Genomic DNA, 261,336 nt, shown 5'->3' with positions numbered 1-261,336 from the left:
AACTGTGGATTCACATGGGCAAAATACTCTGTAATGACATTATTTTCCCTCTGAAAACACCTACTTTCTTTTGCCTGTACCCCAAGTACTTTTATCTTAAAAAGAACTAGAAAACACATAGAGACATTGGCGGTGGGAGGCCACCGTCAGCACACTCTGTGCTCCCAGGTTCGCTGTTCTGTACCTGAGCTGTCCCAGACCCCACTTGGAGACTTGTGTTTTTTGCTAGGTCAGCTTTGACCTCGAAGTCGTTTTATGTTTGGGCTTGGGGAAAAAGAATTGCCATCTTCCATTTTGTTCATCTCTGTGTTCAGAATATGTGCAAGAGTTGCCCCCCTTGGGCTGAATTTCAGTCTTGCAGAGTCAAAAGCAGAATCTCTTGGATAAAAATAGAGTAACTTTAGGGGAATCCACAGGACTGTTTGTTTTTAATCTGCGAAAAGCATGATTCTGGTGTCTTCTTTATGCATAGCAGACAAGTAAGTATATGAACATGTACATAAGTGTAAAAAAAATAAATGCAGTGCTGGAATTGAGAGTGCTCCCCCATGTCTAATTCAATCATAATAGAAGGATGGAAAAGAGAAGCCTCTGGGCTTGGGGAACCTTCTTTCTGTTGGTTGGTAGAAGAAGCACTTGAGAAGCAAGAGAAAATAAACACAGTAATAAGTAGATAAGTGGAGGAGTTTCTCCCCATTTAACAAATGATAAAAGTGTCTGACAGAGCAAACAGCAGGAAATACTGCTGCAGAAGCTGGTTTCGAGTGATCTGACTTTGCAGGGCAGAAGGGCTGTAACTCTCAGGGGCCTGTGGTGTCCCTCTTCTCAGGAAAGCTGTAGCCTTCTGAAATTTTCAGATTCTGGGAGAGAAGCTTAGTAATGAGCCCTTTATGAAAATCTGGCCAGTCAGACCTGTCTAGATCTCTTCAGAACTGTTAGGCCGCTGCTTTGAGTACTGAGCTCCAGAAAAGGGCTCTCTTGCTGGGTCACACTGAGAAATTCAGCTCTGTTCATGATAGAGCAGTTAAAAATAATAGTGCCACAGAGCAAAAATGAGGCTGCTGCAGGAAGGAGCAAAACTGGATTTTTCTGCTGATTTCAGCAAGATCAAAGTAATCACATTCTCATTATGCATTCCTAATAATTATCTTATCAAAGTATTTTCGTAAATATTTTGCTAAATGCAAATTAGCAACTTAATTAATTCTGACTGGTTTTCCTTGCTATTTTTACTTGCTATTGACTTCTTTCTCTTTGACTAAACAGTTTTTTACTGCCCTCAATCTATTTTGTTCTCACCAAACTGGTAAATCCTTTCTCGTGCATACTGACCTGGCTATTTATAGCTAAGATATACTTATTAATTTAAAATAATAAGAATTCTTGGCTGGAATAATGGCTTGTAGAACCAACATGACTGGCAACATTTTCTGAAGTAAACTCCATGGCAGTTAATAATACATTGCTCATTAAATGATATAATTTTCCAGTTTTTGGGGATGGGGGTGTTCATGTTTGAAGCTTTGTCTGTCTTCTTTAAGGCATTTGCTGTATTGATTTGGCTTCTTTATTTTATTTTCTGTCTGGAACCCACTTTCTGTAAATATTTTTTCTTCATTTCTTTGTTAACGGCCTGTTCTCTTCCTTATGGTGTGTGTATATATATATATATATATATATATACACACATATACAGTTGTTTGAGCTGATTTGCCTTTGCTATTTATGTACTCTCCACAAATGTTAATTCCTTCCCCTATCTTTTCTTAGACCTCACCTTCTGTGTGAGATCTGTACAAAGATATGAATCCAGTGCATGTTCATGACCTGCATCCACAAATAAAGGGCATCATTAAATTCACACTAATTCAACTTCCTTACAATTACACACTAATACAACTTCCTTCCATTGCTTTTGCACGGCACACACACAGATCCAGTGTGTCATGGATTCAGCACCTCCTTACAGGGTAATTTCTGCTCATAATCTGGAGTCTGAAGACAGGTCTCATTTTTTCCCCAATCAGCCAGAGTGGGAATACCAAACCAGAGAACACCTAGGAAGAAAAAGAAGGCCCAAAATTCCTTGCATTAGCAGTGCCCAGTGAGCCGTAATTCCGTCTTTTTTGGAGGCACTGTCCAACATTCTGTTTGGATCTGAAAAATTACAGTTCCTAGGCATCCTGAATCCACTCCCCAGCAGCCTTGGGCTGAGGCTGGTGCTAGGCAGAGAGCTGTGGAATGAGCCATGTTCTGGCAGTTCTGTGTTCCCCTTGGCATGCCTTTTGTAGCTGCAGTGTGCTTGGAGCTCTGGGCTTTGTGGCTTTCTGAACCCTAACCCTAGGTATAACTCTAACCCTAGGTGAAGCAGCACATTCACCTTCCCTTTCCCTTCTAAGTTTTATTTTTTACCCCAGAGACAAAACTACTCTCCTTTATCAGCTCTTCCAGTCATGTTTCATCTGGATATAATCACTACAGGCACTGCTCCCACCTTCCCTACCTCCTCTGACACCAACCATGAGCAGTGACACCCTTTTTCCTTTCTGCAGCCCCACCTGTGTGTTTCTGTCACACCACTCCAGTCTCTCATGCTCCCAGGTAACTGCTGCAGCCACCGGGCTCTGCAGTTTCTGTCCCTGTCAGCTCACCTTGGTTAACACAACCTTACAGAACAGCCTGTACTGGCCAGTTTCAGGTTAAGTCAAATCCCCAGCTGTAAATTGCCAATTTTATGTTCATTAGTCAGAATGTGGGTTTTTTTCCCCTAAATGTGACTTTTTAGTTTTATTTGTTAGCCAGTTAGCTTTAGGCTAGAAACTTATTTTTTTAAAGTGAAAATCTCCTTTAAAGGGTGACAAGAGCATTACTATGAGTTTTTGCTTCTAAATTCTGCTAAATAGCAGCAGCTCTTTCACAGGCATGAAATGGAGAGAGTTACTGCCTATGTGACTCTTACTGTGCCACAAGAGCCATCCCTAGGTGAACTCTTACCTCTCCAAGCCCTCGATCCCTCTTGCCCCAGTAAATGCTCACTTGGCACAGGTCTGGAATAGTTTGTTATAGTATATGATTTAGTAATAGATAGAAATTTTACTTTTACTATAAATCTAGCATGTCTGACTGGCTGTTGACTGGCAGTTATATCAAATTCAATAGCAGGCAGATATTCATGTAGTTCATTTGATATGTCATGAAGGGAAAAAATCCATTATTTAAATACTTGCAATAAAACATAAATGGTTAATGGGGCCAGAGCTGCCTCTGTCCTATCCCTCTTTGTTTCTCAAAGCCTTTCTTCACCTTATCCTTTCCATTTGAGATCCTTGGCAAAACTATACCTGCTGTGCCATTCATCCTTCAGTGTAACACAGTGATTTTTTGACATTCTTTTTAGTACTGTTGCTGTGAAATCAACAGAAGAATTAAGCAGTTTTTGCAAAGATTTGCCAACAAAAGAATGCCTAATGTGTTCTCAAAATAAAGCTATTAATATTACACTCTAGATTTACTAGAAGACTCTGAACAACTCAGGAAGAACAGACAACCACTAACAAAGTACTATCAGTCTAGTTGGAAAAAATCTTGACTGGGTGTAACACTTGGAACAAATATATATGCTTGCAGAAATTCTAGGACATAATGTTTGCTCAGTGCTGACATGATTTCACAGGTTGGGAGAGGGTGTGCCTTTGCACCTTGTACACTCCTTCCCACAAGAGCTGATCATGTTTTCTCAGCCATGCTTACATGCTCCAAAATTAGACTCCAAAATCCCACAGATAATATAAAATACTTACTGTGTTCATTAGAGAGTATACGCATGGGGAAATCCAAGGAAATTTACTTTGCCTCTTTCATTAACCAATTTCTTCTCAGGTGAAATAATCCTTGTGTTAATACCTTACTTTGTATTCAATACAAATTAGTAGACAGATTTTTTTGTTATCTTCATTATTTTGCTTTCTGGTAAATCAGACATAGAGTCAGTCTCATACCAGAGGATTTATGAACCAGCGTTCAGGAAAGGGCTAAAAAGAAAATATGCACTTTGCTGTGTATTTCCAAAAAGATATTGCTGCTGTTACCCTGACATAATGGGTAGATCTTTAAGTAACTTGTGCTATTTAGAAATCTGTACAAAAGAATCATAGAATGGTTTGAGCTGGAAGAGAACTTAAAGATCATCTAGTTCTAAAGAAAGAAAACATTACATATGTCATCAATCAGTGTTCCAGAAATAGGCTGCTTGCAACATTCATCCATTAAGTCATTTCCTTGAAAAGTAAAAGGATCCCAAATGAAAAAAATCTAGACATTAAATTTCATATCCTGTCTTTTGAAGTGGGGAGGAAAAGAATTCCTAAGGTATACCAAAGCATGAAAAATTTGCTAAGATTTGTGAAAACATGTGAAAACAGTGATAACAACATGGGCTAAAATGGAAAATGAAGAATGAACAAAAAAACCCCCACCTTATTATAAAATGATTCAATTTTACAATCTTTATTCAAGGTCAAATAACTCCTTTTTACACAAACAAATTGAATAATTTACTGGTTTCTTTCAAATAGATGAAGCTAAAATTTGTCTCTTTTTATTTTTAGATTGTATGTAGTGTGATAAGTTTTGGAGGCCAATAACTTATACACACTCCATAACAAACTTGAACTTTTAGATAAAGGCAGATGAAGCATGAAGAATATTGCACTTGACACCCAAGTCTTGTATCCCAGGCTCATTACCCACATTACAAAACAAACTTGAATGCAATCTGGACATTTATAATACAAATTATCATGCACCTTTTATTAATCAAATGAAAAATTATCCATTTAACATACATTACTGAAATTACTATTCTATACGGTGTATGAGATATACAAACATCATGAAATTGCTGATGATTATTCTTTTATTCAATTAAATTCATTAGTGAATAGAAGTATTAATATTAAAAAATGTTTTGGCCAATCTCAAGGTCCAGCCTCAGGTCAAAACAGTGTTTGTGAAAACAGCAGAAAGACTTTTTCATCCCACTTACCACACACAAACTCACTTATAGCTTGATACAGGAAAATAAATTAAAAAGAGAAAAATATGAACTTTGATAAAAATTCTACAAGATGAAAATGATATAGTTCAAAAAAAGGGATGAATACCATGCTTGTTTCTAGGGTGAATGCCAAGTGAGATCTTCAAAGTTCTTGAAACCTGGGAGTTTAGTCAAAATTTATGCTCTAGATTAATGCTGTTAAAGGATGGCTCATAGGTATGAGTTGAGTTGATGTCCCTCAATAATAGAAACCTTCCTCACCAAGTCCTTCTATTTTCTCTCTTCTGATGAATTCTTAATTGTTTGAGTGATTTCCATCCTGACAATTTGGAAGGTGCACAGAAAATTTATAGTACTGTCAGTCACAGCAGGGAAACTGCAAATCATCCTGCCTGGCTCCTGCATATCTTTGATAGTTTGGAGATAGATTGTTAGGAGGAGCAATTGGACTGCAAACATAACAAATTAGATCTCTGATGATGATCAGAAGACACAAGTGATGGGAAGAGGGTGAGAAGGTTTGTGAAATTAGATCTTCTGTAGGAACAGCGAATGTAGAGCACCAAGTGTTTGATATGAAATGCAAAGACCACTTTGTTATTAATTTTTGAAGGCTGAGATGTGTTGGAATATTGAAATGGGCAGCCTACAGGAGAAAGGCTTTCAGCCCTAAAAGTGAGCAGCAAAATCAGATCTCAGAAACAGAATTTAAAAGGCATTTAATAAACAGTATAGATTTTTATTACTTGAAAAGTAATAAAAAAATTAAATTTCTTTCAGAGAAAGTTTATGATTTGATATTTCTACATGAGAAATAAAAGAGTAACAGATAACCTATATGAGTAAAATCCAGATTTCCCTAGTCCCTTAGGCAACCCTCATCTAAGTGGAATCTGAGCAGATTCAGGGGCCAGCTTTGCGTGCCATGAGTTTACCCATGTGCCGGGAAAACAAGATTTGGTCCCACATGTAACTTGAACTGACATCTGTGGGAGTCCAGTGGTTGGAAGGGCCACAGATGTGAGCCTTTATCTGTGCAGTTTCCCCTGTGAGATATGCAGGAATACCAGAACACAGATGTGAATCTGTTCCAGTTTAATCACAGCCATCATTTCCATCACACTGCTGTAATTTTGGTGGTTCTAGCATCACCTTCTTTCCAAAGGCATCTGATACTATTTCTTTTTGTGCAGATATATGCATATAGCATTAGACAGTATTAACCAGTTTGTTTAAACAAAACAATCTTTGTAAACCAAAACTAATAGTTTCACTGAAACTAGATCCACATCTGTAGCCATTGACTCCAGTAGGCTTTGGATCAGGCCCTAAAACAGGCATGGGTCAGAGCTAGCTAATATACCAGTCTCAATTCCAGAAATTGTGAAGGATATGGAGACTGAAGTTGCACAGATTTGGTAAATATTTATAACAAAATGGACATCAACTTTTTCAGATCAAATACATTCAGATCAATACTTTTTCAGATCAAACTCCCTATTTACCTTAGGGAATGTATGTGATCATTTATAACAGTGCCAAAGTACCTTTGATTTCTAAGTCTTAATTTCTAAGTACCTTCATATGCACATTTTTGACCATCTGTTTCAGAGTAGCAAAAAAAAAAATGCACCTGAAAAGTGATATTAAAAAATAAAGTTCATTATTGTTAAAGTACTCCAATGTTGTAATTTTTCTTAGCCAGCATGTTAGTTGCTTTTCTACTTTCTTTATCCAGTGCCATGCATGCTAACAGATAACAATTAAAAATTGCAATTCATTTGTTATTAGCTAAAATGGAGATTTAAAATTCCTCATTAACATAATGGAAATGAATATTAAGAGAAATCCATAGATGTTTTTGTTGTTTAGTTTGAGGGAAAAAAACCCAAGCCAAATCTAAAACCAAACAACTCAGCCCAAAAGTACTGAATATGTTATTATGCACAAGAATAAGCAGTTTGGCTGTTGGGCATTGAAAGAACCTCACAACTATGGACATATCAACAAAAAAGTACTGTCTTTGTGTGTGGTAATAAACCTTTTGTGTGAACATTTCTGCATGAAAAGGGCTCCTAAGCCACTTTGTGTGAGGGCCCAGCATGTGAGGTGTATTGTGAGCACCCAAATAATTTACAGGATGTAAATGGTGAAATGGAGTTCTGCTAATCCTCTGGTTTAAAAGTGTGTCTACTGGGTCTCTAATTTACAAATATTTACCTTTTTCTCTGTATCCTTTTTACTAGATTTAAATAAATAGAAAAAAAGCAGTCTGTGTCTGGAGCAGAAAACAACTGCAGGTGAATAAGACTTGATTGGCTTGATTTAACTTTCTCTGAGATAATCCCAGGGCCTAGGTCCTTAAAGAACATCAAAGAGCAACAAGGAAGAGAAAGAGAGAAATAGGACAAGAAAGAAGAATTAGAGAAGAAATGTTTCTGTGTAACTTACATTTACAGAAGACAGGCAATATCACTACTTTTTTTTTCCAGTGAGAAACTATTCAGTCACACAGGTGAAATGAGAAAGCTCAATCCTCAGTAGTTTAAACAGCATTCATGAAAAAAACCAAAATGTTTTCTAAATTTAAATCAGCCCACAAAATTTTTGCACCCACAAAGACAGGTGCAAATACATTCCTAAACACTAATTTATGAGATTGTGTGTATGAACAAAGAATTATGAAGTTCACTGTATATATCTAATTTAACAAAAAATAAGCTTAGATGATAATTTAGAATCCTCAATATTAAAGACAAAATTAAAATTATTTTTATGCCATTTTTAAAGATGGGGCTGTAACAATAAAGGGTCATTAAAAAAAATACTTCTACTAACCCTTACTACTAATATGTTATCTTTATTTGTCCCAACACAAGATATATATTCTCTAACAGAATGGTTATACCACTGCAACTTGTAAACAAATATCACATAATCAGCTGAAAAGAAACAAGTTTAGATTTAGATTTCCTGCCAGTAAAACTTAAGTTTGTAGTGTTGGAGGTGCTAATAGAAGCCTGCAGCCATGGGTCTTTTATGCATATCTTGGTTCTTGTAAGTGACATTTTTAAAAGTGGTTGTTGAGCCTCTGTACAGTGGATTTGTTTCCTAAAAAACACAAAACAAAAACAAACAAACAAAAAACCAAACAAAAACAGTTTAAATGGGAGTCACATAATAGTTTGTATAGAAGTAATGGATCTTTGAGGACTTTGGTAGCTCACTTGTGTTCCAAGCCACTGAAATCCAGACTGATCTGAATTTGGGCAGCACAAACCAGCCTGGGCTCAGGAACACGCTTCCCTTCACATCAGCCTCCCAGATTAAAGTAATGCACATCATCAAACAATACCTCATCAAATGTGTCTGATAAAATTTGTGTATGAAATCTGTCAATTAGACATTTATAAAATCACAGAGTGTCTCAGCAGTTAGGTGCGACTTGTCATGGTGCTCTTGTCACATACAGTACCTACTATGTGCTGAGAGAAGGGAAAGTCTCACCTGAGCTTTCCGTCCTGGCCTCTCATCAATCACTTCCTATCATTTACTCTTGTGATAGAAAAGAAAATTAAATGCTTCTATCAACTGTATCCTTCCCTTCCATCTTACCATACCTAGCTCTCCTGAGGGATAAAGAAAACATTCTCAGGTGGCCTTGCCTGTAAGTTAGTGATTTTTCCCAGGTCAAAACTGAAAGGCTGACAGTGCCCATTCTTGGAAAAAGTTGCAATCGCAGGACTTTGTAGGAGAGTGGAGCTGTGTGAGCACATTTTCTGCTTACTCAGCATGCTTTTTTTGAAAAGATCCTCAGAAGCCTTAAAGCTTTTGCAAAAGAGCAAGAAAGTCAAGGGCAGAAAAGAAAGAAGAAAAGGGAACATGTGGTGCAAGCTTACATTAGGTGCCCAGAGCTATAGATAGAAAACAAGGCCTGTATTTCTCTGTCCTTTCCCCTGCATTTGGGACAGTTCCATTCACTTCTGCTTGGTGGGAGTGAGCTTGGATCATGACAGAGGCCAAGAACAACCTCCCTTTCCTAAATAGCTCTAAACAGGCAGAGGGCTACACCTTGGATAATCATACAGGCAGACAATAGCATTGTTAGGATTAATGGAAGACTGGCTACTAATTAAAAACTACTAATAAAAAACCAGTTGTCTACACATTCTTTCATGTGGAAGAAATTAAACTAGGAGATGAAACACTATATTATTTTCATCTATTAAAGAATTGTAATTTTACTTTATAGAATAGTAAATGTGTCAAAAACCTACCAGCAAAACCTATCCATTTAAAAGAACAAATCAAGACCCAGAATTTTAAAGGCAGCTGTGCATCATGTAACCAAACTAAAGAACCTTGTATAAAGTCAATGTATTTCACATACCGTTTGCCATTTAACTTTTGATTTTTCTGCTTCAAACTTGGCCACCTCTTTTCGGTCTTGAAGTGACACCAGTAATTTCCATATGCAAAGTAAAACAATGCCAATGAGAAGGATAGCAAGGGTGACACCCACCACTATCATTGGGATATTTGGATGCTGTGCACAATCTGTGGAAACAAAACCAGTTATGACTGTGGATAACCAATCAATAAATTTTAGGCAATTAAAAACAGTCAAGAGATGTGCTGAGATTCTCATCTGCCATAAGCTGGGCACACTTTTTTCTTCAAGTTCGTGCTATTTTTCTTCTGCTAGCTTCCTAAAGGGTTTGTGAAACCAGCTGAAAAATATTGCATTAAAATATTTTAAAATTATTTGTTAACTTATTCCACTGCTCTTTTACCATGACAATTAGCAACTGCTGGATACAGACACAGATTCTGAAAAGTCAGAAAATTGATTTCAGATCTGTTTCAATATAATTATAAAAAAACAGGGCTGAGTTTACAAAATTATGAATTTTACAATGTTATGGCTGGAGATCTATTTCAATTAACTGATATTCAGTGGGTTGCAGAAGAAAAGATTCTAGTGAGATCTATGTCAGGGTAAAGTGACCAAAGATGTTGATAAAATAGAGGAAACTGCATTTCTCTCATGAAAACAATGAGGAAAAAAATTCCTTCACATTTGTTGAAAATGTTGGACTGTGCACTTGGAAGGAATTTTGCATTTTAAGTTGTGCAATAAATTTTACAATATTTCAGAGGGTCAGACTTAAAACTGAAATTTTTGCTTCACCAAAACCCAAAGTTTTATTATTTTAATATTAAAAAGTACTGTCTATGAAAGTTACTGAACACTACCATTTTACAAAATTTTCTTCTGAACCATGGTTTCAGAACATTAAAAAATTCATTTCAGTCTGGCTTGTCTTACATGATTGCATTTCCCATTCTGGTTTTGCTTGATGGCCTCAGTTAACTAATTCTGAGAGGCTCTGTTTTGAGCCCTGGGCTGGTGTTCTGGCTACTGGTGCCATATTGACTTCAGTTCCATGAATTAAATTGCATTTCTAGAGAATTTCTTGAGGTCTCATCCCAGTTCACATTTTATGGTCCAGGAGCAGAACAGCAGATGACAGTGAAACTGGTTATTGTAGTGTTGTGGGTGGGCCATTACACAGAGGTCAATGAACTCACTGAGGTCAGTGAAAAAGTGAAAAGAAGATATTTCATATTTCTTCTTATCTTTTTTTTGGGGCAAATCTACTTAAAATACACAATAAATTATTTAATAAAGATAAAATCTTACATTAAATACTTGAATCTTAGGGATTTAGGGATGTAGTTTAAGAGGTGTGCTTCTTCAGTACTACCTTTGTCACAAGCACCATTGTATATCTAATTTCAAAGTCATTTATAGTTTTATCACATAATGCAAATGATGTTTGGTATCATCCTCTTGGAACTGCACAAATTGCTGAAAAATTAAGTTATTCTTACAGCCCAAGGATCATTCTGGCCATTTTTCATGAAAGGCCAATTATTTATGTCACTATTGCATTAAATAAGTACTTGAGGAGATCTTTGGCTGGGCAGAGAAGAGCTACAAACACAAGGAGGAGATGTGCTGCTTTAAAGAGCTCTGCTTCTAGATTGCTAACTTTGTCTGTGGTTTTAAATCAGATTTCACCTACAAAAAACTAATATTCACTGCTTACCTTTCTGTTCTATGTTGTGAATGACTGTCCTTCCCTGTTCATCCACAGCCAGTAGAAATGTGGTTATACACTCATTTTCCCCCTGCAAAGAGCAGGAAATGGATTTATCCTTTGAATAATCTGCAGAGGGAAGGAAAAAAGTAATTCATCAAATCAAATGAAATTTAACCTTTAATAACCAGAGAGACTGCTGGCATTGTGTTTGTCACAGTCTTATCTGCAGATGGTAAAGAGTGAAAGACAAAAGCAAAAATACTGTCAGAATTTCTACTAAATTTAATGGCTTTTCTTCCAACCTCAGTTTTGTTTAGTTTCTGATTTTTTCACTTATATTTCCAAAGAACTGATCCAGATGTTGTCAATCTACACTGACCATCTAGTGCACCTTGTTACTTTAGTGTACTGTGAATTTCAATGAATTGGAAGTGCTCCCAAAACTCTTAACTGGCAGATGTCTAGGAAATGAAATAGCCTCAAATTATGGAACAAAGTAACCAGTGGAACAAAGTATGTTCCTTTGGTTTGCAGCTACTCCTGCCACCTGTAGATCATGTTCCAGCAGTAGATATACATACATCAAGCAGCTGTGGGTGCTGTTAAAAGGGCTGCCATTCATTTCCTACACAATAGGCCCCTCAAAGGTCACTGTGTGTCCAGTACTGCTACAAGAGTAACAGTAAATAAAGATTAATAACAGGATAATAAAGATTAATAACAGAAAACTGCCAATCTGAGATTTTGTAACGGGATTCTGGATGAAGCAGATAAAGTGACCTGAGATGACAGTCTGACCCCATTTATTCATCCCTCCACTTACTGTTGATTGCAGAAAAATTTAACCCATTTTTTCCTTCCAGGTTATTCCTAGCTGGGGAGCTGAGAAAAATTCATTCAAAGGGAACAGAGAGACAGAAGGAAGCTGACTTTGAGGGACAATATAAAGCAAATAAGCAATCAGAAAGTGAGAGTACAAGTGCAGAGCTGGAAATGTCATCATTTGGAGTGAAACTATAATATAATATTTTACAGAGGAAAAAATACTTTGTACCTGTGTACAATAATACCTCTGGGGCTGAATGTTTATGTTTTCATATAGTCCATGATTTGAGATGTCACTGGAAATCTAGGTATGCTTTTCAATACATTTTAGTCAAACTTCATAGGATTTATTTTTAGAAGAAAGAAAAAGAGTAGGCTTCTCAAATATTTCTTTAAAATTATTGTCATGACCATTATTTTCTACCCATTCAAAACTCTTAATGAAATTTCATAATCAATTGTGCTAAAAATCTTAAAGTCCTCAAACTTTAATATGAAGAGTAATTGAATAGAAACCAGATAAGAATAGAGCCTTTTAAAGAAACCTACGCTACATTAAAAAAAAATGCTTGCTCTATTATTTTCTTCCCCATACTGCTTAATAAGATTTGGTTTTATAGAAAATACTATTAAACACCATAGAAAAGATGGAACTATTGACTACCCTCCAAGCCATTTCTCTGCTTATTATAAAAAGAGAACCCTAGCTGGTTGGATTTTAATGGAAACTTGCTCTTGATTTGAGCCTTGTGTTTAACCTCTTGCTGGCCCTTGGTGGCAGCACCTTGTGTTATCTACCGAGGAGACAGGCAGGCTAGACCTGCTGATTTAACAAGATCTGATTCTCTTAGAAAGGCCATGAACTGCAAACTTATGGCTCTTGTTGGCATGTCACAGTTCCAGTAACACTGACAAAAGTTTTGCAATGTTTGTACTTTCCCAACTCTTTTAAGCAAGCAGACTCAAAATACTAACTTGCTTACCAAGAGGAAAAAAAAAAGATAAGGATAGGTGTTAGCTATCCTGAAAATGGAGAAAAACTTGCAAGCATATACCAAATATCATCTAGAAGGCAGTAACTGCACATAGATTAGTTATTTTTACATGGTAATTTTTTGTTTAATGTCATAATTTGAAAGCAAGGGGAGCAGAATACTGATTATGCGCAATAATGTAGAAATGAAAGCGAAAATGCCAGTTCAAGCTATTCAGAATCCAGCTTATGGTTAGCATTTTTATTTCTCTGATATTATTTTTAGAATGAGGGATCACTAAAGAGAGACCATTGCATATGTTCTTTGCAGTTCATCAGCATAAAAATTTGCCTACGTAGGTAAATTCCTGTAATTTACATCCGTGTAATCTTCTGCATTCTGCAGTGAATTTTCACACTCTTCTGCAGCCTAATTCTGGTAATCTAAATTGTATTTGAAATAACTAGAGTAACACTGGAGGAGAAATCAGGTAACAGTGGCAAGCAGGAGACTCAAAGCATGAAAGACTGTTTCATAGCAGATACATTTATAAAAGATTTAACAACAAAAATGTTGACTGTAAATTTAAATGTCATTATGCCCTTTCATGTTTGCCTTTTGCTCAACAAAATGCTTTTTTTGAGCAGAGTTCGCCTCACTCTGACTCTTAACAGAGCTGTGCTGACAGAGAGGTTTATTCACCCTCCAGTACCCACTTTGCTGCTGCACTGGGAATTTGTGAGGTGTCAGCACTATGGGGTAGGAAAAGGAAAGGTTCTCCAAGGAAAGTATAACTGTCCCTGCTGGGCTTGTGGCAGGAGCAGCCTGGTGCCCTGTGGCTGGGGTGCTGGCAGGAGATGCCTTTTAGAAGTTTTGGTTCCTCTTGCCCAGTGAGTAGAGCAACAAGAGCTCCTCCTACACCTATGTGGCAAAGGGGTGATTAGCCTAATTTAAGTGTTCAAGTATTAAAAGTGAATGAAAATAGAAGTTTGAAAGTGGTGCCTGCTGTGGAGATAAGCCCACCAGATGTGGAGCCATCAGCACCTACAGAGCTGCTGGACACCCCAAGTCCTGGCAGATCCCTGGGCTGACCTCACCTGCTGGTGGGGAGCAGGAGAAGAAACCCCTGGCAAACCCAGAACCAAAGCAGGGAGGGGAAAGGCACGACTCAGAGCCTAAATTGGGCACTCCCAGGAAACAGGAAAATGTAAAGCCCACGCTTTTTTGTTGCTTCACACTTCCAGTCATTGTATTGCAACATCCATGTACAAATAGAAACAAAATTTTTGAAGCACTAACATTTTATTTAACCTAGAGCTTTTACTTTTTTCTTTCCCCAAAAGCCTTGAAGCATTAAAGAAACTAAAACATAAGCCAGAAAGAGGTATACTACCCCATGAAGTTGCTCAATAACATGTCTTAAATATTATGTGATGTGCTACTTATACCACTTTCAGATTGGTGGGTTTTGTTCAGATAATAGTTATTATTCTATTATTATATTTTAGCTATTGTTTTAAAGGTTAATTTTTATTTCTTTCAGGACTTCTTGGTGAGGCTACCCAAGCATTTCAGATGAAAGAGTTTGCAACAGCTGTTTCTTTTCTTTTTTTTTTTTTTTTTTTTTTTTTTTTTTTTTTTGAGGCATCTGGATGGGAACATGAAGGTTGCAGTTACTGCTGTAAATAAATTTTAAATCTAAAGAAGTAGCTGACAGTCCCAATCAGGGAAGCACAGGACATGAAAAAAAGAAAATATGCAGGAATAAGAGATGATATTGCCATGTTCATATTCCTGTGACCTCTGTATGTGAACAGAACCATATAAAAGGCTGTTTTTGCTCTTGATTAGCATTCATTATATTTAAAAGTATAGTATTTTATATTCCTAGCTACAAATATCTTCCATCTTACAAAAGCAACTTGAAAACTTTACTAACTGAAGACTTACAATACAAGTGCTTATATGTCTTTTAAGCCTGTAAAGATAGTTTTATATTTATAAATATATACTGAAGTATTGCCATCAAAAACAAAAGGTGTACCTTTGCTGGAAGGATGTACACCAGTGACATTTCTGCATGCACACAGCTCTGGATGGGCTTCCAGGAGCTTGCAGATACAAACCTTAGACATGCACACATGAATGAATGAGGATTCATTTTCATTCTTACATTTGTCTTGTTTAATGCTTATGGTACATCTGTGATGTGGATAAAACTAGCCTATGTCCTACCTTACTTAACAATTGCTTGTGCCATAGGGTTGGGACTAGAATTGCCACTAGAATAAACACAGGCTGCCTGCTGAGCAGGCACCTTCCTTTACAGAAAAAAAAAATTGCACTTTTTGATTTAAAGGTTTGTTTTGGTTCTTTTTGATTGGGGTGGGGTTTGTTGGTTTTTTTCCTGATAGTACTATTTTACTCAAGATTAATTCCTATTCCAGAAATTTCCCTTGATGAAAGGCACTTTTGATGAAAGCTGAAAGATGTTCTTAGCCTTTCAGAATACAAGAAATGTCTTTGCCACTGGTTAAAGGGCTGTGTTTAGTCATCAGCTGTAACCAAGAATCTGCCTAAGGACAGGGGTCAGGTTTTGTATTTGTAAGGCTGAAGAAGCCCTGCTGGAACTCATGGTATAGGCATAACTTAAACTCAGGAACTTTAATATATCACTCACTTGCAGGGATTGGTATCTATTAAATTCTATACTTTCCTGCATAAACTACTTAGAAAATAGGCATGATCTGACAAATGAATTACTTGGAAGCCTTATACCAGCCCAGTTCTGCATTTCCTTCTTGCCTCAGAAGAACCACAGGCAGACAGTAATTCCCTTATGACCCATAATAAAATTCCACAGCAGAAAAACAAGGCTACTTTCAAATATAAAATTACTGAAAGTGGAACCTCCTGCTAATCACACACACACACATAAGAGAGGAAGATTGAGTATACCAACCCTTTTGCATGCTGACAGTTGCATCAACCAATTTGCATTTTTCACTGCAATCTCCCAGTGACTTGTCATCAGCAGCCAAGTGACATTCCACACAGCTCCTGTGGAAAATAATTCAGCAGCTCATCAATCTCTGCCTGCCACAAAGCAACAATACAAAAGCCAGCATGTGTGCATCTGCATTTTAAAAAGCAGCTAAATAAAAGGTCTTCTGCTATGGATACAGTTCTCAGGAATATGATAGGTACTGCCACCAAAAAAAAAAAAATCCTAACAAAACCAAAGGAAAAAAAAAACAAACACCTGAATAAAGGTACTGTGGATAAGCTCTGTCTTGTCCTCTATTCTCTCCCAGTTTGTTAGCTACCAGACAGAACCCCAGGCAACATTATTCATGTAGGTCTTTCAGACGTGTGATTACTCACATGTAAAGTTCCACTTTGAAAATTAAAAAAAAAAACAAAACTAATTCTGAACAGCAAATATTCTCACACTAAATACCAGCTGAAGGAATTCCTATCAGATGAACAATATCTGAAATTGACTTCAAAGAGGTCAAGCTGAGGCACCTACTATGAGTTTGCCTTTGTTGCAAGTCTATTGAATAATGCATTAAAACACTTTCCAGGTGTCTCAACAATTGTCTCTTGAATATGGTTGCTTGTCTCAGGAATTACTTAGATCCTATTTATATTAATGAAACTTACAGGAAAATTATTTTTTATTCAGTGGTGGAATGATTGAAATACTATTTAAAAGCAGAATCTATACCAATTCCTTTAGAAATCTCCCTGTAAATTCAATGAGGATTTTAATAAATCCAGAGGAAAATAAAACAACAAACAGAATTCGTATATGAACATTTCTGATGGAAAACGTGTTTGCTAATTTTTCACAAATAGCTTCAGCCAAATTGAGTGGCTGAGACTGAGAAGCAGCCTGAAGGACTGACTTCACTTAAAAAAAAGGGAAAAAAAGGAGAGAAGATGGGAGAGAAGAGGAGAGGGAAAAGGAAAGGAAAAAGGAAAAAGGAGAACTGCAACAAAACATAAAAACTCTGGCTATCCCCTGTTGTATTGAGTTACATACATCCATGGAAATAAGCTGAGGCTGCTGAGTTTATGTTTGGGGATGGAGGTGACCTTATCCCTTGCTCTGGAAATGGTCAATAGTAAAAGTGAGTGGGTAATGGGATAGCCTCTATCTCATGGAGATAAATTCAGTATTGGTGGTGGTTTTGTCATATTCACCATGTTTCTCATGCTACACTCTCTTTCTCAGCTGCCTTGCTATTGATCTCCACCCTCTCTGTCCTGGTCTTTCAGCTCTCTCAGTTACCCTCCCAGGTATTCCCAGTGCTCTCTCTCTCTTGGCTTTTTGTGCCCTGCATTTCAGCATGGAAAGACACTGAAACAGAAAGAAAAGATCCAACACTGCATACAATATACATGTTTAAATGGGTTAATATAATGCCTATCATGTAACTTTATATTTCTTATTCTTTCCCAAATTGGGCAGAGCAAAGCAGCAGCATTGTCCTTTTTGTTTAGAGCAGCTGCATTCAGAAACTCTCTTTGAACATGCTGAGAGGCTCAGTTTTCTTAGGGCAAATTTAGCACTAACAGAAAGAGATCAATGAATTAATCAGATCATAGAATAGCTTTCCACTCAGATACACTGTAGACTGCAGTGACAGGTACGAAAATACAGGTGTTGGAGAGAAATGGGTCTCAACTCTGAATAAGGAGACAGGACATCATCATGAACCATGCAACCTAAACTGCTCAGCACTCAAAAAGCAAAGCCAGGGTCATTAAAAACATGTGTTCTGTGAAGTCTAATCCACCTTCTAGCTTAAATTTCTGCTGAAGACTGCTCCATTTGGACTGCAGCCCTACAAGAGCTCATGTAATACAAGCATGAGCAATGGTGTACTTAGAGTGGTCATCTTCACAACCTGAGTATTTTTGGTTGCTTTTCCTGTCATGCACCATAACAGGCACCTTGCATCACAGCAGGAAAGCTACATAAATTGAGTATGCTCAGTAGACAGAAGACATTTCACCATTGAAAATCAATTTCTCACCAACTTATACAAGACATACAGCTACCCATTTATTCATTCCCAAACTATTATCCAGTTTATTATACTTAGACCTTTTAAATTTAGCCAAGCTTAGCTGAATTTGGACTATGAATTTGGGAAGGTGTGAAGCTTGAGGGGACAACATGACCTTATTCATATTTATGAGAATGGTAATACAAATGCCAGATTTTTCTGTGAGGCCATATAAGTGTCAGATAAGGCCACCATTCTGATTAGTTGTACAGCCAGGGACAGCAGTGGAGGTGTAAACTTTTACCTGTGCTGACTTAATTGTTTCACATAAAGTCCTTTTGTCCAAGAGTAATGCTCGTGAATGGCTGATGTATGAGTTGTGACTACCCACCTCAAAGGACAAAGAAGCTCTTGGGTTCTGGACTCTAAATCCAGTCTACAGACATGGCAATAAACACACTGCTGAGGCTGTGTAGGAAACGGATACCTGGATGATATAAACATCAGAGGTTTAAAGCCACCACATTACCATCTGGAACTGCAGGGGTCACCGCAGAGGGGGCATTTTTCACACGTTTGGCCTGAAGCCGCTGGATGGGTGCAAGCACACGTCCCACAGATGCATTCACCTCTCCCACTGCACAGTGTCCCATCCTCAGCAATGCAGGTGCTGGTATCAGTTGTGCAATTACAGTATTCACCAGTCCATCCACTGTGGCACCTGCATTCCCCACAGTCACAGTCACCATTGCCTGCAAAAACATTTATTATACTTCAAATCAGACATTGATAATTCAAAAAGAATCTGAAGGATGATCTTTAAAATTATTGTCTTTAACAGAAAATATTTTGCTCTCTCCAACTCTTCTTCCTAACATCTTTCTTTCTCTCCCAAAATCTTCAGTTTTAAGCCAGAGGATCAGATCTTTGCTTATCCTGGCTGTAAGCCAGTGCAGCTCCATTCTCTTTATTGGAGCCCTCCATGCAGATCTTGTATCCTGACAGTGCACGACCTAATTTGTAAATACTTCCGATTTATAATGGCATAGCTGACACTATTTTAAGTCTTAAGACCATTCATAACCAGTAACTCTTTAAACTGAATTGACTGCGACTGAGTATATGATGAAAATACAAATTCCCAAGCTCCCAGCCAAGGATGAGCCATAGAGGCCTAAGCGGGGACGCTCCCAGCAGCCATGAGGGGCCGTACCTGCGCACTGCAGGCCGCGGTGCCGGACGCACGAGAAGTCATTGCACTCGCAGTGGGGCCCGTAGACCTTTCCGTACGGGGACGGGTGGCACAGGCACTGCCCGCAGTAGCAGTCGCCTCTGCCGCTGCAGGAGCTCTGCTCGGCCGGGCCCCGGCAGGAGCTGGCACCGAGTGAGCTCTCGTGGCACTCGCAGCGCGGCCCCACGTAGCCAGGGCTGCACACGCACACCCCGCACTCCAGGGAGCCTTTCCCTTGGCTGCACTTCGGGCTCTGCTTCTCAGCCTTGGCCTGACACTCGCAGCTGCAGAGGGGATGAATTTCCATCTCCAGCACGTCGCTGAGGCCCACAGGTTTTATCTTGATAAGCCTTCTGGTTTTTTCACACGAAGAGAGACTAACAGTCACATTGAAAGAGACCTGGAAGAGAGAACGGGGCTGCTGGGAGCACAGGGAACTCTGCAGGGTGCTTGGGAAGTGCATGCACAGGACAGAGTAAGAGGGCCATAGATTCTGCCTGCTTTTTGGTGACTTGTCTGGAGGAAGATCTTTTAATAAAGAGCAAACTCTACCTTGGTGTCCTAAATTATATGAAGTTCATGTCTTTGGAGAATAAGTTCTTCACTTACTGTATTTCCCACTTTCACATGAGAGCATTTCCTCTGATGTGGAAAAAAGGTCCCATTGTTACAGATGGCCGTGAAGGAGAGATTGAGCCCTTCCGTCTCTCCCAGGATCTCCAATTCAACCTCAGACCTCAGCTCCTTCAAGGAAAAAAATGTCAGATGAATGGAGTGATAACATTGCCGTGTGCTGCCACTGCTCCATGTCTGAGGAACGTGGTCTGTAATTTATCCTGACTTAGACGGGAGCACACTCGTGCTTTGGCACTTAGTTTACAGAACCCTCTATTTGCAAGAGAAATGGGGAACGAGCAAAATAAAGCAAATGCTGACAGACCCAGTGGAAAGCAGTGGTGGTATCACTTTAATATCTGCTATCACAGGGCTTATTTCCTGCCCTTCCAGCAGAACAAATTCAATGTTTTATTAAATCACCTTTCATAGCTCTGCTGACTGATGCAGGTTTTAGGTCTGGACTTTCTGAGGAGTAGATTTGCGTCCCTGATTGCATCGCTAGGTCTGGGCTTTTCCTGATTAGCCAAACTGTGTCAATATTGCTCCCTCCCTTCCTTTCTTCTCACAATGGAAATTCCTGCTTCATGAGCTGTTTATATTATTTTAACCTGTATTTAACAACATCCCCATTATTTAAATCAATTTGTTCATCAAACTTCCATTTAGTGAGTCACAGGCTGTCTTATACTAGATGTCTACATTTTAAGTCTTTAAAATACTTTATAGCAACTTTGCTTACACAGCCTTAATCCAAAGCCTATCACAGGCCACGGGGAAATTCCCTATGACTTCATTATTCTGTGGATCCAGTAAATGGAAATTTTTCAAAAGTACCTCAGCAACTGCAGAGAAAACATCTCACTGACTTCACTTTGTGCTCATAGAAATTTAATTGCTTGCAAAATACCCCCTGCCCTTCAAACAGAGCACAGAAAACTTGCTGACCTTACTTCAGTGAGTCATTCTACTCAAGGTAGCAGGATGACTCAATGGAGTAAAGGTCTGGTGGGGTAAATCAAAGTAAAAATAGAATAGGTATAAACCTGCATAGACAACTCCCTGTCCTGTGTACATGTTCTGGATTCTTAGGAAATTTATCTTAGGGTTGTAAAATTGTGCCCTGAGCAACAGGTTTGTAATGCTGGTAAGTTTGAATATGCCCAAACTTCCATTTCCCTTTGATTTGGAGGTAGGTGCTTGTGTCACTATTGAAACGATGCAGAGTTGTCAATAATAATTTGTTTGTCATAACTGGACTCTCCCCAAAGGACCCAAACCAGCAAATCTCTAGCTAAAGCTATGACTGAGGACACTTGCTTAGGTTGCAGGATGTATCACCAGTAGTCCCTCTCCACTAGCTGCAAAATTACACGGTGCAGAGTGCAACATAGAGAAAATGAAATGCTGCTGAACACCAAATTGTAATACTTGGAATTCTGGAGTCTGTATTGGGTCATTTGAATGTGCCTTGCTGTTGTAAGAGATCAAATTATTCGTCTTACAGCCTTGAAAGTGAACACAAACTGTGATAAATTCAAGGTTTTTAGATCCTAATATATGTCAGTACTTCTAATGATGCTTTAAAACTACTCAACTGTCTGGCCATAGTTTGAGGACAAATAGCAGACAGTTAATAGCAAATAGCAGCTTTAAGCCATTCACAGAGAAACATTTGTGGTTCAAAAAATTTTCTGAATGGAACAGGCAAAAAAGTACTAAATACTCATGCCTTTGTGTTACCTGTCCTTTCTAATACATTATTTCTTTGTTCTCATTTTTGTGTAAGTGCAGGGATTACAAACTGGAGAAAAAAGGGTAATTTTTCTGAAATTTTAAATTCTTTGAGTGGCTTTAATTAAATGGCCTGCTATCTGTCACAAAGCATTTTAGCCTACAGCTCTACAACATGAAGTTGTGCAGAATTCAATGCTAAACAAAGCAGGCAGAAATATGCTTACAGAAGAAAATAAACTAGACTTGGAAAGAACATGAGAACTCCTTGCAACAAATATTTTGACAGCTCAGACTTTCTTAACTTACTTCCTCTCTGAAGTTCTTATATGACAACACATGGTGAATGGCGTTAGAAAACCTTGTGTTTGCACAGCAAGTAAACACTCAAGAAGACTTTTAAAGTGTTAAAAGATTTAGCCTAACTCTACTCCCAGGGAGCAAAAAGTTATTTATTCCTTTTCTTGTGAGTGAACAAGCAGAGACACAGGACATTGAATTACACTTCTGAGAGTATAATGAAAAGTCTCTAACAAAAGTCGTATTAGTTCTGTTTTGCATGTGATTTTCAACTGTAGGTCTCCTGTCATTTCCTTCTTCACAGCTGAAAAAAATTCAGATACCTTTACTCCTCTCAAATAAAGAGGTATTTAGTGCTTCCTGCTTGGAAGATTTTTCAATCACAAAACAATAAGATTGTTAACCTTTAAGGTTAAGTGTAATAAAATGGACTTTGGGGAATTTTGAGTGTTACATGTTGCTGCTTGCACATTTCTTACATCTTGAAAGAAATGTGGGATTTTAAGAACGTACGTGCAGCTCTGCACCATGTCTGGTGCATGGTCCAGACATGCTGTGCCTGGATGAGGCTGTGACAAGTTATGGCCCAAAGGCAGGAGCACCCTTCCTGCAGTCACCTCCCTGCCACTGCTGCAGGGCAGCAAGCACAGAGCTCAGAGCTCCTCCAAACCTACCCTGGAACAGACGGGAGCAGGATCAGCCCAAACAGCTCGGGAGCTGCATCATGGTCACCACTGCCAGCTCTGGGGCCTGCTCTGCTCAAAGCATGCAGCAGCTAAAAAGCCAACAGAGCCAGGAGGCTGGGGACAAGGCAGAGGACATAACTGTGCCTTTGTATAAACCTTAATGTGTCCTCACTGTGTACTGCAAGCTCTTGTGGGCTCCACAGCTCAGGAGGCACTCCTGAGAGTCAGGGAGGGTAAACAGATGGTCAGATAAAGTTACCAAGGGGATGGAGCCACCAAGGAGAGACTTAAAGGACTGGGACTCTAATTAGGAGAGAAGATTGATGTGTAGAAGGTGTCTCAGTCACACAATATAATGAAATTATGAAGACACAAAGATAAGGTGAATGCAGAGCTGTTATTCACTGAACCCTACAAGTCAGGAACTAAGATGCACTCAGTGAATATTTAAAGCATTAGAAGTAAGTTAAAATAGGCATAAGAAAATTGTGCCTTGAGACAGTGAAACTGAACCCCTTCTTGTCATAGAAGACAACAGAAGCCAAAATATCAGCAGGCTCAAAAAGGAGAGTAGGGAAAAAATCATAGGCCAGAGGAACATAAGCAGATGCTAAGAAGAAGAGGCAAGGATTCACTCCTCGCATTTTCAGTATTCCAGTGAGGCAATTTATGTTACAGCAAAAGCGCCAAGACACAGCACTGAGACAATTTTTGTGTGTTTTTTCCATTACTTACTGACAACAAAATGATATTTCAGCAATTAAATGTAGGAACCTGTGTCTATGCATTAGACTGCCAGCTTGAAGAAATGCTGATAGGAACCAGATGTGACCAGGAGCAGGTTGGAATCCAGAAGTGAAATTCTATTGCTACTCAAAGTTTAGCAACAACTTTTTTCATAAGAAAATTTCCTCACCTTTATTTATTAACATTTGTACACTCCCAAGATTAACCCTGAAGTTCTCCCCTTATAATTTTTCATAAAATGGAGAAACTCCTAGTATTTTGCACTTCATTTTTAAAAGTTGTAATTCAGAAATTGTATTGCCTTCATTGCTTTTATAAGATTTAGAAGAATTTGGTTTCCTTCCTATCAGTAAGACCAAAGTAATTTTGGCACAGTGATGACTATCTTATTCAGGTGATAGAAAGAAGAGCAGGAAAAAAAGTAAGGAAAGGAACAGAAGCTATTTGCAAAGGGTTATTTGTCATTCTAGACAACTGGTAGAGCAGGTTTTTAATAAAAATGGGCTGAGACAGAACAGAGCAATCTATGGATATCAGCCTGTTTGTAAATTGATGTATCTGTGCAAAGATCTGTACAACTGCCTAAAAACATTCCTCTGACAGAAGAGAGCTAGGCACTCAGGATGCATTTTACAAACAAAGCTCTGAAGAGCGGTGCTGTGTTTATGTTCCTGACATAATTAAAGTGTTTCTTTGTATTACTTAAACAAACCCGTTCAAGTCCTGGCATTACCTAAACAAACCCGTGTTGGCTCCTGTATTGTTCTTTTTGAAAACCCCAGAACAGCCTCACAGAGGCAGCATCAAATTGCTAAAGCAGAGAAGAGCACTGAGCATAGAAGAGTGTTTTTTTTTTCCCCAGATATTCCTGCAAAGCAATTGTTTGTCTGCTCTGGTGGCAGCTACCAACAGGAAGAGACTTGGGTCCCTGTTGAGATGTGGAACTGAGAGACCTGAATATTAAAGAAGCATTAAGAGTAGGTGTAAAGTACAGGAATATGAAGAAGGCAATGCAGATGACACAATGATATAAATTCAGCATTCCAGCAGAACTAAGGATTGACAGAAGGTTATAGGAATTTTGTTTCTGTGCTTACTTAATCCTCAGAGTGAACACTTTTCCTGTTAAGGTCAGCACCTAACATAAAAAATTATGTAATCATTAATTTCATAAAAGGAATCAAAGACATATCTCTTTACCAAACTGCAAACTAAAGTTGGATATGTAAACATGAAGGAAGAAGCTGCATGGCACCCATCTTACCTGATATGCAGAAATGATCAGCTGGAGAATATTTCCAGAATCCTTCTGTAGTCGTCCAACAGTAGCTCCAGGAATAAGCTTTGCATAATTCTGGAAATATAAAAAATTAATTTAAAGCACAAAAGAAGTCTAGGGGAGAAGGAGCTACCATCTTAAAAAAACCTCCAAACCTGAAGAAAGAAAAAAAAAACCCCCACCCCAAACCCTAAAAAACACAAAACAAAAAAAACCAGAAGATGAACAAAAATAAAGGAGCTGACAACAAAACCAAGTAGATTGAAGCCAAGTGAAATAAATAACAGCAACATTTTCAAGAATTCTTTCACTCTCCATTGCATGTGTCTTAATGAAAAAGTCAGATGGAGAAGAGCTGGTTTCATTTAAAATTCATTGAACATATATTGTTAAATCACCTCTCTGTGATTGGAAGTTTGATACTATAGTATCCTTCAAGCTCTAATTTTTCAAATTTAGAGGGAAGATATGTTTTATCAACAGTTGTATTTCTCTTTAATAAAAATATCCAGAAACAGATTCAGCTGCTCTAGTGTTGTTGCAGAGCTCAAGAGTCTTGGACCCTACATTCAGCAGCTGCAGTCACTTTTTTATCTTTGCACACATATCTCAGTGATCTCTGGCTCTGATGGATTTTATGTTGAATTTCTGTGAATAATGCAGTGCCAATTTAGCAATTTATTTCAGTGAAAAGTTCTCTTTTCTTTTTGCATTAAATTGCACTGTGACACTGGCGTGATATCTGACATCTAGATTTTAAATACCATGAATTAAAATTTGCCTTGCCTGATTGTTAACTATGTGAACTTCCCTTGCTTTAAACCATGCCTTTGGAAAACAATGTGTTCATCTTTTTAAAAAAGCATTGTAGGAACAGTTTTCCTTTACACATTATCATATCAATGCTGTTATTTTAAATAAAAGGAAAATATCCAGAAAACTATTAATAAACATGAGTAATGTGATACTCCTATATCCTTCTTAACCTCCATATCTCCAAAAGCTCTGTGATTATTTTATGCATTATGTATGGAATAGTTATCATTCATTAGATTTCTAGTGCTATTGTAAATCAGTGGGATTAACTGCATTTTATGTTACAGCTGGCAACTTTGCATTCCTGACTCCTCCTGCGATTAGTGCCCTCTCAAGTATTCTTGGAATATTGAAACTCTGTGTTTGGTACATGTGGACCTTCGGAGAGAAAAGATTACAAACCTGGAATTTAAAATACAGTCCCCTTTAATCTGTGGTATGCAAAACAAACAGCAGGGATGTGCTGCTCTGAACACTTTGGTTGATCTCTCCTCTAGGAACAAAAATTTTCTGCATGGTGATACAAAGATGGTATTTCAAGCCCAGGCCAAGTGTAAGTCTCCAGTCCATTGGTTAAGCCTCACTTCTTAGCAAATATTTCTGTTTAACCATTGCTAAGGTGATGCAGACAGATGCTGCTTTTGGGGTGCTGCTATTGCTAAATATCTAAAGGATATGATGGAATTTAGTCCTTTGGCAAATATTCATTAAAAAGTGAACTGCCATTTTATAGGGATACTCTGATTCATGTAAAATAGTTATGTATTTGAGCTCAGTGGGGTTATGTCTATATTTTAGAAGTGTAAATGATAGAGGAATTTTGATCATAGTGTGCCACACCAAATATATAAAAATAATTTCAAATTCTGTATGAGTGTGGAGAGTATTTTTAGTTCAATTTTCAGCAGTGCAATACAGTCTGAAACCCCAATTTTCAACCTATTTCTTCTGTGATATAAAATTAAATAATTAATCAAAAAAAAGAGTAATTTTTGTTTCAAAAGAAATGCTGCTTAGTCGGGACTAAAGATGGAGTCTTTTCCTTATCTAAGTTTGTATATATTTTAAAAGAATTTTTCTTGAAAACAAATGATAACAGCAATAGTGGCAACTACTTCATGAAAGCTTAGACTGGTGTTTTCTTTTGTATCAAAGTAGGCTTTGTTAAAATATAATTATTATTGCCATATTCACAGATGCTTTTTGAGTGAATAGTTTTTATTGAATGAAAACATCCCCTGATGCTTGGACAAGACTCAGCTGAGACTAATGATGCTAGAAGTTAGACATAGATGAATGTATTAAAAAAATAATCTCCAATTATCAGGGTTCAGTGTCAAGAAATTCCTTTCTTCTCTTGCATCAGATCTAAATAATCTCTTGAGGTTACTCTGCTGTAGCTTTTTAGGTGCATGAAAGGTTCAGAAGCAACACCAGCTCTGTTACAAGCATAGGTGTTCTGTGCTTGTGCCACCCCTAAGATTTGTGTTAGATAATAATATACATGTAAGTGGATAAATTGAAAATTCAGTTGAAGAGGATCAAGAACGTTACATGACTGAATTATTTTTGGCTAAATTGCTGGGGATTATGCAGGGCTAGAAATACAAAATATATATTTGACAGTCTGAACACTGCACTTAAGACTAATGGAATCTATCAAGCCTATTTTAAAAGGTGCTTTTTAAGTCCTCACAGTAATTTTAATGTAAGCTTGTCCCTGAGAACTCAATTATAAATAGTCACAGTCAGTATTGGTATCTGATGTAATTAGAAGCTGAGTTCAAGTAGATTTGAGATAAGATATTTGGGGAGAATCTTTCCACCTCAAAGGATAAATGGAAGGGGGATTTGAGGGAGACTACAGAATCTCCAGCACTGAAGCTTTCCAAGAGAAGTGAAACACCAGAACTTTTAGAGTCCTCTGCCACCACTCCAGGCTACCTGAGCAGAGACCTTACCACAAGAATAATTCTCATTGTCATGCTTTGTTCTTTTTAAATTGTTAAGCTTAGATACTGGTTATTTACCTTTATATTACAAATTTGCATCGCAGAGGTGAACACTTGGCAATGTGTTCATGTATTTCCCTGTGTTCACACCCTCATAGAACCTTTAAAGGTAGTTGCTGTTTGGAAAAACTGCACTGTGACACTTGTGTATGATTTTTGTACTTGCTTTGACTGATTTTCCACGTCACCAACAGGACAAAAAGCAGACCATAACAAATATAGCTTTCCATTAGTGGAATTAGTGTAGATATAATAATATATAATATATAATATATAATAAATATTCCATTAGTGGAAGAAAGTTGTATTAAAAGACAAAATCAGCAGATAGATTATATTCAGTGGGATTATTATACACCCTGTAAAAGAGAAGGCAGTTGTACCTCCTTTTTCCTAACAAAGACAGCAACAAGAGCAAACCATTCCCTACCTGGGTTAACCATGATTTGTATTTTGTGTTACCTATAAGCCGTTGTTTAGTGTTCGCTGTTACCAAAGGGTTCCTCTTGGTAACCTTGCTACTGACACAGGGATACTGAAATGGAAACACCTTGGTAAGAATGCTGGTGGTCAGCTTCAAGGGTGACCACAAGCAATTTCCAAGGTAAACCACTGCCATCAGCAAGAGAAATATTTCTTTGGACAAAAAAAGGCTCTGTAAATCAAACAGGTATTTCTCAACTACCTTCCTAACAGCCCCTATTCATGAACCACCTATTAAAAAAATCTATAAGGAAAAATGGTTTAGCTGTCATTAATTGGATCTCTATTAAGAAATAGCTGAAGCCACTGCATTTTTAAGTGGTTGACTTCTACTGTTATCAATCTAAATGTTTATGATCCAGCTCAGTACTCAATACAGTCTTCAAAAATGCAAGGAAGTCAGTGCTTCAAGACAGAGAGTGTTCCTTCCCTTGTCAAGGCTGTAATCTGAGAATCAGTTTATGCAGTTTGTGACTCTTGTTACTTTCGTTAAACAGCCGGAGCATCAGTTTTACTCAAAATAACTCCACCCCTAGAATCAGTTGCAGAAGTACTTGGGGGGGTCTTCCCTGGGTTACACAGAGGATAGAAATAGAAAACCTACTGGTGACTACCTCAAGGACTCAGCTGCTCTCTCTTTCCCTCCCCTCTTTCTTTCCTATCTTTGACGTGGCAATCACAGCAGAGAAACACCTCTCCTCATTACTGTACTTCTGGCAATAATACAGAATGTTTTGTGAAGGCTTCTCCTTCAGAAAGCTGGTCTTATTCTATCAGCAGGATCATCCTTACTGGCTTCCTCTCAACCAACCTGAATAAATTTGGGCAAGCAATTTCTCTCTGCTTGTCCCCTTTCACACAGCAGGGTGTGGCCAGGCAAGCAAGCTTAGGCTGCAAAACCCCTTATTACCCACTATGAACTCTCATCTAGAATCTCTTTTAGTGTGTGAAGATAACTGCATGTTTCAGGTATATTCTTTATAAAAGTGAGAAAAGGTTCAGCTCTCCTCTAGCCTTATAAAATACAAAAGGCTGATCATAACGATGATACTGAATAGTTTAGCAATGCAGTTTGTCAATCCTTGACTTAAAGAATTAGTGTGATTCAGCTTGAAATCTGATTTAAAAGTTACCTTAGAACACCAAAATCAATATATGAAGAAGCACTTAAGCAGAAGAGCTTTCCTCTGATATACAATTTCCTAGTTATTTTTATCACATAAATATCTTTTAGAATTCAGTCCTTAGTACTAGAATTACTGTGTCAGCTGTGAAAAAAGGTGAACTTTAAAACAAACATTGCAAAACTGATCATTTTAGATTGCTCACCTCATATATGTGAACTTGCTCATTTGTTACAGCAAAAATTAATAGAACATTGTTTTGCACAAGTTTGTCAATTAATTGTCCAATTGTTGGATACTCCTGCAAACAAACAAAGGAGAGGCACATAAATCTGTTTCTCATGTGCTTTCAGTTCCTGTCTCCCATGAAAGACACATTCAAGTGATCATAATGAACACTTTGTTCTCTGTGTAGTATAAACTTTAATTAGGAATACACACATACAAAATAAAAGATAGTGCATATAATTTCCTGATGTTGTTTTTAAGGAAACCCCTCTGTGAAAAGTACAGAGCCAGATTCCTTAGTGGGGGCTTTGGCTCAGTAGCATCTGTGTTATATATACATATTTAATCCAAAGAACTGCACTGCACCAATGGTATTTGTCCTACAATGAATACTATATAGTATATATTCAGTATTTTTGAACACTGAATCTTAAACTCGCAAGTTCTCATACAGGAACAGTGTCCTGCAAATTCCTGAACTGGTCCTGAATTCAAACCCTTTCAGGGAACATAATTAATGCAAATCTTGCTTTCCCTGCAGAAGGAAATACTATTTAGTCTAATTCCATGGGTTTTCCTGTTGTAGAAATTGTATTTTTTCTTTCCTTTTTCTTAGTTATAATCTATCCTGATTCCATACAAACAAACTGTTCTCTCTTTACTCAAACATGCAGTTACAAATAAAATAGATTACATGAAATATCTGTATTCCCTAGCTTTTACACATTTCAGTGCTAAAAGTGTAATTCACTGTTGCTTGTCTTAGTCTTTAAATTTCCAGAATGTGAGAGTCGGTAATTACCTGAACAGTTGACATGGAATATTCATTATTGTGGTCCAAATGACAGTTCCCATCATTAGGAATAACAATCCCTGCCAGTTTACTGTCCATCCCAAAATGGGAATCAGCATCACTCACAAACACCAGCAAATGTAGGGAATCATTCCTCCAGCCAATTTTTTCCTGTCATTTTAAACACATCAGTTTAGCAAGATATATTGCATCACAACATAGGAAACCAGCAAAATATTTGGAGAATGGCATCTCAAAATGAATGAATAGCATCATTCTCAAGGAAGCATCAAAGACAACACATCTCCTAAGGGATGATTTTCATTCCATTGTCTTTGGCTAACATTTTGTTTCCCCATCCCTGTGTTTAATAACATGGGTTGGCCATGTTCATGTCAATCTGCTCACTACTCTAAACATAGTTAATAAAAAATATTTAAACAGAAAAACAGACACAGTAATTATACTGATATTTGGGCTTATTTGTCCCTGGCAATTAAAAGGAAACTTAGACTAAAATATTGCAATATGCATGTTTTACTTGTACAGCCAAAAGTATTTTCACACAAATTTAATGAGGCTCTTGGTTTGTGTTAAAAATTTTTGAAAAATAATCTGTCACTTTGAAATACCAGCATATAATACTAGAAGAGATTATATATGGAATAATATTATACCTAGAAGTTTCAAGTACCTTGCAAACAGCTGCCTGCATAATTGCATCAAATCCTCCCTCTGGAGTGTCTATATTAGCAGAAATTCGCTGTCCTTTCACAATTTTGTTGAATTTTTCAGCATCATTTGTTAGTGGCAAAACATTTTTATATCCAAAGGTGGGTAAGCACTCATAGGGTACAGTTCTGCAAGAAAAGTGAGACAGCTTATGGGTAATAGAGAGTAAAAAAATCACTGGAATGGCTGCTTCAGAGGGCTGCCTGGATTTGTTTTGGTCTTCTGTCTCCTCTCTCTGCCTGAGAAGGATTAATGACAAACCTAAGATAATTAAAGAGCATTCAGTGTCTTGGGCAATGGAAAAAATCTGCACAAAGGCTGGGAAATGCCTCCTGGAGCAGAGTAATTCAGCCGGTTACCAACGTGCAGCCCTTGCCATGCCTCCTGCTGTGCCTTGATCTCATATTTGGAAGAATATTGGAATCTGTGACTCCTTAATGCACTCAGAGATGACCGCCAAGATGCTGCAGTCCTGCTCCAGGTTGTAGAGTCCAGCTTCTCCCATACATAGGTTAGCTAAGGGCTAGGCCAGCCAGGGGCTGGGGAGATTGCTAGACCTTAAGGGGGGGGGGAAATCAGGAGAACAGCATTGATGGACTGGTATTCCATGTTGGGTTTGAGTTTGCAACTCCTTAGTGTAAATCATACAGTTCTTTTATATGTATTCTAGAAAAGGAAAGAAATTAAAGAAAAATACAAAACTACATGCCACATACCTTTTTGTTAACATATTAAACACATTTGTAACTAGCATCAAAAGCTAGAAAGCAGACTCACTACCAGACTCCTCAATCCTAATAATTTACAACTCAACAGAAGGATGATCAGAAGGTGAAACTAAAAGAACCAAATCTTGTTCCACAAACTGATCCATTTACAGCTGGAGGAGGGGAGAGTTTCCAGTGAAGACGCTGAAATTAATTTTAGCCTAAAGATTATGACAGTGTTGGCATGCAGACAGATGTTGGGATTTTCCCTGCCTACCTGCAAGGGTTGTTTATTTCTGCAGCTGTAGTTTTGATAAATGGTGAAACTGGTTTTTCAACAAAAGATCCAAACCCGAGTCTAAAGTTGCTTGTCAGTTTTGACATCTCTTTGGAAAGAGTTGAACCCAGTTCTTTGATTGTGTTCAGATCATCATCCATGGAGGCTGAAAGATCCATGAGGTAGTAGAGATCAATTGGATAATCTTCAGTCTGGCGAACCTTGATCTGTATTGTTTCCTCATGTCCTGTTAAGGTCAGGGGAAAGTGAGACACATATCAGCACTTCTGTGCAGAAAACATGAGCAATGCCAATTTCTTCATAAACTTCACTATGGTGACAATTATCTGGTATTTTAAAGCACCAGTAGCATTAACAAAAATATTTCAAAGATTGCCTGTCAACAAAAAAATCTCACATAAGGTTCTGAAAAATTAAAAGTAGTTCTAATGTTTGGGGGTTTTTTAAACAGTTGTTCAGTAATGCCATAACCACAGAATTAGAACTGATTGCTATAATTTGAAAAAGTATGAAAACATCTCTTCAGCAGTATGCAGCTTTAGAAAATTTAGCTATGAAGCTAATTAAAACTAGAGGTAGCATTTTGAGGTCCTATCATGTCCTTTAAAAATTTAAACAATGTCAAAGTGTATACAGAGATTTTATTCTCAGTTCCAACACTATGACCTGACCTAACTGAATCTCTCTTACTTTTTTTTGTTCCAAATTTTCTTCAGGAAAAATTCAAATCAGAGGGACCCCAAGATGGTTCTGGAATGCTACCTTAAGTGCCACTGGTATCTTGTAAATCCTCAAAGCAAGATTTTATGTTGCCTCTGAGATACTCTGCCAGACCAGCAGGGGAGAGGCACAGGAGCTCAGCTGGGGAGGAGCCAGGGGCTCTCATTCTCTCCCTGGCACCTCATTGGCAAGAGAAGAGAGGAACTAAAAATATATATCCTTTTTTTTATGATGTACCCAGCACTTCTGAAAATATTCTGAATGCAGCTGAACCTAGTTTTCATGTGATGAGTCAACAGATAATTTTGGACTCAACACAGGTTTTCATCTTTATTCTGTCAAGATATTTTTGAGCTTGTTCAACCCAAAAAGCTTCAGTTTATCACACTGTCTGAAATTAACTTATGATCTCTGACTTACCTGGTCGCAGCCTCAGAGTTAATTTCTGGGGAGAAATCTGTGTGACGTCAGAACTGTTCTTCTGGGATGATGCAGTTAGGGGATCATTCCTGTGAATTTCTACTTCTGAAATGGGAAACTCAATCAAATTCAGCTGGCATCCTTTGGACAAAAGATTTTCCAGGGTATCACACCTCCCGTGAATTCCAAATGAGTCTGTGTAATTCTAATGCAAACAGGAGAAGGAATGGATGAGTTAAATGTTTTTACTGACTAGCCACCAGCACCTACCCCACAAAAGGTCAGTCCAACTCAGGGAATGGAAACAAAGTGCAAGTTTGTGCAAACTAGTGCAGAACTAGATATAGGTGGCACAGAAATCCAAATTTCCCCTTCATGGGTCATGACACACAGGTGTATAATTAATGTAACTTACACCAACTTGTTATCCTGGGAGAAACTGCTCTATTGTTGGGGAATGGGAATTGTGCCACTCGCTGCATTTGGTTTCTCACAGTACTAGGAATGATAACACAAAAGCCTTCTGAGCCACTGCCTTTTCTATCACAGGATTATGCCACAAATTCATTAGTCTTTCCTATAGAGTTTAGAACTGCAGATTGAAGAACATCATTCAATAAAAGTCTCGCTGATAGTAAACTCCTGGGCAACTTGTGACAGATTGTGGGTACCCAGTGTTTACTAGTTCTTTTTTTCTGACCTACACTTTCTCCTCAGCTCTCATTTAACCTGTTCACTTAAGCAGGCATCAAGTCTTTGTTCCTCTGCCTGGTGCCCAGCACTGTTCCTCAGCACCAGTGGTGCTCTCAGCATCCCCACACTTGTATTTGGCCCAGCAATCCTCCTTGACCTTCTACCAGCCAGAGGAAATCGAAAGCCTACAGATATCAATTGGATATCTCACAGTTTATTGTCATTACTCAATTCAGAGCATTGATATGCATTCCTTTCCACAGCACGGCTACAGGGTGGGTACTAACCTCACGTGGTGGTGAAGTTAATGGTTACTTTTACAAAAAGGCTTCTGTGCTTTATTACCATTTCCCAGAGCTATGTCTATAGTTAAGATTCTCAAAATCAGTCAGGTGTGTCCTGGATACTGCTCTGGCCTGCCAGCCCTCTTGACCAAACCCTGGGCAATGCCTGGCAGAACCAGCTCTGAAACATTCAGTTCCTGGCAGGGATTCATGGACCCATACCATGCATCTGCTCTTTTCTCCTAGGTCTGGGAAAGCAACCCATGCATCAGCCATTAAGCCACAAATATTCTCATTCAGTCACTTAAAAACTTTCCATGCAAAACAAAATAAACTTACTTTAAACCTATTAAAAACAGAACTATGACCATTTTTTTCACCAAAATATCACCCTTCATGCCTGAAAATTGTCAGGGATCTTATATATTTTGGTGGAAGTGTTGAGGCACCTGCTGGGAACAGTGGTTCATTATTCTCCAGACTGAACCTGATGCCTTTGCTCAGGCAAAACTCTCACCCACTGCTTCTTGAATAGAGCACACATAAATTACATGTACCATTATAAACCTTTCACAGGGAGATCCATGTCGTCTCCTTCATTTACACAGTTTGTAACTTTTCAAAATGTGTGAAGAGACAACCTCATATTTCAAATAATACAGTTACAAAGTGTATTCCTATCCTACAGAAAACAGTTTCCTTGGAGGTGCTTTTGTTTGCTCTGACACTAAAGCTCATATGCCTTTTGCATGCTTGATCTGCTGTTTTCTAACAAAGAAATGAACGAGCTTACGAACAAAGAAGAAAATTCATGTTTACTACAGTGAAGTTTTCAATAGTTCCACAGTTTTATTTGGTTTGGCTTTGGGGTTTTTTAAATCAATAAATTATACTAGGCTCTTTTTTCCTTGAAAATACATGGCAGTAGTCAAAATTATGTTATCCAATTTCAACAAAATTCTATTTTATAGTACAGATATAAAAACTACTGCAAACACACTAATGTGGGGTCTTTTTTACCTCCATGGCAATATATTTTGCAAATGGCAAAAGACGCCTTTTTAGATTTTTTTTAAAACATGCAGTTTTTTTCTTGCCGAACTATTTTGTAAAGAGTATTTTAGTCCCATGCTGTGTCATATCACTGTACCCAAAGCCATCAAAAACTGGTAGCAGCAAAGGTGCAATCCAGAAACTAAAATGAAAAAGACTATTTCTCTAATATTTCTGTCAAGTTTTTGTTGCAATAGCTGACTATCTTGTTAATGCTAATGCACTGAGAGCTAGAATATTTACTGTGAGCTGGGGAGATATTATTTAGCACCATTTATAGGAGAAAGTTTTAAAAGCAGAAATGTGAAGTCACTTCCTTAGGGTTGCACTGAAAATCTTAAATAAAGGTATAGAAAACAAATCCAGATATATTTTTTAAGTCTAATGTTTTACCAAAAACACGTCTATATCATAGGAATCATAAAGCCAACATTATTGTAACACTTTAAATCAACCACAGAATAGTAATTACTAGATGGAAGTTTTACATCTGCAAACTTTTACACTGTTGATACCTGCAAACCTTCTGTTTGCACTGTCTGGCTTGGCATATAATCTGTAACACACAGTCTGGCTTCTGACTTTGTGTCTGGTGCTTCTCCATCAGTGCTGGGGGTGAGCCAGCCCTCGGGCTGATGACCTGAGACCCCCCTATTTCTGCCTTAGGTTTGGAAAATTGATGTTTTTGTGGTTTTTTCAGACAAGAAAACAATCAAACAAACAAACAAACATCCTAACAACCATACTATGAAAACAGATCATGTAGAGTAGATTAAATTCCACTTCTGCTCCCCAGGGAGGCTTCACTAAGCGCTGCATGCATTACAAAACCCTGAGCTGACCCAATTAAGTCAATACTTCATCATCACTCAGAGTGACTACAAAGACTTCAAGTCTTTCTTTGAAATTTTTTTTTTTATCACTCTACCTCTTGCAAACACCAAGCGCAGTGTGGTCCAGAAAGCAAACAATCTTCACAAGTCACTGTGCTTTCCTGAGAACAGGTCCCTGAATTTAAATCCAAGAAGATAAAAGCCTGTTAATATTATGCTGAATCATTCAATTTATGAAGAAACTTGTCATTTAGAGAATGTGGGTGGTGAAAAATGCACATATTTAGCCATATTTAGGATTACTGATAAAATTTCTTCTTAACAGTAGTTCTATTGGTAAAAGATTAACTCTCCAATAAAGATTAAAACCTCAGAATTGCTGGCAATTAACATACCTCCTTTTGCGTGCTTTATGGGTGGCATTCACTTAGAACATGTTAACTTGTTCCCTCCAGTGCACCTGATAGAATGTTACATGTGTTTCTGGTATGGTGTAGGTAAGTCATTCCCCACATAGTCAGGGATATTAAAAGAACAGACTTATGCTCACTCTGTATGCTTAATATTGCTTCACTCAGCTCTGTAGATACTTGATATGATTTTTGTCCATTGTGTAACTACCAGAGAAACACTCAGCCACAGGTATAATAGGAAAGATTCTTAGCAGATCAAACTGTGATTAATGAAAACAAAATTGCTCGAATGTCTGTCTCTTTCAAACCTGCTGTGCTACATAATGACCACCAAATTGTAGATGAAATGGCAATGCAGCCCTACAGCAGCCTGTCAAAGAAAGGTCATTAAATAGAAAGGAAAGATTAAATACAGAAGGCAGAAAGCTATTTTGTGTCAACTTCAAGCAAGAAACAATGCAAAATGGTTTGAAATGGATCTCCCTGCCCCTGAGCCTTACCTTGCACATAGTTATTTCTTTGCAGAAATAGGAAACAGAGGCAAAGCAATTCAATCCCCATTCGTTTTCAGTGCTGGCTGCATGACAAAAAAAAAAAAAAAAAAAAAATAGCTTGTTAATTATGGTCTGCATAAAGGTAGACTGTCGTAAAACCCATGCATTCCTGGAGGGTATGTTTTCAGATGTCACGTACATCGGATCGCGAGGAAACTTCAACCCCAGCGGGACGGACCATGAACAAAAGTGAAAACAAGGGCTACCTGGGCAGGTAGGGAGGACAAGCTGTGCACACAGTAACGTGAACATGGTTATCACTTCCTTGTTTTCCTGGACTCCTTATAAGGCATACGGGGAAAATTCATTCAGGTGCGGATTTCTGTCTGTCCCAGTCACTCCGGGTCCTAGAGCAACCCAGCCCAGAGACCGTGTTTGCGCTGTACAACAGCCCTTCTAAAGCTCCTTCAAAAAACACCTTTAACTGTGCCCCGAGGGGAGATGGATCATTAAGATTGCCAAGTGAGTATACGTGGAGAAAAGAAAAAAATCCCAGTTTTTCAGATTTCCTGATATGGAGGGAAACTCATAAAGGGAATTGTGAAGGAAAAAACCCCAAACTAATCACAGATTAAAACTGAGGACTTTACTTCACTACTTCAAGACACCAAGTACATTGATTTTATTAACATTTCAAACTGAAAGGGAAATGCTGCAGTTGTAGATTTTTTTAAATATATAGAAGGAGGAATAATTTTATTCCCAGTACAGCAACTGACTTGAAAAAAGAATCATGTCAGCCTTAACTCTGCCCAATAAGTGGCCGAATATTCTGCAGCACAGAAATAACTGCATAGCAAGTTATTGCTATCTCTCCTCCATCTTCCCAGCCTGAAATGAGCACAAAATACGTATTTCTTACCACCTTATTAAAAGGAAATAAAATTCTTTATTTCCTGATTTCATGTCTTCCCATCTTTTATGCTCTGCTATTGTCTGTTTTAAAAATAAATTTTCAAGATAAGTCCTGTCTTTTCATAAGGATTTGCAATAGTCATAGTAGGGATGGGTCTGTATAAGTTAAATTCAACATGCCTGAAACATTCCTGGATATTGAGGCCAACTGGCACAGAAAGACTTGAGTTTATGATTGCAAACTGCCTATTGGGAGCATTCTAGCAACCAAATTGTGCCCAGAAATTGTTCGCAAAGAGTGTTGATTGGAAGAGGTCAGATTCATGCCAGGGAGCATTTTAACAGTCTAATAGCATAGACAATCTCCTTCTAGTGCCTGGAAATATTCCCAGGCACATCCAATTTTACTAGTATTTACACAGACTGTGGGTAGTTTCAATAGCAACTCACTCTGGATTACATCAGAGCCACCTTTGCTCTGCCCTTGTGTTCCCACCCCTTTGCTCTCACCAGTCATCGCTCGTGTCCAAACACGCCGCGTCTCAAACTGATCCAACCAAAACCCAATCACCTTTTCTGGAGAAAGTGGAGGGCTGGTTTTCATCTGGCTTTGTCCCTTAAAACCTGTGGCTGCCCAGTCCAGAGTTTGAGGCAGAACTGGCAGGAAAGGTGAGAATATCTTGGGCCAAATTTAGCCCAGTTTAGGCTGTTGTGGAACTGTATCTTAACACTTCTATTTACAACAACATTCCTAAATCTCCTTCAACTGCTCTCTATGCCTCAGAGTGCCCTTTGTAAAGCACTTGCTCAGCTACAGCAATTTTATGTGGCATGAAAAAAGCATTGATTAGATTATGTTCCCTCAGTTTGTGAAGACACAACTCTGTGAGAACACTCTATGTAATCACATAAGGTCAAAAAGAAGAGGAATCAACAAAAAGTGATTGCTCTTGCTAAGAAAAACATCCTCCTGTAACATGCCACTCAAATATCCAACTTCCCTGGGTCTGACTGACATTTGTGTATGTGTCCTTTAAGATTGCTACTATATCTACAGCCGTGCAGCTGCCCAAAACCCAGTGCTTTCTCTTTCATTGTAGAAGGTCACCTTATAGCTCTCAGGACAGGGCTCGGTGGCAGTGCTTCAGCCACCAGCAGTGTCTCAAACTAAGGACCAGCCAGATGAACAGCTGGCAATTAGCAACACTCATTCTTGGATTCAAGATATCAAACTTTGAAGTGTAGAGAGAATTAGTAATACAGCCTACATAAAACTTACAAATTCTGTGTGATATTATCAGTTCCCCACTTGCTTGTGAGGTAATATTTTATATAGGACTTGGCAAGAATAGCGGGGCTGGAGGCTAAGTGCCTGCCTCTGAGTGAGGTGGCTGCCAAACACTATCTGAACTAAGCCTCTCCTGAATAAAATAGCTAAGTTTCCGCAGATTATTAGGAATCTATTAGATTATTAAGAGATCTATTAGATATCCCTGGATTGTCTGGAGAGAGCAGAGAAGGAAAAGAATGCAGTAGAATAAACAACAACAAAAAAAACAGACAAGGAAAAAAAATCAAGAGCAGAAGCCTAAGAGAGGTCCTGAAAGAGAGACAGTGTGTACCAAGAGTAAACCTTGGGCAAGGTAAGAACGCCTAGACAGGAAGCAGACAGATGATTCTTGCTTTGAAACATCACCTGCAGAAATGAAAGGTAAGTTGACCAGGAAGTTCCTCTACTAGATCAATGTTTTGTTTGCTTTAATTATCACTAGAAGAGTAAAATCTCAATCTGGAGTAGCCATGCTGATGTGGGAATGATGTGTAAAATGCTTTGTGGTCATGGCATTACTTGATTTGACAGCAGGGTTCCTTCCCATTCTTCATAAGGTTTGTAATACAATCTCACAGTCAGTTAGCTAAACAATGAAGGCTGAAAAAAGTTTCTAAGCTTGAAACTTTGATTCATCTTTAAGGAGCTAGGGATGATGTGAATATCCACACAGTGGTGTGAGAGCTCTGCACAGAGGCCAGTCCAGCACAGACAGAAACCACACACAAGTACTGCACAGACACTGCAAGGACTGTCCTGTCTCTGTCTCTGCTGCAGTACAGATCTGACAATGCTTTAGGGAGAACTGGCAAAAGCATTTCAAGAGGAAGCAACAATCCCTAACAAACAGTTGTATTTAATGGGGAAATTCACAGTGAAGGTGAAAGTGACAAATCAGCAAAATCAGAAACTTTAGCTTCTTTAATTATTTTGCTGCTTTTGTTTTTGCCTTTCTTTTTTTTAGTTGATACATCTGCTCAGTCTTTCTTTATTAATCATCATGGTGGGACATGGGTATTGCTCCAACAGAAAATGACATCCATTCAAAGAAACTGCTGTAAGCATTTGAGTCCTGTATCAGTGACCTGGATCTTGCTGAAAGCAAAGGTTTGAACATACAGTGATGGAGCTGCTTTATTCCAGCTCCTGTGTTTTGGGGTGTACTAATATCATATCCCATTAGGGTACAATATCAGTATATGCTAATATACTAATGAAACACTGCCACAGAGCCCAGACAGATTTGGTCTCTCCTACCCTCCAGGTGCTGTTTGCAAGAGGTTACACATGATGGAGTGCAGTTTTGGAAGAAGAGGGAGGGTGTCTGTAGCCTCTTCTTGGAGGGTCGCAGGAGAAGGAGAATCACACAGCGGAGAGGAATTTTCCCCTCCAGCTCTGAGCAAAACAAGGTGTTGGGAATTGGTGACTCAGGTTGTGATTCATGCTCTGGTCTCCTCTTGTTTCTGGAGCTGTGTGTTGCTGTTAGAGGAGAGCAGGGAATGAAGTCAACAACCTGAATCTGACCAAGCAGAGGGGCAGAGGAGGGAGGAGGGACTGCTCTCCAACTGTACAGTGAGCAGCAGGCAGGAAACTCAGGGTGTTTTCAACCTGTATTCACCTTGCCCACAGCTCTGACCTGGCTGGTTCCAGCCAAGGGCGTGAGGAAACCTTTGTTCTCAAGTTTTTGGCATGGGTGAGCAACGTGAAAGATTTGTTTGCTTTTCAGATTTGAAAACACTCTCACACTCAAAGAGAAATAATCAGACCTCTGAACTGCAGAAGGGCTCAGGCAGAACTCACAGGAAAATGGCATGGGACTGCCAACCAGCCCACGACACTCAAGTTATGCCAGGGACTTCGACACATCCCATCAAATCTCACCTCATTTTTTGTTTGCTTTTTCTTGGTTACATGGCACCCCTTGCTTTCCCTGCATTATAAGAATGTGGGGCAGACACAGCTGAGCAAGATCAGTGCAGGTGGGTCATCAAGCTAGGGATGGGAACTACACTGAGCTCCACAGCTCCTCAGACCCCTGCACTTTAGCTGAAGAGCTTTCCATAACTTACTTTGTTCAGATTAATGCTAAATTCAAACCAGACCTGCAGCCCCATCACAGAAGGGACAAGGTGACGGCCTTGCTGTTGCAGCAGCACCAAGGGAAAGGCAACCCTGTGTCCCAGCCCTGCAGCAGGCCAAGCTTGCTTTTGGAAAAGGAAGCTTTTTGTTGGGTAAACACAATGTCTTCAGGCCTGACCACTCATATGTAAATTCTAAACTATGGAGCTGGGATTAAATCACTTGAAAAAAGGGATTCTGCTCTGGTTTTTGCACAGAAAATTTTATAGCTGACCTTCCTATGCTTAGACAGAGGTATAGTGCTTTGTTAAAACACAGGGCTTGAATAAGGTTATTTTAGAATAGCCAAAACAGAATGCTTAGCCTAGCACCCAAGCAGCTGGTAAATAGTGAGGAGAGTGGGCTCAAGTACTGCATGAAAGCAGCTCCATTTCTGGAGGCTCCTGGAGCTGTTCTGGGCTGGGCCAGTTTGGTTCCATGTACAGACATCCAGAGCTCAGGCCACGCGTCCTCGCCAGCAGCTGCTGTCTCTTTTTGGAAAAAGAGCAGAATTTATGGTTTCAGAAGCCTTTTGTGCAGAGTGCTGCCATCTTATGGCTACTGTGCTCCTCTGGAGGAGGAAAATGAGCACTCTCAAACTCAGGTGAGAAAAAGGTGATACTGAAAGTCCTATTACCTTTTAACAATATTGTGACTTAGATAAAAACCTTTGGAGATATTAACATCTTTGTAAAACTATGTATTCACTTATATGAGAATTTTAAATTTTTTGCATCCTTTTTTCAAATTCCATCTCTCACATTAAACAGAACATTACTTCCATTGTCTTTGTTATAAGCTTGCTTACAAGCTTCTGAAGTGTCAGGAATTATTTGCAATGTCTTTATCAGAGGTAATTATTACTGTACTTTATAAATCTTGCCTTATTCCTATGTGTTTCTTCTGAAAGCAGGAAGGAAATTTAAACCAAGAGTGTCTGCTCACATGCAAACAGGAACATTGGAAAAACAATATTACACAGAATGATTGCTGCTTCTACAATTCTTAAAATACTCATCAGAATTGCCAATATTAAATATCTAATAAACCCATGCAAAACTAGAAATATATAAATAGAGCCACTTCTAAATAAAAATAAAATCAAACTAAATAAATTCCAAGTATTTTGCTGAGTAATACCAAAAGAATAAGGCAGAGCAGATTTTCTCTAACAATGTTTTTCAAGAGTTTAAAATGATTAATCATATAAATGCTGTCAATAATATTAGATCCACTGATACCTCATCCTTATCACATGTTTGTTGTGCTCTAGTTTGACACTTAGCAAACAGATTTATGAAAATTTTAAACCAATCTTTAAAAATAGTTAATTCTTAACATTTTGTAGCATGTCAGTATGACACAGGCCACAGAGTCATGCTTTCAGAACCAATAAATCAACAGAAATTTCAAAAAATGCTATTGCCACAGTAATAAAAAGGAAAGGGCACAAGATTGCAAAGGCTCTTGTAGATACTGAAAATGTTTCCTTTCACCTTACACAGCTGTCCTAATAAACTTATGGAAATCCATCATAAATCTTGTCAGACTGCTTGACTCTCTGGCAGAGAGGCAAAGACAAAGTGGCTCTACTCACCTTTATGCAAGAGCTACGTGAATTGTATCATCCAATTTGCAAGCAAATAACTTCCATTTTACTGAGATACCCACACCTACAGCGGTTTGTCCCTGTCACTCTTACTAGAAGACTGTTTCAGGGACTTTGCTCTTCTCATGGCTGGAAACTGCCTCAGCTCCAGCCTGCATTGACTAACTTTCAATATATATCCATTTATTTTAATGACAACATTGTCTGGCAACTTAAATAGCTTCTTTCCTCTCTAGTATTTGCCCTGCCCTTCTTTCCCCTCCCATTGATGTATTTATAGAGAGCAATTGTGTATCCCTCATTCTTTGTTTTGTGCCATACTGCTTTTCTGCGTTTCCTTCAAAGTACTTTCCTAATTATGGCTGACAGACTGTTCTCAGCACCCAGAGGAGCCTCCTACAATGGTGTTTGTACCCAGGTATCCCTTCTCTAAGTCTCCTACATGATATCTAAGGAGAACCATTTTGGCTTTTCCCATGGCTCCACCTCAGTTCTCTCAGGATCCTTCCACAACTTACCAGGACAATCTGGTCTTCCTCTTACCCAACCAACTCACCACAATTTACAACAGAAATAATTTCTACCTCAGTCTGGTGTGATCCAGCATTTGCACTATTAAATTCTACTTCCAGGTTCCTGTACTTTCATAGTTTTCTGTATTTTATCTTCACGCAATTGTTTATAATTTCTTGCAAAATGCATACGAAATTTCCAGATTACTAATGTTAGTTAATCAAGCTGTAGGTTACTTTTTTCTCTGCCTTTTCTCTCTCCTTTGTTTTGAGAGATCTTTAAAGCAAAACTTCCTGATCCTTCACCTGAAAATTTATTTTTTCTTCTTTGAGCAATTTAGGATGGAAAACAAACACCACTTCACTATAAGCCTACTGCACCTTGTTAATAAATTTTTGAAGTTGGTAAATGTTAGCTTTTATTTTTACAGATGCTCCCATTTTTCTCCAAGATCTGGACCATCACCTTTAAAGGAAAAAAAAAAGAGCATTTTTTTGGTTTGGGCAGTATATACACAGTCTTTAATCTCTACTAGAGAGAGTACTTGCCACCTACCAGACTCCCTTTTACTTGTGTGATAGGAAAAACTTTCACTTTTTCAAATATTGTTACAGATGGTATGTCTGCAAACTTGACAGATCTGACTGCACCCTCTGCTTCCAGGTTCCCAAAATACCATTTTCACTGATGATCTGGTATGGTGGGGGCTTTCACTCTCTTTGCTAACTCCTAATATTTTAATTTCTTTTTAAGGATTTGTAAGGTGCTAGCACTCTTCATTTTCTCCTTACAAATTACAGATTTTTAAATTCTTATTTAAATTAAATTTTAATAGGTTTGGAACCTTCATCCAATTAATATCACTAACTAATTTCTTTAGGTACAATACTTCACAAGGACAAATTTTGAGAAACCAACAGTCCTGTTCTTGTTCATTCTTTCATTTATTTTCAATTTAACCAAGCTGGGATAACTTTAGCTAGGTTATTTTCTACCATCAGCTGCTCTATGTCATCACTACCTAACAAAGATCACCTAGAATAGCATCATGGCAGCCCAGTGACTGCTTGCTGATGAAATCTGCCAGCTATTACACCCTGGAATAACTGGCTCTACTGTTATCACAAACATTTGCTTTATACTCTATTTCTGACCAGTTAAAATCTCCCGCAATGCTTGGGAGCTTCTCTTTCATGCTTGCAGTCATCTGAGTTAGACCTCTCTGGAAAATGTTGCTCCTTGGTGGCCCTTCAGAAGACCTTTACCTTGACAGATTCCATTCTGCCCAGGCCACCCATCTCTGGTTTTATTTCTAGTTTTCTTAAAAGACTACACATTATTTTAAGTGTGTTTCAGTCATAGGTCACCCATCCACCATCCTTCACTAATCGTAGAAGTTTTGGGGTCACCTTGGATCCTGCAGCTCTAGCCTGCATTTGCTGTTTTTGTACACAAACTTCTCAGCTAGTCTTCTATGACAATATGCAAATTATTTTTAAAGTGTCACATCCCTTTTATTCCTAACACCCAGGCCACACACACCACATTCCTATAAATGGACATGTCAATGCCCTTTTTTCTCCCATCTGATATTTCTTTCCCTAACTTATTCACCATGCTTTACTTTTCAGAACCAGGCATCAAAATTACTTACAAGGGTCCCCCAACATCCTCTCCTATTTCTTAGAATTATTTTACTGATTACACTGGTGTCTGTGTGTATACATATATATGTGTGTATGTTATTATCATCTATTATTTTGTAACATTCTACATGATCTGTTAAACTATAATGATGCCAGTTGTAGCAGTCTTGGTTCCAGAAAATCAATGCCATGTTTGCTCCAACAGAGTTCATCCAGTTTGTGTGAAAAATCCTCCTTCTTCTCAAAAGCTAAATTCCTTACAACACTCCTCATAACACCAATTCTTAAGACATCTGCTGCTCTTTATTATCTTGCATGCTTTAACACACCCTCTTCAGGAATGAAACCCTGCAGTGGGAGCTTTTCCTTCAGGACAAACCTACTCACACAGATTTCCTCTGTTTTTGTTCTTTCCACCACTCATTCCTTTCGTTTTTTATCCTACAATGTGATCTGGTACAGCTATATTTCATCCCATAAATGATTGCACTGCCAGTGGCACTAAAACAGCTTCTGTTTTATAAATGGAATAAATAATAAACGGCATGCACTTACTATGTGTACATTTTCCTTGAATACAAAAATTTTAGCTTAAAACTATGCTCCGTACTGCTGAACTTATATTTATGAGGCAGTTTTAAAATAGCTTCTGTTAAAATAAGTATTTTTGCATGAAAGAGCTAAAGTGAAATCTTGAATATACTTTTGAACTTGAGTAGCTTTGTGAAATGTCTCATCAGTTCTCCTGGAGATATTTTAGTCATTGGGAGTTAATCATTACCTGAAATTATGGGACAAACCTATTCAAAGCCAGTCTACCATGTAGTGTTGTGTTAGGAAAGAAATGCAGACACTGACTCATAGGTGTCAGCTATTTATTCAGTCAGTTATGATGTGATTCTTTCCAACATTATTTTTCTTTTGATCTATAGTAAGATACTGATCTGGTGGATGAGATTTTCTCAGAGCAAGACCCTGTCTACCCTAATCAATAGAGACATTTGTGTGTTAAACTACCAGAGGGACACCACAAAATTTTAAAACAGTACAAGAAGAAGGTAAAGAGATCAGTGAGTTAACATTAATCTGGAAGTGGCACCTGAGTGCCCTCTAAAATCAGAAAAATTGTGCTCAGCAATGTCTGAGAGCAACAGAAAAAAACAAGAAAAAATTCAAACAGGTCAAACACTGGTTTGCTCCCAGGACCATGCCAAGTCATGGGTAGGGCAACAATCAAACCTCCAGGGAAGAGCAGGCACAGGGCTTGGGCTGACGCACAGGAGGTGCCTCCCTCTGCAATTTCCATAGACACAGTCAAGAGCAAACTGGTTCCTAACTTGGGCCTATCAGATGCTCCAGAGCACATTTTCTTTCTATGCTACAAAGCCAGGCAAGTTCCTCTCTAGCTGTGTAGTGTGTCAACTTTCTTGCATCCAGGGAAAACAGAAACACCTTCTTCTGCCTGTGTCATATTAATATGAAGATTAGATAAGATGGATACATGAAATAGCAGTCTAAAATCATGGTAAAAGTCTGAATTTAGGTTATCTGATAGTGTCAGCACTTGTGGAAAGTGCTATTTGTCACATTCTCATGATGTCATAGTTTTCTGTCTAATTTTGTGAAATTTGATCAATATTCACAGTTTTAAGCAAACAGAGAAGTAAACAAAACCATTGCAGTTATTTATTGACTGTGCTGACACAGAGCTATTCATGATGCCTGTGCATCACATTACTGATAAAAACACTCATTTTTACTAGGTCTCCTACATCATCAGCTTGCTCAAGGGGAGTAATAAAACCTATTTTTCCTTTATCCTGAACCGATGGTTATGTTCTCATATGTTACCATCTGATCTCTCCTGATCACTTTAAAAGGAGTGTTTTTCTCTTCTTTCCCTGCTGCTTAAAAATCCCCTCTAAAGCTTATTTGCTGTGCTTGTGGGTTGAGCAATGACAGTTGGATTTAGCTCATGCTTCTGAACTTGCATATTAACTAATCTTTCAAGACTTGGCCTTTTGCTGATCTTCTTCTAAGTTCATGGTTTTTAGGGTGCATAATTTCCTTCATGAACCTGGTACTGTGCTGCTTCTGTTGTTACAGTGAAGCTTGAGGAAGGCCGTGCCTCAGAAGTTTCTCTCCTCTTACAACTAGAACAAATCCAGGCTCAGGATCAGACAAAGCATCACAAGCTCCAACCTGGGCAGCCTTCCTGGCTGAGGAAATTCCTCAGTGCAGTTCTTGTGGCAGAAATCTGACAATCTCTATCTGTTTACAATGTCTATTAGCACTCTGAATAACAGCACAGGCACCACAGAGGCCTTGACTCTATTCCACAAGGATGGCAGGTAAATATTGCCAAAAAACCAGTCCACTGTCAGGAGCAGGGGATTTCCAAATCTGAGCCTGAAAGCCTGGGTGGAGGACAGCCAAGCGCAAGAGATGTGGAAGCCAGGAAAGGGTCAGAAAAGGAGCAAATCTTGCTGAAGCTGATTTTAAACAACCATTTGAGATATTGGCTGTGGCTGTAATATCCACCACTGTTGGATGAGATTAATTGCTGCTAGCATGGTTCTCAAGGAGGGAAGAAGCACCTTCTAAAGATGCCAAGGTTCATCATTCCAAGAAGGTTTTCTGCCCCGGGGAGAAGCGACACCATTTGTATTCTCTACCCCCAGACAGTTCCACTGAGGGAAGAAAACCCAATTTCTCTATGATCCTCATAAGACACTTCTGCAGACACAGCCAGGAGGCTTTATCATACAAGTGCCATCCCTAAGCAGTCTGGCAGAGCCTCATTGCAGGGGCAGCTAGAGCTGAATGAAACCTCATTTGGACCAGGCTCTACCTCCCACACAAGTGGCTGCAGAAGGCTGAGGATTGCCCCACCAGCCTTCAGGGTCCCAGCAACGGGAAACAAACCCTAAGGAGATGCCTGTCCTCGGGCTCACAACTCTGTACCCCAGGAAAAGGATGAGATCCACTGCCAGAGCACCACTACTCCAGTTCTGCTCTGCTAAACACTGTCTGCTTTGGGTGCTACTGGAAGAAAGTGCTGAATACAGACAATCAGATGGATTTGTGTTTTCTTATGTATAAGATACCAGAGAGCAAGGCAGATGAGAGTTTTGAAAACCATTGAGGTGCTAACCAGGTCACAGATGTCAAATTTAAGAAGTATATTCCTATCTTCCTAAGCTTTAAAAAAGAAATTTTGTTAATGACAGGACTGGCATTTCATGCACTTCCCCAAGCTCCTTCACTCTTAACTGATAGCATGAATGTTTAATTAAAGCTTTGGCAGAGAAGTAGATCAGGACTGCTGTATCATTTTCCCCTCAAGGCGTGCTTCAGCAGGCTGATGCAGATTGCTTCTTCTCTGAGATATATCAATATTGTAAGGCACCATGTGTCAGGCTGAGCACATTAAAGGCTGTGTTAAATTTTAACATAGGTCATGAATCACTTAAACTAATTCAGCCAACCAGAATTAGTATGAAAATATGAGTAACAAGGGGCTGTTTTTTGTTCTGGTTTTATATAAGCAGGAGGATGAGGCACCTGAGGTTCATACGCAACAACTGTAACTCTGTTTATGTAGGAATGATTCAAACATTTGGATCATAATGCAGAAAGACCTTAATTTTCATTTAGTTGAAAATCTCATTATAGCCTTCTGAGAATTAAAATTTGGACAGCTTGGTTTGGGGGAGCCTTCTAAGACCATTAACTCTCATATAAAATAATAAAGAGTGTATATGAAACAAAGCACTTTTAAAATAAGTTTTCCCTGACATCTCCTGAAGACAGAACAAGGAATGTTCAAAGTGAACACTGCCTTAATTAGTTTTTCTCTTTTTCGCCATTTATTGGCATTGTTAGCTAAATTTTCTTACAAAGGTGTTCAACTGCAAATTTATTGTGGGTTAAATTGCAAACATAGTAATTAAAGTGCACTGAATAGTCCTTTGGCTTTACTTGCACAAATAATGACTGTATGCTCTACACAGCATGATGAGTATTTACAGGATCTTACATACTTTGAGCAATATATCATCATGATTCACCATTCATTATCTCTATTTATTTTTGCTGATTTTGCTTCTTTTATAGCTCACCTCTGTCTAGACCAGCACACAACTCCTTCTAAACACAAGCTTAACCACACCTAGACATGCAAGCTCAGCTGGGCTAAGAGGTGATGTTTTCATCATATTAACAGTTTGCCTTTCTATTTCAGTAGCATGGAAATAAGCTTGTTCTCTGAAAAAAAACCCTTTATTTTTTCCTTCTTGTTGTAAGATGTGCATTGATGAAGCATCTGACAACGACATTCACTGAGGACTATTATTGAAAGCACTTGCTGCAATGATTTACTCATTCACTTCCTGCACATTCTTGGTAAGCCTGTGGTATCTCAGAACCTGTTCCTGTCACTGGGGACAGCACAGAAGCACTCACTGAGCCTGAAGGAAAGGCACGTCTTGTGGCATTGGGAACAGCAGTAGCTCCAGAGTGAAGGAGCATTGTTCAGAAGTGGCACAATCATCAGAGCTGGTGCACAGCACAAGCAGGGCTGGGAGCACTGCAGCCAGAGCTGCAAGCACCAGGTCTGTTCAGAGCCCTGCCTTTCCCCAGGGATGGCATCTAGCGAGCGCCTTCATTAACCGCTGACAGCAGACAGACTGGGAGCGACAGGGAAACACTCGTCAGATGGCCCCAGCCACAACTGAGGAAAAGCACAGAAGAGATAACTGGCAAGTGTGGAGCTTTCCTCGCTGTTCAGGAGAAGTTAGGCACATCCCTGAATGCAGTGCTCTGTTTCTTTCCTTTCAGCAGGGCGTACAGAGTTGCCCAGCACAAAGGGTGCTGCTGTCAATTCAGGGCACCCTTGGAATCTACCTAGGCTGTAGAACATGGCATCTAAATTCCAGACCTATTGCTAGTTGTTGGGAAACCCCCCGAATATCTTGGCATTTGTTTCTTTCAATAGTCAGGAGAAGAGAGCCACCAAGCCTCATTACCTGTCATTGAAACCCTTGCTGTGTGTGACCTCATGCACTGTCAATGGAACTTCCCTCACTGCATGGCCAGCAGGATGAGTGTTCTCCTTGGTGTCCCCAAGGCATTTACTCACAGAACAGGGTCACACAGCCCAAACTGCCCATATCCTTAAAACCAGGGTTCCTCACTCCATCCACAAGTTCAAAAACCTGCATCCTTATTGAACCAGCTCTGAGGTTGTTTGCCTGCCCATGCCCTCCACCCTTCAAAAGGTCTTAGTAACAGCTAAAGACCTGAAAGACAAGGCTTTCTACACACAGGTACTTCCTCATTTGCTCCAAAAATTTACAGAAAAATGCGTTGCCTTACCTGTTGCTCCCCAGGGCACTTGAACATTTCTCGTGTGCAGAGCAGATTCCCTGGCACTGCAGACATCCTTGCGCTGCAGCCCAGTTTTCTGCAGGATCACAGAGAGCTTCTCTTTTTCCACATGGCAGCTGCCTTGCTTCTCACCAGCTCTGAACTCAAGCCTCTGTTTTAAAAGCACTCCACCATCCTGCTCCTTCAAACTTCACTTTTCTCTGTGGGTTCTCCAGGCTCACCAAGTGTCTCTGTTTCAAATATTAATACTTTGATTACTGTCTTTCTTCAGCAGACATTCTACTCTCCAAACCCTATCTCCTATAGAAAGCCTGACAAAAACTGGCCTAAAATGCCATTAGTCAAAATCCTGTTCTTCCCAGAGGAAACACTACTGGTCCTTCATAACCAAGCAGCTATTTATAGGAATGGTGACAGTGTGTCTAACCCCACAGTACAATGAGAATGAGGCAGTCCAGACAAGACAGGATGATAGAGGCTGTTCATAAAATCAAAACTGGAATTCATGTGCTGTACGTCAATAGGGATGTAAGCAACCACTTTCTTTTCCCATTTCAGAGGGAAGAAATAGAGGTCCTCTTAGCACAGGGATACACAACACAGTCACTGGAATAATTAATCCATTATTTTAAAGAATGATGTTGAAGTTTTGTATCTGTTATAATCCTAATCTCCCCTCTTTCTGCAGAGCAGTGCTTCCACCTCACAGGCACCTGCTTTCACACTTCCCAAAGGAGTTTCTTCCTCATAAACTGCATTGTATGTTCATCTTAATAGACATAAAACCAGGTTCTTTGATCTGAGCAGCAAAACACAATTAGTTTGGGATAGAGAACAGAGGAAACCCAGACAAGCCCCAGACAAAAGCAGAAATGGCAGGGAGGCAGAATTACCTTAGGGAATGCACAAGGAAGCATCGGTGCCAGCTGGGTTACAAATCAGAGCAGCAAGCAGCTGTAACACTCTTCTAAGGAGCTGGGTGGGAAGCCAGGCATAAAGAGCAGAGGCAGCCCAGTGCTCACATCATTTCCCTGGGCAGTAGTTAAGGAGCTGGGGAAGCACTGTAAAAGAAGAGAACAGACATAAAAAAATAGCCAGAGATGAAGAGAGGATCTAAAATTGTCCTTGGAATGCACCTAGTTGAGAATTAGAAAAACCTGTGAAGAGGCAGGGAAATGGCATTTCTTGGGGTGGGGCTGGAAGCTGCAGTGCCTGGGGCACCCACAGTGGCACAGTGGGCTCAGCAGGGCCCTTCCCATGGCCAGGCTGCTCTGACATGGGGGCAGACCCCACAGGTCCCAGCTGAGGACCCGTCACCACCAGTACTGACACTTTCCTGTTGTATTCATATTGTTATATATCATATTCCCAGAGTCTCATACCTTCTGGGTGGTTTTCTCACAGCAGATCTTCACAGCAGTTGTTGCTTCTCAGTCAGGGCTCCTCTCCCAGGCTCTCCCTGACCACCCCGCCCCCTTTTATCTCAGTTACCTCCATGGGCTACAGCTGCTGCCCAATCAAGGACATCACAGCTGCAGCCCATTAACAATAACTAGAATCAGGGCAGGGTCACTAATACAATACAGAGATCTTTTACTGCCATACATATATTTACAATACATATATTTACTCAGGCCCCTACATTTCCCCCTTTTCTTTTAACAATTTTTCAATTACACAGTTACAATATACATATCTGTCCCAGCTCCCAGGCTGCCACAGCTCTCGGCTGTCTTGAATACATACAAATCCCTAGATGTTCCCAGGCGCTTTTCCTCAAAGGCCATAGTCTTACAGTTCTCTGAAAAGCCATAGTCTTACAGCTCTCTGCTGTTACAGCTCCTTGATTCAAAGGCCATACTATATTCTAGAGTCCCAGCTCTCAGGCTGCCACAGCTCTCGGCTGTCCATGGGATTCCATACCTTCTGTCGATGTTTGGCTGCATGTTCTTTATCATGTCGGGGTCACCAGATGTTGTATTCATATTGTTATGTATCATATTCCCAGAGTCTCATACCTTCTGGGTGGTTTCCTCACAGCAGCTCTTCACAGCAGTGAAGAGTTGTTGCTTCTCAGTCAGGGCTCCTCTCCAAGGCTCTCCCTGACCACCCCGCCCCCTTTTATCTCAGTTACCTCCATGGGCTACAGCTGCTGCCCAATCAAGGACATCACAGCTGCAGCCCATTTACAATAACTAGAATCAGGGCAGGGTCACTAATACAATACAGAGATCTTTTACTGCCATACATATATTTACAATACATATATTTACTCAGGCCCCTACACTTTCCCTCTACCTACAGCAGTGAATAAAGCCACCAGCCCATCTCTTCAGGACACAAAGAGGAAGAAAACCAGCTCCTGTTCTGCCCTGTCTCAGCATGCCTGGCTGGGGCACAGCCCTTTGGAGGCAAGAGGCCCCTGTGCTGACTCTGGCCATGCTGAAGCCCTGTGGGATGTGCTGCCATGGAACTGACACCTTGTACTGTCCTCTTCCCCTCTCCTGCCTGCCAAGCAATGAAGCCCCTGAGCAAACTTCACCCCCTTTGAGCGGCGCTGTGCCCAAGCCCAGGCTGCTCACGGCAGCTGGGGAGCACAGAGGGAGGGAAGGGGAGGCTGGAGAGGGGCTGGGCTGCCCTGACAGCCACGGGGGAGAGCAGCAGCTCAGCAGCACCAGAGACCTGCCCTGCCTCTCCCAGGGCCAGCAGCCCATCTGCCAGGGGCTGATAGGCTTTGGAGATGTGTACATTGCACAACCAGAAAGAACTTCTTGAGCCACCAACATTAATGGGGCACTAGGCCTGTGACAGAATAGGGAATTCAATTACATACCTTTAAAAATTGAATATAAATAGCTACAGAATGGCTTGCTAAGAGTAAATAGCAATAAAACTTCTCTACCAAATGTGAAAAAATCACATAAAAAGAGAATGACAAAACTCTTCCCCATTGTGCTTGCCTACTACACACCTTCCAAAAGACATGGCTGGATTTTGGCCTTGATCCCTGGAGGAATATATTGTCAATAACCAGAAGAGATTTTGTACTTAGATGTGTACTTCAGGAAAAAAATATTACCCAGGTTGTCTGCAGCTGTAGCAACTCATTACCATAATTTTAATTATTTTTTTTTCTTCATAGAGGCACAGAATTAAAAATCAATTTCCTTCTTAAATAAAAATCTGAGGCTGGATACATCCCATACATAATTCTATAATTTCAGGTTCCCTTGATTGATTATTTCTTCAGTAATCCCTAAGGATCTAGAGTGGAAAACTTGAAGGGAAAGAGGATGTTTGCCAAACACAACTATGTGGTGCCTTAATGCACAAATAATAACTAAGACAATAAAATATTTTGCCTGCAATAAAATTCAGACTCTCTTAATCCCCAGAAATTCACTGCTTTTCTTCAGAGCAAACATTTATTGGTAATATACACTTCCCTGAACTAGGTAAAACTCACAGCTGCAAGAACAGTGGTGGTAAACCAGAGGACCAGACATGAAATGAACAATACCATATGTAAAATTATTTTTGAGAGGCTCAATGAAATTAAATGCTGTCATTGCATAAGACAATCTACCTCACAGACTGTATTAAGTTTGCCTAGATGCATCCCTGAGAGAAAAAAATGTAGCTGCCTGGCATAAAACACAGAGATACAGAAACCAAACAAACTCCCATGTGAGAAATTTATCAAAGCAGGGAGAATAAAATCCTTCATACCCTTGTTATACAAAATTAAGTAATAGAAATACCTGAATATTTTATGGGGGAGATTAATCTGAGATATATTTTTTCGAGGCCAAAAACCTCAGGCCTACATCCTTGAAGATATTTACTTAATTTTGGTCAAGGTTTACTTAAACCTTTTGGTCAAACAAGTGCTAAATTAAGTTACATCACTTTACATCCTGAAGGACAAATACAGCCTTTACATGATTTGTCATTATAAAAGATGCTGTGGGTAGTGATGGAAGCACTTCATATGTTTTTACTGCTATTACAGTGTGGCTTCAATCAGAAGAAGTTCAATAGAACTTTGTAGTAGAAATTGAACAAATATCCTATGTATATATAAAACTCATATCCAGAAATTCAGCCCAGGCAAATTAATTCTATAGCAGGAGAGGTAAATTTTACACAGAAGCTGCTGGAGAGGAGGCCTGGCAGCGGGGATGGACTCAGAGCATGGTGCAATCTGTAAGTAAAGAGCGCCTGAAGGATGAGGGGACTGAGGAGGGACTTTGTGAGGCTTCAGGAGGGGATGAGCTTTGCCTCTCTGGTGAGGGGACTGCTGAGCACTGTGCTGGGGACAAATGCAGGCACCACCCAGGGTCTGCCCCAGACCAAACACAGAGCCAGAAATCACTGCTCAAACAGAACTGAGCAGTAAATACACGAGTTTTATTATATCAGTCATAAGCCTGGGTGAAGTGAAATGTAATGTAGTGCTAATAGACTCAAAGTATCTGTAAGAAAAATTTAAATCAGAATATGATATTTATAATTAATAAAACAGGTAACTATTGTACCATGCAATAAATGGTTACAGGTCTCATGCAGGACTGAATTATTAATAACACCACAGATAATTTCATTGCAATGCTATAATTTTTTTAACATGCTTAATGCAGTAAAATGTCTGAATAAACCTATTATTATTATTATTATTATTATTATTATTTAGGCTGCATAAATGAGCACTAGTGTTTAAAAAAAATCAAAGATATTAAATTCATTAATAGTGGAGCAACACTGACAAAACAGCTAAACTTCAAACATACTATTTTCCTAGCCAAATCAATTTCTGAAAAATCTTACAAGATAAAGGATATACCACTATACCTTTAATGTTTTTTATGCAAATTATGAAAATAAATGATTGTTAACTAATTTATATGTATTTCATGATTAATTATATTCTCTTTTGCAGCAGCATCATATTTTATTAAGAAATTTGTTGGAATCACAGGGAAATTGTTTAAAAAATATTTTTTTAATTCATCAGTTGAACATACTTTTTAATATTATTAACTGCAAATTAGAGTGATAACAGGAACAGACCTAGAATATGTGCTCTGAAGCCTATAATGATGCATTGCACTACTTACCATTCAGGACAGACCTTTCAATTCAGAAAGTGCTGAATGCATTACCAGGCCCATTGTCCAGAACCTCTGCCAGACATATCATTTGTCTCTATTGTGGTAATAAAGAGATTCCTGGCATTCTGCTATTAAGAAACCAGAAGTAATATATTAGTTTTACTTTACCTCTGCTACTTAATAAGGAGCACATACAATAGAGCACACACTTCAGAAGACTATGAAGATAGTATCCTATTGAATGACAGACTGCTTGATTTACATGGAATACCAAGTGCTCGTATGAGAAAAGGTTAAAATTAGATTGACGAGCAAATGTGCTACCAGACTGCTGGCTGACAAATGGCAAAGTTATGCCAACGTATTACTTATTCTGGAGGCGCCCAAGAAGCAAGCAGGAGGATAGTAATTCATGTGCTAAAATATATTCACATTTAGCATAAACAAAGAGTCCTCAGGGTCTGCAACAGGAACATATTAGCTACATGTAATTTATGCCAACCAGTAAGTCAGTGGAACAATTTCCTTATTAGATATGGAATTTGAATGACTTGTATTTTCTTGAGTCAAGAGTGGGCTGCTCTACTGTCATTTAAATTATTTCAGAATAATGCCCTGATGAATGACTACATTGTTCTTCCAATAAATTGACTGTTGTGCTGCATCCTCCTTCCTGCTACCAACCACACAATGAAAATAGAGATTAGTCATGTAGCTTTTCACAGTGGCTCTTGGATTATAGTCTGACTGCTTCTTGGTCACCATAAAGAGCAGGCTAGCTCAGTAGCGGTGACTCCTTTCCCTTTCTCTTTTCCTTTCAGGAAGTCCTGTTGAGATCCTTGCTAAAACTTGTTCCCTAAAAGGTGTGAACTAAGGAAAAATTTTGACTTGCCCAGTTTCTGAAATTCAGCAGCAAAGATGCATCACAAACTGACCTGTGTGCTGTGGGCATGTCTGCAAGTCTGGAAGTCACATTTGATGATTCTATGGGTACAAATATCAATGCACCAGAGATACAGGGAATCTCTGCAAGCACCAGCTTTAATGATTAGAAGCTGGATTTTGGTGATAATGAGTAACAACCAGTCAGTTGTGCCTCAATTTTGGTTTATGAACTAAAAACAACATTCTGAAGGAGATGGAAACAAATTACTAATGCCTGCCACTTTTAAACTCATTTTACACAAATCAAATAATTACACAGTGAAAAGCTGCTACTCTATGAAGTGGACAATGCAAAACTGTATCTTTCTCCCTTAGCGGCTGATGGCAATTCTGCAGTTTACTCCTGTGGAATTAGAGGTTGGCTATAAAGTGAATTTTTCTACATGTGAATATGAATTAAAAAGGAATTTAAAAGCAGACAATATGGGCTTGAACCTGCTCTTCATTGGAACAACTTTTTGATATTTTGTTAATATGAAATTTCATTAACACTAAAGCTTTAACAGACCCAAACCCATTTGCCAACCTGTTTCCTTAGGGAAAAGTGCTCTTATTTCCTTTCCAATTGCCATGACAGACAGCAAGTTAGGGGAGGGAGTTAATTGCCCCATTAGTCATCACCTTGTCAGGATGACTGGCAGCCAGTAGCCTTCAGGCTTGCATGAAAAGCTAAAGCCAGTTGAGATCCTCTCAAGTCTGGACGGGAGAGACACCTCTGGACCTGCTGCCCCTCAGTGACACCTGGAAAGCTGGTCCAATATTTTATGCCAGGTCTTTCGTATGTCTGTTAGTTCTTCTTTTTCCAAAACTCCTGTCAAGTAACAGGGGAGGGGAACAAAATGGAATTCAAGGTTTGAACCCCATCAGGTTCTCTTTCCGGCCTCCTCCTCCTCCTGCAATACTCGTCTTGCAAGTCATTGATGACCAAAGAGACACAGGAACAATTTGTTACTATCTAAAATGATCCACTAGAGTGCAAAATAACCTCTACAAAAAGAGCAGCCATTTCTGGAAAAATCTCTGCTTTAAAGTTATGCTATATTAAATGGAGTTTACCAGCAAAGCCTTCACAAGTAGCTGCTGGAAGCAGTTATTAAAGTAGGAATTAGGCTGGGCTCAGACCTTGTGCAAACAGTTGTAGCTCCCTGAGGAGGATTGCACTGACAGGCTGGTTTCAGTCCTCTAGGCAAGAGAGAGGCAGAAAAGTGAGAGACGCTAGCAGATCATCTGCTAGCTAGATCAAAAAAAGTCTGTCTTGTTGGCAGAGCTATTGTCCTTTGGTCACACCAATCCTAATTTGAGTCCTGCTTGCAGCAGCATAGAAAACCTGTGACAAACACAGTCATGCTGACATTGAGCTGGATGCCAAAAGTAGATAATCACAAGTGCTTGAGACTGCAAAGAAAAAAAAATTTAAAACCCCCAAAAAACAAAACAAAACAAAAAATTCCAAAGCCACACACAGGAAACGAAAGCTTTCAGGTCTGAAACTGATTGAGAGGGGGAATTTTGTATTTTCCTCCCCTACTCTCATTCAACACTAAAAAAAAAAATCCTCAAAAATTGCAAACACATGCCTGGATCAGATCTTTTTCCAGAAATTCAAGTCTGTGTCTGTGCACTGTTTAGCCTAAAGCTAGGGTGTATGCAAAACAGAGAAATACTTTATATTTCCAGACTTACAGTATTTTTATTCATGACTGTCTGTGAACTCTCCTATTTGTTCTGATTGCTCTTTGGGTCTTTTATTGTGCCTGATAGAGCAATCTCGCCTGGTCCAGAAGTGAATCATCTAATTACTTTGAAGACTGACAAAATCCCTGGCAAAGATTAACAAATGCTTCTTGTAGTCCACATCTAAGAGCAAGTCTGTGCAGGTCAGAGCCACAGGCCAGCCCTCAGGCCCTGGTGATGAATCGCAAGGCTGTGTCCAGCAGAACCAGAGGGGAACAAAATAGTCTGAAATGCATTGGCAACATGATTCTCCCTGACCTAAAGGGATCCTGCAAAAAGCTTCTGAGATCTGAAGCACTAACTGAAGCACTAACTATCCCCTGTGGATTATGGTTAATTATTCATTAGATTCAAGCTGTACAGATAGAGACAAGCAGCAAAAATATTTCTATTTCTGTAGGCCCCTTCGCCCACTTGCCACATCTGTATTAGTCATCTGGATTAATATGTAAGAAGCCCTCTTCAGTGATCACTGACAGGTTTTCTTGAATGAACTCTGCAAAAATGAGCTGCCTTTTCTATATCACTTTAAATACTTAGAATAATTTTGGTTTGTAGTACGGATTTTTCATTTTGCCCCCAAGACATCAATTTACCTTGACAGCTTTATCTATTTCCTGAGAAGGTATTTGTTTGTTTTACACTGTGTTTGGAATGAATATGCTTTCAATTGTCATGGCTCTTATAAAAATATAGCAATCATAAAACAGATTTTCCCAAGAGTGAGTATGTGAAAATAGACAGGCTTTGAGTTAATGGGAAAAAGATTTCTAACTCTGCTCTGGGTTGAACCTTTGCAGGCTACTTAACTTCTCCAGAATTGTCTCCTTTTGTGTTTGTCTGTCACTTACAAGCTACTTACCAATTCTCCCTGATCTTGTATGGAGCACTTGTGTGGTGACGTTGTGGTTTCTATTAGATTCCTTTATTTTTTCCTCCCCTTTGGCTGCTGTAGGTATCCTTACCTGTTTCATTATCCTTGCACTGAAGGTATCCTTACCTGTTTCATTCACCCAAAACCCCCTAGTTTTTATTTTCCTCTAATAAAGACAACCCTATTGTTATCTTAATGAGGACTAAAAACACTTCTTAGAAATGTGAGCGCTTGCATTGTATGGCACAAAGGCAGGATGAGGTTTTGCTTTTAATAGCAGGTAAATAAACGCTGCACAATGACGCGCTGTGAATGGGTGTTTACCTTGTGTGATCATTTCGGTTTATCCCGATGCCCTCTGGCGGCTGCACAGGAGCTGTTCGAGCTCTGGGTGGGATCAGCGGCTTTGGGAGGCTCTGCCCTCGCTGCTCCTCGCCCGGCACCGAGAGCCCGAGCCCGGTCGCACGGAGCATCCATCCCTGGGGCCCGGGGCTCTGCAGCCTCGCTCACCTCGGGAACCCAATTAAACAGGGCAGCCCCAACACAGCTGGCCTTGCTGATGTAGCACAACACTGCTTAGGAAATTAATTGCAGGCTTGAAGCAGGGCAGCAGCACACACTGCAGGGCTGATCAGGCGATCCCCACTTGGAAGAGATGGGCTGTGCATATGTGGATGTAATACACGGAATGGTATGGCTTGTTCTGAACTGTTTTTCCAGAGACAGCTGGCTAGTTTCATCTGCAAAATACTTTTGAGGAGAGGAATTTCTATAACTGCCTAATTTTTTTTTTTTAATAACTGAAATCTGGATTTTCAATGCTGTTGTACAAAATTCACCCTAAAATAGAGGGTAAGGCTTGCTGTTTCTAGAGACACCACAGCAAAGACAGAGTGAGACCACTCTTAAATATGAACAGTTTACCTAGAAACAACTTAAACCCCAAATGTTCCCACTCTTATGCACAAGCTTTCTTCCCTACTGCTGGCTCTGTTCCATAACTTCTGCAGCTCAGGGCACAGTGACTCGCTTGAATGCACAAGTGGCAAAAGCCTTTGCTGTGTGAACCTGTGAGCTGCTGATGAGCTGCCTCCTTCCCACTCACGTCAGAAGCTGCTGGCAGCTGGAACTTGCTGAAGTTTGGAAAGTGAGCAGAGCAGGGCTGAAGGAGGTCAGGAACTGACGGTCCATGCAGCTGCTAACTTCTGGAGCATTTCATTCCACTGAGCTGCACTGGCCTCTCAGAGCTGTTTGAAATCTAGTTTTCATTCTGTTCTGGCAAAGACAGCAACACTTGGAGCTCTTTGAATACCCTTTCTTCCAACTGCATTTGAATGTTTTCCTGACTCAAGAAAGACCTGGAGTATGTCAGCCCTTACTGCAGCCCGTCCTGTGCCTCCCTTCCCTCTCTACAGCTCCCTGCACATGAGGGCCCAACTCTGATCCAGCCCAGCTGTGTAACCTTGCTCAGAGTGCTGGAAAAAAAGCTGTGAGAAAGTCTGGAGAGATAACAAAGGTAAATTTACAGACAGAGGTAGAGCTAGTGGGGCAGGACTGCCAGGACCTCAAGGGCTTAGGAGGGAAAGCAGCAATGTAGAAAGGATATAAAATCTAAAGGAAGAAAAGAGCAAGGCAAGTCAGGAACCATCAGGTCAGTCAGTTTCTTGGGGCAAGGCACCCATGCCAGGGGCCCTGATGGAGCTTGGCAGAGGATAGAAATGTGGCAATGTTGAGGGTCTGCTCCTGGGAGCTGCAGGGACTGACCCTTCCCCTCCTGCCCAATGTCTGCATGGCCAGCAAAGCCACTGCTGGCACCTTGCTGGGTGAGCAGAGTCATGCTCAGCCCAATGGATGGTGAAATTCTTTCTTTTCTGTGGGCTGGTCAATAAATAACTGTTTCATGTGCCTAGTTAGGTATATTCTGCTTACAGATTATCCTTGAGACTGGCTAAAGATACCAGAACAAATTGACGCAAAAACAAGGTGGTAACAAATGCCTGTAAATACATTTTTGGTGTTTTAACATAAAAAAAAAAAAACAACCAACCAACCAACCAAAAATTTTTGCAGTGTCTTCCCATTGGTATGAAAGTATCTCCCATTGGGAAAAGGCACATCAAGGAAAGGTAATTTTCTATTTGCACTTAGGAAAAGCTAAAACTATTTACCAAAATAAAGCATTTACTAGTGAACTTTCTCTTGGGCTTGTTTAATCATTGCTTTATTCCATTACCCTTAAGTGCTTCACAGACATTGCTTAAAACCATCATCCCTGTGTGTGAGTTTCAGGTGGTTAAAATACTTGGGAAAAATTCTACTGCAGATGACTTCTTTAAAATCAGCAGAGTGCATGTGCAGAAACCATTTTAAAATATTATTCCCCTTGCTAACACTTGCATGTGGGGCTCTGAAACAATGACCCTTCTCAGAAAGCTGCCTGAGCAGGTCGACCTGAACACCTGCAGGGTACATGTGGGAAGTCTTTAGGGTGCCACATACCTTCACTCCTTCAGTGCTCCAAAAATCCCTTTGTATTGCAGTGAAGCTGTCAAAAGAGGTCAGTTTATTCAGCTGAAGGGAGACCAACATAACACAGCAGAATTCAGAACACCACTGATGTAGATACAGCATGAGGGGATAGTGTTGAAAAAGGCAAGACATCTTAAACAGTTAAGGCTTGCCTGTGGAGAAGCTGGCCCTTCTTCTTGGACATGGAAAAACACCCCAGTAGTATTTTCCTGTGATATGAGTTCTTCTTTACTACAGAAGTGGGCTGCACAGATTTGTCTGATGGTAGATGTGGTTAGAGCTGTCCTGAAAAGGAAAGACTGACTCATTCCACATGCAGGTTTTTACACCCTCCCTCTGATCACTGCACGGTAAATCTTTGCTGTTCTGACATCAGCTTGGCTTCTCTTAGTCACTGAAAGAGAAGTTGCCAAACAGAATAGGGTTTGTATATCCTAACCCCGATTCTGGAGAGAATTAATGGACTGAGTCTGAAAGCCAAAAGCCTCAGATTTGTTTGGGTTAATCAAAGCCAGAATTTGTTGGCGGGGGAAAGATACAGATGATCTTTCCCAGCTGAAAGAGTACGTCAGTGTGGCAAGCGTTGGGAAGGTAACACGTCTTAAATGCCACCACACAACACACTGGCTTTCACAAGAAGGCACTGCTGGACAGGGCAGATTATCTTATTCCAACACATGTGGAAGTTCACAAAAAATTTTGGAGTGGTTGACTACAGCAAAAGGAACAAGTGCAGTGAAGTGTGCACAGGAGGAGTAGGATACAAACCCATACAAATATTCTGGCACATAAAATGCATTTCTGATATGATGCTTCTGTGGAAGATTAGGTCAATCATGACTTTGTCTGGTATGGTGGAGGTACCACGGCATAAATTAAAGCTAGAAGGGGAGAGCAAAACAGCACTTACTAACTTTTTTCCCCTGAAAAGCTAACACCCAGTACCAGCAAAGTGCTTTAGATTGCTTTGACTTACTCTGTTCTAGCCCAATATATGCAGTCATTAGCAAGGCTCAGTTGCTCAACAGTACTTGGTTATACTCCTTGTTAATGCATTGCTTACACTAGTCTGGCACCTGCTCAGAGCAGCTAATTTAGAAAACCAAGAAAGATAAAAAATTATGTTCAGTGCCTAAAGAAAGGCTACTATGTAATCACTAACAACTAAAAAACAACAGGGTTGGTGCATGATCTTGCACAAAACATTTACATTGGTACACAATCATCCTACATTAATCTGATACTTACCCATATTTGTTAACGGGTAAAAAACATTATTAACAGCAAGTTTGCAAGTAGGGTTCAAAACAGGTTGTGTACAAGAGGATGGAGTCAATGTTGAACAAACTAGTTGGTAATGACTTTTATTATATACAATAAAAGTATATTACATAAAGACATGGTATTACTGCATATTGCCTGATAGGAATGATAAACACAACCTTATTAGATCAGGCAAAAGATACTAACCTGAAAAAAGCATTCATTCTTATCAAATATACTAAGAGAGCTAAATTTATCATAGGAATAATTAGAAAAGCAAATAGAGAGCTAGAGAGCAAAAAACATTTCCAGCCTGTATTATTCTATTTACATGCAGCTTTTGTGAGGAGCATTCATACCTAATTTTAAAATAATGCTTATTAATCTGAGATTAATTCAGTAGGGTGATGAACATGATTAATATAACAAAACCCTTTTAAACTTTTCAGTATTTATCTTCTCATGCATTTCATCTGGGACAGGCAACATACTGAGCCAATATTTAAATGACCCCCGCAAAGGGCTAAATGGTATTTTTTTTCAGTCACAGGAATTGAGTGTGTAGTAGCACAGTGTGATGTTTTTTTCTCTCCAATTATCACAGATTATGCTGATTTGGAAGGGACCCACATGGAGTCCAACTCCCTGCCCTGCTCAGCACCATTCCCAAGAGTCACACCCTGTGCCCAAGAGCATTGTCCAAACACTTCCTGAACTCTGTCAGGCTTGGTGCTGTGGCCTCTTCCTGGGGAGCCTGTTCCAGTGCCCAGCCACACTCTGGGTGAAGAACCTTTTTCTAATATCCAAGCTAAACCTCCCCTGACACAACTTCAGGCCATTCCCTCGGGTCGATTAATGCTATAATTGTTGAGGATGTCTTCATTGCATAAGCAACTGTAAATCAAGTTTCCCATTGCCCAGGTGAGTTGCTTTACCAGCTCCACTGGAAGCACATTTATTCTCAGTATCTTGCACGAGTACTGCATGAGTGAAAGCTCAGGCTGAGCACTGCCAGCTGCATGCCCCCACCTGCCATCCCCAGCAGGCTGCCTGTCCTGCCACAGTGCTGGCAGGGCCCTTGGGATCCCCCAAAGCCAGGAGGGCAATGGAAAGAACTGTCTCCCAGGCTGGAGAGGGCTCTCCAGAGCAGCACAGCCTGGGGTTAGTGAGCCTCCCCTTTGCCTGTCCAGCTCCCAGAGCAAGGAGCAGGAGCCCTCTGGATCACCCAGCCCTGCTCTGGGTGTCCAAGGCTATGCCAGAGCCCCCTCCTGCCACACACACCAATCCAAAGCCACGTCAGACCATGCAGCTGGTAAAGCATTTGGTTGAGCAGATACAAGAGTTTGACTTTTCCCCTCTTGCTTTCCCTAGCCTTACTTTGGTCAGAGCAGTCCTCTACCTGATACACACCACCAGCAGTGCTGATCCTGCCAAAAGGATAATAAAATCAGAGATTACCTTTAAAGAAATGCAGGGCTTAAAGATGGCAGCTGGAAGGCCAGCACTGGAGATCTCTTTGAATCCCAGTGAAGTGTCACCTCTGCTCTCCAGAACTGGGCATTCCAGCCAGTGCCAGCACACGTGGGAAGACAAAAGCATTTGAAGGCAGTGATCCTGCACCATGAGCTACCAGAGTGACCCTCCACCTCCAACCTTACCTCAAGAAAATGGCATTTACAGCCACAGCACGCAAACCTGGTTACACACAACTCCTTGTGTGGGCTGGCACACAGCAGAATGAAGTTTTTGCATCCAAATCCAACATCTCATCATTTATTTTTCATATATCTTTTCCTGTTGTGTTTGAAAGAATTAGTGGCTTTGTAGTGTGGTGTGAAAGAGTTAAAATTTGGTTTTGATGAAAGATAGAGGAGAATAAAACCCCAGGCTGTCAAGCAGAAAGCAATTCCAAACATTTCAAAATAAACACAGATGTTTTACCATAACCTATTTGGGTTTTGCCCCAGTAAAGGAAGGTCTGAAGGAAAACACAATGCATTTTCGTTTTTTTGGATCTTTTTTATTCAAAAGTTTTCAAAGAAATAAAACAGAAAAAGCTAACAATCTAATCAAATTTACAGTTCAAAAATGTCTTTTGGCGTTTAACAACAAGTCCTAGGAAACAAAACTACAGAGTTATCTTGAACCGGACAAATAAGTTACCACTGGCAAGTTTGTGGCACTAGTAAAACAAAAATAAAAAATTAACTCTCTTGATCATATAGATATCTCTATGAAAATCTTTTTTTTTTCAATCTGTACAAAAGGTCTTTCTTCATAAATTAATTTTTTATAATTTAATGGCTGTCTACTATGTGATGTTTAAGTAACTGATTATTTCTTTATGTACAGAGGTTAAATTTCCCAAATCTTACCCAGACAATGAGTATGGCACTTAGTTCAGACATTTCTGGCAGCAACTCTTCCCTCCCTCTAACACAGCTATCATACTGCAGTTTTTAATTAATGCAAAAATAGCAAGTAGTGAGAGATCCAGGTTTGGAAAGTTACCAAATACAGGCAAGGTGCTGCAGGAAGTCTGGACTTTTACAAAGCAGTAATATTCCAGGGAGCATAGAACCAATAATACCACAACTTTTTAAAAAAAGAAAAAACAAAAACACATCTCTTATGACTATGCATTTCACTAGAATCTACACTTCTCAGAGCAGCAATTTACTTTTGAAACTATGAAATGTCACCGACATCTATACTCCAATACTCACACAAAATTTAAAAACTAAAAAATACTTGAAAGAAACAACTGCTTAGCCCTAGCTCCTGAGCTAGGATGATTTGGTCTGTGGAAACAGGGAGGGCCAGCAACCTGTCCCAATACAAAAGGAAATAAACTTTGAGGTAGATAACTGATCATATACAGCTGACCAGAGAAGTACACAGTTTTGGAAGACAACTTAATTTATCATTCAATTTAAAACATATGCAATTGTAATAAAAAGCTTTAGTAGCAGTGAATTATCTAATATGTGAAGTACAAATAACTGTGTATTTATGAATCAGGAATTTCATAGTTTCAAAATTGGTTTTCTTTACACTTAACACTTGTAGTGATGATGTAAAGTGTGGCACTGCTTGGATCCAAGTCTTCCTTCATGCTTTTGTGTCCATACATCAATTAAAATTATAAAACCTAAATGCAAATGTACAAAAAAGGCACATTCTCTTAACCGCAAACTGGTCCGGCAAAAATAAAGAGTACAGAAGACGCAATGCTGAGACAAATCAGAATTATTGGTTACTGGCTCTTTGTTCTTTGGTAAAGTTACCTTTTAAAAGTGCCAAGTCTTTTTATTTTTATTTACCTACTATAGAGAGCTAGTACCCAATCAATTATGTTTCTACTTAAATCTCAGCATATGTTTGAAAACGAGTCCTTTAGCTTTTGCCATTTTGCTGTAATAGCAACTTTTCTGTTTGCTACCTCTCAGCACAATCCTCATCCTAAAGCACTATCATTAGTAAAAAGGAAGGACAAAAACATTCGGTGATATCTCCACCCCAAACTCCCTACTCTACCTATGCTAAAACTAGAACATCAAGTTAGTTTCTGAAAAAAGGCAAAAAAAGATTTTACATTGCATCATACAGCAGAGTTCCTAAATCATTCAAACTACCAGAGGGAACTATTGGCATATGGCCTTACAAACAATTTATACTATTAAAATTTCCCCAGTCAGAAAATGTGTTTCACACAAAACATTTTTTCCCCTCTTGCATTTCACTACCTTACATATTATGTGAAAAAATCATTAAAAACACTTACTACACATTAAAAAAGCCAAATTTTCAGCAATTTTTATTGACTACCTTTAAAAGCCCTATGCTGCTGTTTTACAAGGCATAATAGACCAGCTCATTTGGTCAAAGCATTCTACACCATTAGTTTGGACTACTTACTGAAACAGCTACAGCATTGAAAGATTTAAGGCAAATTGGAATTTATAGAAAAGGATAAGACACTTCACACTACATTAAAAGAAAAACAGAAAGCTAAGAGACCAGACACTATAACTGCAACACTGCACTAAAGCAACACTCACACACTGCAAGCACAGAACATCATCTTAGATGTTTTACTATTTTAAACTTCAGAAAATCCATTTCATACAAAAAAAAAAAAAAAAAAGATAAAAAGAAACAAACAAAATAAAAATAAACCAAAACACAAATTCTGTCATGCACGTGAATAAGTCTTCGTGGTCATCTGTGCATACCCAGAAATTTGAAGGTTTTTTTTTTTGCGTCATAACACTTGATAAAAACTTTTTTTTTTACTAAAATAAACCTGTTCATGGGAACAGCTACTAGATGAATTTAAGGTTTTTCTTATGCACCTTATAGAACTTATAGCAAAAATAGTTTTAGTTGATTTCATTATAAATAACATTTTCAAGAACCTGTGCAAAACTGTCAATAATTCCTAAAGCACAATTGATCAGTAAAATCCATGATTGTTTCAGCCTTTGCACCCTTCTCCAGGCCAGGTCAACACTGGACATCTGTAACATAGAAAGGTCAGAGCTAGAGCAGAGTTACAATCACACACCTTTTTTCTAATGTAGCTGTCCACAAAATGAACTGATTTCCTATTTCAGACAGCTGTGAGAAGACTCAATGAATCTGAGTATAAACCTGGGCAGTACCACAGGCAGCACTGCAGGTGCTTGGCCCTTCCCAGGACAAGGCTCTCCACCAGGACAGAGCCTGTGCTGCATTTCCCCCTCTCTCCCTAAAAACTGCTCAGCACACAGAGCTCCCACGGGGGAACCGTGAGGCTGCACTCAAAGCTCTTCCCTTTGTTGTTTTGTTGTTGTTGTTGTTCCTTTTAATCCACCAAAAGTGGTTGTGTGTGCTACTCCTGTGCCATCTCCAAGGCTCTGGAAAAGGAACAATAATTTTCTTTTGGTGCAGCTTCAATGAGGCTATGTGTGACAGCTAAGAAAGACACAGCCACTGTGCCTCCCTGATGGTAATACTGAACAGCAAGTCAGGGCTCATCAAATTTGAAGGCAGACTTCTTAATGTACTGGTTTCTGTTGCCACATGGGTTTAAAAAAAATATCCAGCTAATGACAAAAAAGTTTAGACAATTTTTTAATTTTTTAAAGCAAGGCAAAGATTGGTATTTTAAGGCTTGTACATTTGTAGGTGCATATAAAACAGGTTTGGGGTTTTTTTCCAAGTCCCTTTGACTATTTTTCACATAGGAACAACTTTCTGAGAAGAAGCTATAAAGTCATTAAATGTAGCTGCCATAGGAAAAACACTGTGTATTTCTGAATGACTGCATTCCCTCATGTAAATATGCTAGTTGTAATTTACCCCTCAAATTATGGGAATATGGGTACTGACTTTCAACAGGACATTCCCAAAAGTGCTGCATGTGCATTTGGAAAGAAGTTTCAGCTTGACAACAGTGACAAAGCCACAACAATCAAGAGACTGCAGTGTTCCCTGTATTTAGGGCACAAAATAACTGTTGATTCCCTCCCCTTCACCTGTCTGAAACAAGACAAGTGCCAGCATGTTCCAGGGACAGAAATACCCGATGCCATGCTCTGAGGCTGAAATCAGCTGGGTAATATTAACCTGCCCCACGTGCCCACTGCTAGAGCCTCTGCTGACACAGATTTCACTTGCTCCCACTGGACATAAATACAGGTAACAGTGCCTCTCTGAAGAATAAAATAAGTGGAGAACTGACTTACAGCAAACACACAGAATTGCTCACAGAGCTTGGATATCTACACAGAGTCATCAATACAAAACATGTCTCAGATGGCAACAACAACTCATCCTTTCAGGAGACTTAAGGCTGTTCCTCCTGCCTGGCCTCAGTCTATGGGGAAAGACACTGACAGGCTGGGAGAGAGAGGCAGCAGGGGGATGTGACATGCAGGATTCCGCTTCGCTGGCTCCCACAGATCTCTGCTGGTAAGGAGGTTTTACATGCCCACGGGGAAGACTTAAGGCAAAACAAATAATTCCTTGAAAAGCGGTTAACGCCAGGCACCAGCCTTGGCATGGGAAACGTGCAGGAGTCATGATTTTAACACCAGGAGATGGATAACGAGAAGAGCCTGTGGCTTTGCTTTCTGCCTGCCCTGGAAGCAAATCAAGGATGTGGGCTTCCTCTAGATGCCAGCATTTGGCCCGACTACAGGAATAACACAGGTCACACGCTGTGCTACGCAGGCTCTGCCGTCTGCTGAGTGTGCCAAGTTTCCCCATTGGTTTGTTTCTATCTTTCCATACAAGAAGCTGTTATGCCAATAATGGGGATGAGAGCACTGCTGTCAAACAGCCCAGCTGACCTGCAGGATCAAAGCTAATGCCAAAATGTGTGTTTTGTTGGATCAATACATTTTAGAGAGATATCACACAATGGTAGCACATAACTGATTTTGATTTTTCAGTATCAAATAAATGCCACAAGGGCTGTAGAAAAACCCTTCTAACATGGCCTCCAGCACATTATTGCAGATGAATGGAATTTTTCAGTGTGAGGTCTTAGAAAATGTGATGTAAAAAATTATGTAGCCAAGTTGCCTGGCTTACAAAGCACTCAAAAAAAAAAAAAAAAAAAAAAAGATGAGTTAATGAAGAACTAAATTCCAGAACTTTAAAACATGGATCATGGAAAAGGGAACAGTTAGTGCAAGTAATGTTTTTAGGACGGAAATGTACAGAAAGCAAAACAATTTTGTATGAAGTAAGTTCAGGTAAAGCTAATGATTTGCTAGTAAAAACGGCCATGGAGTACGAAAGTAAAACCCTGGAATTAAAGCCAAATGAGGACATGGATTAAAAACAAATTGACAAAAATCTGGGCCAAACTGGTTTTTTTTTCTAGAAAAAAGGATGAGCAGGGAAGTCTTTGGGAGAAAAGGTCAGCAAGGATTTCTAGCAGACTGCCTCCCTGCCTGTGGTCTGTAAGTCCAAGCTGCTTCTAATCTTACATGTACCACAAAACTAGGCATGATATGTCTATCAGTACAATTCCCTTTAGCATTTTGATTCTTGTATTTTTGCATTAATTCACTGTTGTTCTGTATACAGCACGCTGCTAAAATGAACAAATTAAATCCAACATAATCCAGTTATGGTATAGAGAAATTATTAAAACAATATTATTCAGAATTCATTAATTCATTTCTGGATCCCAGGTTTCCTTCCCTGGCTTTTGACTCTGGCCAAGTTCAAATCTGCTTCACTGTCCCCAGATAGCATCATCAGTATTATTTATATGACATTAAAAAAGTTCAATACAGAGTACTGTAAGTTATGATATAAAGCATCTTTGAATTCACATCTTTCATGAGACAGGATGAGCCCCTACCTCACAGTTACTTATTTTGCTGATACGTATATGGAGAATGGTCACTGGATGTCTCTACTGTAACCTGCTGCTGGCCACTGGCTTCCTGCAAATGAAAAGGAAGGCAAGCCATGAGACACAAAATCAAGCAGCATTACTTGCAATCTGTATTTCCACTTCACTCATGCAATTAACAGTGTTCAAATCTACAATCTTCATCACATTTCTCAAATGAGATATTCCAAATCTGAGGTGTTAACTTTACCTCAATGAATATTTCAGCAAACAGAGGAATTAAATGATCATGCAAACTTTGTACTTCCTCAGATGCTTTGATGATAATGAAAAAATGAAAAAAAAACCCTCAAACTTTTGACAATATAGAAACAGAGAGAGCAAATAACTGCTAGAATATTTTCTATCTGAAGATGTAAAAGAGCATTCTGTGCCTCTCCTTTTGAAGGGGAGGGAGAAGAATGAGATCTACTTACCACACAAACACTATGAGTACTGTGATGGGCTTGGCACTAGGCAACACAAAGAACTGTAGATGGGACTTTGCACCAGGCTCCCCAGAAACCTGGCAATTAATTCAGCTGAGAGTGCTCTGGCAGACAGAGCAATCAGGTAATTACCAAAAGAATTTCTCTCATTCATATGGGCAGATGCACCAAAATGAATCAAACAAATTCTGGAGTTTCTGGATAAACAGACTTTGAAATGAAATGGTTTTTTTACAGGCTCTGGAAGAGACTGTCTGGCACTCATTCTGAATACATGAGCTGCAGCATGCCCTGTCTAGCTCCCCTCTTAAAGCAGTACTGACCTATGAAAGGCTATAAGGTAAACCAAAGTAGGAGATGAATTATTTAGCTTACTTATGTTATGCTCTCCAACAAAAGTAATAAATTCCTGTTCGATAAAGAATCTGCACAATCATGCACAATCTCCTGAGATGCCAGGGTCAAATCAGGATTCTTTGCAAAAATCTACAATCAAGGTCTGCTGGCAGATAATTTTGTACACAGGTAAACTAAGCGAAAGATCAAAACTACAATACATTCCCTGGCTTGTTACTATTGGAGTTATGTTTGGCAAAACACAGGGTTTGGCTGAGCTATGCTCATGGAGCAGATTGCTCTGAGTATGTACTGCCATAAGTACAGGTAACTCTTTGTTGTTATATATTAGTTGAGAATAATGACATTTTATAGTTTTAATACATGTGGCATTCACAGTACATTCACAATTACAATACTTGCCTTTGAGCACTAATTTTCCTAGGAAAAAAAATGTATTAATATTTCTTGTCTCTGGTCTTTTCTAAAATATACTGACCTCAACAGGAACTGCTGCTGTCTGGACGTGTGTGTACTGGGGGATGTAGGCTCCTTGCATAGCTGTTGTGGCTGGCATGTACTAGAAAGACAGAGACCATTACATTGAGTGAAAGCCCAATATAAAAGTATTCAAAATACCTGTCATGGTATTGCTTAACAGATATTGACTGTTTCCCTAAAGCAATATACAGGAGAGAAAGACTTTTGTGTCTGAAATCAATAGACTTTCCAGAAAAATCATTTATCTATCTTGAGAAAATACAAACTTGGACTTCAAAGACTCTGTAAAGGACTTTTCCTTCTCTGTTAACCCCAGGCATAATATTTTCTTTTTTTAACCCCATCTGGTCTGAAAAGAAGGGTCTTGCAGTTTAGAGGCAAGTGTGAATCTCTTCTTAATTAACTTCTGTTCCACACTTCAAGAAATTAGAGTTGCAGAAAGGAATATAAAGAGTAAAACTAACTATTTTTTATCTTTTGGATCAAACTCTGAAGTTACCTCCAGGATGCCTTTCATTTGTTTTGGTCTATTTTTATTTACTCGTTTCCAATTTCTGATCAGTTAATAGACTGAATAAAAGCTGATGAATATAATTTTAAAATGGAGACAGCTCCTAATAATTTACTGGACATAAAATGACTTACAGGATTGCTTTTTCCCACATGCAAGCTGCACAGGGATACTGTGATCTACATGCAGTATTTTCTACTTGGGTAAGTTCTATTTTGTATGAAATTGCTACATACTGTTCCAGTACTGCCTAATGAAAGATGACTCATCTGCTGCGTCAGAGGGCTTATCATTGATGCAGGCTGTAGTGACATGGTGTGGTCCATGGAGGGAGTCAGAACAGCACCCTGTTAAAACAGAGAAACAAAGAAATGGTTGCAGCACTCAGATTTGATTTTTGATTTGAGAGTCTAAGTATGGAGTCGCCTTCTGAGGGGATGTACCACAAGAACTCTCCTTAATCCCAGGCACTGACTCGAAAAGCAAGTCTGGGGCATTCTGAATATTTCACTTGAGCATCTGCAGATCCTCAAGGTGGAAGACCTGCTTTGACTTCCTGTTGGACATTCAACTGACATGCAATACACTTGAGAGACCTGCTGAAAATGCTTTCTGAGTTTAACCAGATGCTGACTTGAAAGCAAAAATTTGCACATGTTACCTGGTACAGATTCATTCAGCTTAAGCTTCGGAATTTCATGTTTCAGGAAGAAACTTTTATCTCATCTTTAGGAATGGTGGCTTTGGAGGAGGAACATTTGTGTTCCTACCCATCACACACAATGTTCACACACGAGGCAGCTGCCCTACTTAGTGGCTGCTTTCATTAGCACACACATTTCAGAAGAGTGATTTAGCAGGGCTGATTCTTTGTCTAAATACCAGCTGCTATTGATGACATTTCTATTGCTTCTGTACCATTTTGTTAGGTTCATAAAAATTATACTCTAAACTTCTAAACACTTTACGTTGTTTAATATGGACAGCACACAGGTTTTCAGAAGTAGCTGAAATGGAAAATTATCAAGAAATTTCATTTTACCAATCATGTTCCCCAAAAAGACATTTCCAAATATTTTGTATGACTTATGCTTGCAGAAGGTGTTGAATAAAATTAATGGAGGCTCAAAATGAACAGAAATAATTGCAGTGTACCGAAAGCAAGTATTCTGAATCAATAACTAATCCTTAAAATGAAAAAAGAAAAAAAAAAAAGAAAAAGAAAAAAAAAAAGAAGTACAGAATATACTTGGAAAAACAACCATGTGATCAGTGTAGATGAAATGAGTCACAGGCACATCAAACACTGAAAGAATTTCCTGTCTGTAGACTGCAGGCTTCTCTGAAAAGTAAATGAGCAAGACAGCACCTGTCTTTGCACAGGCCAAAACTGAACTTCAGTCTAGAATCTAGGTCTTTATTTGCAACTGTGAAATCTCATCTTGTTTACCTGTGAAACTAATACACCTAAACTAATACCCCATTATATCAACTCTTGTCTTTTACAGCATTATCTGCAGGATGTTGTTTTATGAAAATCTGTGTTGCTAGAGAAGGAAGTTAAAACCTACTCTGTGTATGTGTATTTAACATCAAAAACCACAAATACAACAACAATTAAGTGTGTGAGAAGGTGTTCTGGTTCAACATCACCTTCTCTGCATGCCCAAGAAGAAAATGTTCTGCCAAGAAGATTTACATTCTATAATCTGCCTGGAGAGGTTAATTAAAGTCAAGACCATATCCCTTCTGCATCTGGAAACAGACCTGTTTGTTAACTGTGGGAGTGCATGTACTCGAGTGCCTGTTATTATTAGTAATGCTCATCTCAAGAAAGCCAGTAGGTCTCAGATGTAATGGTACTTAATTGCAAATGACACAGACAAGCAGCGAAATGTCACGGGAGAGCAGAGCTCAGGATGCCTGACAGTCTGGTACAGATGCCACAGCCACAAGTGTAGGGAGACCAGCATTACTCAGGAGTGCTGAAGCCAGAACAAGCTATGCAGGTTTGCTCAAGTGAGTGCCCACAATGTCATTCATATCACCACATCCATCTGTCTTTCACAAATTATCCAGTCTGAACTATTGTAGAGCTATTCTAAAACACTGGGTCTCCAATTTCAGCGCCTGAAAGGTAGACAGTATGTAAAGTATTTGGCATTTGCAAAGTGTTTTCCATTTCAAGTAAAGTAAAATAAAACAAAAACAAAAAAACCCCAACACCACTAAGTTTCCTCTTGAAAGTTTTCTCTAATGGTCCTCATCACATTGATACTCTGAAGGTAGCTTACTTTCTTCCTAATAAAATGAGGCCCCAGTTCAGGTTACTGTCTTTGTTTCGTTTTTCATTTTGATCCATGGAAGTAATTGGGCAGGAACTGACATACTTCCTGTGGTTTAAAGTATGTAAAGTGTTTATATAACAGATAAACACAACAATGGAGAAGGATAAAAACTTACTGGGTGCTGCATTATATATGGTTGAGGCTGCATCCAAGAAGGACTCTGAACCTAGAACAAAATTGGCATTTTATTTTTCATTTTACACATTACTCCAGCTTAGATATAGTAATAACCTAAATCATGTTAACATGCCTCCTCCCTTATTTATTGACTTTTTAACCCAATTAGTCCCTCTGTGGAACAACATTGATTTCTATGAAAAACGTATTCATTGTAACCTGTAAATCAGAGGCAAGATTTGGAGACCATACATCACATACACCTTTCAGAACAGAAGACAATGTTTTTAGTGCAGGTTTCAGAAACAGTGAGAGGGGTCAAATAGATGAATGGCAGATTTCTGCTACATTGAAAAAGAAAACTCCTTCTGTCTCAGAAATTCCTTTGTGCAAAAGTAATTGGGATCTCCAAAAGTATAGTACCCTTTGCCTTATAGTGTGATCTGATTAAAATAAATCATTGTATTTTCACAACTGAAAAAAACCCCCAGGAATTCTGCGGTAAAAAAATCAGGAATTCTTGTTCTAGAAAAAAGAATATTTAGGAGTACTGTTCTCTGAGACATTTTGGTGTGTTAGGTAAGGACAAAAATGTTTCCTCCCCACCTTCTGTAGGTGTGTTGGGTAAGGCAGGAATCTGACCTGCACCACACACAGAGCAGGCTCACCACTGCTGCTGGACATTTAAAGCCTTTTAAATGCCTCTGCCATCACTCCCAGAGTCCTGTGAACAGGACAGGTAAACACACACAGCCTTGAAAAAAATCCAGGTGAGACATTTTCTGAAAGATGGAAATATTTCTTGCCTCCTTTTGGTACTTAGTTTCAAACCAGAGCTGGGTTTTGTTGTTTTTTTTTTCTTTTGCAGTCAGGAAAAGAGCAAAAGGAGTTCAAAAATGGAATGGAAAAGACTGGAGCACTCCCTTTCCTCAGGCAAAATCTTAATGGCAAAAATACCGGTACAGCCTGACTAAAGCTTTGGCTAATCTCACACTATGATAGTAACTGGCTCAGTGCAGTCATTTGGATACACAGGGATTGCAGAAACAAACACCAGCCAAAACTTTATTAAATTTGTTTACCTAAATAAGAATAAATATAGCAGCAGGTTATACCATGCCTCAAAGAAAAAACAAAAAAAAAACCCGAAAACCCCTTTGCTTGTGTGATACATGCTGCTGTGTAGAAGACAAAGCTGCAGGTTTCTGTGAGAAGGGATCAGTAATGAAGATGTGACTAATACTCAAACTGTGAAACTCTTCTGGCCACGAACCTCCTTCCTCCCCAATACAGAATACTTCAATTTAATTTTCAATTCCAATTACTGTGTCACTTCAAGCATAATGATATTAATAACTCCATTCACAATAATTTAAGCTTCATGCCATGTATATTGAAATACTGGTAACTACATTTCTGGAAACATAATGGATTGTGGTCTGTCTATCTCAATAAGCCCAAAAAATAATACTGTATTGCTAAGTAGTATGTTTCCATGCCAACTTCCAATTTTTACTTGGATTCTGAATATCAGAGAGTCATATATTGATAAATAATTTATATTTTAATAAAGAATAGCAGTTAATTTTACTGAAATATTTTCCTGGGTAAGAACTTACTGTAATTTCTGAGGTAATGCAGTACCAAGCAGAGTGATTCAGTATAATGACAAATACAGTCTAGCACTGTCTGCCCAGAGCAAACATTGTGTTGCATAAGTTACCTCAGAAATTAATATAAAAATAATGCAGCTGCCCTTCACACCAGAGAATGCTGTTTTAACTCCTACACAATACTTTGCTCATGCAAGACGGCATTAAATGTCCAGACTAATATGAGACAATTCTTCCTCATCCTCCTCACTTGGAATTGAAGGCTACATGGGAATTTCTGCAGGATGCAGCTGATGAGATGGCCCACAGTGCCTCTGCCAGCTCCTGCCCCCCTTTACACACCCTTCCACACTCATTCACACAGAGAGCACCTCTGAAAGCTCTGCATGTCTCTCTCACTAGAAAGCAAACTGCCTCTTCTTCCCCTGTTCTTACACATAGAGGTAAGAATCTTCTAAATTTAATTAGTTTGGGTTATTTATGACCTGAATCTCTGCTGTTTACTCCATCTGTGTGTTAAACAGTAAAATGCCAAAAAAGCTCATAATTTAGCATACACTGCCATAATTGGCATGTCTCAAGCAGTAATTACAGAGCACACATCTGAGACTGCCATACTAGTTGTATTTAAAACAAGTTGTTTGTAAACTGAAATGTACAATGCCCTAAAATTGAGGATTGCTAAGAGATCTGTATCAAAGTGCTAAAACTGTTCCATGTAATTTCCCAATGGGTTGAATTGTATATCAATATCCCTTGTGAGGACTCAAGATGGCACCTATCAATTTCCCTCTTCAGAAAGCTTTGGACCAAAAATGTCCACAATTTATATTTTAATTTATTATCCAAAATAAAGTAGCCTTTGGTTTAGAAATACTGTCCTAGGCTATTAAATGCTTTACTCCTAATACAAAAACACTGAATTTGAATCCTAAAGTAATTTGACCATGGAGCTCTTTTTAAAAATTTCCAACTCTAAAGTGAAGAATGTTTCTGTACCCTTCTTAGTACAACTACATAAGATATTATTGTTGGGCTTTCTGAGAAAAGTACAGAGAAAAGCTCAAAATGTATGGAAAACATCTTTAAAAATAAATTAAATTAAACCAATAAGGCTTTAAATAAAGAATAATTACTTCATGTATACTGGTGACATTAAAATAATTTGCCTGAGAGAAAAGGAAAAATCTCCCATGAAAGGCAGAAATGGCTACAAATCCCTCAGCCACCAGCACAAGTTGGAGACTTGGTTTTGCAAGACACATTAAAGCACTGTGCTTCCTGAAACACACACTCAGGTTTTCAGGCTGTCACTTTCCTGCTGTACAGCACAAGGAGGCCGCTTCATTAAAGTGTAACATTATTGGAGACCTCATAAAACCAGATGCAACAATTGATAAATAAACATAAGCTCCAATGAACCATTTCAGCTACCAAGCTCTAAATACAAACCTGGTATGTAGAAACTGGAGAAGCAATATATGGCGTAATAGATGTCTGAGTGATCATTCTGTTTGCTGTAATACTGTAGGGTGATGGATAAAATCTAGAAAATGCAGAAATATTTATTAAATACTAGTTCTGTGCATCTTTCATAATGCAAAGATATTTTTTCTTAGTGTGACATTACTCAACATACCCATTTTGTAAAGCAGCTGTGGTTGGATCATATGTGAGTGTCATTCCAGCCTTAAAAAAAAAAAAGTAGAAAAGAAAGAGTGGACAAAATTAATTTCAATTGTAAATTATTTCTCTTTTTCTTTAGTTGTCTCATTTTTAACTGAAAATTTGTATTGAAATAATTTATTAAAACTTAGGGAAAGGTTAATTGACAGAAGTAATTATACAGCAAAGAGAATTAGCAATATTGTTTGTGAATACAAGTTTCCATGTTCCCATTATGAGGAATAAAATGCAATCTATTAAACACCTGGCTAAAAGTACATGTGTGTTTGAGATTCAGGGCATGCAGATGATTATGTTAGGGTGTTTCCTACAATATATGACCTATAAGATTGAATGGGGAGTGCAGTTTTTCAGAAGGCACATTTGAATTTTTCTGTGCAATATAAACGAGGTGTTTAGGCTTGCTAGCCACAGTGAGTCTATGAAACTATTATCTTGAACATTAAAGTTTAAAACAACTGTTTACTAAAAACAATGATGCTGCATGGCACTGGTATACTATTTTAATCTTGTGAAAGTGATGTGCATTTTAGTGTTGCATAGATCAAAGGATTATTTCTGCATGTAAGCACAGTTATGTTTCTGGTAGTTTAATAATATGAGAAAGCTGAAGTTTATATAATGACCAAGTTGAAGGAGATTTTATTGTTCACTTCAATGAGACAGGGCTCAGCATTTCACATTTTGCCTTTTCTCCTCAGAAGAAAGACACAGTTAAACATCTTTTTACAGAGACACAAACTGTCAGGTAAGAGTTGCTTGAACATTTTTAATATGCCAAAGACCCAAGCCAAGAAGTCTCAATGCCTATCATTTTCCTAAGTATTCATTATTGCACACCCACACTAAAGCTTGAAGGGAGGACTTACAAGTCTCACCTCGCCTTCTCTGTGCCATGCTCTTCCATTCTGTATGTATTTATTCTGATTCTGCCTCTTCTTCTGTCCTCCATCAGCAAACTTGCACAATAAAGGTTCTGCAGGAACTGGAAGAAAGAAGAAAAATTAGTTGAAGTAGCATTGATACACAGATGCTCAACTCTCCATATGAGGTATGGTTTTAAGTTATATTCCAAATATGACACTTAAATAACACACAGAGCTGTATTACAGCATCAACAGCTGTTCAGCATAGCACAAAGACAGCTGCCACACACAAACAGAGCATCTGGAATGCCTTATCTATTTTGACTTTGAACTACTGCTGTAAAACCTGTTGGAAGGAAACGTGGTCTGTATATCCTGAGTATGTGTCTCTTGGTCTGGGTTCAACAAGAACTGTGATCTAAATTCTCAGCTTTGTCTCTTTGGACGTATATCTAAGGAGGATGAAGAAAAAATCTGGCCAAAGGTGTGTAATACATTCTCCCCACCCTTTGGAGGTTTCAGTAATGTCCCAAAACTTACAAGTGTTTTACTCATCCAGAAGAGGCACCTTTATTTCGTGTGCCCTTGCACCGAGAAAATGCCACAGTTGTCTATTCCCATTTTATCCCTGCTCTATAAAGAACACCCAATGCAACCAGAAATTGTTCAAGATTGTCCTTTTGGGTTTTTTTGCATACTGCCATGAAACAGCATCCCCATAATTTATTATTTTTTCTTGTTGCTGTTATTATTATTTTTCCTAATACAATCCTGACCATGACCTCAATTTTTAATGTCAGAATTGAAGCAGTGAAAAGGTTTGCATAGCATTCTTTCTTTCCCTGTTCTTAGCTCCCACATTTCCAAGTACCTATGGCTGAGGCACAGCTCTGCTGCATCACACCACACCCTCCCTAATCACAGGGTGGAAGCACTGTTATGACTTGGATGTAAACTCTTCTCTGCCAATAATTCCTGACACATGAGCTGTCTAAGCTTTACCATGACACTCCTCCAGTCACTCTCTGTTTGGAAACATCTTCATGAGACATGGCTGGACCTGAAAACATACAAGTTTCCAAATGCAGAGTAAACACATGGGGTGGGAAGGCCACCTGCAAAAAAACAACCCCAAGAAAAATTTTCAACAAAATCTATTAATATAACCATGGTGAGTGCTGATGTCTCTTCACCCTGTCTGCATTTGCCAAAGATGATTGGTACTGAAAACCTCAGGGATGTGTAACCTCACAAAGAGCTTGACTTTTAAAACTTTGGCACAAAACAGGCATTAATGGCCCAGTCATCCCTGGCTTTGCACCTAAAACACTAGCACTGTTTCTACTGGAAAAATGTCCACTTCCTGCATGACACATCTTTTGACAGCCTTCTCTGTAGAAAAGGAGACAGAACTGGTGTGTTGTTCCCTGTCTCACCTCCAGCAGTGACCACACAGCTCAGAGACCTGGACCTCTCCTACCTGGGTGCTGTTATACAGAGGGTCAGACTGTAACATTAAACATGACAACTGAATAAATTTAAAATGTATTATCCTTCAGAGAATGGTAATTAAAACCCTATAATCATAAAATAAACCAGGAAAAAGCTAGGTTAATGCCACTAGAAAAATATAGGAGACCTATGGATGATGGAGTAAATGAACAAGGAAATAACGGAAACCTTAAAGTAGGAGTGAAAATGGAAAATATTGTCTTCAAAACCTTGTATTTCTGAGGGGATTTCTGGCATTACCAAAATTGAGTTTTGCTTTGAGGTCTTCTGTTTCAACATATTTGGAGTAAAAAGGTACTATATCAATATGGTGATGGATGATTTTATGCTGCTTTGTAAAAGCTATATCCAATAACCTTAGTCATAGCACACAGCATTTCAGTCCATACAGTTTGGCTGTAATAAGAGGAGGTAATCTCAGAATATGTTGGCCAATGTGGATAAATTTCTCCGGTTCTGGTCTGAAATAATTTTGGTTGGTTTGACACAGAGTGGAAAACAAAAATCCATTGGACACTGAGAGAGGATGTCCAAATACTGAAGTTAACTGCCTTAAATTAAAAAATAGCTCTTCCCCAAGTTGAATATTTTCGTCTATTTTCACATTATTTCAAAAAAACTAGTTCTGTGAGGAGCATATGTGACTTCCAAAATATGCATATAAAATTTTGGATGAAAAAATCAAAATTTCATTTCAAAATTCAATTTCTCTGGCATGAAAACAGTACAGAAAGACATCAGAAAAAGATTTCTGGCCCTGACATTCTGTATTATAGCAGTCACAGGTAGCAAATGCTTTATTTAAATCTGGATTATGCTTTCATTAAAAATCCCTACAATTAATTATAAAAAACTTGTTAGGAAGGATCATTTGTGCTTGCATTTCCCATCATTGTCTCAACATAAATATATTTTCTTGAAAAAAAACCAAAAAAACCAGAGTAAACCCATCCAACTGTCTGAATAAAATGTTCATAAAAACCTATTTTAAGAACCTATTTTAAGAATCAATCTGAATTTTTTTGTCAGTAGATAAAACAGCTACATTTTCTATGATTAAACATCTTCTGTATTGCGTTGTAAAAATTCTCCAACAAATTTAAAGAGGAAGAAAAAATGGAGTCAGAATTATACACATGTACTGGATTTTGCATACATAATATCCAAAACCTGCATCAGTGAAGAAACCCAAGCATTTAAAGAGCTATCAATTTGTGATCTACTAGAAGTTAGTGCTCCATCTTACTGAACGCAGATCCAGCCATGGGGACCTTTGTTCCTCTGACTTTCCGCCTTCCCTTGCTCCTCCCTGCGCCCATCCAAGATGCCAAATGCTGGGAATGCTCCAACTCACACTAAAAACCCTTGCAGACCATCTATTTAATACAGCACTTCTGTGAGCAGGCTGTACAGCATTTGCCTTCCCTGACTCTGCTTCAAGACCTGACTGCTGACAGTGGGACAGCTCCAGTGGAAAGCACAACTGCAATTTTTGGCTGCTCTTCCACACACGTGACCTGAATGACACCGTGTTCATTCCTGCAACAACACAATGACTGATGGTCACCACAGGGAGGCTCATGAGAAACAAGATAAACCTCCTTGGGTTTATCGTGACCTATCCCTCCCACCAAAGAATGAACATAGACCTTACTCTTTTCAAAATTAAATCTGAACCTTACTTGTTCAGCTTACTTTTTCTCATTGTTTTCAAGAATTTGCAACACATTCTCTCTCTTGCATATACGTGCAAGCATGTGACAGAAAAATATTTGAACGCAAAGCTCTCACAATTCCTACAAACCAGTTAAGCAATCTTTTGTAGTACAGGAAGGAAGGGAGAGTCATTTTTATTGTTTAATTGCTGGGAACTATGCAGGCCCAGTGATGAAGCAGATCATTAATCATTCAGTGACTTGTCTGTGTGTGTGCAAGACAAAGGCAGAGTACAAATCTTCAGAGTTGCATTCACAGCTGAGAGGTACCTGATGTAAAAGGCTGAACTTACAGTGGAGTTAAGCTTTTGCAGCTAGGACATGCCCACTCTTCTGACACCCAGTGCAAACCAGCACTGCCAATAGTGTGCAGGTGCCTGTTGGGCTGCAGCTACTGAGGGGATCTGTAACCATGAGCTTTCCTGGCCTTCAACATCAGAGCTTTAAAACTTGGCTGTGGAAAGTGCTGACCATCTCCTCCCACCCTGAATCACTCTCTCTAGGGTTAATGTTTTTACAGAAGAGAGATGTGAAGGCGATATTAGCCTAAAGATTAAATTCTTCCTTGTTGTAGACACTTGGTACATATCTGTACATTAGAATTCAGTTTGTCTTTGTTCAGTGTCTACCCAAATTTGTACCAGGGGATACCATAAATGCAAAACCAAAACTGATGTTCTTTGCTGGACCTTGAGTTTGCACCCTTGACTTTACGTGGCTAATTTTATCAACTTTTCAATAAACTCCACTTTCAGCTACTGAAAAATACAACAAAATAGTTTAAAAATACTATTCCTTTAGTCACTTTTCAATTAAACTGCATCTTTTAGAGACTTTCATTGCTTATATGCTAGTGCAAAGCATATGGGACTTAATGAATTCTGACATTAAAACATCACTTTAATGATAGAGCAAGCCTGTACAGCTAGAAACTTTTGCCAAAGGCTGTGGGAACTAAAAAAGAAATTGTGCAACCCATGATCAGGGTAGCTTTATATGTTTAAAGAGAAATTCAATATTATACTCTTCACCATTCTAGTCTTCACTTAAACATAATGCTCAGGATTACATTGCTTTAATAATTTATACAAGGTATAATAATTTGTGACAGAAGGATATTTTGAGCGGTTTTAAGAAGCATTTTTCTCTTCTAATCCTATGTTGGTTCTTAAAACTAAGCAGCAAATTGCAAATTATGGGAGTTAAAACCTCTAATTCACAGATTTCAAAAATATTCAGAGTTGATGGTCCTTGTGGGTCTCATCCAGATCCAAATCTTACGTGAATGGTCCATACAGGGATCAAACCTCCAACACTGGTACCTCAGCAGCACACTCTGACCAGCTAAACTAATCTCAGGGTCTTGATCAAAAGAGTGAAAGTTTTGTTCCTCTGCCTTTAGTGTGGCAACCACTGTCAGCCTTTGATATCCTTAGCAGTGGTTTTTAGGCTATGGTTCATGTGTTTTTTCTATAGGATCTGTGACAGATAATTGAAAGAAAAATTGAATTTATGGTCAAGTAGCTTAAATTCACGAGAGATCTTTGGTGCTGGATACTTTGTAAAGGTAAGAAATTAGGAAACACTGGAACATGACTGACAGGAGACAGCTGCTTCAGGGCTCCATTTCTCCACTCCTCCCCACACTAGAATGATGTCCAAGGCCAGATCATTTCAAGCCATGGTCCGTATCATCCCTGGTGGACCTCATCCCAGTCTAGTCAAGGGCACAGGCAGGAGCAAGGCTTTTACACACTCATTTTTCTCCCCTAAAAGAGAACCTGAGCAACCAATCTCTTTATCCGAAGTGGGAAGAGAGGGCTGGTCATGGAAAATTTTTGATTTTTGCATCATCATCATTACCAGCCATTACTGAAGTAAAAATTACATGGGCTGCTCAGCAAAAATGCTCTTACACCCATTAAACCAAAATCACCTAAGTTCTTTTCCAGTAAAAGAAATATTAAAACTATATGCTACTGTGACAGGGAGGAGATGCCTTTCAAGATTTTGCCCAGAAGATATTTTCTACAATCACTGTGGATGCAACACAAGACCAAAGGCCGGTGAACACTGAGTATCATCTTTAGGGCTAAGTATGCTGCTGCTCTGCTCTCACTGCCCATCTGCTGGCTCCTGGCTCTAGATACCAGTCTGGTCTGTTTCCTCCAATTCACGTCACACATTGCACAGGAGAATAGAAAAGTTTAAAATATTACATTCTTCACTGAAAACAATAGTTCTTTAAGGAGGAGAGTGAAAATAAACACAAAAGTTACTTTAAAATTATAACAATCATATAATAGTTACATATCATAGCTGAGAAGATAATTAAGTAGAAAATTAAAGTTCTGAGTTGGGTTTTCGGTGACAAAATGGAGAGGAAGTCATAGTCCATAAAACACAACCAGCTAACACAATAACTTCCATAAAAATGGACAAAGCACAACAACAAAAGGTGAAACTAACACATCACTTCCAGGAGTTTCAGGGTTATAACAACTTGCAGTGCATTTCAAATTGCTCTCTGAGCTAATCCTTCTTCTTCTTTACTGAAGATAAACAAGGACACACTAAATACTGAATATATTTCATTAAGTTAAATAAAGCCTGAATAGCCAGTTATATCTGGGTTTAGCTTGCTTAGCATCATCAATGCCCAGTCACTCACCTAACTCTGGAGCTGACAATTTTGACACCACCCTGTGTTAATCCCTGGCCTTCCCAGATTCTTAGAGGTTTTATTCATTGTGTCTTCTCATGCTCCAGAGGAGGTTTCACTTATGCTTTCTATAACTGTTTAACCCATTCTTCCATTTAAGCCCAAACTTAGTTAAAATAACAAAGCTGCATTATGAAAGCATGTTTTTGTTGAACAAATGTTCTTCCTCCCACACCTATTTCATTACAGGCCCATCTCTCCTACCCTCTTCATCCTGATAACATTGATGTTTTTAGAGCCAGCTCCCTATGCTGATTTTAGCCAAGTTTCTAGGACACAATGTTTTAATTTAAACACAGATCTGGTTTTATGATTTTGTTTTGCATGTGTTTGAAGTTGATCCTTTATAATCCCAATGGTCACTAATCTATTTCAAAACAGTTTCCTAATCTTTGCTTGTTCAAGAGCTTTCCTACTGTCATCCAGTTTTCTCTCTGCAGGCAGTCCAAAATCACAGTTGCCTCATGACCCCACCCCATGTTTTGGCAGACTGCAGTATACTATGATGCATAAATTGAATTGTCTAATAAGGCTGCATTACTGGACAGGTGCTTGCTGTGTGGGATGGAACTCTGGGAAGAATTTGGTCTCCATAAAAACCTTTGCAAGGACAAATGAAACTTCACCAGCACAGAAACATAGAGCTGAGGCTGTGCCCTATACAACAAAATTGAGGCTCTTTAAAAACCAAGGTTCTCACAACACCGTCGTGCATCTGATCATTTGTCTCATTTTCAGCATCATGGAAGGTGGGACCCATCTGAATTTCAAACATTTGGAGTTATGTGCTTCTGAGTGACTAAGCTAGACACCCTTTGTAACTGCAAGGACAGTCTCTGGAGGTGTGTTTTTCTTTACCTGTTCTAGACAGAGAGCCTGGACAACTGCTTTGCAAAGTTTGCAAAATTAGAAGTTCAAGCCTGTGAGGTGGATTATATCTTGACACCCCTGTTTAGTTTCCACTTTCAGAAAATTAACAGTTCTCTGCAAATTTCTTGTCCCTAATTCATCACATTTTTATGTTAAATATTTCCTTCAGACTGCAAAAATCATTCCTACAATTCCATGCAGGAAGCTTTTATTCCAAACTAGTTGAACCTCATCATGTAAGGGTGCAACTCCAGCTTCAGCAAAGACCCACTGGAGACAGATCATGATTAGCAATGACATGCTTGATGGCTCATTCATTGAGAACAGGAAAATGCAAGTGAAAAAAAAACCTAACAAACTAAAAAGCACTGATAGGAGCTTCTGTAGCAGATGTTTAGTGTCCTTATTATCTGTTTAAACATAGGCTGTAACATTTTTACTAAATGTAGCAAAGAAAAAATATAACCAAAGAAACAAATGCAACAATGTGCTTAAATTTACCAAATCTTTGTAACAAAGTTTTTACTCAATAATAATATCAGGAATTAATCCTTGTGCAAAGGGTCTGCAAGAGCAAGGCTAGGGAAGTCAAAATACTGCATTAGATTAGTTGTGCCGAAGGGAGTGGTTTCCTGTGCTCTGAAGCATTTTCCATCCTTACAGCAGCACAGACTGCCTCAAACTGGAGCAATCTTTCAGGGATGAGGCATGTTTGGAGTTTTACTAAACAAGCCACATTCTTGTCTGCCTGCCGAGGGTGGCTTTCCTCCTCCTCCTCAGTGACAGGGTCTGGCTGCACAGAACATTTAACCAGTGGGACAAAGGCAGCTTCCCCAACCACATCAACACTCTAATTTGCAAAATTCCCACTTGGGATTCTCAATAAAATGCCCACTGAAAGCTGCCTGGAATGCCAGGCAAGTATTCTTTCCTTTTTTATTGTCCTCTTTACTTTCTATTTTACTCAGCAGCACTGAATTTCCTCTCCTCGTTTTTCAGAATTCACGGAATATACATTTTGTCTCTTAGAAACAGTGCTGACAAAGCAGACAAAAATGATGAGGAACTTGGTGTGACAACAAAATTGTACTAAGCCTTCTCTGAATTCTGCCTTGCACAATATTTCTAGAAGTAGCATTCTATACTGACCTCCTTTCATTTTCCTGAAGGACTTTAAAACCTACACTGACTTGAGAGTTGCAGCTCCCCAGTGAATAATCATGCCAGGCACTGCTGCAGATTCCATTTTTTTCCTAAGCAAATATTTTTTTCAAAAATGCTTAGAAAAAAATCATCAACAGATGACAAAACCAGCCCATTTTTGCCTCTGAAAAAAGCCCTGTCCATGGAAAAGCAGCCAAATTCTGTTCAGATAGATATTTGTTTCCTCACTTCAACTGGGATTACATTGGATGTAAATTTGTACATAGCTGGCATCTTAGCTGCTTGTTTCTCTGCTAGGAGAGAACACTACTAGATTCCTAGAAAAGGTTTACAACAGAAAAGCAATATACTGTGTTCCAAGCAAGCATTACAGCCATCCAAAAAGACATAGTTTAATTTTAATAAGCTTGCCTCTAAATGAGAAGCCAGATACAACAATCAGTGTAACAGGCTTCCACCATGTAAGCACTAACCCATTCATACATCTTGTAAGAAATATATGCAACATACCAGAAACTCCTGCTGGTGTCTTTATGAATTTTCCATTAAAATGAGCAATCACTGCTTCACATTTTTCTGTTGACTCCATCCTTTGAAAATAAAGAATAATTTACATAAATTAAACACTCAAACAGATTCCCATGTTTGTGATTTTTTTTTAAAGCACATTTCTCGCTTTTTCTCAAATCATATTTCTTGTTTTTCTCTTCTTCACTGCTCTGGCTTGCTTTCCCATGTGTGAACAATGGAGATGATGTTTTCTAAGAACATATAACTTCAGAAAGGTAAAGCCAAACTCAATTAACATTTTATGCACTCTGAGACCAAAGTCAGTGCCAAACTGAAAATAACGCTCTTATTTACTCAGAAATTATACTGTAGCTGTCCAAGCTGTTCAAGTACCTCTCTTGTCTTGAAAGAAGCAGAAGGACTGACTCACTGTCATTCATAACTGAATCCTTACTGTCCATGCTGCATGCAGCAAAGGTTAATGCCACTCTTAAGAGAGGATTCAGAGCTGTCTGTACAGTTTTAGGGTAATAAACTCAAACAGAAACCTGCCTGACTGCATGACCCAAACTGACTTGGCAGCTTTTAGCTTACACACATCATCTCCACTAAATGATGCACCTGGCTCTTAATTGTCTCCAAGTTCCAAACAGGAGCCAATACCAGCAGAGCTGTGATGGCTCCTGAGAATGTGTCCAAAATCTGGAGCAGGTTTGTGCACTCATCTGTCAGATCCAGACTGAACAGCCTGGGCAGGGGGCAGGAGAGCCCCTGTGGCCTGGGAGGGGCCTGACCTGCAGAGAGGATGTGCCAGCCCCGAGTGCCACCTGGGACTCCGTCACACTGAACAACTCAGATGTGCAATTACAACAAAATATATTTTAAAAGAACTTATTTTGCAGCTGCCAGCAAGATGATGTTTGGTTAATGTTGAACAGATAATTTCTTTTCGGTTGTTCATTAAGTTCTGTAATTCATATCCACAAATTAGGCCAATGGCCTCAGTAGCAAACAAGCAGGACTAAAAATTACTAAGTCTTGACATCTCTTTAATTCTGATATCCTTTCTGCACAGGCTGACAAGATACAAGTATAGATAACAACTAGTATCACCAAAAAGCCAGACTGAACAAGAGGTTTTCCTAATGATTCCAAAAATATCTCTTTGAGAATTTTCAGAAGTTCTGGATTATTGGATCTGCATCAAAGAAATCTAATTTTTTTTTGTCTCAGATGAAACAAACATTATAATTTAGTTTCAGACTCAAGTCTGGACTTGATAAAATACATTACTCCCTTTTAACCTAATAAAAGTTTCCCAAAGGCAAGAAATTAAAATATTAATTTAATGTCTACAGGTTTTTTGGAAAATTTTAACTTTAATTAATTATCCAAGAATTTTCCAATACAAGAAAAATGTTCACCTTGTGGAAGGAAAGAAGTTCTAATTAGATATAGAAGCAATAATTATCCTATAACCTAGGTATACTTTATTTATGTATATAAAAAACACATATAAAAATAACTTCACTGATGTATATATAAAACACAAAATGCATAATAGAGAAACTATTGAGAAAGTACTTTAAAACTACTATATTTTAATGTCTTCAATACAACTGAGGTCTTGAATACACACAAGTCTTTTTGACTTTTGCATATGATTCCAGAACACTTCCAGCTACATTAGGAAAAATATATCCTACCATATTTCCTACCTTACCACTGATTCAAGGTAGGGGTGGTAAACAAGTTTAGGGAGAGGAGACTGAATGAGAGCAAAATGCCAACTGAATTTTATAGTGGGTGTTAATGGATTCTACTCTTCACAGTACCAAAAAAATGAAAGCTATACATAAAACACACATATACTAATGAAATTAAAATGCTCAGTTAATTTTACCCCACTTATTGATTTTTTTAAAGGGGACAGGAAGAAATTTTAGCAAAGCCCAAACTTGCTGGTTTTCCCCTCTTAAATAATGAATATTTTTCTATTATTTCCAATTTTGTTCCTTTGTTATACCTTCTTGAAACTTGATAGTTTGACAAGCATATGAAGTTTGGGTTCAAGAGGCTGGTGGGGGAAGACATTTGGAAAAAAAAAAAAATTACAGTGCCATGAAATATTCCCCAGCCACGTCACAGAAAAACCAATTCCTAAAAATTTTGGCCACATCAGGAGATAAATTTGTTCAGTTCTTTTCTGTGCACTAATTTTAGATTCTGGTATTTGTTCAAATACAAAGCTATTGTAATATTGGCTGAATATCTGAATTACTGAAATTGGATTTCAGTATTTTGAGAATGCCAATTCTTTGCTTGAAGCATGCTTTTATTTTTGATAATAGAAACCTTCAATTTAAAGCCTCTAAATTTTGATTGTTATACTAGGTTTAAAGCAGGACTCACATAAATAAAAACAGCACAGAAAAGACTTTGATGAAGAGATCCCAGAAAAAATAACTACATTAACTAGAGAAAAAGTAGATTCATATGGACGGAATATTTAGGAGGTATTTACTAATTTATGGAAAATATTTTTTCTTGTTGATTTGAGTGAGATATTTCACTTAGCACACAAATATTTTAAGATGAGATTTACTGTAAGTGAATAAAAAATATTTTCTTTCCCAGCTGACATCATGTTAATGAGCCTGAAAATTCAAAGGGCTGATGTTCAAAGGGCAATGATGAGTTCATTTTCTCCAAGGAACTAATGAAGAAAAACAAAACAAAAAAAAGGCATGGGGGTGGGGAAGAAGGATCTTCCTTCTGGTCTGCTGCCTGGGATTCAAACTTCACAATCCAGCAGTCACACAAGTCTCTGTGAAGCATCACGTAACCCTTGCTTACTGACTCAGGGATAGAGGAGAAAGGAGAAGTACAGAAAAGGGAAGGAAGTGGTTTAGAGTGAATTCTTATTCTAGATAATTGTCCAGTAAGAGCAATAAATTTAGATTTAGCCATCTAAGCAAGATGAGACACAGCTCTACCAAAGGAAGAATTAACAAAACCCTGCTGGATAACTCCGTTTCAATCTTCCTTCTCTTTACAAGCTTTATCATTTTCAGTAATTTCTGCCTTTTCCGCCTATTCTTGCATTTTTAATGCAAACAGAGGAAGAAGGCTGCCAGCGTGGCTCACAGCCTGAGTACCTCGCAAAGCCAACGCCGCGGCTCGTCCCACTCGAGTCCCGCAGTATCCTGGTGGAGATCACCTGCCCAAAGGGCTTCAGCATGTTCTCAAGCTCCTGCTCGTCCATGGACAGAGGCAGGTTGGAAATGTACAGGTTAGTCGGGTCTTGCTCTTGTTGCTGAAAGAGAATTAAAACCAATTGTTATTGCTGTTGCCACTGACATTTTGATTTTAAAACAAACAAGTACACTTGAATTCTGGCACAGATTTTTACTTCTCAGGCCCTTTGTTAAGCCTACTCTTTCCTAGTATTAGTGACCTCCATCTTCTGCCACTGCCGGCAGCATTCCTGAGAAAGTTTCCTTTCTCCTATTACTGCTGACACTGACATTTTTAAGTAGAGATAAAGGTGAATAATTGACCAGTTTATAGTCCATGTTAAAACTCCATGTTTCAAATTTTTCTCAAAGGAAAAAAAAAGTAAATATGAGATAAAGGAAAGAAATTAGCAGACAAGAAATGCAAGAATGGTGGAAAGCACTGAGAAAGCCAGATGTAAGTTAAGAAGAGAAAAGATTTGGATGACAATCAGAAAATAATATAAGGGAAAAAATGAGAAAATGGATTTAAGAGTATGTACATTGCCATAATAATACCAAAAGAACAGAGTGATACAGAAGCAAGTGGGACACTGTCGTCGCCTTCCATACGTGAGCACTTATGACTTTTCACCAAACTTTTATGTTATACATTCAGACAATAAAAAAGTCTTCCAAAACTTTGTCTAGAAACAGACAAAATGAGAGAGGATGGCATCCAGGAGATGAGTAATTAGGGAGGTGACAAATATAGCCACATCTTTGCCATTCCCCTGATCTTAGGCTACTCACTACTTTGTGTTATCTATGTCTGTGCCATAAAATGACACATCTAAGAAACCTTTTTGGTGAAATTGATGATTTCCAGTGTTTGTCTACAGATTTCCCAGCTGTGGCAAGGGAGCATCTCTTCCATGCTGGCGATCACTGCCCATGCTCTGTACTGAAGCACATTCTTGATCTACACAGATTGATGTGACACAGCCCTTAAAGTTGTGCAGAACTTCAATGTCATCACTGTCACTCTGGTATAATTGTAAGTCTCTGCAGGATGCCCACATTCAGCAGCACTTTTCTGGCATGAGCAGTGATATGATCTGAAATCAATTTTATTGATATACATATACAATTTTCATAGAATCACAGAATGGGTAAGGTTGGAGAGGACCATGTCTGGTCATCCTGGATCACAGTGCACAAGCACTGCACAGTAAAGAAGCTCATCCCCATTTGCAGGTGAACTCTCTGTGCATCAGTTTCTGCACATTGTCCCAAGATATTTATTGGTCCCAACATATTTGATGGCACAGTCCACAATGTATTTTCCTTCTGTACGAGAGGGCTGACTGGCTGGCAGGGAAGTTTGAATCAAACCAGACAACAAAAAAAAAACCATAATAAAACCACAACACTTGCCTCCTGCCATTAAAGCATTTCTTAAAGTGATTATACTGCATGCATGGTGATATCCTCTCATGCAGAACAGGATCAATTTGTCATTAAGACCCCCTTATATAAATAGTATCTCAGTACTTTTAGTAGGATATTGCATAATTTTATAACTTGTTATCTTAGATATCACCTCTCAGTTTGAGTTAGTTTTTCCCAGGAGGGAAAAAAAAAGAAAAAAAGAAAAAAAGAAAAAAAGAAAAAAAAAAGAAAAAGAAGTGTTTGGGCTTGCAGGGAGGTCACACCTTTTAGGCACAGAAAGGAATTATCCTGTTCCAAAACCAGTGAAAATTAAAAATGGGAAAGCAAATTCTAGGCTGAAAAACCTTTACTTATTTGCATTTTTACCTCAAGTCTCACATTCAGTTCAAAAGAGTTAATGTTTTGAAGTTTTCCAAAAACATTTTTAAAGAAATTGGAATAGAAGACCTATAGGAGGGAAATGTTCTTCCATTTTAGTGCATGCCTCTGCCACTGGTACAACTGTAATTCCTAGCCACACCAAAATCCCACATACCTTACAAAACAACCTTTTCCTGCTCCCAAGTGTTGCCCTCATTGGCCCCTTTATAGTCCATTACAAATGGCATTTGATTACCCTGTATGATTTTTCTTTTGTTACCTAGTAGAGACATCCCCCTTCCAAAATAATACTGAATCTATACAGTACACAGACAAGTTTAGGGTTCAAATTATCTTATCATAGGGTATCTGAATTCTTTTTCATATTAGAAAAATTAACAGAAGGAGAAGACAAGAAAATGGATTCACTGTGAGGCCACAGCTGACATTAATATTAATTGCTGGGCATAATTACAGTAGTTACATTTTGACATTCAGCTCAAATTTCCTCAGGCAGGAATGTGATATGAAGAACAGCTTTCACAGTGTTATAACTGGTTTGTTACTTAGATAGTATTAGGCAATTTTGTTTTGCACCTTGAGATGTGTAGGCTTAACTTCCATCTTTAATGAGTTATATCAGCAAAAGCTTTAAAGGAGGTTTCAAGCATTGGCATTACAAAATTGCACTTGTAGCCATAGCAAGATTTTCTGAAATTCCAAATAGTATTTGAAAGGAAAAGTTTTGAATGTTTTACTTTTTATTACAGACTGCAAAATATATTGCAGGCAAATATCCTAAAACTTCCCTAAATGATCTATAACAGTATATCAGCAGGAAAGTCAGACTCTTTGCATAATTTTATTTATTTTCCTAATGTTTTTATTCTAGAATAACAGAAAGTATACAAGTATTCTCATAAAAAATTCTAACATTTGAAAAGATAAAAAAAGGCCTCATTTTGTTCACAGTAGTAAAAGTTCATGGTCCCATGCCAGGATATAGTGCCAGGATAATGAGGGAGTCTGGTAAGCCCTGGGCGGCCACAGGAGCCTGAGAGAAGGGGAGTGTGCTCTACCCACTTACCTGAACAGGTTCTCTGAGTTTCTGTCTTGACTGAATTTATTTCTCTGCTGGGTGATTTTGAACATAATCTTTTGTTTGGTTGGCTGGTTTTTGTTCTTTTCCTGCCAAAAGGGGCACAAGGACCTGCTGCCATTCACTGCACACGCGGGGCATTGGATGCTTTTACTTACCCATTTACCAGAGAAAACCTCCTGCCACAAAACCATGGGACATACTGCTAGGGAAGGCAATGCTGCACTTTGGAAGAATATTAACAACTTCACCACTAACCCACATTACAAAGCTCTTGGGGAAAAAAGAGAAAAAAGAAGTGCATCTGAGGAAATTGTTCTAAGGAAGTTGTTTTCTCTGAACAGAAAGCATTTTGTGATGGAAAAATTTTACTTGTGGCCCATGAAACAATCTGTATTTTGCATTATAAATTTTTGGGGTTTGGTCAGGGACATGCTGAATGGCTGACTGGAAATGACTTCTGTTTTGCTGACCCTATCTCCACATCAGTCTAGTTCAGCCTGAATACTCCCAGGGATTCAGTTACTTCTGGTTTGATTCTTTGATAGAACACCCAGACCACAGCAGACAAAGGGGAGTTTGAAGACACTTCTACACGTGTCCATAGCTAGAACTGATAAAAATGGAAGGCAAAGGAGGGAAGCAAAAAAGCAAAGAAGCTGCCAACAGATGAGGATGTCTCACTGAAATCCTGGAATACAACTTGAAATTTCTTCCATCTGTAATTCTTTCAGCAAAATAGTTGAAATGCCAACAAACACATTCCACAGTGCATTGAGGAGGTATCTGCACTGCAGGTGCAAACCCATGACCACCCTGCAGTTCAGCCATAAGGATAAATCACAGAGCCACAGAATAGCTCAAGTTGGAAGGGACCCATGAAGATCACCAAGTCCAACTTCGTCAGGACAGATTAATTTAATCCACTTCTTCACTTTTCAAGAAAAGAAAGAGACAGCCACTGATTCACAAAAGGGCTCATTTACAACACTTATTTGCAACCCCTACTACTGTTGGCATAGATGCAAAGCAAGACTGAACTTTTTCTAGAGTGTATTTGGAATTTTATGCCATTTGATACTGGAAGATTTATACCAATTATTGCGCAAAACAATTCTCTTCCTTTGAATAACTTATTTCACCATGCAGCTCCTGTCATGTCCAGAAGTCTATTAAACCTTGAAACAGATATCTGGGTACATTTTGGGAGACTGTAAGCAGCAAGTTATCTTCTTCCCCTTGGGTTTCCTAGCTGATTTCCAAATAGCAGCCACAACTAGTATTCTCCTTCCATCTCTGTGCTATCTTACACAGAAGGCACTGCACAAACAGATGTTTGCCTTTATACATTATTTTGTCATGGAAAATGGTTACAGGTTAACAGTTAAAACCCAGGAAGTTAGGAGAAAGACAAACTATTAAAGTCACTGCCCTTTCTCTCTCTCTGGCAAGCAGAAGTTTAATACCAGAAGTTCTGTGCATTTTTCCCTTACCAAAACCTGTCTCACCATTGCTTAATTCACAGTGCTATTACTATTCAGTCTCAGAAGAGAAAAATAATTCCTTTGACACATGAGTTTTTAATTCCTCTTCTGGAATTAAGAAAAAAAAAAAGTGAAACCAGCAAAAATACCTTCCAACATAACTCAGCTCAGACCTTGCCTATACATTGTAATAATTCTTAGGATTTAAAGGTAGGTGTTCCTCTGCTTAAAATCCATGAAATCGTATAAGCCACTTTCCCCTTATATATCTTAAATCTCTTGAAATTATTTGCATTATTTTATGGAAACGATCAAAAAGATTTACTAAAATCAGTGAGAAGTTCCCTAATTTTGGGCAGCAAACCTCCATTAACATATAATCTATTGAATATAATATTTTTTAAAATTCTATACAATTTAGGAAAACTGCTTAATTTGAGTGTCTTCATATTTCATGCAGGGTTTTCCTTGGTTAACAGAACCTTCAGCAGATCCTGAAAGATGCTGAAATTGCTCAGCATTTTCAGATAATGGGCAACATCAGGGAATTTGTGGGCTACTATAAGTACCCATATTACTGAGAAAACTAGCAAGTCTTGTTTTTAGCAACGCGAGTCATCAAGTTTCTATCAATCTTTTCTCTCCAAACACCTTCATCTGTGTCTCCTGAACTTCTCTACCAGAATGTAACAATATAAAGATGGAGAGCAGAGCTCTTGCAGACTAACATGCTGCTTTTTCCCAAAGAGCTCCCAAAGATCATAAGATATAGCATTTCTTACAAAAATGACAGCAATGATCAACTGTTAATATTTATTTCTGCAGAAAGAGGTGTTCAGGATTCCTACATAATGTGAAGTGCTCTACATCATCTGAAAGAAATTAACAAAAACCTCCCTGTGCGTGTTGAATTGTTCCTAAACTGCAAGCAAGAAACTTGGCAAAAGGCAAGGACATCTGTTTTCTGTTGCTGTGTGTAAGGTCAGAGGGAACAGATAGCCATTCAGAAACATGTGACTAGGCACTGCTCACAGCAAGGAAGATCCTCTGCCTGACAGGGAAGGGATTAAATGCTTGCCTGCCTTCATATAGATACTAATTCCAAATTTACAATTGGCCAGTGTCTCACTGAAATATGTCTGTTTTAGCCACAGTTTTAATGCTGTCTGACCACAGACTGCTAATAACACAATTCAGGGAAAAATCACTACCATAATCTTCACTTGTTCTCCAGAATTGCATAGGATTAATACACTAAACATTCAAATTTATTTTTACAGGCATATCTGTATTAAGAAGAATTTAACTGCAATAAGCTTTGTGATCAATCTATCACTTCATGAATAAATTCCTTTTTTATTTCTCAGTGATTTTGCTTTCCCTTTGCTACAAGGGCACGAAGGTGCCCCTTGGGAGCCCTGAATGAGCCCACCATAGCTCAAAAAAAGGCACCAGACCCTTGTCAGAACAAGCCACAGCACAACTTAGCAACTGAGATAAGACTTTCGTGGGCTGAAGCTCTTTACTCAAGGCAAGGGTTTGTTAACTGTCTATTTAGAGCACTTGCAATTCCTGAAGTGAAAGTCATGTGGCTCCCAGGTAAGCAAAATTTGGCTTACCTTTAATTTATTTTATAATGACTTTTAGGAACTTTTATAATTATAAGGAGAAAATTTTATTATATTTATTTAAAATCTGTTACAGTACGATTTAATACTATTACCTACAAAAAGTAGTACAAACTACATAAAAAGAAAACTTTTCAAGACAGTTGCTGAAAACTGCTGTAGAAATCTGCTTGAGTTAGCTCCAGTTTGCCTGTCATCTGTTCTTTGGCATTCAGAAGGCCAGATGCAGAATAAAAAAATTGCAATGTACCTACCTTCTCCAGTTAGATTAAGTGCTCTAGCTACCATGGTAACCTAAACTATTTTTCTTACTTTGCTCTGTAGGAATGAAAACTGATTTACTTCTCCAGAAGGTTGTCACAGTAAAGACAAGTACTATAAGCAATACATTACTGAACCTCAAAAAAGCTGTTCCTCATTTTTGCTCATTTAAAACCATGTTATTCATCAGCAACATAAAGGAAGAGGTGACTTTAATGCATTTTGCTTATTAGCTGTGGAAAAGCCTTGATTTCTGCTACAGAGATGAGGACATGCAGCTAAGCAGCTTTTCCCTCCCAAAGTTCACACTTTATATGATGTGACAATTCATCTTTTCCAAATACACTTGGGAAAAAAGCCAGCTAGAGTAAGTTTAAGGTATGAGAGCTTAGGAAAGAAAGATAAAGCTACCTGCACATGGAGTGTACATCACAATTCTGCCTTAGTAACCTTTGAGTGAAAAATATTAAGATTGCAAATTCAGGTCATCTCTGTACTCTACAGGATCAACATGAACTCAGACAATGGGCTCATATTCATCATAAGCTAAAACCCACCCACACATAACAAGTTTCAGAATTTGATCTGATGCTTTGAGGGCCTGTAGACCACTCCAGAAAACACACAATGTGTCTTAAGAACGGTGGAAGTCAGTACGTGATGGGAGAACATCCTTTACATTGTCAGCACACTGTTATTCTGACACAATTCAAATAAGAAACAATTGTTAAAATGGTCCTAATTTTTTGCACAAGCTTAAAATATTTGAAAGTATTTAGTGATAAATTAATGTGAGAGCTAATACAAATAATCAGGACCACACTTCATTGTGTCAGCAGAAGTGAAGACTTTAAGGAGGAGGAAATTGTAACATTATGAATCTGAAGTCCTAAGTCCTAAAAATGTGCAACTCTGGGGAAATCTTGGAATGGATAAACAGTGAGTCTTCCCACAAAAATGCACATTAGTACATAGAACAGCATTCCTTGGCTCAAATTAACAAGGCTTACTGACCACAGAAATCTTCCATGTCCGTGGACTACTTTCATGGCTTCTATTGTAAGTGTTATATATGTTTTCTAAAGGTAACTTTATCCTTCCATAGGGAAAAAAACCCAGGAAAACACAAACTGGAAAATAATGAATATCAACCATTTAAGTCATAAATTATCTTGACTATCTTATAGTGAAGGTGTACATATAAAACTACAAATCTCACGAGGAGAGAGAGAATTGAAGAGACAGGAGAAGACAAGGTCTTCAACAACAAAATGCAGGGAATCGGGGTCATTGAGTCCATCACAGCTGTGTTGGACTTGGATGGCCTAAACAACTTTAAAGACTACACTGATTTTAAACACATGGTTGAAGTTCTATTGTGAGAATGTCCATTAATACTTCTTGTGATGCCTAAAGTACATTGTAAGCTCTTCGCATAAAGTGGTCATTCCTCATGTAGATATAAGCCTTTCACTATTATCTCAGAAATCTGTCAACCTACCAGGAGATGGACAATCTGGTTGTACAAATGCCTCTGCCAGGCCAGGAAGGAGTTAACACTCAGAGAAGTCTGAGCTGGCAGAGCCACACTGATGTTCTAGCTGGCTTGTGCAGCTCTACATTGCTGTCAGTATAATTTAGATATTCTCTTGCTGACTTTATCTGGGCTGCAAACACAATGATTCTCTTCCTGTCTTAAGTTTGCTAGACAGAAAGATGAGAAGAGCTGTGGTTTTTATTAACCATTAACCATTCTTATTTAGTAGCTCTTTTTTTACCTTTTATCTTTATACATTAGTTTACATTTGGATAGTAAGAATTGGTCAGCTTTCCATTTGAAACAGTTGCTTCAGTAGCTACAGCTGAATTCAGTTAACACCATTTATTGAGAAAGAACTTTGTCTGAACAGTGACTTGGATGCTTTATGTTAACCTCAAAATCAAAAGCCTATGAGAATTTAGATGTCTGATACCTCCATAGCATTTATAGCTCATTTCTAAAACATCCTTACACAGTCTCAGTATGCTAAATCTCCATTCAAAATACAAATATATAGTTGATTTTCTGTGTGCATCTATCTTCCTATACACAAAGTCTCTTTCTGCCCACTCTGAATAATTAGAAACCTAGAGTTATCTCACTTTTATTTGTGGGGTGCTGGGAAGAGAAGAGGGTTCTCAGAAGAATCAGTGACAGAAACCACAACTTTTCTAACAAACAAAATTGTCAGAGCTTTTCAATACTACTACTAATCTTACCTAAGACTGCTCAGCTCTACAAAATCACAGCTTTTGAACTTATAATTCTTGGTTTATAATCACTTCTATAGGAGCAAGAACATAAACTAAGAAAAGAAATTTTGACAGATTAAAAGAAATCAGAATAAAAATTGGACATGCAGAAGTTACTAACTAGTTTAGAAATAACACTACTTTTGCAAGACATGTATTTGATCTGTTGAGTAAGATTATCTACTGGTTTGTACTGGTGGATCCTGAAACAAACTGGCTACAGCAGAGCTCACATCATCTGATCCCCTTCCACAGCCACTTACATACCCTGAAAAAGATGGACTTACCACTGGCAATACTCAGTGGAAGAGAGGAGAGGGACAAGACCTTGTTAAACCCATTTTAAATTTCCATCCAAAAACTACTCCCATCCCCTGGCTATGCAATTATCATCTTACATGAGGTCTTAGACACATTTTCTGGCCAAAAGGAAACATTGGAAACATTTGTTTAAGCAGTGACCAGAAGACATCGGTCACCAGCAGAAAGCAAAACTCTTCCCAGGCTGCTTTGTCTTAGCCCAGGGTTCCCAATTCAGATCTCAGAAAAAGCAGAATAGCTGAAGACATGGTATTTCATGAGCAATGGACTGACAGAGGGTTCCATTATTGGGCCATCTCCTGAGTGGTGGCCACTTCTCCACCAACAGTGACCCCCAGAACAGATTGGGCAGGATTTGGCCTGAAGCTGTATCTCGGGCCCTGGGCCTTCCCACTCTGCTCAGCAGTAGCAAAACATGGCAAGTTTGGCAAGACTGCCAAATACAGCATGATTTTACCCCATGGATAGGAAAATACTACTACTACTACTACTATTACTACTAATAATAATGTAATTTACTACTTGATATTTTTTAAAATAATAAAACTGTAATTTGAAGTTACCTCTACAAAACAGAAAGAATTTTAATATATAAAAATCAGAACCACTCCCACTAAAGCAGGGTTTGCAGATGAACTTGCTGACGTGAGTAGTTTTTATCTCACTGACCTAGAGATACAGCAGGACACTGCAAAAAGGACTTTATGGCAGCCAGAGTCAGAATATGGCTCCAGCAAGAACATTTTCCTCCCTGTTCAGCTGCTGTGGGTCAGGAACCATGTCTGGGGGGAGGGTGAGAGCACTGAGGAGCTGTGCTGCTCCCCACACCCTGGGCACAGAGTAATTACAACACCTTTCCATGGATAAATCACCCCAACAGGCATGGATTTCCTCTCTGAAACTGCAGCAGCTGTGGTGGTCAGTAAGGAAATCGATTGCCCAGACAGGCAGGAAACTCCTCAAATCCTTCTCTGTGACACTCAGGCTTAAGCCTGAAGCAGTGTCACTGCAGAACCACCACCCATGGCACAGGTGGTCACACGCAAAAGGATAAAATACTAAACACACAAACACAAACTTTTATAGTGTCATGCCTGTGAAGGGTGTGATTTGCTAATCTTGCCAAAGCACTGTGACTGGCCATTCCCAGTCTGGAGCATCTAAGTAGAGATAGGATTTTTCAGACAAAAAGAGAGCAGCAGGGGAAAAAAAAGACAAAACCAGACAAAAATCAAAGCACTCAAACTCATTGTCACTAGTGGCTGTTTGTTGTGGTACTGTTCACTGGGCTGGTTTTGGGGTTGGTCTTTTTAATAATTCAAACACTCTCTCTGTGTTAAGAAGCAGACAAAGTTTCACTGGAATGCAAACCTCATAGTTACAGGTTTCCCATAGGTCATCAAGCTTGACACAGGGTCAGAAAAATAGCCAAACCTTTGGGATATTTTGATGCACATTATTTCATTAATGCTAACAAAAAGAAATATTACCAATCTTGCAACTGTAAGAGGAAATAAGTTAGAAATATATACTATAAAAGAGATTAAGAAATTATTCATTTTGTTGCTAGTTAATTATTAGAGCTTCTCCATCTACTCAAGAAAACAATTAAATCAGACATCAAAGTTCATTAAGAAAATGAATTTACATTACTTCAAAATCTCTTTTCCCCCCTCCTACCCAGAGATCATATTCATAAGATGGCAGACAGAACTTTCAAAAATCTGGGGTATATTTTAAAGTGATCACCTAAAGCCTAAAGATTTAATAAATGGCCTTTATTAAGCATACATAAAACCTTGTAAAAGGGAAAAAAACCAAGTGTTTTCCAGTAAGCATGTATGTTTGTGTCATGGCTGTAATGAAACACGCATTAAGTATGAAACATATGGTTTCCATTTTGTTGCCCTGGAATCCATCCAAAGACATTTATGTTGTTAGCTTAACTGTTCTCTTTAGCTGAGAAGCTGTGGAAAATATCTCATCTGAAAAAAATCTGTACCTAGTGGATAACTATAAAAGATTTGCTAGATATTTAGCAGACTATTTTAATAAAAAACCTCTGAGATTGCTAGATTTTAAGTTTTTTAAATTAGTATATAATTTTCTAACTGGAAACAAATTTGCTTTAAGAGGTACCAGTATTCTATCAACAGATTATAGTGGTAATATTTTTTTTAGTTAACAATTTTGTGGAGGTGTTTATGGCTCTCTTTTGGAACCAGGCCATCTGACCCAACAAGAATGCATGACAGTATCATTACTAAAGTATCATCTCCCTAACTTCATAAAAGAGCACTGAAGATACTCTGAAGATCACATCTGGCTAATAAGCTGGTTCAGAGGCAAGGTTCACTAAAAATTAGAGAAAAATAAGATAGCTTTCATTTTGCATTTTTAAAATAATTCCTGAGTTTGCCTTGATGCAAAAGTAGGTCAGCCAAGAGCTGGCTAAGAAATTCAAAGTATCCATCATGAATGCTCAGATTCAAATTTTATTTATATTAGCAGATAATATACCAGAAGGGCTGAAAAATAAAGTTCAAAGGTTAAATTTTGCCATGATATACTTAAAAATTCATTCCTAAATCTTAAGACTTCTAACCTCAGTAACAGAGAATCTATTAAACCTTTCCTACCTTTGTGCTGTAAGCCAATTCATTAAGCCTGCTGTAGTTTTTACAAACCATTGCTAAACTTTTGTTTGATGAAGCCAATGGAAAAGACTATTATGAATAAATTGATAAATGCAATGAGATCTGTTTGGAGACTTTACAATTTCATGCTTCTTTATTTATTTATCTGAGCTTATTTGGGATGTGGCAGACAAAAATCTCCATTTTGTTACCTTAATAATTACATGGCTTGAGGATTGTGCTCTCTGTAAAGGGCCCTGCAGCTGGAAACTCCACACTGCCCTTGTTGTGCCCCTGTACAAGCTTGCTCATCTTCACAACCCGTTGCAAGAATTAGCTGGTTATTCTAACTCACCTTTGCCATCTGTGCTTGGACTCCACTGGCCTTTAAAGCAGAAACTGCCTTCTGAGCAGCTGCTGGGCTGTCAAAGTCAACAAAACCATAACCTGAAAGAGAAAACATCATTTTGTTAGCAAGGCAGCAACCAGCTTACAAACAAACACTTCACAGCCAACAGTCATGCTACTGGCATGGTTATTTAATACAATTTTCTTGTTCAACAGGGACAATTTGAACTCCAGGTCTTCATGCAGTGTCCCCCTCCCCACCAAAAAAAGAAAAACCTAGCAAAGTTCTTGAATCTTGAACTAGTGGAACAAATCCATTTCCATGCCCACTCATTATGAGAATTTTGGCCAAATTGCTAAAAGCAGTGCAGTGCTTTGCTTTCTGTTATCTGGTATGTAACTTCTAACACCAGATTATCTCAGAGATCACCAAATAAAGTATCACCTATTAATTTTTCTGAAGTAAATTCTTATTGCAGTTTGAATGAGTGACAAGTAAGTCTGTAAGTTACTTTTTGTTTATTCAAATTTTTTTAGAAGAGGAATTTAGTTTAAAAGCCACCCATCTACCCAATTTTTGGTAAATTACTTATCTCACTGTGTATACATAAAAGACAGTTAAATTTAAAAGTGAGTGAATGCCCATCTTCAGTGAAACCAAATGGTTATTGAAAGAATGTGAAAAACTGGCCAGAAAGCATTTTCTATGCCATATAATGCAATCTTGAAATATTAAAATATGCTCAACATCAATTGAAACAAATTCCATATATTTGCAATAAGCTCTTTTCTTATTCTGAACAAGAACACATAACTAAGGGATTCCAGGATGCCCAAATTGCAATATACCTTGGCCTTAACAGACACTGGTCTTACAGGCTGGGATTTTTAATCCAGCCTGGGAATTGGAGGCTCAAGTCTCACCAAGAGGCAGTCAGAGTTTGGAAGCTTCTTCCACTAGATGTTATTGCAAACCTCATTATGCATTTTTCAATCCCCCTCTTTTCCACCAGTGAGCTGCCCAAGTATCAATAAAATCCCTTTCCAGAGTTAAAGTTGGGGTAAAAGAAAGGAAACAAAAAACCCAACAATGAAATAATCTCTGGAGGAGTAGAAAATGGAAACATTTCTTCAAAATATATTACAATCCTCTTACAATATATCTATACTGAGAAAAGGTTGTCTAATTTTAGAACAGGACAAGCTTTAAAGCTCTTAACTTGGGAAAAACAACTCAAGCATCCTTGTACATCACTGCAAGCTTATTTATGCTGCCAAGAAGCTGAAGAAAGCAGCATATTGTTTTGTGTAACACGTGGTGGTGTGGATTGTTAAATCCTGACATGAAACAAAGTGAATTAGTTCATATCAAGTTTTGTGCTGCCAATGCAAGACTAACTTCCCATACCCTGGCTCTCCACACCCCTGGCAGCCTGGGTTATCACCAACACACTGCAGGGTGTAATACAGATAAAGTTACATACTGACACCACGCACGCCATCAAAGCTGGCTTTGCCACCTTCCAGATGATAGAGAAACTCAATTGCTCACTGTTCCAGTCGGTTTAAACCCCATAGTGTATTTTTGGCAAAAGCCAAAGATGCTGTCAATCTTTTGGTTAAATTTCAGTTAGATATTTACATTCTGCCTACTTGTGTTCCCATTGCAATTTCAGTAACACACAGTGAGCCTCCCTGGAGCCTTACCTTGCAGTGCACTGTCACAACAGGCTGTTAGCTACCACGTATCATCAGTGAGATTTAAAGTCTCTATTGAAAAAATCATCTTAAATCTCTTAAAGAATTAATGTGAGAATTTTTGTATCTCTGAAAGGCCTACTGAACACTTCAGGAACTGACAAAATGGACATACTAAATCCCTTAACTGCAATCATATGCATTAACTAATTAAAATAATTGCAAAGGGCACCTCCTCTTTCCTAGTCACAATGACATCTGCATACAAGCCAGGAAAAAATTTTCTAGAAATTTCAGTATCTGAACTGTCAGTGCTTCTTCAATTTGCTTAAGATGAGGAGTTGAGAAGCTATGTCCTTGCACTGGTTCCAAGTTCTGCACAAAAGCTTTGTCTTAATTAATGATGGACTCTCCTCCCTCTGTCTATCAGCTTTCTGCTCATTCATGGGCATTATGCATATTAACACTGCTCAATCAGCTGACTTAATATTTCACTTTGCTCAGAAATTATCCTCCTAACTGTAAAAAATTAAAGTCTGAATCCTGGTATTTCTGTGTCTGCTACCACACCTTCTCCCACCACAAACATGCTGGGATGTGAATCACTGCAATTGCAGTGAGCAATGAAAACCCATGAACTGATACATTCAGCTTGTCTAGAGGAGTTCTAATTTTTTTTTCCAGCTGCAATTACTTCATTGAAAATGAACCCTCTCTTTGCTCCCAATACATTCAATAGAACATAACAAAACACAATTAGAGTACTGGAACATGTAATTAAGTGCTGCTTCAAGCTACACTAATCAATGGAGCTTATTTCCACAATGTATAATTTTTTAAGATGCTTAGTGTAGTTGAATGGTCATCTGCAAGCTTCCCTAGTTTCTCCAAGCAAAAGGGGAAAAGCTGCTTTTAACTCCATTTTTGTTTTTAAAATAGAGGCGAGCTGCCAGCCAGCAGTGTGCATGTCAGCTTCCCTCCGCCTTGGCTGCGCCGCCGACACCGGCTGTCTGCCAGCTCCACTGGAGGCAAATGCCTCGAATACACCAACCACCAGCAAGCATAAAACCCATTTAGGAGCAAGAATGGGGAAAAAAACCCAAACCAAACCAACAGAGGTAAAATGAACTTAAAATACAACATTAATGCACTTTGTAGAATCAGTTATGACTTTCAGGGGAACACAGTATAAAGGAAAATATACATACCTTTGCATTTGTTTGTAGTCTTGTCCAAAATAGCCTTCGTGGATACAATTTTCCCATACCTAAAATGTATTATACACGTGTAAGGATAATGAGAAAAGAGCATCCTATTATAACAAACACACAAATCACTTTATTTTATCACCTAGTACCCTTTACTCTGTGCAAAATGAAACAATTTATATAGACTATAATTATGGAATGCAAACTCATACATAGATGGAACTGACAAAAAACATCAACAATTTCAAGCATGATCTTGTTCTATATTCTCAGTGGCACCACAGAATAAGCCAGAAAAGAGTGCTTTATAGAAAAGAATTCCAGGCATTTAAAATCCTGGTATTTATAAGACACCATGTTATAGATATAAGCTGGGACTCTCTCAGTACACAGACCAGTTAGAACAGACCAGTTGCCTTGTCAGTGGTAGGTTTGCTGGCTAGCACAGTACAGAAAGAGAAAAAAAAATAGAGAAAAACTCAGCAAACCCCCAAATGACAAACAGAAAAATATTACACCTGGTTTAATATTATTCTGTTCCGGAATATGAGAAGTAGAAGACTAAAGAAAGCTGTTCAGCAAAGTTAGCAAAAAAATCTGTACATTTCTGTAAATATAAGCAATTTCAACTAAAATAAAAACATCCCTCAGGAAAGTTTCAATTTTCTTTTTCTTATTGCCAGTTTCTCAGCACCTGGTAAGCCTAGTCTGCCATATAGCCCAAAAGTGAGCACACAGAGATCTCAGCAACTAAGCTTGGAAAACAAGTGGACAGCAATCCCAGCTATAAGAACAATGACTGTTTTGCAAGCACTCTGACAAGTTTATCAGAATTAGGTATTTTGATAATTTTTAGAGTAGAATTGTTCCTGTTTGCAATTTCCCTCCAAATAAAAATCCCAGTTTCAATTTAAAAACAGCAATTCTCTTGGCCTGCATACAGAGCACAGTTTTCCCAAGCTCCTTCCCACATCCTCCTATTTGCTTGTCAGTGACACTTGTTAGGGTGCCCTGAGCGTGGAAGAGAAAAATGATGCAAAAGGAGTTTGCTTTGACTTGAGAATGTAATGTAACTTATTACACTAACAGGTATATCTATGCACTGTGTGCTAAGAGGCTCTCTGTCATTGTACAAGAACCCAGAATTATGAGAAGTGTTATCGGTACATGAAAGGGGAATTTGGGGAAAAATGAATTTTTGTCATCTTACCTGCTAAACAGAACTTCAACAGTGTGAGTATAATTTCAAAACACACTATGTCAAATGACAACTAACTCCATTTCTGCAGTAGCTGTATTAGTCTTAAAATTTTTTCAGAGTATATTAGAAGCCTAATAAATTGAGCTTTTTTTGTTAAGAGTATTCAATTCACTGTTCACTTGCAAAGACATAGTTATTCAAAGGCAAAGCCTATTTATAAAGTACTTTCCCCACAAAGAGAATTGAAATACACCTTTCAGTATAGCTAGCAGTCTTTGTGACCAGTTTCAAGACCCTGCTGTTTATGCAATAGTTATTGGATGGCTTCAAATAATTGCAAGGGAGTAAACTTGGGACACAAGCCATGAGGTGGGTGATTCCTTCTTTTATCTGAGATTGTGAGCATCTACACTGATATAAAATAGAACTATCCCTCTATAGCCTAAAAACATACAAGCAGCAACGAAAATCAGTGCATACCTGAATTTACCATTTTAGAAGCTGTAATAAAGCAATAGAAATTGTGCATAATAGTTGGAGCAGGTACTTCGTTATTTGTACTACTTATTTTCCAAATATGTCATTCCATTCAGAAAGTTTTATACTCCCTAAATCAAAACTACACATGTTTTCTCTAGAATTTTTCTGTGCAGAGTAAAAGCACATGCTATAAATGAGAGAGGTAAACTGCTCAGGGCGCTTGGTAACCAGTATGACATTCAACATTCAGCATTCTCCATATCCTATCAGGCTCCCTAAAGCTTCCTAAAGTGAACAGCTACATAGCCTTTTGTGGGGAAAACATCCCTGGAGGGTGATCTTGTCTCTGCTACTGTGTCAGTTCTTGGAAGTGCAGAAAGTGGTGGTGGTGAAGAGCCCCAGCCCTGGGTATTTCTGTGAGCACAATGACCTGGCCAGCGGGCTGGGGGCTGCCTTGGACTGCTCCAGCCCACACTGCTGATGCTCAGCAGCCCATGAACAGGTCTCTGCACAGCTGTTCTTCACAGAAACTTTGTGGACTACCTTCCACTGTGCAAAGATGTCTTAGTGATTTATTGCACTGTCCTAGATAGCACAGCTCCTGCAAAGAACCAGCCACCATGGAAGGCTGCCAAGAAACTTCAGCAGTGTGAGTCTAGGAACAAACTGGGAACCTGTATAACAATAGCAGCTATTGCCAGGATTTCTCCTAGGTTTTCCCTCCCATGTGTGAGTTGTTCTCCACTCATGCCATGAGGCACAGAAAAGCAGTTTACCCACCCTGAGCCTGGCCAGCAGGATGCACCCCCTCCTTGTTCCCAGCATGTGATCTGATACCAGGGGAATTACTCCTTGCAGTTTCTCCCAAGTGCTTCCTTCAAATGATGACCATGGTGAAAACTTTTCTTCCCCTTGAATTCTGCAGTCATTATACTCTGCTTTGAACACAAGCTCCTGTCTTCAACTGGTCCTTTATTGGGTGCAACTGCAGTCAAGACCCTGCAGAAATCAATGAGCTATAAAACACACCAGTCATGACACAAACTGGTATGTATTGCAGAAAGGATTACAGAAAGGATTACAGCAAGCAAGAGAAAATTTGTATTCCAAAGATGTCTATGATGTTAGGTCTTGCTGAAGAACCTAACTCCTCTCAAAGCCTATATACATCTAGTTGCCTAAGGCACTTGCTGAGGGCTCTCTCCTGCTCCACAGCATGCTTGGTGAGATTTTGTACCTACAGCACAGCACTGTTCCATGGCTGGCAGAATCACTGCAGAATCTACAGCAGTTGGTGTTTGCTCATTCCCTTTCAGCTGAAACAGTTTTTTTAAACTTGCTTTCCTTTAAATTAAGTACTAGTCTTTAGAAATAACTGCTAATCTGGCTGGTGACAAGCAACTAGGTATTCTTTATTAAGCAAGTTATTTTTCTCCCCAAAATAACATCAAACTCATGTTCAACAACAATAGAGAGTTCATTTCTTTTCTTTTGAGTGCTTTTAACACATTCTTCAGTCTGAATTATGTTAGGAGATGGAAAGATGTTTTCAGCTTTGTGTCTCTTTTCTATACAGCACTTGTAACAGTATCAACTCACACATTGAGAAAGAGAGAACTTGGGTTAAGAGGCAGGTAAATAATTGCCAGAGTGCACTGGGTATGGGATTAACAGGGGTGTGCTCAGCAACCGCCTGTGACCCAGTGTACAAGAGGTACAGAACACCAATACAAATGTCTGGCTGGACAGAAGATAAAGAAACATGTTCAATGCCAAGCTAGGAAGAAATGCAGCACAGCTGCTTAACAGGATAATGTTTACTACTGCTCATTACATCCTTACAGCACAGAAATGAAAAAATAACCCTCACCTGGTTCATGCTGCCCCAAAATCTACTGCCAGGTGATAAGAATGTCAAACACTGTACTATACATGTTTTTGAAGTGGAAGACTTGAAGTGAAGCAACACCACATAATTTTTTTAAATCATACTGTTCAGCAACATGGTCAAAAACAGTGCAAACAATCATCCTGACAGATTCACTGCAAATAGCTAGGGATACATTTGGCATTTAAAACATCTCTGAAGCCTAATTTTGGCAACCTCCACAATGCTGAAAGAAAAGGGTCTTTAGAAAACCAAGTACATGAATCAACCTGAACCACTATTTATTTTTCTCCCTTTGTACATCTGGCAGTATGATGAACATATGTGGAAATGTGAGCATGAAAAGAAGCCATCATGAGCATGACAAAGAATGGGGAATGAAGTAGTTTGAAGTCTCTGCCCCAAGCGCTGTTTTGAGTGTTGAAAGAACTTATCTGTGTGTGCATTAGGGGAGGTACAGTGAGAACAGGCAGTGAGAGGCTTGATAAGGTTTGTCTGGAATGAATTGTTCAAATCTGTGTCCACAACATAATGTAATATACCTCATACCACCATGCTTACAGTGCTCCTGTTGCAGCACTCTCAACCTGTCTTCCAGCTTTTGCTGTGAAGGATTTCTCTTCTCAACCACAAGATGTTGACTCGGACAAAAATATGCCAGAAGGATCTCTGCTACCATGGAAAGCCCTTGCTTTTAAATGCTGCTTAGGTCCTCCATCCTGAACTGTCCAGAACTTTCTGTTGAAGATGAACAGTGATCTCCCTTTGCCTAGTCCAGTCCAGCTCTAAAAGAACATTCCTAGAGATCCTGCTGTTACAGTTTGTGCTACTGTAGTGTCGTCAAAACTCCTCTGATGTACAGAAATGCTGCATATTTTCTGTGTTTGTTATGGATTAATTTTTACATCTTATAATCTTATCACTGCCCTTCATGGAATGCTCTTAGTTTTAAGATCCAGAATTGTGTGGTAAAACCAGACACAGATTTCATAACTTGTAAGTGGCTCCAAGTACATGAATTAACTTTAAGGTAGAATTGTGAAAGGAAAGAGAACCTGGCTGAAGACAAAATATTCTGACAGAGGGCCAATATTCTCACCAGGTGGCTCAAAGACTGGAGAGAGCACAACAAACAGGCAGATCTGGCAAGAAGTGTCACATAGGAGAGCAGATCAATTAATCCTAAAATAAAATGCAGCTGCTGAATACATCCACATCAAAATTAATTGTAATTTTAACTAGGGTAAATAACTAGATGAAAATGAACAAAGCAAATACTTCATAGGTAATTCCTATACATTAATTGCAACACTAAAAAGAAAAAGCAGGTGGGCCTGCTTAGTCTGTAAATCAGCTTTAAAAATGTAAGAGACAACAGCAAAAACCAAAAAAATATTTCTTATTCAAGATGGCCTTATTCACCACACAGCATGGTCAGTGGGTACCTTGCATGTACTCTAAATGCAGCAAATTCTTGTTTGAAATGAAATCATGTTGTCTTTCAGTACAACCTCAAATCAATGCACACAACAAACATGGACTTCGGCAAATCAGTCACGTGCAAATTTTAAGATCCTCACCTCCCCAAACACAGAGTATTCTATTTTGAACACTGTGACTCAAAACATTTATATGCAACTGATGGTCTTACTAGCCAGACCCACACCACCATGTATCCTGCTTGTAGAGTGGGGGGAAGCCATTGCATTCATCTCAGTTGAGACATGACAAGGAAAAACCCTAACAGCCCATGGGAAGGCCTAATCTCTGCTGGAGTTCCCAGTTCCTCTGTAACACCTGGCGCAGGAGGAGCAAAGAAAATTCCCTGGGTCTGAGAAAAAGAGCCAAGGGAGTTGTCAGCAAGAGCTGACTTGGTACAGCTCGCCCCTGTTCCTCACGGGTCTTGCCATGTTCAGGGCATTTCTAAGCCAACAGCACAGCCAAGGGAACACGATCAGCCCCATCAATCTTTTCTCCTGGATCCAAAACCCAAGCATGAAAAGTTTTATCTGGCTCCCATACCTCTGCCTCTCTGCTGCCTTTTGGGAAAGTGGTGTACTGAATCTTAAGCTCTTGGTCCCTTTTAAGCTTAGACAAACAAAGGGAGTTTTTGTTTCTCTATGTATCAAATTTTCAATTTTTCAGTATGGGGAATTTTGGAAAATAGTTGTCAACACAACACTGCTAGTCTTTGTGATAGACAACTCTGATCCCACTCTTTAGTTATGGGTAAATGTTTCTAACAAAAACTTGATAAAGAAATTTATTCAATCCAGCAGAAGACTGAGTTTTAAGAAAAGAATCAAACCATATGGTTTCCATTTTTAAATTCTTCTTCACCACATCTAGAAGGAAACATTGCTGAGAACATTTTGTCCGTGTTTTGTTTTCTGTTGTTGGAAGACACACTGTTCTTTGAGAAACTCTTTGGAATACTTAGTTGCTTCAAGGCCATCATGCACCTAAAGGTTTTCTACCAGAACATAACAAGCATCTACCACCAAAAGCTGGACGAATCATTTTAAATACGTAATAAAACATTACATAAAAAAATGCAGTTATACTTTCATATTTTTACTTTCCAAGTTAATGTGTATGGATATTCTAGTTTTATTCTAGTATGAGTTCTGTCTCAAAATTGTTAGATTTGGCTAATTTATTTGGTTTAGTAAAGTCTCCTTTCCTAGTGACAGATATTCAACCACTGGGTTAACCACTGCCACCAGATGTGCCCTGTTTCCCACATTAGACCATATTTTTTACTATATGCAAACCAGAACATACTTGAGTGCCCAAATTAAAGTGTTCTTTTGAGGACGTGGTGTTTAATGCTCATGTGGTTTTGACATGAAGCTAGTTCCTTCCTTTCTTAATTATTGTCCCTTTGACTCTCTGTACTTCAGAAGAAAGATGGTATTTTCAAAATACCCAAATATCCAAATAGTTCTCATTCCCATTTATTATTATTATTATTTTATTTGAGAGATAAAGAATACCTCAAAATAAATTAGAATTTATTATTATAAAAGCCAACTACAGTTTTGTCTTTACAAAATTACAAAAATTACATTTTGTCTATTAACGTAAAGACTACTTTTCAGATCTGGGTACTAAAAAATCACCAGGATAAAGATCACCCAAATAAAAAAGCCAAAACACCCTAGGCTCCTAGGAACTTTGCCTTTACTGACAAATCAATATTCTTATATACTGCTCTAAACTCTTCCTTAAGATCAGCAAAGCTTTCTTCACAAGATGTCTGCGTTTAACTCTTCTTTTTAATTTAATTTCTGTTTTTAATAAGAATCAGTGTATGTCATCATCATTACCAATACAACTACCAACACCTCCAGAGTGCAAACTACTTTTATTTTGGTACAAATAATCTGTTCTTCAGTCTCACTAGGTTACAATTCCAGATTTCCCTGAGAAGTAATCAAAAGCAGCAAAACCAGATGCAAGCCCAGATATTTTCCCATCTCCTACCGTTGTCTGTCCTCACAGGACCAGATGCTTTGCACAATGGACATACACAATTTAGTAAAGTGTGAACAAATGCCTTGTGAGTTTCTTGGACAATGTTAATTTCAACAGAAAAAAGCAGTACTTTATGAATAGGTATTTGGCTTGTAGTGTACAGGCTCTACACAAATGTAAATGCTTCTTAGAACTAAAAATAATCAGGAATTCAAAATCTTAATGGACAGTGACACACAAAAAGATTTTGGAAATGATTATTTTTCAGCTACCCAATTTGTTTTTCCCAAGAGTAGTTATTTCCTGGTTCAGACAAAGATAAGCTGTGGGGACAGGGAAGATATGTTTTTAGAATCAGGAAATGTTTGCTTCCTTCTGCTCTTGCTTTGTAGAGATGTGAATAACCTCTATCCATTCCTTAGAAGCTGACTGGAATTCAACAGGAAAGAGTCCCGTTAGCATCCTACAACTATTTTTATCACATCTTCCAAAGGTTTTTCAATTAATATGATCCTTGTTGCACAACAAATTGATTATTTTAAAAGCAAGAACCACTGCACAACATCTTTAAGCAAGACCCACTGCACATCGTCCTGCACAGTTGACCTTGCATTTTAATATCTCTGGGCATTTTAAACATTTCAGAAATATTACAGCTGACACTAAAGCAGCTTTCCCAATGTGGCTTTTTAGTGTCTTAATGAACAGACTTTCAACAGCTGCTTGAAGGTGTGTTCTCTGTCAATTTTAAATCAACAAATATGTAAGGGCATGTTATTTTACTTTTACTTTATAAGATTAAGAATATTGCAATATGTGAAAAAGGGGTACTTTAAAAAGTTATACTTCAGTACTATGATGACACAGTCATGGGGGGGAAAAATTAAAAATAATCCGTTAAGTATGCACACACACATATGCACACCCACTCCCAGCAAAAAGCTTTTGGAGTTGGAGGGGAAGGCTCTCATATTATGCCCTGTAGTATAGAAATCTTTACATTAAGGTTTTGGGGGCTCTTTTTTTTTTTTTTTTTTTTTTACTTTAAAAGAAAGAAAAAGGCAAATTCTGAAGGATGAACCTGCAACTTCTGTTCTAGGCTCTGACAAGTTGATCAGTATCTGAGGCCTCAGCTGCTCCACTGAGGATGTGAATTCAGACACTTGGCAGAGCTATGATTAATAATCACCCTCTCTTCAGGGAGAGATTTTTGTCAAAGCCCTCAGTTTTGGCCTATCCTTGCTCAGCTGCAACATGATTTTTACTACTAAACATATGGCACCTAATTTCCATTTAATCTTCCATAGGCTAACAAGAGAATGCTGCTCAGTGTTATGGTAGGGAGAGACAACAGCTCCAGACGCTGAAAAAGGAGAGGGCAATAGCAGCTAAAGTGGCAGAGCTGACCTCTTGCTCTGCACTGGAGATCAGCTTTCATATTTCACAGACTCCTAAAGATTCTCATCAACCTAATGACTCTTATAAAAGCCAGAATACAAACATGCTGGTCCTAAATTTGTTGATTGCATAGCTATTTTAACTGTAGACACAGGATGTCACATGCTGCAAAGAAAAATGGAATTTCAAGCAACAAATTGTGAAAAATGATACTGTTCTGTCCTTCTTGCTGCCTCTGCCCCTGCAGTAACCCAACCTGACTTCTGACAAGCTGAGGTGATTTTGCATAATCTCTGAACCATCTGCTAGGCTATCTGTCAGTTCAGTAGCCTTGTTACTTTACAGTTTATAGGTTAAGCAGGATAAATAACTTATCAGAAATACAAACAGATTTGCCTCTTTGACACACTTTGAAGTGCAAGTATTGTCTAAGTAATCACAGCTTGCTTACTCCTATATGGAAGAAAAAGAAAATAAAAATCAAAGTAAAGCATTAAAACAAATGTCTATTCTTTCAGAAAAGGAAATTGTTTATCATAATCTTCACAGTTTATGAAATCAATAGCACAGCAAAACTAAAGTGATTTTTCCTAACTAATTTTTGCCTAAACTTTTTGAAGATTTTTCTCTTTACCCATTTAAAAACACACATATGAAGTATTTTTAAATGTGTAAACTATGCAGAGTTACGGTTTTCAAACATCTGTTTGCAGGGACACAATTGCTGGTTGACATTAAAAGTGCTGTTTCCTGCCAAAGATCTATTGAGCTTGTTAACCAATGAGAGTGAAATACCACTCTGGTTTTCCTTATAAATTATGTGGCATTGTTCCTTAGAGAAAAATTTTTAAATATGCAGTGATGTGTGCAAATCAGATAGAATGGTTTAGAAACTAATTTGCCACTATTCTGCTTCTAATATAGAATATTGTAATTTATGTGAAGTGTTCTTCCACTGAAAGCATTACAGAAAGTTTCACCATAAGACACAGAACTGAGGATCCTTTGCATGAAAATAGTTTGCAGTTATTCAGATTATCAAACAATAAATCTCAGAATTATCATAAATTATCATAAATCAACTAACATGCATTAAGATGATTCAAACAAGAAGCTGCCAGTAAATGCTACAACATCACAAAAATCAAGGAGTGTGCTTCTCAGTGTCTGCCTCACAAAGCAGGCTGCACTTCCTAATCTCTGCTGTCCAGCATCCAGTCCAGCAGTTCTGGAGAACCCTGACTTTACAAAAAGAAAAAAAAATATTCAATTAAAAGATACTTGGAATTTTTGGCTAATTCGCTTTTTAGTACTGCCATCACTCTTACTTAAAACACAGGATCATCTACATTTTCTGCAGCAATTTGATGTGCAACTACTGACAAGGCTATTCCAGAATACGGGAAGAGGTTACAGTTTCCTACTGTTACAAGATGGAAGAACAAAACCATGTTATTTTAAGAGAGCAAATGGTCTGTGTTTGTTTTCTTACCCTAGTGCTACAGAATGGACACAAATTATGTACTGAAATAAAAAATCTGCATTTTTCACCCAACTGAAAGCTTGAAACAATATTAATTGCAAATAAATTATCATAGTTTCTGTGGCTCCCAGAAAGAATATAAAAGACATGAAAGCATGTCTATTTTACATGGGCACAAAAGATACAAGTTGGTTTTTTTTAATAATAATTCATTTGCAAGTATAGCAAGAAAGTAACAAAAAGGTTTAAATTACAATGTTGAAATTTTGTTTCTACAGTCCAGTGATTTTTTTATCCTTTTCTTTATACTGAGAAATGATCACTACTCAGGACAATGATTTGGAAGGATGAAATTAACCCAGATGAATGTTAATATGTATTTATAAGCCAAGCTCATGGCAGGTCTGCAGATGTGCATGTATTGATTTACCACTGCTCGCTGTTTTAATCTGAAAGTACAGCACTACTTCCACGCTCAATCATAAATCTTGGCAAATTTCAGCCTCACTGATTTTGCAGAGCCTACAGTAACAGCTTGAAAGAATAAAAGTATGAAGACATAACAGAGCAGTTCCTGTTATTCATAACTCTTTCCTCTTCCCTCTGTTAAACAGTAGAGATCAGCTTGGGAGCATAAATGAGCCTCTCTACCTGAAGACATTTTATTTTTCAATTCCTCCTCCTCCATCCAAGGAAGCCAAATTCAGTCATTGTCAGCACATGATGCATTGTCCATTATTTTGGCTATTCCTAAGCATATTTCTTTTTCTTGTGGGAGGGAATTAAGGAAAAGGCAAAGGGAAAATAAAATCATTTATCTACACCTCCCCTTACTTTTTTTTTTCTTGTTTAGTCAGAACAGTGTAAATCAAAATGATTTTATCATTTGGCTACAGGCTTAGCTAGTGTGAGATTACCTCCTCTCTGGATAGATAGGCAGACACCTATTAATACCACAAGCCTACGTACTTGCAGAGGATTACTCTTTAATTTATTCTTGCATATCAATTTCATTTCTGGTGAAGGTTTCTAACCAAGTCTTATACATCCAGTTTAAACAGATGATGCCTCAAGGAAGCCATCACTCTAGAAAACCATGAGATTGAGGACTGCCATAAAAGGGCACTTTCAACCACACCCCATTTGCCAAGCCTCGATCCATCTGCCAACTCCGAACTACAAAAAACTATTTCACATTTTGTGAAAATGACATATATAAAAAGTACATACATCTATATGTACATGCATACATAATGTTTTGTGTTGCACTGAAGATGTTTTGTTGCTAGTATAATGCCTAGCATTGATAACTTTTTTAACTACATCAACATATTTTGTATGTTTTGCCCTCTGGCTTTGTAACATTAAGACAACTGAAAAGACAAGAGGATTTCCAACACTTGGTCTGCTGGGTTAAAGCACACTACACATAAAGATAACTGTTTGTCCTTACCTCTAGCTTGCACTAATTTAACACCCCATCTCAGAAAGTGTTGGCTGCCTCTCTTCTGTCTGGAAGGCTGGAGGGGGAAAGTCTCTATGTGTTCAAATAACTTCCACTTTCTCTGAACTGCATTTTAAAGTGGTTCTTCTATGAAATACTCATAGTAACATCCTGCCTTCAATAGCTATTCTATACTGGGATTAACACCTTGTAATGAAGACACTACAATAAATAAAGTACAAACTCCTTTAATTTCTGGTAACTTAATGTCAATCTTATTAGAACAGAGCTAAACGGACAAATTACTCAAAATCACTGCTAAGCCTTCTGGATGCCTTGTCCCCTTAATAGCATGGCATGTAGACTTTATCTCTATTTGAATCTGCTTCTGCAGCCTCAAGTCCCAGCTGTGCTGAATAGCAAATAACTCCATTTCAATAGGGAAGATGGTTGTACTAAAGTAGTTCTCTCCAGGGGTCAATATACTTCAGAAGGGCATTTAAGTGGCTGTATGTTATTGAGCAGAAACATCAGCTCACATATTATTGATTGTAACTGCACGGCTCTGTTGAAAAGATGCCTGCAGTAGTATTAAGTGCTGAGACAGGGATAGAGGAGTGTTATGCATTAAAAAAACTACTATCCATCTGTTGCCAAATTTTAGATAGATGAGCAATCACAAGCTGTAACACAAAATCTAAAGTGCAACCTCTGTAGCTGATGCATCAGGGTCATATTCAGTGACACTTCCTCAGTTTCACACTGCTTAGATGATCTTTTGAATATTGACTGAGGAAAGCAGGAGGCAGAGTTTGATTTCTGCAGTTTTGCAAAGAGTATGCAATAGATACTTACATAGAAATCTGCTTTTGGTAGCTTAAATGTACCCTTTTCTTTAAAACATCATTAATCTGTTCAGATCCCATCACTGCAGCAGCCCAGGACAATGGCAGCCCTCTGGAAGCACTGCACCATCAGCCCACTGAGCCCTGAGCAGCAGCCAGGGCTGCAGGCCCACACTCTGGGCACCCCCAGACTGCCCTGCAGAACACACAGAGCCCTGAGCCACAGGTGATCCCCAGTCCCTCATCTCCAGTGATTTCTGCAAAGTGACCATGTAAATACCATCATGGAATGGTAAGCCCAGTGTCCCAGACTGCAACTTTGGCAGTGTGCCCAAGGAAGCAGTTGGATCACTGGGCTTCACAGAGAACACAGATGATAGAGGTTAATCCTGGTCTAGCAGGGAAAACCCAACCCAAAAGTATTTGTGCAAAGGGGGGAGTCAGCTGGGCTCAGAGAAAATTAAGATCCTCCAGTTGCTGTGTCAACTGCAAACCTGGACGGAAACTACATTAAGCAGAATAAGATATACAGTCAAAAGTTTCTTAAAAGGAGCGTCTGTGGGAGTTTCACAAACCCAGAACATCGGCAGCCACAGAAGGAATTAGTCAAAAAACCACATTATTACACAGAATCAAGAAAAATCAATCAAACACTGCATGACTGCAAAGTTGATAGGCAAGCTTGAAGTCAGTAAAGCCAATCCATTATCACCACCTTTCTTGAACATACTCAGCATTACATGCCAGCAAGGAAGCTTGTATGACATGATCACAGTGTTTCTGGGCTTTACAGACCTTTTTGTTTCAGAGAGCCTGAGATGACTATTTCTTTGCCTGCAAGAGGGCAGCAGAACAAGCTTTTCTCTTAGGAATGATAAAGTACTACAGGAAAGAAGCTGTAACTTCTGAGGATCAATCTCCATGCCTACACTTCAGGTTTTAAAATAGTGAGCTTTCTAATTTTTCCAATCAATTTAATTAAACAAGATGCCTAAAGTAATTCAAGTAGGAACTTTAAAATACTTTATATAAAAACCATTCAGAGGCAGGGAAATAGAATGGATACAATTATCACATAGGAAAGGACTGAGACTGGAAAGAGGCAAAGGCTATACCCAGTGTCAGAGAGCCACCCCCTAGTAAAGAGTTAAATAGTATCTAGGTCACTCTAAAGTCTTTCCTGCACACCCTCAGCTCACTGTATATCGGAAACGCTGTGTGGGAAGGCCAGGGAAATAAACTCACAGACCAAGTATGACTCAGACTGCAGTAATTTAATGATACTTTTATTCCCTTAAATTATCTTTGGGATTAAAAGAATCCACACCCTTAACATGGAACCAAATCACAATGAAAGGAAGAAACCACAAATTAACAGATCTTAGTGTTAACAAAAGGTATCTAGAAACAATTAATTATTAATGGCAAGGAGCGAAACCTCTCCTAGAACATACTATATGGTCAGAACAGCAGAAGGTGAAGAATTTGAACCCCAGTCAGATGTTCTTCTGAAAGCCTAGTGAGGATGATCTCAGTAACAGGAATGTCAGAGAACTGCCTGCCAAAAAAATAAAGGAGAACTGTCATAGCCAAATGCTGACCTCTACTACTAGGGGAAAGCAACTTGAGAGAAACAGCCTCACATTTCCTCCATCACTGAAGAAGTTGAACTCAAGAGCTGTCAAATCTCTTTGGCACAAGCATGAACAGAAGTATTGAGTCCTAAAGAAGGCAGAACACCAGTGATCCAGATCCAAATACAAATCTAGCAAAATTCTTGAAGGGAAATTAAATTTCTTGTAAATTCTCTCCCCCTGAAAAAAGCAAAAGTTTGGAAAAAACACTAGTGAGCAGAAGAAAGCATTGCCCTCAGAACTACCTCCTGACTACAACACACAATTCTGAAAATTTAGTCTTTCCTCTGCACTTTAAGCTGCCTCCCCATCTCTCGCTTATGGAAAAGACAAAACAAGGCACAGTAACTACCAGAAAATGAAGAGCAAATCTAAGATGCCCTAAAGGCACTCATATATTTTCTATCACAAGGACTTGAAAAATCTTCATAGAGAGAAACAAATTAATTTCCCCTTTTTCATGGCAAAAATTTAACTGATTTTGTTGTAGTTATATAAATAGCAGTGGATGCCCTTTTCAGTAGAGTTTCTATTAGTATATCATTATAACATTCTAAAGAATTGAGCATCTGGCTTCACAGCTATATATTTAGATGTACTCTGCTCCGTTTCTAATTAAACTGTATTTTTTTTTAAATCCCACGAGATAAAGAAATGAACAATGTTCCCAAAACCTATATTCACTATTAGGATACCGTTCAGTAACCAGTTACCTTTAAGAGTCAAGTTTTGCTTCTGCTCACCTTTCAGCTAAATCCAGATCAGTGAGCCTCTGCTCCTCAGATTATCACCTTGATCTCAGTTCAAGTGTTAGATGGGAAATAGTTACCAGCGGCAGTCAGAGCTGTCCCCTCTTCCTGGAAGGGCCACTCTTTTAAAAAATATTTAATGACATTTGTGAAACTGCATAATTCAGAGTGAGTGTCCTAGACTTCAAAGAGAATTAACAAATATATAATTAATTAAGAAATAAATAAAATGTGAGGAAAAAACCTTCAGAATTTCCCATGGAACAAAGTAATATGCAATTCACTTGGGAAGAACAGAGGACTGGGACATGTTCTTGTGTATTTTTAAAATGTCATAACTCTGAATATTTGGAAGATGTTCAAAAAGAATTGATCCTAATTTACATTTAAAGTGTACATTCATGCTGAGGCCTTTGTGTGATGATGGACTTTTCAGCAGCAGTCCTGGCACAAGAGTCTTTCACTGCTAGTACTGTACCTCTGTTCCGAAATGTGGAAGCCCTGTAAGCTGTCACAGAGAAAAAGGAACAGAGAGCAAGACTTTCCCTCTCATTATTTGAGATCATCAAAATGTAGCACACAGACTTTTGGCAACAAATAAGCCTTAGCAATAAAACTTAAGACAAAGCCTTCCATACAATAAAAAACATGTAGCTTCAAGTATGGGAAATGTAAGAGTTTAAATACAGGATCTCTGGGGAGGAGGGGAGGAAAGGCAAATGATTTACAAAGAGACCTTTCCAGATCAACAGTACGACAAGCAGTGATGAGGAAAGGAAATGCACACTGCTACATCAGCTCGGCTGGATACCCCACCATGCTGATACCCTCAGGCCTTGAAGGGAAAGAGTCTCTCTTGTCTCTGCCAAATGTCTTCTCCAGAACTCAGCCAAGGCACTCAGGCTTAACACAGAGGAGATTTCTGCCTGGGGTACTGCACAGCACAGGTTGAAAAGAAAAAGAAACCACAGTGCAGTGCCAAAAGAACCAGACATCGTGGAGTTCATCTGGCACTCAGCACCACAGAGCTCAGCCCTCACCACCAGACGAATCCTCCCTGTGCACTCTGGAGCAGGGAGTGACTCCCAACCCCGGCTGGCAGCAGGAGCAGCGGGTCCTGGGCGCTCTGGGCTTCCCAGGATCGGGGCTCTGGGAGCACACGGCACACAGACAGCTTCAGTCAAGCTTGCCATCATCTCTGGGGCACGGGGAAGCATTTCTGCTTGTGAGCACAGCATCTCTTTGGGCTTTGATATATACACTAAATGAAATTATATAGTGAACTATAAAACTGTGCTTGTCTCCGCACTCCAAAAACTCTTCAGTTACCCTTTCAGCAAAGTCCTTGAAACCAGAAGTAAGTAATTTGCATCTTTTTTAAGTCTTTAGATTTATTTCTGACATGAAGAGTTTGAAAATAAAAGATTTGAGGTTTCTCATGTATCTGTACTACCCTGTATGAAGCTCTTTTCTTACCATTTTAGATCTTTTATTAACATAACACTCATTTCAGTATTGCATTCACTCAGATGTTAAAGTCCTTATTAATGCAACAGAATAATTGTTGATACTTTGAGAAGACTTGTGAAAGCTTATTAGTGACTGCACGTAAGCCAAAAAGCAGCACTAGGATTAGAAATATTAATAATGTGTAAAACCTAAGCCCACAATGTTTTCCTAGGAAAAATACTGACTCAGACTCTGTCTTCTAAAGATAACATATAAAATTACACAACTGCACAGAATATGGAAAACAAGCATTTAAGAAGAGCACACATTTTAGGCTAACATATTTCAGTTAAGATGTCCAAAATGATCTGTTAATTAAATCTAATTATTTATATCCAAAAGTGAAGTTACGCACATTTTGGTGGGTAATTTTTATCTTCTGGTAAAATAAGTAAGAGAAGAAATGGAAATGTAAGGTGCAGGACACGAGTATATATTAGAACATATTTCTTCCACTGCAATTGATTCTGTAAATTATTAACTCAACTCACACAGGTTGTTTCAAGTAGAATATTTGTACTAGTAACTGTGTCAAAACAGACCCCAGATTGAAGTATTTTCTTTTTGAGTTTTCACTTGTGTTTTTTTTCCTCTGTGTCTACATATCATAACAATATCAACATTCAAATTAAAACTTGACTTTTTTTTCCAAGGTACAGCACATCTATCTACAAAGATCAGACACTTAAATGATGAAATGCTAATTCTTCTCTCAGTAACCCTTTAATGATTTAATTTTCTACAGAGTTTGTCTGAGCCTTGAGTAAGGCAACTGCTCAAATTGAACTGAGGCAGCTAATATTTTCTGAATGCCAAAACAGGGTAAAATTTTAGGAGTTGGGGGGAAAAATTGAGGATCAAGTCTTAATATTCAGTGGAGGTATTTTTAAAGATAAACATTGTTTTCTCTATTTCCTCAGTTACACATTTCATTGGAGATAGCAAGATCTGAATTAAATTAATGATATTCAACTAGTTCACCAATATTTGCTACTGCTTTCATTCTGCAGGTAAATATGAGTATTTATTATGTGGGTTGCAAATTGTTAAAGGCTGTTGTTTGTCAACCCAAAATGTAGCTCAGCAATAATGTGGGTAAAAAAAGGTTAAAAGGTCTTAAAAAAAAAAAAGAGTGGCCTTATAACATGTCAACATCAGGAGTTAGCATTAGAGAAATCAGAGCTAAGCAGAATGAACCTTTAGCAAACAAAGTCAAGACTTCACAAGATTGCTACAAGTTTTGTGATAACGGGGTATTGGTCATTAGATATAAGAACATGCTTGCAAATACCAATCCTGACTTCTACTCTGAACGGTTTCCTGAAGAAAAGGACAAGCTTGATGTAAGCACACTGAGGCAAAACCAACTTGGGCTCTAAGCTGAGTCAGTTCTGGACTGGTTTCTGACCGAGACGCCTGCCTAAGAGGTCTCTGACAGAAGGGGCAGTTTTTGGCTTCATGGAACCCACCAAAAAGCCTGATTAGTACTTGTTAACATTTTTATTAGTCCACCGGAATTAAACTGTCCCCTTCAAAATGTTCTTGAATTACTGGTTATGCCAGTGAGTAACTGCTGCTATCACTTCCATCTGCATCAGGTCCCAGCCATTGTGGAGCTGGGGACTGGGACTCTGATCAAAGACATTCCAACAGCTGCCACTGGACATTTCTTTCCTGCAGCTCTGCGGTTGCATCTCTGCGCAGCAAATACCCAGCCCTGCACTACCAAATCAGCTTTTTGTTTTCCAAGAAGAGATCTTAAATGGTGGTAACTTTTACCAAATCTGTTTTCCCAGTGTTCCTTTCACAAGCAGCTGCGGCTGAAACATTCCTTCCACTTTCTTCTCCTCCCTCGCCCCCACTTCCTCAAGGAAATTCCATGGGATCACCATTCCTCTGGCCTCACACTGCAACAAAACTCTCATCTCCCAGGGGACAGGGAGTTTTGCAATCACTGGATCTCCACATCTGCGAGCACAGGCAAACACAGAGTTCCTTTGCAGTTCTCTATTTGGATTACTTGTTTTTTAAACAATGTGCTCAGGGGAACTGCTTTTAAGTTAGGCTAAGTGAAATACTGACTTAGAAAAACCACAGTCTTTGCTTAATAAAAAAATTGAAAGAGAAAATTAAAAGTATATTTGTTTTAAATTTGAGGCATGTTAAGAGACTATCTGCATCTGGAGGATAGGACAACTTTTCTACTTTTCTCTCAACTGCAATTTCCCTGAAAATATCTATGAGTCCCTAATAACATTCAACATGAAAGCATTACTGTAAAAAAACACCCTGGAACTTCTCAGAGAGAATTACAGTGTAGATTTCATTTGATCATGAATGTAAAGCTGTCTGAATTTTATTTCTAGCTAAATAAAGTCCAAATATTGAGAGGAAGATAGAGAGTCTTCCTTCACATCATGCCAGGCTAGACACTTCATGACATGACTGCTGAGATGTGTTGCTAAACAATAAAAAGGAAACATTTAAACCAAACATCACATCTCCAGGCCAATCACAGCTCCCATGGCATACCAAGCAAATGCCTTGCTACATGTGGCAGTCAAGCCCTGGCAAAAAGGAGCATTTCAGCCTCCACATCAGGCCTACATTTCTCTGTGCATCTGGCAAAAGGAACATACAATAACGAATCCTATTTCTTTTCAGCTGTAGAAATGAGATACGTATTTTTGACAGGAACCTCCCAGGAACCTCACCAGCTCAGACAGAAGCCAGCAGAGCCGGTTTATACACCACAGTGGCAGGCCACTCCTCCTCTGACAGTCTGTCTGGTTGAGAAACTGGGTGCATCAGCTGGGCAGAACACAGTGGAGATGAGCTAAATCTGGTCGCAGGGTTCCTGTGGGTGTTTCTCTACTGTGTTCCACATCCTGCACAGGCAACAGCACTGGCACAACCAATGAATGCATCCAGGGAGCACACCTTCACCACCCTTGGGGGTATGTTTGCTCTGAAGAGCAAAACTGAGTGAAAAGTACAGTAAAGGAAAACCTACTGCAGCTAACACAAACCCCAAACCATGCCACATTCCTTGAACAGGGAATAAAGGTAAAACGTGATGCTGGTATTATACAAACAAGCTGAACAGTACAAATCACATCCTGCTCAATCACTAAGGAATCTCTCTCCTCCTAGAACCAAATATTATTTTGTAAACCTGGTGTTATTTATTCAGATGAGTATGAAATCATACTGTTTTTAAAAATGCACACATAACTCTGAAAAAAAGAAATTTGCAGAGGGCTTCTTTCTACCATAAAAGCTAGAACAATAGATAGGCTCCTACTACAAAACAATCAGGATTAATACTGTTCTCAAAGGGAACAGTTTCAGAGACACTGATGTATCACATTTAATTATATGACATGAAATCCTATTCCACATAATTATGAATGCAATACCTCACTGCAGACAGCAAACCATGAAAGAAAAATGCAAGAAAAATGGAGAAAAGGGGAAAAAGGAATAAAGAAAAAATACTTTAAAGAGAATTGGAGAAGTTGGCTTTGAAAACTTCCATTCCACTTCCACTTAGCCACTTAGGCGTTGTGTTCATGTGCTATAACTATTTCTAAGCAGCAATGACCTGCCCAGATCACTCTCCCAAGGAGTTAAATGCAACAGATGTTCAGACCATTTTCTAAAGTCCAGCCTTTTTTTTTTCAAATGAGATATGCTGTGTGAAATTAACAAATTTCTTGATCTTAAGTAACCACAGTGGTGCCAGCTCCCTGCTACAGTAAATGTCTGAGCTCCAATTCACCTCTTTTAAGTCCTAAGTATGTTTGAAGGCGATGAGAAATGGCAACATGGGAGAGGTCACAATTACACAGCAAAGAACATGGAAGCATTAATATATTAATGAATGTCACATGACAATGAAAATACGTCCTGTGTTAATAACAGGGAATTGAAACAACTTCCAAGTTATCTTGCCTCAAAACAGGGAAACATCGGAGTATATAACTAAGTATGTTTTGGAAACAAAGCTGTATATCACATCTGGGTCATATGTTTCAACAAAACCATTAGCCTGCCAGTTGTTTTAGCTGTGCCTGTGTTCATGATGCTGAGTATTTGGCAAGGAACCCTAAACTACTCTCTCAACAAGACAGGTGATTTCAGAATGCACATATGCAAAGGCAGCCACTGCAAAGCTCTGCTTCTGTGTGCAGACCATCCTGGCACAGAACAATGGCCTGCTGTGGTAATTCTATATTTTGTTATCTTAAAGCAGCTGCTTTGCTGAATGTAATCCCATTAAAAACCCACAATATGACCCTACAGTGATAACTTAAGGAGGAAGGCCAACTAAGTGAAACTGTCCAAAGGAAAAAGCGATTTCAAAAATATCATATAGACTACGAACAGCTTGATACAAGCAGCAGAGTGTGAGAAAACAGGCTGGAAGGGAAAATACCAAAGGGTGGGCTGACCAAATGATTTATGCTGAACTGAACAGAGGAGACTTGGGTTAAGCCTCAAAGCTTGAAATCTCACCCAGGGACTGGGGATTGTCAGGAGGATGAAGGGTCTGCTGCATCATCCTCATTTAATGATATACACTTCACAAAAGGAGGTTTTTGAAGAAACAGCATTACACAGACACAAAGCTGCTGCAGGCCAGCAAGTAAATCATAAGCTAGACAGTGGAAAGTACAGGGCTTTGGAACCATGTGGCTTCAGCATAAAGGTCATCCTCAGCAAAGCACAGTGCTTAGTGAGAGTCTGGAAAGCACCTAGAAAACATGTCAAAGCAAGTTACAAACTCCTGGCTGAATCTGCTAAGACCCAATCACGTAAGTCCCTAATCAGATAAGCAGGCTCAACAATTTCAGTGAATAACTGGAATGGACTTAATCTTGCATCTTCAGATCCAGATATTCAATAAGTTAAAAGAAATTCTTAAGAGTCACGAATAAGAAAATACAGTTAAAGCTTAAATAATATATTCAAAATCCATCTGTAGAGCTGAAGAAAGCATATCAAGTACTGACATCCACACCAGGAGAAGGGAGTGCAATTAGGCATGGCTGAAGTAAACACTGCTTCAGCAACCCTGTCAAACCAGCTCTTCATGGCAGAGGCTTGCTCAGTGCAGCAGATCCCATGCAATGGCACTCCATGGTTGTGAAAAGAAACCACATAGCAGAGTCAGGCAGCTTCCTGCAGACTTTCCCAAACCTCACTGGCTCCTGTCCTCTGCTCCTGTCCTATTTAGCTGATTGCTCCTGTCCAGCCTCCCACAGAAAAGACAGGACCTGTGGGCCACTGCATGGATTGCTTTGCCTACTCCCACATCCCTGATGGGAAGCTCTTATGGCCAGGGCTGACTCACATCATTTCCCCCTGACACTCCTCTGGTTCTGGGCTGACTGTTATGACATCCTTGTGACAAACAATACCTACTTCAGTCCTCCCCACACTTCTGCCTCTGGCACAACTGATATGAAGAAATTTGCTTTCTCAATGCAGAACTGGAGTAGCAGGCTCAAGTTTGAATGAACTATTCAGAAATATGGCAACTTCAGTTCCCAAACAAAAGCCAGAAATATGCTCTGAAAAACAGCCGTGCTCCCAAGCCCTCACAACAAAAACATAATGTGTTCTTTTCAACCAGGAAAAGAGGAAAAGAGCTTCTCCTGATAGAAAAACAGAAACGACCAATCAGTTGAAGGTGGAGACAGATTTGTAGACATGTATACTGGCAAATTGTGCTCTTGCCAGGAAAATACTTTTCCACAAAGCTGGTGAACGTTTGTTCACTGTGTTCATAAATACTGCACAGCTGTGCTACAACAGGAGAGCAAGCCCAACACTTCCATAATTGATAAGGGGTTTTTCTAGTGATTCACCAAAAAGAATTAAACTAAGTAAAAACATGGCCAAAATTAGCACTGTTGTCATGAGAAGAACAATGCAAATCCCGACTAAATCAAATAAAACTCACAGTATAACAATCTCCCCCACAAGAAATCTGTAGATTATTTGAGCTTGTATTCTGAGGGATTCTGTCAAAAGCAATCTTTCTCTACCATAACCATCACTGAAAATAACTTTTCAGTAGAGCATATATGATACCAGTCCATGACGATCAGAAGGAAAAATCTCTGCAGATGGGATGTTTCTGGTACTTGCAGTGACATTGATGCTTTTCAACCATTATTTCCTCAACCCACAGGTGTTTCTCTGTCTTGCCTGACATCAGCCAAAAGACACAAAACAAGCCAGTGACCTTTTTATGTACATCCACCAAAATCTGCTTATTGCCAACTAGCAAGATCATTTCTACAAAATGCAGAGCAGACTTTCTATCTATTCTTAGCACCAAGCACTGCAGTGGACACTGTCTTAGGATACCAAGACCCACTTCATATGGAGAAAAGGAGCTAAAACTACTCTAAAAGCCTCTCAGTAAAATCTTAGGAATTTGGAAAGAGACAAAACAATATTTCAGAGACCTGGAGTAAACAACAGTCTCTTCATTGACTTCTGTGTGTCCAAGATTCTATTTTCCATTTATTTTGTATTATCTCAGCTTAAACAATGAACACGGCAGGTTCACTTGGAAGAATATCTTGCCCTCTACATCCTAGAGGCTTAGGCAGATTTGCAAGAAAGAAAAGGTTTGCATCTGAAACTTCCCATGGTCTACAAAAGTGGATTACTGAGCTTCAGTGAACAGGGAGAGAGCTGCCATTTCTGTCTTACTGCCAAATCCAGTTAGTTGCTCAGGGATTATGTTGTCCCCTACCTAAAGTTTCTGGACATCTCACTTGCTTCCTGAGCAGAAATGGAGAATGGAGACAATCTCCTTTCCTCTTAGGTAAAATTCTTAGAAGGAAATATCTCACAGGAATAAATGTCATAACCTTCCACGCCTGTAAATTCACATCAGAATTGATTTTACAAGTTCATGGCTGAAGTTTTTGCCTGTTCTTTATTTATACAATTCATATTATTCCAACTACAATTATATATTGAACAGCAACAACAAAATCAGAATATTTGGTTATTTAAGAGGAAGAGGACCAGATACAGCAAATTATGAAAAATATTTTTTCTAGGTTGTTCATGCATCAATGACATCTGAGACTGTGCAAACCAAAATGTCTTCAGAAAGAAATTAAGGAGCTATAGTAACCACTGCACAAATAGTAGCTACTGGGGTGGTTCCAGTGCAAAATAACCTCACAGCTCTGTCCTAACATAACATGAGTGCACAGGCCAAGGTTTCCTCATCAGTTCAAAAGACAAAAACGGGAAGGAAAAATCCACTTCTGTAAAACATGCATTTGCAACTAAAATTCAAGTTACAGGAGGTCATTGTCACATAGGGAGCCGTAAAAATGTTTAATTTATCAACAAGCCTTTTCAAAGATTGATTATGTATTCTCTTCTCTGCAAAACACAAGGATTTAATTTGCTATTGAAGAAATAAGCAAAGAGATTTTTTTTCTTTAAAGATCTGAGAGCAAGCTGTTTTTATTCTAATACTAAGATGACTTCTATGTGACTACTACCCTGAAAGTCCATTTTTTTAAATTAAAAAAGAAAATATCCTCCATAAATAAGGTATCAGATTTTTTTTGCAATATACAAAACCAAAGGCACTTCACATAAGCTCAGATCCAAATCTTACAGGTTTTGCTATCAATTTTTATTATTTGTGTTGTGCTCTATTTTTGAATACTCCTATTTACTTATCTGCTAAATGGAACATAAAATTATTTTTTAAATTGCAGCAGTAGCATTAAATTCAAATCTTAATAATTCTTCATCCAAAATGACAGATTTGGATGTTTTCCTACATGTAGTATTGAAAATTTATCTGAGTACTTTTGATTTCAAAATAATCCAGACAGTGCACTATGAATTTCAGAAGTACTAAGACATTTTAAAAATCCAGTAAAACAGTTAAGGCTGGTGATTTTAAACAGTGTATAAACAACCCAACTGCACAGTCTTTTGACACATAACCCATATTTGAAAGTAAGAGGCATGTGTTGCTGTAAAAATTCAAAAATAGAACAAATAACTCTCTTAAGCAAAAAAATCTTAGGTTAACAACATTGCCTAAAAGCCCTCTGCTAAACCAAGTCTACCCAGAACTTCAGCCACTAGACAGGATTCATACATGGACCAGCTATTTCTAATCTTAAAAACAACTGTGCAGCAAAGTACAGCCATAAATTAGTCTGAAACTAGGATAAGCCTTCAAATGCACATTGTAGTTCACAGTGATTCAGAACAATTACTCAAGTTTGTATCAACAGATTATCTTAGCAGTGAACAGAGGAGACCCTCTATGCAGGTTCTCAATAGCAAGTTTCACATTTAGGTATTAATTTTATCTGTGATTTCAACAGCACAATGGGTAATCACAGCTTTTACAAAAGCAGTGGGTTGCTTCAGTTCACCACTGTATTCTCACTTTCTGTGCTTCACCAAAGCATCAAACAATCTTTTCCTTCTGATTGTCAGCAAAGTTGAAACCTGCCACCATATCACAGCACGAAGCAGTTTGTTTATGTATTTGGTTTTCTTCCCTCATAATCCAAACACTCATCTTGGGTACCTACTACAAGCTTGTAAGGTACGACATTATAATTTACATTTAAACGTTGTACTTACGGTTGGCATAGTTTTACCAGGTCCTGATCAGTGGTGTTTGGAGGCAGTGCTCTGATGTAAAGGTTAGTTTTACTTAATTGATCCCATCCTGAGTTGCTGCTGCTACTACTGTTGTTATTACTGCTGGTGGTGCTGGGACTAGGAGGAGCCATTGGATGGGCTGGTACAATGGACTGCTGCAAAGGAAAAAGCAGGTTAGAGTAGAGTACAGGCAGCAATCACAGCATGCACATCAGCTCATCTACAGCAGCCTGCTTACCATGGGGAGCACTGTGCTCAACCTGTTCCTAATTACCCACGGATTTTAAATACAACTGCTTTCACACCACACTTGGGACAGGATTCACAGGCACATCCTAATATCTCCAACCACCACTTGATGCATGACACAGGGTCAAATTATATATAACCTCCACTGAATATTACTCAAAGGATTTTATCATTCTTCATTGTGTCATCTCATGTGAAAATGAAATAGCAACTATTGTTCCTCTAGGTTCCAGCACGTACAAACAGTCATCACTATGACTGTTTCACATGTCGAATTGTGGCAGGCACAAAGACCATGTTCCTTCCTTAATCTATCAAAAAATACAAAAATAATTAGGAGCCTCTTTTCTATCTCTTCTGGCTTTTACTACATCATATAATACTGCTATTATTTTTTTACAAATAGAGAAGGAGCACAGATAGCTTAAGGAAAATACTTTAAATGAATGGTGTGCCTTGGGGGAACTTTCATACTGCTGTCTGTCTCCATATTTGTGGATTACTTCACAATTATCAAGAAAAAGGCTCTATACAACGGCAAAAAAAATCAAGTTTCAAAAGGAGAAAAGCACAGAAGCACTTCTACCTACTCCTCAAGGTATCAAACCTATTGCTCTTGCAATCAGACCCCAATGGAACATAAAACATCCTAGAGGAAATCTACAGTAGAGAAATCATTTGCATTAAGAGAAGTACAGCAGGGCACTGTACAAAAAGTACTATGAACCTGCATTGTAAGAGAGGAATACTTAAAAAAAAATATACTAGAGAACTGAAGTTGCCTGTAAACATCTTGTGACTCCATGGTTTTCACTGACAAAGTGGCTGCATGTGGCTCCTTTCCTGCAAAAGCCTGAGATTCCACCACACACTCATAGCAAAGAGCTGCCCCTGAATACAGAGGAAAGGCACAGGAGGGGGAAAAAATAAATTGGAATATAAAGTGAGATGCCAATGTAGACTCACTTGTTCCCACGCTAGTGCCACCCTCTTCCTTGGATTAGTACAAACAGTTGTATGGCCACAAACTGAACCCAAAAATGATCTTCCCTGATCTGGTACACCACATGTGGGCTTTGCACTGCGCAAAAGCTTTGGCTGTCACAAGGCAGGGAGCAGGAATGTGAAGGCAGAGAGGAAAGGATTAGAGTTTACCTCTGTTTAGAGCATTCATGAAACTACACGCAAGAAAAGTGAAACTACTTTGGAGATAACCTCAAGAAATTGGAGTGGAAGTGTGAGTGGGAGAAAAGTACAAAGGCATGTCTTATATCAGATACTTTATGGTAATTATGGTTTCTTTTTTGTGCTTTCCTAGGAAGGTTTTGAAATCTTCCAATTTGGCATGTTGCAAAGTTTATTATGCAGCTATAACGGCCTGGAACAGCCAACTGCAAAACTTGCTATAAAATCAACATTGATAAGAAGTAACATTGTTGCTGCCCAATTTAATTGAACTGAAAATTACAAAGAAGAACAAAATACATTCCTGATCATTTAGCATTTCATAACTAAGTATCAATATTTCATTGCCATAGGGTTAAAGATTTTTGTTGTTTTTAATAAAGATTTTTAGAAACATCAAATCTCTTCCAAAATATTTATATTTGGAATTGAAGAACTGATCTAGAATTTCTTCCAGGGAAAAAGATTAAATGCTCCCTTCCAAGTTTGCAATGGAAACACTGACGGATTTTAACAATAGTAGCACAAGTCAGTCTGTCAGACCACTCTTCTTCCAGTAACGCCAGGCAATTATTTTTAGGGTTACAAGCAATGCAGAATGACAGAGCAACTAGTTTCAAAACATTTTCACAACAGAACAAACTTAGTCTGGCACAGTGAAATTCTCTTCAAAAAGCCTTCAGTGAAGTTCTCAAAATGCAAACAGTGATCAAATGCAAAACTGCTCTGTTTACGGTTTCAAAATGTGCATGTACAGCTGCCAAAAATCTCAATATACACATACCTGTCTTCATCTAAACTGGTTTATTCTAAATTACAATGAAAGGCTAAGAGCCTCTATTAAGTTTTTCAGTATCTTTGGTTTGGTTTTGCTTTTATTTCTTACAGTGTTTTTCCCTTAAAATCTTTATCTTTCTATGTTATGAAGAACTGGAGTTTTGTAAAATCTTGTCACCAGCTGGCCAAAGGCAAGAGAGGAAAATGTGTGTCTGTGTGTAGAGAGAGCAGGAATCCTAATTCTGTCTGTCTGTAAAACATAAACACTCCATTCTGAGAAATTTAAACTTCTATTTAAACATGAAGAAGTTCTAGTGCCAGTGGTCACATTCAAACACGATGGGAATGTAAATGGGACTATAGTTGTCTTCCTAAGTTTACAGACAGAAGGTTTTCCAGTGCTTCCAGAGAGACTCATACCTTCACAAGCCTTAAAGGCTTTACAAAACCCATGTGCTGTGTCCTGCAGCTCTCAAAGCCTGCAACCCAACGACAGCCAGCCATTAAAGGGACAGCGACATCTTAAGCCATACAACTAAAACACATTTTTTACATTAAAACTTTAATTTTTAAATCTGAATCACTTTTTCCGCTCTGTTCTTCATCGACGACTACTTATAAAAACTAAATTATAGAGGTCCCTCTGTTGTTCAAAGGGGCCTTTTTTTCCAGTTCTCCTGCTGCAAAGTGTTGGTTGGCAGCGTGGCCGCGGCGCCGTGACCGCGCTGGCGGAGCCTCCTACGCTGCCAGCGCGGGCCAGAGCAGAGTTTGTCTGCTGGCCGAGTTGCATCACCTCCCCAAAAACATCAGCCAAGCCGATAAAAGCTCTCTTCTGCCTGCACAGCTGCATCCACACCTGGGCTTTCGCCAACATATTGATGTCAGCGGGGATGTATGACTTTTTTCCACACCCCTGGCTGACACACAGTGCTTTGCTGGCAAGACATTCTGCAGTGGAGACCTGGCCAAAGTTTGGGGTTGTTTGTTTAGAAACAGCTTTCACAAACCTTAACTGAGTGCTCGGTCTAAAACCTGAAATAAAACTTAGAAGTTTTGGGTTACAAACTGTAGTTTCTGCTAAAAATTCATATCAAAAGCTGTTCTTAAGTTTTTACTATATGGACCTCACAATAATCTGCAATATTGCAACATCTACAAAAATACATTTATTATTTTTTCTTCATAATCATTGCATCTTAAATTAAAACATAGAACTCAAGGATAGGAGGAATAAATGTAGGCAACAGAATGTTATTTCTTGTGGCAATATTCCTGTTCACAAGAAATACCACTGTCACACTGGTTTGCCATTTCCTCCTCAGTTTTCACTCCAAGAGGTAATTAGTGATTGTTCTTTTCACACAGCAGTTTCCTTCCTGTCATCTTCAACAAACATCTAAGCAAAAAAGGCCAGTGACAGAAAAATCAGCCCATCTGCTACATGATCTCCCCAGCCCATTCTGGAGTCAGCTGTGAGGAGCCTGCTCTCTGAGAGACCTTCCCTCCACAGCCCCTCCACAGCAATGGGAAAACCACAGGTACTTATTAGGAAAACTAAAAGCTCAGTGACTGAACAGTCCCCATGAAGTGCCTTAAAACTAGGAGAATTGTTTGCCTGTATTTCATTCTCAATATAAACCCCAAATGGGAATAACTGCAAGTACTGAAAACCAGCTGGAGAATATACTCATCTTACATGAGCCATTCCTGTCTTTCTTATAAACCATTCTATGCTTAATGACTGCAAATAAGTCAGAGCAGGATTTTGTCTCCCTAAGAACAGAAGAATCTCTTTGCTGTCAACAGATAACAAAAAAAAAAAAAAAAAAAAAAACCAAAAAAAAAAAAAAAAAACAAGACCACAAACCAAAATGGAGTAACCCCAAGAAATTCCTTTGGCCTGGGGGTTGGGAGATACTGATCCCTGCTGCCTTCAGACTACAGAATTCCAACAGAACTTCAATGAGCAGAAGATAACTTAGACAATGACTGCAAGCCATTGTCCCAAAACAGAGTATGATCACTACAGTAGCACTCTATTTAAGTCTTTTTGTGCAATAAAATATGCATATAAAGTTATATAACATGCTAGTATTTAATTATGAGTTTAATCACTCAGCCAAAGTTCCTAATGGGAAAAGTACCATGACTTTTAACAACAAAGTTCTCACACATCTACTCTGAATTCAAACCATAAATTGCAGACTACATTAACTATCAGATTTAGCCAGAATTGCTACTTGGATCATCTCATAGCATCAAAATCTCATCAGCAGTGTTTCCCTAGCCTTGCTCAGTGATTAAGCTACAAGCACCTGCTTACCCAGCCTGACTTTGCCTAACCTCCCTAATTTTGAAAGCAGCACCTTCAGTAACCAGCACTGATATAAAAATTATCATGCATTCTCTGTGGATGTGTGCAACAGTGAGGAAAAGTATTAAATCTGGATTTAATTTTTGTTAAATTGGGCCTTGGTTGTTTATTTATTAATCTACCTAACACTTCAGGTTAGAGAGAGCTTTACATGCACAATGAAAGCACGGGCTCAGTAGAATAGAAGATGCCATACCTAGTGAGGCAAGACACTGCAACACTTTGTGTACAGCTTAAGAAATAGGAACTCATTTGGAATTAAATCATGTCCCTAGAAGAAAGAACTCCTCCAAGTGTTTAACAGAAATGAGTGTTCATGGATGAAGACAGTTGCTTTATTATCTTTCTTTAAATAAGGTAACATTAAACCTTGATCACTTATTCTAAGCCGGCAAAGCGACAGCTGCAGCGGAGATGCCATTTTGAGTGTCCTGCACTATTCTGCCTCATGTTTTTCCTCATCATGTCTGAAACATTACAGCAAGCAAAACTGAATTTCTGGAGACCTCTCCAAGTTCAATTCTCAGTGGACATGAGTCAACCAGCAGAAACTGAAAGCTTTGCTGCTGCTTTACTCATATCTCCTGCCTTAGGGTAGCTTCTCCAATTGCTCTTCTTTAGTCTGTAAGCACTTGTCACAGAAAGATTCAACAACCAAATCAAAGCATTTTCAGCATGACACCAGCATGACACCAGTATAAAGAGTATCTCAGAAGCTCCAGACTTCTGCTAAAAATCTCCTCAGGCAGGAAAACCCTGATACCTGCTCCCTTTTTCTCCTTTAAACCACTGACCATAACTTCTCCTTGCATGGGTGAAAAACATGATCTCATAGTGACACTGTAAGAGTCAACAGGACTATTCCAGAAAGGGCTGGTGATCTGCACATGGCAGAAACTATGGATATTGTGTTTTGTGGCCAGAGTTATTTGCATACTGAGGATGCAAGGCTATTCCATCTTTCTTAAGGTGTTAGTGGTTCAGCCACACGGAGCAGAAACAACTACAGAGAAGATGTGGGACCCTGAGGGTGGATGCTGGCATTGGGCACAGACCCTGCCTGTTACAAATCACAGGCAAGCCAGGAGCACCTGGAGATCCAGCCCTGTGTTTCTACCAAAAACCCTGCTCTAAATGTTCCATGTCTTGATATGAAAGTACTATGCCCAGAATACTACAGCTGGGATTACAGCAATGATGTACTGCAATAAAGAGAAGGAAAATTAAGTAATCAATGAAAAAAACATATACTGAACAGGGAAGCCCCCTTGCTTTAATAGATAAGTTTTAACAGGAGCTTTACAAGATAAAAAAAATATAGGGTTATACCTTTTTTCTTGCCTGTATTTTACAGCCAAGTCCTATGAAAACTGTTTTTCAAATTACAGATAAGTCTTTTTCATACTAAAAGGAAACAAAACCGTAGGTGGATATCATCATGCATCTATGAAAATAATACAGAAAAAGTTATTTTCACTCTGATATTTGTTTTTAGTTAATACTCTCTTTCCTCTTTGTTGTACTTTAACTAATTTGAACCAATTTGCCAGTAAGAAAAATGTTTCTGGCAAAATCCAGAGAAGCAGTTAATCCATTTTTTTGAGCCATCTGAAGAAGCCCTTCCTCGAATTACAGAAAAGCATGAATGAGTAGGTACTTCTCACAGCTTCCTTTTTAAAATGCCTTCATGAAGAGTGGCTCTACCAGCAATGAAACAAGACAAAGTCTAGCACAAACCCCCAGTCATGACTCAGATCCTCCTAACAATTTCACTTCCAGACTCACCTGATTGCAACCCAAACTCATTCCCCACTGAGCTGTTTTGCTTCCTTTCCTCAGATTTTATGGCAACATAGCAGGACTGAACCTGTTCTCACCAGAAAGCAACAATTACTGAAACCAGAAAGTATTGAAGTAAATCATTCCAGCTTCTTATAAAATGTCACAGTTTCATATTTTGACAGGAAATGGAACCAGTATTATTTAAATTACACATTTAAAGCTTAATGCAACAGCAATCTTCTGCTAGCAATGAAAGCAAGCTCAAAAATCTATCTATATCTTTTCCAGGGAGACACTTGAGGAAGTATGAGCATAATCCTGGCCACACTGAAATTTATGACAAAACTCACACTGATGCTTTGAACAGATTTTTTTTTTCTCCAAGAAAAGGGTGTTTAGAATTTTTTATTGTTATTACTCAAGAAAAAAGCTTTTTTACTTGGAGCTGGCAGGCAAGATGGTAACAATAAAGCAAGCAATGAGCACAAGAAACTCCTTCTGGTTCAGGGAGCTCTTTTAGAGTCTCAGAGATAAATGAAAAAACTTCAAAGTTCCCAGGAACTTTCCACACTTACTCCATTGACTCTATCCCTTGACAGGGATTTTTTGGTGCTCCACAAACTGATTCCCCTAGTTCAGAGACAATAAAAAGTGCAGAATACACAAACCTAGCCACACTGCAGCATAAAAGCTATCCCAAAGGAGACCAAGGGGAGTGCTGAACTGGGCCACATCCTGTTCCTTTCCAGATGTCATGAACCCTCCCTTTCCCCTTCCACCTGCTCATCCTGAATCACAGCATCTGTCTTCCCTCTCAGTTTTATACCTGGATTTCCTGGACAATCCCCTGAAACAATACCTTGGTACTGTGCCCTAATTCATGACAGAATTATAGACACATATAAAGCAAAAGACTTCAGTTTCTGAAATATGAACAAGCTGCAATCCAACAGCTAGGCTGCATTTAAAGAATCTGAAAAGAAAGTCAAGATGCTGAAGTACCCAAAGAAAGAAAGCATGGTACTAAGATCTACCAGACAGACAAAAAAGCATGTCTATGTTTTTGTGGCTAGCCCTTCACGGAGCAGTAGACAAAAAAGAATTCACTGCCAACCTCCTTCTTGATTCTAGTACATACACAGGCCTATTTTCTTCAGTGAAACCAGCTAAGGCTTTTGCTCAGGATCCAGAAAGCACCGAGTATTGAATATCTAGACTATGTTGAAGTTTTTGTTCCAGCCTGAGGATTCAAATGACAATTAAAAGAAAACACATCCATTTTCAGAGAGGTGTAACTTGCATACTGATGCACCTGAAGCACCTGAAAGGTAGCAATACAAATACATGACACTCAATCCAAATAATACAATATTCCTCCCTTGCATTACACATCTCTTGGTACATGTTAATAGCAGGGTATAAAATCTTACAACATTCTCCACAACAGGAAACATTCAAGATACCCTTCACTGGAGAAATGCTTCACCTGAAACAGCAATTAACTTAGAAATAGTTTAGCCTAGATCATAGATGGTCACATCATAGCCTGCAAATCACAAGCACTTCAATGGCAGCTCAGAGGACAATACTCATGGAATTAAAGTAAAAAATTATTCAATAAGCTCTTCATAAGCATTAAGAGGTTCATAGTGGTCCCTTTGCATTGTAAATAGGACTCTGCTTTAGCATTTATTAAACAGGAAACTCCTACTCACTACCTCCATTTAAAATCTCTTCAGATGTCAGCGCACTAAGATCTGAAATTAAATAATATTATTCTCTGACTGTACTTACAGTGTAATGGAAGAAGTGGGACTTAAATGTATGGAAAATGAGAGACATGGCTTTATCCTGGACATTTTTGGCTCCCTTGTAGGAAAATACAAGAGAGCAGGTAACCATTTCTCTAAGTAAATCCCACAAAACTAAGCTCTGGCAGTGAGACTTCTGCACCACATAAGGCAGCTACTTGTGTTCAGAGGACAGACTCTCATTAGAAGAACGCTAATCTCCAGTTCTACTGCTGTTCAATTTCTCTGTCATTATCCGTTGTGAACTTTTCCTTCCAGTGTCAACAAACAGGGCCATGGACAATTTTCAATGTGATCAAAAATGTGCTGCTTTCAAGAGCTTCTGTTTGTGATGTTTAAAATGGATCCTTTTTATGGTTGTAGGTAGCTACATTTTTTAATTTCATTAGGCAATGCCATCTCTTAACTATTAGGGATGCAATCCATCACTGTATTTTGGAGGTTAATCCTGCTAAATCTGTAAAGTAGCAGAGTATATATACAGATATTTTGGCTTATTCAAGAACTGCCTGAATATCTGTACTACAAAAGCTGACAGTACAGCAATAAAACAAACAAAAAAGTATGTTAAGAATGTTTGGCCATTCTTTAGTTCTTTAAAACAATAGAGGAAGAAAAGCTTTTAAAAAAAAAAAAGTTTAAAACTCTGCACAGAAGTTTCTGAAGTATTTATTCTTCTTTCATATTGTATTAGCCTTTAGATTTCTGATAAATCCATGCAAGTATTGTCTCTTACTTAAAAAGTGTCATAGATTTCATGATGCACAGAGGAGAATTTTGCAGCTTCTTTAAAATGATTTTTATACTTCTTTGTCCTTTTTTATTATTTTCCAAACTTGGCTTTTCCCCCAAAAACGACAATGTCACCATTCTGCTCATCTGGCTATCCTATCCACCCTCCCTCCATAGACAGCAATTATAGGATAGGAATGGCACCATATTGAAGATGCATGTCAAAAGAAGCATCTGCTTTTCTGGCAAACTCCACATTGTTGGTGGCATTGGAATTATTGCTATACTGTTTGTCACAGGGTTAGACCACAGATGGCTCTTTTGGCTCACATGGGATCCACTATGTCATTTTCTGTTTATTCAAGTTAAATAAATTAAAGAACTTGTGCCCGAACATGCATGAGGGAGTCAATTCCTATCAAAATCCCTTTGTCTATGATTGCTGATTCCTTATGGGCAACATACTGCACCCAGCCTAGCAGCAGCACTGTTACTGTGAATCCCTCTATTCTTGTCCAAAGAAGAGAATGTATGTGCCTCCTGGTAAGGCCATTACACAAGTATTTAATAGGTAGCCCAGTCTATTCCTGCTGCTTCCTTTGACAACATCGATGGAACAGATGAGGCAGCTGGCTCTGGTCCTTTCTCCTGCATTCCTAAACCCTCATCTCCCTGAGAGACCACACCCTCTTCACCACAGCCAGCATCTCTAGCTGTTGGAAAGGTGGCACATCAGACAAAAAAAGGGTAGAAAAAGCCACTTTTATATGACTTCATCATCAAGACTGAATCTTGATGCCCCCATGAAAAGGCTCTTTGGGCTGCACAATTTATACTTCCAAGTACAGATCACTTTAGATATTTTATCCTTCCTACTCACTTTGCAAATGTTTTTTTCCTTTTCTGTCTCCAGGCCTAACTAATGTAATCAGGAAAGAACAAGCTGGTGTAGAACTCTGCCTGAGCACAACACAAAGGTTACTGTAACTTTGATACCAAGAAGGCCCAAGTCTGCTGCTCAGCAGCTTGTTATGGGCCTGTGTCAAGTAACATTTGAACCAACATCAGTGAGAATAGCATCTTGCACCACTTTCCATGGGAATAAATGATTCCTCCATGAGCTGAAGAAAAGGAAAGCAGACTCAGAGCACCACTGTCCTTCCTAGTTACTCCACTGCAATTATTTCCATAGTCTTTCACAGTATTTGCCATAGAATTGAGGTCAGCATGACCTGTGCTGGATTGAAAGTTCCATTCATCTGTTTGCTTCTCAATTCTGAAATTTCAAGATGTGTCCTTATGGTTTTTATATTCTGCAATATGATAAAATGCAGTAGATACAAGTCATTATAATCAACACACTGAAACAGGACATGCACAACATTGCTGGTAAAGGATTAAAGCAAGTTTCAGGTATAACTAGGAAAGTACATACCAAATTCAAGACATACTAAGAGTGTTAAATTCATCAGGCTTCATACCCCACTGCCTTTTACAATCAAGAAAAAGGGAAGCATAAGATACTTTTACAATTATTTCAGCAAAGGATGAACCATCAACTAAACTTCAGCTAGGAGTTTGTGCTAATTTGTCATGGCATTTTGACAGTCATGGAGTCCATGAATGAGACTGTGTTGCTGCAAGTGGTGTATGCATATACACACATTTTATATATATATATATATATTTAATATTTGTTATTTATATATTATTATTTTTATAAATATAGTCTAACACTGAACTTGTAATTTGCTATGGGAGAGTGACCACACCCCCATAAATGTGATTCTCCTCCATGGGCAAAGCCACCAAACTGAATAGAAGCAGGCAAAACTACCAAACTGTACAGAAGCAGCCAGGTATTATTAAAATAGCAATACAGCTTTAAAGCATGAGCAAGATCAGTAGAAACTTTTTAAACCATCAGACTCATTATGTAAGGAGTTGTCACTTTTCAGCACTTGCACATATTGGCCTGGTTTCACTCTCATCCGGTGGTTCTGCATTCATCTGCACAAGCTGAAAATCTGTCCAGAAGTTTTATATATTTCAACATTGCACAGAACTGACAGACCAGAAGACAGCAGTGTATAATGTTGGCAAAACATCTCTACCTAGGGCTTTTCCACAGAGCACCAGGGAACAAACTCTGCTTGGTCTGCATGCTACAACACGCAAACCAATTTTCTTTGGATTGTAATGAGACTGCGTGTAGCATGTATGAGACTACAAATGACATTCCCAAAGTCTTCTAAACGACTCCCAACACTCTACATGGTTCCCTAGAATGAAACACAGAAGCTCAAATCTCGTTAGAAAAGAACTGGAGTTTAACTTCATTGCCTCTAAAACGTCTGCCTCCTGCCTCATTTCTCACTGGGAGGGGAGCGTGGCCTGGCTGCAGCGCCTGCAGCCAGGGTGTGACAGCAGCAGATTTACCAAAGACTTTCATTAGTTCAACTGTTTCAGAGCAGTAACACACACAATGACACCTCCAGGACAGAAGCTCTCATGGAAGGCAATGAACACTGTAGTGCTGTAAGTTTGCCTTATACCCAGCAAAAGTGATTTAAAGTAAGAGCTCCGAGATAAAGGTGTGTGCAGGCAGCACCAAGGACAACATGCTACTTTTGACATTTCTCAGAGATGATCCTGCACCATTAGAGAGCCATACTAAAGCCCACCACATCCAGTATTTTTGGCCAAATGTTCACTACAACATATCCTGCATAGCTGACATTAAAAGTCCATTTTCTCCAGGTTTATGATGTAATACAGTCACACACAGGATAGCCTTGCTCTTCAGGAAAAAAGGAGTGGTCTGTCATGCTTAGAACAATTTGTACAACTTTATTCTATGTAGCACATAGAGATTTACACCCATGAACAGGACAAATTACAATCAGTTTAGTATGACAAAAGCAGCTATGTTTAACTCTTGGGAAAGATGGAAACAAGAACAGCTCACCGGGCCAGTGAATGGTTCAGACAGATACCTAACACCACCTTTCCTGCAGCTGCTTTACTACAGAAAATGCTGCTAAGATGGTACAGACAAATCAAGACATTCCCAGTTGATAAGGAAACACTAGCAGCAGAAAACACAGCTTGACAAACAGCAAGAAAAACACACAGTTTCTCTCATTTGTTACCCTTCTGCCCCTGGAATTGTGTGTGTTCAAGTATATACACATAAAGGAGTTCTACATACATTATTTTATATCTGTGTATCTCATATATTCAAATCCTGAATTAAATTACAGGCTGTTTGAACACTATGGGTTAAGACATTACCACCTAATTTTTTTTTCTTCCACAAGCCTTTATGAGCTTCTATTTTGAAAATATCTGCTACAAAGAATACTAGGAAAATATTGACATTTGGACAATTTTATCCTGGAAAAGGTAAGAAAGTAATAATTTTTGTCTTTAGATAACTCCAAAATCCTAACCTACTTGGTTAGGATTGGTTTAGCTTGGTTTAGCTTCCTAGAAGTTAGAGGGAAGCATTTTCTGCTCACATTTCCCTTCAGTACATCCTTTACGTTTCCCAGCACTCAGTGGCTGTGCCCCCTTGACACATTTTTCTCTCTCTCAATAGACAATTTTTATGCACAAGAGTGAAAAAGGAGCATTGCTTCATTTTTAAGGAGAATTTTAGATTTTACAGTAAGACAAAAATCACTTACTTCATTACCAGAATGCTTAATGAAGCAATCACTTTTCCAGCATCATTTCAGGGAACTGGGACTAGGATACTCCAGAGCACAATGCTTAGTATAGTACAAATACTATTTAATCCCATTCACCTCGGATCAAGCAAGGTTTGTTAGCATTTGCTCACCACCAGTCTCAACAGATCCAGGCTATTTCTAGCAAAACCATTCTGGTGTTTAATGAAAGCCAGTTTGGGCATCCATGGCCTAGAGAAGCTGATTTTAGCCCTGTTTAAAGCACAAAGTTGCTGAACATTCAAGACAATCTATGGGTGAATTTTGAATTTTAAGCCCTAGAAAACAGGAGTATGACACATTTAAATTAGAAGCAGGAGCAGTAGTAAGAAAATCTAACCAATTAGTAAATGTAATGCTCTTTATGCAAGGTTATGAAAAATGTAAATATTTTCCTAAATGCAAGTGATCAAGGGCACACAGATGAGAAGGAGCTCTTTCATACACTAAGGCAATTCACTACAATACTGTGAACACAGCAAATCTGGGGACTTGATAAAACAGCAAGAGTTTGCTAAAATCAGCATAGGAAAATCCAGCACATGAGCCTACTTTTATAGATTGTAGTTTGCTTCTCCTTACGAATAAGGAAAATGGTATTCCTTCAGTAGGTCTAGCTGCACATTAGGAATTATTTGCCTGCACTGACCTTTGATGGCCTGAATGTAGCACCAGGTCAACTAAGAACAGCATGGAAAGCTGAAAGCTTTCAAACATTACTGATTGGGTGTGTTAACATGGAAATTCAACTCCTGATAAAATTGTCAAGTAGAAACAGCACTTTCTAAGATATCTAGGATGTGCAGAGAGTGAAAAGAGTGGTACAGGGATGCCAAAAAGGGTGGTTAGAGCTGCTGGTCTGATAAAATGGCTTTGGTGCAGTACCAAATAAAGAAGAAAGATGGCTTTGCTGGTCTTGCTAGAAGCTCAGCTTTCAAGTCAACCTTTCCCTCAGTTTGGCTGAAAAGATCCAAGTGCAACAGAGGCAATTGTGGAGCCAGAGACCAAGATAGCAGTTCAAGGAATAGCTTAGGCTGGCATTACCCCAAAAAGCAGCATCCTTGCCCCTATGGCTGCTTACTCTTCCTCCTGGTGTCTCCCCCTTGCTCATCAAAAGAACAAGCAGCCTGCAAATACTGCTCTGCTAAAAGTAAGTGAAATCCTCTGTACATGCCACAGGCAGCAGAGTTGCTCTGGCCTTAGGGTCAAATTTTCATTACAGCCTTATCTGAAACAAACCCAAGTCAATCTTTTCTCATTCTTTAAAGGATGATGCTTTGGTAGATGCTTATCACTTATTAGATCCAATACTTTCTGACTGTTGACTTTTTACAAATGACAATCTTGTACAGAATCCTTGTGCATGCAATTCAAAAAATCCCATGCTATATTACTTTATTATTTCCTGTTCTTCTTGATAGCTGTAATTTATATTGAATCATACAAACAAAAGTTGTTGTAAGTCACTTCTACAGCCCTCATCAATTTTTCTCACGTATTGTCTTCTAATTAAAAATTTCACTCTTGATTTGAACCAAGACAAAATTTTTTTTTCTTTTGCAAACTACTGTTCTAACTCATGCAGCTTTTTAACTCAGATTTTGAATTCTAAGAGAAAAGTGATTTTAAATGGTTAAGAATATCATTCAGATGGCAGAAAGTCAAGCCATACGATAGGATGTATTCTAAAATTAAATTGTTTGTGACTTCACAGTGAATGATAATGAACAATCCCTTTTACACCCAGAAACTTAGTTTTGAAGATCAGTTACAAAGATTTAGCAGCTGTATGCTAAGCAAATGTGGGATGCCATTCCTTGGTGCATCCAAATAGCTGCTGGGGAAATGTCTGACTGCACAATGAATCATTGTCAATTCTGAAATGAAAAACACAGGAATTAGATAACACCTAGGAAAGCTTCCAGACGTACTAATACAACATTAATAATATATGAGAAATTCAACTGCCAGGCAGAACTGGTCGTGGCAGTGCAGGAGCAGTCTGACTCAGGCGTGTGAGTGGCTACAGCTACAGCAGAGACCATCCAAGGAGTGCTCCAGCAGCCACCAAAGGGCTCAGAAGCCCCTGCAGCCAGCAGGCCACGATCAGCACAGCTGGCACAACAGCTGCAGCACCTGTGGGAGACAGCCTCCACCGCTGGGTGGTGAAGGGACGCGTGCCTTGAACCACGTTTGGTGCTATGTGTGGATGGATGACAAACACTAGTCAGGAATAAACCGGTTCATTCGGGCACAGAGCCCAACTCATGCACAGTTTTAATAGTCATGCTCTTATCCTTGGTACAAGAATTCAGCAGAGGTATCATACCTCTGAACACACCAGAAAGTTACAGATGAAGGAAAATACTTGTAATAAGTACATCTGGAATTGATAACTAACTTTAAAATGCTGCAGTGAATGGGAATCTGTCCAGCCATTGGCTAACTTTTGAAGACAAATTAATCACTTGCCTCTGCTAACTGCACAACTCCAGTGCATAGAAACTGCTTTCAGGTTCATCTTACACTGTGGACAATTTCAAGGAATCACATTTTCAATAAGTACCTTCAACTGCACTTTTCTAGGCAGTAATTCTACCTTTGCAGCTTATCCATCTGCACAACAGTTGGATATTTAACACTAATAATCTTGTACACCAGCACCGGTTCACTACAGAAATCACCATAAACTGAATTATGGTGTACTGCATTTCCTTTAAAAAAACAACAAAAACCTAAAAACAAACAAACAAAAAATCCCAAATATTTGAATTTTGAATTTATGCAATTTAATTTGATTTCAAAATTTAAATGGGACAACAGAATAATGGAGTACAGACTTCCCAGAAAAAAAAAAAAAAAAGAAAAAAAAAAAGGGGAAACCCCTAAACCCTAAGGAAGTTCATTCATAGGAAAGATAAGGACAAAACCACTAAAGATAAGCAGATTAAATTTCTGTAAAATCTTAGCCACTGAACTTCAGGGAGTTATTCCTGTTCTCAGTAATATTTCATAGTTGACTGCCTTTCTGCCCAACAAACATCTGCTCAAATAAATTTAACGTACCTATTGCTAACAGTAAATCAACCTTTGAAAACTAGAGTTCTTTGAAAACTATTGCTTCAACAATCCAGTTTCTTGCCAAAATGAACTTTGCCACTGCTAATTATCTGGAAATAGCAATAATAGCATTCAGGTGAATGTTCTCACAGACCATAAAGAAACTACTTACACAGTATGTGACAGGCAGAACTTGAACACAGTTCTAGCATTCCAAATAATCTGCTCTATCCTGAGCTTCAGGGGACAGACAAACATAGACTTCTATGTAGGTATGTGTGCATGTGTATATAAATTTTTTTTCAAGATATTTAGTCCTAATTGCTGTAGTATTGGAACCGCTGGTAGGTGCTAGTATATTTCTGTGCAAAATCTGAGAAACTAGTATTAACAAGTACCTTTTGAAGAGTCAAACCTTAACAATTTAGTTAAGATTATCCAATATATCAGTGACCAGGACCAATTTGAACTTCAGGTCACCATCTTAATCCTTATGAATAACCTTTATAGGTGCGGCTGACCTTGGACTTCTACTACTATCCAGGACAATGACACAACACAGCACTTATTTCAGGGAATGAAGAAGGTGGAGATGGATTCAGTCATTTTGAAAGAGAGTCAACAGAGAAGTGTCACACCAAAATAATGGTTTTTGTCAGAAGGATAAGACACACAGATAGGCTAAATGTTTCTTTACATCATCTAATATACTGAAATCCAACCCCTACATTAATAATACTAAAACAATAATAAAGTGGCAACAGAAACTGTAAACCAGAAAGCACCAAATTGTCAAGAGCCTCAGAGCAGGGAATTCCCAACAATTTACCAGAATACACAAAGAACAGTTACATGAAAATTCAGAGTGCCTTTTACAATGACTACACCAGTCTGCAGCCCTTAGTGACTGAGACCATGACACTCCACACCTGAGAGATCTAAGAACATTATGTTTGCTGGCAGTCTGACAAAGTCTGCTTCCAAAGTTAACATGATTTTGTTACTACAGCAATTAAAATATTGACCTAATGCTGAAACAATGACTTCCTTAACCATTTCCAACTTGCATTACCTTCCACAGCATTGTAGAATATTGTATCTGGGAATGGGAGCAGCTCTTAGAGCACATTAAAAAAAATAAAAAAAAAAAAAAAATAAAAAGCCCCTGCATTCTTCTACTGGTGCACATTGTGCACCTTTAACCAGCTGAAATTCTATATACTGAATTACATCTTAGTATTATTCACCATTAAAATTACTGAAGATTTCAAATGTATTCTATAGCTCCTTAGTACTGCAGGATATAACTGGTTCTCTCATCTCAAAAAATGTCCCTAATTCTGGAATATTTACATGTATATGTATGCACTGGAGGCATTGATACCCTAAGACGATAAAGAAATCTTATCATTTATATTTTTGTAAAGTGAAACATTTTTCTGAAACCCCAGTTTTGCTAAGTGTTTCTCACAAGTAGCATTCAGAGATATATCTCCTGGAATGCTAAACAAAACCCAAAAAAATGCCCCTATTTCAAAGGTTAGTAGACAATCCTATTTAATACCTGTCTCAATTTTTTTTTTCCAAATTACACAGAAGTATTTTTAAATAAGCACAAGTACTATCATAATAAGGAACATGCAAACCAAACAGACTGGATGGAATAATATTAAAGCAATTTAAATACCATTTGATTCTGAACTAGAGTTTAACACTAACCCAATGATATACCAACTATTCAACTCAGGTTTCTCCTAGGGGAAATTCAGAAGTATTCTGGTTCTCTGTCTCAAAAAGCACTTTTTGATGTCAGCAGTCTCACCCCATGCAGTGGCACCACCGGCTATGTAAATATGCGCTGGCACAACCAAGAGTCTTAAAATTCAGACCCACAATTTTAAACTCTTCTTGAACTTATCTGGAAGACAGACCACTAAACACTTCAAAGGATCTTGTGTGCTGGTGGTTGCTTTCACACAGGCAGAAATCCATGGAATTGTGTGCTGGCTCTGCCAAAGCCCAGGTTTATCCAGCGTGGCTGCTGCTTTCCCGGGCTCGCAGGAGCAAAGTCCCTGGCCAGGGCATGACACAGCCACCATGTCCCTCCTCTCCCACAGCACAGCCACAGGTGTTAACACAGACTTGTACTGTATGTTACTTCTACACTACGTACTTCAAAGAGTTTCATGTTGTAATAGGTTATTTAAAGCCTTGGCTGAGCAATTAGCTAAGCTAAGCCAGAACAGCACACATGCATGTGGCAATGCAAACAGTTCCAAATGGGTCACCGTGGCCGTGCTCAAAGGTGGGCACACAGGTGACACACACCTACCAGTCACCTGCAGCAGCTGGAGTGGCAGGGTCTCCCCCACATGCATAGAAGACCACCAAAATATCTGCTGCACTACTGTTTAAAGCATTATTAGCAAATTGTACACATAGGCAGAACAGAAAGACTTGAAATTCCTTCATAATTTCATACATGAGATCTCCTCTGCAACACACCAACCATCTTTTTGGTGCTCAGCTAAAGAGCACTCCACAGCCTGGGCAGCATTGCATCTGTGGATGCCCAAGAGACATCACTGTTTCCAAAGCAGGAAAAAACAACCTATGGTCTTGAAAGAGGCATCACCAACTTACAAAATAAATAGAAATATCTACCCCTTACTCTTCAAGTGGGTTAAGTACAAATAAAATACAGAGAAATACAGAGCCTCAGATCAGAGTCTCTTCTCCAAACACAACTTGAGGTGCCAGGGTTGGACAGTAACCAGTCCCCCTAAGAAGACTGGGGGTTGTGTGTCACATGCCTGCATATTAGGTAAAGGAAACTTCCCACTCCTGTACTACTATATTGTTCAAGGTTTTTTTCATCCCTCCCTTTTAAGAATTCTGCATTTTTATTTGTGGACCTGTTAACAAGGACCTGCATTTGATTTTACCCTTGCCTGCCTGGTGTTTGGAGTGATTTTGGATTGTTGCAGTGGCACAAGCACAACCTGATAAAGCTTCTGCAGGTCAAGTAAAACTTAAAGCAGGATTGTGAATCACCTCAGAGTAGCCAAGAATCTATGAACACTGCTTCAGATTTTCAAAGATAACTGGATAATCCTTTACCAAGTTTCAGCACCCTACCTGGAAGCTGTGGTAAGACCACAGGCATGAGAAGTGCCCTGTAGTGACAAACAATCCTGAGAAAAGCTCCCTTGTAACACTCATCCAACTCCCACCTGAATCCTTAGATTTCACTTCTCAAGCACAGTAAAAATGGAAGTGCCATATACATACCTTGAATATCCTAAAGGGCTGAATTCTAACATTGTTATGCTGTAATACCCAAATGACAGAATATATGAGCTGTAGTTAACCAAAGGACTCATGTTTCCACTTTATTGAACAAAGCACCATATGGCAGAGGAGATTCTGATCTGAGAAAACAATAGAAGTAAGGAAAGAAATAAATCCCCTTCTCATCTGAGCAGAAAAAACCCCACACAATAAGGTGTGAAAGTGCCATTGCCAATAAGAGACCCTGTAAAGAAACAGAATCAATGGTGAAATAAAGTTACACATATTTAGCAGCAGTAAAGAAGCATTTCATTGCACAAGCAGGTAAGCATCAGGCTAGACTAAGTTTGATGTTCATCCTGTCCTGGTGCTTCTGCTGTTCTTCCACAAAGGAATATGAAGCCCAAAGGAGGCTCCCCAGAACAATGTGTTGCTTGTTTCCACTGCAACCTCACAAAGTTCTACAATTCTATCAAACAAGTAAACTCTAAATATCCACTCTATTTGACACATCATTTTGCTAGAGCAGAATACTTTAAACAAATAAGACACACATGAGTGATTTCCTAAACAATTATAGTTAAGCACACAGCATGGCTTTTATGAGGACATATGAACAAAAAAGTATTATTATAAATAATATTATTATGTATTTATACATTTCTGTAATTATCAGCTATTATTTTGCAACAGACCCTAGAGCTGATACATCCTTACACTCCACCATAAATTCCAAAAAAGCCATTGTTGAAATGTTGTAACTATATTTTTGTTTTAAAGAGCTTCTAAGACTTCAAAATACTTGCCAGATATTTTTAAGCCAAGACATCTTAGTGCACAGGTTAAGTTCTTAAAATTGGTACAGAGTTTCACTATTAAAAATCAATTTGCATAAAGAGTAATAAAAGTTACTAAACTTAAATTCCTAGAAATAAATGAACTCAAACTGCCACAAACCCAGGTATTCTTGAATTTGTTTAAAGCAATCTCTCACCAGCATTCAATTGCTTCAGCTGCAGTTTAAAACTACTTTGTGAGTCAATACACAGCTGCAGCTACACTGCCTTAACTGCAGTCTCTTGAGGCAAACAGCTAAAGCTGTGCTAATCACAGTAACCAGCCCTTACAGCACATGATTTTTTTGTTGTGTGTATGTTTCCTAAGTTGCTGGGTTAGGAGGCTTGTGCTTATCTAATCCATGGTTCCCCTCCTCGTTTCTCCTCTATTTCTAACTCATCCCTTCCCTTTCCTGTTGCATCAGCAAGCTGCAAATACAGTGGCTTCTGCAGGGCTGTTATAATTACCACAGTACACTGCAATTCTGAAACATATGCAAAATAACTCACAATTACTTCAACAAGGCTCAAGAACTTTCAAATGTGCTTCTGCTGGCTTTTTGAAATACTTCTGACCAACACCTCTTCCAAGATCAAAACATCTCCATGCACCTCCTCATTAGGATTACAGATTTATAAGCCTGCACTCTGCCCCCCAAGTAAAATGTTTTAAAACAACTGGCTGTAGGAAAGGAGAAAAACATTCATAAGAAGTTGGAAACAGATCCATGAGGGAAATCCACTAGAGGTTCCTAGTCTCCACTGACTTCTTTTGTTATACACCGCCTCGTGCAACAAACAAAGGTCAGTTTCAACCACACATTTAAAACGGGGGGAAAAGCTTACCGAAATGGTTATAATGTCAAATGATCATTATTTTTATTTACTTGGTTGCAGCACTGTGCGGATGTTTTAGGAGCCATCTCAAGCTTGCAGGAAAGGATTTTCCACTCCCTTCCTTCCTTCCCCTCTCCTCCCCGCCAGCAGTTACAGTTTAAAGGATCTAACTCTTCTGAAATGTGTTAACTCAAGCAATTTTTTTAACAGTTGGAAGTTTCAGGGGAAAAAAAATGAACCCAAAACAAAACAGCAGATGTTCAAGACACAGACTTCTATCTTCCCTTCCATGTGAAACTAAATGGCAAAGACACATACTTTAAACAATAACACTTCCAAAGAGACAAAAATATATTGTTCACCCTGTTAGAAATACTAAACAAAAACTTCAAATTGCCAAATACAGATAAGACAATTATATCACTTTTTATAATCTAGAACATCATGCCTGAACAAGATAAGATGTTTCCTTTTATTTCTTTCATTCACGTTTTGCTACAAGTATAGAAACCCACTGACTGAGTAGCTTTGCTCCCTTGAGAATAAAGCAGAACTTCACAAACAATCTTATAAATGCACTGAAAAAATTAAAGTAGCTCGTACTTGATGTAGGAGTTCAGTTCTGTGAAACCTAGGTAGATCCTTTAACATTGTATACAACGTAAAGGGAAACAGCCCGTCACGTCAAGTCGGTGATACAAAATTACAATTCTTATAGTTCTCAGAAAAAGAAACAAAAAGAAACTAATCCCGTTTGTTTCTGTAACCACAGATATCGGCTCAACCCGCGGCACCATCCACACACACAGGAGGGGTTGTGTCAAACCCCTCTGGGCACAGACTGCTCCGAGGAGCTGCATGTTCTGAGTTAGGACCATGCCCAGGTCTTGCAAGTTTAATGAGGCTCCTTCTCACACACGCAGACACCACACACAGCGCCAACTGGGAAATCATAAAGTAGGATTGCAGGTGTAACTTCTCGATAGGTTAAATTTATAGACAGAGTGAAAGGCTAATCTACACTTTTAGCCTCAGACTGGCAAAAGCTTTCTCCATTTAACTGTCATTAGAAACCAACCCTAAACTTCAACTTTTAGAAAACCTAACCTGCCACACAGCACTTGGTATTACCAGAGCTACACGAAAAGATTGATCAAAAGCTTTGTCTGTCCCTCCATACACAGGCCAAACCTCAAATCAGTGTTAAATTCCTCACGTGCAGCTACACCCAGTTAATCTTCTCGAAAGCAGCAAACTATGTAAATCTCCTCATGCTGGCAAGACAAACATTACGCTCATCTAAATGCAACAAGAATCACCCTTACAGGGCAAAGCTGTTAAAAGGCACGGAGACACCGGGCTGAGCACCCAGGCCGTGCTGGTGGGACCCTGCACTCGTGTCCTTCCCAGGCCTCCAGAGCTGCTTCTGGCTTCCTCTTGGAGAAACCTGAGAGCAGAGGAACCTCCCTGCACAAAGCAATTTAAAATCCCTAATCAAATAGCTGGAGTAGCTCTGTAGATTCAAGGAGCAGATGGCAGGAGAAAGCCTAATTTTCCATTTACGATAATTTTACAGAGTGTAGAAATATTTACTTCAGAGGAGCGCCTCCCGATTTACATGAGAATGACAAAAGTGGGAGGAGGGACAGAGAATCATCTTGTTCTCAACAAATCAAGAGCTAAAAAAGCCCGTATTAAGCAGAGTATTGTATGTCATTTTGTTTCCTTTTCATTACAGATGCACACACGTGCATTCTTTAGAATAGCTCAAATAACCTTGGTAGCAAAAGTCTTAGCTTATACCTTTTACAGACAGGATGTACGACTATGAGTGTTGTGATAGGTTATTACTGCAGATATTGTGTGGCTTTCATTCTTTAACAAGACCTACATCTGCATTTCAAATTAGTTCTCAGATGAGCTGTCACTCATTTAAGCAATGTCTCAATTTTAAGTCTGGTAAGAGTATTTTTAATATGCCTGTCTGCCCATAATGTAGGGAATCTTTTTGAGCAGAGACCACATTTTAGTATTCTTACAAGTACTCTAGAAGAGAGATGATGATCAGACCAGTCAAATCTGACCTGAAATTGAGAATGTTAACTCGCTCCTACATGTCAGAGATGCACAGTGTAGATACAACAGGTAAAAAACATAATATTATAGGTACAGATTTGTTTATAAAACAGAACAGAGTTATTTGGAAAAGAAAAAGAGAATATGGGTAAAGATCTGAACCTACTCTACCTACATGGCATTTGTCAGTGTTTTAAATTAAGGTAGAAATCCACATTATATTACAATGTCTTAAAAATAAATCAAGTCAGTGTCACCTTGCCTTTTATCAGTTAATCACTCATTTTTTCAATCTGCTATAGACTCTTAAAAATTAAACAGGATAATACTAAACTGGAAGTGTTCTTTTATTATTCTGATATACATTAAAATACCAACAGAGACATACAAGCTGCTCAAAACATTTTAATTTCTCTTATAAGTTATTTAAAATTGTTTCAGCTTCACATATGACACACTGTTAGCATAGGAAATCCAGTTATTCCTTTTACAGTCATTGGTTGAGAACTTTTCCTACATAACAGTACCTAGTGTCTCAGGCTAAAGCTGAACTACAACGCAATTGTCTGAATATGGGTTACACAGAGCATACAGGGACTTAATCTCAACTTTTTTAAATTACCATGGGTTGAAAAATTAGGCTTGCAGTGCTGTTCAGCACTGTTTGACATCAGCTCACCCCTGCAGGTGAAGTCTGCGTGAAAGGGAGATCAGAAAGCCAATGGCTAATCGACGTGAGTCTATATGAATGAAGCTAATAGGCATTTTCCATGGACTTATGGAGAAAAGCACAGACCCTGGCTCCTTATGTAGGAAGTGTTTGAGCAGAGAATAGCTACACACTAACAAAAGAAACCTTTGGTACCCAGGGTCTTAAGCCCACATAATACCCCTGCATTCATTTCTTTCTCTGCCTGTTGGGGAAAAAGGGTCTGTTTGTTTTTCTGATTCACTCGGCCCTTTTAGCTCTTTGAATCTAAGGAGTGCACTGTGAAAAGAAGAGCATCTTATCAGCCTGCTCCAGACCAGCAGGCAAACTCACATCCGCACATAAAACACAGCCCTGCCAGCACGAGGCCTGGCCCCGCTGCCCTCGGCTCCTGCCAACACCCTGCCCCGCACCCGACACGCTGCACAGCCACACAAGGGGCCTTCCCTGATTAATGGTCCTCTCAGGGACAGCACGGAATTCTATCTGATGCACTGGCTTCATTTATAAAGTATGCAGGAGCACCAGACAAGATGATCAGCATGGGCGTATCCAGGACATCTATTAACAACAAACCAAAACCAGTGCACACAATAAGCATGTTTTGTTATGTATGGACTTGAACACTTTGACTACAAGATGCAAAGATAACTCCATGCACTGCTGGGCAGCATCTGCAGAGCGCTGCTGAGATAACACACCAGTGATTCTTATCAAAAAGATATTTTTATAAAATAACAAGGAGAAAAAATGAAATAGCAATTTTTACTTAACCTTCAAGAAAATATCAGTCCAACTTTCACTGTTAAGCAGGTTAGCTACACAGACTATGTGTCATCCCAACAATACACCAAGAGATCAAAATTTCCAAGACTATGTCCTCATGATTTATATGAAGCCCTCCGCTGTGTGCAGCAGTGATATCTGATTTCCTATTTCTACCCTTAATGTATTCTGACCCCAAGCAAAATAGGACGAACTTCCCCAGTATTGCTGACTGAACCTGTCAAATTACTCCTTTCAGCTACTAAGTGCAGCAGACGCAGAAGGATTTTTTCTCACCTGGAAAGAAGCCTGCCATAGTATTTTTGGCATGCTTTGTCAAGCCGGTAGCTTGTCAGTGACCTCTACTCCATTTACCCTCTGGCACCCACACAGAGTACACTTTCCCATTAACTTGAAATGTAAGGGGTTTTTGTTTCCTTTTTAAATTTAATCGAAGAGTCAATGAAAAATAACACACTAAGCAGTAAATAATGTAAGATTAATACCAACATTGCATCTTGTGTGCGTAAAAGTGCAGCCAAAGACAAACGGTCCAGCAAGGTTGTAACAACTATTTCAAATATTTTATTTCCAGCGACTAAACAAACAAACAAAGAAATACCTCTTTCAGTACAGCTCCATAGATGCGAGTGCTCCGAGCTTATCAGAGAGATCACTCTGCCCGTAAAATGTCACAGACTCCCCCCCGTGCCCCCCTCGGGGGGAGCTGGGGCGCGCCCGAAGGGCGGCGGAGGTTTTCTGGAGCGCTGTTTGAAAGAAAAAATGTGCCCGGATCCCCTCTCTCATTTCACGCCGAGTGAAAAACATCCAGCCCTAAGTTTCGCTGTTGCGACACCGGCTCCTTTCTAACCTGTTGCCGAGCCCGGCGGGGCCGCCCCGCACCGCCCCGCACGCCCCGCGAAGGTGACCCGGCTGCGGCCACCCCGGCACTCGCCAAGGTCACGGCGCGGCTCTTCAGAGAGGTTAAAAGCATTAAAAAGGAGAAGAGAGTTTCTTTTTTCAAATACCAGCTCTCGCGAAGTGAGCAGGCTGCAAGCCGCAACTCACGCCAGTCGCCACTCCTCTCCCCACTCCTCCCCCAGCACCTCGGGGCCGCGGGGGGGGACGCGGGGGTGCCACAAACCCGCACACCCCCTCCCTTACCTGCTTCCGATAGGGGGTCCGACCGCCGCCCGCCGCGCTGCTGTTGCTGCTGGGGAAGATCATCGCCCCGCCTGATCCCCCGCTCCCCCTCGGGATGGGGAGCAACTTTGGCGGCCGCCGGGCTGCGGCGCGGCGGGGCTGCAGGGCGCTCTCCGCCTCCGTGCCTTCTCCTCCGGCTGCGGCTCCTCGAACCCTTCGCTCGGCCCCCGCCCTGCCCGACCCCGCTCCGCGTCGACCCTATCCCGCGGCGGCCGCCCAGGCTGCCATGCACGGGCCCCCGCTGACCGCCGCCGGCTGCCCCAGCCCAGCCCAGCCCAGCCCGGCCCGGCCCGGCCCAGCCCGGCCCCACCTCCCGCCGGCCTCAACCACCGCCCAGCAGGGGGAGGGAGCGGGCGGGGGAGCGCCGAGCGCGGCGGGGAAGCGCGGAGCGGGCGCGGTGCTCGCGCCCCGCCCCGTCCTGCGCGGGGAGGGGGGCGCGGAGCGGGGCGCGGCGCCAGGGGAGGCGCGGAGCGGGGCGGCGGGAGCGGACCCCCCCGCGCGGCGCAATGGTTGCGCCTGAGAGGGGCGCGGGGGGGCGGCGGGCCCGCGTGCCGCGCATTCCGCCGCGGGGCGCGCCCGGCGGGGTCCCGACCCCCGAGCGGCCGGAGCGGGACATCCCGCGGAGCCCCGGCTGAGCGCCGACAGACGGCCGCGCCCCGTGCACCCCCACACCGCGGGGCTGGCCGCGCCGAGGCGACAAACACCGCGCCCTTCAACTCTCCTAAGTTTTTCTTGATTAGGGATGGGGAGGGGGGAGGAACATCCGGTCACAGCCCTCTCCGGTGCCTCAAGGCATTTGGGAAGTGAAGGGAAATTCTTCAGTTTCTTCACGAAATCTAGGCCTAGGAAACGCTACAGTTCTTAGGCTCCAAGACAGGGACGTACGGAGGCAAGGAGTTCCCAACTTCACTCCTGGTACTCTGCTCTGTTTACATTACTATATTTACATTACCCACTGATGTTGACAATCTAGTTTCTAAGAAAGTCCAGAGCTGTAGCTCTGTCAGGCCACCGACTGATCAGTGACACTGTAGAAGAACTTTGCCACGGACATGCATCATCAGGCACCTTTTGGTTTCTCTTCCTCTTTCTGACAATACGGTGGCCCCGATCCCATACACCCCAACACGGCCATAGGAAACAGCTGGGAAGAAACAGAAAATTGCCAGATAGTTCATTACTGAAAAGCCAAATAACATCTGAAAATGCTAGTACTTACAAAAACATATAATCTTCAATTACTGACTTCCCTAGAAATAATCTCTAAGTTTTTTGGTATCCTAATATATTTTTACAACAGATCAGAGCCCCTCTGAATACAGCAAACAACAAGAAAGCACCAACACTTGGCAGAACTACATTCTGCATAACTTTCCTTTTTTCTGTCTTTCAAGTCCTAAGATGGATCGCATTCCATTAGGTCTCAATTTGATAACACAAGTTTAAGGTGTACTCGTACTGGATGAAAAGCACTGCAGCCACATGGTGATCACTGGCACTGGAGATTGGATGGAATAAGTTTGTACCAGCTGACTTTATGTCAAGTCAGGCACTGTCTGTCTGTACTACCCTAACTTCATGTTGGATCACAAACAGTCGTATTCCCATTGCTGGCATAAAGCTAATGCCAGAGGCTTAATGCTAGGGTAAATTCAGACTCCCTGGCCTGGTTAAGGCCTCATGCCTGCTTCACAGCAACATCAGTTGGCATCAATGCTGCAAAAGCAACAGTTTTGCAACTGATTCTGGATGAAACCTTTTTTTTTTCTCTCTGATCAGGTTAATTTTTTTCCAGATTATTTCCTTTGTTGGGTTCAGCATGTGGCTTTGTGCTGCTACTTGTGCCAGTGTAATGGAGGAGGTAGCAGAGAGCAAAAATAGGCAGGGGCAAGAGGGTGGATAGGAGGGCTTGTTTTGGCAGCAGTACTGGATTATATTGGCTTAATATGTTCGTGTACCTGTGGCTTAATTTGACAGAAGTGTAGCTGTGTGCTCATGCCTTCCTGAGATGTGGCACACACAGCAGTCGATCTGTGCTCCAATCTGACTCATTTCAGAACCCTTGGTCACAGATGTCACAATCAGACTCAGTGCTGGAGAACTGTCTTAAAGCAGTACAAACTGGAACAGTGACAGGCTACTTCTCCTGCTGAGATTTCTATTCCCAACTGAAAAACAAGAAAAATATTTTCTGGACAGTGTTGCAGTCACCCCAAAGGGGTGACAAAGCTTAAGTCTGCTCGACCTACGGGAGGGCTTTGTTAGCTGGAGATGTGTATAGTGACCACACCTTCCCCTCGCAGGGAAAAGCTTTTCAAAAGCCATCAATCATCCCTTGCTTCCTTCCCTCTCCTCTTCCTGCCCCACCCCCAGGGAAGAGGCTGCAGGGATGTAAACACTATATGCTCGATTGGGTCTCAGTCACTGTCACACCAGGGAAGGCTCTCAAGAATATTCCAAAGCAGTATCTGAAACGCTGCCGTCTTGCTCGCTCTGCTGTCACATGTCCCAAGGCTTCCTGTGATTTGGACATGATTTCCCTCTCTTAGATTCAGTATGTGGCCCATTTCTCTCAGTTACTAGTACTCTCTTTCCTTACATATTAGGAAAACACATAACAACAAATATGATCATGTAAACAATCTACTAGATCACAATCTAACAGTATCTGATTATTTATTTTTGTTAAGGAAAAACTCATTACAGAATTTTCTGGGAAGAAAACTTGATATAATTTCCTAAGTGATAATGTGCCTATCAGCATTATCTGCTGTTTTTAAAAGGCTTGATTAATCTGTCTCCATTTTGGTCTCAAACAGGGAAATAGCTGCCTTCCAATAGATTTGACAATGTTATAAAGAACACAGAGCCAGACTCCTTACAGCAGTGTGTCTGGAGAGAAAGGAACAGCAAAGCTAAATTGAAACAAGCAAGTTTCTGACTGGACATCAGGACAGACAGACATTGCTCCAAGAGGCTGTGCACTCTCCCTTCTTGAGCATTTCCAAGACCAGAATACGCACAGCCCAAAGCAACCTGACCTGATAATTTTGCTGATGCTGAGGTTGTACTAGAGAACCTCTGAGGTCCCTTCCAATTTGAAGCTATGCTCATATGGAAAAGCTGCTTTGCTCTTATTCCTGAACATGGGCAAAATTATTTCTCTGTAAAACCCTGTACTTGAGATTATGTTTAAAAAGCTCGAGAGAAGTGCCTGGACTTTTCAGTCCTTGTGCAGTGATATATCAGTTCAAGTACTGACAACAGTTTTCCTACATATTTTCTGAGATGCAAGAAGCATGCCTTGTTTGCAAAGAACAGTCTCAGTCTTACTGACTTAGCAATGCCAAAACTGAGATGCCTAATCTGTAAAACATATGCAAATATAATCATAAAAATCATATTTTCAAGGACTTCGTTATTAACTGCATACAACAGGTGTGAGCAGACTTGCAGGTAGCCAGGTGTATTGCTGCTTGCAGTTACAAATGAGCAATTCCTTTTGATCCTAAGGGAAAAAGGTGACCACAGGGTCTAATAGTGCCTCCTCTACAAATCATTCAGAGCTTCTTTAAGTTACCCAGAATTGCTTATTCAGGAAAAAAGGGTAAACTTACAAGCAGCTTTGATGCATTTCAGAAATACAGTGTAGCAATTTACATGTTGTGTTTTGTTAGTTTGCTTGTAGGTTTGCAGAGAGATGGTTATAAATACAGAAAGAAAGACTTGTCTAAAAACCTTGAGACAGAATCTTTCCAGTAATGCTTATCAATCTTAACAAACAGTAGACTGGCAAAACTAAGCCATAATTTTAAAAACAGTTCTACGCATTTAAGCTGCTCCTTTACCATTTCTGTTCTAAATCAAATTCATGGCTCCCCTTACTTATCTCAAAATTCAACCAAAGTAGCTATTTCCCCTGAGGGCATTCAGTGCCTCTGCAGGGCAGATGGTCTCTCAGCCCTGGATCTGCTTTAAATGGGAAACTTACAGTCTATTGCAAACCCCTGTGAGTCCAGACTGGATCTCCTGAATTTCCTTACAACTCTGCTCTCCTGACCACTTCAGGGCCTTCTGAAGACCCACTGTGGAAAGGTGACTGTGGGCACCTCATTTCCCCATCCTGAGGGTACTGAGGAGACAGTTGCCACACTGTTCAGTTCCCTGAGCATCCATCCTCTCCTCGCACACGGTCATATGGAGAAAGATAAAAACCAGAGTAGGCAGGAAGCTGAGCCACAACAATGCAAAAATACTTTTAAATACCCTGTGCAAGCTAAGGAAGCAGAATGTAGGGCTGAACTTTGAGAGATATTAAGCATTTCCTGTAAAGTGTTAATAAAGGGATACATGAAGCTGAGTATCAAACAGAAGCAGATTTTTAAATTTTGGCTTTAATTCATCTATTAGAACTTAAAGCATGAAAAGAATTTCTAACAACCAAAGGAACACAATAAACTTCATTACACGAGAAGCTCCTTCAGAGATAAGTTATCTCATAATTAATTGTTTTTATTTAAGCATTCCCAGTATGCAGGTAATAAAAGAAATCTGTATCTAGCTAAGGGAGGAAGAGGAGAAGTCTGTAGAAATGGGACATAGTAATGTTGTGAACATGCCAAATACTTAATATAAAAAATCTTCTGTAAATTTTCCTTTATATTAGAAAACAAACATTATTATGAAACAATGACTTCTGCAGAAGTATATGATCTACTAAGAGTGAGGCATTGCATACACAATGAGAAGCTGTTGTTTAAGAATGCAGTCTTCAAAATACTCACATGAGTATATTCAACAATAAGAAAAAAATCCCCATGATGATCTGAAAAGGGAAAACAAATAATCTTTTCCAGCTGTACCATTTCAAATACTGGTACCAAAATACCAAATTACTTATACTCTACACTAGAATACAAAAAAAAAAAAATAGTCACTCATTATAAAATATGTGTGCACAATCACTGTAACATTTTCTTTTTAATCTGAACGCATCAGCTCATTCTCTCTGGGAGTCCTCCAACCTGTCTTTGATTTTCCCATCACCTATACTGCAGAGGTTTTTCCCCTAAATCCAACAGCTCACTGTGAAAAAAGAGCAGTCCTGTGCTCCCTGCAGTGCTCACAGAATGCATCCGCTGTAGCCACTGGGGTTGTACCTCCAGTGATATGCTTTGACTCCTATTCATTTTGGCTTGCTGTTCATTCCTTCCATGCTTCCTTAAATGTTCTTGGAAAGACACTAAATATAAATTGCACAATTATACATAATTGTTGCCATTCCTTCACTGATGACTGGTATTAAGAATATGAACATAGTGAGCAACACAATCTCCTGCTAATGCCATGCCAGCATTTTATATTATGGAAAGCACTATTTATTATTTGAAAGACACAACAAGATACTTTATGGAAGCATTTCCACTGTCAAACAAATGCCTTTCCTAAATATACCCTGTATATTCTGGGAAGCACAAGTATGAAACATAATTACTGTAAAGGATTACTATGTAAGAGAAATTTAAGGAGGCTGCTCATAATCAGTAATGAAAACACAAGACAAAATCCAATCCTCATTTGTGGAATGAACTGAAATGACTCTTAAAGATGTCATTTCTGCCACTGACCTGATAATGTTGCCAGACACTTGTTTGAAACTATAAAGTAGTCAAAGTGTGTAAACAGCTGCCGAATATATTATAGAATAAAATAATAAAGTCTGTCCAAAATGACAAAGCATATTGCTTTTCCTGCTTTATTATTAACTATGCAGAAATTCCACCAACATTATATTGGATAATATTTATTTTTTAAAAGAGACTACTAAGAATAGCTTACTGTTTTGACATGCTTTTTTGACAGTGCATTTTTATAATTTGTGCAGAATAAATTTATGGAACAATAGAAGAAGAAAGCAAAAATATTTGCTAAGTATTTTCTAGGAAACAATGACTTCATGCAGCTATTTGATTTTTATATATTTACTTATTTACATTTTAATACATGTATTAATAAAAGAAGCAAAATCTGGAAATACACAATTTTTTTCTTAAACTTCACATTGTGAGGTTCTAAAGCAGGTCATATATTCTGGTTTTTAACCAGAAAAAATGCTTTTCCTAGCCACAGTACATTCAATTTTGCTGTGCTGGGTTTTCTTGGATGACATGATTCACCATATTGACCAGGCTTGAATGGTTACTATTTCATGAGAATTTTAGAAATAAGAAAGAAATGAAAAGACTTCTACAATTAAAATCTGTTTTAAGATTGAGAACAGTTAATGCCAATGAAAAGATAAATCACTGCACAATGGTTAGAGTGGAAGGTGTGACCACAAATCAGCCAGACATAATTTTTTTCCTTTGTGTGTTGTTTTTTGGTATGTAAGGCCAAGAAAAAGCTTCAGATTTATCAGTGCGCTACAGCTATAGAAAAAAAAAAAAAAATCAGCCTCTTGCATGGTCTTTGCACATCTATAAATAGGGACATACATTCTGAATCCATGAATGAAACAGGCACTATTTGCATTGTAAGCAAATTTGTAGTAATGCAATGAGGAGCAGGCAGGAATCCTAACACACATGGAAAAAAAGGAAGAGGACAGAGAAAGTCAAGTCATGTATGATATGATACATCAAGAAGATGGAGTTGTCATCACTAGTGCAAAGTCAGGCTCCTACACTCAAGCATGGGCTTGAAGAATACCCGAGGAAAAGCCAGAGCAGGTCCTGTTCTGCAAAGCCCTGCTGCAGGCAGCAGCCTCACCAGCAGCAGCGATGAGCCAGACTGGGGACTGTGTACAGTGGCTGCATGCATGTGGGTACCTTGGAACAAAACCACAAAACACCACTCTTTCCAAAGTTGTTGCCCTAAAATGACTCTTGTTGGCTTTTTTTCCTTTTCCTGAAATGAAGTCCTGTCGTGTTTGTTCGACAAATGCTAATAGCCAAGTGAAGAACTGACAGCTCTGCCCACTGACAAGCACTGTGCAAATTTTTCCTGTCCTCACACACTTCCCTGTCAATTAACCTCATTTCTGACCTGCAAATGTCTTTACAGTGCTCCAACTCTCCTGAGTACACCATCAGCACTGTACCAGCTCTCTGGGGTCCATTTACATGATCTCGGCTGGAGTGTGAGAAACTAATTTACATACAGATTCCAAAAGGGCATATACATTTTATCTGTTTCAAAATTACAGCCTTTACCCTCTGTGTTTGTTTTATAATTACATATAAATGTAAAGATGTTTATTTATAATGCACAATCTGATTGTAATGACCTAATTTAGAGTATAAAGTGAAGAAACAAAGCCATGTGTCAGAAGTTAAGCAAATGTTCAATAATGACCCTTAATCTTATCTCATTTTCGATATTTTTAAAATAAAAATATCCACATAAAACTTGATAGAATAGTTCCTCAAGTACCTGGAATAGCTTACATTTCTGAAAGGCATTATGTATTTTGGTCTGCCAAAGAAGCTGCAAATTGTATTTTTCCTGTAGAAGTACATGCTCTACCCCTCTGAATTTTGAAATTGTGTACTTGCTACATCTGCAGCACCTCCACAACATCAATATAGCACAGAACAAAATGATCAACAGATACATCTTAAAACAAGAAAATTCTTCCTCCCATGTAAATTCAGTGCTCATAAAGGTCATCTGGCTCATGGTTATGGCAATGAAAGACCTCCACCATGGAAGCACTCAGCATTGGCATTGGGAGGTTCCCCACAGCCCAGTAACCTGCAGAGTCCACCCTCAGAGGTGAAACAAGGGTGCAGCTCCTGCTGATGCAGCCCTTCCCCTAAGGGCTATAGGATCCTGAAGGTGTAGGGTGTTGCTGATGTACCACAGACAGGTGAAAAGCAGGAGCTGAACACCAAAGTCATCTTCTGACACACTATCCATCAGCGGCAAACAGGGGGCTTCTGCCACTTCTGCTCCCAGCTAAACTAGCAACCAACTGCATTGCTACCCCAAGTCTGTGTCTTCACCGTCAGCATTTGAGTTTCTGTAATTTAAATTCAGATATGATCTGAATATTTATGTTCAGTAATCAGTAAATTAATCAAGATGGCTAGGACAATTTATTTCAGGGAGTAACTCACAGACTTATTTACTTATGTTCCATACTAAGTGTCATGGGCTGGCAGCAGCACAAATCATGGTGGGAAAATATTTTATTGCATCATAATTAAGTTTTACATTTATTTAGGTAAATAGATTCTTAGAGTTGTTTTCAACACATTCTCTTGAGTTGGATTCAAAGTATTTATCAGATACTGCACAACCATATTTCAAAGGTCTGCTCACGAATATCAATGCACATAAATCAAAGATAAAACCTGAAATGAAATCCTGGTCTAATCAATAGATTTACCAGCAAGTCCCAGATTTCACCCAGAATGAAAGCACTTACATTGCACTTCTGTGATTTACTGAGTTATTCCTCAATATAATTAATGCTTACAGATGCTGAAAAGGAAGACAGCTTCTATTCCTTTCCTCCCTCCTGCTGTAGCTTCGTGGTTATGAGTCCTTTGCTTAATCCACTCTTCCTTTTCCTTACTGGTTCAAGTCACTAGCCCAGCAGCTTTTCTTTCTGCCATGGCAGGGAGTTGAGTTGGGTCACTGAGGTGTCTAACAAAACCCTCACAAGTGAAGTGGCAGGAGCACACAGCTGGGGGAAGGGAAGGTGTGTGTCCCTCCTGGGAGCAGGCTGGGTGGCTTCGCTCAGTCTAGGCCTCCCTCATGGAATTTTACTTGAAACATTTTCAACCAAATGACAATAATTTTTTCAACAATACATTTTCAGTCATATTCCAGAAAAGTGAAGTTATTGCAACAACCAGACCCAGACGTGTTATGCAGATACACTGCAAGAGAGGTGGGTGAGCGAGTTCAGATAACACAAGAATTAGGCTGAACTTTCGCCCCTAGTTCCAGTGTTCTTTGAAGTTCTTCACTGCCTTGGCAACTCCTCCCCCTATCTTCCACTATTGCAGCTTCTGTCAGAGGCTCTGCATAGTCAGGATTTTCTCCATTCTGGGATGTTCAAAAAGAATTTTGCACTAAGCTCCCCAGGGGCCAGATCTTCACAATGTTTCCGTGCTTGCAAGTACAGCTTGCTACACTCATTTCTCAGAAGAGCAAAACTCCCAGCTGTGTTTGTTGAATGGGGCTCTAAGACAAAAATTATTTCAGCAAATGGCTGTGGGAACTTTCTATGAGTTCTTACAAGGAGGAAATAAGATGATCTTCCTCTAGCAGGACTTAAATTTGGATAATTTTCTCAACAGGGTTTTAACATGAATCTGTGAATATATGTTTATGCATACACACCAGGTTTTTGCTATTTATCCATCAAAACCACAAGTAAACAACTGCTCACTTCAGGACCTGACCCACTTGTCCCCCAATACAATCCATAAGTACACAATAAAGACAACTGGGCACTATCATAATATTGCTTTTGACCCTAAGACACAATTTACCATTCACTATTCTAAAGATCACGGAGAAGTTTTCATGTAAATTTTTGTTTATATAATCTGTTTACAGACAGAACTTTGTTGTATTTTTCAAATTTATCTGTTAGATATAGTATTCAACCCAATTAGCTGAACTCCAGTCCAAAATACCATCTGACTATATTTGGTGAAGTACACAAAAATGTGTTTGGACAAACAGAATGCTTTTGGAGACCCAGAGATACCACTGCTCCAGAACATGGGCTTAGGCACTCGAGAAGCAAGGAAAGGGTAATGAGTTGGAAAGGCAAACATGCCTGCTTCTTATACCTTCATTGTAATCAGTTACTCTACAGCAGACAGTCTCATTACTATAAATTGCAACTAGAGGCACTTTTGCCTTGCAAAGGAATTCATAAAAACATGTCAGATCATGTCAGCTGAGATGTTATATAAATCACATTCTGCACTAAGTGAAAAAATACATTTTGCATCCAAGGAATTTTAGATTGTTTTCTGAGTAGAGCCCACTGTTTCACAACTCAAGAAGAATTTTCATCAGAATTACAGACATCACTTAAAAGACATGAAAGTTGAAATCTAAATATGCCTAAATGCTTCCATTTTAATCCCCTTGTTCATTATATTTCCACTAAAGTTGCTACTTCATTCCACAGAAGGGTTGTTCCCACCAGTGCCTCAGACTGTGTAAGCACACCATTAACTTCTGTGTGTGCACGTATGGAAATGACATTACTCAGAGAAATAGGAGTGCTCTGAAATCAACTACAAATGGAATGACAGGAGGTATGAGTAAAGAAAAATCCTTATATTTTAATACCAACTTCAACCGCTCCTGCCTCCAGTAACCAACTCCTAACTTTTTCTGACACTATGAGGTCTTTGACTTTTTAAAATCTGATTCAGTATTTAGTAACTTGAGATAGAATAAACCTTTTTTTCCTAGTGATGACTTACAGAATGACAGTTCATGGGTGTAAATCATGTAGGCACATGATTTTGCAGGATCTAAGCCAGAGTGAAAAAAGGACAAGAGAGCTGCATTAATCCCTTGGTGACTATATTCAGTGGGCTAAGCCTTAGTTTCACCAGCAGATTTGACCAGATTTTTCTTTCTTCATTCTCACAGAATAAAAAAGAAAAATAGGAGAACCTGAGTCTTTGAGATAAAAATGACTTAAACTGCAAAATAAAGCCCAGTTTGCATCTTAGTTTAAAAAACCCCAATAATATGATATATTTTGTACCAAAATATGTAATTATATATTTTGTATCAAAATATGTAATACCTGGCCACAAATCAGCCTAAGCAGCATCACAAATAACAACTCACGTTGGGCTTCCTTGCTGCAGTTTTTACTAATGTCTTCGTAGGATACAGAAACAATCTGTTTATTTCCACTAAAAAAATCAGGTTAGGTCTTTAAAATGTCAGCACTGTAGACGACCTTTAATTTTTTAACAAAACAAAAGGCAGTCTTAAATTAACTAAAAGGTTAATTCTAGAATGTATTACCATAACATTGCCATTTAAAATAGTACATCCTCTTATAATCTATACTTCAGATTCCTCAACTACAGTTGGTTTAAATGCTTAAAATTGTCTAAACACTAACTAATTTCCTATTATGTTTGGCTGATAAAATTCAAGTTGAATCAAAACTTTGCTAGAACTCATTTGTTGAAATGCTAAACCAGCCAGGCAACGTGCCTCTCATTAACCACAGCTACTTCTTGACTGGCACTGTCGATTGCCTGCTAGGCAGTTCACCCTACAATGGAAATTATTTTATGGTATCTACCTACAGATCTCAGTTTGGGCTGGACTACTCCTTCTTCTTGCTTCTTTCATGAACTGTAAACTATAAAGTAAACATGGGGGGGGGGGGGGAGGGCAGTGGGGGAGAGGAAACCCTGCCTCTGAGAAACTCCAGGCTTCCTAAGACAGATAGTGCTTACTATTTACTGTATCACTGCAATTATCTGGTAGCTGATCAAACCAATAAACACCGTTTGGCAGAATGGGGACTTGGGACTACTTGTACAGATGTGAGCTCCTTTTCTTCACTGAGATTTCATTTGCAGCAGACCTGATTTAAGAGATGTCTCTCCCTGCCATAGCATTCCCTCTCCACATCCATGCCAGCCACTTGTTCCACCCTTCAAAGCAGACATTGCCACACTCCTTAGTGGGACTGAATCAACTGCTTTATGTGGGTGTGCTATGCAGTGGAAAAGAAAACTGATACAGTTTAAATCTGTAGATATTCATATATATGTTTTCCTAATGTTCTGATGCAGAGAGCTGCTTAACACAACAGGATTGGCTAGACCTGGGAAAAGAGGCAGAACTTCTAAATCCCACCCAACTGCCGAGGGAACAGCAGCATCAAGACGCAGTCTGACTGCAGAGTCCTGACCAGCCTCAAAACTGAAAGCAAGCAGTTACTCGGGGGTTTACGTAGCTGCACGTAAAATATTCTCATTTTGAGAGACATTTGCAAACACAGAATGTCTTTAGTTTTGTCTTCAAATATCAAAGAAACTTGCAAACGAAATACTCTCTTGTTTAAAACCATGCTTCAGTGAAAGATGCTGTGGTACACTACATGCTTTGAAACAAACTAATCAGCCTCCACAAAGAAAAGGAAAATGGTGTGATTAATTAATAAGAATATCAGTGGTTTAAAAAACAGGTGTGATTAATTAATATGAATATCGGTGGTTTAAAAAACAACGTGGAGATGTTGCACATTTAACAAAAAGCTTAGGTTCACAAATTTCCTCACGTGCAGGGCAAATCTTTCTTCAACAGCTGAAATCATGGTAACAGTAACTTCCTATTCAGTCATTTCCTTAATTAAACCATTGAACTTTAATGTGAAATGCAGCCATTACAAAACCAGAAAGGAATCTGAACAATAACAATCCAGTCAAATGGGCAGTGCAATAAGCAACAGCAATGTCAAGAACACTGGCTGGCACATTTTGGTTGGAATCAATGATGCTGTAATTCTCTGAGATGTTAAATGAAGTTCAAGTAAACTCTGTGCTGGATCAAAGCTGCACGAGCTTCATGATACAATGCAGTGAAAACTTGGCACAAATGGGCTCTCCTTGGTAAAGGTTACCTAAAAACCAAACTGTATGTCATCTTTTCCCCAAGTTTTTGAAAGGTGACAACTTTAGTCCAGCAATAACTGTGCCTTATAGTTGTCTCAAACATGTCTCCTGCTCTGAAACAGAAGATTACCCAAATGGACACACTTTTGAGCCCCTTTTTGCCTCCCTTCTACTCCAACCTTGCAGTCCCCAGTGGTACCCAAAAGGCCAATGTTCTCATTTTAAGCAGGCTCTTTCCTGTGGGCAGTCACTACATTCATGCCTGTCTTTGCCTCCCACAAATGCCCAGCCAGCCAAAAGCCAACACCTGGCAGGATGCTGGTCACCCCTGCTCTACCCAGGGCAGTGCCTGCTGCATCAGCGACACCGAGTGTGCTCCGTGAGCAGTGCCAGAACCCCGCCCGGCCCAGGGCTGTGACACTGCCGGCATTCAGCAAACGGGGCACCAGCGCAGGAAACTGCGAGGAGCTGCAGGCGGGCTCCAGGTACCACTCTGCCCCCACAGTGTGAGCCCTGCACTGTGCACCCTGCCTCAGCAGCAGCAAAGCAGCTGCTGTGTGCTCCTACCTAACCTGGGCCACATCTGCACAGCCACACAGTCCTGCCAGGCACCCATCTGGTCACAGAGTTAGGTTTTGATAGAATTGGATACTCTTAGCTCTTCCTGCTGCCCAGACACAATAATAACTTTGTGGGTCTCTAGTTGCACAGCCAGCTCACACCCCGGGTAGGTGCGAGGGGTCACGGAGTCACTGCAGGGAGAGACATAATCTGTTTTCCAGGATGGTTTAGGTCTTGGGGCACAGTGCCTTCCTGAAGATGCAAGGCCACGAGCCAATCTAAACAGGCAGTACTTCAGCTTTTGAGGCATCAATAGGTCATTAAAAAGTAAGAAGGAAAAAAGAGTTTACAGAACAAATGCTATCAAAATTCTAGTGCCTACTATCTAGAATATAGATATTCTTAGAGAAAACCTTTTATTTGATCAGGATGGTTTTGACTGGTACAATCAAAGATATTGCAAAATAATTGTAATTACATATATACTGCCTTTTTCTTTTTTTTCCTTACAGTTTTTACGCCGCTTAACTCAAAAGTGAAAGGCATGTTAGGCATGTGGAACTGACAGCCCCACTGGATCCATGTCTACCATACTTGGATTACCTTAAAACTTTAAACTGGGCTAAAGAAACAGTATTTAATTGAGACGTGTTATTGCAGAGATTGATGCTCAGTGAAATGGGCACATTAAAAACTTGTAATTATTCCAGGTATCACCATACCTCCAAGAATACTTAGTTAAAAAATCAAACAGACAAAACCTCAGTTAAAAGACTATTTTTAAGACACTGATTTGTGCAGGCTGTGGAATAGGACACAATGGTGCTCTCTTCTCTGCCTCACACAGGACTCTTCTAAATGTTTCTCCTAGATAATTTTGTTCCTAATTGGGAAAACAAAACTCCATAAGGATAAAAATCAAAAAATCCCTTAATTATGCATTTTAAAGAGCATGTTGTCTGCAGTCTGATCCAGCCCGCAGACAGTGGGATTTTTTTTCCCCTGTAATGGAATGATGGGTATCATGTTGCTAACTTCAATGCTGCAATCTGATTTGTGCAGGCCAGCCCAAGTGGAGAGCTACTGAAATCAGCTGGATTCTTTTAGGGTACAAGATAAGAGAGTACAGATAACGCTGACGACTGAGGGCGAGGCCTAGAGCCTGCTGATTTCTCTGACTGGCTGCACTAACATTCCTGCCAGCAGAGCTCTGCAGGGCCCAGCCTTCACCTTATGCTGCAAATGCCCTGCGGCTGAATGCTCTGGGTAAACAGAAATCTTGTTTTCACAGGTGTCAATCCAAAGTGACTTTTTGCTCCAGTTTACAAAACCCAGTGGGGAATGAATCCTGGATTTCTCTGGTGCTCGTAAAACACCGCAAGTCTCGATGAGCTAGTAATTAAGTAATAATAGCCATCATAAAATTGCAAAATTCCTATATACTAGATAAGACCATAATCCTGCTGGGTGATATAAAGATAACCAACTGCTTTTTCCTTGAAATTAAACATAAATGTGATGGTGCATTCTAACATGCTATTCTTAATACTGCTTTTACTTTACAAGCTGTTAAGAGAAATATTTTTCAGTAATTGTTTAAGAAAACCAGTACTTGTAGAATAACTCGGTTAACAGACTGACACAGAGATACAGAGGCTTTGTTTGTAATGAAGATACTTTATTAAAGGGAAAATAAATCTGCTTCTGGGATGGATCTCCAAATTGAAGGGGTTTTTCAGGTGATGGAAGTGAGTATTGTCCTGGGTCTCCAGCCTGATTACTTCCTGCAGGGATGGTTTTGTCATTGTGCCACCACCACTCCCCTGTGACTTCTAAACAACCCAGGGTCACTGTGTCCTCTCTTTAATTAGTATCTCACTGCTGGAAGGAGGGGAGAATGTCAAGGGAAAAAAAAGAATGAGAAGACACTGTAAACAAAGGTCCTCAGGGGCATCTTAACAATTTGGACCAGGAATGAAAAAAATGCTCTTTTGTTGGTGGCAAAACGAAAAGAAATGGTTGGGGTGGTCCAAATTTTAATTTTAGTTACATGAATTTGGATAAAATAAAGAGCAACCATGCTAAGAAAAAAATTAATTCTGTTCCCAAGAGGGCTTTATCACCTAGCAGATGAGGATGCATTCTACATTTTACAAGAAATCCAACTCAAATATGGTGTTCCAACCATAAGGCAACCAAAGCCCTAAGGAACAGCCTCTGGTTCCTTAAGCACTATGACTGAACTCAGTTGGGGTGATAGCAATTATTTTTATTTGCATTAAAATAAAACTTCCAATGAGTATTTTTTGTACAAAGATTTGGACTGCAATTTATACCTATATTTTTCACAGAAGAATTCAGATAATCCAACAATAAGGTGAAATAGCATATAAAACAGTAACAGAACCCCACCACATTCACACTAGATAAGATTTTACAATATTTTGTAAACTACTCTTTTTCCTGCTGTATCCTGGTAAATCAGGAAGTGAAAACTGATTTTAAAGCAAAACTCTGCTGACAGAAGGGTTTCTCTTTAAAGCTGACAGCATGAGAAGTTAAATGGCACTTTGTCAGTCACTTGGCTATCACACATAGGAGGTGGTGTTCCTCCTCCTGGAATTTCCTGCTCCAAGGCAGGCCCTCAGGTTACTCAAGCCATGAGTAAAGGGAAAGGGGAAGAGAAGCCACACATGCTTCTGAAGAAAACCATACATGCAAGGAGCTGCAGAAGAAACAAACATTTGGAATATCCCATGGAAACAGGAGCCCCAAATTCAACCTGAAGCCAGCACTCAGACCCCATTCTAGTGCCTGCTGCCTTCAGCACTCAGGAATGTACCTCTCTCAATTTCTGCTATCAATATGGCCACAGATTTATATAAAATAATGCAATAATGCTAGTAAGGAAGAAGAGGAATAGACTCTGTAGCCTGTGGCTATGGCATTCATCCCAAATATAAGAAAAACACATTTGAATCTTTTCCCTTATATTCCGTTTCCAAACTACTGAATGAAGAAACACACACAGAGTATGTTTTGGTCCTTAGGTACCCACAGAATTAGGCACCAGTTAGGGCAGGGTTTTACTGGAGTGCCCCAATGACAGACTCAGCTGCTCAGCCCCTAGAAGGATTCAAACATTCCATTCCTCTAATTAAAAACATTTGAGCAATTTGGGTTTCGTGACTTGTCTTTTTGGTCTTGTTTTAAGGCCCTGGATCATGAAGTCTCATGAACAATACACTTGTGTCAACAACTCTAACACACTGCTTCAGTTCATGGATACCTTTGGTTCTGTTTTGCCTCTTTAGGTTCCTGTGCCTTGAGCAGCACAGTCTCCAAAAGGCTGGGTTCAGTCTCAAGGGCCTAAGTCTGGCTGTGAGCTGAGCATTATTCCATGGTTTCAGTCTATACCACAAGAGTGATGCTCACCAATACGCAGGTGAGCTCAGATTCCACCTTTGAATCACAGCATAAATATATAAAGAATCTCATATTTCATCTTAAATGCATTAAAAAATACAAAACATCTCCCATCTCTTCTGTGTAACACTGCAGTATTAAACTGAAGAACAGACTGATTTTGTAAGTTTTTTTTTATAGAATGAGATGTAGCTTTCTCTTTTTTGATCAGTCTTATGATTTTCATGACCTGACTTATAGTGCCAAACACTTAGGGCAGGTAACAATGCCATTTTATGTGCCCTAACTCTTCTCCTACCTCACACAACCACAGCAGAAAATTCTTTTCAAAACATAAAACAAGCAAACCCACCAAACCCTCTATGTGAGGAGAAATAAAAAGCACATTTGAATCATATGAATTTTAGCTTTAAAAACATTGACATTGATTAAAGATTTCCATAGTGTACAATTTACAAGAAATTACCTCAGCAGGGTGAAAGGATTCAGTTTCATAATCACAAAGTTCCCTAACTCCATGGTATTATATTCCAAGCAAGCTTGTATATTAAGTTTAATTTCACTTTTTTCAGGAAGTGATTTTACTCAAGATTGAATACAGCTGTTAGCAGAGCTCACTGATCCAAAAATGCTTCAATGCAAACTGAAAAGAGATGTTTCTGTAGGTGAGGACTTGCGGCCAAGCTCCATTTTCAAAAAACACTACTGAAAAAATACAGTCTTCAAATATTTAAATACTAAAGAATGGGGGAGGTCTGTGGAACACATTTGATGACTTAAACTAATTGCTCCATCTTCTTTGACAACACAAAGCTAGAAGACTCCCTGCTTTTACAAAAAGAAACATGACGGTAGATATACCTCTTTTTATTTTGTGCCAAGCATTAGTATCAAACCCTCACTTTTTGGGGGGTGGGGGGATTTAGTTTCATTTACTATTTCATCTTGATTCTGTTCTTTTAATATACACAGAAATGTATGCTGGCATACAGAACAGGGCCTCTGCAGAGGAAACGCTGCCAGCTAAAAACACAGGATGTAATCGAGACCACAAGAGACACATACTCAGTTATAAATGTAACTATGCTGGAGGTATGGGAAGGAAAAAAAAACCCTCTTATTTTTTGCTGCCAGTTTTAATTGTTTCAGTGATATTTTCCCACTCTCATTTTGTGCCAGTATAATAAGAAGAAAAATAATCAAATTTAATTACTTTTGCAGCTAAGATAACGGCTGGATTCAGTATTCAGCAGCCCAGCCGACCATTTCTCCTTGCAGGAACTCCGCGGGTGTTTTACAGACATCTCGGATGACAAGCACACACTCTCCGTGCAATGCGAGCTTTAGCAGGGTACTATCTGGTCAAATAAGCACCAAACGCATAGCATAATTAAAAACAATATTAACATAGTCTCAAAAAAAAAAAAAAAAGTACAAAGGAAACTAAAATTTAAGACTGGTATAAATGCTCAGTAGTAATCCATTTTCATCTCTGACTAGCCTGCTTTGAGTCAAGAGAACCGGGAAGTAAAACAGACTAAAAAAACGGGGGGGAAAGTGAAAAAAAAAAAATTTCTTGTCTTTTCTACAACCAAATATTTCCTCTGAAGCAATCGAGAGTAAACGAGGTCTCTAAAGCGCCTCCCATTTTAATAATAAACGGATTTCATTATCATAAGACTCAAGACTTTTAAAACCCGTAGTTAAGAGGCGGCCTCAGCCTCCCGCCGCGGGCCGGCGAGCGCGGGGCGCGGCCCACAGGCCCCGGGGCGGGCTCGGGCCGCGCCTCCCCTCAGCGGCCGTGCCGGCGCTGCCGAAACACCCCCGGCTGCCGGAGCTCGGCGCGGCCGGCAAACAGCGCTGGCTAAAGTAAAGGCAGCGGTCGCTCCCAAGGAGCGAGCCCTGCCAGAGCCGTGGCGTTTGGGCATAGCGGATGTTAACTTTTCTCTTAACTTCACGGCAACAGCCCGGCGCGGAGCGCGGGAGGAGCTCCAGCTCCGGAGGCCCTCGCAGCCATCTTGTCTTTCAGCTCTGGAAGTTGCCGAGCAGAACAAGCCCCTAAGAAAATCTCCTAACGCTAAAATTCCCCGCTAGAGGGAGCCCCAAAACCCCGCGGCAGGAAGAATAAAGCTGTATTTAATTAGGGAATCGCGTTTTGACTTTTTCGGAAAGTTTGTGTGTGATGCATTTAGAAGGCTCCACCGCCCGCCCACAGCCCCAGTGCTGCAGAACTGCCGCTCCGTTGCCAACAGCCTCCCTGAGTCACCACAATATATAAAGCAACCTTGAAGTTTGGAGGCTATCACTGTTACGCAGTATTTAAATAAAACCGGTTCATAACGCACTTCAGAAATAGCATAGAAGTCAAAACTGCCTCTAAAATATTTTCTATATATATGCTCAGTCTGAAAGGCAGATACACGTCCACATGCACAAGTGGAATGTGTATCACAAAAACACTTTTTCCAACCCTAATGAGGCTTCCCTGCTGATGTGCAGTAATAAGGAATAGATTCTGGTTTTGCTTAAACCATCAGACGTTTTACCTCTGAATCCAGTGGGGGCAGAGTGAGCTCTACATGAACCTAACTGGAGGGGCCTCTATGCTTCTCCCTACTATGGCTCTGGGGTTCCACACAGTTTGCAGGAATGAAGCAGCTCTTGGGCATCAGCTCAAAGAGCTGTGGGTACAAAGAGATGGGTACAGTCCTGGGATGCATTTGTCAGTTAATTTTCATCCATTCAAAACACCCTACAGCCCCTTGCCAAATTGTGGTTTGTGCAGAAGAGATGTGTTTTGCCTTGAACTAAGAACACCACCACAAGTTTCTTCTTTGCCTATTCAACATTTTCCCTTAGGAAATACAGTTCCTACAAGAAAGGAAAGGAAGAGAAGCCCACTTTGCACAAAAGCTTGAGATGTACATTTGAGCAGTAAAAAGCCCCTATTTGTGATAATAGACAGGAGTCTATTCATATGAAGTTTGACGACACATGCTTTTATTTCTGCATCCACTGAAATCCATATTGTTACTTGTTTGCTTAAAACTTCAGTAACACATTGCTAATATGTTTGGAACATCTTTTACAGTTTTAATTGTGTATCAGTTACCCAACTATTACAGTTCACTACTGCTTAGATTCCAAACTGTGCACTAATTTTGAACTTATGTTCTTTCAACAAAAGAGCTACAGTACAAATATCCATGTTTCCAAAGCCAATGTAAAACTTAATAGTTTTGAGTTTGTCCCCTTGAACGCCTTATCAAAAAGGGGCACTCCTGGTAAAGGGGTCTAGTGGTTAACACACCACAACAGGATGCAAGCTCTATTCTGCTTCTGCCACTTTATAATTCCTCCACTGTGAATTCATTCCTCTCTCAGTGGAATACACACTGATAATCCTGGGATCATACTTTAAAGCTATTTTGAACCTACCAATGAAAAAGGAGGCATTAATACAGTGATATTAGAGCTTTGGTTGTTCCTTATCTACTGTTAGTTCTCCATTCCTATTTGAGCATTTATGAAAAACCTGTTAGTGCATATATTCTATCAACTTTTTTTTACCCTAGGAATTTAAAAAAGATTTGATGTATTTTGAGCTTTTATTTGATCCAATATTAGTTATTACTATTAATTTCAAAGCATTCCGCTTGTACACTTGGAACACAATCCAAACAGTTGGATAGTTTTGCCCCTGTTTCATGTTACCTGTTTGGAAAATTGATCTTTATGCAAATTCTTTTTTAAATAGTTGACTCATACAACATTTGGGAGATTCAGTTAGGTCTTCTCAATACTGCTTTGATCGTAACAGAGAGAGTAGAATACTTGCAGTACTTCAGAAACAAGACCTACTATGAAGAAATAACAACTAAACAAAATTTTACTGAAACATGCAATCAATAGTTGTTTGACAAGCACTGGTTTAGGCAGGGTGAAGAGAGCCACTAGGTGGAATGATGTTTCAATGCTTTTTCTGACCTTAGGTCTCGATATCTATATAATTTTGCACATAAAATTTTGGACATAAATATGCATTTAAAAATAGCACATAAAACAGGCATTAACCATATAAAGTATGTGAATACTACTCTTCTGGTGATTATGGCAGAATGCACAGCACCCTGATTGCTGTCACCTAATCCTCACTGCAGTGTCTTAATGACTCAGTAATCAACGTGGCAGACATGACACATCTTCAATGGGACAGGGAAAAGTTCCTTGCACTGCTGAGCTGAGTAAATAGAAGAATCTAAAATATTAAAATATAAAATATTATATGATAGAGCTAATACACAAGGAAATAAAAATATTATAGAGCTAATATACAAGGAAATAAATATAGTAGTGATTTGTTATCTTATTAATGTTTACTTACTGCTGGTCTTAACTGGGATAAGTAAGGGGAGACAACAGAATATGTGACAGGCACATAGGGAAAAGTGACATTTTTCTGTCTACCTTCCTGAAATTATCTGTCAGGCTACTTCAAATATTATGAAATACATAATGGCTAAATATTATTAAATAGATAATGGCTGTATGAAATATGGAACACAGAAACGTGGAGGCAGTCATCAGACAGAAAAGTCTGCATCTGAAGCCTGCAAACATTCATAATGGGGACTAGATCTGATCTAAGCATCTGACTGACAAAAAATTTCATATATATATGTATGTATATCTGGACTAAGTCAGATTTTTAGTTTAGCCAAGAGAACCAGACATTGTGTTGACAGGCCAGCCTTGCAACAAGAAAGCAAATCAGAACTCTCTTTACCTGTAATAGGGAATTACACAGTTGCAGTACCATCCTTCCAAACACAGAATCGAGATTTATTTATTTATTTGGAAGTACAGAAGTGTTTTAACTAAAAGGACAGTTTAGGGACTGTAATGTTCTAGGAGGTGGCCCTGCTGCTAGACTTTCTACTGTCTTGAGTATTATTGGAACAACCTCTTGTCTTGATTATTTGCATTCTACCCAAGCTATCCATTACTGGAAAGTGGATGATAAGCAGGTACTCTGGGATGGGGAAGATGTGGGACCAGACTCATGAATTCCCCATGCTCTGGGTAATTACTTATTCCAGTATTAGAAGACTACTGAAGATTTGATTTAGATTTATTTGAAGGCTCTGGGTATCAGACACCTTATGTCTACTTTGTTTTGCTATAAATACTTCCACGAGGGGCAAGGCAATGAAGAGTAACAGCCCCTGTCTGTCCTGGTTAGGAACACACAGAAAACTCATGATGATCAGCAAGCAGCAACAAGGACATTCCTTGTTCTCTTCTGCACTTGGTTCCACCCTCGCAGGGAGGTGGAAGGGGAGTCCACCAACACAAATCATTGGGTTTTTTTAAACACATGTTTATTTATTCTTTTCTACTTTCAGAGGTATATCAATAGATAAAACCAATCTTAGAGATAAAACATCTCCACAGTATCCCATTCTTCCAAATTCCTAGAAATAACACTGACTCTCTAGATCTATGGACAGATTCCCTGCTCAGTTGGCCATAAAGCATAGAAGTCAGGTCAGAGGGGAGGAGAATTATGGAAATAATTAAAAACTGATTTGAAAATGGTGGCTGAATAGCAGAGACAGATTTGATTTAAAAATATTATCCTGCTGTGGCTGCTATCCTAGGCAGCTTTAGGATGCATTTGCCTTTTCTTTGAGAATAAAATGGTGCCTTCAGTTGCAGAATGCAGAGCTTTCCTGACAGAAGAAAAGAACGCTGCCCCATGTAAGCAAAAATGGCGACATGGATCTAGACAAAAAGGAGACAATTGCATTAGCTACAAATTCTTCCTCCATGCTCCCCTCCCTCCAGCCTGTGTGTTTGCCATTTCTGTGTGTTTGCCATTTCTGTGGAGCACAGAGCACACAGATCATTCTTAGGGAGGAAGAGATTGTTGCTGGGGTCAGGCACAAGGTATTTCCTGAATTCATTATTTTCAAGTACAAAGTTTTGCAAGCCTGTTGTCTGCTCTGTCAGACAGCACTTTTTTTTCTGAGTATTTGAAATGTCAGATTGTAACATGCGACTAGAAGTTGTGCTTTAGAGAAGTTGTATGCAGCATTCAAATATATAAGCACATGAATGTTTTAAAAAATAAAAATACATTACAGTGTATTATTTATATATACATTACATTATCAGTATACATAATCAGTATATATTTGATACAAGGTTTTTTTAATATTTATATATTACACATATGCAGGGGAATATCATAATTCCATAAATGCATGCTAATGAATGTGGTGTGTTGTCAATGAATTATAAAACACCCATTAATTCTTACTCAGTTTTCACAGTGTACAAAATAACAATCCTGGGTTTCATCTTTCCACAAAGAACAGACTAAAGAGGCTAAATTTTGACTAACTGCTTTCCAATCTAAGTCACTTGGCATATTTTTCTATTACATGCACAAACTTTAATTACTAATTGGATTAATTTAACATTTTTCATTCTTGAAGCACTGAACAAATAATGAAGCTCTTCAACACTATTATTACTATTCATATTTATTATTTAGTCATATTATTATTATTATTAAACTTTTCATTTACAGATGGTGGAACATCTGTAACCATTTTAGGGAGCTATTCTCAAGTGTAAACAGAAGACAGCAAAGTTTAAAGGTTTTTCCCCATTTCTGCATTGGTTTTTAAAAGCCTGTTCACTAACACAGCATCCAGTTAAGAACTCAGTGTCTTAACACCTTCACAATAAAATCTTTTGCTCATCCATTGCCATACTCAACCTCACTGACAAGGGCCACAACATACAAGTCCTCTAGCCTTAAACTTGCTTGTCTAAATAGGAAATAACTACGAGCTATTACCAATAGCTCCCAAGTTAGCTGCAGTGGATCATTCCTGGGCACCAGGAGTACTGAAGCAGTCTGTTACTATTATTCACAGCCTCTTTATGTCCTTAAAACCTACCTGATGGCACAATTCTGTAATTTTTTTCACTGAATGTGATCCTACTTATTGCCTTTGAAATCTTAAAGTTTGGTGGTAAGGCAGTTACGGAAAAAGTGATCTGCATCTGGCCTGGACCCTCAGCTATTGCACCACAGACAGCATGGCATGATTTTCACATTAAATCTCAAAAGGTGTGGTTTTTAGCAGTTAAGGACTTGCTTAAATTTGGATTAAGACATTAATGCCAAAGTTAAAACTTAAATTCTTCTTGAAGTTAACATCAAATCCTTCCTTTTCTACCTTAAAAGTTTAGTAGCTCTGGAAATGCCTAGATCACATTTTCAATATGGGCAGTGAGAGAGGAAGCTTCCCCATCTGCCCTGTGAATTTACTTCAAACCTGCTTTTGGAGGTTTGCCTTCAAAAAGAACGAGTGTGCAGTTCCCTTTTCTGACTCTGCTGAGCGTTTGAGGAAGGGTGACAACTGAGACTGTGGTGTCTGTAAATACAACAAACACAGGCCGGGACCAGCATCTCATCTCACATCACCAACAAACAGCCATGGAACACTGACAACTTTGTCCCCTTCCTACTGGCTACTATGCCTTTAGACAGTAACATCAGATTGGAAATTAGGCATGTTTGGGAGAAAGAAAGATTTTTCTAAATAAAGGCATATGAAAATCATACATGTCTTTATAAATTAACTACACTCCCATTCTAAAATCTTGAGCATTATAAATTATGAGACAATTTGCCAGATGTAAAATAAGTGAACTCTCAGAAACCATATAATTTTTGCTGAAGTTACTTGCACAATCTGTGAAAAGCAAAAGTATAGACAGCAGGTCACAGAGGCAGCCCTTGATCAAAAATTATTTATCTTACAGCAATAAGGGTTCAATCAACCCTTTTATTAGTCAGGAAGTAGATAGAGGATTTACCCCTATCATCCATAAATCAGGGCATGGAAGTAAGGGCAGAGTTTTAAATATACAAGGAGGCGTTTGATCTGGAAAATGGATTCACAAAGAGGGTCCAGAGACAAAACACAAGAATCTGAGCTAATCTCTCCATCAGTATCAGGGATAAGCACCATGCAGCAAAATCAAAAAACCTCACAACAGTTAACAACAATAAAACCCTTTACTTCATTCTGAACTTTTTCTTATTAAATAGTTAAATATATAATTTCAAAATTATCTTCACTTCCTTTAAAAACCTTGAAAATTAATTGGGGCAAAGAAACAATTAACTCAGCCTGAAGCAGAATGCTCTCAACTTAGTGTTGCATTGAAATCTCTAAAAATGATACATTTCAGGTGAACTAAAATATTCCATTGCAGCTGGACACCAAATGCATTGCCTTTCACTCCCAGTTTCCAAATTCCAGCAACTCAAAAAATTCTTCAGATAGTTCTTGCCTTATCAGATAAATGACAGTCCTTCCAGTCTTTTGATCCACTTTGTAAAGCCCAGACAGATAAGATATGATTATGTTTGAAACTAATGAACAGACCCATGCTTTAAAGCATGGGTTTCTTCAAGGTGTCGGGATGTTAGAAGAGGTGTGGAAAGACCTGTGCCTGTCCCCCCTGCTCCACCACACACCCACTACCTCAACATCTGTGCACTGGTTGTTCGCTGCTCTGCTCTCCTTTGTTTGTTTTTAACTGCAAATATGAAGTACAGTGTGCTATTTAGAAGAACGAAAAGACCTGTTTACAAATACATCTTAGCCTTTGCAAGTCTGATTTCTCCCTAAATTTTGTATGCCTTCCTCATTCCATTTTCACTTTATGAACTTTTTCATGTCCTGTGATATGAAGATGGCTTCACCAGTAAGAACAGACTGACTCATTGGATTATTTCCTTATTCTGTACAACAGCAGTCATTGTTTACTCAGAAAACGTAGCTCATTTCCCCCCTACTTCCACACTTTGACATTAATTTCCTCATTTCATTTGTAATTATGAAAATAAATATCTGGTTTTATATATTCAACTTTTATCACAACTGTTAGTTTATTTTATACTAAAGACTACAAAATCTAGGATTGAAATACTCTGATACTATGGCACAGGATTTTCTCTAGAAACCTCCTAATTCTAGTTTAAGTTTCACAATTACTTTTTCCTCCACTGTACCATAAAAGTAATATTTAACTTCTGAAACTCAATTTTTACTTACAGATTACAGAAGTGCCTGACTCTAGGCAGTGTTCTATATGGCAATAACATTTATGTAATAAATCAGTAGTATCTCACTTTAATAGAATCCCTTTTATGAGAGATAAAGGTAAATAATAATAGTGATTGCTTTTCTCAGACTGCCAGGACATCGATCTCCCATTTTACTTTGCCCATCATCAGTTGTTTTCTCCAATAGTAAATGAGAATTCACCAGTGCAAAGTTTCTTAAATTTCTTTCAGCAACAATGCTAGCATAAACATTTCCCCCCTTATCCTGCTTGTTCCTAGTATTCATTTTTGCTGTTTATTTTTAACCTGGACTGGTTCCCAGATCTATTTCATTGTATGGCCCCACTAACAGCTCTGCTGGCATTGTTGATGGGGTAATGTGGGGAGAAAGAATGTCTGGAGACAAAGAGAGATGCTCAAAGTTAGTACTGCTACAAAAGAACACATCTGCAAACACAGCTTTAGCTTTACAATGTATCTTCTGTGTTACAGGACACTGATCTGAACTGAGCTGCAGACCTTGGAGCACAAATTACGAGCACTTAACGTTCGTCTGCTGTTCATCTCCTTTAGAGCCTCTACTTGCACCAGCTGCTTCTATTGATACCATACAGCAACGACTCTCTTGACTACTGGAGAGCAGTGAATGTTCTTACTACAAGTTGGGCTTTGGCAGATGAGCAAGACTGCCTCTAGTAATTTGAGGTATTGCTGCCTCCAGGTGTCCTTTTTGCTCTTCTGCCAAAAATGCTTGTCTGGCAGAGTAAGCAGAAGGGAATGCTTGAGCTTCAGCTGCTCCAAATACAGCACGTGGTATCTCAGCTCAGCAAAACTTTCCCCCAACACTTCCTCAGCCTCCTGCACCACTAGAATTACTTTTCAGGCACTCCAACTCCTGACTGTGAGAAGAATTTTATTCCCATAGCACAGACTAAGAAGGAAGGTGAGCTTCCATGTGCTTGCAAGCTATTCTTTCTGTTGCTGCTCTCCTGTGCTCCCTTGGCTGCTGTATCCTTACCCCCTGTCCCAAGCAGATTCTCTTCAGTGAGGCTCTGTGTCTGTCCCAGATGCACTGCTCTCTCACCCACTGCCCACAGCACACTTTCCTCTCTGGTCCTAGGTAGTTACCAAGGTGGGGACACCTTCCTCCAAGAGCCAGTGCTGATGATGATATATGATCAAGCAAGGCAAATCTAGTGGCAGAGCCAAACTCTTCCAGGGAACAGAAGAGACATGGGCAAGTGTCCCCTTGCTGCCCCCACTTAGGTGTGTGAGCAGGGAGAGGCAGGGTAAGGAGGGTATGTTTAGATGGGGAAAGTAGTATTTGACATCTGTGCCAGATTCACTACAGTTAATCCCTAAACCCCCTTAAATTATTGCTTGCATAGGAATAGTTTAAAAGTGCATTTTTCTCATGTTTTTCCATTCTGTTACTGATCCAGAGTCAAGAGGCTTGTGGTCAGGATTAAAAATAAGGAGGCTCAGCCTGTGTCTTTTTCAACATTAATGGCATTTGTGACACATCCTGAGTTATGACTGTAACAGAAGAAAATGTCTTATGACCAGAGTCACTTGGGTGGAGCCTTTAGCTAAGCAAAAGCTGAAAAAGAGCCCATCAGTGCTTTCTCTTGATGATTTGAAATTGTAATCTTGTTAGGAAAATTAACCTTAGGAAGGCAACAAGGAATTTCCAGAGGAGGACTGTTGCTAGGCACTTGCATGGTTGGGCAGTAAAATACTGCAGTTTGTAATAAGCAATTTTCTACTGTTGATTCAATAATATTTAATAGATGGTACTCCGAATTTCTATGTTATTTGTAACATAGTTGCTGCCTCTGAGCTTTCCTGTCATTCTCTCTGTATACCTTTGGAGAACACAGGGTATATCCACACAGACTTCTCCCTACAGACCTGGAATTACACAGCCTGTGCACCTGGACCAGCAGCCACCTCACTGGCACCTTGGCAGGATTTGTGCCAGCATATTTTCCCATTGGCTCTGGGCTGATGCAAAGTGATATCAGCATGATAAAGAAATCATGTGAAAATACTTGCAGATATCCCTCACGGGTATTCCCAGCAGCTGCTCTGCTGATTGAGGAATACTGGGGGACATGAGGAAATTCTAACTGCCCACCTGGACGAGCTGCATCATATCTCCCACAGACTCCTGCTGTGCCCTTTGCCATGCCAGGTAGGTGGCGGTCCCTGCCTCTGGTGCTTTTACTGTGAAGCTGGAATGTGTTGGCTAAGCTGCAGGAGAACACACACACACACACCCCTGCCACTCCCCACCCCTGAATTTAGTTAAAGGAGGGTGAATTGCATTTTCTCTAAGAGAACCATACCCCAAGGATTAAAAGAAAAATATGAGAGCTCTTTTACTTTGCAGCATTAACTTTTCTAGAGCACATTTCTCACTGGTTGTGCTACCATAACACTTAGTTCATAATAAGAAACTTTCAGCCTTCACTGCCTCACTCCATTTGCCATTAAAACTCCCCTAAAAGGCGACAAGCATCTAATTTTCTTCTCAATCCATCTGCGACTTGTATTGGCGCCATGCTGAGGGCAGCAGGAGCCGAGGGTGCCGGGAACACTCGGCAATACCCAGAACCTGGAGCTTGTGTTTAAGCCACAGCTCCCTGCCAGCTGGAGACACATTTAACATTCCCTGCATGACTTCAGCAGTTCAGCCACTTTCCCACATTCCACAGCTGGCCTCCCACCACCACTCAGCCTGCAAGCACACACCACACCGGGGTCATATTCTTGCCATCAATTCTCAAGTACAACTTGCTAGTGAAAGCACTGGAGAGTTCTGTTTAAAATGTGATGGCACCATAAGACCTGCATGTCCTGGCTACATATAAAGGAGTACTTTCTCTATGCTCTTCAGCTCTTCTGTGTTTTATAAAAGCTCTGCATATCTTGGGAGCCACAAAATGGTTGGGCGGCAACCCTGTAAAGTCCCAGAACAAATCCCTACTACTATGAGTAATCCCAGTGCTGTATAATAGGACACATAAAGTCCTTCAGGATTGCATCCACAGAGGTTTATTAACTCCATTGTTAATAGTTAATAGTTAATTAACTAGTAGTTCTCTTTTCTGACTGTAAATTCATGTTGCTTCACATGTACACCACATCCATTTTTGTCATTGTGCAGAAGTGAAAAAAGGAAGCATGAAGTCTGGAGACGTCAATTTTTAATACCATAATTAGCTTGATGGATTACAGTGATTTGTAATTTTTTAATGTCTACAAATTGAACTGGCTTGTGCCTTTTTTGTCATGTTTCTTGTGTAATGAAAAAGTCAACAATAATTTTCAGAAAGAATTGAAGAAAGCTAAATTCAGTAAATTTCAGTAACAATTCACAACAGCAACATTCCAGCAATTTGTACTTAGAATTTATCTTAAAAGAAAACCTCAAACTATTCAAACAATTTAAAGGTTAAGCATCATGATTTTATGGGGATTACTAGAAGGGAAGCCTATTGTATGATTTGTATCTGGATTCCTCATTTATCTATTACCAATCACATCAGTGGTTAGGGACTGAGCAAATAAAGAATACTTGCACAAAATTAAACCTGCACGTCTAGGTGTGCTGGGCAGAAAGGTCTACAAGTTCATGTTAGTTTTCCCTGGAAACAACGAATAAGTGAACATATATCACTGAATTTCTGGGTGCAACACAGGACTATTAATTCCACTGAAATAATGATTTGTGTAGCTGACATGATCTTTGCATGAACGTACAGAAACTGAATGTATCGGATCTAATGGGATAATCACAACAGTTGTGAAACTGGACAGGGAACAGTGCAATGCTTGGGCACTTCTCATGTGTCATTTTAGGCCTGTTTTGGTACATAAATAGGACCTCATCATTCTGTAACACCTTAAAGCAACATGAGTTAGATCCCGAAAATTACCAGAAGATGTATTTTATTTCTATTTTAATTTTTAATATTTAATACTTATTTTACTAATATTTGAGTGAATGCCTTAAAAAATTAATTCAGTCATATTATCATTGAAGTATAAAGATTTTTGGCCCATGTTTTGAAACATCACGTAACATCCTCTCACTTATTTTAAAAAGCTAAGTCACTGTTAAAAGACGAGTAACATTCAAATAAGATGGTAGCTTCCTCTTCAAATAATAAAAAATCAGAGAAACATATTTTATATAGATTATTTTCTATAAACTAGTATTGAGCAAAGTCCCAGTTTATGAGTGAACATGACAAATGAAATACACTCTGGCTGTAGTTAATACAAATTTATCATGGAAGCAGTGACAACCCTTGATCTGCACCAGGACTATTGACACCAGTACACATAAGGAGTAGCTACAAATGCATGCCATTATTAGAAGAAAATAATGTCCTGCCAGCAACAAGAAGGTAGACTTATATTGGCAAACATTAAAGTTTTATTAAGGCAGAATTCTTTACAGCCACAAGACATGCTGTGTAGCATTATATTCCATTATATTCTTACAGTCTTAAAGGAAATGTGATAGTTGCAATTGAAAGTGAACTCTAACAGCTTTTGGAGTTTTTCCCCTCTCCATTAGCTGGGCATAAGCTCATTCAAGTTAATATGGGTGATGTTACCAATAGCAACAAAAATTTCACCAAAACCCACAAGGAAACCTCTCCATAGCACAGTGGACACAGCTTTGACTTTACTGATGTGCAGCAGCCATGTGCCTTTATGTCTGGCATTTCCTTTTGCTATGATTCTTGCACACCTAAGTACCAGCCACTGTCTAAACCCAGGGTGTCCCCACAGGGAGTTTGTTTACACCTGCAGGCACAAAGCTGTGTACCAGCAAATGGTGAATTCCTCTCCTGGTCTACCCAGGGGCTGTCCATCAATTTTTGCACCTAGGCCACCAAGATTGCAAAGTCATTTGACTTCGCAAGCCAGGACCTTTCTTTGGCTTCACAGAATAAAAAAAAAGCCATCTAATCTAAAAAGAAAGAACTCATTAGATACTGAAGGAACTTTTTTGTATTAAAAATATGAGGGAAAGGTACTGGCAACAGCTGGCAATTTAACATTATTACATCTGACAGAAAAGCCTAATTCAAAGGACAGTAATTTAAGAAAATATACTTCAAAGGTAATAAAGTCCCCATACATTCACTTCTTGATTGGGCTTGATTGGAGGAGCACTTTCCAATGCTGTTAGCAAACATGCCACATGATTGCTAATGAAATTTTTTATCTACTTCTCCCACAAGAGTCCATGCACTACTCCTAAATTCTGATTTTTAAAGCAATAATACTGGCATGTCAGTGTTCTCCAGCTGAGTATTTGTCCAGATAAATGAGAAGCCTTTTTTGAAAACTGAAAGAAAACTTAAAGTTATTCACCACTGAGGGACTGAGGGTCTTGACAACATAAAATTATTATTTTCCCTCTTATTATCAGCTCTAGTATAGAGTAGAATATAATTATTCTATCACAACTGTAATAAACTGCAATTTCAGACAGGAGTGTGAGTAATTTTTGGTCAATGAGCAGTAAAAACAGCTCAGTGAAAGTGAAAAGGATGGATAGGTTAAACACCTTAATTTCAAGTCTGCAAATAACACAAAAACCTGTTTTCATCTCTGATGAGTGAGTGTTGTGATTATCTGAAATTGCACAGGATTAGTACTATTCCAACAGAATGCAAAGGTCAAGAGGTATTGATTAAGAAAGGGGATTTTTGAAAGAAAACATTATCTATTTGAAACAAATGCAGGCTCCTGCACCTGGAGAGAAATAACCCCAGCACAGGCTGGGAGCCAACCTGCTGGGAAGCTGCTCTGTGGAGAAGGACCTGGGGATCCTGGTGGACAAGAAGCTGTTCCTGAGGCAGCAGTGCCCTTGTGGCCAAGAAGGCCAATGGGATCCTGGGTTGCTTTGGGAAGAGCACTGGCAGCAGGTCAGAGGAGCTGATCCTGATCCTGCCCCTCTGCTCAGCCCTGGTGAGGCACATCTGGAGTGCTGTCTCCTCTTCTGGGCTTACCAGGAAAAGAGACATGGAGCTCCTGGAGCAGGTCCAGCAGAGGACTATGAAGATAATTAAAGGACTGGAGCATCTCTCTTAGGAGGAACAGCTGGGGGAGCTGGGCCTGTTCAGCTTCCAAAAGAGACAGCTGAGAGGGGACCTCATCAATGTCTGTCAGTGTCTGAAGAGAGGGTGACAAGAGGTTGGCGCAGGCCCTGCTCAGGGGCACCAACCAACAGGACAAAAGGCAAAGGGCAGACAGAAACTGATGCACAGGAGGTTCCACCTGAACATGAGGAAGAACTTTACTGTGCAGTGACTGAGCACTGGAACAAGTTGCCCAGAGAGACTGTGGAGTGTCCCTCCCTGGAGATATTGCAGAACTGGATACAATCCTGTGCCATGTGCTCTGGGATGATCCCACTTAAATTGGGAGGTTGGACCAAATGACCTACTCTGGTCCCTTCCAAACTGACCCATTCTGTGATTTATGTTTAAAATTTCTTTGTAAGCTTTGAACTGTTCTCTTCTGGATGTGGATGAATATTTTTCATATACCATTCAATTAGTGTCCATTTTTCTGTAGTGTCATTAACTGCACACAATCTCATTAATTGTTGTCCAATTGAGTCAACAACTTATATTACTTACTGTACATTTAAATTCATATCCTCCTTTACCTTCCATTTTTACACACATCCATTAATATGAAGTTTTTCATTTAAAATGTTCATTTGTGTATAGTCTCTACACAAAAATAAACAGCTTAATAGGAACTGAGGGTGGCCAGTTAATGAAAAACTGAAAAAATAACATTAGTTGCAAGCAATACAAGAATTATTATGATGTATATGTATGCAAAAGTATCCAAAATAATTTATTTTTAAATAAAAAAATAAAGATAACTAGAATAAATATAAAATAATAATGGTGATTCTGGAAACTCCTAGTGTTATAATGTGAAAAACAAGTATTTCTGGGACTAATGATATGCTGAACTGCAGTGCCAATTCAGATTATTCACTTTCAAAGTCTACCAACTGGCTTGTTGCTGTGGCTCTCCTTTATTCCTTCAGCAATTTGTGTTTGCCTTTCATAGGTTACTACACCAAACCAAGGATGAGTACATGGATGCTTATTACACACAAAAATAAGGGTGCCCAAACCAATCAGAATTAATTTTGCAATATGTTAAATAACTATTAGTCCATACTTACAACTCCCAAATTCAGGTACACGTTCACGTGTCCAAAATGAGTTCAGGTTTTGCTATACCCTCCCCATTATTTTGTATATATAATTTACTCCTTAAGCTGTACAGGTGAAAATGCAGTCATGCCCCTTGATGCACTCAGCCACCATGGGATTGAATTACTTGTCAATGTTCTCTCCTCTTGTTTATGTTGTGAGTTCCAAGAATGACTATCATATGAGTACAATGGAGGTCTTTTTAGCAGTATGCTGACATGAAAGAAAAGTTCAGCTATGTTGTTTAATTGTGTATACACTAGTGCTAGGCAACTCTCCAAACCTTACTGTAAACATTGTTTAAGGTTCATCCAGATCAGCACGATAATGAGGCTTGTGCTTTTTAGGCTTAGCTTTTAGTGACAGTTGCTTTTCTTTATAGTTTTATATTTACCTCTTCTGAAACACAGTTAGAGGCATCATACCAGGCTGACCTTCTTCTTTTACGGATTGATAGGTTGTCCTCTAAAGCCCTTGTCTAATATTCTGTTTACATCATGTTGTTTCCCTGTGTGGAGAACTGATCTATTGTCTTTTGTCAGTTTGTCTGGAGAACATATTCATCGCTGCCTAACAAATGGAAATACTAGATTAGTCAGCAAAAAAGTGCATATTCAACAAATGTGGTGTTAAAGACTTTAAGGGAGCCAAAAATACTTAAAAGTTCCACGAAATGTATGGTTACTCTGAAAATATCATTCATGTTCTAACAAGTATGTATGCACATAATAATGTAAAACTGGCACCATTAGCTCTAATGTATAATCATTATGAAGTTATTTTTGTTAATGTAAAGACATCTTCAACTACAAAAATACACATCTGAGACCTAAAATACAGGACATGTGCTTCTTCAGTGGTGAGTTGTTCGAAGTGCAGACTGAGCGTGTGTAGGCAGACAATTATGAGACAAAGAACACTGCATTCCTAAACTTCAGTTTAATTTAAGGAGAAAGTTCATTTATTACTGAAAGAAAACAATTTACAGTGTTCCAAATTTCTATTATATAAGTGCTGCTGCATTTTAGTATTTGTAAATGGCTTTTATTTTGCAACACAACAGCAAAATCAGTATAGTATTTATCCAACCCCAATTATATATTTCTAAAAATTTACACAAAGTACAGCACATCAACATTTTAATCTATGTGCTTGTCAGAATCTAAGCAATTCAGAGCTCTGGTAAAGACAGGCAAAATACTTCAGATTTGATCTGCAAAGATAGAACTTCAGATTTTTAATCATATGAATATTCTTAACTACATTAATAATTTCCAAATGCTGTTTTCATGATTAAGCATTTTACGAATTGTGATGCAGAGCTGAAGGTTGTTAAAACTGACCGAAACAAAGTATTAGCAAAAAATACCATCTCTGTTGGAGCTGAGATGTATATATAGGTCTTCTGACAATGAGATTAATGTGTTGCATTGCTCTTTATCAGGTCTGCGATGAGCCTGACATTATCTCTGAACATTGCAGATCTCCCTAATAGTACCCATTAGTCACAGGATATTGAACTCACTGAATGCAACAAAGTTTAAAAAAAGTAATAATCTACCTTAAACCCAAGGATTATCATGCAAATCACTTCGACTATCCCTTTTGCTTATCCCTAAGGGCACTTTGTGCCCTGGGTTTCCCTGAGGCACGAAAGTCTCCTGAGCCCTCGCACTGTGCATGGATGCCCAGCCTGTGTGCGGGGCTGCCAGCCTGCTCCAAGGGGACAATGAGGAAGGAACAATGAACTGCATCAATTGGCAAGTACCTTCCAGTGTGCCACACCCAGCTTCCTTCCAGAGACACCCCTGGGCTCACAGGAACACAGCATCAAACAAAAGAACAAATATAAGAAAATCTGCTTCTCCTTTACAATGCATTTCATTTCAAACAAACATTCTGCTTTCTGAAGGTTTGGCTGGATCCTCAGCAATTTCTTACATCGCTCAAAGGCAACAGAGAAAGGTCTCCCCAACTATGAGAGCTGTTTAGCCAAAATCACAACCAACACCTTCCCTGGCACAACAACACTCTGGGAAAGCAGGAGTATCATGGGAAGAAAACAAGGTAGAAGGGGTCTAACACCCCTCATTAAATCTGTCCAGTGTGGGGCTCCAGCTTGTACTGGGAATGGATTCAGAAGAGTGAGCCAAGTTGACAGTACAGAAAGAGCATCCACTTGAGGACGAAACAGCTCCCTTGTACCTGCAAGGGTCTGGGTCACTGTGAGAATGAAAAGCCAGCAAATTATTGTACATCTTAGATGCAACAAAGTTCTCCAATATATTTTTTGTTCTCAGTAACTTTTTTTTTTTTAAAAAGACCACTGACAGTGCCTTAGTGAATGCTTCTGTGCAGATGCCAATAAGATTTTAGGGATATTTGCTCCCTTCTCACTGGACCAAGTTGGTATGTTTGGAAATTAATTGCCTAAAATCAGAAATTCCAAACTTAATTGGAATGAAAAAAAGAAAAGAAGAATGTAAAAAGAAATTAAAAGTAGATAGTTCAAGAGTCAAACATAAAACTCTAATAAATTAACTCAAGGAAAAACTATTTTTTTCTTAAAGAATTATTAATAAAATCCAATAAGGACCAGGAACTACAAACATAATTAAATGTTCTGTATATTTATGCTCTGATGCATCTCTGGAAAAAGAAAACATAGAATGTTTACCCAGCATAATGCTCTCTTTAACTAGAAAAATAAAATATTTAATTTCAAGTATTCCTAATGTGTAACTTGATTCTCAGTTCTTAGCTACATATCAGTCATGGGATGCATTCCATAGTTATGAAGTACTACCTTGAGAGATTTCATGCTTCCAAGCACACGGCCAATTTCTGCCCTGGGATGCAAATGTACAATTCTCTTTGAAGTCTCTAAGAGTCACAAAAGTAGAACATGCTGCACACTGCAACTGAGTTTTTTCTGTATTTAGTGTCAAATTATACTCAGCGTTACTTATTTAACTCCACTCCCCTCTAATTTTAATTGGAGGGCTACAACTGAGCAGAGCTGGTCTCCCATGCCAACACTTACTGTAATTAAATTAAATATACATCTATATATGCATCATAGTAAATGTGGCTTTTATAAAACTAAGCAACTTCATATTCATTCCTCTGCATAATATAACTTTTTACTTTTAAAACTCTTGGTATTTAATTAAATGTGTTAATATAATTATGATATACTCATGTAATTACTTGTGTTTTGCACTACTGCACAACCTAGAAACCTTTTAATTTAAATTTAAATCCAAGATACCTGTGAAATTTCGGTACTTATAATTCTCAAGAAAAGAGACATCAAAAAGAATGCAGAGAAATCTCATCTGTGTTCTGCCAAGTGCTCTGCAGCCCAGTCCCAAATACTGCAGGCAGACAAAATGCTCACTTAGTGAAGTGAATAAATATTCATTGTGCATTTATTTACTTCTGCTATTGCTGGATTTAGTAATATAATTAAAACTATTAAAATCATTAATTAGAAGACAATATAGTTAATAGAGTTTTAGGTGACACAAGTTTAGCACACTGAGTCAAGTTAATTAAGTCTTGTCTACATTTGGAAAATTACCAGAACTACTCTGAAATAACCCTGGATAGGGATGTGTAGATACATGAACATCTATATGGGAATTTAATATGCTCAATAATTTCAGAAAACATTTCCTTATAAATTCCATTATCTTTTTAAGTGCAGACAAGCTCTAAATCTTGTTAGCATCAATATTCTGCACTGTTGACAGCTTTTACTCTCTAACACTCCAGCATGTTTACTTCAGTATCATCAAACCTTTAAGGCTTCATCCTGGAAAGAAGCAGGCACAGAAACCTCGTGCATCCATTAACAGATTTAAATTTAACAACATCTACAAGTAACGCAGTGACAAGGCAATCACCTTGCAGAAGAAGAATTTCTTTTCTTGTTTAGCTGGCTTTGAAAGTGGATTAAGTTGTTTTGGACACTTGGCACTATTTTTTTCAGGAAGAAAGCTCTGTCCCCTTGAAACTATTTGGGGACAGGTTTTCCAGAATACCTGACAAATCCTCATATGTGGCCTTCCACCAGTGCTAATGCTGTGCCCAGGGCTGGCACAGCAGTCACCGTTCAAGGATCCCTGCTGTCAGAATCAAGGAACTAGATGCCAAATGTCATTCTCAGGGGATGATGTCACACAAGAGAAACTATATGCTGCAAAACTCTGAGATTTTATCATTTTTGAGTGTTAACATCGCCAATATAACCTGTGATTAAAAACAAAAAAAAAAAAAACCAAAAAAAAAAAAACCAAAAAAACAAACAGCGTCCAAAAGAAAGAAAATCAAAAGCTACAGAACAGAGTTATTAAACCTGAACAAAATAAAAAGGATCTTCTCTTGTTTGGATGTAGTTATAGTTTCAGGACAAAGTGCAAAATCACTCTAAATTATTTGCAACTCCCCATAAAACCGAAGCCCTTTTGTGGGCTGTGTTACTCCACGAGGATAGACTGTGACACAAAACAAAAACTCTGTGTGCCCCTCCTTTGGAGTATCATGATCTCCACCACCACCAAAGGCCATAACACATATTAATTCTGGTCACTTCACATAAAATGAATTAAAATATACAGATCATTCTATTTCAGTTATAGAAAGTACAAATGCTATTCTGCAGTGATGACTTGAGCAATTCGAACCTGCTCTTGGACACGCTTTTTCCTCCAAGTGATCTTAATTTAAACACAAACCCACCTCTCTGCTCACTAAAGCAGCCTAGAATCTTATTTCTAGTCCAATCAGGGATTTCCTCAGCCGCAGTGTGGACCTTAGCCTTGAGCTGACTGACACATGACCAGAGCAGGGTGTTTGGATACATAAGGGTTCTGGCATAGTACAAACAGCACAAATGAGCAGTAAAAACTTAAATGCCAGAAAGTAGGTCTCTCTATTCATGAAGTCTAAAGACAAAATAATATGTTACTGTAAATTGTAAGTTTCACTCTGACTGATAAATTGCATAATTTCAACTGATATTGAGATGAGAGCCTTTTGGGTTTCTTTTTTGTTTAGCCACTTCTGCTAGGAGCAGTGATATCCTATCTGCTTAGTGGATACTAACTCCATTTAGTCTTTGCTATACTGTATATTTTCTTGGATTCAGATTCATGCCATGCCTATCAGGGCAAGAGAATTTATGAACATATAAAATATCAAAAAGAATTGCAACACCACCACATCACTTGAGAGAGTGTTCAGGAAGTTCTTGCATTCACTCTAAATTCAGTGTAATAAGAAAACAAATAAGAAGTAAAAAGAAACACCAAACTGTTCAGTTCTCAGAAGTTTACCTCTGTAACTTTATATCCACTATCACATCAGGACTGCAGCAGATAAGGGGCAAAGGTAACTGACACATTTGCCCCAGGAGCACCTTTTGTCCTCTCACAATCTGTATAAAACAAGGCCTTACCCAGAGGTCTTGTCTGTCTGTTCCCTCCAAAATCATCCTTGGTTTTTGTAAAAGCAACCTTTTATTCTTGCTGAACTTTAGCAGTCCCCAAACCGAGTTCTTGCAGAATACTGCCTTCAATCTCCTTTTGTTGGAGATGGAACTCCCTATGGATGGCCTGGCAGCTGGAGGTGCCTTCTTGTGCCATGCTCTGGCAAACGTGCCACAGTCCCTCCACTGAATTTGGCTTCTGCCCTTCTCTGCTCTTTTCACTTACTCTTTTCCCTTATCTGTTCCCTGCAGCATTTTTCCTCTTTCAAAATTAATTTTCCTTACATTTTCCCTCCATTTGGCTTTGTACTTTCCAGCTACCTTCTCCTCTTTTCCCATCTCAAATGACAACACAAGGCTCAAGAGACAGGTCTACAGCCAGCTTTTCAGTGCCTATGTAAGCACTTCCAGAGACAAGCTCAGTGCTGGGGGCAGAGAAACCAAACTGGAACAGTCCCATGGAACCACCTCTCTCCAGACCAGGCTCTGGGCCTCAATGTGGCAGCAAGGACTGACAGTGAGTAGTTCTAAAGGTCACTTCCATGAGGCCAACACGAAATAAAACTACAGAACCCAGACTACTTCTCTGCTGTTATCTCTCTCAGTGGCATTCTGAGACATGATTTCCTTTCCTCTTTTCCAGATGTTATTCCTACAAATATAAATTATCAAAAGATTCTCACTAAAACTGTGAAACATTTGTCACTTCCAGACATAGCTCTCAGCTTTCTACTCCCAGAAATCCCAGCTCAGTCTCCCAACATCCTCCAATAATTAGGCAAGCCAGAGTTGCTCAAATTTGTACACAACCTTTAATACTGGTGAGCCTTCTTTCCTCTGTCTCCAAGGCATCCAGAGGCTCCTGAGCTCTGCTTTAAAGCTACAGGCTGTCTGGTATGGTCTGGAGATTTTCCAGATCATTTAAACTGAAAAATGGGGGGCTGCAATACAATAAATATTCAACTTAAGATTATGTTTATTATTTCTTGACATAAAAGGAATATTCTGGTGCATGATTTTCCTAATTTATGGAAAAAATCACAAACTAGTGCCCATTTTACACATGAATGCCTTCATTACACAGACAAAAACACAGAGTATTTTATAAATAATACAGGCACATCCATACTTCACTATCTGCCCAATATCTAAATTACTTGAAGCACAGGCTGTCCTGCAGAGGAGGCACCACATTTTCAAAGCTCAAAGAATAACAGTAACTAGCCAATCAAGGAAACTGAATCAACAATGAATATTTTTTAACAACTGGTGGTAAATCTAAGCTAGTCTATATATCCAACACATTTTAAAAATGCTGTATACAACCACCACCAGAGCACTGGGATGTGCAGCATCCTCTCTGGATGACAACAGCAGCATAGTTTCTGTCAATGAGAAGACAGAATACATTTTGGAAGACAGCACTCAGATAAGCTCCTATTTTAAAAGGTGTGCCACAGAAATGCCAGGAGTTCTGCTGTTTGGCATATACACATTTCTAAACTTCATATAAATATCAGTAAAAGAGCAGCCATTTAAACCAACCTTGACAGAGCCGACTAGAGTGTCAGCATGGAAAATGACCCATTATACTTCATATGAATAAAAACGGTATCTATTATTCATTTAATCATTATTCAATTATTCATCTGACATAGAATTCCACTTTCAATTTTAAAAGAAGGAAAGGGGCAACAAATATAAAATATGGGTAATTGCTTTTCTGCCTCTTCTGGGGGCAACATGGCAAAGTAAACTTTTGTCATTCTCTTTCATTTTTACTGTGGTATTTTGCTATTTCTCACAGAAAGTAGCACAGCTACTCAGCATGAAAGTATTACGTGCTTGGTAACATTTCTCCCTGATCCCAGGCCTCAACTAAATAAAATTCCAAGAATAGCATCTAAAATTCCTGAAACCAAAGACAACTCCAATACACAAATATATCTTCATTTTTCCCCTAATTCTATATTTTTGGAAAAATCTGCACTTTTTTTTTTTTTTAATATTTTGATAGTCCAGTCACCTTCAAGGCAAATACTCCAGGATGAAGAAAAAAAATAAAGAAGTATTCAACTGGTAACTTCTTTGGTAACAAGTTATAATGACTTGCAGTGATAATGCTGCTATCGTTGACTTTCTGGCAACGAAAGTCATCTTAGGGCCAATTTAGTCCAGTGTTGGGACCCTAAATTTATATTCTGGCACCTAACAAGAAACCTTATTTTCAGAATTAATAGACAACTATGATCAGTTCAGTTAGCAGAGTAAAAATGAACTGACATTTGGTGGGTTTTACATGTTTTTCTCATCACCAATCTGGTTGACAACCATAGCTGTGATTTTATTTTTTTTAAGATCTAGTAAAAGCAGCATATTTAAGATTAACTCCAGGATCTGGGAACATGTGAGTTCCTATTATTATACCTGCCATTGAAAATCCCTAGAAAATCTGGGGGAGAGTATATAAAAGACACTGGAAAGAAGTGCTAATAAAAGCAGAGCGAGCTAAAGAAGTTGGGTGGGTGGCTTTGGAAGCCTTTCACGTATCCATAGCTCCTGCAGCTGATGAACTTTCTGTAATTTGGAAGAAAAGTCATGTGAAATATAGCAGAACTGTTAGTGAAAAGCAAAAGGAACATGTCAATTCTTGCAATTTTTTTCTACTAGAAAGAATACTGCCTTCCTCAGTATTCTGCTGTACCTCTTAAAATGTCTGCTTGGAAAGAGACAAGATTTGGGGGTTAATTATTGTTTTATTTAATTTTTAATCCATGCTCCAGACAAAAACTTATCAACACATTCAGATTTGATGCAGGAACAAGAAATGTCAGCCTAAAAAAGTGGTTTGGTATGAGAATGTATACAAGTCTGTCACAATTTACAGCATAATTTGGTAGCACTATAATCTTCTGCCAGGAGAAAAATAAATAGACAAACCTAAAGCCTCAAATTTTAAGCAGCTTAAACAAGATATTTGCTAAAATGGGATAAGGGAATTTGCATGATTTATGATTATTGAAATGTCATTTGCATATTTGTATAATGCATGTTCCGTTAAAGAGAAAAAGGGATTTCCTTCTATACCTTTCCTTTCCAAATTCCACAGCACAGCTTACAAGGATGGAGCGTGGAAGGAACAGTAACAGTTTCTGTAGAGCCTCTTATGCTGATGGATGGCTACCAGGGCCAGCCTTACAGAATCACACACTAGTTTGGGAAGGACACCTGGAGGTCATACAGTCCAACCTCCCTCCGAGAGCACATTGCTCAGGACCTTGTCCAGTTGAGTTTTCTACCATCTCCGAGAGATTCCAGAACCTCTCTCAGTACCTTCAGGTCACGCTTATGGTGAAAAAACTATTTCTTCATATCTAATTACAATTTTCTAATGTCCTAACTTGTGTCCCTGTGTTGCATCCTATTGCCTATTCCCCTCTAGGATAAAACTACCAGCTCTGTAGACACAGGGAGGGCAGTGAATGTCATACCTAGACCAAATGGAACACTACTGGTGTGTTCAACATTTTTACCTCAGAGAAGTGCAAAGTTCTGCACCTGTAAAGGAGGAGTCCCTGGAAATGATGTCAGCTGAGAAGTGACTGGCTGAGGAGCAGCTCTGCTGGAACAGACCTGGGGGCTGTGGCACACAGCCAGCCAAGCACAAGCCAGCAGCTTGCTCTGCCGCTCCTGCTGGCCTGCATTCAGAAAGGGAGGTGACTAACCCCCATTGGAAAGGCTCCATTCAGGATCCCACGTGCAGTTCTGGGCCCCCAGTAAATGGCACTGATAAGCCAGAGCAAGCTCGGAGCAGGACTGTCAAGACAGCTGGGGGCTGGATCACATATTCTGTGAAAAGCTGAACTGGGTTTGTTCAGGCTGGAGAAATGGAGGCTTTGGTGGGAGTTAATAGCAGCTTTCCTTTTATAGAATGGAAATTTATGAGAAGGTTATTAAGGAGAAGGGCCCAGGTTCTTACAAGTCAATGAGCCTAAGTTAAAAAAAGAGAGGTTCAGACTGGAAATAAGGGGGGAAAAATCACTACAAGAATAGCTAGCATTGAAACAGGTTGTGCTGAGAGGCTCTGCACCTCCATCCTTGGAGACTTTCTAGAACAGACCAAATAATGCTCTAAGCAACCTGGTCTGATCTTCTAGACAAACCTGATTTGAGCAGAAGGCTGATTTAGAGAGCTCCTTGTATCCTGTGATCCTATCCCCATGCATCTCCAAGAAGTGTCTGTCTCCACTTTTTCAGTGCATTCTTATTTGATACATTTAGACAGCAATTAGATCTCCCCTTAGCCTTCTCTCCTTAAAATAGCCTGCTCTTCTAAATAAAGCCATTTGTAGAAGCTGGGCACAAAACAGGGAAATACCCATATTCATCAAAGAAAGGGAAAAAAAACCTCACCCAAATACAGATGTGGAAAGAGTGGAGAACAGCCTAAATATAAACACTGTGAATACAGTCCAGTAAAAGGCCTGAGCAGTGAGAATGGCAAACTGGGGAAAGAAATTTGGGACTGTGAACAAAGAAACTGCTCCTATGATCCAAGTTTCCTGTGTTCAGGGAAACTGGAGTTTGACTACTCTGTCATTTATTCAAATGCATCACAGAAACTGCTATATATAGCCCTTTCTCCAGCGACCTGGGACAATAATAATCTGAGCTTTTGGACAACTGACTGGGGCAAAAGAAGTAAGAGGCACTCTGGAATCTTTGACCCTGATAGGAGCCATGTCTCCCCCTCCAATACGTCCCCACGTATTCTCCTCACTTTCATGAGCTTTCATGAGCTCCTCACTTTCAATAGTAAAAGCAAATGGTCACTAACCAGGAAAGCTATCCACAGGAAACCAGAGGGTCGCTGACACTATTCACAAAATTCCAAGTTTGTATCATAAACCCTTCTTTAATGTTTTTTCTAGGAGACAGAATGTTTTAGCTAGTACTTTTCCAAGTGAGTCACTAACACCCTTGTCTTAATTCTGCAGCTGCTGCTAATTTGAAGTGCCAGCCTTCTCCCCTCTTTCCCCAGAATGAAATAAAATATCAATGTTGCACTGTGCTGAAAATGGAAAGTTAGATGTAACACTATGCTACAAGGCCTCTGGAAGTTTCATTTACATTTGATTCTTTCTTTCCCCCCAGGCCTATACCTAACTTAAGCCCTCCCAGCGAATTATTTCACACTTACCTCCACAATCATTGGTCCTAAGAATGAAAGATTGACTCAAAAGGTTTTTTAACACTTAGTGCACCAACATCTAACACAATTTAAAACAACAAAAAAGAAGATAAGTAATAGAAAAAAAGTGTTAACAGTTATCTGCATTTATGTGTAATCAGCAAATTTATGTGTAATCAGCAGCTCTGCTGGCCAAGGCCCCAGAAAACTTTTTATCCAGAAAAGCTCCACAGCCCCACTGCGTGAGACAAAAGCAAGACCCAAGGGGGTGGACTTCTTTTGGAGACAACTTCACCCACAGCCATGCAAATCTCAAACTTCTTAAGTATCTCATTAGTTGCTCCACTGTAAAAAGGTACTGCAGCTGGGGGGTTTGGGCTTAGCTTTCAGCCAGACTGGTTTCTTGATTCAGCTCACTGACCAATCATACAAATGCTAGGGCCAGCACAGGGGGAAGAATGGGTGGCTGGAAGCAATGGGGGAAGACAAGATTGCCCTTTTTGGCTGCTGTGCATAGTTATGTAAAATTAAAGTGATTATGTAGCTATGGCCTGAGGGATAGAAGAGGTCACAGATACTACCACAGCCTATAAACTGCTGTGGAAATTGTGTCAGTGTGTGTTGCCAAGAGACAAGCACAGGAATTCACTTCTTAACCTGTTGTAAAACCCACAAAGTGAAGCCTGTTCAGTCTACCTCTCTAGAAAACCTCAATACTTCCCTCTCAATGCACAAGACATTTTGTTCCATTTTGTATCAGTAAGCTCTGTTTATCTACCTGGAATGATTCTGAAGCGTTTCTCCCAGGCCTTACATGAGATTTCAAAACCTTAGGTTTAATATATTTTAAAATGTTTTCATCAAGTTGGAGCAACTGAGACTAAATGTGCTCTTACAATCTCAGACTGTGAACAAGAACATGGTGCTCCAAAAGCTACCATGGAACAAGTGAGCCCTGTATCTGGTTATACCTACCCACGTCCAAGCTCTGACTTCCTCAATACTGAGATAACAAATTCAGCTCAGAACTTACTGAAATAACATTTCAATGCAGATCTTGATATTTTCAGCTGAGGAAGACTTGGTAGATGCATGAAGTCAGAAAATTATTATCATCTATTTAACCACAGTAGATATTACCTGAATCTGTTTTGTGTCTGTTTTGAATGAAATTAATTAAATAGAACAGATTTTAATCAACACGCTTTTCCACCATTTTTCACTTTTTAGCAAAGTAGGAGTTTTTCCAGCAGAAATAGTTGTGAACACTACTTTGCACAGGCCACAAAGTCTATACAATTGAAGAAAACACAAGTATGTAATTTTAGCTAAATCTGAGCATACATCTTCAATGGACTATTTCTCAAACCAAAAGCATAATTTAATGAAAAACAACTTATTTTTTAAAATCATTGTTAATCGCTCTTGATTATGGAAGACTGAAACTGAAATATGTAACTGTACCAAGATATACTTTCCAATTTATTACTACACCTTTGTTCAAACTTCTTTACTACTATCACAATCACATTTCTTTCATTAGGAGTACTGCATTAGTAGCATCAATTACCTTTCCAAGTGATGCATCTACTACCAACATTGATAGCTCAAACTTTGCTACTCGGATTTCAAAGTGGATGAAAAATTGTGTCCAAGGAGTTTTTTTGATGTATGTACTAAAAAGATATATTTCTTAAAGGCATTGTTTTATAGAAAACAACACTTAACTACTTTGTCTTATTCTTCATTGGAAAACGTGAATAATTTTGCCTACCTTTTCTTTGTTCTTTCAACATTGAGTGGAAGCTCAGAAGTTTACTAAGGAAATTTCATCCTTGAAACTGAGACCTAGAGACTTATGCTCTAACAAGAAGCAAAGTACTTAGAAGAATATAGCATGGTCTGTTCTAAAAGTAATGAGAAAAAAAAAACCTACTATAATTATGAAGAGAACCAGCTGAGTTTTGAAAAAAACATACTTTAAAGAACTGTTTTATACAGAAAAAATCAGCTTCTCCCCACACAAACTTATTGCACACCTTTCATGACTGCCTTGGGATCCTGTGCTGAGAGTAAAGCTAGAAAATACACCAGCACAAATCAGACATTGTGTAATTCTGGCTTCTTACAGCTGTTGCCTACCTACTGGTTATAAACTTCACATTTGCAAACTCAGTGCCTGGAGGGGGTTAACAATCAAAATACAAAAGGAAAACAGCCCTGAATAAATGTCTCAAGACTATTTCAAGTCATATGTAGGTTTATCACTTTTCTGTTAATGTCAATCCCATAAGACCATCAGACTCAGGATCTGCTCATATGTCTGCAGTAAAGTTACTACAGAATCACAAAGAGGGACCAAGATTTTGTTGACATTTGTTAAATGATGCAAATCACACAGTATCAAATTAAGCCCCAAGTATGGGGTACTCTAGGGATGAGTTTAGTCTCAAACTTCTGGAAACTACAAAGCTAATAAGGACCTGTAATTTCTACCATTGATTGAGTGGAGAAAATATTTTTAACTTTGTCATCTGCAAATTCAGTCATATATATGTATATATATACCATCCCTCTCTATAAGGAGGTTGGATTCAGGGAGGAAAGTTGTGGCTATTTAAAAACTTTTTAACAGAGTCCCTAGGAAAAAAAATACAAAATTAACACACCTTATGGATGCCATTGGTGCTTTTTCTTGATTCCAGCCCCAATCACACACTAAGTTGCCCTCCCTAACTTTTGCTCCTCTGAAGTGAAGATTATGACCACCAGGGCATTGCAAATCACCTCCAAATTAAGCGTGATCAGCATAACCCAACAATAAATCAAGATTCTAGTAAATTTTTCTTATTTGACATGAAAGGCAAGACTCATGTTGACTTCAATGAAGCCAGTCTTCGAGATGATGGTGGTGTGTTTCTACAGTTCATGTTCCTTTAGCAGAATTCTTTAGAGAGTTACAATGATGTACACAAAAATACGAGATATGAACTCTTGCAGAACATTGTATGAACTTTGCTCAACCCATTTCTAGGGAGGCTTTTGAATATACAAGCATTATTCCAGCAAGAGTTTCTAGAAATACCTCACAAAGGGCATATTTCATCAAAGGCTACCTGAACCAAACTTTCGAAGTTCAAAGGAGCTATAACTGAGACAAGGATAGAGATGCCCTTCACAAAACAAGCTGGCTGGCAGAATTACATAGAACAATCACTGTGATCAGTGACAAAAAAGTTACTGGTCTGATGTATGGATGTAAACAGATGTTCTCAGTTTTGGACTGGGATGTTTGGAAGAACAGAAAATGCTCTTTCTAGGTAATACTCTTATTTTCTCTCTATTTTCCATCCTCTGAAATAATTCTATAGAGTCAGAGGGATTATCTTACCACCAAAATGCTCAAGTTTTTCTTAAAATTGGTAGATTTTTAAAATTCTTTCCCTTCCACAGTATAGTTCATTTTTGGAAGAAATTCTCTACATAGTTGCACAATAAACCTCCAGCCTGTCTGGAATGAGAGAGAACACATTCAAGAAGCTGAGGAGGACAATGGGATCAGGTAACTGCGTGGAGACAAAAAGCTTGCCTGCAACTAACCTGTGCTTTTCTTTTATTTCAGCGAATTTCTACGCTCAGCCAAGAGCTCACAACTAGGGACAATGAACACAACGTCCCAGAATATAAAATGTGCAAATTGCTTCTGTCCAACCTTACAAACATGCATACTGTCCTTTACTGCAAATTTGTCTTTTACTATGTACAGATTTCGCAGTCTTAGTGCATATGGAATAAACCTAACTAAAGTGATCAGAATTTGTAATCATTGATACTGATGAAAATCAGCTCAAAAGCTCCTGAAACTTTTTAAAGGACGACAGATCTGTGCTTGGTGAGGAATGCAGTGCTGAGGTACACATAAGCAGCAAACAATTAGCAGGTTCTACTTCTTCTGCTTTAGAAGCTGAAGGTTCTACATCGGTCTATTAATTTCATATACTGACACTAAACTGCAGCTTATGCAGTGTCTGCTGATAAGACAATTTCAAGTCTACTTAGTTTAATACTGTTAACTGATTTCCTTCTTACTCTGCCATCAACAGGCTTGGATAAAAATTAAGTGTTCCCATTTTAAAGTTTGCTCTCATCAACCTGAGAACAAGGTTTTGTCATGGCAGAATCTGCCTGCTCACTACAGTTAACATCAATCTACAGTCCTGCCTACAAACCCACACAACTTCTAGAAATACTGGTTCTTCTCAGAGCTGCCAAAGCAGCAGTTTTGCAGCTACCAAATGATAAAGTTCAAAGCCCACTCGAAGGCAATTTAGCAAGATTCACAAGACTTCATTAGTTCTAGGTTTTGTTACCTAATACCATACAAAATAACTAGAATTCAAGCATCACACAGGTATTATCTATGACTACTAAATGCTTACATTTTAGGTAAGCCATGCTATCTATAGGAAATGTTGCCATCTTCCGTGAACCCTGTCTTACACAAAGAGCTTTCCTTTATGATACAGAAGCCTACTAGTGGAATTACTCATATTGCCACATTACTCTCCAAGGGAATACCAGTAATACAGGTAGTTGTCACAATTTAGTTGTAAACTGTTGTGTGCATTGAGACCCTGAATTCCATTTGATATGGGAAAACAAAACATAGACTCACTTTTATTTCTTTCTTGACCAAAGCAAACAGACTGTGGCCTAAACATGCCCCTACACATTTGTATTTGTTTATGTGTACTCTGTCTTGTTAAATATTAAAATACTTTGCCTGGCACAGCCAGGTTTTACTCCTGGGCAGACAGGCCTTTAAGCACTAGTAGAACACATGAAATATTAATGAAATAATTTTCCAAAATGTTGAAATACAAAATCTCTCAATTATAAGTAAAGCTTCAAGCATGGAAATTAGATACAACTGAGTTGAAAGTTGAAAAGCAATGTTACAGAAATATGGTTAAAGAAAGCGCCTAAACCATTAGAAACATCCATTGAACTTTGAAAATATTTTTGATGCTTTCTGACAAGCCATACAATGCTGCAATACAGGAACTGTCCTAAAACATACACTCATTAGAAGACAAAATTTACCAAATATATCAAGCATATAATTCCAGAGTAAAAGCTGTCCTAAAAATGAAGGTTTTACAAGCTTCAACTTAAAGCCATTTCAAACTGTTTTCATTGCCATAATGATATTTCATTTTAAGTCTTCTTCCAATGGTAATTTTGTTCTTTTCATTTAAGTCCATGGTTTAACTAATCTCTTTTGATGCTGAGTTCCCTAAGACTAGAGGAAGGGAGGTGCTGAATCACAGCAAATGTTTATATTTACTCACAGAATATATCACTGAACCAGCTTGAATACTTCATGAATAAGACTGTGAAGAATATAACAGTCAAATACAAAATCTGTTTTTTAAAATCTGTAACATATTAATATCAATTTAAATAGTTGACCACATCAACATTTTAACCCAAAGAGCCATTAGGAATTTATGCAATTTATCTAATGAGTATTTTTGAGTGCTCCGCAGAAAAATCCATCTTCAAGAAATTCCTGTCACCTCCTAGTTATTGATTTGCAGATTATTAGTCAGCAGATTTTCCATCTTTATTTAAATAAGGATAAGATGAGAAGCAGAACTTCTGGTTTAGGAGATTTTCCTACCTCCCCCAGTATAATCATGTACTGTTACCCATTGCTCATTCAGCAAAGGCGATTCACCTCTGTTATCATTTGTGTTTAACAAAACCCAAAGATATCTCCAGAATTACTGAAAGAGTGGACATAGAGTGGACAGTGAGCTGTTTTAGGGCCCAAAGAACAGAACAGCTAAAAACTATGAATTAAATTAATATTTCTACGTGTCCAGAGGGGATCCATATTGGGAAGATTGCTTATGTTACTGGATTCTGCATACTTGAGTACCAAAACCTACAGTCACTGCTCCCTGTATCTATACCAAGAAGACACCTATTTTTCTTTTATTTCTTTAATAAAATCAAGATCTCTGAAAACAGGAAACTTTCACTGGATCTCAGATATTTCATTTCATGTGTGTAGGTCAAATGGCTCTGTGTTGTCTCTGCTGAAACAGAGCAATGTAATTTCAGGCTGTATAATTTTATAGCAAAGACTGCAAGGCAGTTTGAAGATGTCATTGACTGTAAAACAAATCAATATTAAATTATCTGCACAGGAAACATTTTCAAAAGACAGTCCATCATGTTTTCTCATAGGATCATGGATTTCTAGGATCATTCTTTACTAACTAGTATAAGCTATCAGAGTTTATCTCCCTCTTCAATTATTTACAGGTCAAAGCAGCCAAGTGATACTGCTTCATATATATTCCACGTTATGTACTTGATTTGTATCATACAATTGCCACACAAAACCATGAGGGCAAAAGTTTCTGCATAAAGACATGTGTTTCATTTGAGAATGTACATACAGTCTTACAGCTATGTGATGCAAAAGGCTGTCCTTTAGGCATTCCACCTTTCTTTAAAATAATGCATTAAATATATGCATACACATATATATATTAAATATATATGTAAACAGTTACTGCAGTGATTACTCTGCAGCTAAATCTTTAAATGGCTATAGCCTGTCCATCTTTAGCCTGATGTCGATTACACATTTAACAGATTAGTCATTTCAAATCACCCAAAGACCTTCGTCACATTTCTATCAATTTCTGTACATGTGAAAGCACATTTCAAAGCCTCCTCATTGCTGCCTTGTAAAATGTCTCATGACTGTCAAATGGAATTTATTTTTCAGCCAAGCAGTCTAAAATACATTTCACAATACAGTAATACAAACACAATAAAAAGAAGAGCCTATCAAGTGTGCAGATAAAGGGAATTCTTTCCTGTGATTGCCAAAGAGGCAAGACAGTTCAATAGCAAAAAAAATAGAAAAATCACAACCAAACCCACACCACGGTAATAACCTCTAAAAAAAGTTCACACATGGAAGCGTCATATGGGTCTGTTTTGATTTGTGAGGAGTGTCACTGGTGGTTGGAAAGGCTTATGCTAAATGTTCCAGACAGCTGATGCAACCACCTCTGCATCTGCCAGTTTGCAGCATGATGCTTCTAGAGCAGTGGGGCTGGCTGCCCTTAAAGACTTGAAGGAGAAAGGGAAAAAGGTGGAGATACTCCACCGCAGGAACCACTAACATCGGCATCCCCACAAACAGCAGCTACCCGTGTACATTAATCATCACGACCTGGACCCTCAATGCGTTTTTTAATCCAGTTTGAAAACTGTGAGGTGGCAGCTCACAAAGGTCCAACTCCGCAGACAATGAGTATCCACCCGAATCCGACAGCTTCCCCAGTGCCCGTATTTAATTGGAATTACGGCCATCTCCATCGCAGCAGTAAGCACGCCCTGCCACCCCCGGGGATGTCACAGCACCCCCGCCGCGGCTGAGGCACGGCCCCGGCAGCCCCCGCCGGCCCAACTTGGCTGCTCTGCCCGCGTTCCGGGGGGCGCCGGGCGAAGGCAGCGGGAGCGCGGCCCGCAGCGCTCCGCTCTGCGGCGGGGTGGCCGAGGACGCGGTTGGGAAGGAGGAGACACGCCGAGAGCCCCGGGGAAGAGGAGGGACCGACAGCGGGAGGGGAAAGGCGAGAGGGGAGTCGGGTCGGAGGCTGCACGGTCGGGAGCGAGGAGAAGCGGTGGAAGCCCGGCGGGGGCTCCCGCGGCGGCGGCGGGCGGCAGGAAGGGGCTGCCGGCTCTTTCCTGTCTCCGTCCCCCGGCGCAAGCTGCCCGCCTCCCCCGGGCCGTGCCCCAGCCGCGGAGCTCCCGCCCGGCCCGGCCCTGTCCGGCCGCCCGGAGCGGGGCCAGCGCCAGACCCGCCGCGCCGCCCGGCGTGCCGGACCCTACCTTCGCCTGCAGATACTGGGGGTAGTAGTAGGTGGTGTACTGGGGGTACATCTGCTGTTTCCACACTTTGCCCATGAAGCTGGAAATGTAGCCTGCAGTGCAGGGATGGGGGGGTACTTTGAGGGGCTCCAGCCGCCTCTCCGTCTCTCTCTCTCCCCTTCTGCCTCTTCCTCTCCGGCGGCGGCGGCTGCTGCTGCTCCTCGGCCGAGCTCAGACCTTCCTCCACCCAAAAGCCACAGCGGAGCGGAGCGGGGGCAGGCACTCTCGCTCTCTGCCCGGGAGTTCCTGCCAAGTCCCCGCCCGGCCGGGCCGAGCAGCAGCGGCAGCGGAGCGGCGGCGCGGGGAGCGCTCGGGGCCGGCGCGGCGGTGCCAGGCGGCGGGGCAGGGCTGGCGGAGGGGCGGGGGACGGGGGCGAGGGGAGGCGCTTAGCCCCGCTCGGCCCCGGGGCGAGCCCCAGCCCTGGCCCCGCGGCGGGGCAGCCCCGGGGCGGGGGGCGCCGCTCGGGCCGGGGGCCGCTCCAGCGCCGGGGAAAGCTGCGGTGCCCGGCGGGAGCGGAGCGGAGCTTTCACGTTCTGGAGGAGAGGAGGAGGAGGAAGGCTGCAGTGGCCGCATCGCGCCCGGCTCGGCTCTGACCTAATTAGCCTGGTTGTGCTTTGTTATCGCCTTCCCTCTTTTGTGCATCCCGCTGCTGAGCAGTGGTGCAGGGCACAAGCTGGAGAGGAAAACTGGGTACAATTTTGGAAAACCAAATTTGGCTTCAATTCCGCCTGACGGTACAGGGTGCGTTTATCTGCCGGAGCAGAAGAGACTGCAGTGCTAAAATCATTTATAGAGCAGCAGCCACAAAGCCAGACCACCAGACCAAATTCTCCGTCTGCCCCATTGCACGTTCTTAAATTTGCACTTCAGCCAGTGGTGCTGAGTTCTCCAACAGGAAACATTCCTGTTCTAGACAGTAATAACTATATTTTTTTCACTTGAATATTTTCTCTGAGAGAGCTGATTTCCTGAACATTAGAACTTAGGACTGGCAGCATACTATGCTCTACTGTTGAGTGTAAAAAACTCAGTCCAGTGGTTTATTTCTGACAAATCCATCTCTTTTCAACCAAAGATAAGCTGATCCTCAGAGCATTAAGCAGATGCCATTTCTTTGTCACACTAATCACAATCGTTTTTGTATTGCAGCACTGTTTGATTACTAAAACATGTGTATAAGGCCCACCAAAACTCCTGGTTTTATTAACATCAGCCAAACTAAATGTGATAATAGCTGAAAGAAATATTAAAAACCTGAAGGATGTACAGGCATCCCAGGGTGATAGCAAAGGCAGCCTTTGTGCAGCCATAAATCCCTGGTGCAGGCTGAGCAATGAGAGGTAACTGCAGACAGTCTTCCAAATTCCAGCTGAGCAGAGGACAATTACGCAAATGACATTGCAGCTCTCCTTGCCAGCTATTAAGAACACTTAAAAAGTTTGGGGTTTTTTCTTTCCAGGGAAGAGAATTGTACACACTTTGCAGTCTACACAGATTAAAGTACTAGTGGCATCTTTGGGAAAAGGCGTTTTCTCCAGAAAAGGCATGGGAGCTTTTGAGTTTTGGTTAGGTTTGGGGGTTTGTTTGTATTGTTTTGGGGTGGTTTTTGGTTTTTCAGCACACGGCTAGAATGACTATGAAAACAAGGAGAAGCAAAAAAACATGGGAGTTGGTAATGTCTTCTGTGAGAGGGACAAAAATTAAAGCCAGAGGAAAGCTGAACAGAACAGAAATATCAGGTATTTGAGGGAGTTAAGAATGTGCATCTGGAGAAGCTGAAATGGCCATGGCTAAAATCAGCTGTCTTCTGTTTACTGGCGTTTATGCAATGGAAAAAGCACACAGGCAGCAATTATCTCCAAAGAATGCCAGGTAATGTGGCTCCAGGGTAGAGCGTTGTCAGAGGACAGCAGAAATTAAGTTTCAGAACTTCATGGGGAAATGTGTTACTACAGCCCAGATACGTGAGGATACTGTTGTAGACTGCTTTGAGAACTGCCAAATTGTGGTCTGAAGTTCTTGGTTGAACTACAAAGAATGTGGTGCTGGCCTCTCATAAGCTGACAGGTTACGGGTGCTAGTACACTTAGTTTCCTTTTAAAAGAAACAAAACAAGGAAAAAGAAGAAATAAAGACTGATTGATGCACTTTGTGGGGATTTTCCTGAGGAGAAGGAAAGAATGAGATCTGAAAGAAAACATTATACTGAAGACATCTGGAAATTAAAAGTGTTTTCCTAGAATCCATTTTCTTGTAAACAGCAACTGTGGTTGTCACAAGTACATTGTGCAATCCTGAATGAGGAGAGAAGCATCCAGAAGGAAAAGAAAAAAAACAAAAAACCCCTAAAACTTCAGGAAATAGGAGAGGGGAAATGCAGCCTATATAATTCCAGCATTTACAACTGCAACAGTCTCCAGCTTGACTGTGTCAAGTTATAGGTAATGGCTGATGGCTGCCAGCAAGAGGAGCAGTAATGCACTCTGGCTCCTGGAAGTGATGAAAGAGCAAATCTGGCTAAGAGAGTATTTGATTTCAAGCATAACAGCTAAAGCTGATCTCCAAGTTCCTTCCCAGTCTGTCCTAGAACTTTCTCAAACAAAGTATTTTGCTATGAAGATTGATCTCATCCCCAAACATGTATCACTGTTAATGTAATGATGAAACCAATTTGGTTCCATTTGCAACCAGAATATTTTCTAATTAAAGATGTTCTTCCATTGGAATATCTGGGAAACTGACATTAAAGAAGTTCAAAATTCATAGTTTAATATTTACCATTGAATTAAAAACATAAGCCTGCAACTTAATACTGCAAACTTTTACAGTGCAGTGATCCCAGTGATGATGATTAAAAATTTGAAAATATTACTCAGTTTTTATTTTAAAAAAGCTTAGAAGATAGAATTATTTTATTGGAATAATTTACATGAGCTTCAGTTAGAGTATTTTTTTTAATTATCGTCAAAGTGTTTACTGAATTAATCTATGAAGAAATCTTGGGTCAAAAAAAAAATCAAATCTAACATCACACAAGGCAATCTTTGCTTCTGTCTTTTTAATATGTTCATTATTTAGCCAACTTAGTAATATGAATGCAAGTTGTGCAATACAGACAGGATGTCATTGCATGTGAAATTTTAAATCAAATTACTAATTTCTTAACTTTTCATACTAATGAAAATGTTCGGATTTAATTACTTATTTTATGTTAATTGCAAGGGCACATAAAAACTTTTAAATTGAAATAATTTATGCCGTCTGGTGGTACCAACTCCTGTCATCATGACTAAATACTCACAAGATTTAAAATGCTTCCCCCATTTATGCACCACCAAGGTATAGGATTAAGAAGGAAGATAAACACTGAGATGTGTTCTGGAAACAAGTAGATACACAAAAGAGTAAAATGCTGACTTCCTACAAAATGTTAAGGAAAACAGTACTCCATAATTTTGTCTATGACCAGAGTACACTGAGTATTAATGAAACAATATTAAATTCTATTGAATTCTAGGGGTTTTTCCTTTACATTACTTCTTTATCATGGATATTTTCTAACACGATGAAAATACAGTTGAGTTCTTGTTGCAAATTCCTGACAAGTGCTGTATGTGCTGCCATTCAGAGGAGTTTTAGGGCAACTCAGCTGTACCCAATCATTGGTTATGCACTGACTCTAACGGTGTTGTGAGAGAAATCCCATTCGTGCTGTACAGATTAACTTAAATATCAGGAATTCTACCCGAAGGCAGAAAAAGTCAAATACAATGCAGAATAGGAGGGAAATGTCTTTAAATCAACTCACTTCAGGAACCAAGGGAACTGCTGTACTGTGCACCATTTGTGGTCTTTGCATTGGTTGAGTGAAAGAGACAGACATGTTTATGCTGAAATCGTTATTACTCTGACACAGTCAGGGATATTTGAACAAGATTTCTTTTCCCAGTTAAGATACTAGCTTGAGTTTTGGGAGATTTTTTCGAGTTTCTTCGAAACCACATGTACCACAGCATGTGGGTGAGAGGGTGTGCAAGTCGCTAAATTACCCTGTGCCTTACTTCTGTTTGCAAACTGTGTCGAACATTTACCCCATTCTTTGCTTGCACAGGGCACCACAATCACTCCCTAAGAATCTGCCGAGTTTGATTCACATAAAAGGACTAAAGCAAATGGAAGCAGCAGCAGTGCATCAGCTGTGAATGCAGAGAGGCCAGGTACTGCATCCTAATTCACAGACAACTGTTAACAAACCAAGAGTCTATTTTACATCGTCAGACAGCACGTTAGGGCTACAGAAATGCAGTGAGGTTTAAGCTGTCCACCAAAACTTCTTGCCTTCAACACACACTGTTCCAATTACTTGCAAAACCTCCTTGTTGTAATGCCACCCTTAGCCCCATCACAGGGCCTTGACTGCTTTGCAACACAAATGAAAGACTCTTCAATTTGGGTCGCACTAGGCCACACTCAAGCACAAAGGCTAAATAAACGGCCATTGTTCATGGGCCACCAAGATGAAAAGCACTTGATTGTTGTCATCAATTAAATCAGCTCTCTAGCTTTAGTGGCTATTAACCCTTTCAGCAAATTCTTAAATATTTATTTCAACAGAGTGACTACAACTCTGTAGTTTTACAGTAGCTGTGCTGGTGTAAGAGCATTTCCCTGGAACACTGCTGAATGCAACGTGCCCTTGTTTATCCTTACAGCTGAGCCATGCACTGCACTGGCTCAGCTGCTCCTGACAGCTGCAGGCAGCGTAATTGACTTCTGAAAACCTACAGGGCTATACAGTATTCTAAGATTGTGCAAGTGAAGTATTTAACTGGCACTAACATGCAAGCATTTAACATACTCTGCATTTGAGCTGCCTCTTTCATGGTTTCATGCGCACTCAGCAATGCTTGCACTATTGGCAATGCACGCCCACAAAAGATGCCTCCAGACTGCCCAGGTTGTGTTTGCAGCTAAACATATCACCATGAATTTGGGTGATAACCTTTTCCTCATGTTTAGATAGGTCTGAGAGTATATTTTCCCACGTAAGTGCCCCATTTTCTATATTTTCTATATTCTGGTTTATCCCAAGATGCCCACCTAACAGAGATTATTGCATACTAAGAGCAATTTGGTTTTTTCCAGCATTCTCCATAAAACGTTGAGAGGCACCTCTTGTTGGTCCAGCCCTATAGATCTTTTTAATACATATTTTATGCAAATAGTCTTTTCACTGATGGCAAAAGTGAGTTGTATTACATGACTATGCTCACTCTAGGGTGGAAGTAGTTAAGAATCCCACTTCTATTCATAAATTATTTACCAGAAACTTCCATCCCACACAGCTCCTAACTATACTGGAGTCTCTCTGGCAATAGTCTCTCTTCACTGTGCAAGCAGATGAACAAGGAACAAAATAATTGTACCTCTATAAAATATTGACCAGCTACAATTCTTTCATTAGACATTCCCTTTCAGTTTTCTCATCTCAGTTTCAGAGCAGTATTTGCCATTCCTCCCCTTTCTCCTTAAACACCAAGGCCAGCCTGCTTTGGCTGCAGTATAATAAGAATAATGGTGGATGTCTTTTTACCAGCTTGACCAACCAGCCATGATTGGTCCTGATGGAATTCAAACCATTGATTTTAAATATTTATAGATAATTGGAAACACACGTGGGGTTTTCGTGCCATGCAAACAAAAATTGCAAGTTTAATTAACACAGACAACAGCCATCTTGTTTCTGCAAACTTTCGGGACATATTGCACTGTCTTTAGCCACATCTTAAGCAAGTGAAGGATACAACATCCAGGCTTCATTCCAATATGACCCTAAATACCTCTAAATTTTCCTTTTTTTTTGAATAAAACTATTCCACAGCATGAAATGTCCACCTTCCATTGTATACACACTTGTATTATATACAAGTTCTACAGCTTATAAACAACCTAGCAAATCTTTCCAGTGTCTCAAACTCCTCCTGCTGCTTCCATCACACACAGCAACACCCTGAGCTGCCCCACATAAGGGTGAGCTGGTTTCATTCACGTGCTGGCTGAACGGCCAGATGGCCCAGGCTGAACCCCACCTGGGGGCTCTCAAGCAGCACACCAGCTTCCTTGCCCTTTCCCACCTACTGACTTTCAAGCAGTCTTCAGGGTCATTCCTAGCTATGACCTCTGCTCTGCCATCAGCTTTCACTGAAATGTCCTGAAGGCTTCAAAAATTATGATTGCATAAGGGATGATGAAGGTGAATAGGGAAAACAATTGCATGAGCTTTCTTTCCTTAAGAAAACACATGAATAATTCAAAAAGCATAGGCTATTTACCCATAATCATTAGGTTCTACATTTTTGATGTCTTAAATTTGTAATTTAATGAAACCAGAGAATAAGTCATTTTATTGAACATTTGAACCCCCTTTTTCACATGAACCAAACACGGTATTTATCTCAACAGATACCTATCAGTGCTATTTTTATTTGATTTTCTTTACACAGAAAATGACCAGACCACATTGCCATTTTGAATTAGTCCATGTATTTGAGCTTCACTCATAATATGTCATGTTTATTACAGGCTATTTGTAAATGCTGGACACTCTGCCTGTGTACATGCAGATTAACACAGTGCAATATATTGTCAGAACTAATAGGTAATGTGTCCCTACTGCATAATTCAGAAAAACATTAAAGTGTCAGCACCCTTGATCTCCTGTAAAAATGGAAGATTTCTCCTTGGCTTTGGATCCATCTCTGTGGTCTAGATGAAATGCCAGCTCTTCAGTCAAGCTGGGGTGGCTCATTCTAGCTGATGACCCTGCTGTGGAAGCCCCAGCACTCCCTGCTGAAATAGTCCTCAAGTCATGCAATATTGACAAAGCAAAGTTGAGCAACTCCATTTATTCTCCTCTGTCTGGCAGACAGCAATGCCAGTGCTGATGGGAATCTGTGGAACTAAGAACCAGGTTGATGTCCCACTTTTGGTGTACTTTTCAGGTGATTAAAAAGTTTTTTTTTTATTTCTGAAAACTGATAGAGGAAAAGTGTCAATCTGATAAATTGAGATTCTTCTGGGTCCATTTTGTGATGTTTCAGAACATGCCAAATTCCTGACTGAGAAGATAAAAAACTTTTGCATTTAATAATAAACATTTATTATATTTATAAGCCATCCTTTTACTGTGATAACGTTACAGTATTTTTTTGATTCATTTTCACAATAGTATTCTGAAACTATTTTTTAGTGCATTCACAAACATGAAACTGGGATAAGAAAGGTCTGTGTGACTGTTACAAGATTATAAAGGACATAATTCTTGTTGCAAACAATAGAAATAAAATAACAACAAATATTAGGGGAAAAAAAACAAACAAAAAAAAACCAACAAAAAAACCCCTATAATTTTGGATTTTCTGATTCCAAGGCTAGTTCTCCTAATGAAGCCTAATGAATTTGTTGCTTCTAACATAAATAAATGAATGCACTAAAAAAACCTTTGAATTCTCATCTGTAGGTTTAACTGTTTCATATCTGTCTTGTTTCCTAAATTATGAGTCTTATCTTAATATAGTTCTTCCCTTCCCTAGGATTTCACGTCTGTCAGAAACACTGTTATACCAAAAAAGTGTTTCAGATAGACAGCAAAATGTTCATAGCATTTAAAAACCTTTCCAGGTCTTGTGTTTCACAATAACTCTCTATAAACCAATGTGTATTTATTTTGGTGGAAAGCTACCCAAACAAAAATATTACATTTGCAGTTCTGGTCTCTGGGGCTTTAATCCACTGAGAAACTTATGAAAGTACTCACTGATTGTGGGATAATATTTCTATCAGATGCCAGCAGTATTTATTGCATCATTTTATGAATTTTGACTCTCTTCAAAAAGAATTTGATGTATATAAAATACTTTTGCTTCCATTTTCACTAGTGGAGACACAAAGACATTAAATCTCCAAACATACATTCCAAGGGGACCTAAAAACTGTAAATAAATAGGGCAAAGTCTGAGCTGTGATCAGCACATCTCTAGCAATGAAGAACATTAATAACTTTTTCCCAGAGGACTTAGAGACTAGCAAGTATTTGATAAACCTTGCGATCATCTTTAGAATTTATAGTTTCAGATTTTCATACTTTAATAGTGGCTTACCAAATATATTAGGAATTCACAAAGATTTTATAGTTTTAGTTTATTATAATTTGTAGTTCATTTACAACCTCAGACTCCCTACAAAACCTAAGGAATGTCAGCATCTGTGACAACAGCTGTAGGGCAGAATTTTCAGAGTGTCACACAGTTCTGTGCGTGGGACAGCCCTGGCAGGCAGGAGCAGCAGCGACTTGGACAGAACGCGTGGGCACTGGGTCCTCGGACCTCATCACAGCCTGCAGCTTCTTCACAAGGGAGAGAGAAGGGGCAGCGCTGAGCCTTCCCCGTGGTGACAGTGACGGAAAAAGCTGCATAAGGGCAGGTTTGGGTTGGATATTAGGAAAGCGCTGGGACAGGCTCCCCAGGGAGCGCCCACAAGCGCAGCCCGCAGAGTCCAGGGAGCGTTCGGAAAAAGCGCTCGGGCACACGGGGCGGCTCCTGGCGAGGCTGCTGTGCAGGGCAGGGAGCTGATGATCCTTGGGTCCCTCCCAGCTCGGCACATTCTGTGGGGCAGCAGCTCCGGCCGGGCCGGGCCGGGCAGGGCCGCGGTGAGCCGGGCTGGGCTCTGGCCGGGCAGGGCCGCGGAGAGCCGGGCTGGGCTCCGGCCGGGCAGGGCCGCGGAGAGCCGGGCTGGGCTCCGGCCGGGCAGGGCCGCGGAGAGCCGGGCTGGGCTCCGGCCGGGCAGGGCCGCGGTGAGCCGGGCTGGGCTCGGGCCGGGCAGGGCCGCGGTGAGCCGGGCTGGGCTCCGGCCGGGCAGGGCCGCGGTGAGCCGGGCTGGGCTCCGGCCGGGCTGGGCTCGGGCCGGGCCCCGGCGGGGGAGCCGCGGCTGCGGGCGGGCCGGGCGGAGCGGGCACAGCGCCCCCTGGCGCGGCGGGAGCCCGGGAGGGAGGCGCGGGGGGCTCGGTACCGGCAGAGGCCGAGGGGCTCCGCTCGGCACCGGGCAACACCGGCCCGGCCTTGGTACTCCTGTCCCTGCTGCTGAAACGCTCCATGCCGCGAGGGGCCAGGCGGGAGATGGGCTCCCGGGGGGACAGGGAGCAGCCCGCAGCTCCCACGGCACCGCTCCCTGCCTGGCTCCTGCTCGGCTCCAAGAGCCGATGTTTCCATCCCTACAAACCTGCCGGATTCTGGCCTGCCTGCACGCCCCGTTGGTGACAATCACAGAATGGTTTGGGTGGAAAGGACCATAAGGTCCGTTTGGATGGAAGGGACCTTAAATATCTATTCCCAACCCTCCTGTCATAGGCAAGGACACAACGACATCATTCTGAATGCTAAATAAAATAAAATAGGCTTTGTTCTTTATTTCTCATTTGTATTTAAAAAGAAAGAGACATCAGACCATTTTGAAAGCCCTTCTACCTTTACATATTTTTCTCATACTATTTGTTTTAATCATGGTCACCACATATAATACACTTAATACTGGTTTCTTTAGCTACTGATTGTGTGTTTTCTTACCAGCCCTGGACATTTTCCCCATCTCAGAATCCAATTAAGCATTCAAAATACCCACAAAGGAAGTAAAATTAATCTGAGAGAACTGAAAATTTGAATAATTAAAATAACTGAAATGAATGCTTGTTGATTATATGTTTACATGAGTATTTAACAGAACTAAGGAAATTTGCCATATATTTTTAACATATTTATACCAGATTTTAACCACTTTAAGATTTTAAAGCTTTTAGTACAGTGCTTGGATTCTTGTAACCAGCAAAAGGAAAAAAAACATATCTTTTAAAAGTATAGATTGTTAAAAAGTATAGATTGTCCTTTAAATTTCAATTTTTTTTCTTTCTTTCCAGTTCAAGTATGTTCTTAGCAGGATATAGTAAAACAACTTGTTTCTTAGCAGGAAAAAGAGGTGAAGATTTTGCTAGAAAACATATGCCAAATATAAAATTCTTTTGCAAAATGTAGATATGAACCAACTAACTCAGCTGGGAGCAGTTAAGCACATTTGTGTGTGTGATGTGTATTCTTGTAGGCATAAATAAATGGCCTCCAAACAGGGAGGACCTTTTTTTTCAAAACAGCATAGTTAAAATGGAAAGAAATTACATGTCTGCATGAAGAACACTGATATTTGACTTCACATTTCAGCTCAGCCTCTTCAGTTTGTCAAAGGAAAAGGTAAGACATGGCTTTAGTCACAGTTGCCCACACAGCTGCTCACAGACAAGACCTTCATAATGACCTCTCTTCAGTCTGCCATTCAATCATGCATGATTCAAATCCAAGAGTCAATTTTTATGTCTCAATTTTTCCATCCTTGTGTACACTCAGGAAGCTGAGAAAATTGCTTAGGAAGGATCATATCTTGTCATGAGCAACATTTATTTTATTGCTCAAAGGTAAGCATTACACATCTTTTAACATGGGTCATTTGGCCTTGCCTTGTGTCTGATGATCCAATTCTTATGAATAGTCCTTTTCATAGGTGTGACAGTCATCCAGTTACTTTTACTTGCACAACTCTTTCCATGCTGCTGTCCCTGTTTATCTCCCCATGTCTGATCCTTTCCCATTAGATTAGTTTAAATGGTTGAAGGATCAGAGATAAGGGGTCATGTATATTATGGTTCTTTGGATCTTAAAAATATAGATGCTTACAATTCATGAAAAAAATGAATGAATAAGGTGTCACTTTTATCTAGAAAACTGGCTAAGGAGACAACTTGTAAAGAGCTTATTCATAAAGAGGAAGCAGATGTGGTAGACTTTGGACTCCATCCCTCTGGGAATAGACTGACAACAAAGAAGATGGAGCACAGGATTCCAGCAAGCTGTAGGTTTTTTTTAAATGCACCTAAGCTCACAGAGGATGGGAAAAAAAGGCTTTATTTCCTCTGTGTCACTTTGTTTTTATAGTCTGCTGTCTTGCTGTATTGACTCCCTTCTCCAGGAAGAATACCAGCAGGCTCTTTTCTCTCTGGAGTTCTGCAGATCTGGAGTTTGGTTTCTGAAAGTTATAGATGAAAAAGTTGGGGATAGGGGCAGACCTTATGGAGAAAGAACTGTTTTCCCTTTCAAGCTTCATACCTATGGATCTTTTCTTTCCCTTTTCCCTTAAACCAGCTCACAAACAAAAAACCAGACCTGTCTCTCCTTAAGGTGGAGACATGAAACACTATTTTGTTGGGTTAGAAAAAGAAGTTGCAAGATGTGCTCTCAGATAAATTATATAATGATCTCACTATCAAGTCTTGTCTTACACATAAAGGTAAAAAAAACCACTACTCTAAACCACTGGATTGTTCTGCATTTAGCATAGCATAGAACTCCATCAGGCCTCTGTCACAAAAGATTCTTGTAGGTCTTACGGACAAACATTTTTACTCAGCACTGGTATTCACAGTAATAATTTGCCATGGACTTCCAAATTCTTACAACCTGTTTCTTCCTTAAAAAAGGTTCCTTGAGATGTCTGTCCTTTTCTCAGTAGCTGTGCACTCACAGCAAGGGGAAATATTTTTTGTACAAGAAACAAAAAAAGAAAAAAGAGAGAGAAAAGAGAGCTGCACAGAGGTAATTATCTTTCCAAACCATCATGTTTGACAGTTCTGTTTTACACTTGTGGAAGATTCTAAACAGTGCCTCACCCTAACTTGCTTGCAAGTGACCTACCTCTGTCACACCATAAAGAGTTAGCCAGCTCAGCCTAAACTGTGACTTCCCAAGATGCTTATTTCATGGTTATTCCAGGAAATTAATTGGGATGCATTGGACAAAAACTGCAAAGAAGCTGGAGAACTGTGGTTGTCCCACTGAAAGACTAAGTAAGCACAGGAGTTTAGCCTTCAAGGACAGCCAACAATTCAAAAGGACAAACTGGCACCATTTTAGGCACAGTGCTAATGGCAGGCAAACATAAATAAAACCCAGCTCAGTTAGCATTTAGCATCAGGAAAGCTTAGTGGCTTTGTTGAACAGCTTTGGGCCATGAAACTTGAGAAATTTCTGCAGGGGGTTAGCACTTCCTGGCTTTGGCAAGGCAGGAAGTATTGCACGAAACAGCCCTTATCAGGGTACCTTGGTGCTGCCAGTCCCAGTGCCAAGAAAGCCCAAGAAGTCTCAGGCAATTATAAATGCTAACACACAAAAGAAAAAAAAAAAAAAGGTGAAAGTCTCTGAATATAAAGAAAGCATAAACTTAGAATGCTTTAAAAAAAAATTTAACCAACACAAGTCTACCCTGAATTAATGTTTCCCCTAATTTCAATAGTGTCATGCATTAAACTGTGAAACAGCAGAGAAATATTTGTCCTGTAAATATTTTAGCAGAAAACATGCTTTAAATAATTTGCCTTAGTGAAAAAAATTCAGAAATATGCAGATTACAAGGCAAACATTAATAAAAACATCTAGGGTATGATAATAGTAAGGAACTAACTGATCTCCCAGTTACATTGTTATTATTACTTGTTACATATTAATGATGCTTTGTATAAGATGCTTTATTTCTTCCTTCAAAAGGATTACAATCTAAACTAACACAGACTCAGAACAGATGGTATAAACAGGGAAGGTAAAAGTAGAGAACAATAGGCAAGCCCAATTTACATATATTCCATCTGTTTAAAATTAATGCTTTCATCACATTTTGTTGGAGATGAAAATTAATATCTCCACCTGGTCATGAGAGAAGTACAGGGATGGAGGGCAAAAATGCTGACTCTGTGGTCCGCTTTTTTCCAACAAAAAAATATTCCCAGGCATCCTCACAGGAGTAGGAGCAGGTGAAGAGATGACAGGATGAAATGTCAGTCATTCTCCGTAGCATTATCTCAATCAGCCCACTAGAAATTTTAAGCACAATTCATTGATAATATATAAGAATTAATTATAGTGATTCATTCACCACACCTTAATCTTTCTGAACATGGACAGTGCATCTACACTCTCAAGAAGGGAAATAAATTTCTGCTAAAACCTTACTTTTCTTTCTTTCTTACTTTTTAGCTTCACCACAGCTCTTCAGTGGTGAAGAGCCTTATAGGTATGAGATGTGGATCTCTCTTTGGAGCTGTGGAGGGCCCTTTCAACAGCACGTGAGCATTCCATGCTGGCAAGTACTTCACCTTGGCCTTGTTTGAAGGCACAATCCAGAATAACTCAAAGTTGGTGTGTCCACATCTGAACATGTAAGATAAATAAGAATGAGTGACATAGAGGGCATAAACCTTTAAAGCTCCTCTGCCTCTTCCTTCAAGCTGCAAAATCCATGTTCTCCTGTTGTAGCTGTCCTTGGTTCACTGCTTCCTTACTAACAGTTTACAGCACTCAGAGACTGTGCAGTGACGGCTTCCTTTGTAAAGCACTTCCCAAAAGCCCTGGAGCAGAGTAGGATTTGCAGCACACTGGGAAAGCAGGCACAAATGCTTTCATACATGGGACAGATCCAAATATAAATTCATTAATGCAGGAAAAATTGAAGCCATGAAGTCCACATCAACTTCTACTCAGAGATCTCTACACAGAATGGAAAACAAAGAAAATCTATATATTTCTGCAAAGTGGAAGAATTTGAGAGTGATAAGATAAAAAGAAAGTGGGCAAAACAGGGAAGTTTTTCAAAGCAATTTCATTATTGCATCTATTTGAACTAAACTGAAATAAAATTCAAAGTATTCCATGAACAGCACATTCACCAAAATTTGATTACCAGTGTGTTTGTGCATTGGAAACCTCTCACCACCAGCTACCCAACTTCATGTCGCTTATGACTGCACAAGTCCTGAGACAAATCCAGTTCCCACTGTGTTCCCAGCCACCCTCATTCCCTGACACAACCTCCACTGAACTCCTCTGCCTCCATCTACTGCTTCAGCCAGGGCCAGCAGATCCAGCCACCGGTTCCTAGAGCAGAGCTCATTGCAGGCCGGGCAACTTTAGCTGATAGACTGGTGACAGTGTGACAGCACTGATCACTGCCGAGCTCTTCGTGTAGCCTCTCCCTTCCTGGGGGCACTGCTTGGTGTCTCTTTCCTTCTTCTTTTCTATTCATCTGATTTTCACTAAACCAGCTGAAATTTAATGGGTGAGATTTCTGCCTTTCTGCTTATTTTCAAGTAATCTTCCACAATTTCAGCACCAGGGTCAAGAATTACTAAAGGATGCACACAAAGTGCAACTTCAGAACATTGTTTCTGGATGACACCCAAGCTCTTAGAAAGGCATGGAAAGGCTCTTCAGAGAAAATGTTGCTCTCCAGCATTGGCACCACACACCAAGAATGATGGGATCAGTGCTGATCCTCCCAGTTGGCCTTGGAGTTTGTGATGGGTCCATGACAACTCAAGTATGTTATAAAACAATAATAGCTCTACTGAACATAGCTATTCTATAGACCATGGTAAACTCCCGTAGGTGAATAGTGATGCTATGAATTATTTTCTGTAAATACAAAGACAGCTCTTACACAGAGCAGTCTCCCAACAATGAACCTCTGTTGCTAGTTTCCACATTTATTTCAATTCAGTGCAATAGCTCAGCTTCAGCATAACCCAGCAACAAGCTCAATTGATGAAGTCAAACTGAAAAAAAAAGGTACTCTAAGCGAGTTAGTTCTAGCATCTCTCTGAATAGGATTTAGATCAGTGAATCTTTGTAATTCTGCCATTTAGTCTTGTGCTTGCTGTGGGTTCTACAAGCATATGTGCCTCCAGAAGAGAATTTTTCCATATCTCCATTGGTTGCTCTACAGGAACTATTTGATTGAGCAAATTGATGGACCTCAATTAGAAAAAGATATATTTTTAAAAAGAAGATCTATCTTTCTTCTCATTCAGTCCTCAACTCTTTGCAAACATTCTTAGCTACAGTATCTTAGTTATGGTGTTTATAAAGGATGAGTGATCTCTTAGAATCTTAATGAGATCTGCAGTAACCAGAGAAAACAAAATGTTAATCAAAGGCAGGGTGGAGTTCTGATTACATTCTAACACTAACATTCGAACACATTCTTTCACAAGAGAAAGGCCATTCTAACTTATACATAGGATGGATTTTTTGGTTTTGAGGCACTTAAAAAGCTGAAAAAATAGATGAGAAGATGGGAATGATTATGCAGTTCCTAAGAAATCTTTTGAGATAATGAGTAGGATACCAGTCTATGAATTCTGCAATCTTGGTAAAAGTAGAATAGCAAGTATTGCTGCTTTTCAAAGGATATACAAGAAGAGTGTGGGATGTCAATTTGCAAGGAAAAATGATAGTAACAACTTCTTATAGCAAGAACAGAGATATTGCTGGACAAGAATATTCCCACAAATCTTCATTTGCAATAAGCTTTTGAATGTTGAAGAATAATGGGTAGGATTTTATTCTATAGAAAATTTTAAAGGGTTTTTTTTCCCTTTTCCTTCAGGGAATCGGGTTGAAGACAACCTAGCAAAAAAAAAATTACATTGATTTGCCATCAAAAATTGAGATTTGTTTTGGATTCTTTTTGTACCATTTATGATACATATAGGGAAATCATTAAAAATATTTTTGGCTTTAAGTAACAACTCACAAAAATAGGAGTTTTCTTCTAAAACACTTCAATTATATCAAAAGTGTCCGTGTAAGCAGAGCACTGAATCCGTGTCCCATTGACTTGTGGGAAATTGTGCATAAGTTACTAAAGATGCAGACAGTGTGTTCTGAGCAGATATTTGGTGGATAATACCAAAATAGAAGAAGCTGAAGCTTGTGCTGGTATACCAAACCTATCTCCAAGTAGAATAAACAAGATAATTTTAAGAAATTAAATCTAGCCATCAAGTTCATTAGAAAAGGTATAGAAAGCAAGGCTGAGGGTATTAGCTGAATATTATAGAAGACAAAGAGAGAAATCTGAGAACTCCTGTAAACTTTGAGTCACAGAAATGGACAAGACAGAGCACAGCAATCATAAAAATTCCAAAAGTTGCACTCTAGGAATCTATTCAGGCATCAATCTTTAGACACTGACATAAATTGGAGTTTTGTTAGAAATTCCAGGTGGCAACATATGATCTCTAAATATTTATGAGAATGCATTAGTATTCAAAAGGGATTAATGGATTTCCTGCTGGGGGCATTGGAAGCCTTTAGTGGTCAGATTTTTAAAATCAAGGTGTTTATTTTGATTTTAAGGACTGAACTCAACAGCTTGTTCAAATAGGTAAATTGATTATGTAATTATAGTGACATTTCAGGGTATATCCTTTTCACCTGATTATGCCATAGGAAATAAATCACTAAATGGAATCTACTGGTTTGCTTTTTTTTTTTCTTGAGACAATGCTAGGTAGGAATTAGAAAATCCACATAGAAATGAAAAATCCCATTGTCAGTGCCTGGTCTTACTGACTTTTTAGAAAAAACGTTATTAAATTTAATATTAATTAATATTCAGACAATGCTGATACTAAAATTTTGAAACAACAATAAAATATTTACTACATAATCTATTTTTTCTTTGTGCCAACAGCTGCTTTGTGCTATCAGTGATGAAATCACATACTATAGAAAAGGAGAGGCCTATTAGATCTTCTGCATCTGCCTCCCTCCTCCACAACCAAATTGCTCCTCCCTGCTTAGAATTTTCAGAATGGCCCCTATGTTTATCAACCTGAATTCCCTGTTTTTCAAGTCTGTGGTTAAAATTTCTGTACGTTTTGATAACAAAAGCTTCCATAAGAAAAGCAACAGAACTTCTACCTTGCAAAGCTATCAAAAATATCATTAAAACTTTTTACACCCATTTTCAGTTTTCACAATGGTTACAATCAGCAACAGCATAAAGAGATAATTGTTCAGTGACAATAGAATAAATTCAACCAAACTGCAGTATGCTAATGTTATGCAATGTTACTTGGTATATATATTTATTAATATGAGAGACCTTTCCTTTTTTACCTCCGACCACTTTCATCAGATTCTTGGTGGAAATGCTGTCATTTCTGGGAGGAATTTTCTACATGGTATTGCATGATGCTGTGTGTCTCTAAATGCTGATTATTTCCCCCCTCTTTACCTATTATGCTTGTCACAGGAGTCTCTAGCCTGAAATCAGCATAAATGAGTGTGGCTGGCACTGTGTGCATGCACAGTCACACGGCCTCATCTGTGAATCTGCAGCAATTAATTATATTTATAGTGAAATATCTGCAGAACATTTGCATGTATGAATTATGTATTGAGGAAAAAGCAGTACACTATGGTTTATGCATTTTTTGTTCTCATGAGAGTCCCTTTGTATCTGTAATATATGCTATGAAGCAAACCAGATTTTTATTAATTTGTCTATCATCTTAATGATGAAATATAATTTTAAATAAAGACATTGTTTTTAGAAGTGTTTTTCAAGTCACTATTTATCATTATTTTACCCTTACATTATCAAATAAATTGTTCATTACTCTTTAATGTATTTTTTCTTTAAGATTAAGTTCTTCTAGCAAACACCAAGGAAAAACCCGTGAATCATCAATGAGCACAGGCCAGAGTTTAAGGCAATGAAGTATGCATGAAATATAAGCGTGATGTGATTATCCCTCTTATTATGGTTATTACAATACATAATGAGCAGTGTCAGTCTGTTATCTTATCATTTTATTATTTTGTGGATTCACCCAAGAGTAAAATGTAAATGTAGTAACAGAAGTAATGAGTCAATGGGCTGGGAAGCATGATAAAGAAATAATAAGAAGGTAGTATGCTGCAAAGACTGTTCTGAGCTAGACTAATTGTATGCTCTGAAATTAATTATCTGCTACAAATATGACAGGTGGTTAAGTTAGCTGTGAAAGAAAACAGGTCAGAATATTCAGAAAGCCTTTTTTCTTTGCTGAAGAACTTTTGGAGACAATATTGAATTAAAGATTCATACATTAAAATTAATCTGCTTGAAGCTCCTGTTAAGAACTTATTTTTCACATACTGTCCTAAATAGAGGTGTACCAAATACAGCTTTACATTTTTCAGAGGTGTACCAAATACAGCTTTACATTTTTCATGATTTAGTGCCTGCATATGAAACACTAACTTTGATTTTCAGTGTTCATTAGTATTTTTCCAAAAAGCAAGAAAAAATATCTAAGAAATAACAAGAAATCAGATAACTTCTTTTTTTAAATGGTATAACATACAGTAGTTTAAAATACATAAAAATAAATTTTATTAAAACCCCAATTTCTTTAATGATAGGGCCAGAATCTAGTGCATCTCTCTCATGGTGTGGCTATTGCATACACTCCATGCACTTGTTTGCTTGGGTATAGGTTTACAGCCTGGAGAAAGGTTCCAAATATTAAAACTGAAATGATTTAAATTAAATCTTCTTTGAATATTGCTCCCTAATTATCCTAGTTGTTTACAGTTACCACAGAATTTTCACAGATTATAGAAACCATTAAAGACTAATAATTACTATAACGCTTGAGGAGAATTTTAAGATGAGATTATTTTTCTTACAAAATCACCATCAGCATAGCCACACACTCCAGTATTACTTAATTTATTTTGCTGTAGAACAGTACTCAGCCTGGAATTATCTTAGTTAGAGAGGAGGAGGGGATTATATTATTCTTCAAGGTTCTGTTGCAGGAAACATATTAACATTCATTGACCTTGCAGTGGTAATTTGTACTGATGAGCATCATTATATGACTGGTATATTAAAGCAGCCTATTAGAGATAGGAAGCATCCTATGCTATTCAGAGACACTATTACCATTTGAGATGTGGCTGTCATGGAGTCTTTACATACAGGAGATATTTGGAACAGTGGAAAACTACTAGAATAGCCTGGCTAAGCCATCAAGTTATTGTAGCTCACAGCTCAACCTTTAAAAATTAGATCATATTAAAAAATCACACTGATACCTTTCTGGTAAATAAATATCACATCTTTCCAGTTTTAACCACAGAACTACCTTCTATTAGTGGATGAGTAAAAATTAAATCCTAGAGTGAATGAGAAATCCATGTTTGGGAGTACAGAGTCACTCTCCGTTCTGACCATGGAGACGCTGGCCGAAAATAGAACTGTGATTGCAGTATTCTAAATAGAGAGTCACCCTGCAAGCTCTTCTTAGGAGGTGCAACACATCTCATTACCACATTTTGGAAGAAATATGTTCTTAACAGTGGATTTTCTTCTTGTATTGAGGCCATGAATATAATTACCACTTGATAATTTACAGTGTGCCAACTGTTTTACTGCATCCAGTAAGCAATAAAGCACTAAAGGGAACATGAAGTTTGTGGCACCTGCAACTCATTAAAAGGGCACTATCAGAAAGTGTTTAGTTGTCATGTAGTGCTTGGCTATACACAAGCAGCATTTAAGATTGCTGTAGGGATCCTTACATAAAGGACCATTGGCAACATAAGATGTTCAGGGAGTGTATGTTCAGAGCACAGAACACAGGAAGCCATACCAATTTATGAAGGGAAATTGATTTTCTTCAAAAGTAGAGCAAAACATCTCTGGCCATAGGAAGTTATGTTTCCTAACAGGCTTCTCTGTGTTCTCTCTTGCCTTTCATGTTCAGAACACACTTCTACTAATAAAAGCGTTTGCTATGCAACCACAAATGAGAACATATCAAATGAACAATTTCACTAATTAAACAAACAGGTACATAAAAAGAAACATCAACTTTTATTACTTAACATAATTAAAGTTTCCCTAGAATGAAGTACTTAGCTTTATTTAGCTAAAACCATACAAAGTATTTGAGAAGTGCTGCTGTCACCTGTGTGTCCCCAGCTCCTGTGGGTATGGGTCCTCCTGCATGAGCAGTGGAGTGTTCCTGACACCCTCTCTGTGTGCTCTGAGCTGAGCATTGTATGAATTGAGCTGGGTATAGAGCAGGAGAGAGATCCTTGAGCAATTATCTTTGTAAGGTTCCTTCTTTCTCCAAGACTGTCCTGTTGGCACACAGAACATGCACAAGGAGCTGCAATATACAAATGCAGGCAGAATACCAGAGAGCATATGGAGGTAAAGAGGGAAGAAAATCCAGAGGAAGGAATCTGGTGATACTAAGACTGGGTGGTTAAATGGAAATAAATAGAAAGACTAGTTGTGTTAGGGTCAAAAAGTTTTTAAGATGAATAGAGAGGGCCTGGGAATTGGTTGACTGGGAGAGAATGATCTCAAGGTAGAACTGACCAAAAAAGACTGCTTCAGTAAGTAAACTGAAAACAGGAAAGCAATAGAACAGCTCAGACATGTACGGTGACAGCCTGGATTATTGGCCACTCAGCCTATACATCCAGTCAGAATATTGAGATATTATGACTGGACAAGTAGACTGAGACCTCTAGTGAGCTAGGCTCAATGTCAGGTGAAGGCTGAAAATGAGACCTGAAGGAGAGATGGTGAGGCAGAGCAAATAAAGATATGAAGGAAGATGCAGAAGAAACCAGGCCAAAAATAAGAATGAAGAAACTGAAAAGGGAGGAGAGAGGTGAGGCAAAAGAACCTGGAATGATACAGGTAGTACCAGACAGGCTAGGAAACTGTGGGATTAGTGCCAGGAAGCAACCCTAGGAAAAACAGGTCTCTCTCAGGAAGAAGATGAAGGCTAGGATGAGAAAATAGGCAGATTTCTTGGATGCCATAGTACATCATGATGGAACAAAGAGATTGCAAGAGCTGTAGAAATCAAGTATCTGTGGTTGCTGTTCTGATTGTCACCTGTTACTGGATGCTGCATGCTGGAGCCAAATGTTTTAAAATCTTGCCATTTCTCTCTTAGCAATATCTATAAATCCTACTGAGATACTCTCCCACCCTCAGCTGTCCCTTCACCATCCAGTGGAGCATCCTACTACCAGTTATGGCAGATGAAGCAGCTGAGCAGTGCATCAGAAACTTCAATCTTGTAATGACCCAGGTACACAGTAAAACCAGTATGTGGCCATGGACAAACCTTCACACCTTTTCCTTTTAATTTTAAAGATGTTTCAAGTTACATTCACAAGAATCTGAAAAGATTGGCTAAAACCCATGCAATGGTAACTGGTTATAAATATTTCAGTGCAACTTTTAAACCAGTAACTCTTCAATACAATATTGTGAGCCTTCAAGCTTTTAAGAAGAAAGCAACACTAATGTGAAACATTAGAAGCATCCAGTAACATGGAAGATATTAAGTCTTATGGGAACTGCCTGTAGATAGTTTGTTCATGATTCACAGTTGCTTATACTGAATGAGTCATCCTAAAGTGGATAATCAGCAATCTTTCAGCCATTTTCCTTTTCCACCAGCAAGGACTTTGTAGGCTTAAATTAATGAGAGGCTTTAAAAAGTAGCTGAGAGAAGAGAATTCTGTTTTTATAGAGATCAATGTAAGTAGAAATTAATCTTTTTAAGAACTAAGTAACTCACTGTTGAATGCTTTTCTATGCTTTCTACTGAGAAACCAGTTAGGGCTCCCTTTTCAGAACGAGGTGCTCAGTTTACAGCAACAGCTTTGTACCTCCGCGTTCGATGCAGGCATGTAGTCATGGAAAGCAGCAATTAGAGTTAAGTGAAAAAAGAAGAGACCCATATTTGTTACTCATGGTTGAAAACTGATCCAATTAAAGTCTGTTAAATTGACCCATTTTACACTAGGCTAACCCTGAATAGGGCTCTGGATAGAGGTTTTGGGTGTGTGCCAGAGGAGGGACCATTGAATACACACTTTCACATAGCAAGTGGCAAATATCCTGTAATGGGATGGAATGATATCAGGATCAGCTTTCCAAGAAAGAGTTTGAAGCCTAGCCCCCTAACCTTACCATAGTCAGAGAACACTGTTTTTTTCCCCCTTGCACATTCACTGCACAGTGCAAAATATTTTTGCATTTGTGAAAATGTATGCAAATCCTTACCTGCCACTATTTCCTACCAAGAAATTATTCTGGTCTTGCTTCTTTGCACACTTTTGTTCCTTTGTCCTTCTTATCATGAGGCAATTGTAAGAGAAAAGCAAAGAAGAATAGGTTGTTAATTGTAACAGACTGATTACTATGGAGATGTGTTAGCATCAAGACAGAGCTGATCACGATCAGAAAGTCCTTTCTGTGGATGTTTTGTGAGTTTTGTAAAAATAATGACAAAATCAAAATGAAAAGAAAACAATCTATTTTTTAAATTATCCTCAATATACTGGATAAAGAATGAACATACTGGACCAATAATCTGTAAAACTTGCTTTAAAAGAAAACAGCCATTTCACAGATTTTTTTTTCCCCTACTGCAATGGAAAAACAAGATAACCCTATAAAAATAAGCCCTTCCCCCTCACTCTTGCATACAGTACTATCTCAATCCTTTTAAGTGCTGAAAGAAAAGTCATTATTACAGAACAACAAGGCATCTTCTGAGTTTTTTAATTGCACCTGGTGGAACAGGGACAGATCTGTCTCCCAAAGTAGTGATTCAGCATTTAACTCAGTGAGCCAAATGTAGTCTTGGTGACTCATAAATCTTCAGCAGGGCTGTAGTGGGAATTATTCTGTTCCAATAGACTTCACTGTTTCTTCAGAATGCCACCTACTTTTATCATTTTAATTAATATTCCAAGGCTAACCTCCAACTCTCAGCCCTCAAGCACTTGTTGTTTAATTCATCATTTATTGCTCTTGCGATATCTCTTTTGACATAGTCCATTGTTCAGATTACTGTTCTCAACAATGTTTTATAAATTGCCCAATTTCCTAAATAACAGTGATCATTTTTCTTAGTTACATCTTAAAGGAGAAGCCATCATACAGAATTTCCCCCCTTTTTGTTGGCACAGAGGAAGGGGAATTCCTCTCCTTTATGGACAAAAAGCAGCTTTGAGATTTCTCCCAAACATTGCACCAAGAAGTTGCACTGCAGCAGCTTAAATAGGAATAGGATTTTCTGTTATCATAGCAGTGAACCAATTGTTTGTAATATTTGCTTCATGGCAGCAGAGAACTCAGGCTGGATTATATTAAACTTATCACTGAGGAAAGCAAAGTAACAACAAAACTCAGAGATGGAGATTGCTATTTCATTGGCACAGTCTGGAACAATTATTTTCTAATTCCTCTGTTAATTTCCTTAACTTTATCAGCTTGAAGCAAAAGAACCAGTTTTCACTTTTGGGGGCTGAATGTCCTGTGCAAAGCACTCAGTTTTACCATGCTTTATAGAGGAGAGACCTGAACTCCTTTGAGATCCAAAAAATCCCAATCATTGGACAGGTACATGAATATATGATTTGTGTCAGAGCCTGGCTTTACCAACTTCCAGGTACAGGGAGTCACAGGAAATAGTGCTATAAAAGTGCTATAAAAGCCCATAAATCTTTGCTAATATTTAGAAACAAGAGCAAAGCAGAAAACCAGTATCTGCAAGATTCAATCTCTTCATGTTCTTGTCTTTCTCCATATGAATTAGAGACGCCCAAACACAAAACCTCAGACCATTCCATCCAAGAGAAGAAAAAGCCTCAGCTAAGCTGATGCTCTGCAGCACAACCTTGTGTTGGTTGCCTACACAGCATCCCCTCACTGCAGTCTGGGTGGGCTTGTGCTCAGAGGAGCACAGATTGCAGAGCACTGCAAAGGCTTTTTTTATCTTCTTACTCTCATTGTACTTATCCACTAATGTAAATATTTCCAAAACAATATCTGACTTGTACAGTCATAAATGCATAGGCTGGCAAATCTTCCCAGCTGCATTAGTCACTTCAACTCTATGTCTGAAAATTTGGTTTGGATGAAAACATTTACAAGTGTAAATCCTAAACTCTGTGCCTCACCATGCAGCCATTGAAAATTCCAGCCCCAAATATTCTTATCAGATACACCCTAATGCAGCATGCTTTATTCCAACTGCATACCAATAAGATCCTTGGAAGAAAAACTGCAAGAATGAGTTTTTGAAAACAGGAGATTCAGAGAGAATCATTACTTCTTCAGTCTCAGGTTGTAAATGTACATCCCATTACTGACTCTGCTAATAGCTGCTAGGATGGATTATTGTTAGAGCTGCTAATTGAGAGCTGGATTTGAACACCTAAACAGCTTTGTCATTGGTTGCCATCGAGCTATTAGACAAATTGATAAAATGCACCCATGTGGTATAGCTGCAGTAACATAAAGCTCATTTTTAGCAATATAGCAGATTTCCTCCAGCATTTATCTTGCTGCTTAGCAGTTCAGAAGGAGCAAAATGGGACAGAGAACAGGAGGGAAATGCCCAGAGTGTCTGGAAAGCCTCTCATTTCAATCTTTGCATGTACCCAAGAGGTGAACACAACACGAGTTGGAGACCCTGTTCTCCTTGGAGTGAATGCTAATTTAGACTTCCGCTGTGATCTGATATGCTTTAAAATGCAGCAAATCCCTTATTTATGAATATAAAGGCCATGAAAGGGCTTTAGAATCTAACCCTAGGGGGCTCTTCAAGTGCATGAACCTAGCAATGTTTAACACTTATACTTAGTCTTGAACAGTTTCTTGAAAAGAATAGAGAAAAATACCTGGTAGAAGCCCTCTTTTCTGAACAGTTGAGAAGGCTTCTTGCATGAAATGAGAAAAACCCATTTTCTTAAGGAAATGCTTTCTGGTACTGTAGCTATTGCACATTGCTATTTAGAATTCACATCCCTAGAACAGAGCTGTTGCATACATTTTTTATGACATAATCTTTCACATAAATGCAGTTCTTGGAATGCTGACAGGCCAATAAAGAAGCCTTGCTGTATTGGGGGAACAAAAAACATTTCAGGTCTAATATCAAAAGAGTTATTAAATGTCTCCTTTGATTTTTGTGATGTGAGCTTTCCCAAGTAAGTCCATAGCACTAGCAATGAGACATTGTATAAATATAAAAAGATGTATTCTAAAAGCTACAAGCAATTAAAAGGCAGTGTATTCTTCAATAAGATTTGAAATATGTTCCATGAAAAACAAGCATAATAAATTCATTCTGTTCAGCTCATGCAGAGTCAGATAAGGTACCCTGAGATCAATAGTTGCACTTCTGTAAATCCTGGTTCAAAATTGCCTCACTGGCTTACATTTTGCTTCTGAAAGTGTTTGTGTTGCTCCTAAAAGGACTACAAAAGAGTCCTTTCATAAAACTCTGGGAATCCTCTGGGATGGTATTAGACACCAGTATGGGGAGTTCTCAGCAGTTTGCCTTCCTTCCACCCCTCCTCCACTGCCCAGGGATAACATCCAGACCAGCCCCAGTAAAAATTACATTAGAACCTTCATCCCCAAGGTTCACAGCCTCATTAGCATCTGCTGCCATTGGTCCGGGGTTAAAAAAACATGCCAAATAGTGAACGTGGAGAACACTTGGAGGCTGACATGCAACGAGTATTTGCTTTTGCCTTCCTTGTTCCAAAGGAAGCATTCTCTCCAGCATAGGGACAAACTGTTGCTGGGACTGGGAAATGCTCAAAATATCCTTCTCTGCAGGAAACCCTTGCAGGTTGATCTGCAGGCATCCCAAGAATTGTGGTTCTTGACAGACTTCACTATTAATTATTGCAGCATTGCTCTGACTCTTCCTGAAACCATGAAGTACACAAGGAGTACCATAGCTGCTCATTTTCATTAGTGCTTCCTTCTTGAAAAATAAAAGAAAGCATTATAATAGCACATGACTATGCAGCACATTCAGACACATTTAATTAGTAGCTGCCTCACACTTATTTCTAAAAAAAGCAAGTAACAAAATAAAATAATCTCTGGTATAAACTCAGGCTACATAATACAGGCTGTTTGAAAGGGGAATAGTTTCCCTCTTTAAGAAAACTATCTAACTGCTATTCCACCTGAAAGCCATGGCAAGGATAGGAGCTATCAGTACCTATTCTTTAGCTTTTTCAACACAAAAGTAAATATTCAGTCCCATTGAAGCCCAGCCTTCTTGTGGAACCAGTCCCTCCTGAGCAAATTTACCAAACCAGTAAGCAATATCTTTCTCAAACAGAGTGCTCTCACCTGCAGTTCTTGCTCTGTTTTCCCCCTGACAGCCTACAAGTGAGGTCACTGATAAGTCACTGAGGACAGCAGGCAGCTCCAAGTCTGTTTGGGAGCTTTATAATGCTGTCCAGTTCTAGAAAACTAGAAACATATAATGCAGTCCCATCCAAGAACAGGAGCATTATCCAATATGTGATATGCCAAATTAATTAGCAGAACTAATTAGCAAAGCCATTTTCTGTATCAGTCAGTGGAAATCAGCATCTTCCCCAACCAATACACGCATAATGTCACAGAAGGAACATTGTATCAAACAATTCATTTCCACACTGAAAAATGTAAAAATGTGGAACATAGGGTTTGCCACACCATATAGGATTGATAGTCCAGTACTTCAGCTGTCTCATTTTAGACTGTGGTTAGTACTTCATCATCTGATGAAAAACCACTGAAATGAACAAATGTGGATTTCACCATGAGAAAGAGATCCTAATAACTCATCCTTAGTCAGCACAGCCTGTCTAAGGGATCCAGAGAAACTTAAACAGTTCAGGGTATGAAACATTTCATAAATTTGTACAGAGATTGAACATGAACAGGATAAGGAGATTTTTAAGAGAGTCTAACATTTTTACTGCATGGAGAGACAAAAAATATTCATCCTCATCATGCAATCAAGTCGCAAGCAAAAAGAACTAACATTCATTCTGAATATAAACTGATTTATTTACATGGGACAGCAAAATTACTCTGAAGTGATTTTAGCTACAACCCCCTAAGTCCTACAATTAGAAGGCAGGAGGGCTCAGCAGAAGGGGCACAGCACCACCTGTCATCTTGCTTCCAGGACTGAGTTGGCTCAATTATATTGAGTTTGGCAAAGAAGAAATACATAGCAAGGGAGGTGAAAAACATCCAATTTGTCTCAAGTCACATAATTTACAAATTAATATTAAAATTCCAGGCCTGGATGCATCAGAAATCCTTAAGGGATTTGAAACTGTTGTGTAAGAGAATGTCAGTAACAAATACAGGTATGTAATACTACTTGATATCTACATATAAATATATTCTAATTTAATTTGCAAAGTCAGAAACTAAACTAAATTGAGTAGTTCCAAGTACTGACATACCAGCATTTATATGTCTGTGCCAGATTTATATATTACTTTTGAATGGTATGTTTTTCCTTACTCTCAAAGAATAATGATTACTTAATTGATATTTGTATCATCTCACAGAAGTAAAATGTACTACATATAAATGAAGAATTACACTCTGATGAAATCTTAATTTTTAAAAAAAATTCAACCTCTTGTTACTGAGTGCAACATGAATTCATGACTTAGGAACCTCATTCACAGCACCCTTTTGGCTTAGACATGTTCTGAAAGACTAACCTCTAGTTACACAGAGGGCCTCATCACGTATGACAGAGACAACAAACTGCTTCCCAGTTCTGTAAGTGCAGACCAGGCTTTGCACAGCACTGTCCATGTGTACTCCGTGCCTACTCTCATGGGCTGAACAGGAAACACTTCATTCCCCTATAAGTTCGTTTTACTGAAGAATTTCCCAACAATATCTTTTCTTCCCTCCTTTTCAAAACTACCAGATTAAAACATGACCCTAAAATGATAAATGAATAATGAAAATGATAAATGATTAATGTCCTAATTTTCACAAGAACCCTTTACTTAATACTGCAGACCTAAGTTTGTAGACAACAGGCTAAATCCAGCCTGGGTATGAAAGCTGATGTAATTTATCCAGTAGCTTACCCTGAGTGGAAATTAAAACCATGTACTTTATACTGACTTGTTATTCAAATGCCACTTGATAACTACTCTTACATTGCATTCCATACTACAAAGACAGAAATCTAAATCTCATGGAAAGAAAAAAAGATATCCACATTGCTCATTGCCATTTGACCATCAAACTGCAGATTTCCTCAGAAAACAGAATATTGTATGTGCCAACTACACAGTTGTAGACTTATGACAGCATAGAAAGAAGACCCTTATTAATTTAACACTTCCTTGATTTTCAAGTCATCATTCAATCCCCTAAAAGACTAATCATCATAGGAACATATTCTACAAACACATACCAGCCTTTAAGATGATTGAGAGTAATTGCTTAGCTCTATGCAAAACTGATGTGTAGATATACAGGAAGAATTACTTTTTATTCACAGAAGGTTGATTAAATGGAACATACTGTGGTTCTTCATATAATTTTTTGACAAATTTAGTCCAGGCTCCATCTGGAAGCTGCATTTACCTATTTTTTGTATCTGTCCTTGAAAAATATGATTTAGAAACAAGAAGAGAGCTTCATGCTGTGAAAAAGTGAAACTCTCTACAGGGGCTTTTTGATTTTTCTAAAGACTACTTTGCTTGAAGTTGTGGATTTTCCTCCTATTTGCCAGCTGGATAATTTTATCAATGAAAACTCTTAGTTTAGGTGGTTCAAACAATAATTCATACTTGGAAAGCTTACTCAGGTTTTTGGAAAGGGTAAGCTGTAGAGAGTGAGGCACGATGCTGCAGGACAGCATTGTCTGAGGTAGTTGTACTACTCACCAGAACAAAAGCTAATTCTCAGTATAGACCATGCAGAAGTTATTGCACAGTGTGAGCTTAAGTTTCCAGTAAGGATGGAAGAAACTGTCAATAAATCTGAAATTTGGCAAGGTTTTATCAGTTCCTTTTGCAGGGCTACTTAGAATTTCGCTCTGTAGAGTATTTCAAGCCTGGCAATATTTTGAAGGAAGCAGCTTGCAAAAAACAAAGTTTTAACTTGGACTTAAATCAGCTGATAGTAGGGAAACGGTAGCAACACACTTCTGAGAACGTGGTATCTCATGAAGCACATGACTGAGAACAGTATGGGAAAGAACCTGACAGTGCCTAAATTTTATGTCCCAAACTGAAGTTGATGAACCATAATATTCCAAAGTCACACAGTTGGCGTGCTCTGGGTCTGCTTGCTCTTAGCCCAGTCCTGCACCATCAGAAACATCTAAAAGAGTGCTGGAGCCTCTGTCATTTCTATTACAGTTCTTTCCTGCTCCATCTTCCTGTATCTGTTTGTGATTCCACCTTTTGCTTGCATATTGGGCTTCCAGAACATTGTTGTATTGAGAATAGACAGTGGCACCGTAACAAAACGCAAACTACAAAGGAGAGACCTAGTCTGTGATTAAATAGCCAAGGCATTATGATATTATTAAAAAATAACTGGATAAATAGATGTGGGAATGCAGGTAAATGCTTGTAACATCTTCCATATTGTTTTAGTGTAATATGTTATACTAAAGTGCCTTCAGATTAAATGGTGCTTTGTGCAGGCACCAGCACTGGGCTGAAGTTTTGCTAATATTTTAATTTATTTTTCTAATGACTAGCAAACAAATAGATAGATACTATTCAGAATGACCCTTCTATTTTAGGACTGCAGTTACAATATTAAAAGGAAATAGGCCACACCCCCCAAAAAAAAAGAAATATTGAAAGAAATCTCTTATATCTTCATCACCCTCAAAATGAGCAAATATTGAAAAATAAAACCAGTAAAGAGATAATCCAAGATATCTTACAGATTTCTCTTCTCAGTATTCATCAGTCACTCATGTAAGCACATAAGGAAAACTGAACAGATGTAGGTAGGACAGCTGTGACCCAAGGCCAAAAATCTTCTCTGGACATTTTAAAGAAGACTTGTAAGGTCTCTTTTTAGGGTTTTCACTTCATAAAACAAGGCTTCCAAACAGTATTTGATTATAAACATAGTTACAAATAATTGTACTTAATTATAATTATTTTTGTTCAATGTTTCCAGCATCTGAACACCCATCTGGCAAAATGCCCCTGCACTGAATCCCCTGCTGAATTCAAGATTCTGATCTTGATGTCTGAAGAACTTTGGACAGCTTATTTTGAAATGGTCAAAGGAACCATTCAACCATGTTATGAGAATGGATTCCTATAGAAGTGTCCCTTGGAAACAAGAAAAGATTCATTACAAATGTGAAAATGTGTGACTAGAAGACAATAAAAAATGTTGGGCATATATCAACAGCAGCATAACAACGCTCATGAAGATTAGAGGCACTTTCTACATTCCTCTGTCTGAACAGAAGAGAATGGGAGAACAAATAGTAAAACCCTGGTTAAAATTTATAGCACAGCTATCTTCTTTTTAAGGTACTCACACACTCTATAACACCTGCTGCTGTCAAAATGCTTAGGTAAATTGACTGATCAGGTAGGCCAGAGGCATTGAGTGCAAGACACATTGAAATTAGTAGTTACACATTTCACAAAGACTGCAAGCTAATGCTGCTCTTCAATAGCCCCATCCATCAGTGGCCACCCTTTGTTAGAGAAGGCCACTCTCCAGCTCTTGTACCTAAGGGGTTTATTTCCTTTTTTTGTTTCCCTACCAATTCTCATAAGCTAAACCACTTTTTGGCAAGGAAAGAAGCTTTATGTATTGTAAATATTTTGTTTTCTGTGCACTTTTTTATAATCCACTCCTAATTACCCTGCATAATATATTTCAAAACAAACAGGAGTTTTAACTGATGTAATTTGATGACTGCACCATTATGTTTACATATACATATCTGAATATAATTTTCAGTGCTTTTGGGGATTTAGAGCATTTTAAAAATGCCCAGAAAGTCTTACCTAGCTACCCTTGTCTAAACTGTTAATGCAAGGTGCTAGTTTGGGCCAGGCCCTTTTTTTTCTCCTGAGTCAAACATAGTACATGACCTTTAAATTTCTGTTATGCTCTCAATTTCTCCTTTGCTCCTTACTGAAACTACTTAAAAATATTTGGTTTTGTTTTCATTAGGTTGTCAAAAATATGCTTCAATATTTAATTAATAAATATTTTAGAGATTCTCAGGTGAGTTGGAACATGCATGTATACATTGGTTTTGGCATAGGACAAATTAAGCATCTCTTCAGCATTTCCATCTAAGCATAAAACATTGCATTTTCAGTAATCTTTACCATAGGGAACAGGAATTTGCTCTGTTGGAATTTATGATGCAATAAATCCATTATTATCTGTGACACCTATACACATGTGCAATGTGGAATTAAAATTGCTCCTGGGTCTCAACCATCACATATACACGCACAGGTGTGCAGTATTTATGTATATAAATCTATGCCACCAAAGAAAACCATAATATACACTTTAATTCTTCATTGAATATATTTGGCCCTCATTCTCAGCTACTTCCATTTAAGGCTGTAGTAGTGAAGAGAGCTATATGGAGTTTCTGCCCAAATTACATCCAGGATAAAGTAGTCTATGTTGGAGCAGCCAGCTATGTTCCTTCAGACACTCTACTCTAGCTGAGAATTGCTCAAACAGTCTGTATTACTTATTTTGCTTGGCACAATCTCCACAGCTTGGAGATGTAAGAAGAAAAAATAGAAAGTGTTTTAGGAATGAGCTGTGCTGATCCCAAGTCTCGTGAGGACGCCTCAGCACGAAAGGGTGACACTCTGCAAGAATTCTCTGTGAGAATGCTCAGTGCTGCCTTAACACCAGGAAAATAGAGAAGAATCTTAATAGTTATGAGTTGTTGGTCCAAGGAAAGGAAATATTTCCTCACTGTTCATATGGATCTGACCCAACAGCTTTAACATTAATGCAGTCTCTTCATTTAGGGCAACTAAGGCTCGTGTCCTTAAGTTAACTGTGGGACTCAGGGCTGCAAGGAGGGACCTGCAAATCAGCTGCATAGAGAGCACAAGGCACAGATGGAAGTACACAGCTGAACACATAACACATGTGAAAATGAGTCCTCTTTTCACAACCATGCAAATAGTTCACAGAACTATCCTTGAAAAGGATAAGGGCTCCCTTCACACATGTGAGAATATCTTATTTACTATCAATTTATCTTGATTCTGTGCAATTAGCATGCTATCCTTCTACTCTGCTTTACTTAACAAGGTATCTTAGTCCAAAGACTGCAATCCTAGGGTTCTTTCAAACTATATTAGGCAGCTAAAATATGAAATTAAAAGAAAACAGAGTTCCAGCCAACAGAAACAAGTGACTCATTTCCTTGTGAAAACACACAAGGTTTATGTTACTCTGGCAACGACGTTCACCATTCCAGAATAAAGTCTCTTTGCTCCCTTCAGAGCTTTTATATATTCCTGTTACAATCTATGTTCCACAGTGACCTGACATTGAACCAAGTTATTCAGTTATTCACAAGAGACTGTAAGTTATCCTTTAATTTAGACAGATTCTAGGTTTACTCCTTTGACAACAAATTAATAAATACATATATTCTTCTTCACAGTGAGGATTTCAAAGGAGAAAAGTTATTTCTGGGGCATATTGGTGATATATGCCTTTTCAGAATTGTGTGTTGCCATGATGGACTGGAATGGCTGTGGCTGCACTCCCACAACCCTGCAAGCAACAAACACGTCAGCATTCCAGATGCTGGTTTTCACCAGGAAGGTGATTCAATTGTATCACATAGGTCAAAATGCAAGTTAGGGAAAAAGCCACATAATCTCATTTTGAAATTAACCACAAGTGTCAGGAGAACACCAGCATAATAGGGATACAGAAATTCTGCCCTTTTGAATCCATGCCAAAAAAGTTTCTTAATTACAGAAGGTTCCTTACATATAAAGCTGTTACAGCATGGGCCACAGCACATGCTGCAGTTGAGATGGCCGCAATACAGAGAGTGCCACCAATATCAGAATACAATATCAGAAGGCTTCAGCCCATAGAGTACCACCCTACCTCATCAGAAGGCTTCAGGCATCAGCCCATAGAGAAAAACATCACTCCACTTCAGAAGGCTGCAAAATCTGTCCTTCTCGTTCTTCAGCCCAGCCTTTTATCCCCTCCTGTTGATGCACTGCACCTGTGTGCTCTCTGTTCCCTTTGGTGGTTGCTCAGTGCCCTGGGCACTCCCTGGCTCGTTGCTGTCAGTGCTGCTCACCTGCTGCTCACAGCTGTGCCCATTGAGGATGAGGCTGAGCTGCAGCCCCTTCCCAATGACCACGAACTCTGTGCCTACAGAAAGTCCTAATCCTCGTGCAGTGGGAAAGATGTACAAAGTTCCAAAGCTATAGTTTGGTATTTGCTACTGATTTACTTCAAGATATGTCCTCAAAAGTTAGATGAGAGATTGCAACTCAACTGACAAGGCAAATTTTCTGCTTAAATTTTGCCCATCTATTTGGAGATTTCTCTGGAGTTAAAAAGGAATTCAGGAGATTTTGTCTGCTAGAGTTCTTGCTTTCCTTGATAGCGTAGTAAATTTCAGTCTTAGAAGAAGTATTTTCATGGGAGACTGTGAACATTTTAAAGTTCTAAAATACTGTGTAGGAAAACTCCCACAGAACACATGATGAGCAGAAATATATTGCCATAAACTTCTGTGGAGTAACTGAATTTGAAAACCAAATGCCAAAAAATGAAGCTTTTTGACATTTATATGAACACATAGGTGTTTGGCTGAATGGCTTTCTTTACCCATCTCTTAGATTTTTGTCACTCATGTACAGCTCTGTCATGTAAATTAAGTTTTGGGAAACTTCCCTCTAAGTCCCTGAAAACTTTGCTGTTACTCTTTGAGGGATCAGGGTTTGGTCCCTGCCCCCCTGAAAGTACCAGGAAAGAACACACAAAACGCACTGTGCCCAAGTAATAAAACATTGTCATTTGTACTCAGATTTTCCACATTTACCTATATTAATATTAAGCTGAGAATTCATAAGAAGAAAGTGGAACATTAAACATAATTTGGATAAAGATAATTGAAAGTTCTGAAAAGGTTTCCTTGAAAAACTATTGCTTCTTAAATAAAATCTTCCCAAAAATCACTGACACTTTTCTGTTTCCTGGGCTTGGTTAGAATCTCATTAAGGTGCTGATCTTCTTGATGGCTGACAATGAATTCTATGATTAAGCTGTGGAACCCTCAGCCATGAGTTACTATTAAAGCCAAACTCATAGCAGAATTCAAAGCTCAATTACACATCTTGATCCAAGTTCTTGGCTCCAGTTCTTTCTGTTGAACCTTGCTGAGACAGCACAAAAAAGACCGAAAGAAGATTTAAAGGGGCAGATTCCCTGATACTGAAAAATCTTTGACTGAGGCAATTGGAGATTGGTATAATGCCACACAACCCTAATTTTAGTTTCTAAGAGGTGGCTCAGGATTGAAAGATGGCAGGGAAGTGGGTGATCCTCAGCCACCTCAGATGCTGAGTCTCACATGGCACACCTTGTAGACATACTTCTATTCTCACAGTTTGTGGAACATATTCTGAGCATGTTCTGAGCACTGAAAAAACCCAAGGATTTATATAGATACAAAAAAATGAGGATTAGAAGGGATAAGTTCAAAGGAGCCATGCTGTTCTAAGATGTACGAATACATTACAAAACAAAAGTTGTCTGCTAGTTATCTGTTGAAAATAAAGATGAAGACTCTTTTCCTATGACTTCCTCCTTCCACCAAAATATCTGGAACGGATCATTAACAGAGGCAGGCTGCATATTTGGAATACTAGAGGGATTTCAGGTATCTTTCCACATGACTTTCCTCTGCAGCAGTACTGTTATCCCATAGTAATGCAATGCCTTCATGGAGATAGGAAATGTAAGAAAGAATATTTTGCCTCTTTTTTCATGTTTAATAATTCAGATAAACAAGATATAGCAGAGTCAGGCAAAAAATGCTGGTTTATGAAAGTCACTAAAGGGAAAAGGGCTCTTTCATACTGTAAGATCCCACAATACTGAATACTGCCATAAGCATTCTTGGATATTACAAGGCATTGAGAAAATACTACATAATCAGCATGTGCTCCAAATACTTGTTATAAAATATGCATAAGCTGTAATTGCCTGTGAAAGCTGAATGTTGATAAGAAGAAGTAATAATTGTGGTTTTGGCCTTGATCCTTAAAAAGACGTCTCACAATAATAAAATTGAGTAGCTAATACAGAAATCATTATTATCTTATGAGAAATGTAATAATTCTGCCTAGACTAAATTGACAGACTATATCTGCAGTATATAAATGTATTAAAACAGATAAAATAGCACCAGTTTACATGAGGTTGATGCATGATGTTCATTGCTATAAACTCCCAAAACTGTAGAAAAAGAATTCATCTTAAACTGTCACATGCTGAATGCCAATTCTGTTATTCAGTTACTGTTACTGCAATGTGCTTCTCATAGGACCCAAGTACACAGAAACAAAACACGGTTTGAGTGCAGTCACTGGAAAATGACAGCAGCAAAGACTTACATTGACATCTCTGATTACAGCATGAGTATATTACAGTATGATTAGCAATAGCTTGCTCATTACTGTCATTTCTACGTTTCTTTATATCTTTACAGGGTGTTTGTTGTCAGGGTAGTAAATATGCTAATATGCTAAAAGATAGGAGACCATGCTGTACAGCAGCTGTCTTTCACAAACCTCCCTGCAGCATTTTCCACAAAGTACCTGTTCCAGAAACAGAATAGCTGTGAGAGTCACAGTTATGGCTGGAGAGATTTCTTACAGGTATCTTCCAATATGAGGGCAGAGACACGGGACAAGTGTCTACCCCAGGAGACCTGCACAGGCAGAGCAGCACTGAGGTGGCTGGTTCCTTTAGACCTGTTTTGCTGAGGAAACAAGCTGTTATTTTTTTACTAGCTGGGTTTTTTGGGTTCTGTGGGCTTGTTTGTTTGTCTTTTTTTTTTTTTTTTTTTTTTTGTCCCCAAGCACCAGGTAGCATTGTTAGGTACAATAAATTACAACAAATGCACAGATCAGAAACATATTACATGTGGGTCCTCCCAGGTCTTCACCATTTTCTTTTTTTTTTTTTTTCAATTGAAACACTTCAAAGGACTGTTCTTACCTGCAAAAAGCAGTTCTTTTAACAGTGGTTTTTGTTGCCTCTACAAAAAGCAAGAATAGAGGGAAATACTTTCTTTTTTCCCTGATTTAAATAACATGCAAAGTTCAGTTGTCAAAAGAAAGTAAAACAAACATTACTTGTGCCCTACAGTAAACAGTGCCTTGAGTGAAAGCTTGTGTTGGAAAGAAATGCACACACAGCTTGGTTTAGGAGTGCCATTGGAGTCACTGTCATGAGGTCTTTATGAGGTTTGCATCTTTGCATGTGTTTGTGGTTAAAAGAAACTTTCTGTCACAGCAAGTAGTAACTAAAAATACCCAAAGTTAGTTATTTAAGAAGGTCAAAAATCTTGACAATGCTTATTTAAAATACTTGTTGGCTCTTCATACCTTTAAAGGCAGGAATAGTCTCCTTTGGAGATCAGTGTCTGAACACCAGGAGGAGGCTGCTCACTCTGAGCAGCCCTGGCAGAGCTGTGAGTGCTGAAGAGGCTGCAGCCCTCCCTCGGTGCCCAGAGCCCCTGGGTGTGCAGCTGGGACTGTGCCCTGGCTGCCTTCTGGCTAAAGCACCTGCACATCCATCCCATGGAATCCAGGGAAGGAGAAGGTGTCAGTGGAGAAAGTTAAAGTGCACCTTGTCTTCCCTGGTTTATGCAGAGCTCTGGGCTGCCAAGCAGAAGAACCAAAGCTCTTTCTTAACTGGCTAGCTGGGAACTAGGTAGTTCTGCTACCTGGAAGCAGAAAACCACAGAGCTCTGTGCAGGTGTATTGCCCTTCTGAGAAGCATTTTCTTCTGTCTGGACCTCCTGCACAGTCAGAACCCACCTGTGGAGCAGCTGCTGAGGGTTGGGAAGGGAGCTGTGCTCACCATAGTCTGCATGCGGGAAAGGAGCAGTTGGCAAAACCTCAGCAGAACAAACCTCAGTAGAACAAAGCTCAGGCTGAAGCTGGTGTTAACTTGGGATTCATTACTGAAAGTGTAGTTTTTGTAGTTAAAAATAGGACTGGAACCCAAGAACACTTTTACTTACCTTTGGGATTTTGGGGTGGGTTTTTTTAATATGTGCCTTTGTATTGGTTACTGTTGTCTGCATATATATTCAGCACACCGCCAAGAACTGACAACAGTTTCTGTGTGCACCCTGACAGCCATTCTGCAGATTCTCTCCTATGATTTATTGAGTAAGTGCCACCTGCTCACACTAAATAAAGGGTAAGCTGGGCATAGATGGGAAGAAAAGGCAGCTCAACAGTTGAAATAATCTCATTATCCCTTCTGAATTGCAGAAAGGGTTCATAGCAGAGATATGGAGAAGGTGGACAAAGGCTTTAAAAAAGTCTATTAAAATACTTTAAATAATAAGCAAAAGAAGACAGAACTTTGAAATCTAAGAACAAGGAAAATAGGAAATGCAGAATGGGTAAGAAGAAAAGATATTTGCATTAATAGATGATAAGAGAAAATACAGGAAATTTATTTTTAATGGTGCAGATAACACAGAGGAAGAAGAACTGAAGGAAAAAATAGAAGAAAATAAACAAATAAGCAAACAAACAAACAAACAGGAAGAATCCAAGGACACACTTAGTAATACATTAGTAAATAATATGAGGAAAACCTCTATAACTCAATAGACGCCTAGCCTGACCCAGCCTGTCTCAAGCCTAAAAAAACACAGATCATTTACACACTATCTTTTCAGCTAGTAACTTCTCACTCAGGCTGAAGCAGCTGATGTTCTCCTACGGTGCAAACATCTGAGCAGAGTTTTGACTCACTAATATCCCAGCTTACATTCAGACCACCATGAAGCCATGTTTTTAAAAACACCAAATACAGATAAGTGCTTGTGAGATGGGAGTGGGCTAGAAGAGGCAGGCTGGATACCTGACTTTGCCTACAGGTAAAAACATATCTGTAATCAGTTTTCTTTACCTTGAACTGCAGTTCTTCAGTACTGTGCGATTATTTCTAAAACACTTGGTATGTTTTCAAGAAGGGGACCTCTGTGAGGTCCCCTTCTTAAATGATGACATTCAGGCTCTACCCAGCAAGGCATGCAAGGAATATTGTGGTTTTGAGTTTATCAGTGATTCCTGCACAGCTTACACAGACAGCTGGCTATGGCAAGTCCACATCAGTGTGAGGATCCACCCACATAACTAAACATGTCTAAAGCTCCTGCTCTATGACTCACAAGATTCACTTACCATAATACTGAGCTGAGCAAAACAGGCAACAGGACTTGATGAATGCTTGCCTTTGTATTCCACAGAAATTCGCCTGCATAAATATTTTATTTCGTTTAAATAAAAATATCTTAAAATGTTTTTTCTGCTGTTCTGTTCAAATGGTATTTGGTCCATAAAATGCTAACTGTAAATTCACATCTGGCTAAGCTCAACATTTGTCTTCGTGTTCTTCATTTTATTTTTTCTTTAAGGGATTTTGAGTGCTAAGGATGATAAAGTGCTGACATTTATGGGAACATTCCATTATTATAGTTTGTATTTGATAAAAGTATTTGATTGAACTTTACAAATAAAATCCCTTCATGCTTCAGCAACTCTAGTTTATAATGGGAAGTATAACATACTGTTTTTAATATTTTTTTATTATTTTGAGTAAAAAAAATTAGATAAAATCCCACCTCAAGATATTCATATCTGGGTAGCAAGCAGATCAACTACAAATAAGACAGGATCCTGGTATAAGAATCCAGAAGTGAATGTTTTTAAAACACAAGTTGATGTCATATTAACTACCGCTCATCAACTGGCAATGATTGCTGCATGTCAGTTTTGCATAAATAAAGGGCAATTATTTATCATGCTTTATGATAACTGTCATGAGAACAGTAAGAGTACAGAATATATATTTTTGAATTTGGAAATGTAACTTTCAGAGAAAATGCGATAAAAATCATTACAAATGTGCAAGTGTTGAGGTATCACTATGCTGTTTTCTCCTGCTGCTTGGGGGAAACTGCTTGGGGGAAATCCCAAGAATTAATCCAACAAGATGATAGGATGGGGTTGATATGATTGTTGTTGATATGTGTAACGGTTCTTGAAGAAGATGCTCCTAGTATCTCCTAAAGAATAAAGTGGTATAAGAAAGTAAGACAGCACTTGTCATTCCTTGTGTTCTAGATTGTAATTTTCACTATTTGTTGCACTTCAAGTAAGTGATTTTCTGCACTTGTTACTCTCTCCAGTTCAGCAGAAGAAGTTTTGAGTGGGGAAAGCAGCTTTTAAACAAATACTTTCTTCAGTCTATCTTCAGTCTAGAGAGAGAATAGGGACTTCTGAGACAGCAGCTTGCAGTAGGTAATCTCCATTATATGTTGTAATAGGGAGAAAATGGCCCTGAGGTGGTTATGTTTGAATACTCACAGTCTGGGAACATTATCTCACTGCAAGGTGAGAATTGCAAGTGCAGGAATCAGATCTTGCAAAACGTTTGCTTGTGACTTCCAGAGAGATGAGCTACACAGTGAGTCGAGGTAGCAACATGACAAGTGCTTTACTCCAGTTTAGCCTTACCACAGTAAATTAAAGTAGGATATGAAAAATACAAAGATTTCACTAATGTAAATGTCAGTAATAGGATGATTTCATTCCAAATATGTCTACAGAGACAGAGATATACAGGTACTCCTGTATGCAGATGATTCACCCTGGAGTAACTGCCCAGATAAATACAGACAACCTGCTGACACAATCTTTTTAGAGTGCTGCCATTGCAAGACTCATCTTCTTCTTTCTGATTGAAAAGGCTCCATTACACATCTTGATTTGTGATGAAGAACGAGCCTGTTAGGCTGGTGTCAGAGAGCAGGGCCTCTTTGGATTGCCAGAGAGATAAAGAGATGTTGAAAACCTACAGGATGTTTCTGGAGGAGAGCAGAAGGCAGGGATTGTTCTAGCTGAGCTGCAAAGTTTTGTTCTAGGCCCAGCAGAGAGAGCACAGCCTGAAGACCTTGTGCCTCAACTTACAGCAGTATAACTACAATGACACAAATAGAATTGCAGATCAGAATTTTGCGTAAAAACCATTAAAAAATATGAACCTTGGGAGCCATATCAATGTACCTCTTTGTGAGATAAAATATTTTATATTTTAGACTTATATTGAAAGTCTTCTACTATTTGAATTTTGCACAGCTTGAGAAATGAACAAAAAAAACCAATCCTAGGCTGCATCTCTGCTCATTTATATTAAAAAATATATAAAATGCACAATAATTACGCAACGTGTAATAGCAAGAAACTAGTGTGTTACCAGCTTTCTGAAAAAAGTGTACTCTCCTGAAACAGAACCTGTTAGAGAACTCTTGTATATTCTATAAATATATTTCCACTGCTTAATCACTAATTTCCAAGCCTGATTTTGTACTGGTTTGGAATTCAGTATTTTCCCTCAGTTATGATCAATGTGGAACACAGAATCCCAATGGAATAATATTATTATTCAAAAAAAACTCAAAAAGCAGGGGAAGTCCTTTGCCATTTACATCAAATGATAGCAATTGAACCATTAGATAAAAACAAGAAGATGAAAATATAAAGTGATTGATTCAGTGCATCTTTCAAGCTATGAGATGATGAGTTTGTCACTGAGAGTAGTGAGAGAAAGAATTTTCATACTAACCATTTTAGAGTTTTTAATTTTTAGAAAGTTTTCTCACATAACAATTTTGTAACAGTCAGATTTAATTTAATGATGGCTCTGGCAAAATGTTTTCTTGAACATTTACTTCTTATCATCATAAAGTTTCAACTTATTTGCCATTATGTAACTGAAGGATAAAACAAGATGGGCTTAGATGGCAAGGAGAATAAATGTGAATGCTTTGGTTTCAAGGTTTTCAAATCAAAATACCTCAGAAGAAAACTTCAGTCCCTGAGTGAGTATTTTGCACTCTTGTTCCCTTTAGATCATGCAAGAATTTATATTTCTTCATTTTATCAACTTTAGAAAAAAATGTGATTCATACCTTCCCAATTCAGTATTTAAATAGACAGATAGAGAAGTAGATAGATAGAGAAGTAGATACACATAGATTATGTTTATGGGTCTTGTACATCCAAACACAGTTAAAATTTTATTTATCAAATAGAAGAAGTAGTAATTCCTCTTTTGGTGGCTACAGTATGCAATTTATTTAAGAAATTCTGTTCATCTTTGAAATTACTCTTTTTGCTCATATGTCATATAGTCAAGAAATATTTAACATCTTTACTATAAATAGTTCTATGGGGATGAGGATGTATCTTCTAAATTAGTAGAATTTCAAGCACTCATGAAGTTACAAAAATGCATCCCCAGTTTACTTTTTTCAATCTGTTTTATGAATCACAGTTGTTTTTTTCTGTACCATAGTGGAAAAAAATAGCACAGAAAAAAGAATAAAAGTTATAATCAGATTAATAAAGTGACACTATGTAACTTTTTGCCTAGGACTAAAGGTAGGTCACAATTTACTTGTGGTTTATTTAGCCAGTTTCATTTCTCAGGTCACAGTAAAATGATACCAGAATCTTTACAACTGCTGTCCAAAGCATTTCCTGCTATCCAGCAAAAGGAGAGTTATTTGACTGATCTTTCATCAAAACAGACCTACAGCACTTTGTTTACATTACCAACCACAGGGACTCGAACAGCAGCCTTTGACAAAGACATGTTGCTATGTAGGTTCAATGCATTTGGTTTCCTTATCAAAACTAACTCTTTTTATAGATGCAAGAACTGTATGTGCAGATTAAACAGATTTTGTGATGTGGAATAATTTGAGCCAGGTTTTAACTTTTCTTAAAACAGTTCTAATCTGGTGGGAACTTCCTCTAACTTGTAAATAGCCTTTGAAAATAGTTAGCATTCTTTGGCAAAGAGATAAAAATAAAATAACTTGGGCCAGGTTTTCAAAGCACGTGTGCATTTTTGTATGCCCTCTCTGTTTAAGAACTTCAAATAAATTATTTTCATGACTCATCAAAAAAACAAGGAGAGGAATGGATGCTTGCTTCATATTTTTAGAATTAGCACCTCAGAAAGTTACATATCCTATTACCTTTGTCAAGGATAAAATCATTGAGAAGCATGACACTTGACATCTGAGGTTTTTACTTGCTCTTTGTGGGAACACAACAGTACAGCACAGTCCTACCACTGATAATGTCTCAGATGTATTATTTAAACCCATCCAAACCAGAAAATTTGCTGCTTTCTACTAAAATTTAAACTACTTTGATCCCATCAACTCAATACTTTCCTCACATGATTTTCGAACTGCAGTGGTGGTGACTTTTATATTTAACACATAAGAGGCCTGGATTGTTTATTTGATTGCACTTAATTCAGCAAAAAAAATAGTCATTACTTCATCCAAGCCAATGAACATCTAATTTTACTAACTGGAAACATAAGTCAGATTTAAGGAAGTCTTTAATATTATAAAAAAAAAAAAAAAACTGAATGGAGTGAAACATTTGTGTTTATGCTCAAAATATTGAATAATAGTAGAAACCACCACCAAGCTGAATTATGAACTGGAGTTTGTATGAGATACTTCATATGAGATCCATTTCTAAGTGGTTACAGAACTCTTGGAAAAATACATATTCATAGACCTACTTTGATCCTAAACTCTCTTTTCTAATCTGACTGAAACGATGAGAAAATTTCTACAACTGATGAATTAATTTCTGTTAATGAGTCTCCAAGGTCTGCATTAAAACTGCAAGTCATAAAACACATGCAACACCGTTCCTTTCTCAGTGAAGGATTTTCATGATCTTTCATGATCTAGGAAGCAAAGTACCTAGATTAAGGCAGGAATACTGCAGGCTATGCATCACGCACCTCTGTAAAACCCAGTTAGGGATGTGGCTGGAACATTTTATCCAACTATGCTGTTAGTTTTCAAATTTTATCAATAAGCAAAATCTGAAGCAGGAATGAAAGATGTCCACCAGTTTACAACAAAGCTCTTGGAAATCCTAAGTGATGTATATTAGTTAATTATCTAAACTTCCTCAGATGTGAGGTTCAATGGCAATAAGCCAATGTAACTCTGAAGAAACCAGCAGAGCAATGCTGATTTTTGCTGGTAGAACTCAAACTCCACTGGGGGGTTTAAATGTGGAGAGCATGAATTTATATAACATATAGTCAAATCAGACTTGCAAAGCCCACTGCTTTTGTAGTGCTGTTTCCATAATTCCCAATTTCTTTTGGGACCCGTGCTTCTATTATGAAAATTAATTTTGGAGTCAATGTTGGCATAAACAGCTGACAAGCCTATTTTAAAAGTTTCATTTGATAAATTTACTTTAGTAAACTCAATATTAAAGAAGCACATAAAATTGTGGTTTGAGAGGACTTTCCCTGATAAAATCAACTTTGTTTTAATGAGCGAGAGTTGAGAGAGTGTTAATGGGACCTAAGCATGTTTTGGAAATAACACTAAGCAGTAATTCACACTGGCATTTCCCTGTGTGGCATTTGAGGGTGGATCAGCTCACACTGCCAGCTATGAAGTGACAGCCACTGCAGGCACTCACTCCCTCTATCCACACAGCTCTGCTGCTCTGGGCAGAGGCCCAAAGCCTGCAGCTCCCCCTCTAAGATCATGTGTTCCTACTACCAGGATGGAAAAAGAGGCATGCAGATGCTGAACATGTTGCAGATCGTAGTTGAGTTGGAATAAACTGAGATCACTGTACAGGAGAACATGAGCTGAAACACATCACTACCAAAGAGGGGAAAAAAGGCATAATTCAGAAGGAAAATAACTACTCTACAACAGAAATAAGTAAAAAAACTCCATATGCATTTTGATTTGTGGGAAAGCTTGAGCAGGGGCTGTTTCAGTTTTGGTAGAATGGATCCTACTTGATGAAATCACCAGAGAGCAAAGAAGAATTTTCATGACCTCCCCCTCAACACGAGGCCCCACAGCCACAGAAATCTGTAGTTTGCATTGCAACGGAACATTGCACAATGCACTGCATGGTGCAAAAAAATCATCCTTCTGGAGAGAGAAAAACATTTCATAATGATCTGGCTGCAATATTTGGTTAACCCTTCTGTTCTGAAGAATGAAATGTAGGAACCTGATATTCTAAATTTAGAAAAAAATATTTTAAATGTGTTTTAAAGAAAAGTTGTATTCTATTTCTAGGTTTATGTGCCCGTAACCCCATTTTGAAAGTCTCTCAGTCATTGCTGTTGAAAATCCAGCTAATAAATTGGAAGCATATCAAAAATAGGGAGGAATTTAACTTACAAATCATAGTGCTTTGGGCTTTAACCTTCAAGAAAAATTATATCCACCACAAGAAGACATTTACTTAGTTATTGACTCTTCTGTGTTTTCAAATCATGGTTCAAACCTTTTAAAACCCCTTGAAAAGATAAACCCAAGAATAGATCAAATTTAAAGGAAAAAAATGTGAGGGCAAATATCGATCTGACTGAAGCTGCTTTGCTTGATTCAAGATTGTTTTTCTGTGTCTATATTCTGCCTGTGAAGGACAGAGGAATAATTGTGTCTGTGACAAGCTCATTCATTTTTTTTTAAATTCTAACATTACTACTTAGCTAACTTTTTTTTTTCTTTTTACTTCTATGGAGTAAAATATTGAGAAACTTCTGTATCAATGCATATACTGATTTCCACTGAAAAGCATGTACATCTTTGTTTCTGTCTCTATAAATCAGTCAGTGGTTTATTAGGCTGTGTCATTCCTTTTTCTCTCCTGACAGAAGGGTTCTAGGATTCATTATAAGATTCTACACCTAAATTTGGACAATGAACAGTGCACTTATATGTTGGCTACAGTTGGTGCACAGTAGACCACAGAATTTTTGTCAGGATTTTTTTTAGTAGACATCACTACTTGTGGTAGTAGTCACTTAGAATATCTTTTTAGTTCTCTTTTGCACTTATCTGAAGGATCTTCAAATACAACTGTAAGTTTATATAACCTGTATGGAAGTATATAGCTATCTAAAATATTTACTTTATAAACAGAGATACTGAGGCAGGTAGAGTGAGATTTTTCAATGTGATGACACTTCATTTCAAACTTTAGACCCTGGGGGCCTTGCTGTTCATAGGTTCTCACAAGGAAGCTTTCATTAACTTACAGAGCCTTTGTGTTCAACACATTTAAGCAACTGTCCTCCTAGCTGCTCCTAGAAACCAAGGCATTCAAAATCAAATACATAATCCAGCATTTCTTTGTCAAACATGAGCCGTAGGTCTCTGCACATTAAGTTATAAAGCAACAAATATTACTGTCAGCTACACTAACATCAGTTCTAATCAATGTCCATCATCCTCAGACCTGATCTCTTCCTTTCCAAATCCTTCAGATGATCTTCTGCCCCTTCAAATTTCTTCATAAACCTGATGCAAAATTGTGTTCAGTTTACAGCAAGATCTTTTTCCTAATGGTACTATTAATCTACTCCGAATACAAAAAGATTCTTAATGGTTTTTTCCTTTCTAGAAGATAAATTTTAGGCAGAAGGCCAGGTTCCTAGCTCAGGTCTCCCTCTCCTGCCCCTTTCTCAGATGGAAAAGTAAGTAGCTCTTGCCTTTTTGCTTGCATCCATTGCTGACTGCCAGAAGAATTCCTGGAGGCCAGGGGCATCTGAGCACACTGACTTGGACCTGGATTGACTTCAGCCAGCTTGGAGAGCAGGGAGTCACAAAAGCTTTAAAAGCTCTCACTTCCTTTTCCATTTTCAAGTCCTTTGCCAAGGGCAGTGCATTTAGTCTGGGGAAATCTAGCCACAGGAATCTGAAATCTATTTAAAGATGTACATTCCTGAAAGAATAGTGATCCAAATCTGATTTTAACTCAGGCACAATTTGAAGTTTGACTTAAGCAGGGTCCAGAACCATGGTGTTTCAGATTCCATAAACAAACTGAGCATTACTACCTACTATGATGGGGTGAACAAAGTTCTTTCTTTGAGAGTGTAAATGTATTAATTCTACTGCTTTTTATTCCGAAAGAGTTTGCAGGTATTTTCTGTTCCTGGAATTAATTTTCTTTGGGTTTGTTTAGAGGCCAGACTGGGAACTTGAGGAAGAAATCCTCACATCTACAGCCTTCATTTCTAGTCTCTGGCATATTTCCTTTACCCCTCTTTTCAAGAGGGAAAAGATCAAGAAAGTTTGTTCTACTACAGAGAAGCCGTTTCCACCCATAAGCTTGGGCTGATAACCTTAAAACACCAAACTTGTACTCAAAGTGCTCAAGTGCCCTCAGTTTTAATTCTAGCCAAGCAGTTGTAAAGTTTTCTGAGCTACTTTGATAATAGATTTTTATCATAGGATTATATAAGTAAAATTTTAAACCCCACAAAGTTTACTACTTTCCTGCAGTTACATTGTTTGAAGAAGATGATAGGACAAACTCTTAGACACTAGAATTATGTATAATGAGTCTCAGTGGAATTAATCCTGACAAATATAAGATTATGTTTTCTTATGTTTATTAGCCCTGTTAATATTGCTCAACAATTTGAAAACACAGATTGTTCTTCATATATGTATTTCCAGATTTAAGGAAGATAATTCTATTGTTAAATTAACTTATCTTTTTGGTTTTAATAATTCCTAAAATCTTATTTTTCCCTTCAAATAATTTTCATTTCAATGAAAACAAACATTAAATCATAAAATTCCCTCTAGTTTATAAATAAATGTAATGTCACTTCTCTGTCAGAACCAATACCAAAATAACTGTGTGTGGATTGCTTAATTTCAGGGCTTCACTTGGAAAAAAATAGTAAATCTGCAATAAATCTGTTCTCAAAAATTATATAACATGGTCTTTCCCAACTGTATGCCAGCAGTTCTCAGAGCACTACAGAGATACAGGCTTTTTGACTAAATGCTGAGACTGGTGGAGTTCAAACACACTGGGCAATGTAACAAAACAGAGCAGTGAAACACTGATGACTGGCACTGGCATTAGCAGAGATTTTCACATACAAAGGGGACATAAAGCTGATAAGCTGCAACTGACAAACTAAGACCAATTGTTTGTGGGATTTTAGGTAATTATAGAGATTTTTACTAGTCCAGATATATTTCCAGTGCAAGATGTCTGGGGAAAGCTTCTTGAAATTTACATCATCAAGGTTTTTTGATGAGCCAGCTGGCTACCGATTTCTCTCTCTTATGTGGGTAATCCCATAAAGTAACCACACTTAGATGAAAAGCTTCCTGTAAGGTTATGTAAGGGAAAAGGTTACAAAATTGAAAATGGCTATGGCTTGCTTGTCTTTAATTTCCATCTCCTTAGTTTCTCCAATCAGTCTTCCTCTTCATATTAAAATGACCTCACTAGGTCACTGCATGAATTTGGCTGTACTGGGTTAGAAAAGTCTTTCAGAGTGACTGAATTCAGTGGTCTTTACCTTCCAAGTCTGGACTCCTCTCTCAGCCCCACCTACTTAACATGAACATGAACAAGGATAACAGAAGAGCGCCGCAGAAACTGGACCTACCTCATTGTTGTCCTACATCCTTTTTTTCCCCTGTCTAGAAAGCACATGATTCTTTCTCCTCAGTTTCACAGACAAAAAGAAATACTGGGCTGTAATGGCCTGAACAACTGAATACACAAAGTGATTTCCTCAATGGCTACAGTAGATCAAGCAGAAGAGAGATGTGGCTTTGGTATACAACAATTTTATGGAAAAAATCAAAATGAGCAGGCTAAGATAAAAAAAAATCCAAGATCTAAAGGTAGTTTGAAATCAATACACATAATGAAAAGCCATTATATAGCCCATTCCTGAATGCAGTAAGGATTTCTACAGTGTCCTTCCCACTCCAAATTTCTCAAGCTGTTTTACACTAATTCAGGACATTTGTCTGAATCCCAGCATGTGTAGTGCACTTGCTGTAAATAGCAAAATGGAATAAGCCATTTCTGGATTGTTCACCAACACAGAAACACCAGCTGAAAAACAGTGGTAATGGAAAGTGTAGAGTCTCTCTTACATTCTTCCCAAAGCAAAATGCAAATGAAGAATGCAAAGGCAAACAGGATTACCATCAGTCCTCTCCACTGCAATCCATCAAGCACTCAAAAGCAAGTACCATTTCCAATGGATATTTCATAGAAGAATATTAGTTTTAAAGAGAAACATGACTTGCAACATTGCCAAGTAATGCACTGTTCCAGGACACAGCCATGTGCTGCAGGGTCTCACGTAAAACAGGAAATATTTGGCTCCAGTTTCAGCCTTAGGCCGTGATCCAGAAATCTGATCCATGTGTGTACACTACTCAGGCTGGAACTTCTGCACCAGTTGGATTCAATTGCATCAGACTTCTGCACTCTTTAAGAGAAGACATGGAAGCAGGTGGTGGAATGTGGGTGGGGGAATGAGCGAGGCAAGGTACTTTTGAAGAGTGATGAGCATTGAGGAGATTTCACAGCAGATGGGTTGAAATGCTTCAATAGAGGTTAAGGGCTCTGTAAAGGGGTTCTTTCACTTTCTCACCATAACCTGGACTGGGATTACCTCAGATTTCTCAAGTTATGAGATATGAGATCCCACCTCAGACTTCTTATGCCATGTATTCCCCACTCTCCATCCCTGAAGTGAGCTCTCCTTCCCTTACTTTTCCATTTTAATTTTATGCAAGATTGGGCTGTACTAGACCTTGACAGATTGCTATCCCCACTGAAAATTTCTTACCCTCACACCAGCAGCAATGAAAGGAGAGCTATGCAAACAGGAAATGAAGACCATTTCTCCAGGTACAAGTAAAGGCAGGAGTCTCAGCTTCCAAAGCCTGCTACCAGTTACTCAAATAGAAATATCAGCTACTTTCTAGCCCTATTAGCAATACATTTTGTCACTACAGTTAAAAAAAACCAGTCCTCACAGGTATGCTCACTTATAATGTTACATTGTAAAGATTCAGTTCTAAACACCAGCAAGAGGAGAAAACCAAAACTTATACATTTTCCCTTCATGTTTGAGTGATTCTGCACCTGTCTTGCATGGTCTAGAGAACAGTAACTTGTAGTGCATGTTGTTTACAGGACTCCAAGATTTTAAGCCTCTCTCCAATGTTCACAGAAGACAATTATATGAACTTGTATAAGACAACTGATACACAAGCATAAAGGTTCTTTACACCCACCTTATCATTACCTTTGATACAACTGCAATACTGCAGCAGAAATTAATTAATTAATCCAAAAAAGGTCAAATGGTTATCCCAAATGCTTTTTCTCTTCAATAAATTAAAACCATGAAAATACAGATAAAAGCTAACACCAAGTGAGAAATTCATAAAACCCCGGAATAACTATTAGAATACAGGATAAAAACCCACAGTGTTTTCTGTCAATATTTTAAAAATTCTGCTAATACATGTTGCAACACTTGCCCATAATTTGGCTAAAGGGGATGGGTTTTGGTATTCATCTCTGCTCTATTTGGGACTCATAAAGCATTCCTGTGCCAAGTTTTAGATCCAAATTCCTCAATGACCCAACCTGACAGTACTTCAGATTCATAATACACAAGATGTATTTCATTTTGCACAAAAGCCCCTACCCACTTATTCAAAAAGGAGAAGCAGAAAGGAGATATTTTTTACAATGTAGTGTAGCAAACAGCTAGAGAATTTGACCAGACAATAAAAATCTCAGTGCTTCTTTAGCCTGAGGAGGCTCAAATTATAGCTTTGATCTTTTGGAAGTGCCTAAACTCTTAGGCTATATATGTTTAACAGATACAGAGTATTCTACAGCCCTTCTCTTGAAGCTGAGTCGACACATAGAAGAGAACACTGAATTTTGGGGCCAAAAGCAGAAAAAGAAAGGTAGACAAACTAGCCATGTGGGTTGATTGCTCACACCTGTTTAAGATACAGGTATTAAGAAAGCCAAGTCAGCTAAGCCAAGTTAGACTAGAAAGTACATAAAAGTAAAAACAAGGAAAAGGAGTTATGTTTGAGGAGGATGTCTGTAGAGTACCCTTTTTTTCAGTGCCCAGGAAGTGTAACTGATCTGTGGCAGTTCTGTTTCTTCTGATACTGGCAAAGTTGAATGTAGGCACATGAAGTTAACCCTGCTTTCACTAAATGGATGCTCTTGTCCCTGAATTCTGTCCCAAAATAACTTCCTGGAAGTGTATCTATGTTTGTGAATTGTTTTGTTAATGTACTTTCAGTGCTCTGGATTTTCACTTTCTCATGATGCCATACAAGTGCCATTGTGAGGGACTGCCAAGAAAACAGTAATAAGATAATCTGTCCAACAAAGCCAGGCATTTCTTAGCTCAGCTTCAGTGAAGAAACAACTTGCCACACCAGCAGCTGAACCATGCTGTGTCAACAGGATGGAATGTAACTTATTTCATGCTGCAATGTGCATTAGAACAGAAATCAAGGCATGATTACTGCTTGGTGTGTGGGTTTGTTCAGGCATAAGAACAGCAGTTTGAGAGTGTGCCATGATGGAAAACATCTGGCCCATCTGGGCCTTCACTTGCACAGCCAACCTGGATATGTCCACTTACATATCACTCCTGTCATAATCACCAGCTTTATATCTCTGATATTTATTTAGTAAACCTGTTAAATCTGAGAGACATAGGTTCTGTGTAAAGAGAAGCTATCCTCAAGAAATTTTACTGTCTTTTTCTGAATCTAACAGATCTAACAAATCACAAAACTAACACTTTTTGCTGTCAGACATGAGACATGCCATGGTGATGCCTCGGGCATAAGGTTTTGTAAGCCAGAAGGAAGAGGGTATTCTGCAAGAAAAGAAAGAGTTTGTACCAGTCTTGATTCATTTTCCCTCCAAAATTGCCACATAATTTATAAGATTACCACAAGCAAGAAATTCAGATAGGTTTTTCTGACTGAAAGAGACAGCTCCATGCAGGAATAAAAACAGAAGAACAAAATCTGTAGCAAAGAACAAAACTAATTGTGAAGCAAAGTCTCCCAGCCCTAGACTCAGAGAAGAACTTAATAGCTGGGTACTTGGCTCTTTTTCCTTTATTTTTTTTAACTGTAGTTTAGCATTCTCTCAAAATATTCCCTTTCTCTTCTTGAGTGACAAATCAAACTTTTTTACAAAAAATGTAGATAAGAACAAATGTACATTCTTCTGCAACATTTAGCAACTTTATGAGAGTCCAATCAGATTTCTGACTCTCTGTAGCTGTGTTTCTCATCACAGTGCAGATTTCTACTGCATTTCCTACTTATTACTTCAAATTATTTCTTGAAAAAGAGATCTAATAAAATTTTGATCATTTGCCCATGCTGTTATTTACAGTCACAAGGTCTCCTGATTAGTAAAACTTAGTGCACATATTTTACACATATTTTGAATACTATTTTTGTCTGACATGACTTTTAGAAACACAAAGCAGAGATAAAAATAACTAGTGATACTGTCACATCTGAGATCCACAAACTGAAGCACCCCCCTCAGAGGCAGCTGAGGAGACAGAATCATTTATCCCACTGCACTGAAATAAAGCAGATGTGTTTTCAGTCAGTAATGCTGTGACTTAATGTAACTTTTGGCATGACATCTGAAGTGCCAGTGTGCTGTGTTCTGCTTCACAGCCACCCTCACACCACTAGATACCAAAGTGGGTTCTGAGAGAATTTTCATCCTTTATTTTGCTGTCTGCTTTCCTTCCCTCATCATCATACCTTCCCTCTCTCTTCTCCAAAAGGAAGTCTTGCAACAGAATCAAAAGTTAAACAAAACTCTTCCTTACACTAATCACTACATAATAAAAATAAAGAAGCACTAAAGAGGGGTTTTGTAGCAAAACATTGTAATGATATGAAGAGAAGGCAAGGTCATTCTGCTTCACTTTCTTCATGGGAAAAGTGGAAATTAGTAACAACAATAATGAAGAACCATTACATTTGTAACAACATATGATGACTTCAAAAGAAGGGTCATAAAACAGGTATATCTGTTAAATAAGCTCAGGTGTTCTGAAATAGCTCTCAGAATCCTCTGGTACAGCTGCAGTCCTGCTTAAAAAAACCCAACCAACCAAGGAAAAACTTGCAAACACACTTTCAGTGGTTGTAAGATTGAAATTTTACTTCTAGGGATCTGAGCCCTTAGGAAACATGGGCGTGTTTTTAACCAAACTTGATCCACACAATTTCTTTAGAGTGAAGAGAAAGAAGTTCTTCCACTGGGCAATTCAAGCACTCAAATGAATATTTGCCATGGATCTGCACTGAAAGAAAGCTACTTCTCAATTAATTACATAGGAAGCATGAGGACATTAGCTAGCTAATCAAGCCAGGTGAAATTAGGACCTTTAATTCAGCTGAACATTCTGTCAGGTTTTCTACCAGCTGCTGGTGCTCATGCTTTCAATGTGTCTCAACCACTTTCTTGAAATGTTTTTAAACTTTTATGTACTTCAACATTACTGAAACCTTATCACTAACATTTTCTATACATGAAACATCTTCATATGAGAAAGGTTTTGCTGGAAATATTTTACAATAATTAAATCATTAATTTTGCAAGAGAGCTCTCCTTTATAGGCACAGATAGTTAAACGTAGTTTGTACATTAGTAGTTTGATCACTAAGATATTGGAATGGATTAGTATTCCTGCAAAGCAGAACATTTTCTGCCTTCCTGTCTTCAGACTTTGCTGCGTAATTTAGCATTTTGCAACTATTTCTTAGAAATGGTATTGTAAAGAGGTGCAGTAGATTATTTGGATGAAAATAAGTTATTATGTTCCTTTTCTTTACTTCCAAGGTGTGCCAACAGCAACAAGAAAAGGAGGGATATATTGCCTTACTGGAAAGAACAAAAATACATGCAAAATTCAAGAAATCACAAATTCAAGCCCTTATGCCACATAAATCCTGATCATTATCTCACTAAAAGCAGTGGAATTTCTACCACTGATTTAATTGAAACCAGATTTCAGACCTAAATGATAAATTGTCTTGAATGCAATTATTTTCTACTTCATGATAATATGAATAACTATAAAACAACCTAGAAATCTGAAAGAAAGTAGCCAAGCTCTAATATTTTGTCCTTTCTGTTATATCTATTGACTACAGAGGCACAACCAGTGGAAGTGAGAATTGTGAAATCCAGCAATGTATGGGGAAAAGGAAAAGAAGATGCAGGTACAGTTTTTAATTCATTATAATCAATGCTCTGCTGCACAGTGCTTCTGCCAGTTATTGGGAGTATGCCTTTATAATCTGAAAATAGAGAAATAACCCTATAGAAATACCTAGGATCCATGGGAGCTTGGCACCAAACCAAAAAGTGAATGATTATACTAAACAAGCAACTACACGTGACCTCATTATCACTAGGAGAACTCTCTGGGACACAAACACTTCATATATAAACTTTGGCAGTGCCCTCATTTTTCTAAAGCTCCTGGCCAAAGCTTACAATGACAATACTTAATGCATAGTTAAAGGTTAATTAATGTAACAATGCTTACAGGAGTCTACAAAAAGCTGGCAAGAAGGGATTGCTGACTTATTGTGATTGATTGAGAAACCTACTGCTCTGGAGAGACTTCACCAACGCTCTGCCACGAGGAGACTTCAGGGCTCAGCAGTAGATGAAAACAACATCATCACCCATCAAACCCTGTAGGTTCCAGCTGTTGGAAATGCCACCTCAGAGGCTGGAACTCTGGAGCAGAGAGAAAATGAAGAAATGGCTCCAAAATGATGGAATTTTCATTCTGTTCTTGAGCTGGGACTGGGAGAGCAGGCAGGGGAGTAAGCAAAAGCCAAGATAAATCCCTGCAGCCAGCAGGGCCCTCTGTGAGAGTGATCATGAAGAGCTGTTTAAAGGGATGCTCTTTAGTTAAGGACAAAGATGAAGATATACAACAAGAGGAAAATAAGGGAGCTTAAAAGGTGGGGGCAAAAAAATGAAGAGGATTCATTTGGCTCAAGGTTTCCTGTTTCTGAAGACAGAAGAGAGTTTCTGTTGAGACTTTTTGAGAGCAGACAACAGGATGAGTTCTTCAGTTATGTCTGCAGTTCACTCACCTTCTTAATTCAGGAAAAACTGGAATTTCATTGTTTGCTTAAAAACCCAAGTAGACAAAGATGTAGGCCTCCCCAGCAATGAGAATGTGAAGTCAGGGATTGGGCTAATTGTCTGGATTAATCTGGTAAGTCTGGAAAGTCCCGCTGTGCCTAAATAAGTTGAAAAAAGGCACATGGCTATAGGTAGGGTTTTTTACTTGTTGTTTTCATCACCTTCTCAGAAACTTGTCTAAATGATGGCAACAAAGACTTACTAGGGAATATTCTGTGAAGACACTTTAATATCAAAGCATCCAATTTATTTTCAAATACAATATTAACAACTGAACATTCTAACTCTCTCAAAGTTTGAGATACACAGATATGAGCACTCAAATT

The 261,336-nt window shown here is 39.0% G+C and overlaps 2 protein-coding genes across 7 annotated transcripts; both read right to left on the bottom strand.

The window, feature by feature from the left end:
• Positions 1-6,297: 6,297 nt before the first annotated feature.
• On the bottom strand, positions 6,298-36,742 carry ITGB6 (integrin subunit beta 6). 2 transcript variants are annotated; one of them, XM_058027769.1, is made up of 15 exons: positions 36,682-36,742; positions 35,864-35,943; positions 32,906-33,110; positions 31,745-31,991; positions 30,723-30,888; positions 30,038-30,199; positions 29,213-29,308; positions 24,558-24,647; positions 19,821-19,955; positions 19,194-19,611; positions 18,510-18,732; positions 15,925-16,022; positions 11,170-11,289; positions 9,447-9,613; positions 6,298-8,167 (listed from the first exon to the last, which is right to left on the bottom strand). In XM_058027769.1, the coding sequence occupies exons 1-15, from the start codon at positions 36,740-36,742 to the stop codon at positions 8,066-8,068; spliced, it is 2,370 nt and encodes a 789-aa protein (XP_057883752.1). In that variant the 3' UTR covers positions 6,298-8,065. The 2 variants fall into 2 exon arrangements, with proteins under 2 accessions (XP_057883752.1, XP_057883753.1); XM_058027770.1 differs by lacking the exons at positions 15,925-16,022; positions 18,510-18,732.
• Positions 36,743-64,648: 27,906 nt separating this feature from the next.
• On the bottom strand, positions 64,649-239,785 carry RBMS1 (RNA binding motif single stranded interacting protein 1). Of its 5 annotated transcripts, none has more exons than XM_058027957.1 (14): positions 239,736-239,785; positions 129,726-129,901; positions 104,966-105,024; positions 102,067-102,158; positions 90,122-90,279; positions 86,964-87,043; positions 78,474-78,589; positions 77,558-77,607; positions 77,371-77,464; positions 74,304-74,354; positions 72,077-72,187; positions 71,328-71,408; positions 70,011-70,095; positions 64,649-67,170 (listed from the first exon to the last, which is right to left on the bottom strand). In XM_058027957.1, the coding sequence occupies exons 2-13, from the start codon at positions 129,875-129,877 to the stop codon at positions 70,018-70,020; spliced, it is 1,122 nt and encodes a 373-aa protein (XP_057883940.1). In that variant the 5' UTR covers positions 129,878-129,901; positions 239,736-239,785; the 3' UTR covers positions 64,649-67,170; positions 70,011-70,017. The 5 variants fall into 5 exon arrangements, with proteins under 5 accessions (XP_057883940.1, XP_057883935.1, XP_057883938.1 ...); XM_058027952.1 differs by lacking the exon at positions 239,736-239,785 and adding an exon at positions 206,793-207,117; XM_058027955.1 differs by lacking the exon at positions 239,736-239,785 and adding an exon at positions 206,793-207,117 and having other exon boundaries at positions 78,483-78,589.
• Positions 239,786-261,336: the final 21,551 nt, after the last annotated feature.

Source organism: Melospiza georgiana, chromosome 7 (genome assembly GCF_028018845.1).
Source record: "Melospiza georgiana isolate bMelGeo1 chromosome 7, bMelGeo1.pri, whole genome shotgun sequence".
Taxonomy (NCBI): Eukaryota; Metazoa; Chordata; class Aves; order Passeriformes; family Passerellidae; genus Melospiza; species Melospiza georgiana.
Note: the sequence above shows the minus strand (reverse complement) of the source record. Positions and strands in the feature narration are given on the sequence as shown.

Coding starts and splice junctions, on each gene's coding strand:
- ITGB6 (XM_058027769.1), bottom strand. CDS start 36,742: ATGGGGATTGAATTGCTTTGCCTCTGTTTCCTATTTCTGCAAAGAAAT. Junction 33,111..35,863: donor GCGCTTGGTGTTTGCAAGAG/GTAGAGTGATAA, acceptor TGTTTGCATTAG/AATTACACAGACTCATTTGG. Junction 31,992..32,905: donor AACTCTGAGGCTGCGACCAG/GTAAGTCAGAGA, acceptor TGACCTTAACAG/GACATGAGGAAACAATACAG.
- RBMS1 (XM_058027952.1), bottom strand. CDS start 206,867: ATGGGCAAAGTGTGGAAACAGCAGATGTACCCCCAGTACACCACCTAC. Junction 90,280..102,066: donor TCCAAGCACAGATGGCAAAG/GTGAGTTAGAAT, acceptor ATTCTCTTTCAG/CAACAAGAGCAAGACCCGAC. Junction 87,044..90,121: donor CGCGGCGTTGGCTTTGCGAG/GTACTCAGGCTG, acceptor TTATTTTCAAAG/GATGGAGTCAACAGAAAAAT.